Source organism: Natator depressus, chromosome 3 (genome assembly GCF_965152275.1).
Source record: "Natator depressus isolate rNatDep1 chromosome 3, rNatDep2.hap1, whole genome shotgun sequence".
Classification (NCBI taxonomy): domain Eukaryota; kingdom Metazoa; phylum Chordata; order Testudines; family Cheloniidae; genus Natator; species Natator depressus.
In genome coordinates this window covers 17423634-17660561 of record NC_134236.1, presented here as the reverse complement: position 1 = coordinate 17660561, position 236928 = coordinate 17423634, and the positions used below count along the sequence as shown (strand labels likewise).

The window sequence follows — 236928 nt, the reverse complement described above, 5'->3', positions numbered from 1 at the left end:
GAGAAATGGTCTGAAGTAAATAGGATGAAATTCAGTAAGGACAAACGCAAAGTACTCCGCTTAGGAAGGAACAATCAGTTGTACACATACAAAATGGGAAATGACTGCCTAGGAAGCAGTACTGCGGAAAGGGATCTGGGGGTCATAGTGGACCACAAGCTAAATATGAGTCAAGAGTATAACACTGTTGCAAAACGAACATCATTCTGGGATGTATTAGCAGGAGTGTTGTAAGCAAGACATGAGAAGTACTTCTTCCGCTCTACTCTGCACTGATTAGGCCTCAACTGGAATATTGTCTTGAGTTCTGGGCGCCACATTTCAGGAAAGATGTAGACAAATTGGAGAAAGTCCAGAGAAGAGCATCACAAATGACTAAAGGTCTAGAAAAAATTGTGTTTGTTTAGTCTGGAAAAGAGAAGACTGAGAGGGGACATGATAACCGTTTTCAAGTACATAAAAGGTTGTTACAAGGAGGAGGGAGAAGAATTGTTCTTCTTAACCACTGAGGATAGGACAAGAACCAATGAGCTTAAATTGCAGGGAAATTTAGTTTGGACATTAGGAAAAACTTTCTAACTGTCAGGGTGGTTAAGTACTGGAATAAATTGCTTAGGGAGGTTGTGGAATCTCCATCACTGGAAATTCTTAAGAGCTGGTTAGACAAACACCTGTCAGGGATGTTCTAGATCAGGAATCAGCAACCTTTGACACGCGGCCCATCAGGTAAAGCCGCTGGCAGGCCACGACGGTTTGTTTACCTGCAGCATCTGTAGGTTTGGCCGATCGCAGCTACCACTGGCCACAGTTTGCCATTCCAGGCTAATGGGGGGCTGCGGGAACCAGCAACCAGCACATCCCTCAGCCCATGCCGCTTCCCGCAGCCCTCATTGGCCTGGAACGGCAAACCGTGACCAGTGGGAGCTGCAATCGGCTGAACCTGTGGATGCTGTAGGTAAGCAAACTGTCCCTGCCTGACAGCAGATTTCCCTGACGGGCCACGTGCCAAAGGTTGCCAATCCCTGGACTAGATGACCTCTCAAGGTCCCTTCCAGACCTATGAGTCTATGATTCTATTATTCTAAAAAGCAAAAGAAGATTCACCATCAGTTACCAAGTGTGAGGCACATGGGATCTGTGTGACGTTGCACTCCATATGTTTTATAGAAATATGCTTATGAGTGTGAATATGATGTAACTGGAATATGCTCTATGCAAAACGTCTCTTGTAAGGTATCATAACAAAGGTTATAAACTACTGAATATATTCATCCTATTTGTATGCATGTATCATTTTTGTATCTGAAGATAGAAATATGAAGTATAACTCTGAGTTCCTATTGTAATTATGCAAAGTGTGGGCCATTAATGGTGGTTTAGAATCTTGATGGCTCTCATTGACTAGGACAATTGGTTGCAAATGGTTTATTTACCTGCAAGCCTTCCTGTGTACGTGTGGGCCAACCCAGGAAGAATGGAGACTAGGGGGTCTTACAGTGACATGTAATCCTTGAACTTTTCCATTTAGGAGGAGGGGTGGGGACCCAGACAGACAAAAGATTCCCGCCTTGTGCCAAAGCTATAAAAGGGGGTGGAGCAGGACAAAAGGGGCCAGTCATGAGAGAACCCCTGCTTACCACCTGAGATGTCTGCTGGATCTAACAAAGACTGTACTAGGGAAAGGATTGGGCCCAGACTAGGAAGGAGTCTAGTCTGTGAAAGAAGCTTATTGGAACATCTTTGAGGATGGGCTATTACCTGTAATCAGTTTCTTAATGTATTAGGCTTAGACTGGGATGTTTTGTTTTATTTTGCTTTGTGACATACTTTGTTCTGGCTGTTACTACTTGAAACCACTTAAATCCTACTTTTTATACTTAATAAAATCACTTTTGTTTATTAATAAACTCAGAGTAAGTGATTAATACCTGGGGGAGCAAACAGCTATGCATGTCTCTCTATCAGTGATATAGAGGGTGAACAATTTACAAATTTACTGTGTATAAGCTTTATACAGAGTAAAACAGAGTTATTTGGGGTTTGGATCCCATTGTTGAGCTGGGTGTTTGGGTACTGGAGACAGGTAACCTGCTGAGCTGTTTTTAGTTAAAGTCTGCAGCTTTGGGGGTGTGGCCCAAACCCTGGGTTCTGGAGTACCAAGCTGGCAGTGAAAAATGGGCTCAGAGGTAATTTCAGCACATCAGGTGACAGTCCCAAGAAGGTCTCTGTGACTGAACTCAACACAACATGTTTTACATTTTCTGTGTTGTAAATATGGGTAGTAGGATGCTGGTTGGTAACTCAAAGATTTTGTATCCCCCAGCCAACTGACTCCTGATGTATTCAGAAGGGTTTGCAGCTCTAGTCTTTGTTACTGCTAATTCAGATCTGGGGTGTATTTAATGTATCTGGCCCAAGTTCAGGAAAGCATCCCAGTTCAGCAAAGCACTAAGCATGCGCTCAATGGACAATTGACTGCTTTCCTGAATTTATTTATATACAGTAGATACATGTGCTTTCAATTGGGACCTATATAGATAATATGACCTCTGCCTAAATGTCACATCCAGCTTAAACTTGATAGCTAGGTAATGCATGATAAAATGTAAAGTCCCATTGAGGCCACTGACCTTTATTCAGTAATGCACTGTGGCCTGATATATTACTTATGAGAGCCTCTTCCACCGTCCAAATATTGGTATTGTCATCTACTATTTTAAGCTTGCTTACAGAACTGGAATAAAACATGGATATAAAAAGGTGATTACAGCAGTGCAAGTCTGAGCTTTTAAGTTCCTTTTCCATGAAAACAAACCAAAGAATGTTTTATCCAAAAGGTAGACAGCTGGTTGTTGCTTGCCATGAACTTGAATCATGTATCACTTATTTAAGAGTCCAGTCTGATTTTCCTCTAAAAGCAAAACAAACCCTCCCCAGGAAGCTGGTCATACTTTTCCTTCAGGAGTAAATCCATATATTTAGAGAGTCTGTGGGCCAAATTTTCAAAATGGCCCCAACCCGGCCTCTAAATTTGCAGCCAAGGTTTTGTGGGTGTGCACATTTTTGCATGTTCAAAAATATGGATTTGTGTGACTAGATCAAGTAGCAATTAACTTATTTGCCAGCACAAATTCAAGTGCCAGGACATGCAAAAATTTGCAGTCACTAAAGCCTCTACATCTCACTTCTTTGGGACATGGGCCCTGACCCTGAAAGGCATTTGGGTGCTTAGCTCCCATTGTAATCAAATACTTTTGAGGATCTGGTGCATAGTGTATGGACGGGCTGGCCATCTCTTCTGAAGTTCTCTTGTACATGGTTGGGAGATTCTGTCCTCTGGTTTATGCAAAAAAGGAGAAGCTCCCCTTTTTTTCTTTTTTCACTTCACACTGGCACATCAGAGCAAGAGAGGCCAGGTTTGACCCCATACTGCTTAACAACAATTGTGCACCCATGTCGGGTCCTGCTCCCCCATCTCCACTGTTCACATTTCACTAGGGACTGCAGTGTATGTGCTATGGCACCACCTCAGGCCCAACTTCAAGTTGATTCATTTATTATAGGTATTTATTCATTTATTATAGGTATTTCTAGCGGGGTTAGCATTGTAGTAATTAGCTTTAATAATTTTTTTTAAATCTGAGAGTTAGAAGCATAGGCTTTGCTAGTAAATTTGTAGCAATAAACCCAGTTTGAAGCAGACTGTGTATGAGTCCCCATGTCTGTGTTAACTTCAGGGATACTGGTATAAAATGTGATTTTTGTTACTTGTCCGTTCATGCTGTTTATTTTCTATTGGCTGTACATATTTGTAGTGTCATAGAAATGACTAATAAGTTAACCATAATAATTTAACATCCACACTGCTCTGCTTCTGAAAGCATAATTATTTCTATAGCAATCTCTTGGAAACAAAGGCATATTTAGGCTTGACAGAAGCCTGCTGTGGATTTTAAGAGTTTTTTCAGATAACATTTAACCGCATAAGCATAAGTAAAACTGTGCGTGTGTAAGAAATTGTAGAGTAGTCATGTTTGTGAGAAAAAGAAAAGATAAAGTAGCTAAAAAGCTAGAAAAGACTGGTTTGAACTAACAATAAGCCTGTACTGACGGGGAAGAGGAATTAGTGGGGAAATGGGAGACTAAGATATAAGAAAAGATAACAAAAAAATTATCAATAAGTTTGTGTAACAACGGGAGGCTGAAGGTGTATTATCCAGTGATGGAGGTGACTGTGATGAGATCGCCCCAATTAGCTTCCCACTTGTGAGTAATTGATCCCTGCTTGCTCAGTGTTTTGCCTTAATAGAGATTTGTTAGACCCATCTGCTGAGTGAGTCTCAGTCCTACGCAACTCACTGATGGTATCATCCTAATAATGAATGAAGATATCAGGAAGGAAAGAAACAGATACCAACTTAAAAGCACGGATCATCGTTTCACGCAATGAAACAGAGGCAGAGCAATTCAGAAAATGATCTCCCAGTGTAAGCCAAAATGTCTCTTAGGACATTTCCAGTTCGGGTCAGTAGGTCCTGAAGCACTTTCACTGGCAAAAGATACCATAAAGATATCCACATCATTCTGAACCAAACCTATCTCGCACAATGGGGTCCTGCTCAATGCCTGGGGCTCCTAAGTGTTATTGCAACACAAATAAGTAATAATAATAATAATAATTCATTGTAAATTCACACAGACCTTCACTTCTCAGACATGATCTAAACTTTGCAGCTTAGGCCTTTCCCTTGTTGTTGACCTACTAATGGGCATAAATAAAAAAACAATACTTGTACTACAAATGTCTTCTTAGTCGTTTTTATCTTTAATCAGATTGACCAAAAAATTCAAAATTTAGGCAACTAAATCTACATTTAGACACCATAATGATATTCTTTCTACCTGCAGGTTCTAGAGTTGCTTGGCACCTGTGGAAATCAGACATCAATGGGAGCAGAAATGGGCCCTTGCTTTTTGCTCATTCCTTTTAGACATAGATTACAACTCTGAGAGTCTGAGGTCAGGATCATTGTGCAGATGGTGTCTACATTTAGGGTAGGCACACAAGTCTGAAATGTTTGGATTGAGGTTACATTGCAGTGACCCATTGTGTTTGTAGGGCTTCTGATTTTTAGGTTTTAACCAATAAAACACCCCTGATCAAAAAAAAAAAATGAAATTGGTGTTTATCTAAAAAACACCGGAAATGGTTACTTGTATCAAAGGGCTTGTCTACAAGGAGCAGTAATGTGGATTACAGGGGTATGATTTCTACAGTGCACTAATGTGTTGTGCTTTAATTGGTCTGGATAGACCCTGCTGGTGTGCACTAAAGTTTCCCTAGTGCACTTTAATATACTGCTGTTTGAAAGAGTATGTTAAAGTGCGCTAGGGAACATCACAAAGAGATTACTCATTACAGTATATATTACTACAAAAGGTAATATTTATAATATACATTACTCATTATAGTATATACAAAAAGAAAGCCCTGAAAACACTTGACTTTTGAATATCTACATAAATTTTAAACATTGCTAAAAATAAATCCCGAAAAATAAAATTCATGGACCTCCCAAAACAGAAGCCCTATTCATATTGTATCTTTTGCTGCAGTTTGGGACATACTGGGCAAGTCACTCCTAATAAATCTCATTGTGAATATAAGAACTGGGAGTGGGCCTGGTTATGTATTAAGAGCTTACAATGTACACAGCACTGTACAAGAGATGAAATAAATATAGTTCCTCCCCAAAGGATCTCCAGCCTAAAAGAAGCTGGAAATATGTGTACCAGAAAGGCAGGCAGGATGTTTAGAAACCACATGCTGGACAGACTGCATTCTTAGTTTGGGTTTGATTCAGCTGGCATCTTTGATACTCCTCCACAAACTGTATGTGCTGTAGGCAGATATCAGATGGTTCCTTTGAATAACTGGCTGCTATTATATCCCATTCACCAATTTAGGGAGGAGGCAATCGATCAGCCTGGGAGATCATTTTGACAAGCCACTTGCTGTAGCTTCGCAACTAAACATTTGGTTGAGTACAGCTGAGAACTCAAATGCTGCTGCTTGTAAACACGCAGCAGCAACCATGGGCCATTCATGAGCAACCTGATCTAATGCCATTAGTGATGCTAGTGAGTGGTGCCTTCTGTTCTCATGAGGATGTGTATGCCATGGGGTGTCTCCACCCTTCCAGGAACACTTTCAGTATATAATGTAGCTCACACAGGACTGAAGGGGAGCACAAACCCCACACCAGACAGGAAGTGGTTAATTAACAGACAGCCTCAAATTGCCCTGCCCTGTAACACCTGTTGGTGGGTGTCAGGTTAAGCCTGGGAGGGGGGATTTAAAAGGAGGGGAGTCATGTAATGGCCTGATAGAGAGGGCACATAGGCTGCTCCTAGGTGGAGGTAAAAAGCCTGTTTGGCTAGGAGCTGTCTGGACACTGCATTATGCCTGAACCTGTCAGTGGAAGGGTAGACCTGAACCATATTGTTGGTGTGATTAAAGCCCAGGAACCTGATCTTAGGCCAGGATGTTGCAGCCGGGGGCCTACCTGCCAGGAAGGGGGCTGACAGCTGAGCTGGCTGGGATGAAGCTGTTTTTGTTTGGTGTATCTAGTGGATTTTGACTGAAGGGCTCAATTACCCTGGAAGGGGTGGAGCTTTCTGATGTGACTTGGCTGGAGGACTAAGCCACATCTATAGTGGAAATGGTTTGACTAGCATGTGGGGAAACTGAGGCAAAGCTACTGCATTACACCATGAGATGGGGGTGCTGGGATGGCACCTCTATTATAAGGACTGTACGAGTTAACCAGTCAAGATAGAAGCAGTAAGAATTTGTTATGCAAGACACTGGAGGGTGGGGGGGTGAGATTACTGGGAATAGGAACATAAAGCAGAAAAGGAAATACCTTATAGCAACCAGAAAATTGATTTTCTTTTTTTCTTATCCCTGCCTCCCCAGTCAGCAATCCCCTATGTCATACTGTGGGACCCTTTAGGCCTTGGTAAGGGATGCATTCACAGCTAACAATTCAGAGAACTCTTCTTTAATTTGGGCCTGGTGGTGACAGATAAGTTTGGCTAGAAGACACAACCAGTAGATGGGGGCGGGGGGAAACAATCTTAAACCATAGCAGGAATCCAGACAAAAGAGAACCTCTCCAATTTTTCAACATCCTTTTTATACTATGGTCAACCAGAGCTGGGCACAGTAATCCACAGCCTTTCATTGAGATAATTGCTGTTATGCTTCAGGATGAACTTTGTTGCAGAACAAAGATTCTTTCTTTCTTTGCTAGCAATAGAGATTATTTTAAAAGCTGTTGGAATTCTTTGTTCCTCTTACTTTACCAAGCATCAAGGCTAACAAACATTTTTCTTAGTTAAAAACATTCCTCAGCTAGATATGCAGACACAGTAGTTCAGTTTTCTTCAAAACTGTGGGTTAACTGTAACACAACAAGTCTTTATTTTGGGGGGCTCTAAATTGTGTCAGGAATTCGACAATGTCAAAGAGAAAAGGATGTTTGGGGGACGCATGGACAGAACATGTTGACGCTGTGCCTCTTCTGTCAGTTGCCTTAGAACTTATTGTCACTTCTGGTTAGTGGCTTCTGCAGTGATAATCCTAGTGGCTGTGTTACCATATATATTTACTGACACATACTTGTTAAAGGACTGGAATTATACAGCTAATCCAGAGAGACAGACTTTCTGTATCGAAATTTAAATGAAACATTATTAATCGTTCCCACTCCTCCCATCGCGGGCAGGGTGCTTTGCAGACTAATAAAAGACACAGATAGCCCTAGCCTCCCCAGTTTTATTTTGCTGTCTTCATTGCATTCTGCAGAAGCCATCGGTAGATACTAAACACATAAAGAAGGGTCAGACTATGTCCCCCTAACCAGCTACAGGGAATATTCATGGGTAAGTTAATGTTGATCCAGTCAGCATTAATTTTACCCATGTTTCTCACTCTGCTCTCTGGACTCTTCCTTTAAGGAGGATTCCTAATTCAGCAGCCCATGAAGGAAGCCGGGGGCATTCAGAGGGGGCAGAGATGGATAAGAGCCAGTATGTAGGACAGGCACAATGGGGTCCTGGTTCATGACTTGGGCTCTGAAGTGCTATTGCAATACAAATAAATCATAATAATTAATCTATGGATTACAAGGCTATCCACTCACAATAGTAAGAATTAAAAAATAGAAACAGAGAACCAAAACTTTGAAAGGGATCTAAAACCTCATGCTTCAGGACATATGACAGCATGTCCACATATCTATTCAGGGGACACCATCATAGGGCCTGATCACATCAGCCACACTATCAGAGGCTCGTTCACCTGCACATCTACCAATGTGATATATGCCATCATGTGCCAGCAATGCCTCTCTGCCATGTACATTGGCCAAACTGGACAGTCTCTATGTAAATGAATAAATGGACACAAATCAGACGTCAAAAACTATAACATTCAAAAACCAGTTGGCGAACACTTCAATCTCCGTGGTCACTTGATTACAGACCTAAAAGTCACAATATTACAACAAAAAAACTTCAAAAACAGACTCCAAGGAGAGACTGCTGAATTGGAATTAATTTGCAAATGGGACACCATTAAATTAGTCTTGAATAAAGACTGGGAGTGGATGTGTCATTACACAAAGTAAAACTATTTCCCCTTGTTTATTTTTCCCCCCTACTGTTCCTCACACTTTCTTGTCAACTGCTGGAAATGGCCCATCTTGATTATCACTATAAAAGGTTTTTTTTCTCTCTCTCTCTCCTGCTGGTAATAGCTCACCTTACCTGATCACTCTCATTATAGTGTGTATGATAACACCCATTGTTTCATGTTCTCTGTGTGTATATATATATATATATATCTTCCTATTGTATTTTCCACTGCATGCATCAGGTGAAGTGGGTTTTAGCCCACGAAGGCTTATGCTCAAATAAGTTTGTTAGTCTCTAAGGTGCCACAAGTACTCCTGTTCTTTTTGTGAATACAGACTAACACGGCTGCTACTCTGAAAGCTGTGTGACTGTTATCCTATAACTATCCACTGCAGGATTTCTTGCACCATCTTCTGGCACTGCTACTGGTCACTGTCTGAGATGGGACTCTGGTCTCATTCACCACAGCAAGTCATAAGGGCCGTTAGTGGAAAGAGCTTGAGTGAATTGTAATCTTTCTATAGGATTTTTTAATATATTTACTTAACAGAGAATCTCCTTTCTGTAGATTTCTGTAGGATGTTTTAAAAAATTCTATGGGAATGATCTCATTCTGTTACATTTTATAGATTTTCACAGCCATTTCTGTAGAACCTTATTGATTTCATCCCCATAAAATTTTATAGGAGTAAGGAGATACCACAGAAAACTTTAAGGTTTAGCAGCCTCAGACATGTAGATGGCAGAGAAAGGAGGAAGAGGAACAGTTCTTTTTCCAAGGAAGCAGAAGATCAAAATTCTTAAATGACTTTCTTTTTATAATAAGACCAAGGTTGGTCCTTTTCCGCTATAATGGGTAGATATTTTCATCAGTTTGTGTGTGCTCCGTGAAATTGACATTCACAGATAAAAGTCTAATACTCCCAAGCCTAGTTATTATGACACTGAACTAGGGGAACCCAACGGAGGAGAATGATAGTTCTGGCATAGCAGAGATCTACATGCAATGCTTAATTTGTGCCAGGGCTTGCCAGGGCTCAGCCCTGGCACCTCTAGACTTGGCAGGTCATAGCCCCGGCACCTCTGGGCTTGCCACGTCAATTATGAAAATAAAATAATCTGTTTGAGCCCTGGCACCTCTTTCATTACAAATGAAGCTCTGTCTACACTCCAGTGCCCAGAGCCAGATGATGCCACAGAAACCTGAACTCGCCTCCACCTGGTGGGCAGAGTTTTCCCTTTGAACCCCCACACCCCTGCCTGTAGGGAAGTGATTGGGAAGGGGGAAGAACAGAAATCCCCACCCTTGCGCAGAGAGGGGCAGGCAGAAACCTCCCCCCACCTGCGGAGAGGCGCTGACTGGTTCCCACCCCTCTCGCCCAGCCTGAAGCGGCAGCCGGCGTTGACACGAGCTCGGAGTGCGGGCGGGCGGGCGGGCGTGCTGGGGGGGGGGGGGGGGGGTTAGAGCGGATTGGCTCCCGCAGCCTGGGTGGCTGAGCCGCGGGGCGGGCTGATTGGGCCCGGCTGCCGCCCGCCCTCTGTGGCCAGCCCACCTCCCCCGAGCCGCTTTGTCAGGGGGGCAGCAGCTCCGCGGAGCCGCGAGCCGAGCGGAGCAGCAGCCGAGGCGGTGCACGGGGGCTGCGGGAGGGAAAACGAGCCGCAGCAGGTACGTTCAGGCGCAGGCTGCGCGGTGTCCTTGCAGCGTGGGGACCCTCCCTCCCTCGGGGGGTAGCAATTGCCAGGTACCCCCCCTCCCGGACGGGCATGTCCCCCGCACCCCCAGCCCGTTATATAACAGCCCTGAGGGATGCTGTCACGGGGAGGGGGGACAGTCCTGCTCTTCCCGGGTGTGGGAGGAGAACGCGATCCCGCTTGTGCCCCCAGCGGAGGGGGTGCGGCTGCCTGGGGGACAAGACATGGATCGTGCCCAGCGCTTGGTGTCACGGCTCGGGGGGCTGAGCAGTTCTCTTGTCAGGGCTCCGAGGGGGGCTCCCTGGGTGCCCACGGACCCCCGCGGTCTGAGCCTCCGCGGCTTCAAGGGGTCTGGGGGGAAAAAGGCGCGTGTGGGGTGAGGGTGTCCTCATCCGGGAGCAGCGACTTTGGCAAGGTAGTAGGGAGCCCCTCGGGGACCCGGCTCAATTTTTTTCATTTTGTTTCGGCTGGGTCTGTGACCGCCTTCCCCCCCCCCCCCGCCCCCGCGTGATTTCCCCCCTCCCGCTGCACACCCGTCAAGCGCTACAGCCCCCACAGGACCAAGCCGTGCTGGGGTGGATTGTGGGATCTTTGGGGGGCAGGGACCAGGTATTGTTGGGGGCTTGTGGAGTACTGCGTGCAGCCTTGGCATGTTGCAAATAAAGGGAGGGGTGTTTGGATAATTCAGGGGGAAGGGGGCTTGCTGTGGGGTTTGGAGATAAGTTACTTATTTGGGGTGGAGGGAATTTTGGTTAAATGGGGAATTGACAAATGAAGGAGTGTCTCGTGTTGGGGTGTAGAGATGTACATAGGATCTGGATAAAACCAAATATGGGAGATGCTAAACGGGGTTCTGCTGTGCTGGATTAGACCTCTCGGCTCACCTAAAAATCAGTGGAAATTAAGTGACGACAAACCTGCTCTGACCGCTTTGTGTTGCTTCTGAGTGTGGAAGTACAATGAAACCCGTACCACATGCCCCTCCCAAAGGGACTCTGCGGTTTTAAGAGACCACTATAAAGACAGCCCTAGGATTCCAGTACGGTTTTATCAGACCTCTAGTTAACTGTCATCTCAGCAACCAGTTTTCTCCTGGATCCATGAGTAGTCATTTAAGAAAGTTTTCACTCCCCATCACCTTCTAAGTTTGTGTCCATAAATTCTTCATACATTTATTGTTTTTAGCAACTAGATTAAAAATAAAAGTGGCAGATTCTATAATGTTTGTATGGATTTGTTAGCATGGCTTATATTTCGCATTTTAAATTTTCATAGTCTTCTGTAGCTATATATAGAAAAATAACTTGCTCCAGTTTTGTTTGTTCATAGAGGTTGCTCTGTGGAATAATTAAGCATTGTTCTTTTAAAATTATAGCATTACTCCCAAGCAACTCTGTTGCTTCAGTAAACATACAAAACCAGTAAGAATAAACAGTATGCTTTCACAGTGAATACAACATCATCCTCTGAGAGTCTGAGGTCTAAGACCATTGTGTAGATGGGAAATTGTCACAGGAACTACAAACTAACCTTCTGTTTTGCTCAGTGGATGGTTACTAAGTGGGAAATATGTCCATACGTATTGTAAACTTGGCTCTGTGGTTTCTTCAGTGCAGTAAGAACCGAGGACAGGTGACCCCTCCCTTACCCCAGTTTGAGGAGGCTGGGGCCCATCTGTCTGATGTATTTGATTCTATCTTTTGCCAAACAATGTGCTTGGCTGGCTGGTTCTTGCTCACATGCTCACGGTCTAACTAATTGCCATGTGTGGGGTCAGGAAGGAATTTTCCCCCAAGTCAGATTGGCAATGACCTTGGAGGTTTTTTTGCCTTCCACTGCAGTATGGAATGTGAGTCACTTGCCAGGATTATTTGGGTGTATCTCATGTAATAATTTCCCCGCTATTGCAGGGGCATTGGTGCATCTCAGTACCTCCTATTCTCTGCCTGTGGCACACAATAGCCTAGGCTCCTGTGGGCTGTAATACCATGGTCTAATTTTGGTTGTTGGGTTTAGTGTACAGGTGCTGGGTAGTGTTGATGGCTTGTGATATACAGGAATCAGAGTAGATGAGTAGCTTCTGTTCCTAAAATTTATGGCTCTAATGTGGGCTCTGTTTGTATCCTGGGTTTTGGTTTGTCCCCACTTGTATTAAGAACACTGATGGCTACACTGATAACACCCATATGATGGTGCCTGGTTTGTAAACTTCTATGTACCAGCCATGGCATCTATAAAGAGAGTTTCTCCAAACTCTTATATTTCGAATGGCTTCAGTTTTTAATTTCAAAATTGTAATGAAAGTGTGATAGAAGAAAGACTGCCTGGATGGTTATCATTCGATAAGATTGTCTTGAATTTCTTTTCTTAAAGATATGATTTATTAGCCTTACCTTTTCGCCATGTGTGTCTGTATCAATATTTTAAAAAGCAAAGCAAAACTACAGTCCTGATCCCACAATGTGATGTGCAGACCCTCACTTCATCGGATGTGATTTTTAGACATTTTTATTGCCACTAGAGGGAGCAGTCATAAACCTGAGTGTGATACAGCCTATATTGCTTCTTTGTCTGCAGCAGTCCGTTCCTATTGTCACTTTGTGTCCAATTCGTCTGTCTCTGCTTTGGTGAAAGTTCCACTGGAGCCAACAGAAGTGTTGCCATGGTAGGGATTGTGGGATTGGGATTTTGGCGTAATAAGGAAATACAAAGGCAACTTCTCCAATGATGGTCTAACTCAGCTCCTATTGCAGTCAGTGGGAATTTGATTTAGGCCAGCGCTCACGTGTCTGGTAAAATGCCCATTGACTTTAATGAGAGCAGAGTTAGACCAACGTTGAATGCATTTAGCAATCTCTCTGAGAATTTTAATGTGTCCAACCTGTCCTGGGACCAGCCTGGCTACAACACTGCAAACAACGCTTTGAAAATCTCACACACGCTGCCTGAAGACAAAACTGCCATTGACTTCAGTAGGAGCAGAAATGGGCCCCTTGCTCTTCGCTCATTCCTTTTAGATACAAGACTGCAACTTTTGGTTTATTTTTGGTTTTTCTATTTTTCTCATTTTCTGTGGAATTAGTTTTCCCAGAAGGTTTGTATCTATTTAGTCACTTGCAATTTTGGTTATATTTAAACCTTCTTCATTAGTAGCATTTTGTTCCATTATTCTATTTTTAGTTATGTAGTTTGTCATGGCTGGCAGCATTGGTCAAAAAAAAAAAAGAAAGAAATGCTTCCTAGCAGTTTCAAGAGATCCTTAGTTATAACTTGAAGATGTCCCCAAGGGACCTTTTAAAAACTCTTTTAAGACAGAAAAGCAGTTTCTAAGGAAATACATTATTAATTTCCATAAATATAGTGTAGAAATGGATATGTAAATGGTGGTAATTGAGTCCCCAATTCAGCAAAACATATGCTTAAGTCCATCCAACAAAGCATATAAGCATGTGCTTAACTTTAAGTGTGTGCTTAACTGCTTTGCTTCAGGGTCTAATTTCATAATAATATATACTTAAATGTATTTTCAGTCTTTGACTCGCAAGTCATTCTCTGTTGTCCTGAAGTCATAATGCCCCTAGTGGCAATTCCAGTAGAATGAATCAACTGGTATCTATTGATTCCTGCTGGCCTCTACTGATTTTGCTGGAGAACCATTAGTTCCAGGAACCAGTATACTATCTGAATGGTTAAACAGATCCACAACCTAGTTGCCAGAAAGAACCAGGAGAGAATTTTCAACTAGAATTTCAACTAGGGGTCAGGAAAGTGAGGATTTTGGGTGATATAACCCATCTTGATGCTGAGGGCCTTCACAAAGTCTCTGAACCCCTTCAGCTATGAGGAATCACTGAGCTAAGAGGGTGATAGGGGCTTTTGCATCACTTGAGCACCCAGATGGTAGGATCTGGGTTGGCTTAGAATAGGTCAGAATGGAGCAGAGCATTGGGGTGCACAAAAAAATAGTGGCCAGGAAACTCCATATAAAGGATGTGGAAGGGCAGTGACCACTTGTGTGGTCCATATGCTAACGGAGTAGTGGCAAGGGGCCTGTACTACCATTCTGTGGGTTAGGAATGTGTTTAACACACACATGGGTTTAATACACACACACACACTCCATATAAATGCTCTATTTATGCATGTTTGCAGTGTTGACCCTTTGAGTATTATAGTTTAATACCCAGAATTAAAACCAAGGGCCAAACTCAGCAATGATGTTTAGGGGGATACAAATTGCATATTGGTAAGGTGATTTAAAGGAGACTCACTTACATATCAAGAAGCCAGAGGAAGGTGAAACTTACATGAACTTGAACTCAGACTTGCCTCTGAATTTGACCTAACATTTCAGACTCAGATAGGCAAGGGTCCTGCAATGGGATGTGGGCCCTAATGCCCAAGCAAAGGCTCATTGACTTCAGCAAGATTCCAGGCAATAAGATTCAGTGGATTCTATGATAAGGTCACAGCATGCTTGGATCATTAAATCTGAGGCTGTTTTTCAGTAAATTACTCCTATTGGAATTCTGAATAATTAATCAAGTATCATTTTTGTTATCTTAGGTGTTTCTAAAAGCTTGTTTATATAAAAGCTAAATTTGGGGCCAAATTTGAATTCAATGTTTGTTTGTTTTTTTTAATTATAATGGGTCTGATTCCCATTTACAGTAAGGCCCTGTAATAGGGTGGTCTGCCCTTTTAAGGGCCGGGGTCCTGGAGTCACACAGTCTAGTCGGATGATCAGATGGCTGGGAAGGGGTCAGGTGTTTTATATAAAGGACTGAAAGTGTTCGGGTGGAAGGTAGCTGCAGGAAGGAGATGGGCTCCAAGCAGGGGAATTGAAAGGAAGAAACGCTTTCTATTTGACACTGAGAGCGGCAAGAGAAAAAGCCCCTGGGAACTGTGGCAGGCTGAAGAACAGCTTTGTTTTGGTGTTTTGCCTAAGTTTGGTGTTTGAAGACTAAAAGGCTGGCCCAGAGGAAGATTCTAGGGGAGTCCTTCATGGGTTTGGGGAGACAGGCCAGCACCTTACAGGCCTCCTTTACATTTTCAGAGCTGTGTGACGTGGTAGTAAATAACTTTTGCCAGAAGCAATAGAATGGGGCCTTAGTGTAAATCAGAATGTGGCCCAGTTACTATATTATATCAATATACCTGCTTAAAAATAACCAGTTAGATGGACTGCAGTGATTTATAAGGAATTAATTCTCTTTTTTGTGGGGGGGAGGAGGTTTCTGATGACACCATGAGCTGTACATACTTGTGTGGTATTTATTATTAAATGCTTTGACAGAATTATTGGCAAGAAAATGTTTCTGGCACAGGTTTGTTTGAGGTGATAAATGTATTTAGTGGCTGAGTAAATACTAAAACAAAACGGATGTTTGATAACCACACAATCTTTTTGTTATGAACATAATCCAGCATCATGACATGATTCCTAGGGTTACATGGATGAGAAAATCTCGGCTTGTGAATGGCTGAGAAGTCATTGGAAGGGTTAGCAAATTCTTCTATTGTTTACGCAGAGGTCAAGAAAACTCAGATTTGGAACAAGGGCTGACAAATCAAATCACACATGCACATCTTAATTGGCTACAGATGAATCCATATGTTAGCCAATCAGATGACATGCAAATCTGTGTTTCTTGAGGACTTTTATTTAGCCCTGATAATGCTTCAGAGACTTCCCAGTTGATATCCCAGAGGAGCCCCCACTTGTAATGCTGATAGACCCCGGTTGGCGGCGGCTGGGATCAAACCTGGGACCTCAGGAGCTTAACGCTTGAGCTAAAATATATTGGTGTGTTAGCCAGGGTTGTAGCACACATCAATCTCTAGCTGGCCTAGGCATCGCTAGAGGGGGACAGAGTGCCACACCAAGCAGTTCTGGGTTACAGAGTTATTGAGGATATTAGATCAACAAGGTGGGTGAGGTAATTATTGGACCAGCTTCTGGTGTTGAGAAAGACAGGCTTTCGAGCAGACACAGAGCTTTACAATAACATTGCATACAATTGTTAAGGGTGGGTGGGTGGATGGGTGGGTGCACTTCCCCCCCCCCCCCCTGCATCCTGGACAGAGGATACTATTATCCCTCTGCCTAATGGCAGCTGATATCAGAGCCTTGCTGGCTGGTTTCTTAGTGGAGAAGAAATCAGTGGCTTGGAGTCTGGATATATTTTAAGTGTAGCTTGTTTTAGCTATAGCACCAGTCCTGGAATGGAGGTGGTTACAAAATATGCAGGACAATCCCTTCTTAGGAATCTCAACTCAACACCGACCCAGAGACCAGCTCTGGTCTTAAGAATTTACTCCAATTGGAGGTCAAGGCAGAGAGCAAGTGTAACCCACGCATCTCCTGGGTGTGGTGTTCTGTCCCATCTAGTGGCACAGAGACCACTTAAAGAGAGAGATAAAATGAGTCTGCTCTACAGCCTGAGCTAACAGCCAGTTGGCTTTTAGCTCATGCTGTAGAGGTTCATGCACTAAGTTCGAGAGGTCCCAGGTTCGATCCCGCCCACTGACAACCGGGGTCTGTCAGCGGAACACAAGTTCTCCTGCTGCTCATACAGCAACCTCTGGATAGAACCTTGCATAACAGAATGAACAACAGCACACGTCTTTCTAAGACTGAACATTGTCTCACAAACAGAGAAAAAGAACTTGGAAGACTGAGTAACATCATCACCTGGTGGTACCTGATATAACAATAATCCCTTCAGGGGGTTTGCTTTTATTGCTAACTTAATTAACAAGAAAAACCAAACATCTGCTTTCTCCCCAAGCTTGCCTGCCCTTCTGATTTCCTGTTCCTTCTGCTTGAGAGACCCTCCTAAATTCAAGCTAATTGGACATACCTGCTCTAACCTTAGCGTGACTCAGAAAAAATATCTCTGCACATCCCTATGCACGGTTCAAATACCTGACATCAGGATGACTCAGTAGAAGAGTGGCTTAAGATCTGACACCCTGCTATAGTTACATTTGATTTCTTTGCTCCCTTACAGAGGCACCTCACCTCACATAACATCCCTGTGGAAACCATAGCAATTGCTTGCATGGAACAGTAATACTAGGAAAGTATTTAATCTATTTTTAGCTGCCTTTTAATGTAATTTAGCACCTGTAAACAAAGGAGAGCCAAGACCTTGTGACCAGCTAGCTCTCCACAGACTATTGGCAAAGGTTAGGTTGACTACTGGTGGTCAATACACCAGGGTTTGGTACCACTGGGCACCGCTCTGTACAAACATCACAAAGTATGACTGACCCCAGTGTTCCTGAGCTGCCTGTGTCAATATCCAGTGGCCTGGTACAGTAATTAGCTTGGGCCCCCACAGTTTTACCCTGAAGGTACATCTACACTGTATGCTCCTTTTGTGCATAAAGAACATATAATATCCCCCCACCACCACCCCCCATAGCATGGGTACAAATAGCAGCATAGATGGTGAGGGACTGCTTAGGTAAGTAAAGACACTCCTGAACCCTGTGGGTATGTACCCTACACGCCTCTCTACTTACCCAAGCAGTGCCTCCCTTTCCACCCTGCTATTTTTAGCAGTGTAACATCCTGTTGCTTCCCCACTCCTGGAGCCTCTTTCTGCTTCAGAGAAAAGGGCCAGCAGCTCCCTGTGGCAAGAAAGTGAGACTTTTGGGGGTGACTTTAGATTCTTCTACATGAAGGCTTTCTCTTAGTCAGATGCGCCCACCATCTCTCTTTGCTCTCTCTTTGATGTAAGATAATTGTATGTTGTGCAAGCCTGTGAAGCCAGTGGGGTTATACCAGGGGTATAGTCATGCCAGATTGGGCCTGAAGGGTTCATGTTACTTATTGAGATTGTTTTTCATAGATATTAAAGTCAGAAGGGCATTATGATCATCTAGTCCAACCTCCTGCACAACGTAGGCCACAGAATCTCACCCACCCACTCCTGTGAAAAACCTCTCGCCTATGTCTGAGCTATTGAAGTCCTCAAGTCATAGTTTAAAGACTTCAAGGAGCAGAGAATCCTCCAGCAAGTGACCCGTGCCCCATGCTACAGAGGAAGGCGAAAAACCTCCAGGGCCTCTTCCAATCTGCCCTGGAGGAAAATTCCTTCCTGACCCCAGATATGGCGATCAGCTAATCCCTGAGCATATGGGCAAGATTCACCAGCCAGATACCCAGGAAAGAATTTTCTGTAGTAACTCAGATCCCACCCCATCTAACATCCCCTCACAGGCCACTGGGCCTATTTACCATGAATATTTAAAGATCAATTAATTACCAAAATCATGTTATCCCATCATACCATCTCCTCCATAAACTTATCGAGTTTAATCTTAAAGCCAGATAGGTCTTTTGCCCCCACTGCTTCCCTTGGAAGGCTGTTGTTTCTAAATATCGCAGTGGAGTTGTACACAGTATAATCCTGGGCAGAATTTAGCCCTAAGAGTTTTAGTTGCATCAGTAGTTACAAATGTTAACAAGGAACAGCAAGTAGTGTGCAAGAGAACAAGGCAAATCGGAAACATCTGAACAAACTATGTAGATGTAGCCCTCTAACCACTTCCTTTCGGAAAAGATAATTTCTCCTACACCACTTGCATATAGTTAATTGTTTTAAGTAATCTGGATGTCTTCTCTTGGGGCCTGATCCAAAGCCATGTTCTCAAGTCTATTTCTCCCCCCCCCCCCCACATGTTCGTTAAAACTCCTTTAAAGAAAGTGTTAATGAGCTTAGAACAACAGGACATATATTCTACAGCAAACCTTAAATTCGGCTGCAGTTTATTCTGTATGGAAATAGTAGAATAACAGGGTGTTGTCTTAGCTATATGCACTGCTCCTTTCAGCCTTTCTATAATATCATTTTTTTGAGGTGCTTTACCTTTTTTACTTTGATTTGAAATTTGGAACCATCCTTAAAGAACTTTTTTGCTTTTAAATCAATTTTGAAACTGTTGGTTCTCTTTTTGAAGGGGGTGTGTGTGTGTGTGTGTGTGTGTGTGTGTGTGTGTGAGAGAGAGAGCGCGCGCGTGTGTGTGACTGACACACACACACACACACACACACACAGTAATGAACTAGCGCACTGAAGTTTTGCTTCTGTCTAGCTGGAGTCCAGACTACAATGCACCATCATTGGGTTCCCTATCCCTTGACCCAGTGACTAGATCATTTGTTTTTGTGGAGTGGAGGGGACCTTAACCATGTCTTTACTTTCAAGGCCCTTTGTGGCATAGCCTCACTCCAGTCTCTGTATCGAGACTGTTGTATCGAGTCTCTGTACTTCTGTATCGAGAGGTTGACTCCCGCTTCTGATCCACTGATGACTAGCCTCTGTCTCCAACTAGTTAAATTTTCAAACGAGCACCTTTGTGCATTCTCCCTTGTTGGCCCTCGTGCTTTGGAGGAGTTCCTTGTAAACATCTGGAAAGCTACATTTGTTCTGTGTTTGTACAATACCTAGCACCATGGGGTCCTGGTCTGTGACTAGGGCTGCCAAGTGCTATGATAATTAATATTCTAAATAATATGCCAAACTTATGGATATGTCCTAGAATTTTATCATGTTTAATATACAGTTAGGCCTCTTTTAGGCTGCTAGTCAATATTTTCATTAATGGCTTGGATAATAGAGTGCAGAGTGTGTCTATAAAATTTGCAGATGACACCAAGCTGGGAGGAGTTGCAAGCTCTTTGGGGGACAGGGTTAGAACTGAAAATGATCTTGATAAATTGGAGAAGTGGGCATCACACTCCAGGAAAGATGTGGCCTAATTGGAGAGAATCCAGAGGACAGCAACAAAAATAGCAAGTTTAGAAAACCTGACCTGTGAGTAAAGGTTAAACAGACTGGGCATGTTTAGGCTTGAGAACCGAAGATTGAGAGGGGGAACGTGGTAACAGTCTTCAAATATGTTAAGGACTGTTTATAAAGAGGACAGTGATTGATTGATCTCCTTGTCCTACCTTCATTGGACATGAAGTAATGGGCTTAATCTGCAGCAAGGCAGATTTAGGTTAGATGTTAAGAAAATCTTTCTAACTACAAGGATTGTTAACCAATTCCAGTACTTAACTAGCGAAGCTGTGGAATCCCTATCAGTGGAGGTATTTAAGAATAGGTTAGACAAACACCTGTCAAAGATGGCCTAGGAATACTTGGTTCTGTCTCAGTGTGTGGGGATGGACTAGATGACCTCTTGAAGTCCCTTCTGGCCCTACACTTCTATGATTTTATAATGCAGACATGGTCCTAAAACTTTGGTTTGAATCTCATTGAAGTTGATGGTGGTGTCCTGGGTTTCCAGCTCAAGCTATTGCATTGCTGTCTAGTGAAAGTGACTTTCAGATTCAGCTTGATTTCAAGTCTCTCTTCTAGGACTAAGAATTAATTCCTGGAGAGACTTGTGTGTATGGTTTAAAAGCCTTATAGACTAACCATCATATTTTCTCCATGCCATTAGGAATGAGGGGAGAATCGTATTTCCTTGGAATGCGAGGCCCTGGTCACTATGGCTGTATTCTGGATGATGGGGGACTTTTCCTGCTCTACTCTACAGACAGAGACAAGGATATAAAGAGATGTTTTGAAGAAGAAGATTTTCATGAAATAACTGATTTCAATGATCTCCCAAACTCTCTCTTCGCTTGTAACGTCCACCAATCTGTGTTTGAAGGCGAGGACAGTAAGGTATGGTGTGACTTTTCCACTTACATGTGAAGTATGGAAAGTATTTGTTAACATTTCAATGGTGCAATGCTTGTTTTACTTACGTGGAAACTATATTTTTTTAAATGCTCATTATGTATGAGGCAACTGTAGCACAGACATCAGGAGTCTTTTTTTGGGGGGGGGGGCGCGACAGGCAACAGCAGTCAGCCCCAATATTTGACTCCTTAAATAAAACTTGCCTGCCAACTATAGTGCATAAAAAGGTTTTGGGTTTTGTTAACATTTGTGCAAATCTCACCAAACATGTGGGGACACGTATCATAGCAACCATCACTGCAGACATGGTGGAGGTGGCAAAGCTAAACACATGAAAGAATGTTTCTCCTGCTCACTCGTAACACATTACTGTGATGTTACTGCCTTTCCTGTATTGCTCACAAATGTTTTAAATTCTGATCTGAAGTAACTTCTCACCTGGGAAAGTGGAAAAAGGTGGTGTGTATTCCCCCCCCCCCCCCCCGAATGGAGAATCTCAGACAAGATGACTCCAGTGAACATGGAAGTCATTTTCATTGGAATTGCCTGAAGGCCAGGAATAAAGTTTATTTAGGATGGAGAACGGAGAGTCTGTGTGGTGGGGGGAAGGTATGGCTTTAGGTTGAAGGGTTCCCAGGTCAGAGCACCAACAAGTTGGCCTGTAACCCTTTGTGCTATTAAAGGCACTGGCCAGTGTTCTTGGTTGAGGTTCTGCAAGTGGAATTATTGTGTGTGGCTTTACTCATTTGTTTGGGGTGTTTTTTTTACATCTTTCTTCAAGGTAAAGATGATGTCTTATGTACCCACTGTAAATAACATGGGTTAGGGGGGAATATTCCAAATCTCTGCGTCATAAAGAAAATGATCTGCTATGGGGTCCCAAACTCTGCTTACTGCTGGCAGCCAGATTGGCACGAAGGTGATGAGCAAACTTCTACAAACTCTTAATAATAATCTTAGAGAATTGTGCAATCATAGGTCCTAGTATTGAGGTAACGGCACCACCAGCTACCCTACCATGCTCTGTTGATAGATGTTGCCAATTGGTCTGCCACTGCTTATTGAATATTTGCAGCTGACCAGCATTGTTAGGGTGTTTCCCTATCTGCTGCCTTGAGATGCAGATGATGGGAGTTAGTTGCTCTTTGATTTAGGAGTGAAAATCCCATTGTGGGATTTTTGGCTCCGGATTTCCTAAATACTTTTTGAAAATGAAATGAAATGCTAAGAGCTGCAATGCCGCCTAAATACCTTAAGAAATCTGGGTCTTGATTTCAGTGGGAGTTAAGGGCACACAGTACGTTGCAGGATTGGCATGTTCATTTACCTGGGTCTGGCAGTGTAAAAGGGCATTCATGTGGAAGCAAATGTGGATCTTTGGGTAGAATCTTTTCAGAAAGATGAATTTTCTCTAATCATAAGTAAAATCTCCTGAAAGTTTCCTTTAGACACACTGTACACTGAGTTGCTCTATTTGAAGCTGGATTATTCCAGTGTTTAGCTGATGGCTTAGTTAATAAAGGAACTGGTGGTCACATAACTGAGAAAGGGACAGCAATCTGTGAAGATGTGCAAGAGTAGAGTTTGTCTTAAGAATAGTGACTCAGCTTTGGAGGTAGATGCTCCGATGCCATGTCCACATTAGTGAGATGGAGTGTGCCTCCATAGATAACAATGGATTATTAAGGAGTTCTGCTCACAGGTAAGTAGTGACTCTCCTTTTATTTCACAGTCTGTATGTTAGACTAGATAAAATTACACTATGGTTTCCAAGTAACACAAATGTGCACCAAGGGACCTGATTTCCCTAGAACGAATACTTGTGTTCCCAGCTGATTTGGTTTCATAATCCTTTCTATTATTAACTACTACTGCAGGATAAGAACACACATGATTTTAATATAAAATCTTGTACGTTTACTAGGCTAAAGTAACTGTTGGTTGATTTTTGGTATTTTAATAAGTGCTGATAATAGACTCCTATCCTACAATATCGCTTTTTAAATCCAGTCTATAGCAATGGCACAGTGGCGTGTTATGAAAACCACATTCATATAACTTATACCGACAATATATGCATTAAGTTTTACATGTATTATAGACCGAGAGTAAGAACTTTTGCAGTATGATTGTGTTAGTTGGCTTTGCTGCTCTTTGAAGCACATTTTTGGGGGGCGGGGGGTCTGGTACAGATGGGTTTTTACAAAAGATAGAGCCAGAGGAGATTGCTAGTGTAAATTATTGTTTGATCTTGTGGGTGAGCTTGAATCCTAAATTTTAAATCTAAGTTCTAGGTGCACATGGCATATAACAATTTTAGCCTATTGGGGGTCACACTGACCATTTTTAAAAAACTTCGTTTTCTACAACTGATGTTTTAATCCTGGAGCTGAAAGCACTTGAGATAAACTATACTTATAAGCACATGGTAGTTTGAAAGGTTCTTTGTTTCAAGTAAAACAAACCAAATAGAAGGATTTAATTTACTTTCATTTGTCTGGGGATCTCTTTTTTTCTGCAACCTGTCACGTGGCGGTTGTGGGTGTCTAAATATGATAAGAGTTTCATATCTAAGTTGTGGCTACCAAAAACTCAAATACCTTTTCCCTACCTCAAAATTAAACTTTAATTTCTTATTTGCTTTCTCATATCTACCTCCTTAGATTTCATATGGTTCTTTCCTTTCTTCTGCATTTCTCCCTCCCTCTCTTTCTTAGGGCTGGGTCAATCAGAGAGAAATCCCTTCTGGTTTAGCTAAATGCGACCTAAATTTTTGGGTTATATCATCCTGCGGACTACAGACAAATGCTGCCTGGCTGGGAGAAGGATGGCTAAAGATGAAGCCGTGCTGGAGCCATTGGACTTGATCCCAATATCTGGTTACAGCCCCTTCATAGCAGTGTCTTTTTCTGAATACAGAATCACCGCTGCTTCTCCTGCTTTTGGCCCTCTTCATCTTATGAGGAAACCTTGTGGATGCCAGAGTAGAGGAGAGGAGATCTTTCTGATCTGGAGGATCCACTTCGAGAAGTGACTGCTTGCTCAGTGGTGGCAGAGGAGAGGAAAATTGAGGCTATAAATGGACAAAGCCCTCCTCCATGATTGGCTGCACCACAGGAACTGAGAAGCCTTTGGCTCAAAATTGATTCCTTAGCCCAGAAAATACAGTTCAGAAAGCAAAGCAACCTTCATACTGGGCAAAAAACATTTGTCTGAGGACCACTTCCTGGTGGATGGATAGGTGGAAAAGAAGAGCATGCAACATGCACATTCTGAGAATTTCCATGGACAACAACTTACCTGTAGATGTGCCTGGGTTAATGTCAAGGCTTTTCATATGAAATATAGACTAGTTAGTGCCCAATTTGCAATCTGATTAGAAAAGACAGAGTTTTGGAGGAGGAATAAAAGCACAGAGAGGTGAAATGGATTGCCCAAGGTCACCCAGCAGATCAGTTGCAAAGCTAAGAACAGAACCTAGGTCTTCTGACTCCCAGTCTATGCCCTACCCACTCGCCCTTTTTATTTTTAGATTACAAGCTCTTTGTAGCAGAGACTGTCTTTTATATTCTGTGACTGTGTGCAATGACCAGCACAAAGAAGCCTTGGTTTTTGGTAGGGGCATAGGGCATTTTGCTACTGGAAAATGAATGAAAACCCTGGGAAATGGCACACGATCCAAGTAATTGGTTTAAGTCACTACTCACTTGTGAGAAACTGATGGGATTACGTGTGAGTAAGATTTGGCAGAAGTGGGCCTCTTATTTTTGGCTCCTAGAGTAGCTGAATGAGAGGAGCTGCTCCTTGCCTGTCCCTGATAAGGAAGCTGTGTTGTGAAGCCAAAGGGCATGACTTTGATACCAGTTTAAGGATGTGTGTGTGTTGCTTTTAACTTAGCTAATTGCTCAGTGTAACCATAGATTTTTTTTTTTTCTCTCTGATCTTTCTATTTAGTATAACAACATTTCTCTGTACTGCGTGTATTAGTGTTTTCCTTGTAAACCCCTCCTTGGTGGGAGTTCTGTAACTTGACTCTAATTCCCTTCAGGCTGGAATTGGTAAATATACTGTAACTGAAGCACACATTTATTTTCTTTTAAGATGCTTTAGAGTTGTAGTTTAACAAGCTTCAGGATGTATTGATACTTAAATACCAACCTCAGAGGTGCCTAGAAATCGGAGAAGGGACAGACACTTGTCTCTTTGGTCAAGTCAGCAACTTCTTCTCTTGCTTGCTTCTGTGTTAATCAGGAGTAATGCTATCAAAAGAGATGGAGTTACTGATGGAAAAACTAGTGTGAGAAGAGGATCAGGTTCTGTAGGTTTAGGTCATTATGGTGTAGCTGGTTGCAACACTATAGCGAAGGTCGCATTACAGATTTGCGTTTTCCAGCAATGGTAGCGAGAGAGAGGAGCGTATTTATCCCTGAATCAGGTCCTGAGATCCATGTAGGAACTAACAGGAGGTGATTTGTCAGTCTGGTGACTTTGGTCTGTGATTGTAGAGTATGTTCTGGGGAGGTAATTATTTAAACTTAGAATAAATCTCCAGAACTGTAATGTATGTGCGGGGGGTTGGGGTAGAGAGAAGAGTGCAGCTGAACTGATGAAGCAGGATTGTAGCTTTCAATGGAATGTCTACAATGGGAGTGCAGGGAATAGCTAGTGATTTCATGTTACTTTTCCTGTTTAAGGTTCTTCAGCTTTACTAATACGTTGGGCATGATCCTGCTTTCATTAAAGACAATGGCAGCTTGTTGCTGACTTCTATAGCAGCAGGATTGGGGTCATTCTCATCACAGCCTCTTGTCTCAGTCTATAGGATTGGCTGTAAGATCATGCCTTAAGCAAACTCTGTAGCCTAGTCAGGGTATTCACATATGTCCCTGATCCTTCAAAGATTTAAAGACATGCTGTATGCACTGTAAGTGAGTCCTATTGACTTCAGTGGTCGGTAAAGTTAAGCTTGTGGTTGTTTAGTAATAAATATTATTTTTCCTTGCGTACCTGAATTAATTTTGTTAACAAAATAAACCACTGCAGCTACTGGCAACACTTAAGGTGCATTGCAACTCAGTGAACTTTCTACATTGCCACTGTTTTGTATAAAAATCACAACGTTCATTCTGGAACTGAAATAGGTAGTTGTTTTACTTTTCTAAGCCAGGCAGGGAGGCAATGTGACTGGGCATCATGAGTGGAATGTGTTCTAGCTTCCATGTTCCAAAGGGCTGGTTCAGGAGGCACATGTTGGGATGCAGGTTTTGTTTGTTTGCAGGGAGATCTGCACTTTTTACATTTTTAAAACAGTCTATGAAAACCCAGAACCTCTCTGGCCATATGACATCACTGGAGCCTCTAGGTGTTGAGTCATCATTATTTTTAGGAAGTGGCACACTTGTTTTGTTCTAATAATAGTATTCAGGCCTGGACTCTGTGGAAAGTCACCCCAGCAAAGATGAAGTCACTGCTCCAAGGCTGGAATGGAATGCAGACTCCATTCCTGGCTTCCTGGTACACTTATTGTTGCTTTATTTTACTTTCAATTTTTCTACCTTTTAAGGTTGTCTGTTTATTGGTGTGATAATGCTATCTGAAACTGCCACTTGAAATGGTGGGATGTTTTGTGCTCGGGGATTTTTACCTAGTCTGTATATAGCAGAACATAACATGGTATGAATGTGTTAATCCATCACTTGGTAAAAACAAAACCTTCTGCACAGGATATGTACTATATAGGCAGCTATCTATAAAGAGTCTGAACAAAGGGATAATGGTGAAGCAGAATGGGGTCCTTTACCATGTTATGGCTCATAGCTTCATTATGAAATCTTAGGCTAGCGTCATTCCACCTTCTTCTCCATCTAGGCAAGAGTCTATAGACAACAGTGTACTATCATCCACTGTTGTTTAGACCACAGTAGCACTTGTGTGCTAGGCACTTAGTAAACACAGAAGACATTTCTTGTTCTGACAGTCATACAGTCCAATGAGAACCTTTATTTCCTATGGCTTTTTTATCCCACCATCGTCATAGGCTCAAGTCCTTTTCCCTGCAGTCTATGCCAATGCAATATTTGAAGTGCACAGCAGGAGAGTGGCCACAATTTTATTCAGCTCCCAGGAATTTTACCCTCTAGGAGTCTGAGTCTCACTTGCAGGTGGGATTTTAGTTCTTGGATCCTCATTCCTTCATTTCTACAGATGTCTGCCTTGTGCTTCACAAGTGTCACATTGGGCCCTGTCTATCACAGAGTGCTAGTCCTTGTTAAAGAATCAGCTCAGTACCCACTTTTGGAATTAGGGAATCGGCTGCGATGGGTCAGAAGCTTGCAAGACCATTGTGTCCTTGCTTTCTGCAACAACAGGGCAGCAGTCATGCACATGCAGGGGCTTGCCATTTATTTGAACCCCAACATACCATAGTTCTGGGACTATCAAACTCGAGTTGGTACTGCTATCCCCAGTATGTACAACTGTCTCGACAGCCCTACAACATATGAGTTTTGGGGTTCCCTGGCACATATGTTCTGGGGTGCCGCTACATGCTTAGCCCTAGAATGGAGCCAACAGCAGGGGGCAGAGAGAGATTGGAAAGGTCACTATGAGAATGTTAGTGGTGGAAAGATGCCAAACCACAAAAACGCTCCCTTTCTGGTTGAGAGATACGTTTCAGTGTCTACATTTTTGTAGACCCAGTCTGCCCCTTCACAATTGTAATGCATGTGCCCGAGGAGGGGTGTTAAATTTGTTGTAGGAAATCTCACTGAGAAGTTCCTGACTTTACATTCCCTCTATTAAAGCCATTTGCAGAAGGTGTTAACAGTGGATCAGGCCACTGTTCCCAAAGAGAACTAGGTTTTTATAGACCTAGCGCCTGATCCTGCTCTTATCTGAATCAACTCTAAAATTCCCAGTGAATTCAAGTATCTTGTTGCAACCGGCATCCTATTTGCTAGATGGCTGACAGCCTGCTCTCTGTGTTCTTGTCATTCCTGTTCGTAGCCAGGACCATCCAGGAAATGAGATGGGAGAAGTCCACACTAATTCTACTCTCGCTTTCTGGCCAAGTCAAATGACCAGCTTTCTGATCTGATAACCTTGTCAGAAGGCACTCCCATGTTAATCTCCCAAAGAAAAGACTTACTATCCTGGGGCCCACTGCTTACCACAATCTAGGCAGGTTGAATCTAGCTGACTGTTAGTGGCTACCCTCCAGGCATCCAAAAACTAATAAACAAATTTCAAATACTCCTCAATTTGGCAAACATTATTAATAATTCTTAATTCTGAAAATATTTCTAAAAGTAAGTTTTTAATTCTGCATTTAGCACCTGGTTAGTACAGTGATAGGTGCTTGGTATATGCCTGAGACAATGTCTGAGTTTCAGACTCTGCCACAGAGATTTATAGTATTTGAGGTTTATTTTCCTATCTGCCTACAGTGCGTTTAGGTGCATGAGTGCCTTCACATTGATGGGAGAATGTCCCTGGGTCCAGATCAAGAGGATTAAAGGTAGACTTGCGATTTCTGCAGCTGAAGTTTGGAATGATGCTTCAAAGCATGCAGTTATAAGACAGCCATTTCTAATTTTATAAAGATGAACTTATGAACATTTTTCCCAGAACACATAAGATAACCCTCTTTAAATTTGGAAACTTACTTTTCTTTTATACGCTTCTGTGGAAACATTCTTCCTAGCATTGCTTTTGGCGGTCACGTCCTGCTCAGCTGCATGCAGAAAGTGCTCACCATGCCATGAACAAAGCGCAAAGGGGACGTTTGCTTGGGAAAGAACCAACTAATCAATATAAATAACCATAATGACGACTAAGACACTCCTATGCGTGTGGGTTGTATAAAGAGTATGCACTATTCTAAATAGTGTGGTGTGTTAGTGTAGTTGTTCGTGAGTCCATGCCAAGATTTAGGAAGACTCTGTGTGGTGACATTAGCACAACCTTTGCATCTTAATCTATGAGCTAGGGAGAAGACCATATAGTTCTATGTGGCCTCACTAAAGAATCCCCCTTATATTCATTACAGCCCAGTCCTGTTTCATCCCTTTATCATAAAGGACACTACAGGATAAACAGTGGAGATGGGTCTGATCCAAATACTCCTGAACTTTAGGGGAAACTTGTACTAATGTCCCAATTGGCTCCCTTCTATAGGAGGCTGATCCAAATCCCTGGATCTGAACATCCCTGATCTTTGAGGAAGTTGGGATCTGGACTGGAACTTTGAGGCTGGAGCACCCTTTCTGTTTAACAGTGGTTGAGAGCAAGCATGTAGGTGGAGTACAGCAAAGAACTTGCTCTGAAAGGGAACATCTTTTGCTGGTTGTCTTGGTCTTCCTCAATAATTCTGCATGAATTTTTTTTTTTTTTTGAGAAGTTAGATGCACTTACAATGTCTTCACTGTGCTAGAACACAGCTGAGTCTGTCACAGGACAGTAGTATGATATATACTCTTCTGGGAGCATAAAAAGCAAAACAAACCAAAAATACTGCTGTAATCTACCCATATAATTTTATGCCATTTTATTCCTAACCGGCTCAGAGAGTTTTGGATTAGAGTGCTTTGTGTCAATATTTAACGGTGAAATATTTTGGTCAAGTTTACTAGCAACTGGTACTATTTACACCTCATGCCCTGCATTGTTTCTGCATTGTTGTCTCTCCAGTCCAGGCATCTGTGGAGTGGCATAGCTTTGCCTGACTTCAGTCAAATCCATGGGGAGGCCTGACCACAGACAGAATAAATAACAGCAATAAACTCAGACTTTCACACACTGATATACTTTGCATCTAATTTAAATCCTAACAATTTGGCCCGGTGCAGTGTTAAACTTAGGAGTAAACTCCTCTGAGTTCTGATGAAGGTAACAAGACTGCATCTTCTAAATGGAAAGAGGTTGCATGCGTGTCATTTATAGCAAGGGTCTTGGTTCATTTCATCAGATGACTTTAATCTCCACTGAGAGCAAAAAATTTTTTCTCATTCCTTTTTGCACTGCCTCTTTAGTAAACAAAATTCCAGGGAGTCCAATGGAAAGTCAACAAATATCAGTTTTTCTGGTTGATAATCATCAAAAGTGCAGTAAAGTCATCCTAATGCAGCAGCTGTTCTCAATCTTAATACCATCATTGATATCAGGACTTGTGGCTGGGTTAGGATCTGTTTTCTGGTCCAAGGAAAAGGTTTCCATGTGAAGGTCAGCCTTTGCTACAAGTAGATGTGCACCATCTTTATGTAAACGCTACATTCTGGTTGAATAATGTACAGTGCAATAGGCTTGTAATTACTTCTAAAGCAAATTGCAATTATAAGGGAGTTTTAGAATTAGTACAATACATCTTTTATTTTGCCTAGCACCCGTCAGTCAAACTATATCCATGCAGAATTAAATAGCAGTTACCAAGTGAAATAATGAATAATAGCAGAGGGAGGAGAGAAATCAAGCAAGGGGGCAAAATTATTTTCAAAAGTTGAAAAGAAAGGAAGACTGTGTAAAGCAGAGATACGGGAAGCTGTTCCATGTAGCAGCAGAGGAAAGAAGGCCAACAGTATCAAGACTGGCAGTGACAGAGAAGAAGATGGTGCTAGACAGGCAAAGGAAGATAAGGTGTCTAATTTAGAGATGAATCTAGGGGAAGAGAGTTCTCAGTTGGTGAAGTTAGATCATTGTGCATGTTAAAACAACTGACTCATCCTCTAAACTTCAGGTGAAACCCTGCCCCATTGAAGTCTGTGGGAGTTCTGCCATTGACTTCAGAGGGGCAAGGATTTATCCCCTGGTTAGACTCCAGGGGCCAGATCTCCAGCTGGAATAAATTGCAATAGCTCTAGTGAAGTTAAACTATGCCATTCATACCTGCTGAGGATCTGGCTCTATCTCCGCATTTGGCCCAGTGTCTTTGCTTATGAGCTTTAGCAAATCTATGGAAGGTTTTAAAAAATGAAGAGCCTGATTCTCTACTGCCCTGCAACTAGCGTAGTCATTTATACATGTGTAAAGTTCGGTAGCGTTTTACATCCCCGTTATCCTTACTTTACACAAGGAGGGCACGTTGGAACTGAATCTTAAAATTAATGTGGAATTAGTGGAGTTGTATGAGAATGTAGATAGCTTTCTCAACCATGCAAAGAAGTATAAAAGAATCCTTCAACCTGTGGTGTGCTGGATGGAGTCTAGAGAGCGGGAATTTAAGGAGATGTAGGGAAGAGTTACAGTATTCGAGGTGAGAGATGATCAAGGCATATATGAGGATAGGCAGTGTCCTGCATACTTTGATTGTTTTAATGTTCATTGCAAGTCAGCTGAATATAAAATGCATTAAGAGATTCTGTTCAACACTCACATTCTTAGCCATGTTAAAATTCATCCCTGGCTGTTACTGGAACTGGTATTGCCAAGATGTCTGATCTCATTGCATCCTTAGCACTTAGTATGTTGGGTTGCCTTTTCTTCTAAACCACAGTCATATTGGATGAAATTTTCAGAGTCCTATGGAAGTATGGCCCCCAATGCCTATTGCAATTCAGTGGCAGTTGAGAGCTTAGTTCATTTAGGCCTCTTCGAAACTCCCAGCTACTTTTCCTTGTTGACTCTATGGCTGGTGTTTAATTCCAGTGACCCTTCCCCCCCCCCACCCCTTTTTTTTATTCTTGATCACCAGCCACTCAATCATGGTCCAAAAGAACTAGTTGTTTATCAAAATGCCTCAAAGTTAAGAAGCTTTTTATGATTTAAAAAAAAAACAAAACGGCTTGAGCCAGAGAGATCCTTGGCTAAAAATGACTGTATTCCAAGCTCAATGCAAAGGCAAGAACTAATTCCCACTGAAGTCAAGGGGGCTCTTTTTATTAGCTAAATTGCATAGCATCAAGCCACAGCCCTCACTGAAGTGATGTGGAGCTGCTCTACAGCTGGGGAGATCAGTGAGGCATGTGTCTTAGTAGGCACAATACCATTTCCTAACTCCCTGGCATAATGAGAGAGTGGACAAGCTGCAGTACCCCTTGGCCTGGTGCGGACTGCTCCCTTGGGTGAACCCAGCCAGCTCCACTTATGGGAAAGTCCTACAGAATTAAGTAGAAAGCAGTGACCTCTGTACTATTCTACAGCAGGGATATTATTACATTCTCTAGGATTCTATAGGATAGTACAAAAAAAACTATAGAATGGAGCTCATCCGCTGTTAAACGCTAGAGGATTTTAGAGTCATTCTACAAGCCCTATTATATCACCATAGATCATTACTGGTTCCATACCTATTAAATTCTCTCAGGCTTGTCCATAAAAGTTTGCAGGCTGATGTGGGGGGGGGGGGGCATGAACCCTCTCCTCTTCACCCTCTCTGGGGCAGCCATCTTTGGGTAAACGAGGGAATGCAGAGGGAGCAGTACCTTGTGATAGCTCCTGTGGGTGGGGTTGCAAGGATCCTGGTACTTTTTTCTGTTCACCACACACCCATCCTGATCTCCCTTGGCTCTTCTGGCCCATTCATTTGAATGGGGGTTTAATCAGGTAACAGATCCTAACCTTGCTGTCCGAAGCACTAACTCTGCTACATGCTAGCACTGTAATTACAAAGCACACTAGGTAATTTTAATTATTCGTCATGCATCCTGGCGGGAGTGCTCACCAGCCTAGGGAGCTGACCTTTCCAGATGAGCGCACTGTCAGTTTGGTGGATATGATCTAAGTTAAGTCATATGTTGCCTTATTTGACATAATTTTGTTTCTAATTATTTTCGGAGTCCTTTGGGTTGGCCACCTACATGTTAACGTGGATTATTATTTTAATCTCCATCTCTGGATTTGAAGGGGTGGCTCTCATGTTATCTCAACTCTGTTTGTTTGGGAAATTCAAAAACATGCAGTGTAATATACTAAGAATTCCTTTCTACAGTCAGTGTTCCTGCCATACACTCCCTCTTACAGGTTTTTCACACCAACGCCACCAAGAGCCATTCTCTCTTTTGTAATCTGATCTTGTCCTGATTCGCTGTTAATTTACACCTCCTGTTAATTATTTACACCAGCCAGATTTTTGTCTGCGAGAGCTTATCTTCCTGATGGATGGTGAGTGGATGCTGCATAGCAGCTCCTGGCTATTTGTGACTCAAGGGCTTGGTCCCGCATGGTGCTGAGCTCCCTCAATTCCCATTAACTTTGAGAAAGAACTGAAGGAATTCAGCACCTTACAGGATGGTGCCTTTAGTGTCTTTTTTTTTTTTTCCTTTCATAAAATCATAGAAGATAAGGGGTAGGAAGAGACCTCAGGAGATCATCTAGTCCAACCCCCTGCTCAAAGCAGGACCAACCCCAACTAAATCTTCTCAGCTAGGGCTTTGTCAAGCCAGGCCTTAAAAACCCCTAAGGATGGAGATTCCACCACCTCCCTAGGTAACCCATTCCAGTGCTTCACCACCCTTCTAGTGAAATAGATTTTTCCTAATATCCAACCTAGACCTCCCCCACTGCAACTTGAGACCATTGTTCCTTGTTCTGTCTTTCCTCCCTTCTATAAATCGAATTCTCAGCATCTCTTGGCATCCACAGCTCACAAATAGCCCTCCTTGTTGCTGCTGACAGTTTCAAGCAGAGGCGCCGACTTTGTGATTTCCCTGGGGGTGCAGGACCCCCGTTCTGCCCCAGACCCCACCCCTACTCCACCCCTTCCACCCCCAAGTTTCCACCCTGCCTCTCCCTGCCCTATTCCTCCCCCCCAGGACCTCCTGCACACCGCTGAACAGCTGATGATGTTAGAAGAGCTGATCCTTAGGGCCGCCAGTGAGTTTTTTTTCCGTCTGAGTCGGTGCCTATGGTTGCAAGTATCTCTTTACCCTTTCTGTCCATGTTACCTTACTGAGTGTGTGTTCTTGTAGCCCTTTTAAAGTGAACACACCACCTTTTATCACGCTTTCAGAGCAATTAGAGATGGAGAAATCCATCCCCCTGAAGGTGCAGGATTGTTCTTAGAAACAATCTCCAGTGCTTTGTCCATTCCAGTTTCAAATGTCTTAAATAACTGGGCTTATGCTACTTCTCTTGGGAGACTGAGCCACAGACTTGCAGCTCTTGCCCTGAGGAGTTTTTTCCTAAAGAGCCTAAGTCTGTCTTTCTTAATTTCATCCTCTGAGCTCGGATTACACCTATCTGTATTAATTTATGCAGCCCCACTCACACCTTGGTGTTTATGCCCTTCAGATAACTCCTCTGTCCAGTGGTTCTGATGGTGATCATATGTGTACTGCACATTTATTTAAATTTCTAGGAGCCTGCCTGTTTGCAGAGGCAGCTGTCACTTAGCAAGTCAGAGCTAAGGTAGCATGTTCCTGAGGAGTTACAAGCAGTGCTCTCTCATGGAGAGTTTACTTCTATTCTCTTCCTTCCCCCATCCCTCTTTATTTCTTAATGAAAGTTGAGATTCTTTCATAATCACTTATCTCCAGGGTCTGAAGCTATAAGCAAAGCTTCAAATGTGAGACTCGTGATATCATTGTGAGAAGTGGCAACACTGTGTTGCCAACTCTGGCTGAAGCTATTCCAGGAGATTTTTTTTTTCCCCTCCCAACATGATGTAATGTCATTTTCTTAAAATATCCTATTAAAATCTCCCAGATTGCTTTCAATTGATAGTGATTCTGCGAGACTCCAGGCCAATCCCAGAGGGTTGGCAACCCTAGCCTCTAACCGGAGAAATACTTTCCCCCCTCCCCCCGGCCATATATCCCAGTGGAGTTAACATCATATGCCACAGAAGAACTTACTCAGACACTTTATACAGGGTCCTAACTCCTGCTGGCAGAGTAGGTTAACAAGAGAGCCCTGTACCGCTGTGCAGGCTTACAGATCTCTGTGGCAGTGACTATTAGAGGAGACTAGTCAAATGTTTTCAGGTAAGTAGGTGTTACAAGCCTCCAATAAGAAATAATTATGGAGTTAATCTCCCAGGAATCAACTCCCAATACTAGGATTGCTGCTAAGCAGATCCTGAGGCTCAGAATCAGTGAAAATTAGGTCTAGCAGCATCTTCCCTCTGAGATGGCAGTGACTGATCATACCTGTCTCTTAGACAAGTGCTATTGTCCCCCTCTTACAGATGGGGAACTGAGGCGGGTGGCTAAGTTACTTGTCCAAGCTCACAACAGGAAATCTGTGGTGACGCCTAGGACATGGAAAACCCAGGTTCCATTTCCTCCAAGTGCCTTAAGCACTGAATCATCCTTCCTTTCTCAGATGGAGAAAGTTCTATCTTCATTATTCAAGGCCCTATGTGAAAGATTATCAGATGCAAAGAGAGCGCATTAGGAAAAGCCAGGCGGCGCCTAAGGGTATGTCTACACTGCAACTAAAAACCCGCAGCTGACCCATGCCAGCTGACTCAGCCCAAGCCCTGTGAAACCAAGGGGCTGTGTAAGTGTGGTATAGACATTCGGGCATGGGTTCTGGGATTCTGTGAAGTGGGAGGGTCCCAGAGATCTCTACGCCACAATTGAACAGCCCCTTAGCCCAAGTCCTACAAGCCAAAGTAAGCGGACATGGGCCAGCTGTGAGTGTCTAACTGCAATATAGACATACCCTAAAAGTTCTGATGGAAAATCCTGACAGACTTATTTGGGCATAAGCTTTCATGGGTAAAAAGCTCACTTCTTCTGAAGTGGGTTTTTACCCATGAAAGGTTATGCTCAAATAAATCTGTTAGCCTTAAAGTGCCACTGGACTCCTCGTTTTTGTAGATACAGTCTAACACGGCTACCCCTCTGATACCAGGAAATCCTAGGAACAGCTGTTTTTTTGGGGGAGAAATTTTAAGATGATTTATTGTAGATCAATAAGGCCAAACCCCTGGGAGGAGGGTAATTCTGACTCTGTTTGCCGCCTGCTCAATCACCCAAATAGGCTCAGTATACCATAAGTACAGCAAGCACTACTTCTCCCCCCCAGCCTCTCACCCCTGTGATGGTAATTTTAAGCTTCCTGGTGACATGGTCTGATCGTGTTCCTCACCATACCAAGCCTCGGTGATATTCACCAGGTCTGGCTCCCCATAAGCAGACGTAGACTGTGACTCCCCGTTTCTGATCGCTAACTTGCCAACTGTAGCACTGAAATAAGAAAAAATGAAGTTTTCTTTTTCAGTCTAAATGACATGGTCACTCTTTCTGGACAATAGCTGACCGGATGGACACCAGACTCACCTTGCCAGTTACTGAAACCTTACATTCGCCCTTTGTCTCTAATACTAATTTACCCTAGTAAAGCCCTCTGGTCTATACATGTTTGATCCTTGTTAAGTAGTTCCCTCTGTATCTTTTTGCTAGCACAAAGGGATTTGCTTTGCTCAGATGGAGCTAATCTATAGTGAATACAGTAGAACTTCAGAGTTAAACCACTCGGGAATGGAGGTTGTTCGTAACTTTGAAATGTTCATAATTCTGAACAAAACTTTATGGTGTTTTTTTTTTTCAAAAGTTTACAATTGAACATTGACTTAATACAGCTTTGAAACTTTACTATGCAGAAGAATTGCTTTTAACCATCTTAATTTAAATGAAACAAGCACAGAAACAGTTTCCTTACTTTGTCAAATCTTTTTTTAAACTTTCCTTTTATTTAGTAGTATAACACAGTGCTGTACTGTACAATATTTTCTTTTTTTTAATCTCTGTTGCCTGATTGTGAACTTCGAGCTCTAAATGAGATGTGTGGTTGACCGGTTAGTTTGTAATTCTGGTGTCGGTAACTCTGCGGTTCTATTGTAGTTTTCTCTTAATTCAGTAGAGGTCCTTGTTCCCTAAGAAACTAAAATGCTTCTGCCTCTTTTTTGCATTGAGACCTCTGACTAAAGCTTCTGTTGAGAACTGGCTAGCTAACTTCCTCTCTAATGCTAACTGAAAGCAACAGATATTGGGTTGAATTCTTGTTTACGCTATAGGGGCATAGACAGCTCTTTTTTTGTGGGGGGAAGGGTGAAGCGAAGAGTAGTTGTAGTAATAATAATAATAATAATAAATACTTGTTGACTATCACTTTAAAGAGTAGTTTCATACCATAACTCTATTTATCCATTTTACTAAAAGTGAGATAAAAGGGCTTCTGTTCCAAACCCAGTGTTCTCTTTAATTATTTATCCAATCCCAATTTTTTGTAGAAGAGGTATAAAGCCCCTCATCTCCAACCCCCAATTGGTACACACACACACATGCACAAAGCCCACTCCCAACCGCTTTGGCAATGTTTTAAAGGAGCCTTAGAGTGCATGTAAATTATATTTACACCCACTTCGAGGCCCTTTCCACTGCCAGAGTATATTACTGTAGCTCCTTTGTGCACATAAGAATCAGGCTTATGGTTAAAAGCGGTCACTAGAATACACTTGATTTGAAAAGTCATCAGACAGTGAGCAAATGGTAGCAATGACATACAAAAATCCCTGAAATCTTGTCTCCATTTCAGGATCTTTCCAAATGACAGTGGTGCCATCTGCTGTCCCTCTCTTGTACAACAATACCATTTCCTTTCTTTTGAAGGAAGGATGAATGGCAACACCCACATCTCTATTAAAGACTAAATGAAGAATATAGTTTTTAAAAATTACATTCCATGTCACTGGGACTATTACATGTCTCTCACTCTCTCATATATATTGAATTCTTAGTTGATTAGTTTTTATGCAGTTAGAATAACACACTGTTTGTGCTCCTAAGTTTGTGTTACAAGAGAATATCTGCCTTGAAGTTTGACAGTTAAGAGTGTTCATGCCTTGCATTGTTCCTGTTGTAATATTTCAGTTGTGATGTTCCCAAGCCACAACTTTCAGATCCAGATTTTGAATACCCTGACATTTCTGGATGTTTGGATCTGGAATGTGGAGCTGGCCGAATAACTTGCAAACCTTTTAATGCTAGGCTGCCCTTCCTCATCCCATTTCCCACAATCTAATCTCATTAGTTTCCTGTATTTGGCCAGGGCATGCAACATCAAATAATCCATAGTTGTGTGGAACACCCTAGAAAAGTCTGCCCCAGTGTGAAATACCAGCAGCACTACTAAGTTTGGACACCAGACACTATGATTATAGTGTTACCAATATACGAATACCAGAGCACAGACTGCAGGTTGTTACTGACTGAAGTTTGATCACACCGTCAGCATGCAGTGGGTACTTGATGCAGGGGTAGTGTGGCAAAGTAGGGAAAAATCTCTCCACAGGCATCTTCCCCTTGGACGGCACTGTTCTTGCAATAAGGGGGCAAAATCCAAGCCAGCCTGGTTATGCATTCTGCACTGAGTGATATTGGTATAGATGCAGAGTAACTCCAAAAACACCAGTGAGATGCAAGCAGAATTTGTCCCTAGCGCAAGGGGCACCAACCCACAGGCCAAATTCTATGGGGTTATAAATGACAGTGTAAGCTACATGATGGGTATAAGTAAAATAGTGAAACTTGTACCAGTTTGGAACCCACTAACTTCCTAAGATGATAGTGAGGGTGCTCTGTCGGCCTCCAAATCTGCATGTGAGGAGGCAACAGACAGTGGGTTGGGCCAGCAGAGGTGCGGGTGAGTCTGGGTTGATGTCTGTCATTGACCCACTCCACCAGCCCTTCCAAACTCAGGGTGGAACACAGTACCACCCTGGAAGTCCAAGGAGCAGTGCTTAACTGCCAGAGTTTTATCAGGAATGTTCCACCAGGGCTGTGCTCTTGTTTGGGGCAGGAAGGCACAAGAGTCAAGGAGCTGGTCTTGGCCTTCAACTGATACTTAGGAGCCATGTCTCCCAGCTCTGTCAGACAGATTGAGAAGAAATCTCTGAAAAGAGATCCACCCCCTCTGCCCATAGATTTTTAAGGCTGGTGATCACCTAGTCTGACCTCCTGCATAACACAGGCCATAGGACTTCCAGGAATTAATTCCTGCTTGAACGAGACCATATCTCTCAGAAAAACAACCGATCTTGACTGAAATTTCCAGTGATGGCACCGGTGCTGAATCACCATGATGCTGAGCACCAGAAATAAGAGTCAGAGATGCAAAATCTTCAGACAGTTTGCAAACCCCTTCCCAAATGTCTGAGTGAACCACTGCTGGCTTTGTAAGTATTGGTTGAACTTGAACCAAAGCTGATCCATGATATGTATTAGGTTTGAATAGGTTTCAGAGTAGCAGCTGTTAGTCTGTATTCGCAAAAAGAAAAGGAGTACTAGTGGCACCTTAGAGACTTAGTCTTTACTTTACTTTTGTAGCTAGTCCCATTGAAGTCAGTGGGATGGTTCCTGGAGTCAGGTGCTATTAAGCATGTATCAGGATCCCTGAATCTGCCCCATAGAGGAGAAAGAAAACTAAAGCTAATGAACTATTTTTTTTTAAAGTGGCTCATTTGAGGGACGGAAGCAAACTGTAAGCCCTGCATATGATGGAAACCACTTCAAGCCAAGGGGTGCAGCAGCACTCCCAGTTCCACCACCTGTGTCCAGTTCCGATTCCAGACGTTGATAAATTGGAGAGGGTTTAGAGAAGTGCCATGAGAATGATTAAAGGATTAGAAAACATGCCTTTGAGTGATAGACTCAAAGAGCTCAATCTATTTAGCTTGACAAAGAGAAGATCTATGAGTCGAAGATTAAGGAGTGGCTTGATTAGGCTGTAAGCGTAGACCACGGGAACAAATATTTAATGATGCACTCTTCATTCTTAGAGAGAGAGGTTTAACACGCTCAGTGTCTGGAAGTTGAAGCTGGACAAATTTATACTGGAAATAAGGCATACATTTTTAATAGTGAGATTAATTAACCATTAGAACAATTTATCCAGTCATTGTGGATTCTCCCTCATTGACCGTTTTTAAGATTGGATGTTTTTGTAAAAGTTATGTTCTAGGAATGATTTTGGGGAAGTTCCATGGGCTGTGATATGCAGGTCTTGGGGATCTATGATATCAGTGGAGATATACTGACTTACACCAGCTAAGGATCTGGCCCAGAGTACATATTAGGCTGCATGAGGGTGAAGAACTGAGCAGTCATATTCTTTGTGCGTGTGTGTGAATACATATAAAATATTCTACAATTATGATCCAATTTATGTAGTTTATATTATGATACTGAAGAATACAGTGTTGTTGTTTCTAAATGAATGATAGGACAGCAGTTATTTTCTAGTATGTAATGTTTGATGCAATGATGTCCATCATTTCAGCACACTGGGACATTAATCATCCAGACAGTTCAAATAAGTGTTTTTTGTCAAGATTTAATCTCACTTTTTGCTGTTATCTGCACTTCCAGGGACAAATTCTAAATCAGTCACTTGGCAGAGGGAATGAAACAATACTGCAGACAAAGCAGGAAGAGGGCTTACTTCCCCTTCCCCTGCGAAAGCCCTACTAAAACTTGCATAGCATACACCTTTTGTTCCATTTATTTTGCCCACTAACATTGAAAAATGTAAACCAACTTCAGCAACTGTACAGAGAGGATGCATCCTTGCAGTCAGTGATGTAGTAGCAGATATTTTAGCTGTGCACTCAACTGCTTTAGTTGGCTCAGCGAGTACTTCTTTAGAAGTTTTCAGTTCTAACTCAGAAATCAGGTGAAACTCTTTGGTCAGATGAGCAACTTGGCATACAAGTCCAGGAGCAGTTTTCTTCTAATTTCTTAAAGGGGAAAAAAAAAGAGAGAGAGGTTAAAACAGGGGGACTTTATTCTGTTTGCATGTATACGGGTGTAAATCAGGAGTGACTCGACTGGAGTTGCAGCAGCATAAAACTGGTATAAAAGAGGAGGATCAGGTCCTGTGAGCGTTGCTCATCTCCCTTTGTGCTGCTCCAAAAACCAACTGTGTTTGCCCAACTGGATAGAGAGTCTGCTGGCATGGCAGAGCCATCAGAAGCATAGAGCTGGCATAGCTGACTTCTGCACTGTCCTCCTCACTGCTGCAGCTTTGGCATATGGGGCATGTTGTAGGCAGTGAGGGGACATGGCCACAAACTATTGCACTCCAGATGTTCCCAGTTGGTAGACAGCCCCTTGGGGACTGTTGGCAGTTGAGTCTTTCCTTCCTCACGTCTCTTTAGGGAGCTGCTAGGGGTGGATCCTAATAGTTCCGAATGAACCTCCCTGTTTTATTTGCCCTTTCACTGGAGGACAGAGTCTGCTGCCCTCACTTGCATTAGTTAATGAGCAGCTCCATTTTCTCCATTGTGGCGTAAGATGCTGCTCAGCATAGAGGAGGGTGGCAGAAACCATCCCTTATTTAGTATCTAGGGTTATGCAATTTGTACAGTCATTTGCCTTCAGCTGGCCCATTGCTGCAGTAGGAGCAAAGTAAGAGCTATCAATATAGTCCTATTTTAACCTTGTGAGTTACTTTTTTAATAATATGGAATCTTTGTATGCGGGACCCAGAGTCCTCAGTGCCAAAATTTCTGGTGCAGCTTCACTGACTCTGTATACCCCTCCTGTGGTGAAAGCAAATGACACAGCATCTCCAGATGGTTGTATCTGAGATTCAGAAATACTTCATAGGCGCAAATGTGCATCTTCCTCCTTTCCCTCTGGTGCTGCTGTATTTTATTTCACTGGGTCACATACTGTGGTGCTACATGGGCATAAATGAGGGCTGAATTTGGACCTTTCATAATTTTTTTTTATTTTTTTTTAACTGAAGGGCCACTGCTTGATACTTCCCCAGCCACCATCAGTGGCTGTTCTGAGTGCTAGTGCCTGCTAACAGGTGTCGACACAAAGGGGTGCCCTCTGGTAGCAGTTACAAATATCTGCCAGGTTAACTGGATGGAAAGTAAACTGTAGGTGGCTGTAGCAGCCCTGAATGTTTAGGGGAGACTAGTATGATTAGTTAGCACCTGGGGGGCAGCCACAGAGAAGTTGGAAAAAGTGAAACCACTGTCATCACCTGTACCCGGTAGCACCGCTCAGAGCAAGTTCTGACAGGTGATAGAAATGCTGGTAGAAATTGTAAAAGGTAAATGAGCCAGGAAAGAATACAATCGGAAAACCCTCCAGGGACGCTTTGGAATCTGTGTCATGGAGAGGAAGGATAGCTGACTGGTTAGGGTGCTAGCCTGGGGGAGACCCATTTTCAATTCCCTGCTCCTCAAATAAATTGGTTAGTCTCTAAGGTGCCACAAGTACTCCTTTTCTTTTTGTGAATACAGACTAACACGGCTGTTACTCTGAAATCTGCTCCAAAATAGGCTTCCTGTTTGACTTTGGGCACAGCTCTCTGGCTGTGTGTGTACTATCTGTGTTACTGATACTTCCCCCACAAAGGTGCTGTGAGGCTAAATATATTAAAGATTGTATAGTGCTCGGATACCAGGATAAGGGGGGGCCATGTAAGTTCCTTAGATGTCTCCATGGGGACATCTTCCTAACTTTCAAAACATTGATTTTTATTTGATGGACTCTGCAAATAGACTTGCTCACTGGGACCAGGACTCTTCCACCATCTCTTTAGGCCTAGGCGAAAATGGACAATATTGATAATGCTATATTAAGGGTCAGATTCTGATACCCTTGCTCATATTGGATAGTTCCTTACTCCACAGACAGTCCCACTGAATTCTACGGAACTGCTTTATAGAACAGGGTAATTCCTACTGTGAGTAGGGGATCAGAATCTGTTTCAGATATAGTAGCCAGGATGGCTTTTCATAGAATCATAGAATATCAGGGTTGGAAGGGACCCCAGAAGGTCATCTAGTCCAACCCCCTGCTTGAAGCAGGACCAATTCCCAGTTAAATCATCCCAGCCAGGGCTTTGTCAAGCCTGACCTTAAAAACCTCTAAGGAAGGAGATTCTACCACCTCCCTAGGTAACGCATTCCAGTGTTTCACCACCCTCTTAGTGAAAAAGTTTTTCCTAATATCCAATCTAAACCTCCCCCATTGCAACTTGAGACCATTACTCCTCGTTCTGTCATCTGCTACCATTGAGAACAGTCTAGAGCCATCCTCTTTGGAACCCCCTTTCAGGTAGTTGAAAGCAGCTATCAAATCCCCCCTCATTCTTCTCTTCTGCAGACTAAACAATCCCAGCTCCCTCAGCCGCTCTTCATAAGTCATGTGCTCTAGACCCCTAATCATTTTTGTTGCCCTTCGCTGGACTCTCTCCAATTTATCCACATCCTTCTTGTAGTGTGGGGCCCAAAACTGGACACAGTACTCCAGATGAGGTCTCACCAGTGTCGAATAGAGGGGAACGATCACGTCCCTCGATCTGCTCGCTATGCCCCTACTTATACATCCCAAAATGCCATTGGCCTTCTTGGCAACAAGGGCACACTGTTGACTCATATCCAGCTTCTCGTCCACTGTCTCACCCCTAGGTCCTTTTCCGCAGAACTGCTGCCTAGCCATTCGGTCCCTAGTCTGTAGCGGTGCATTGGATTCTTCCATCCTAAGTGCAGGACCCTGCACTTATCCTTATTGAACCTCATCAGATTTCTTTTGGCCCAATCCTCCAATTTGTCTAGGTCCTTCTGTATCCTATCCCTCCCCTCCAGCGTATCTACCACTCCTCCCAGTTTAGTATCATCTGCAAATTTGCTGAGAGTGCAATCCACACCATCCTCCAGATCATTTATGAAGATATTGAACAAAACCGGCCCCAGGACCGACCCCTGGGGCACTCCACTTGACACCGGCTGCCAACTAGACATGGAGCCATTTATCACTACCCGTTGAGCCCGACAATCTAGCCAGCTTTCTACCCACCTTATAGTGCATTCATCTAGCCCATACTTCCTTAACTTGCTGACAAGAATACTGTGGGAGACCGTGTCAAAAGCTTTGCTAAAGTCAAGAAACAATACATCCACTGCTTTCCCTTCATCCACAGAACCAGTAATCTCATCATAAAAGGCGATTAGATTAGTCAGGCATGACCTTCCCTTGGTGAATCCATGCTGACTGTTCCTGATCACTTTCCTCTCATGTAAGTGCTTCAGGATTGATTCTTTGAGGACCTGCTCCATGATTTTTCCAGGGACTGAGGTGAGGCTGACTTTTAATGTTTTTCCATCACTAGCTTTTAGGCATGTTAGACAAAAGGGGAGGTGGTTTGTCTGAGATTACACCAGGCTTTGACTAAAATGGACAGGCCGGGCAGTTCTTCTGTCTGGTACACTGATGTAAGATCACGTCTTCAGTCCCTTGTGTTAGAGGTATTGTACAAACAACCCCATATAGATCTCTTAACCACAAGACAAAGTGCCTCTGTTGACAGTAAACCTCAGGCCTGCTACATGGCTCTCTTATCCTTGAGAAGGGACAGGTTCTTGAAACATGCTTTTCCACTGATACAACTTGGGTACCAGGGCAAGAAAAATCACACCCCAAAAGTTGCTTTTCACTAAAAAGGTTTTTGTCTATATAATAAAAGTCCAGGATTGCCACTCTGTGTGTCCGAATGTCTGTTAAGAACTAAGAATGGCCATACTGGCTCAGATCAGTGGGATCCACCTAGCCCAGTATCTTGTCTCAGACGGTGGCCAGTGCCAGATGCTTCAGAGGAAATGAACAGAACAGGGCAATTTTGAGTTATCCACCCACTGTCTAGTCCTAGCTTCTGGCTGTTGGAGATTTAGGGGCACCGAGAGCATGGCATTGCATCCCTGCCAATAGCCATTAATAGACCTATCCTCCAAGAACTTGTTTAATTCTTTTTTGAACCCAGTTATATGTTGTAGCTGTTTCCATTACTTCACACTGACTCACACATGGATGGGAGCTCTTTTTGTTTAGACTATCATCCGGGTCAATCATGTCTGGGTTTCGTGGTCTGTCACTGTCCAGTTTTTAAGTTCTCTGCCATTTTGGGGCTTGTTTACACTTTACAAATGATACCTGCAGCACAGCGTGGGCTTTTACTGAGGGTTGTGGGTTTTATTTATTTATTTATTTTTATTTACTTGTACCTCATACCCACTGGTCCAGGATTTGTTGGATGCTTCTTCCCTCCATTTCGTTGACAGGATCAAAGAGCATTTGGAGCTGTACAGCCAGACTTCCAGGGTTTATTTCTTCCCCAGACAAATATATAACAACATGGACTTCTTCTATAGCACACTTTATCTGTGTGTCTTATAAAGCATGAGTAAAATCTTCACATTATCCCTGTGAGGTAGATAAAGTGTTATAGACATTTTACTGATGGGGACACAGGAGCATTGACAGACTAAGTGGTTACATAGCAAGTCAGTGGGAATAGAACTGCCATCTCCTGTTTCCCAATCCCTACTCTGACCACTGTAACCTACTTTCCCCCAAACTTTCATCTTGCAAGTGAAACTCCGTTAACTTTCTGTGGGCCAGGTACTCAGCAGGTGTATATTGGCATAGCTCCATTGGCTTCAACAGAGCTACATTGATTGGCGCCAATTGAGTATAACCTTACAACTTTAATAGCAGCTGTCATGCTGATGCTAATTCTGACTAATAAATTCATTCAGGATCAGGGATTGGCAGGGGGATAGACAACATAAAAAAACAAACCAAAAACCATTTCTGTGTCTAAATGATGCCAGGTCCCCACTCCATTCTAATTAAAAAAAAAAAAAAATTAGTAAACAAAGACCTGATATGCTTTTCTTTTTACCTTTTGAAAAAAGAAGAGAACACAAATGTACTTGTAAAGGAAAAGGGTTGCATATTGCTCTCTCCTCCAAATGTGCGTGTGCACACAAACAAATAGATAAATCGTATTTTATCTGTGGGTTGGTTTTTTTGTTTGTTTTTGCTAAATGTTTTGCTGCACTTTGTAGTAAAAGCCATTTAGGTAAATGAATGCAATGAGAGGGATACATTTCCTTTGAATTGTTTACACACATTTATCTAGCCCTCTTACTTTAAAAGTAGAGTAATGATGCCTGTTTCTTTTTGTGAGTGTATCTGCACGTTCAGTAAAATAAAAGCTGACAGAAATATTGGCTCTAAATTGCCCAGAAATTCATACAGTTATAAGCATCCTGGGTTTCTGCTCAAAATCATTAGTGTCATAATGACCAAGTGATCCATGAGGACAGAGTGAAATGTCTTTTTGCTTTAATAAATACGCTTGAAGGCTAATAAAAATGTAAATGAAGTAATAACTTAAAAACAGGTCTAACTCTGATGGAATTTTCCTCTTTTTATCCCACACCAATAAACTCAATTGGGAAAAAATTTAAATAAATGTAGGGCCTGTTTATTATTTTAAACCAGTTTCCAATTTTGTGCCTGCATTTAATTGCATTGCAGGCACAAAGGATGATGATTAGATTCCTAACTGTCTGATTGTGTCCAGAAATCTGGTAGACAGACAACTGAAGGCCTGGTCTACACTCAGTTGTACCAGTTTAACTAAAGGTGTGTGTGTGTGTGTGTGTGTGTGTGTGTGTTTAAAAAATATTGCTGCCTGATCCTTTTTAAAGGTTAATACTGTTTGTACTGATTGCCAATGATCAGGAGGTGATAAGGTTCTGTTCCCTGAATCAGTCTACTCAGAACTAAAACCAATGAGTTCAGTATTTTGTAGGAACTGTTGGGGGGGGGGGGTGTGGCAAGGCCATTCACATTAAGGGCAAAGCAAAGCCTTAGGGACTTTTGGAGCTTCTCTGTTTTTTGCATTGATTTTAATAAGACGCATGAACAAATAAGAATAATACAGTATTGGGGATAGCTGTGGTAACATTCTTTGCATAAGCTCTGAGATTTGCATACTTTCACCTCTCCTTGAGGAGCTGGTGGTAAGAGACAAAGGACCAACCCTGTCTCTGGCATGCCAAATGAGTCCGATGGTCCAGGTTCTTTAACTAAAATCCTGTAACTAACATGACCAACAACAATCCATAAAAGCATTAGCGGAAACTTTGAACTGAAATTAGACGAGTTTAAAAAAATCAAGCTATTGAATGTAGTTCAGCCACCCTCTCCAAACCTTATCAAAATGTCATTTGACATAAATAATTGTTTCTTGTAATTGAAGTAACATGAAAGACATTATTAATGGCTGCTTCATTGTGTTTCTTTTTAATACACTGTCTATAAACATAACATCCAAACATCATCTTTAATATTTTAGGCTTTCATATCCATTTATTTTTCTATAGAGTCTGGAAATATTTAAACCTATTAACGCCTACAATAAAGGTGCACTGAAAGGAGACATTTGCATGTGGTATTTCAAACCCTTTTTAAAGAAGATGTTATGAGAACCAATAAAGTTTGGTCAGGGGAAATCTCAAAACTTATGGCTAATGGCCCTCCCTTCAACTTTTCTTTTTTCTTTTTTTTTCTTTTGTGTCATAGTGCAGAAAAGGTGAAGAGTAGGTTACAAGCCTAGAAAAGCAGTATTTACTGTACTTTAGAATCCAGCATCTTAATACACAAGGACATCCACCTGTAATGAACTCTGATGTTGCAGAACTGTATCCACAGGGTGGAATACAGGACTAGTACAAGATTTAAATCCTGTAAATAAGACTGCAGTGATGCACAGGGCTTGTGCTGGCCTTCTCCATGGGGGTGAATGTCACCCACAATAAAGTAGGTTGGATATCCCTATGTATGTCCCTACATTACACTGAACAACTACAGTTCCAGAGATAGCGATCCTCATTATTTGAAAGGAAAAAATCTCTACTGTACAATGTGTGTGTGTCTAAATATATATTTTTAACTGATCTCTGACTAGATTTTGATCCCCATATTCGTCAAGCTGGGTAGTGTTTTACTCCACAAATAGTCCCAGTGGATAAAATTCTAGGTCCATTGAAGTCCATTAGAGTTTTGCCATTGATTTCAATGGAGTGAGGGTTTCACCCATTGACTTAGTACACGAATTCAGGTATTGCTCAACATGAGCAAAGGTCTTTGAATCCGTTGCAAAGTAAACTAGGTTATAACTTAATATAGGGCAAAATGAGTGGGTTGGCTAGAGTGGTCTGTTTCCCCGCGAAATTAACATAGGGCAACTAGACTTGAAAATAAACCTCCACTAGTGAACCCCAAAGTCTGGGTTTAGTGATGCTTTTTTTCCTCCTCCAATTTATCATAATTTAAACATCTAGCAGACACTAGCAAGTGAGAAATTAACTTGGCATCCTTCAAACTATACATGGGTTTTTATTGCTGTATTTGGGGATACATTCAGCTCTCCAAAGGATCAAGTGGGGCAGTAGGGATTGTAATCAAATTTCTTGGTGAACAAAGGAGCCATAATTTCAAATTCTAGGTGTTAGCCCATGGACTAGGGGCTCTGTAAGGCTCTTTGATGCTGAAATTCGCTTTCCCATTTTGTTCTGTTAGACTTGTGGGCATGCTGCAAAGTGGGAGTGCTGTGGATAGTTGACAAAGGTGGGTTATTGTGTGTCTTGCTGGGATGGGGATTTTCTTTGGTGTTTGTTTATGAGAGCTAAGGGCCTGATCCGAATCCCAACAACTGGAAAGACTCCCATTAAAGCTTGAAGCAGAAAAAATGTGGGGGTTTGGGTGTCTATCACAATCTAGGAGTAGCAGCTTTGGTAACATACTAATCATAGAATATCAGGGTTGGAAGTGACCTCAGGAGGTCATCTAGTCCAACCCCCTGCTCAAAGCAGGACTAATTCCCAACTAAATCATTCCAGCCAGGGCTTTGTCAAGCCTGACCTTAAAAACCTCTAAGAAAGGAGATTCCACCACCTCTCTAGGTAACGCATTCCAGTGCTTCACCACGCTTCTCGTGAAAGTTTTTCCTAATATCCAACCTAAACTTCCCCCCACAGCAACTTGAGACCATTACTCCTCATTCTGTCATCTGGTACCACTGAGAACAGTCTAGAGCCATCCTCTTTGGAACCCCCTTTCAAGTAGTTGAAAGCAGCTATCAAATCCCCCCTCATTCTTCTCTTCCGTAGACTGAACAATCCCAGTTCCCTCAGCCTCTCCTCAGAAGTCATGTGCTCCAGTCCTCTAATGATTTTTTTTTTATTGCCCTCCGCTGGACACTTTCCAATTTTTCCACATCCTTCTTGTAGCGTGGGGCCCAAAACTGGACACAGTACTCCAGATGAGGCCTCACCAATGTCGAAGAGAGGGGAATGATCACATCCCTCAATCTGCTGGCAGTGCCCCTACTTATACATCCCAAAATGCCGTTAGCCTTCTTGGCAACAAGGGCACACTGACTCATATCCAGCTTCTCGTCCACTGTAACCCCTCGGTCCTTTTCTGCAGAACTGCTGCCTAGCTGCTCAGTCTCTAGTCTGTAGCGGTGCATGGGATTCTTCCATCCTAAGTGCTCTGCACTTGTCCTTGTCGAACCTCATCAGATTTCTTTTGGCCCAATCCTCTAATTTGTCTAGGTCCCTCTGTATCTTATCCCTACCCTCCAGCGTATCTACCTCTCCTCCCAGTTTAGTGTCCTCTGCAAACTTGCTGAGGGTGCAGCCCATGCCATCCTCCAGATCATTAATGAAGATATTGAACAAAACCGGCCCAAGGACCGACCCTTGGGGCACTCTGCTTGATACCGGCTGACAACTAGACATGGAGCCATTGATCGCTACCCGTTGATCCCGACGATCTAGCCAGCTTTCTATCCACATTATAGTCCATTCATCCAGCACATACTTCTTTAACTTGCTGGCAAGAATACTGTGGGAGACTGTATCAAAAGCTTTGCTAAAGTCGAGGAATAACACGTCCACTGCTTTCGCTTCATCCACAGAACCAGTTACCTCATCATAGAAGGCAATTAGATTAGTCAGGCATGACTTGCCCTTGGTGAATCCATGCTGACTCTTCCTGATCACTTTCCTCTCCTCTAAGTGCTTCAAAATGGATTCCTTGAGGACCTGCTCCATGATTTTTCCAGGGACTGAGGTGAGGCTGACTGGCCTGTAATTCCCAGGATCTTCCTCCTTCCCTTTTTTAAAGATGGGCACTACATTAGCCTTTTTCCAGTTGTCTGGGACCTCCCCCGATTGCCGTGAGTATTCAAAGATAATGGCCAATGGCTCTGCAATCACAATTCGCCGACTCCTTTAGCACTCTCGGATGCAGCGCATCCGGCCCCATGGATTTGTGCTCATCCAGCTTTTCTAAATAGTCCCGAACCACTTCTTTCTCCACAGAGGGCTGGTCACCTCCTCCCCATACTGTGCTGCCCAGTGCAGCAGTCTGGGAGCTGACCTTGTTCGTGAAGACAGAGGCAAAAAAGCATTGAGTACATTAGCTTTTTCCACATCCTCTGTCACTAGGTTGCCTCCCTCATTCAGTAAGGGGCCCACACTTTCCTTGACTTTCTTCTTGTTGCTAACATACCCGAAGAAACCCTTCTTGTTACTCTTAACATCTCTTGTTAGCTGCAACTCCAAGTGTGATTTTGGCCTTCCTGATTTCACTCCTGCATGCTCGAACAATATTTTTATACTCCTCCCTGGTCATTTGTCCAATCTTCCACTTCTTGTAAGCTTCTTTTTTGTGCTTAAGATCCACAAGGATGTCACTGTTAAGCCAAGCTGGTCGTGTGCCATATTTACTATTCTTTGTACACATCGGGATCATTTGTTCCTGTAACCTCAATAAGGATTCTTTAAAATACAGCCAGCTCTCCTGGACTCCTTTCCCACTCACGTTATTCTCCCAGGGGATCCTGCCCATCAGTTCCCGGAGGGAGTCAGTCTGCTTTTCTGAAGTCCAGGGTCCGTATTCTGCTGCTTTCCTTTCTTCCTTGTATCAGGATCCTGAACTCGGCCATCCCATGGTCACTGCCTTTCAGGTTCCCATCCACTTTTGCTTCCCCTACTAATTCTTCCCGGTTTGTGAGCAGCAGGTCAAGATAAGCTCCCCCCCTAGTTGGCTCGTCTAGCACTTGCACCAGGAAATTGTCCCCTACGCTTTCCAAAAGCTTCCTAGATTGTCTATGCACCGCTGTATTGCTCTCCCAGCAAATATCAGGAAAATTAAAGTCACCCATGAGAACCAGGGCGTGCGATGTAGTAGCTTCTGCGAGTTGCCGGAAGAAAGCCTCATCCACCTCATCCCCCTGGTCCGGTGGTCTATAGCAGACTCCCCCCACGACATCACCCTCGTTGCTCACGCTTCTAAACTTAATCCAGAGATACTCAGATTTTTCTGCAATTTCATATCGGAGCTCTGAGCAGTCATACTGCTCTCTTACATACAATGCAACTCCCTCCCCTTTTCTGCCCTGCCTGTCCTTCCTGAACAGCTTATATCCATCCATGACAGTACTCCAGTCATGTGAGTTTTCCCACTAAGTCTCAGTTATTCCAATCACATCATAATTCCTTGACACTGTCAGGACTTCCAGTTCTCCCAGCTTGTTTCCCAGGTTTCTTGCATTTGTGTATAGGCACTTAACTCGCTGATCATCCCGCCTTCTCAGTATGAGGCAGGAGCCCTCTCCTGCTCGTGCTTCCTCCCGGTATCCCAGTTTCCACTTACCTCAGGGCTTTAGTCTCCTTTTCCTGGTGAACTTAGTTTGAAGCCCTCCTCTCTAGGGTAGCCAGCCTACTTGCCAAGATGCTCTTCCCTCTCTTTGTTAGGTGGAGCCCTGATTAAAAAGGTGGCCCTCAGCAAGCCAGTTTGATTTATACTATGTTTCTTAACTCCCAAGCAACCTCCCCTTCCCTCTTCAAGTGCTAAGCACTGATTCCCATTGACTTCAGTGGGTTTTGGATTAGACCTTAATTGAACACTTCATCAAGTGATAGTTGAATATTTTGAAATACTTTCAATGCCATTATCTAAATTACATTTATAAAGTTTGTGGACGATACCATGCTGGGAGCGGTTGCAAGTGTTGGTGTTGGCCTTTCTTTGAGCAGGGGATTGGACTAGATGACCTCCTGAGGTCTCTTCCAACTCTGATATTCTAGAAGTGCTTTGGAGGATAGGATTAAAATTCAAAATGATCTGGAGACGTAGTCTGCGTTTGTCCTTTATTGAATTTCATCCTAAGTGGAGTAATCAGTTGCACACATACAAAATGGGAAATGACTGCCTACGAAGGAATACTGCGGAAAGGGATCTGGGGGTCATAATGGATCAAAAGCTAAATACGAGTCAATAGTATAACACTTTTTTTTTTCCAGAAAAAGTAAACATCACTCTGGGATGTATTAGCAGGAGTGTTGTAAGCAAGACAGGAGAAGTAATTCTTCCACTCCCCACTATGACAAGATCTCAGCAGGAGTATTGTGTCCAGTTCCAGGTGCCACGTTTCAGGAAAGATGTGGACAAATTGGAGACAGTCCAGAGGAGAACAAAAATGATTAAGCAAAGTAAACTGTCATGGGATAAGAGGGAAGGTCCTCTCATGGATTGGTAACTGGTTAAAAGATAGGAAACAAAGGTACGATTAAATGGTCAATTTTTAGAATGGAGAGAGGTAACTAGTGGTGTCCTCCAGGGATCTGTACTGGGACCAGTCCTATTCAAAATATTCATAAATGATCTGGAAAAAGGGGTAAACAGTGAGGTGGCAACATTTGCAGATGATATAAAACTACTCAAGATAGTTAAGTCCCAAGCAGAACGAAGAGCTACAAAAGGATCTCTCAAAACTGGGTGACTGGGCAACAAAATGGAAGATGAAATTCAATGTTGATAAATGCAAAGTAATGCACATTGGAAAACATAGTCCCAACTGTACATATAAAATGATGGAGTCTAAATTAGCTGTTACCACTTAAGAAAGAGATCTTGGAGTCATTGTGGATAGTTCTCTGAAAACATCCACGCAATGTAGAGTGGCAGTCAAAAAAGCTAACAGAATGTTAGGAATCGTTAGGAAAGGGATAGATAAGACAGAAAATATCATATTGCCTGTATATAAATCCACGGTAGGCCCACATCTTGAACACTGCGTGGAGATGTGGTCGCCCCATCTCAAAAAAGATATATTGGAATTGGAAAGGGTTCAGAAAAAGGCAACAAAAATGATTAGGGATATGGAATGGCTTCTATATGAGGAGAGATAAATAAGACTGGGGCTTTTCAGCTTGGAAAAGAGACAGTTAAGGGGGGCTATGATAGAGGTCTATAAAATCATGACTGGTGTGGAGAAAGTAAATAAGGAAGTGTTTCCTCCTCCTCCTCATAACACAAGAACTAAGGGTCACCAAATGAAATTAATAGGCAGCAGGTTTAAAACAAACAAAAGGAGGTATTTTTTCATACAACACACAGTCAACCTGTGGAAATTCTTGCCAGAGGATGTTGTGAAGGTGAAGACTATAACAGGGTTCAAAAAAGCACTAGATAAATTCATGGAGGATAGGTCCATCAATGGCTGTTAGCCAGGATGGACAGGGATGGTGTTCCTAGCCTCTGATTGCCAGAAGCTGGGAGTGGGTGCCAGGGGATGGATCACTTGATGATTACCTGTTCTGTTCATTCCCTCTGGGGCACCTGGCATTGGCCATTGTCGGAAGACAGGATACTGGGCTAGATGGACCTTTGGTCTGACCCAGTATGTTCGTTTTTATGTTCTTATTAAAGATCTTGAAAACATAACCTATGAGGGAAGATGGGGAAAAATGGGTTTGTTTAGTCTGGAGGAGAGAAGACTGAGGGGAGACATAACAGTTTTAAAGTACATAAAAGGTTGTTACAAGGAAGAGGGGATAAACATTATCCTGTGAGGACAGGACAAGAAGCAATAGGCTTAAATTGCAGCAAGGGAGGTTTAGGTTGGACACTGGGAAAAACTTTCTAACAGTCACGGTTCAGCACTGGAACAAATTGCCAAGGGAGGTTGTGGAATCTTCATCATTGGAGGTTTTTAAGAACAGGTGAGACAAACACCTGTCAGGAATGGTCTAGTTATTATTTAGTCCTGCTTTGAGTGCAGGGGACTGGACTAGATGAGCTATTGAGGTCTTTTAAAGTCCTACACATCTATGATTCTATAATTAAGTTTCACAATTTCATAGAAATTCCTGTAAAGCTGACCATATGAGTGATCATTCCAGAGTCTGTTTATAAATTAAAATAAAGACACAGTATGGATGCATTAAAATGCTGCTGTACAGTTCAGGTATCTGATTTTCAAATGCTAATTTCATAGTTTGAAGCAGTTTTTAAAATACTGAAATGGGATATGGACCTAGCCCATTTCTTAAATGAGGAAAGTGTCTTTTTTTATAAGCAGCTTGAGGGAGGGCAAAAGAAGCAAAAAGAGGCAGGGAAGCACAGGATTTGAGGGTGCCTTGTTTTGTTGTAACCACCTATTGTCTGTCTATTGTCTTGCTCCTGTATTCCTTCCCTGTCCTCCTCATATTTCTGTTGACTGCATTGGATGGACTCCTGGACTGGGATGTATATGAATCTGGGAAAAATTCACTATGGTAATGCAAGACTGGCCATGGTGAAATGGCATGTAGTTCAAAGTTTGTCTAAATGGAATAAATATTGTTGACAACAATATTTAAACTGTAGTCAATTGATCATCCAGACAGAGGAGTAGGAGACAGGAGCCCTGGGTTCTCGTCTGAGCTCTCACAGCACACTTTGCTTTAGTATTACTAGGTTACTCTGCAGTCTTTTTCTGTATCTTGGCATTTAAGTGGATGCAATTTAGATGCTTGAATCTAAAAGCATATAAGCTTTACTATTATAATTTATGTTGCTTACTAATGTTAAGTAATCACCAAAAAGGCACTTTTGGGTGCTTAGGCAAGTCAAAACAATAACCGGGTAAATGATAAAGGGGATCAGCTAATAAACCTCCATGTGCCTGACCGAAAAGATAGGGTACTGTCTGTAGTAGCACTGGGTATATACTAAGTAGAGCTTCATTACATCTGTTTCTCCACTGAATGTTTTTTCAGTAATGCTTAATTTTCCTGAATTGTGGGCCTCCTGAATTGGCATAATTGTGGTCCCACATTGGGCTCGGTTTCCCTGATTTGGGGAATTCTTAAGGGCATCCTCAGTTGGGGGAAGACTTGCATTGGGCTCCTGAACTGAGGGGGCACCCTTGTGTGATCATGCTATATTTGGTTCAAACACTTCTCTAAAGCATTTCCTATGTGAAAACTTTACTGATGCTAGAATTTTTTGGCATAAGTGTCACCTTGCCCAGGACAATTCCAAAGCTGTTTCCTAGCTACAGTGTTAGAATAATAATCTAGCTGAAGAGAAATGTACAACAACATCAATGTGTCTGACACAAAAAGTACGGCTAGAAATATATTTTACAGACAGATTCCAAAGATTTGTCTTTGGATGAGTCTTCAAAGTCATTACACCTTTAAAAGCATGGGGACAAAGATGAAGTTTGCGTGGCTGCAGGTGGCTTCAAAGTTTCTTCTTAGCAAGGAGAGAGAGAGGATTTTTTATTGCAATCCAAGGTAATGACTGACTGGATCTCATGACTGCCTCCATATCAGCAGGGCATAGAAACTGGGGTTTTCAAAGGAGTTGAAGGAGTTTGCTACTCAAACTCTACTGAATGTCATTAGACTCCTAACTCCTTTGAAAGTCCCAGCCAAAACCTATTGTGAACTTTACTGCACATTCTATCCCAAAGGAAAGTAGTTAAGCCAAAATGTCCTATCCTTTTCCATATTGAGAGCTGGGGGGGGGGGGACGGGGGGGGACAGGAATGGAAATAAATTCATGCCTTAAAAAGTATGGGACATGAAACAAAAACCTAATACCAAAATGCTGCGTGGGCATTGGACGTAATGCATGTTGACCTGATTATTCTCTCACCAGTTGTATATCAATGTAACTTCACTGACTTCATTGGATTTACTCCTGAAGTACTCCTCCGTTTAAGTGAGAGAGGAACAAAACCCTGTATCGCTATTTAAATGTTACAAAACTAAGGCATTTGATTAATGTCTGAAACTTTTATTTCAAACTTTAGCCTTAGCCTGGCATTGTGTATGTGTATAGGTTGGTCAACAAATAGTGATTCATGATAACTGATGCACTGTGTCTTCTGGGATGAAAGATTTTCACCAACTTAGCTATCAGATCACTGTGCAGAAAGAGAAAACAGTTTTATTGTTAAATAGCCTTGCTCTCCATGAAATTTCATTGCTGGGCCCCAGGTGATAGAGATTTATGATTCATACACTGATGCCAAAGAAATGAAAACTTAACTTTTATCAACAAAATTGTCCTTTTGGAGTGCCAACAATCCAGATGAATGGATACATCATCATTACATAGGAGATGCCAATCAGGTAGCACCGTTGACTGCCATAAAGCATTTTGTCACCAGTTGTCCCCTCCCTATTATGTCATTTTTCTCTACTCTTCACTCTGCCTTTGTTTTAGGCAGTCTCTTTCAAGCAGCTTGGATACAGTCTGAAAATGGAAAAAGATGCATGAAAAGATTACAGTAATGGGGTAGAGTATGTGGGTACCATAGGAGACAACATGATCTGGTGTGTAGGTACAGACATTGAAGTTGGAGGAGCTGGGTTCTATTCTGCCAGTGACTCACTGATGACCTTAGGCAAGTCATCTAACATCTCCATGCCTTGACTTCCCCATCTATAAGATGGTGTAATGATATTTAATTTCTTTTTGCAAAGCATTTAAGCTCTGCAGATGGAACATGGTATATAAGTGCTATATATTTATTGTTATACCTCAAATGCTCACTTTAGCAGCCCTTCCCACTCATCTATGCAGAAAAGATGGAAAACAATTAACTCCATACTGGCACTAAGTTGTTCATTTTTTGGGTCCACCAATTCTAATTTACTTTTTTCCATCACAAAGATGAAGTACTGTGCACTCTGCCAGATCTTCAAGTGAAAACGGACTTTACGTGAGATTAGCTGTGGACTAAAGTGCTTAAGTGAAAATCTTCAGGATTCCTCTAAAAGCTTAAAAGTGCTGAGTGCAGTGCAGTTGTAGCTGTGTCAGTCTCAAGTTATTAGAGAGGCAAGGTCAGTGAATCCATGTCTTTTATTGGACCAACTTCTGTTGGTGAGAGAGACAAGCCCATACAAAATGATGGGGTCTAACTAAGCTGTTACCACTCAAGAAAGAGCTTGGAGTCATTGTGGATAGTTCTCTGAAAACAACCGCTCAGTGTGCAGCAGCAGTCAAAAAAGATAACAATGTTAGGAACCACTAGGAAAGAGAGAAATAAAAAGACAGAAAATATAATGCCTCTATATAAATCCGAGGTATGCCCGTGTCTTGAGTACTGTATGCAGTGCTGGTCACCCAATCTCAAAAAAGATATACTAGAAGTGGAAAAAGTACACAGAAGGGCAACAAAAATGATTAAGGGTATGGAACAGCTTATGTATGAAGAGAGATTAAAAGATTGGGACTTTTCAGCTTGGAAAAAATGATTAATAGGGGATATGATAGAGGTCTATAAAATCATAATTGGTATGGAGAACGTGAACTAGGAAGTGTTGTTTTTCTCCTTCATTTAATACATTGGTCACCCAATGAAATAGGCAGCAGGTTTACAACAAACAAAAGGAAGTACTTCTTCACATAGTCAACCTGTGGAATTCATTGCTAGGGGATGTTGTGAAGGCAGTTGATTTGATATCTGAAAGGTTTTTATTTGAAAATTATAATGGGGTTCAAAAAAGACAGAGATAAATTCATGGAGGTTAGGCTCACCAATCAATGGCTATTAGCCTAGGTGGTCAGAGATGCAAGCTGGGAGTGGATGACCAAGGATGGATCACTTGATTCCCTGTTCTGTTCATTCTCTCTGAGGCACCTGGCATTGGCCACTGTCAGAAGACAGTACACTGGGCTGGATCAGTGGTATTCCACCTTTTTTTCATTTGTAGATTCCTATAAAATTTCAAAAGGAGGTGCGAACACCTTTGGAAATCTTCGACATAGTCTGTGGACCCCTAGGTGTCTGTGGACCACAGGTTGAAAATTACTGGGCTAGATGAACAATTGGTCTGAGCCAGTATGACCATTTTTATGTTCAAGCTGTTGAGCCACACTGAGCTCTACCTTGAATGGTCCCTTAGAATATGTGAAAACCACTAATGCTAAACAGTCTGTTCCACCATTCATTTAGCTGTGACACTCAGAGTACCGTTCCCAGACCCGAAAGAGAGCTCTGTGTGGTTCAGAAGCTTGTCTCTCTCAAACAGATCTTGGTTGAACAAAAGATACCACCTCTCCCACGTTGTCTCTCTAAATGTGCTGAAATCCAGATCTGCTCTTCTGCCTTGGGGATCCCCAAAACAGGATAGGTATAACTAAGACAGCTACAGAGAGAATGCCCAGGGGTATTTGATCAGCATGATGCCTTAGTTATGCAAATTCTTCTACCCAAACACTGTTTAAGTGAAGTATATTTTGGTGATGCAAATTACTCCACCCTAGATAATCCTCTCAGCAGCCTCCTCAGATGTGAAGCCAATAAGCATCTGACTGCCAACATGTTTGTGTAAAGGATGAACACGCTTAGCCTAATTTCAAACCCACTCTTATATAGTGAGTTTGGAAGTTCAACTCAAATGTTATTGGATCCATTTCCCACTAGAGAGAGACTGAAAATGAAGCAGAAGAGGAAGAAAATCTTTAATGGAAAGCCCAAAGTTAACCCCTCCTTTTTTTTTTTTTTTTTTTTTTGGTGGGATTCTTCCACCCCCTAACACATAGGCAAAACTTGTATTGAACTTTTCTAAGTGCTCAAGTCTGCAAACTCTTATTCATCCAAGGAGTTCTTTTGTCAGTGAGTAAGAGTTCTCAGGGTCAGGTCCTAGCTTCTGAATAAAGGACTGCAGGATTCGTCCGATCACCAAGAATGAACAATCCTATGGCAGATGTTCTATGTATCATGACAGGTGTGAAGATTCATGTCATTCACATCATAAGTCCAGTGATGCTGGCAGACCAGGTGCCAGTTCGTGACAAAGCCCCAGGCCAATTTATTTGTGTATTAGTATAGATCAAAGTGATTTGTTAAATTTATAAGAATGTATTTGGTGTTTAAACTTCATGAAAACTAGTGGGAAGTTACATGCATTGTTTTCACTTATCTGTATCCTGTTATGATGTAATAGCAAACATTTACATTGTATATATCCTTGTAACTAGATATACTTCTTTCTCTCTGATGGGTTAATGCAAATGAAGAACTTTATCAGGAAAGTGCTAATTCTTGTGCATTTGAAGGCAAGTGGTCATTGTGTGTGATGAGCAGAGATCAAAGGCTCTAAATCAGAGGTGGGCAAACTACAGGCTGCGGGCCACATCCAGCCTGTGGGACTGTCCTGCCCAGCCCCTGAGCTCCCGGCCGGGGAGGCTAGCCCCCGGCCCCTCCCCCGCTGTCCCCTCTCCCCCGCAGCCTCAGCGTGCCACGCCACTAGCGCTCTGGCCCACCGCTACTGCCGGGCAGTGTGGGTGGAGTGGCTGGCTCCGGCTGGGTGGTGGGCTGCAAGCTCCTGCTGCTCTGAGCAGCATGGTAAGCGGGTGGTGATTGGGGGGGGGGGGTTGGATAAGGGGCAGGGGTTCCTGGGGGGCAGTCAGGGGACAGGGAACAGAGGGCGGTTGGATGGGGTGGAGGCAGTCAGGGGACAGGGAGCGGAGGGGTTGGATAGGGGGTGGGGTCCCCGGGGGCAGTTGGGGTGGGGGGTGTGGATAGGGGTCGTGCAGTCAGGGGACAGGAAGCAGGGGGGGTGGGGTCCCAGGGGAGTGGGGTCCCAGGGGAGTTCTGAGGGGGGCAGTAAGGGGGAGGGAAGTGGGAGGGGGCAGATAGGAGGCGGGGGCCAGGCTGTTTTGGGGAGGCACAGCCTTCCCTACCCAGCTGTTGCCGGCACCCAGTGCCGAGAGGCAAAACAGCAGGGGTTCATTACCCGGTGAGTTTCACTCAATAATCACAAGGGGGTGGAGAAGCAGAAAAGTTTATTTGCAGCTGCAAACAAGGTACAGGGAGAATATAATCTCAAACCCTGCACATCAGAGCAGGTCATTACACACACTTTTATATTACTTAATGCTACTGCACTACACATTGGCCAATTAAAACTTTACACAAATACTCTGCCTTCCTTATATGGGTTACAACAATGTTTATTTTCTGCAGTCTCTAACAAGCATTCCTAGCAACTTAAACAACCAGGACATTTTGTCTGGCCTTGTAGTTGTTTCTTTTCTATTATTTTTAACTTAGCGTTAGCAAACCTTACACTATAAGGCATTATCTGCAGCTGCAACATTGTTTTAAAAGCAAAAGCATGTTGCATTTATATGATGAGTCCTCTTTCACCCTTTCTAAAAACTGTCTAGTTAACCTCAACTCATATCTTCAATAAGCTATGGGCATCCTCTTCAGTTACTAGAGAACATGCAGTCCAGTAACAAAACATCTTATAAACCAAAGTCCTTGAAGCCTAATAAAGGTGGACTTTCACTAAAGGAATTTGATTGCTGTGCAACTAGGTATTAATAGATGACTGATTTATACTCCTCTCCAGAGAAGTGCGTGCCCAGTGCCCAAGACTGATTCATCCTAGCTAGGATTCAGAATTCCAATATGACATGCACATATGTTTTCATTTACACTGAGCTGGACTCTTGCGTGCATAGATGCAGAATTCTTTGGTTATTTTTGAACTAGTCCACCAGTGCCACAATATATGTGGAAACGTTCTTCGTTAGGTCAGACACCTTCATTTCACTCATTTGGCAAAATATGCTTTTCATTGACATCTTTTCCTTCTGCTTTGCATGATCGTTTCTGTGTCTGTAGTGCGGGAACATAAACACAAAGAGCCATGCCTTAAACTGCAAATAGAGAATTCCAAGGCCAGGAAGTCCTCTTGTTTATTAAGCCCCTTCTGCAACATATCCTGAGCCTCTCTGGTAACTGTGGAGGACCAGGAAATCTAGAACCACTACTCAGTATCAAATTTATCCTGTGATAACCATACAGGTTTTGGGCCAGATATGTTGTTCTGACCTATTGTATAGATGGAGAAAACTGGAGCAGTTCTTGTTTGTTTCTGGGATCAGGTGTTGGATTCTGCAGCGACAGAAATTCCCTGAAAGCATCTCCCTAAATCTATCTTTTCCCCCTGAGCTGTAGTCCATGCTGAGAACATCTACCACTCTGACTGCTGCTGTTACCTTCTCTCTGAGCTCCCTTCCAGTCCATCATACTGTTCCCCTCTTTTAACCCTTTCTCTGGCTTCTCCTCACCGTCAACACCAAATTCACGCTTCTTATCCTCAACCACAGGCCCTGGATAACTCTTTACTTCTCTGCTCTCTCATTGCTTCCTACATCCTTATCTGCCCTCATTTTTGCTTCTCTAAACTAAGCCTTCCCCCTTTGTACAGTATCTTCTTTCCACTCACCATCTTATCATTGATTTCATTAGATCTAAATAATAATTTAGAAGATGCTGTGGGCACCCTGACATTTAATGTTATAACAACATAATACCCATGTGATTTGCACTCCATATGTTTTATAGAAATATGCTAATGAGTGAATATGATGTAACTGGAATATGCTTCCAAAGGTCTCTTGTAAGGTATCATTACAAATCTTATCTGAGTGTGTTCATCCCATTTGTTGGCATGTATTATTTCTATGTCTGGAGTTAGGAGAATAAGATACAACCTTGCATCACTGATGTAAACATGCTAAGTGGAAGCCATGAAGGGTGCTTCAGAATCAATCACCTGGAACTGGCTCTGTTTACTCGCAAGCCTTCTTGCATTCCTGTGAGTCAGGCCCAGGAAGAATGGAGGCTGGGGTCTCACAGGATATGTGACCATGTCAGCTGGTACTGGAATCCATCTTAAACCTGGGGCTTTTCCATTTAGGAGGAGGGGTGGGGACCCAGAGAGACACAAGAGTCCCGCCTTGTGCCAAAGCTATAAAAAGGGGTGGAACAGAACAAAGGGGGCAGCCAGTCATGAGAAATCTCCGAGTTACCACCTGAGCTAGAGCTAACAAGGACTGTACCAGGGGAAAGGATTGGGCCCAGACTAGGAAGGAGTCCAGTCTGTGAAAGAAGCTTATTGGAACATCTCTGAGGGTGAGATTTACATGTATTCAGTTTCTTAATGTATTAGGCTTAGATTTGCATGCTTTGTTTCATTTTGCTTGGTAACTTACTTTGTTCTGTCTGTTATTACTTGAAACCATTTAAATCCTACTTTTTATACTTAATAAAATCACTTTTTGTTTATTAATTAACCCAGAGTAAGTGAGTAATCCCTGGGGGAGCAAACAGCTGTGCATATCTCTCTATCCGCGTTATAGAGGGTGGACAATTTGAGTTTACCCTGTATAAGCTTTTATACAGAGTAAAATGGATTTATTTGGGGTTTGGATCCCATTGGGAGCTGGGTGTCTGGGTGCTGGAGACAGGAGTACTTGCTGAGCTGTTTTCAGTTAAGGCTGCAGCTTTGGGGGCATGGTTCAGACCCTGGGTCTGTGTTGCAGCCGGCTAGTGTGTCTGGCTCAACAAGACAGGATTCTAGAGTCCCAAGCTGACAAAGAAAACTGGCTCAGAGGTAGTTTCAGCACATCAGGTCCCAAGGGGGTCTCTGTGACCAAACCCGTCTCAACCCATAATAGCATTAAAACAAACATTCAGAGGAACAAATAACTCAGCCAGCCAACTACCCATTAAAAGGGCTCCTTTCTGAACTTTGGCATTCCGGGAACACAACTTCAACCCTATCCAAAACCCCTTCCACATAGATGCCTTTTGCAGCATGCCCAGAGAGTCACATAATCAGGGCTGTCCCTAAGGTACAACGAATAGGGACAACTGCCCCGGGCCCCATGCTTTGGGGGGCCCCACAGATGGGGAGGTGAGGCGGACAGGCGAGCAGGATGAGGAGATGAATGGGGAGGAGAGCGGCGGGTGGGGGGGGGTGACAAGGAGCCCCCCTACCAGAACCTCCCCCAGTCCTCCTGCCCGCTGGCAGGAGCCCAAATCAGCACCTCTCCCTCCCTCCAAGCGCCTACTGCCTGCTGCGGATCAGATCAGTTTCGTGGTGTCAGGAGGCACTGATGGGAGGAGCGAGGGTGCAGCACCCTTGGGGGAGGGGCGGAACAGGGTGGGTAAGAGGTGGGGTGGGAAGAAACGGGGTGGGGGTGGGGCCTTGGGGGAAGGGGTGGAATGGGGGTGGGGGGAGCACGCCCTGGCAGATAGGTGCTGAGTTTCTAATGTCCTGGGTCCCGCACCCACCCTAGGGATGGTCCTGCACATCATTTAGGTTACTTTGGACAAAGGATGTGGAAGTGAGTTCCCTCTTTCATGTTGTCTTCCCAGTTATCCCTTCTGATGCTTAGAAGTTTCTCTTCTCATGTGCCAAACCTCCCTCTCTTCAAATCGCAGAAGAAGTAATTCTTCCACTCTGCTCCATGCTGATAAGGCCTCAGCTGGAGTATTGTGTCCAGTTCAGGGTGCCACAGTTCAGGAAAGATGTTGACAGATTGGAGAAAGTCCAGAGAGCAACGAAAATAATTAAAAGTTTAGAAAACATGACCTATGAGGAAAGATTGAAAAAACTGGGTTTGCTTAGTTTGGAGAAGAAGAGACTGATGGGGGACATAAGTTTTCAAGTTCATAAAAGACCGTTACAAAGAGGAGTGTGAAAAAATTGTTCTCATTAACCTCTGAGGATAGGACAAGAAGCAATGGACTTAAATTGCAGCAAGGGAGGTTTAGATTGTACATTAGGAAAAACTTCCTAATGCTCAGGCTGGTTAAGAACTAGAATAAATTGCCTAGGGAGGTTGTGGAATCTCCATCATTGGAGATTTTTAAAAGCAGGTTAGACAAACACCTGTCAGGGATGGTCTAGTTATTACATAGGCCTACCTTGAGTGCAGGAGGCTGGACTAGATTATCTATTGAGGTCCTTTCCAGTCCTACACTTCTGATTTTTCCGCACAGCCTCCTGGCCAGATTCTTAAATCATCTCAAGCTCATACTGTTCTTGGTATGTCATGTGTATGAACTGTATTGTCTGTACTAGGTTGTAAGTTCCTTGGGGCAGGGACTTTGTACAGCATTGAGCATGAGATCTGAGCTCAACATGCAGTAATAATTTTTTCATTTAGGTAGGACATTTAAATCTCTGCTTTAAATCATGAAACAGTTGCCAAAGCAGTATTTTACTTTAACTACAGGCAAGGCAAGGAATCAAATACAGATGTATACTTTTTAAATTTTCCATCAATTTTATGTGCCCTAGTACTTCAAAATGCAGTGTAATTGCAGGCATAAGTGGAAAAAAATAGTTAGTGCTTTCCGTGGTTATTCGGTTTGTTTGCTTCATGCAAATTTTTTCTTCTCGGTTACAAACACAATACTCCAAGACATCTGTTTCTATGCAACTAGAAGCAACTTCTTGCTCTTTATTTCATTTTTAGCTTTTTAAGATAATTTAATTTCTTTTCCTCCCCAATCAGCTCTGGATCTTGGTGCATGCTGGTAAAAATGCAGCATGTTATCTGTGTGCACTGCCACCTAAAAATAAATAAATTACAAAATAAAAAGCTGCTTTCATCTTGCCTACTCAGCTTGAATAAAAGACTTAATTCCTGTTTTAGAAGTTTTAGTAATAAAAAATAGAAAATTAGCAAGAACAAATTATTCATGCTTACTCTAAGTGAAGGAGAAATTATTTGGTAAGAATATAAAATTTATCACAGTTGAGGAGCGCTTCAAAGGGATTAAAGAAAAAAGTGAAAGGATGGCTTTCATTCTTCGGGGGCGGGGGGGGATTAACGGGTCACTGTAATTAAACAATCTGTCTAGATCTTGAACTGGCATTTAATTCCTCCTAACCAGTCAAGCCTTTGAAGATTCACCATGGCATTATTTTACACTTGATAAATACTGTGCCTTATAGAGAAGGCTTTGTAAATAGTTAATCTAAGAATATTTTCGAAATCCCGTGGGGCATTTTCAAAATGCCAAGAGGGGTATTTAGTAGTTTTAGGGGCCAGATTCTGCCTGGACAAAGAGCTTCCTATCACTTCTCATACCTCCCGCCTCTTTTGTAATCTACCTGAGGGCCAATCAGAATGCCCATCCCTGGGCCCAGGAGAACTTGACAACGGCTCCCTTTACTCCCTTGGTGCTGCATGGCACAAAAAGGGGAGGGGTCAGTGCATGACTCTACCCTCTTTCCCCCCGTCCTCCGTGCACCCGCCATTACAGCTGGCTGGCCACGTAGGGATTTAGTACAATGCACCCTGTAAATCTGTTTTTTTGAGGGTTTTTTTTATACAACACCCATCACCAGGGTTGTGGGTAGAACCCTGCAATGGTACCTGACTAAACATTTCAGGTCCGGGCTGGGTGGGAAAACAACTGGACCCCTTTGTGGTTCAGCTCTCCTCCTCCTTCCCTGCTCCTGTTGTTCTCTGCCGCCACCTGCGCTGTGTGGTGCAGAGTGAGAGTGCTGAGCAGGAATGGCGCAGGAGCAGGCCACGTCGCCGTGCCAACACCACAAGCAGGAGGTGGTGGTGGTGCTGACTCAGATGCGGGGGCGAGGGGCAGAAAAGGACTTGACCCTGTCAGGGTCGGGTCAGGTCAGGTCAAGCCAAGCAGGCTTAGATGTTGTTCAGGTCTGGGTTGGATTTAGCAATTAGGCCCAAGCAAACCTCTGGTTGTGGGCATGCTGGGAAGTCTCAGAGTGCTTCCCATGGGGCAATGCAACTCTGCATTGCCCCTTACTCTGGGGTGTAGCTTGGTACAGAAACAATAGGCACAATTGTACCATTTGAGGGCAGATGTTCATACCTTTTCTTTTTCCTCTCTGTGATCCCGTATGTGCCATTTGGAACATTGGAACTTTATCCCTCTACTCATGTAAAATACCAGCTAAATGGCACCCATCTGGAGCAGTGAAAGCTCTCTGTGTAAAAGATAAGTGCATTAGCATTTACCAAAAATTGTCTCCATGAAATAGTTGTCGGCTCGAAGTCCTCAATTAAGTTCTGTATGTCAGATAAATATAAAAGTGTTTGATCAGTGTTTGCACTAACTGATTTATGGTATGGGAATAAATCCTTGGTAGATCTCAGGGTATAGGCCATTTGGTGCCTTCTGAAGTCAGAAATGCTTTTTAGCAGTATCCTTATGAACTAGGAAAAGTTCTCTCCCACCTTTTTGTTTATCTTGTCTACTTAGGGCTTGAATCTGGTCCCATTCAGGTTAATGAAAAAGTCCCATTACACTCTTAAGTGTGATGTCTTGGGGGGCAGGAATGGTCTCTCACTGGGCGTGCATACAGTGTTTTGCAAAATAGGGTCTTGCTCGCATTATGAGAGCATTCAAATGACAATATAATAAGATCTGGAGAGGAGGACCTCCAAGGGAAGCAAGAAAATCTTCCTTCCTTAATCTTCATTTGGGATGTATAAGTAGGGGCATAGCGAGCAGATCGAGGGACGTGATCGTTCCCCTCTATTCGACATTGGTGAGGCCTCATCTGGAGTACTGTGTCCAGTTTTGGGCCCCACACTACAAGAAGGATGTGGATAAATTGGAGAGAGTCCAGCGAAGGGCAACAAAAATGATTAGGGGTCTGGAACACATGACCTATGAGGAGAGGCTGAGGGAACTGGGATTGTTTAGTCTGCAGAAGAGAAGAATGAGGGGGGATTTGATAGCTGCTTTCAACTACCTGAGAGGTGGTTCCAAAGAGGATGGTTCTAGACTATTCTCAGTGGTAGAAGATGACAGGACAAGGAGTAATGGTCTCAAGTTGCAGTGGGGGAGGTTTAGGTTGGATATTAGGAAAAACTTTTTCACTAGGAGGGTGGTGAAACACTGGAATGCGTTACCTAGGGAGGTGGTGGAATCCCCTTCCTTAGAAGTTTTTAAGGTCAGGCTTGACAAAGCCCTGGCTGGGATGATTTAATTGGGGATTGGTCCTGCTTTGAGCAGGGGGTTGGACTAGATGACCTCCTGAGGTCCCTTCCAACCCTGATATTCTATGATTCTATGAATTCCTCACCACTGCACAATGCAGAATTAGTGTAGAATTAATGTTCTGAGCAGAATTTCATTTTTCCCTGCAGAATTGATGCTGCAGAAGCTGCTGACCACCACTAGGGGCTGCTGGACCCACAGAGTCTGCCTCTCCAGCTCACAAATACAGGATACTGCCCAGGGGTAGGGGAAGCTGGAGGGTTCTGGCAGCTGCAGTTCCCAGCATGTCCTGAAAGGAGGAGGCAGCATGCAGGAAAATCTCTGTAGGCCCAGGACGTAGCATCAGGCTCTTTCTCTCTCTGGATCCGTGGGCTGTGGGTGGTAGAGGGTGTGGGTTTCTGAGCTGTGGGGAGGCACCTCATGGCTGGGCTCTGGGAATGTAGGGGGTGCAGGTGGGTGCCATGGGAGGTTGGGGGGTGTGGGCATCTGGGTTGGGGGGTGCCATGAGGCTGGGCTCTGGAAGGAGGAGGTGCGGGTGTCTGGGCTGTTAGGGCGCCCCACGGCTGGGCTCTCGGGGGCAGGGGGTGCTGGCATCTGAATTGGAGGGCATCCTGTGGCTGGGCTCTGGGGAGGAGGAGCTGCAGGTGTCTGGGCCAGGGGGTGTCCTGTGGCTGAGCTCTGGGGGTGAGGGTGTGTGGGTGTCTGAGACCAGAGTGGCAGTGTTTTCCCCCAAGTTGTGCCCAGCTGGCACGTGACACACCCAGACTCGGGCACTTAACAAAAGCATAAAAGAGAAACAGGAACTGGGTTGTCAAGGGATTTCTTTAACTCGCTACTCCTGGGGGAAACTTTTTCGTTGTCTGTATTGTTTCAGACATATTTTCTGACAGGTATTTTGAAATAAAGAATTGAAACAGGTATGATTATATTGTATTACTTTGACAAATAAAATATGCAGAATTTTAAAATACTGTGTGCAGAATTTTTAATTTTTTGGCATGGAATTCCCCCAGGAGTACAAAATTTGGAACACTGTGACTGAGAATATCCTGGTTTAAAAATGCAGTTTGTCATTACTGAAATTATTTGCAGAACTGATAAATTATATAGAAAACAGATGCACATTTTGATTATCCTTTCAAGAATCATGAAATTGAATTGCCTTCCTATCAGCACTCAGTCCTGTTCACATTACAGTCACGCACACAATAACACTGCAACACAAACAATAGCACCCTCTGCTCTAGTAAGATCTCATCTCATTAGCTGTTCACGGAGCATAATCAACGAGAGTAATAAACATCAGCACTGGAACACTGCTATGCAATTGCACGCAGTGGAGAGAGAAATGATTGTTTGAATAAGGCTCCCAGTTGGCTCCACCTCAGCTGTGCATTGTGCTCAAATTAGTGCTGTGGGATTGACTTTAATTTATGGAATTTCTTGACTTTTGAGCATTTTTGAGTGCTGCAGTAACCTAGTTTATGGCATTATTTATATTTTTGCATTCAATTAACCTGTTTTTTTTAATTAAAAAAAGGAGAGAAATGCAGAGCTACTTGACCCTTGGGGTGCTAATGGTAAAATAAACATCTGAACTTCTTCATTCAGTCTTATTTGGCTTGCAGGCTCACAGGCCCAGTTTCCTTCCTGTCCTGCACCATGTGCATCCATTTACACCTGCACAAAAGCGGAGTCAAGTGTTACCACACTTTTCTGAGAGCTTTGATCATAGGTCTAGGCTGGTCAATGACAAAAAAGCCTCCCCTGTAGCGCTTACGATGATCAATTCAGTCCCCTGCCCTGGCTGCGCTACCACAGAGATGTCCTATTTCAGAATAGCAGCTGTGTTAGTCTGTATCCGCAAAGAGAAAAGGAGGACTTGTGGCACCTGAGAGACTAACAAATTTATAAAGCTTATGCTCAAATAAATTTGTTAGTCTCTCAGGTGCCACAAGTCCTCCTTTTTTAGAGATGTCCTATGTAAATCTTCAATATTAATGTCTAGATTAAAATTAAATAAAAAGTTCTCTGAGGAAGGGACCCTGTTTTCTTATCTGTACTGAGAGATGCCGAGCATGCTTGTGTGTGCCACAAGATAATAATTGCCTTGTTGTTGTAAGTTCTTCATTTACCTCAAGGGCAAAATTCTAGACATGTCGCAGAGAAGACAATAAATTGTAGATACTGCTTAATCCTCTAGGCATTGTACAGACCTGCTCACCTCTTGAGTGTGTGTTCCCTTCTCCTCATTCTCAGTTTCCTGAACTTTTAGTCACTTTCTTCCTTTAGATAGAATTTTCAAAGTACAAATGACTGAAGATCAGACTAACTGTATTTCCTTTTGAAGTTAAAAAGAGATTGCATTCATAAGCATATCTATTCCCTAATCACATCAAATGACCATATGATAAATTGATATTGCATTTCAGAAATTTGTGAAGCAAAACCACAGTGCAAATTTTGTGACAAAACACACAAAGGTAAACATTGGAGCTGGTTGAAAATTCATGAAAATGTTTGCAGTTTTCACCAAAATATGAAATGGGGGCAGGGGCCTTTGAAATTTAAAGTTCACTTTTTTTTTCAGTGTATCATAGAACTGGTTAAAAATTGGATGAAATTGTCATAGAAATTTCAGCCATTTTCCTTTGAAATTTGGATGAAAGCATTTGTCTAACTTTAATACTTTTTTCATCCAGCTCTAGAACATAAGAGTGGCCATACTGGGACAGACCAGTGGTCCACCTAACCCAGTATCATGTCTTTTGATAGTGGCCAGTGCCAAATGCTTCAGAGAGAATGAACAGAACAGAGCAATTTATCAAGTGATCCATGAACTTATCTAATTCTTTTTTTAACCCAATTGTACTTTTGGCTTTCACAACATCCCCTGGCAATGAGTTCCACAGGTTGACTGTACATTGTATGAAGAGGTGGTACTTATATTTGTTTGATAACTTTGTTGGGTGACCCCTGGTTCTTGTGTCATGGAGTAAATAACACTTACTTTCTCCACCCCAGTCATGATTTTATAGCTTCTATCGTATCTGCCCCTTTAGGCATCTATTTTCTAAGCTGAACAGTCTCTGTCTTTCCTGATATGGAAGACTCAGTCCCAGGGTCTCCTCACATGGAAGCTGTTCCACCCACCTAATCACTTTTGTTGCTCTTGACTGTACTTTTTCCAGTTCTAATATAACTTTTTTTTGAGATGGGGCGACCAGAACTGCATGTAGTATTCAATGTGTGGACATACCATGGATTTATACAGTGGCATTATGAGATTTTCTGTATCATTATCTATCCCTTTTCTAATGGTCCCTATCATTGTTAGATTTTTTTGATTGCCACTGCATGCTGAGCAGATGTTTTTAGAGAACTATCTACAATGACTTCAGTATCTCTCTCTTGGGTGATGACAGCTAATTTAGATCCCATCATGTTGTATAGCTGGGATTATGTTTTCCAATGTGCATTACTTTGCGTATATCAACACTGAATTTAATCGGCCAATTTGTTGCCCAGCCACCCAGTTTTGTGAGACCCCTTTTTAACTCTTCACAGTCAACTTTGGACTTAACTATCTTGAGTCATTTGGTATTGTCTGCAAACTTTGCCACCTCACTGTTTACAAATTTTCCCAGATCATTTATGAATATATTGAACAGCACTGATTTTGGTGTCTTTTGGTAGTTACCCTTTTTATCCTGCCTAATTATAATTCACTTCCCAGAGTTTGTTCCTTATGATTTTCCTCGATAGGATTTGACTTCCAATTTTTAACATGTCTTTTTGACTCTAGCTGCTTCTTGTACTCTGCTGTTCAGCCCTGGAACCATTTTTTTGGTCCTCTTACTGTTTTGTTTATACATACAGTTTGAGTCTCTATTATAGCCAGTACTGTTATAAACGCTACTCAGTGCACAGCATTCAGAACGGTTTTTCTAAGAAGCCTACATCTGAACCAGCAGTGTTATCCACTGAGTAGAAGTCTTAATTTCCAGAGCAGTTGAGAGAGACCTAGTGTGTCCTGAGAATCAAAAACTCATCAGTTCAAATTCAACACTTAATCTCTCTGTACTTCAGTTTCCCCATCTGTAAAGTGCGGATTGTAGCTACTTCACAGGGATGTTGTGAGGATGAATTAGCTAATTTTAGAAAATGAGAAGTGTTATATATTATTACAGGGTTAATTTAAAGCTCAGTGTCGGTGCTAGCTCAGGGTTGATCTCAGAAAAGCTGGTGTCCCATGCCATTTGATGCATAGGTTCCAAAGGTATCTATTTCATGGGAAACCTATGCACCCTCTTTCATGCCACGAACTAAGCTTATAAACAAATGTTGTTATAAGAGATATTAAACAACTCATTGTGCCTGTTCCAGACACTCCTTTTCAAGAGTGGACCTGTTTGTTTCAGCATGATGATGATTTGTATTACAGTAGAGTGTAGAGCCTCCAGGTGAGACTGGGGATCTATTGTGGTGGGCCCTGTACATCTGCACATAAGAGACAATCCCTGCTTCCACTTTAAATAGACATGAGGGACAAAGGAGGTGGTATCCTTATTGCACAGATGGAAACCTGAAACCAAGAGAGAAAGTGACTTGCCCAAGGTCACCGAGAAAGTCTGTGGCAGAGCCAGGGGGTTGAACCTAGATCTCCAAAGTCACATAAGACCACTCTTCCTTTCTAAAGCTGATGTATCAATACATCATCAAAAAACTTTAAAATTCTTTCTGTCCAGCATGTGATTCCTGCACCACAAAGAGAAATCTGCAATAATACAGAATTCTTGGGTTCTAATTTTTTTTTAAAAAGAGGGGAGGTCAGAGACACTGTCATCCTACAGGACAGGTATAATTTTAAGGCTCCAGAATTGTAGTGTATAGACTCGTAAGTTCCTATGCAAACCCCTTCATTGGATATATTCTGTTTCCTGATTGCCAAAATAAAGGGAATGGCCTTGTGGATCCATAACTCAAGCCAAGTATTTCAAGTCTGTGTGGGCCAGATTCTGCCCTCGGATAAAATACATGGGAGATGTACTTTCCTAGCTGAGGACAATATTTAGTGCCCAGATGCCACAGTGAAGGGTGCAGTATATTAGTGCATTATCCAGTCCTGTGGTAACATGAATGTATTCTGACATCCAATACACACCTTTAACAAGTAGAAAGTTACAGCATTCAATATATGATGGGTAAAGAAAAGAGAGGCACGAAAAAGTTTTATAGCAAATTACAGCAGAGTTTCTTTGAAAATAGAAGTAGTAATATTTGTCTCAAAATAAGACCTCGTTATTCAACAGTGATTGTTCACATGCATGTGCATGAGAAGTGGGATCCACTCCAGGCATGCAAGATCAGATTCTTTGGCAGGCAATGTCAGTTGGGACTGTGTCTGTGCCCTGTGTGTCCTCACACCCCAGTCCCCTGAAGGCATAAAAGGTGAAATGGGCCCAACCATCCCTTAGTTCCTTCTTATTGCCTGTGGCAGCTAAATGGAATCTTTGCAGTAGCAGCTTATTCTACACACTTTGCAATTACTTAGGCCTGGTCTACACTAGGGGGTGATTGATCTAAGGTACGCAACTTCAGCTATGAGAATAGCGTAGCTGAAGTAGACGTATCTTAGATCGACTTAGAATCACTTACTTCGCATCCTCGTGCCGCGGGATCGACGGCCGCCGCTCCCCTGTCGACTCCGCTTCCGCCTCACACCGTGGTGGAGTTCTGGAGTTGACAACAGAGCGATCGGGGATCGATTTATCGCATCTACACTAGACACGATAAATCGATCCCTGATAGATCAATCACTACTCGCCGATCCGGTGGGTAGTACAGACATGGCCTTAGTTATTATGCTAGTTAGTACAGTTCATTAATAAGTGGAGTTAGGGAATAATTCTTTTTGTTAAGCCCATTGGCTAAAAATAAACAAATGAATAAATTGCAGTGGATGTCTATTAGCAATTTCTTGGTTCCTGGCAAAAATGTGCCATTATTGGAAAGGTGCCAATAAGTGATAGGCCCCCATTTTTAAGTGCACATTATATGTGTACCAGTATGGAACAAGAATAGACTGTAGTTAAAGAAGCATGGCATTGAAATACATTTGTGTATTAATTTTTGTTTAATACAATGTTAAAAAATTAACATGACAAATCCAAACATACAATAGGTTTCAGAGTAGCAGCCGTATTAGTCTGTATCCACAAAAACAACAGGAGTACTTTTGGCACCTTAGAGACTAACAAATTTATTAGAGCATAAGCTTTCTTGGGCTACAGCTCACTTCATTGGATGCATAGAATGGAACATACAGTAAGAAGATATATACACACACACGTACAGAGAAGTTGGAAGTTGCCATACAAACTGTAAGAGGCTAATTAGTTAAGATGAGCTATTATCAGCAGGAGAAGAAAACTTTTGTAGTGATAATCAAGATGTCCCATTTAGTAAATCTTTTACTGAGTGGCCAGAGAGGTTGAAATGTTCTCTGACCGGTTTTTGAATGTTATAATTCCTGATGTCAGATTTGTGTCCATTTATTCTTTTGTGTAGAGACTGTCCTGTTTGGCCAGCATACATGACAGAGGGGCATTGCTGGCACATGATGGCATATATCACATTGGTAGAGGTGCAGGTGAACAAGCCCCTGATGACGTGGCTAATGTGATTAGGTCCTATGATGGTGTCACTTGAATAAATATGTAGACATTTAAGGGTGGCAGTTTTGCAACAGAAAAGCTTCAAAAACAGACTCCAACTAGAAACTGCTGAGCTTGCATCAATATGCAAACTAGATACCATTAACTTGGGTTTGAATAGAGACTGGGAGTTTGGCTGGGTCATTACACATATTGAATCTATTTCCATAAGTTAAGTATCCTCAGACCTTCCTGTCAGCTGTCTAAATGGGCCATCTTGATTATCACTACAAAAATTTTTTTTCTCCTGCTGATAATAGCTCATCTTAACTAATTAGCCTCTTACAGTTTGTATGGCAACTTCCAACTTCTGTGTGTGTGTGTGTGTGTATATATTTATATAATCTTCTTACTATATGTTCCATTCTATGCATCCGATGAAGCGAGCTGTAGCCCACGAAAGCTTATGCTTAAATAAATTGGTTAGTCTCTAAGGTGCCACAAGTACTCCTTTTCTTTTTCCAAACATACAATAGTTTCCTTGAATACTGTAAACTTACACTGCATAGGCTGCTGAAATAAAATGGTATTTTGTTCATATTCAGATGCTAACATCACTCCCTGCCAGCCATTTACATGACATGTGTATGTAGAACAAAAAAAGGTGTGTGTGTGTGTACACGTACACACTATAGTACTACAATTATACAACATCATACTACAATTGTCCTTACAAGAAGTAAATGTAGGTAAAAAATATCAGGATTGCTACTAAGTGGCATCCACTGTATATATAAAAACATAGATTAGGTTAGTACTGAGTACTGGTATTGAACCGCTATGGCTGAGACGAAATCCCTCGGATTCAAAACTTGTCCCTCTTGTGAGGCTGTTGTATCATTCAATGATGGGCACTCCAGGTGCCTCTAATGCCTGGGTGAGCAACATAAGCTTCATAGGTGTTTAGTCTGCTGCTTCTTTCCCAAGAGGGTGCAGAAAGCTGGGGAATCCTGTCTCAAGCTTTTCTTCTAGAGTGCTCAGTGAGGGCCTCTTCAGTGCCTGAGGCTAAAAATCCTGCTAAGCCTTCTCAGTCTCTTTTGACAAGCGGCTTGATGAGCCGTGGCTCCACTCTGAGCTCCTGGGCACAGTCTTCATCTAAGAGATCTGGCAGAGCAGACGAACTCCTCCATCTAGCTGTCATATGAGAGAGGTAGGAAGGAGCCATTACTGCAGGGATGAACACAGGCAGGACTTACTCTACCCAATAAAATGCTATGGCTTGCAGATTCATATAATTACAGTATGCAATGTTGCCTCCCTGAGATATGCAGCCTCTCTCTCCTGCCTCTTCCTCCCCTACAAGCACCTTAGTTCTGCTCTACAGGTCAGGTAATGCAGTCCCACAGTCTGCAACAGCCAGAACGTGACCGTGAGGAAGAACAGGAGATGGAAGATCAGTTGTTCTCAACAGCAGTTTTTTCCTTCAGATGAGGCAGTTGCTCCTGCTATTCTTAGCCAGCCAGATGACTTCATGTCCTTGCAAGAACTTGGAAGGTGTATGGTGTGATGCTGGCTGACCAGGTCATGCTAGAGTTTTATTCAGGTAAATGCACTTGTGTATTACATCAAAGCAATTGTAAATGTAGGAGTGTTTTGGGATGTTTAAACTTCATAAAACTAGTGGGATGTTACTTGTATTGTTTTCACTTATCTATTCCTGTCATAATGCAATCCTGAACATTTACATGGTAAATACCCTTGCAACTAAGTTACCCATCAAAGAAATCTTGTGAAATGCTAATGAAGACTGAAGAACTTTAACAGATAATGCTAATTTCAAGCAAGTGACCATTTGGAGGTCAAAAGTTTAAATGCATTCCTCACCCAGTGGGTAGAGAGACAGTCAGTGTGTCTTCTGTGAGAAGATATAAATATGGACACAAGGAAAGATCGTTCATCTCTAAACTGTTTGGATTCTAACAGGGCAGAATAACTGGTTGAGAAGATAGAGATCCCCAGAATTATTCTGGGTAGCCCTGGAAAAGACTTTTGGGAAACTGGCAGTCTGTTACATCACTGCTGCTATTTGGAGTTATAAGCTATGATTTAACTGTTATATTTAACCAGCTTTAACCTCTCAATAACTCTCATTCTTTTTGCTTAGCTCATAAACCTATAGTAGTTTACTAAGAATTGGCTGCCAGTGTTGTCTTTGCTGTGAGATCTGGAGTATCAATTGATCTGGGATAAGTGACTGGTCTCTTGGGACTGGGAGATATCTGGTGTGGTGTGATAATTTTTGGTTTTAATAACCTTTTATCACAAAGTTCAGTTTGTCTGGGTGGCAAGGTAGACTGGAGAGGCTAAGAGGGGGACTGTTTGTGACTCCATGGTAAGTGATCCAGGAGTTCACATTTGTTACTGACTTGGTGAAATCTAATTATAGAACATACCACCAGCATGGGATGTCTGCCCTTGTTTTCTGACGGTCTGGCCCAAGATTGGCACTCATAGTTGTGAGTCACTCCGGACAGCGTGACACATGGTAGATACTCTAGAAATTCCACTGGAGGTGATACAAAAAAAGTCATACAAATTACAAGATACCTCACTTTGGCCTCCCATGTCCATTAATGAAGGCTTGTTAGAACTGGCTAAGGACTTGTGGCAGACTTTAACATTAGTGGCACCTACTTCCAAAGGAGCCAGCTAGCAATATCCAGTTCCCTCTAACATAATTGAATATATTTATACTCATCCATCCCTAGGTCACTAGTGGTGGCAGTTGTACATGAAAGATCTAAACAACAGGGATATCCAAAGCTGACTCATAGAAGTAAGGATCTAAGAAGCTTGATTTAGTCAGCAGTAAGATCTACTCCTTAACTAATCTCCAGATGTCCCAATTCATTGAGAAGCTTCCACAAGATCAGAAGGAGGAACTAAGATCTCTAGTGTCTGAGGGGCAGTTAGTGGCCCAAACATCCCTGCAGTCTGTTCTATATGCACCTGATATGGCCGTGTGTTCAGTGTCCACTTCTATTGCAATGCACAGGGCTTCATGGCTCCAGTCTTCAGGAATACACTGGGCCAAACTATCGTTGAGGACCTCCTGTTTGAAAGTTGTGAGCTATTTAATGCTTGGACAGATGAAGTTCTCCATTTATTCTTTAAAGGATTCGGAGCCATGCTCTGCTCTCTGGGCATTTATACACCAGTCGCAAGGAGAAAGCAAACCAGATCCCAGAGCTTCTGCAGAGATGAAACCCTAATGACCTGTTCTTTATATAACCAGTCTATGAAGAGCACACTTTTAGGAGCCATATTATCCACTAAGAGAGTTGTGGAAATTCAAGCCCTCATGGTGTTCCATAAAGACTGATTCACCTGCCAGTTTTCTTCCCCAAGCCCTGCTCAAACCAGGGGAAAGCCAAACTGCACATCCTAGATGGAGGGTCAGGGCTCTTTCATGCTATTTGGACTGGACAAGGCCCTTCAGGAGCTCCCCCAGAGTGTTTGTAACATTTGCACATAAGACTAAGGGTCAGACAGTATCCATTCAAAGGCTGTCTAAATGGGTATTTAATTAGATTATCTCCATCTATATAGGTTAGAGCTCATTCTAAGACGTATCCCTATTTCAGAAATTTGCAAGGCGGCTACATGGCAATCAGCCCACATTTTTACCCAGCACTATTCCAAGTTGAGGCCACAAGATCTGGCGTCTGTTTCGGCAGAGCTGTCCTGCAATCCTTGTTTAAATAGGACTCTGAGCACCCACCTCCTGAGTATGAGGTCCCTGCTTGCTAGTCACAAGAAGTGGAATCCATGTGATGATCACACAAAGCAGAATGGTTGCTTTACAGTAACTGTGATTCTTTGAGATGTGTTGTCCATGTGGATTAATTGACCCGCCTTCCTTCTCTGCTTCTGCAGAGTTATATTGATGAAAGAACTGAGAGATGGTTGGGCCCACTCTGACCTTTATGCCCTTTGGGGTGAGGGGGGGAAAGGGGTGTGAAAACACCTGGGGGCACAGGGAAGGCCCAAAAAAATCCAATTTCTCATGCATGGGGCATATGTGCACCATAAGTGAAATCTATATGGACAGCTCATCCCAAAGTTACTGTAAGGTAATTTTATTTCTGCTGGGGCTGAAACATCATTGTTCATCACAGTAATTCTTTTCCCTGGCCTTGCTTTCCCTTCTGGGAGCAGGGTTCTGAGTTTTGGCAAAGCCATGTCAAGTCACATAGCGACAAAGCACTATAAAAAGCTAGCATTACATCACTGAAGAGAAGCATCATGTTACAACTGCATACACCAAAGGCAGTGAAAGATGACTAATATTCTGCAAACTGGATTTTCAGCAATGTGAAATTCTTTACCTACTGTGGTGTCCTCATAGACCTGCCTTTGAGCTCAGTTGAATAACTTATCTGAGATTAATGTACCAGCCACAAATCAGATCAGAGGAAAACATTGTTATTTTCTGGTTTGCAGTAAGAAAGGGTGGTCCTCTGTTCTTGTATTTTTCCACACAACTCTGAATGCTGGTAATGAATGTTCTATTTCTTGACCTGAATTGTGTAGTGGTGTTAAGCAGAATACAAAGAATCTATGCTATAGAATAAAGCTGTATTTTTTTCACTTCATTGTACAGTACAAAGGACAATTTCTTTTCTGATCTCAATGTCGCTCAGGTCTATTTTGCCAGAAGATCATGGATTCAAATTTAAGACTTGCGTTCATACTCAAAATGCTAATAAAACATTAAGATTGCAGACTTAAAAGTACTCAGAATCAGGAAATGCAGAAGTTAATTTGAGCAGCAACGTTACCATTTCTATACAAATGTGAAGTACGCATCATATTTTCTATTCTTGCTTTGATTTTGATTAAATGTGGTGTTTAGTGTATGGGGCACACTAAAGGCTGTCAATAAAAGGTAATGATAAATGACATAGGGATGACATCATGGATCAAGAGGGGCTAATAGAGCCCCTTTATACAGCTCTGTTGGAACTGTCTGGAATAGTGCATTGAATTGTGGGCACCATATTACCAGACAGAAACTGACAAATTGGAGTTCATTCAGAAAAGATCAACAAAAATGCTCTCAGTGCTGGAGTAATTGACTCCAGGAAAGCTGAAAAGAGCTAAATATGTATAGCTTGAGTAAGAGATGACTAATGTGAGATAAGTTTGTAACACTGAGGATAGAAAATAGTTGTTTAGGGGTGGTACAAGGGAGTATAACAAGGAAATGTTTAAGTGAATATTACAAAAAAGCTTTTCCTGTTAAGATCTATTAGGCTGTGGAATAATCTCGAGAAAGAAGTGGCAGAAGTCCCATCATTTGGGCATTTAAAATTAGTTTGGGCAAAACACCAGAAAAGGTACTATACTTATAAAGAACAATTCTGCACTGACATAGTAGTCCTTTCTCATTTCTGACTTGCAGAAGTTTTTGATATGTGATGGACAATGTGACTGAATTAATGATTTTAAGGAATTTTAACTTTGCATTGTCTGACTTTAGTGATTTTTTTCTCCACTGTGCAATCTTAATGTTGCATTAACACACGTTCTTTTTACATTTAATATAACAAGTCCACTAGTTCTTCATACAATCTCCATCTTGACTGCTACAATCTGTCTAGTGATCTGAACAAATGCTCCCCAGGAGTATCAATCTATCATAGGCTCAACTGCAGGCAGTGGCATCACTTATGAGGCTTAGAGGTCTTCAACAATCAAAACTTTTAACAGCTGGCACTCTCCAGAAAACAAACAACTCCGCAGGACAGATCCTGCCAAAAATACAAAGTACCCAAAAGACCAGCATTACCAGATTCATCATTCCCCAAGGCAGAACACATACCAGCAGCTTAGTAAAGCATGTTGTGAACAAGTTGCAAAAAACTTTAAAGACTAAAAACACCTGCAGCTATAATTAAAGAGGCCTCTTACTAAGCTAAAAATAGACTTGTCCATTTAAACTTAACAAAGCTTGAAAGTTAAAGCAACTAAATTAAGAACCGCTGCAGGCCAGCCAGAGCCACAATCATGGCATTTCAGCTATTGCCTTGAAGAAGGTGCTGCCACTCAGCCTTCTTTATGTGATTAATGCGCTGTGCAGAGTAAGATAGCAGGGGATAGAGTGGACGATAGCTAAGGTCTTGTCCACACTGGCGATTTGCTTCGGTTGCCGCCTGGGTTGTACTGCACTGCTGTGAACTCCTAAAGGAGACTGGTAAAGCCCCAATTTCAAGCAGGGATAAGTTATACTCCCATAAACAGTGTTCTTACTCTCTAGGGTTACACTGGTGCAGCAGCTACACTGATGCCTGTAACTGGGGCAGATAAGGTCTAACACAGGGGCGGGGATTGGGAACCTATGGCCCACAGGCCAGATCCGACCCGTTGCTTAATTTCAGCTGGCCCGCGACAAGTGTCAGTGCCCCCGTGGCCCTGGAGCCATGAGTGCCGGCTCACCCTGCCGCGTTGGGGGAAGTCCCAAGCCTCTGCACCCCTGCGGGTGGGTGAGTTGAACATTTTATATTTCTCTCTCTCTCTTAAAAAAAACAAACCCCTAAATTAAGTTGCTTGTGTGTGGCCTGTGATTGATTTTTTTTCTGTGGGTCAATGGCCAGTGATAGAAAAAATGTTCCCCACCCCTGGTCTAAAACCTTAAAGTTTCTGGGGATCTTGATGACCCAAAACAACAATCTTTAGATTTTCTAAAGAGCTTCAAAACCAAAACTGATGCAGGCCTTTCTCAAACTTCTCCCAACCCCGAGCAGTACTTAAATAACAAAAAAAAAAAAAAAAATTAGGTCAGTTTATCTAAGGTTAACTGTAGTGCTCTTAGCATAAGGTGCTAACTGAAATAGCAGGAAACTCTACAGGCCTATACCCAAGAACTTTTTTTTTAATACTTAGTCATTTTACCATGAGACAAAACTTCTGATACTCGAATCCCCTTGCTGACAGTTTAAACAAATTGATTTAAAAATCACTGGGAAAAAAAAAAAGAAAAGTTAAGACACTACTTAACATACCAACATGTTCTGGGGGTCTGTGAAAGTGCTCATCACTGGATTAATGCAATTCTGGGATAAGCAGCGATAGGTTTATCTGAAATCTTTTTTGTTTTGTTTTGTTTTTTAAAGTGTCCAGTGACTGGAATTTAACAATCTTAGTCCCATTTTCTTTTTACTTTCTAGAAGTTTACAGCAAACTCCCTGGTAGATGTGCCCCATCTACATTTCTGACTGGTTTGTACTTATAAAAAGTATAACCAAGTTTAAGTAGCCACAGATATGTTGCCTTAGCATGAAGAAACGCATTTGTTCGCTATTTTTGGACACTTTTCTTGAAGGGGACACTGCTTTTATCAGTAAGAGTCTAAGGCCCACATTCACAAAGGGATGTGAGTGTTGTGATGCTGAGTGCCACAATACTCTGTCACTGCCTGCCTTTTAACTTTGCTGCTTTGATTCAGTGCTCTGACACCAGTAGCCAGCCTACAAGCATAAGGTCCCACCCTGGCTCCTACCAGCCTAGTTACTACTTGCAGGATGACCTCAACAATCCCTTCTGGTCCTGAGTTGCCCCAAATCTGTGTCCCTAAGTTTTAACACTCAGATTTTTCCCTTCTGGTTCATCACCCCTGAAGGGATGAAACCTGCTTCCAATTATCAGTTCACTCTGGCATGCACGCTCCATTCAGTTTGGACCACAGAGACCTGCCTGAGGTAAAAATAAACAAAAAGTTTATTTAATAAAAATATCATGGATTCAAAGATGAAATCATAAGCAAAAGCAAACACATACGAGTTACACAGAAATTAAGCGCAGAGACGCAATCTCAGGCTTTGCATTTTGATATTTGCTAAATCCCCTTCTCTAACACAAGTTACCTATTGTCGCTGAGCAGTTTCCCGGCAAGCCCTCTGACTAGAGGGGATCCAGTGCTTTACAGACAACACCTTACTTAGATGCTGGCCCTCAGTTTCTGAATAGCCTGCACTTCAAACTTCTTCCCTTTTAATAGGATTTGCAGGATTTTTTCCTCCATTTTCTCAGACTATGGTAATTCATGATTACACAGAGCAGGATTTTCCCCCCAGATTGAGGTTTTCTTTTCCATTTCCGGGGTTATCTGTACTTGAACCGCTGCAGCATCTATAGCTTCAGTGTAGACATTCCCTACGCCAAGGGGAGGGGTTCTCCTGTCAGTTTAGGTAATCCACTTTCCCAAGAGGCAGTACCTAGGTTGATGGAAGAATTCTTCAATCGTTATAGCACTGTCTACACTGGGAGTTAAGTCAGTTTTACTATATTGATCAGGGGTGTGGATTTTTCTGACCTAATTTTCTAATGTAGACTAGATCTCAAGTTGTTTCAGTGTTTTCCCATTAATTTTAATGGTCCATCATTGTCTCTTCTTTGCTGGGCAATGCTAGGTGCTTGGAGCCAGTTTAGTGTAAACATCTAGCCTTGGAGGTGCCCTCCCTGCCCGGTTGCCTCACCACGCCGCTGGGAGGTGATGATGTAGTTGCACTGTAGTTACAATTGCAATTTTCTACACACATACCCATGCATAATCCATAACCATAATCTCTAGACATAGCTCATAATGACCATCAAACTCAGGACACTGTAAGTTTTCGTAAAAGACCTTTACTTGATATATTTTTATACACAATAATATTGTCTACAACCAGTTGATTCGATTGCTTGTTCGTTGGGGTTCAGAGCCTCTGTCCTTCCTTTGGGGTGTCTGGACCCTGATTGTCTCAGGTGCCTAGAAAAATCATTGGAACAACAATAGAATCCATAAAGCCTGAGTTAGGTGTCTTGGCTCCCTGTACAATGAATGGGGGGGACAGATGCTTCTTAAGGTCTGTCTACACTGCAATTAAAAAATCACAGCTGGCCCATGCCAGCTGGCTCAGGCTAAGAGGCTGTTTAATGTTGTCTAGATGTTTGGGCTCAGGTTGCAGCCCGAGCTCTGGGACCCTCCCAGCTTGCAGGGTTCTAGATCCTGGGCTCCAGCCCAAGCCTGAATGTCCTACACTGCAATTCAGCAGTCCCATAGCCTGAGCCCTGTGAGCCTGAATCAGCTGGCACAGACCAGCCACTGGTTTTTAATTGCAATATAGCCATACCCTTCAACTGAGACCCACAAAACCCAGCATAGTAGGCACAGAGCTGCCTGTGCTAGCCAATGGCAGATGCCGATGAGAGGCATGTGTCCAATGCTCTAACCCTCTTACCAAGTTCGGGGAATGTGTCTGGGATGCAGCAAAGCACCTCTCTCTGCCTGTGATCCACAGCTGGGAACCGCTCTCCTGGAGTCGGGTGGCTTAGGCGCCTAAGTCATGTCCAGCAAGAATGCACTAGGCACCTGCCTCACTCCAGACAAAATGACTGGGAGGAGGACAACAACCTCCATCATAGCCTTTAGCCCAGTGGTTAGGGTTCTCATCTGGACTGTGGGAGGCTCCCCGGGGTTCAAATCTGCCCTCTGACTGATGAGAAGTATTTGAACAGGGATCTGCTCCCTCTCAGGTGAGTGCCCTAACCACCGGACTGTGGGATATTCTGATGTGGGTCTCTCTCCATCTCGCCTATTGAAGTGGTTCTGTTTTAACTGAATAATCAAGTATGAACTGGGCCAGAGAGAGCAAGAATCACTGCGCAGTCCAGTGCACTCGGTTGAGAGGTGACAGATCCCTGTTTATATCCCTCCTCCGCAAGCAGATGGGGGACTTGAACTGGGCGTCTCCCATATCCTGAGTACCCTCACCACTGGGCTCAAGGCGCGCTCTCCTCCTCCGTTTTGTGTGGCGTTAGTCAACCCCTGAGCATGCCAACTAGACTGAGTTGTACAGGCAATCTAAGTGTTCCTCTGCCTATCTTCCCCAGTTCATGGATCGTTCTGAGGGGCAGGAGTGAGATGGGCCTCTGGATGCTTCACGCGAGGCAGCAGTGCATATGGCCAGCAGCAGAAACATCAGCTCTGAGGGAACTTTTACTGCAAAAGCTTTGCTGCAGAGTGAGTTTGGGCACCTACCGGGTTAGACAGCAGCTGAGCAGGAGTTTTGTGGATTGTAATGATGCCTAAAACTGGACTTACGTTCCTAAATCCCAGAGTTAGGCACCTAAATACCTTTTTGGATCTGCGCCTACCTATTTATATGGCCCCCATAGGCATAGTAACTGATTGTTTCATAGATGTTAATCAGTTTATCCTTGCAACACCCCAGTGACATAGAGAAGTCTGGTGTTTGCTATAGGGTTGCAAGGGGATAATTTCATCCAGGGGTTACTGGCACATATTCAGAAAAGGGGACCATCATTTCAGATAGCCCAATTAACAGTACTTAAAGGACACTGCAGGTGTCGATTGCCTTGAACTTTTACCTCTGACCAGGCTGAGTTCTTCAGCAGGGCTTAACACAGGGAGTGGGGAGTCCAGGCAGGAAACTGGAACAAAAACTTTCTGGGGTTGGATGAAAAAATAGTCCTTGAAGACCGGGAAGAGAGAAGCAGAGACTGCTGGGGGGCAGAATGAGGCCAAGTCTACACTATGGACCTATATTGGTATAACCACATTGCTCAGGGGTGTGAAAAATCCTCACCTCTGAACTACACAGTTATACCGACCTAACCCTTGGTGTTGACAGCACTGTGTTGATGAGAGAGCGTCTCCTGTTGGCATAGCGACTGCCTCCTGGGGAGGTGGATTAACAACACCCTCGGTATAGGAGCATCTTCACTTAAGCGTTATAGTGGCACAGCTGCACCGGTGCTGCGTTTTAAGTGTTGACCTGCCCTGACTCTGAGTCTGCAGAGACTGGGGTGTCTGAGATAAAACAGATAAGCGTGCAGATTAGAATCCCTTTTCTTTTGTTATAATTTTTTTTTCTCTGTTGAGAATAAACAACACTTTGTTTGGCTAAGGCTGTTTTGGGTCACTGTATTCACCACCGGTCACTGCTCCTGAAGGGAAGATTTGCAGCTGAGCAATCATGTTTGGCACACAGGGTGTGGTAGCCTCAGCCCTAAGAGTGGGAGAAGTGCTGTATTCCATCCCAGAACAATTGGAGCCAAGAGGCCTAAAATCTGAGGAGTATGAACTCAGAGATCAGGACAGGAGACACAGGTGCAGCTAGCCTTGAACCTGTTTCGTCCTTGGCCTCTCCTATTAGATCTGTACTTAGGCTTCTGTAAGGCATTTGATTTGGTACCTCACAACACCTTGATTTAAAAAAAACAGAAAGATATCAAATCAACGTGGCATACCTTAAATGGATTAAAAGTGCCTAACTGCTAGGTCTCAAAATGTAATTGTAGATGGGGAACTGTCACTGAGAGGGTGTGTTTCCAGGGGGCCCACGAGGATTGGTTCTTGGCCCTGTGCTAGTTAACATTCTTATCAATGACCTGGAAGAAAAGACAAAAGCATCACTGATAAAGTTTGCAGATGACAAAAATTGGGGGAGTGGTAAATATTGAAGACAACAGGTCATAGATTCAGAACTATCTGATCACTTGGCAAGCTGGGTGAAAGCTAATTTAATATGGCAAAATTTATTAATCTAGGAACAAAGAACGTAGGGCATACTTACGGGATGGGGGACTCTGTCCTGGGAAGCAGTAGCACTCAAAACAAATTTGGTGGTTGTGGTGGATAATCAGCTGAACATGAGCTCCCAGAGTGATGCTGTGGTGAAAAGAGCTAATGTGATCCTAGGATGCATAAATAGGGGAATCTTGAGTATTTTACCTCTATATTTGGCAGTGGTGCAACTGCTGCTGGAATATTGTGTCCAGTTGTAGTAACAATTCAAGAGGGATGCTGATAAATTGGAGAAGGTTCAGAGAAGATCCACAAGAATGATTAAAGAATTAGAGAATGGCCTTATAGTGATAGATTCAAAGAGCTCAGTCTATTTATTTTAAAAAAGAGAAGGTTAAGGGGTGGCTTCATTACAGTCTGTAAGTATCTACGGGGGAACAAATATTTAATAATGGGCTCTTCAATCTAGCAGAGAAAGGTATAACACTATCCAATGGCTGGAAGTTGAAGCAAGACAAATTCAGACTGGAAATAAGGCATATGATTTTAATGGTGAATAATTTAACCATTAGAATTTCCCAAGGGTTGTGGTGGATTCTTCATCACTGACCATTTTTAAACCAAGATTGGATGTTTTTCTAAAAGATCTGCTCTGGAAAATGAATTTGGGGAAGTTCTATGGCCTGTGTTGTACAGGAGGTCAGACTAGATGACCACAATGGTCCCTTCTGACCTTGGAATCTTTGAGACTGCCAATAACACTGCTATTTAGTGTCATTCGGGTAGCAGTTTGTGTTATGTGAATACTTCTCTACTTAGAACTGGGCTGAAACCTCAAACCCCATTTTGGAGCCATTGGGAGAGCTTTATATTCCATTACACGTTCCCAAGTCATCTAAAATCCCTTTGTGCTCTGAACACTAATCTAGAACCTCTGCTGTTATATCTGTAAGGGCTTGGCTACACTTACATTTTATAGTGCTCTAACTTGCTGGCTCAGGGGTGTGAAAAATCACCCTCCTGACTGCTGCAAGTCAGAGCGCTTTAAAGTGCTATTGTAAACAGGTTCCGAGCACTGGGAGCTAATCCCCTCTTGGAGGTGGATTACCAAGAGCACTGGGAGAGCTCTCGCCCAGCAATCATGCGCGACCACACTCACGCTTCAAAGCGCTGCCACGGGAACGCTCCCACAACAGCGCTTTGAAGTTTCCAGTGTAGCCATGCCCTAATTCTCTAACTGGGCAGATATTTCTCTCTGCCTTGAATGGAGGTGAGGGTGGATAGCTGATGGTGCTAAATGTAAAGTGGGAACAATTTGTTTTTCATGAATGCAATGGGAGAAGTGAACATCTGCATTTAAGAATGCCTGAAACTAAATAAATCCCTTATCTCCCCCTTCCCCTTTAAAATATTCGGGCAATGACCGAATGACTACATGCAGCATCGTATTTAATGTTTCACTGATTCATTAGGTGGTCTTCGCTGTCCTGTTTGATAGTTTATCTTTTTCCCTTGAGCTGGCTTGATTTTGCTGGCTTGTCAGTAAGCACTGTTTTCTCTCAGAAGGGCCATTAAATCTCTCACCTGTATATCCTGTGCAGAGCTGCAGTTAGTAGATAAGGTCTCTCACAGCTGAGAGCATTGGTATTCCAACCTCTGTCAAGGGCATTCTGCCTTGGGAAAGCATCTCAAATGACAATGAAAATAAAAAGACATGTTAAATAAATATCCTTAATGGGTAGGGCTGACACAAAGCCACAAGTAAATGGAAGTGATTTTAAATAAATATTTTAAAAAAATTAGATCCCCAATCATTAACAGAATTCATCAATACATTTGAATTTGACAAATATATATAAAATTACAGCAACGTCTGCCCCGAAGAGTTATAATCGAAACAGACAAGACAAAGGATTCAGGAAAGGCGTGCTGACCTCCTGTTGAATACCTTGGCCTGCATAATTTGCCCAAAGGTCATGTAGGATATTTATGGCACAGCCAAGACTTGAAACCAAGCCTCTTGAGTCCCAGTCCTGTGCCTTAACCAAAACCATCCTCCCAAAGTGAACTGAAGTAATTTTTTACCTACCATGACTCCTAGTTTATATCCTTAGGGTTTTGGACAGCTCCTGCAGCTGTTGATGGTCCTAGTGACATCTCAAATGCAGTTAAGACCTGCACATCCTGTGCTGTTTCAGTCATTATTTTTAACTGTACTGGGGTAAAACCAAAACTCTGAACTGGAGTACTGAAAGGTAAGAGGCGGAGGGGCTGTTTGTAGGTAGAGATGAGCCTGCGCTGTAACATTCACATCTGGATTTTGAGCACTCAGGGTTCTAGGCATTCACACCCATGGCTTGTAGTAACCGTAGTTTTTAGGAACATAACCAGTTTAATTTCTTTTCATGATTTCACTAAGGGCTGGCTCTAGCCTTGGAGACCATGTGTGTTTCGGGAGACCTTTCTTTTAAACAACCTCTCCCGCCATCAACCCAGAACCTTTCCATTCTGCTGGCCTGCTGCCGACTCCTAGCTCTCCAGCCTTACCAGATTAATTGAAAAGGCTCATTTCCCCCACTGTCCCCATTCCTGAAGCCCATTTGACCACCCTTTCACACAAAATCCTTCAAACTCTGTTGCTGTTACAAGCACCTTTATACCTCCCCCACCCCCGATTTGTAAACCATTCTCACAGTCCTCTGACGGTGAGAGCATCTGCCGGAGGTGCTACGTATCGTATGTGGCACAGTTCCCCATAAAACCAAGGTCTAGCCTTGATTTCACTTCACTTTTAGGCAGCCCTCAGTTTTGGTATTGCGGAGTGAACTTGTACGTAACACATGCTCAACAGGTTGAGCTAATAACTGCGCTTTGATTTCCTTTCTTTTGAATCGCTGTGTAAAAATGAAAAGAAGCAGAAAGCCTTCTAATCTACTGGGCTAATATGTACATCTGGGAGGTAGGGAAGTATTATCCTCCCTGTGTTCTAGATGGGGAAACTGAGGCACAGAGCGGCAAAATGACTTGCCCAAGGTCCAGAAGTCAGTGGGATTACTTGTGTGTAAAGATAAATAGGCATGTAATCTGCAGGATTGGGGCCTTTCAGTATAAGCCATTTTGGATAAAGACTGTGTGTTCTGTAGTTGCAGTCCCTAACACAATGTGACACTGACCCCACGTGCTACTACAGTACAAATAACTAACGAAAATAATTGCACAGCTCTGCCTCAGAGCTGAAAACTAATTGTATTCCTAAATGAGACTGCAGAATCAGTGGTCCTAGGGACATCGCCATTTATTTAAGTACCAAAGTGCTTTTTGACCTTGGCTAGATTGTATTTTCTGATTGTTGCTCATCTGTTTTATGGAGGACCTCTTTTCCGTGTGTGCGTATGTGTGTGTTTAATCTTGGACTACCAGATTCCTTTTTCCCTCTCCTCTTGCTCCCCACTCATCTTAAAAGTAGGTTTGGAGAGCTAGAGATGCTCTCATAAGAGAAATTTCCTGAGCTGCAAAAGAGCTAAACATTTCTTACCGTAAATAAAGGTTCCCTTTCCAAAATTCAATGACAGCCAAGGCACCCTGTAGCTAAGGATTTTGCGAGCTCTAATGTTCCTGTAGCTAAAAACTTATCAATTTCAGGAGATCATTTTAGCATTGACTAAGCTTTTTTTTTTTCCTAGTCAAAATTCTATAACCTGTTGTAAATCTCAAAACCTAATGATTAGAAATACCAAGTATTTCTAGCTGAAACACTCAAAAAGCCTCATGATTATTTGTTTAAAATGGAGGTGGAGCAGAGAGGGGCTTTTTTCAGTGTTCTCGTCAAGCCACAATTCAATGGAACTTTGGATGGAGGGACAGTTGCAGCTAGCAAAGATTGATGGTATTGTAGGTGCTGGATACACAGCTGCTGCTTGCTTACCATGAAATTCCAGTTAATATATTCTGGCCTGAGAAGATTTGGATTTGACATACAATTTATCTAGTTAGCATCACTGAAAAAATTTAAAGATGCTTTATTTGATGTCTTCTTTATTGATGGTCTTCCTTTAAAAGTATCTCGCCTCTGGAAATTTGTTCAAGCTTGATAATACTTCAAAACTTAGAGCAAAAGTAGTCCCATACAGATGGTTTTTTCCAGGGCCTAATTTATTATGGTTTTAGCCATTTACTACATTCCTGGAAAATTGACTAATGGGTTTGGATCTGAAGCTTTTTGGCCTAGGAAAAGGTCATATCCCAGCAGAGTTAGAATCCACATGTAGCAACTTAAAAAGAGACTTCATTGAATAATTCAGTCTGGAACGTTCATTGGCCATTGTGCTTGGGAATATGGGTGGGGCAGGGCCTCTGGGCTGGTGTTTTAGCCAACAGTGAACCCATCCTCTCAGTATGGGGAAGGCTCAAGAGTGGTTCAGAGGTGTGTTTATGGATGCCAAGAAGATACTGTCCCCACATCCTGATCCTAAAGAATGCAGCTGACTTTGAAGAAGAATCAGTTAAATGTCCTTGCCCTCAACAAGAAAAGAATTGCACAAAAAAGAAAATTAATGAAATTGAGAGCAAAATTCACCATTGCTCACCAATAAACAGTACATCTGTCAAGGCTGATTCCCTACTCTGGCACTTGGAGTGCAGAAGGTGGGGGCCTGCAAGGACTTTAAAAATTAATACTTGCCACTCCAGGCTTGTATTAAACTCCCAAGGTTACAGCTTTTCTCTGACCTTGGATTGGTAGATGCTGCAACCACCCAAGTGCAAAACCCCTTTGAGAACCCAGGAAGGCTCACTTGAGAATTCCTTCTTGTGGGGTACCCTCAAGCCCTTTCCACCCCCCACTCCCCTGGGGAAGAGCTGAGAAGAAAAACAAAGGAAACCAGCTGTTGCCACTAGCAAATTAAACAAAATGTGCACAAACCTCTTAGGACACAAAAATCCAATTCTGTTCTTAAAAAAAAAAAAGGGGTAAATTTTATTTAAAAAAACAAAAGGAAGATAATACATCTGGTAACTTAGGCTACTGCTAGATTTAAAAAGAGCAACTACAAGAATTAAGCAACAGGAATAGTTTTTTGAGGTCCAGCTTAAAGGTTACAAGCAAAACAAAAGCACCTGGGGTTAGCGCAGAGGAGTCCACAAGCCATAAAGAGGAATAAAAGGGATTAAACCTAATCACGTCTTTCTAGATATTTCCTGATTTATTTACATTTCTGGGGTTTTAGAGGAGTAGTTTCTAGGTATGATACTGATGATTTTTCATACCTGGCCCCAAGCTTCTTACAGCTTAACTGCTCCCTGTCTGCCTCTCCCCGAGAACAACAACAGACAGACAAAAAGGGAGCCTTGTTTCAATTTTAAAAAGTTCTAGCCTTCCCATTGACTCTTTTGGCCAGGTGCCCACTCACTTCCTTTTACCTATGCATCACAGTAAGACTTTTTAACCCTTTACAGATAGAGCAATTAGAGAACAGCTACTAAGATTTTATAGCTACTGGCTGGCTGAGTGTCCATAAAAGGGAGCTATTCCCCCCCCCCTTTCATTTATCACAACATCAGTAAACAAATTATTACAAGATGGGGCCAGTTCAGTGTTTTGATATTTATAACACACACAATGCCTTTTTATATCTACTATCTATTTTATCTAGATAAAGCCGGAGTATTTTTAATATTTATGATGATTGGACTTTTGGGGGGAAAGCAACAGATCATTTATAAAAATCTATTCCTATGTGCAAGAAAGCCAGGGAGCTTGATGAACTTCTGCTCTCCCCTCATGTCCCTTGCAGTGAGTGAGTGGTAGTCGGAGGGAGAAAAAATCCTTAATTGTGTGCTCTGACACACACCTGAAAGACTCCATGGTCCATTTGTGCGATTCCATTCAAAACCCAGATGGACAGCTGGGGCAAGGACCATTTTATTGTTTTGTGTTTGCAGAGTGCCTAGCAAATGGGATCCTGGTCCAGGACTGTGGGCTTCTAGGCATTACCATAGTATTACCACCATTCGTAATAATGTGCACAATTGTCACATCCTGAGAGACACTGTTGCACCTGTTCATGAATGATCAACTGCAGATATTTCCAGTTCCCAGGTATTGTGTATCTGATACTGGTACTGAGAACTGGATCTGATAAGATACAGCTACCTCCTCAGAGATGCTGAGTGCCTTCTGTTCCCATAGGGACAAATCAGGGGCAGTTTGTTTGAGGACCTCAGGATTTGACCCATTTACTTCAGTAAGAGTTGAGGGCACTAAACACTTTTCGGTCTCAGGTCTTAAGCTCTCTAGGCACTGCTTAGGTTTATCAACTTATGATTTAATTGCAACTGTGATCATTTTTTCATATTATTAATTATTTGTATAGCAATAGTGCCTAAGAGCCCCAGTCATGGACCAAGGCCTGAAAGATGGTCTCTGTCCCACAGAGCTGATCTTCCATTGTTTCTTGTTGTCTGAGCTCTTCTGTCTGAAGGCTTGGCCATGATTCTTCTCTCACTCTGGTGTAAATCAGGAATGGCTCCATTAGTGTCAGTGGAATCACACTGGTGTATGTGTGGGGGGGGGGGTGGAAATCGGGCTCCTAGAGTTTTGGTGTTCAGCAATACTGCAAGTTTTAAAGCCTATTTGATGATTTCATAAGGGCATTCATAAAAGCATAAATCTTTTGACTGCCCTTACCCAGACCAGTTTCATAGGAGGTCTCATTTTCTTTTAATTTCCACCTCTGAAGCATCCACACACGGTACCCATCTACATCAGTGCACAATTTTTATGATGGGCAAAGCAAGAAATATTTATGGGAAACTTCAAGTGACTAATCAAAATATGTTGGGAAGGAACTAGGAGAAATGACAGAGGGACTCATTCAGCATCTGGTAAGAGGGTGCAACTCCATTGACTTCATTACATTGGCTGTCTCATGGTTTCCAGATGGAGTTCAAGATGTTGCACTGTAAAGCCTTCAGTGGCGTGGGACAAGTCAACTTGAGAAATGCCTCTATCCCCTTGTGTTACTACCACCATTCCGAACATTAGAAGTGTGATATCTGGAGAGTTTATGGGTTAAATGAATAGGGGCTGAAATCTTATGATGTCTGTTACCTGGCCATAGTTGGTTGTGGGAGTTTGGCCGTGGAAGTTTTTTATTCTTATACAAACTGAAGTAAATACATTAATGATCTGGAATTAATTATGTTAATTAAGACCAGACAAGACTGTAAGGAGAATTTCAGAGAGGCCTAACAAAGCTTGGATAAATGCGGGGCATGATGGAAGATGAAAATTAGTTTTAACAGATGCAAGGTAATGCACATTGGAAGAAGTACGTTGAATTACTCATAAACCCTGCTGGGTTTTATATTAATGTAACCACTTGGCCAAAAAAAAAAGCAAAAAAATGCTGGGTGATGCTGTAGACAGCTCAGTAAAAGCATTTTAATATGTGGTGGTGGTCAAAAACCATACAAGATGTTTGATTGTGTTAGGAATATGTTGGGAATAGGCAAGAAGAGACAGGAAACTAAAATAGTTAGAGGCACAGAAAGCTGCCCTTGTGTGGGGGACTGTTCAGTTTAGAGACAAAATGTATAATAGGGGTATGATAGAAGTACAAAAATAAATAACAGGATAGAGGTGGTCAGCTGGAGCTCCTATTTACTGATTTTTCATAATAGAAGGACAAGGGGACATTCTATGGAATTGAAAGGGAACAAATTTAAAACTTTTAAGAGGAAGTAATTTATTACACAACACATAACCTGTGGAACTCATTTCCATAGGATCTTGCCCCTTCACCTTTCTAGATCACTGTGGCCAATACACTGTCCTTCCTGTCACTCAGGTCCATAACCTGGGCATCATCTTTGACTTGGCCCACTCTCTAGATCCTCACATCCAGGCTAAATCTTGCCTATTTTTTCTGCATAATCTCTCTAGAAGTCTCTCATATATATTTTCTATCCATCCACGCATCTGAAACTCTTCTCCAGGCTGTCTCATTTCATATCTCAATTACTGCAACATCCTTTTTCTCTAGCCTTGACAAATCCAATCTTGCCCTGCTCATATCCATTCAATATGCTGCTGTAAAGATCTTATTCATAGCCTGTCGCTTTGACTATGTCACCACTCTTTGTCCCTCTCCACTAGCTCTCCTTTTTCCACCACATCAAACATAAGGTAGCTGTGTTCACTTACAAGGCCCTCCATGGCTTATCCCTATTCTGCCTATCATCTCTCATTTGCTATCAAAATGCCAACTCTCTCCTGGGATCAGCCAATGATGCCAGCCTTCAATGAGCATCTTCGTGCTTTCTGCCATGCTGCCCCTCATACCTGGGAGGAGCTCCCTGTAAACATCCAGATAGCCACCCTGTTGTCCTCCATTCTTAAAAACCTCTTTAGTCATGATTCCTACAAAAAAAACCTCAACAACAGTTAAACTGCTGGTGTGCTGAGACTGCTGCCAATCATACTAACATTCTCATTCATTTCCTTCAGCTCCCCAATCTGTCTGTCTGTCTGTATCCACCCATTTTCTGTTGCCTTATACAGTAGTTGGATTGCAGGTTCTTTGTCATAGGGACAGTCTTTTTGTTCTGTGTTTGTTTGGCATCTAACACAATGGGGTCCTGTTCCATGACTGGGGCTCCCAAGCACTATCACAGTACAAAGAAGAAAGGATAATTAATGATGAGGACAATTCAGAAAAGGAGTAGATAACTGTAGTAGTGGGGACATCCTCCTTATATTAGATAAGGTACATTTTTAGAAGGTTATATTAGTTTATGTCCTGATGTAGAATAATTAACCACAAACTATGGAGGTCAGGAAGAAACTTCATCTATGATCAGGTTGCTCTATAATTAACTACTGTGGGATTTCTTGCACAGTATCTGGTGCTGGCCCTGTAAGGGAGAGGATACTGGACTGGATGGATTTGGTGTGACAGTTTGTTGCAGGTATTCAAATCCAGCATTTTGGTACAGAACCATTTATTTTCCCCAAAATGTGTTTTAATTTGGAATTTCATTGTCTTTCTGTCTGTGAACCTGATTTATCCTGGAATCTTGCCTTTAGGCTTAAAACAAAAACTGTTTCAATTGAGCAGATATGCCAGCAGTGGCCGTTATTTATGGATCAACACAGATACGAAACGTTACCTGCCCTTTAATATAAAAACCTCAGGAACAAAAAATCAACTTGAAATATTGCCACAAACTATGGGATTAGTTATCATTTATATTTTACTTCAACAAGGTGATAAAAAGAAAAGGAGGACTTGTGGCACCTTAGAGAGTAACCAATTTATTTGAGCTACAGTTCACTTCACGAAAGCTTATGCTTAAATAAATTGGTTAGTCTCTAAGGTGCCACAAGTCCTCCTTTTCTTTTTGCGAATACAGACTAACACGGCTGTTACTCTGAAACCTGTCAAGGTGATAAAGTCTATTTGTGTTACTGGGTCATCTAGGAGCTCTAATCATGGACCCCATTGAGCTAGATATTCTGCAGGTGTGTGCTGGGGCGTATGCTGAGAGTTAGAGAACAGCTCTGGGCCCCGAAGGCCCTACCCAGCCGCTCCCATTGGCCATGCTCATACTGGAGGCACAGCTGCAAAGGGAGCAGCTCAGTTCAGTCTGGGCAGACAGAACAGGGGAGCAGCCATGCACTGCCAGCTCCTGCAAAGAAGCCATCAGGGCTCTACAAAGCTGAGACCAGTCCCCACTGCCGAGCCACCATAGTTCCTTCACCCCACAGACACTGGGAATAACAGGGCATGGTTGATAGAGGAAGTTTCTCTGGAGTGGGATCAGAGAGAACTCCAGGAGGAATCCCGAAACAGATCAGTGTCACTGACTGAGGAACCAAAGCCAGGGTAGGAAGTGGCCCAGGAAACAGGCGTAAGGGCACCAAGCACCTAGATCACATATTTGAGCTATTATTCACATGGTCCTAGGCTGGAACCTGGAGGAGCAGGGAGGGCCTGGGTTCCCCTACCCCTGGCTGTTAACTCTCGCCACGGGGTGTTACAGCCCAGACCACCACCACTAGTGCTGCCAGGTTCAGACTTCAACCCCCCGACAAGGGGTAAATCAGCTTTCCTTCACTGAACTCAAAGCGGTTAAACTGACTTACACCAGGTGAAGATCTGCCCCTGTATGTTCATTAAGGAACAACTGTAAGGGTGGGTAAGATAACGGTGGTCCAGTGAAGAGTCTTCGTTTGAAGAGTGTGTTTCTCCTTCCAGTTGTTTTTTGAGAAGGTTGCCAAATTCCTGTTTGCATACAGCCAGCCCTTACAACTACCTGGTTTTAGTTATTGCTATCTGTGTGTACAGATACAGGATCCAGTCTTGCAATGTGCAAATCACCTCTTGCAAGGTGGCTGGACCACCTTCCACTCCAAGGGGTTGTATTCTGTAGCTTTTCCAGTACAAAGATGCAGCTGTTAAAAAAAAAAAAATCTACATCAGAATATTAGCATAAGCCGTACAATAACAAACACACACTTTGGCATCCTCATTTCCCTCCTCCGCCCCCTTTTTATTTTTAAGGTAGAATAAATAAAATCTTCCGTCCCCATGTTTGACTGCTTTAAATGCTGAATTAATTTACACCCAGAGTGGAGCTTTCAGTGTCAGGAGATCTTTTTTTGCCAGCATAAGCACTCAGCTGAAACAACAGCTATGACTCAGTTGCCAGCGAATTCTGCCTGAATTGATTCAGTCCGAGTTCAGACTTAACACATAATCATGTTCAATTTGATCCACTGCGCTGCCCGGAGATAAAAGGGTTGAAAAAAAAATAGATTTAGCTTATGTCAGTCTTTGTGGTGATGTCATTGCCAGGAGAGATGGAATAGTGCTGTTACTAGGCTGTGCCTGCTCAGTTGGTGGGTGCACTAGGCAGAAGCAAGGAGCGACTCAGTTCAGTGCAAAGAGTCTGCTTCGGAGGCTTACGGCTGTCGTCAGCCCTGAAAGCAGAATTTCGGACTGTTCAATAGCCGTACTGAATCAGGCTTTCTCATCATTCATAACTCTGAGGCCGCCTAACTCTTTGTGTACAAGAGGGGGGGATGCCAGCCCGTAGCATGGACTGTGATGTCTCCACTCTGGTTGCCTGTGTGGTGGATGTGGAGATTTTTACCAATCAAGAGGTTAAGGTATGCACCTGCAATCTGTTTGTTACAGATCCTTCTTGTGAGAGCCTTGAGAGTAATAGGAGTTGGTGTAGAGCAGTTTAAAAGAAGTAGGCAGATGAAATTCTAGTAAAAACACATGCCGTGCATGGATATCTTAATTACAGCAAATGAGAGAGACTGATGATTGCTTTTCATTAGGTTTTGATACGCTAACAGAACAGCCTTCTGTTTACCATTTAATGATACAGGAAAGATGTTGCATAACTGAAGCCTGCATGTTTCATCTTAGTAACAAAAATGACTCATTTTTAATTTCTCAAAGGTATTTTTAATCCAATATCACTCTCCTAGCTCTAAGCTGTCAAAATACCAATTTCTGCTTGACAATTCAGATATGGAAACCGTGCATTGGTTTGTGTCTTAGCTTTAAGTGGCTCATTTTTTTTCCACACAATTGAGTAGCAGCAATTTATTGTGGTCTTCATGATTCCTTTTTTAGAGTCCAATCAAGTAGTACCTTTTATTAAAGGGTTAAAATGTGTAGTGAGTATTTCTGGTGCATCCGCAATGTAGCTATATGTAAAAAGCTGGGCAACATATGTATAATATGAATGACCTGAAACCAAAGCTTGATTCTAAGGCTTAATATGCTACACTCGTCATCCTTGATTTTCTGCAGTAATTGTCAAATAGTCATGGGTAATTGCTCCCTGATTAAACTAATTATCTTTTTCATTTATTCTTATATTACCAAAAGAGAACCCCAATAAATTAAGTTTTGAAAGAGGAATTGTAAGTGTGACTTTCACAAATCATCTCACAGAGCTCAGAGGTAAAATGCAGTGAGATGTAGCATCTTATTTAGAGGACACAGATACAAACAACTGAATACAGTGCACTAGTCTTCCGGTTTTGGAAGGTGAAGGAGGACAAAGGGAGGGTGTGTGCTAATTTAGGGCAAGAATTTGAACCCATTCTTCTAATTACCCACATGAGTAGTCCCACAGAAGTAAATGGGACATACTTGTGTGAGTAACTGCACACCAGTGTGAGTAAAGGATTGAGAATTTGGCCAGTCGTCATTTTCCAGCAGACTGTGCTCTTTATTTAACATTGTATTGCTCTGTTACTGTGCGGTCAGGTGGTACTGTGTGCACTGTGCACAGCTGCTCATGTGTTACCAGCATGAGGCTGTTTAATTCAAGAGGCTGTCCTTTTTTTCTTTTTAAATGCAATAGCTTTGCTACAGTTAGCGAACAGATTCAGAAAGTCCAGTTGCTGATGCGTATTTCAGGGGTGCTTGACAACACTCATGCCAGCGCTGAGATGTTTCCTGTAGTTGAAGTGGTGCAGTGCATACGGACATGTTTGATTGTGCTTATGCTTGTTCATCTAAAAACATCATAGATCTGAAGTTTGGAATTTTAAGAAGTATTCACAGGGACTCACAAGAGAGTGAACTGTGCCTTTTAACACCTTATAGAATTTTATGCTGAATACAGATTATGCAATAAAATTATGGTGCTATTTTTAGAGCCTGTTTGTACTACAATAATGACAGCACCCAATCCAGCTCTTATAAAAGTCAACAGAAAGACTACTATTGACTTCAGTAGCAGTTGGATTAGACTCAGCATGAGTAGTATCATGCAGGAAGACTGGCTGAGGAATGTGGGGTGAAAGAGAGCAAACTGGTTAAGGAGATGTTGAAGGAATTGGCACATGGATCCACAATTCAGCAATTGAGAGGGGAAGGGAGTATGTATCAGACTGTTTAGATGCATGGTTTTTTCTTTGCTTTTGTTGAAAACTTCTTTGACTCAAACATCTGAACAAAGAGCAGGGAGAAAAGACTCTTTGTTAAAAAATTAACATTCCTGACACTTAAAAGGTGGAGAAAGCTACTGCTGCTGCTGTTTGGTCCTCCAAGGAAACTTCCAGCAAAAACAGGGGAGACTGGTCTCTGAGTTCTGCTAGGGACTTCGGTATTGCCTTTGATTTTTACATGGAAGGATCTAAGACACTATGGTGATGGGCATCAGCATAAAACTTGACAGACAGATAGATAGGACTTGACATTGCAGTATTTCTGTGGTTAAAAAATCATTTTTGGGGCACATGGGCAGGGTGATTCGGGGGTGGGGAAGCAAACACTGGCACAACACCTTTTTTCCAATGCCATTAATGCCTTAAAGTTGACTTGCAAAGGGGGAAACTGAAATTCGGTGTTCCTGTGGTTTAAGCTATTGCACTGCAAGATTGCCCGCTATTGTATTTGTAGTGCCCCCTCTCCACCTGGTTACCTCCTTTAATGCCAATCCGCTTACAGGTTTTGATGGACAGGTCTGGGTTCTTTTGGATCCCGCCACCCACTCAGCGGGGTGTATTTTCTTTCTTTTATTCCTATGAAATTATTTGGTGGTGCCTCCACCCCCTTGCTCCTTCCTGGCAGGGTCACCAGGGCAGCATGGGCGGAAAATTCTAACTACAGAGTAATCCCCATTTACTTGCCAGATAGTTGGAGACTTCCATGAAATAACACAAACACATAAAATATATTCAACACAATAATTATGTTAAACAGGAGACAAATACAACATAACAGGGTAAAACACTATTTTTAGGGTCACCGGTACCCACACTGCAAATACCCGTGACTTGATGTAGCAAATGTAAAATTAGTGTCCTGTTGGTATGCATACTTTGCTGGGGCCCTTGATGACCTATGACCACAAAATTCTTCTCTGCAGTGGTTTAGCAGCGTGGCTGACTGGGTTCAGTATAGCCCAAAGGACTCACAAGTGGGAGAAGGTGGTAAATCCATCCACAAGTGTAATACGCAGCAGGTTATAAAATCCTCAAACCCTTAATCCCTGGCTTGAGGACACAGTTCAGGGAGTAGGGGGTCCCCAGAACAAATTCCCTGACTAACTAACTAAACGATGGTGCACTCACAAACTCCATGAATGATCCTCAGGTTCGGAGATGACTCTAGACTCAGTCACTGCAGAGGGGCTGCTCTCTGCTGGCAGGGGGTCCTCCTCAGGCAGGAATCCGGCTGCGTCGGTCCCAGGATTTCCCCTCACCACAAAGGCGTGCCGGGCTCAAGGTGTAGGTTACACAACTACACTAACACCCAAACGGTAGCCTCCTAGCCCAGCCTCCAGTCACACACTCCGCAGGCAGCTTCCCTGGACTAGCAGACAAAGCAGAGCTGACCATGTGGTGACTGGTCTCACCTAGGGAGCTGGAGGGTGAACTCAACCTGGCTGGGAAGTTTCCCAGCAAATGCTACAAATTGGGAATCATCAGTGGGGAAGGAAAAAACCCAGCTGAGGGATCCGCTGTCAGGTCCCTAGAGGCCTGTTCTCAGGAGGAACCCTGCATGCTGGCCTAGGACTCACCAGCTTCCCCACACAGCCAGTCCTGCCCTTTTCCTGGCTGGCTCCAGCCTGACTACCAAATGGCTTCTCCCTGGGAGGGCCTCCCTCCCTACTGGTTGCTGAGCGGACTCTGCTGGCTCTCCCTCCCTACCGGGGCAGTGTGCCTCTCCCTGAGCTGCTAGCAGACAGAGTCCCAGGAATCTATGTCATCTCCTTGGAGTTACATATTGCTGTTTACTTGAACCCTGGACTGTAGGGAGCTATCTCTCTGAGTCTCCGAAAGGCACGTTATCTCAATAATAACTTGAACAGATAGCGGATGACACTTTTCTTATAAGGTATGTGGTAGTTCATTAGGTTTTGCAATATGGGCGAGCAGTCATTTAGGAGTCAATCTTCCACAGCAGCGAGGAAAGTTTTAGCAATAAGACTCCTGTTACATTCAATGGACATTGGGTGGTGTCAACTTAGCCCATCTCATTTAATTAAACCCACAGTTAAAGTGTTGAATTGAGGCCCAGAGAGCCATGGTGAATAGATTAAGCTGTCCAATCATAGGTTTAAATCACCTGTCCCCTTTGTTTCGTATAAATTGGCCCTCTGAATAATAAATATGACATTTCAGAGAGCAGATTAGGCTAATGCAGATGTTACCATTTTCCTGATGCAGAATTAATGGTGCTTAGATATCAAGGAGAAACACCCAAGATTGTTTGTTAGACAGATAAAATAGGTAAATAGAAATACTAGTGATGGAAACGTCAAACACATTTCTGCTCATGAAGTTACATAGTTCAGTTATATAACAAGAATTCTACTTTATTTTAATGCCTTCAGGTTGTCATTTTATTGTAGAGACATTTTTACAAAAGCAAGAAATATATTTATTAATGAAAATCTTGTTTATTTCTGGAAGAGAGATTTCAGAAATCAGTGAAAAAGGAAAAGAGAGAGTAGTATAAAAATGAAGGTTTTTTTTTAAAGTTACAATTGAGAGATTCTTAGACTGACCTCTTCCGGGCTGGGAATCTCTTCATTCCATCTATGTACAGCACCTTGCATAATGGGGCCCGATCCCTGGTTGAAGTCTCTAGGCACCACACAATCCAAATAATAATAAATATTAATGGATTAATATAAAGGATTATGAGCCTACTGTGTGCACCACAGCTATGGTACAGTGTGAAATATGGAAGGTATCTCAATGATAGGAAAAAGCTTTGCTGTATATGTAGAGCGGCCATTGTTTTGTATTTAACCCATAGTGTGCGCTTACGGGAAGCAAAGAGGGGCTAGTCTGACTGGCTCTGGGGACTTTGGGCTAATGCACATTGGAGCCAGGTGTGCTATCTGCATTTAGACAGGGTACAGTGTGCATATTCCTATCCCAGCTCATTATTGGATGTAAGCATGGAGGGGTTCCGGCCATAGTTCTGCCCTTCCCTTGCTGCTCTCCCTTTGGAAAGTCTAGCAGTCTGACACCACTTCTAGACTTGGGACATTCAGGGAGTGCAAGGACAGTGATAGCAGTTCTCCCCTGAGACTGATCTGTTTGGCAGCCTTGAGCAGGTCACTTCATTTCTCTGTTTCTCACTTTTTCCAGTCGTGAAACTGGCTAAGTCATAGAGATGCTGGGAGATTTAATGTTTTTAAAGAGCTTTGAGATAGCCAAGGGAAAGGCATTCTAGAAGGGCAGAGTATTACTGCTCATTTTCATATTGTCAACCCCACACACTGAAAAAATCATGAGTCAGGCTCCCAAACACTATGAGGTGGTCTTAAAAATCGTGAGATTATTATATAATAATACATTTTGAGTCTTTATTTGTCTTCTGGTTCTTGAGCCTTTAGAGTTCATGTTTTCAGATTTTGCTCCACAATCGTGGGGACTGTGTTTTTGTAAGCATATCTGAGATGTTCACATAATCTCAGGTCTCCAGGAGATGGCGTTTTAAGAAAAATACCAAATAACATGAGAATTGAGGTAATGTTTTATAATTTCTCTTTAGAGTGCTTTTATGTCTGATAGCTGTTTTCTCGTTGGCAGAATTGTTAGAAATCAAACAGAAATATAATTACTACATTGAAACCATCTCTGAATTGAACACAAGTGCAATAGCTCAGCTTGAGGAAACGTGTACATGCGTGTTATCTATTCTTATATAGTACTTGATTTAGTAGAATAAATAACAAAGGTGTGGGGGGAGGCCTCTTTCTTTTGACCTGGAAAGCAATCTGTGTCAGTATCCGTTCATGTTTGAAAAGCAGGATCACTTTGGCTTTGGGGAGAGAGGATGTGGAGAAGATTACATTTGAACATACAAGCAAGATGCTAGAGTTCAATTTAAAATAAGAGAGTTGTAAAGGTAAATGTTTTACGTATGTTTATAGGCTGGGTAATCTGGGCTCTGGTTCTCGGTATAAAATCCCAGTTGCCAGCTGATTATAGGTTGTAAACATAAAGAGGCACAAAATCAACACGGACGCTCAACCTCTAAATAATCAGCTGCTTTCTGTGTGTGGGAAAGATTGTGTAAATGAAAAGCGACTGATAGCCCAGAACTTTGTGCATGTTTCTCTGGAGCCACAGGAACAGCAGGGCTACTACTAGTGCTTTGGGCTCTGTTACTTCAGTTCCTGTGGTAAGCCAGACTCTTAGCCAGTGACGTGACAGTATGGGTTGGGGTGCCTGCTGCTAGCGCAGAATGAAGCACTGAGAGGCACCTGTGATGTAGCTCTTTTGGATACTGCATGTTTCCCTTTCCAGCATTGTCCTTCCCCAGATGACCATTGTGTAAAGGCTGCAGAACTCCATGGTAAAGAGCCTCCAAAGAAGGAATGGGTTCAGTCACAATGTTAAGTTATTTGGAATAATGATGTGACAAGACTCTCTCTAAGTTTCCTTTCAGTAGGTTTTAAGACATACAGAATCACTTGCATGTGTTTACACTGTGCCTGGCTTGGAGGAAATGAGCATTCACTGTAGTAGTTGAAGTCAATGAGAGCTGCAGGTGAACATCAGGTTCATTATGCTTAGCACTGTTAAGCCATTCTATTAGTGTTTCTCAGCTGTGTTATAGAAACTATGGAACAAATGTGAAGTTAAGAACAAGACTGAGAGATTCTCCCCCAATCCGCCTTTCCATTAAAGGTCACGCAGGAGTATTCTCTTTTAAGAGTGGTAATTAGACAATGGGCAATTTATAGTCAGAGTAAAGAAGATCAATAGGATGCTAGAATGTGTTGCTAGAAAATACAGTGTGACGGGTTCAGTCACAAACATCCCCTCGGGACTGCCACCTGATGTGCTGAAATTACCTCTGAGCCCGTTTTCCCTGTCACCTTGGGACTCCAGAACCCTGCCTTGTTGAGCCAGACACGCGAGCTTGCTGCAACACAGACCCAGGGTCTGGGCCATGCCCCCAAAGCTGCAGACTTTAACTAAAAATGGCTCAGCAGGTTACCTGTTCCCAGCACCCAGACACCCAGTTTCCAATGGGATCCAAACCCCAAATAAATCCATTTTACTCTAAATAAAGCTTACACAGGGTAAATTTGTAAATTGTTCGCCCTCTATATCACTGATAGAGAGATATGCACAGCTGTTTGTTCCCCCAGGTATTAATCACTTACTCTGGGTTTATTAATAAACAAAAGTGATTTTAAGTATTAAAAAGTAGGATTTAAGTGGTTTCAAGTAATAACAGACAGAACAAAGTAAATCACCAAGCAAAATAAAGCAAAAACACGCAAGTCTAAGCCTAATACATTACAAAACTGATTACAGGTAATATCTCACCCTCAGAGATGTTCCAATAAGCTTCTTTCACAGACCAGAGTCCTTCCTAGTCTGGGCCCAATCCTTTCCCCTGGTACAGTCCTTGTTAGTTCCAGCAGGCATCTCAGGTGGTAAGCAGGAGTTTTCTCATGACTGACCCCTTTTGTCCTGCTCCCCCCCTTTATAGCTTTGGCACAAGGCGGGAATCTTTTGTCTGTCTGGGTCCCCACCCCTCCTCCTAAATGGAAAAGTACCAGATTTAAGATGGATTTCATTATTATGTGACATGGTCACATGTCACTGTAAGACCCCTAGTCTCCATTCTTCCTGGGTTGGCCCACACGTACACAGGAAGTCGTGCAGGTAAATAAACCATTTACAACCAATTATTCTAGTCAATGGAAGCCATCAAGATTCTAAACCACCATTAATGGCCCACACTGCATAATTACAATAGGAACTCAGAGTTATACTTCATATTTCTAGCTTCAGATACAAGAATGATACATGCATACAAATAGGAGGAATATATGCAGTAGGTTATAATCTTTGTTATGATACCTTACAAGAGACATTTTGCATAAAGCATATTCCAGTTACATCATATTCACACTCATAAGCATATTTCCATAAAACATATGGAGTGCAACATAACACCAAGCAATTAATGTTTTCTTTTTGGGACGGAAATAGGTGGACATAGACATGGAGTGCTTTTATCCTTGTCTGTTTGCAGTATTCATACATAAGAACAGAGATATCATTAGATAGTAAAATCATAGCACAGCTTCTAACTCAGTTAGCCAGCACACAGCTCATGGAGCTCCAAGAACCAACCCTGTTTAAGCCTTCAGTCACTCTCTCTGTGCCCAGCTGTTAGGCATTGTGCGTTTTCCCTCAACAAGCTGAAAAAAAACCCATTGTCGTGACCATGTGCTTGGGCTGTTACTCAAAATTGCCCTCACTCATTTGGTTGACGTGTTTGTCAAAACAACCCTTCAGCAAATGGAATTTTCCAAAGGGAGACTTTTGAGACTTATAGGGTGTCCGTTCTAATTCCTCTGTAAAAATGTAATACTGACCGGATTCCCACTCTTGGGTCTCAGCTCCCTGATATGAGACACCATGGACTCCCCCTTTGGCCCTTTGATGCACAGGCAGCTCAGCTGCCTTCTGAGACCAGTTGCCCTACAAAAGATTCTATATTCCACATTTTTTCCTCTGGCTCAGCTAATGAACTTGTCTTCCCTTCCCTGCTCCCTTGCATTAATAATGCAGCTGTGAGGGTGATTTCCAGCTTCTGCTGCTCCTTCAGACTTCAGATTGAGTTTGGTCAGCATTTCTGTGTCCTCTGACCCTGCTCCCCTTGGTTTCCTTGGGCCACAGAGCAACTTCTCATAGCACCAGTTTCATTTTGGTGCATTTAACTGCATATCTGCATTGTCTTTGAGTTGTTGGTGACTCTTGGAAGCACGGAAGGTTTTTCAGCTGCAGCAGTTTGGGTTGATGATTCTGGTTTGCTGAAGATAATTCTATCTATGTAGACATATGTCCCCTTCTCTGTAGTAGCTAAGCACTTTCCAAATATTTATGGATTTATAGTCCCAATTTCTCTGTGAGGTAGGGAGATATCATTAGTCTTATTGTACAGTTGGGTACTGAAGCATGGAGAAATTGATTGTCTTGCTCCAGGCCACAGAACAGTCTGTGGAAGAGTCATTAGACACCAGATCTTCTGCATCCCAGTCTACTGTCTTAACCACAAGACAATCCTTCCTTGTTTCCGTCTCATTGTCCTGGAGACATTATCCCAAGCTCTATAAGAGAGAGAAGAGTGTCTCAGAACTTAATGAGTTTTCATGAGAATTTTGTGAGTCAAAACCATTCTAGGCTTGGAGTGCTTCAAAGAAGCACTGCCTAGCCCAGCTTTTGAAATAAGTGTGGCCTTGCAACTCTACCAGCAGAGAGACACTTCAGTGCAGGAAACTCCCAAGGTCTTGGATATCAGGGCAGAACTGTCCCTTGAAACTGTAGTTCCCAGGCTGTTACAAAGCAGCTCTTTGATGTGAACATGTTGAGGCCCTGGAGCTTAAGGTAAATGGTATTAGCACAGAATCACACCACAAAGCTGAAGTGCCAGTGAGTTCCAGTTGGCATGTTATTGCATCAATGCATTTCATATGATAGAGCTGTGATACTTCAGAGGTCAAAAATGGAGGCCTTGGAACACAGCCACGTAGTTCAGAGGAAACATTGATGTGCTATGTCCTCTTTGTAGGAATCAGTGTAGAGCTTATCCTTCAAGGCAGCAGCTGTTCTGTCATAAGTCTCATTCCACCTAACTTCTCCATTTTTCTCTCCCCCAAATCAGATGTATGAGGGGTGTAGCAAGTTTGGAGTAGGTACGGCTGAAGAACCAATAATACCCCATTTATCTCCCAAATTATTAATCTCCCTTTTGGGGAAAGAATGGGCACTTCATTAATTGTCTCTGTCTTAGCCACTTCTGGTTTTACCTTATCACGTTCTACATAATCAAGGTACTTAGTTTCTCGTTGGGCTATATCACACTTACCTACTCTTATGGTTAATTCAGACTGGGCTATTTTTGTCTCCACTCTTTTTAGCTGAACTAGGTGGCTAGAATAATCAGGGCTATAAATACTCTCATCTGCCAATTAAGGAGCTCTATACTGCATTTGAATACTCAGTGGGCATGTTTCACTACTGCATTGTTCCTGTTATTGTAACTCTATTGAAACCACCCCCTGGGTGCCAGCTCTTTTAGCTAGTGCTGGTCAAAAAACGGGGAAAAGATTTTGCAATCAGAATTGAAATTTTGACATTTCCATTTTGCAGGGTCTGGAACAGAACTTTAAAAAAATTAAAATTTTCAAATTCTTGAATGTTCAGGCCCCTTCCCTTTTTTCACCTTTTCCCCCCTTTTACTACTCTAACTTTTCATGACTATGGCACTGGCTCCATTTCAGAGGACTATAGATATGATGCAGGACCTGAGTCACCACTCTGCTACTCCAGCTTTATGCTGGTATAACTCAATAGATTTCAGTTACATTGCTTGCAACTTTGTTGGGTACAAGAGAAGTCAATCTACAGCTGAAAGGGGGTGGACATTTTTTGTTTGAAATTTTATTCTATGAAAAATTGCCTCATTCCGGCACTGAAATCTTTCATAAAAACTCCCCCCAAATTCTTAAGTTTATTTTATTTTATTTTATTTTATTATTTTGTTTTGCTATAGAAGACAATACAATGAATGATGTAACTTGAAGTCTTTAAATTGTGATTTGAGGACTTCAGTAACTCAGCCAGAAGTTACGGGTCTATTACAGGAGTGGGTGGGTGAGGTTCTGTGGCCTGCAATGTGCAGGAGGTCAGACTAGATGATAATGATTAAGGATACAATTCTGTCATGGAGGTCACAGATTCTGTGACTTTCCGGGACCTCCATGCCTTCTTCAGCTTCAGCCAGACACAGTGGCAGACCTGGAGCAGCTATAAGCCCCAGGAACAGCAGGGGGACTGGAGCAGAGCAGCAGGCAGTCAGCCCCCGCCGCCGGAACAGCAGCCCTGGGGCTGCGTCAGCCTCTGGGGCTTGAGCAGTGGCTGTCAGGCCCTACCACGGGAGCAGGGGCGGGGCGGGGTGGGATCAGCTGCCGGAGGTCAGCCCCCAGCAGGACTCTGACTGTCCATCCCCCCACAGGGTATTTTTAGTAAAAGTCATGGACGGGTCTCGGGCTTCCATGAATTTTTATTTATTGCCCATGACCCGTCCATGACTTTTACTAAAAACACCCATGACAAAATCTTAACCCTCATCATGATGGTCCCTTCTGGTCTTAAAGTCTAGGAGTCTGAGTCTGTGTATTTTTTCTCGCTTTCAATTTCAGTTTCTTTTTTTAAGTTTTCCAAAAAACTCTGTAACTTTTCAAAACATCCTTAGCTTTGGAACAGTTACATAGTGGCAGCAGGAACAATGAAACTCTGTAACTCTGCCACTCTGGACTCCAGTCCTCTTAGCAGGCACAGTTGCAGTATGTTCAGCTGAGTGTCTGCTATTTCAGCTGCACACTGTCTTCTGTACTGCGCAAGGTCCTTTCATGAGACAAGAAGTCAGCTGTTTTGCTCAAATAGCAGCATCTCAAGAGACATTGCAATCTGCAATGAGCATCACATCACCCTGAAAAATGCTTGAAGTAGCAGAGGATTCATAGTGTGTTTAGTTGAGAGCAGTCAAAACAAGCGATTTTCAGAATCCCACTGCACTAAAGGGTTAGGGGGAGACTTGACTCCACAGCTCTCTAATTGACTTGGAGTCTCTATGTGACTGCAGGATTAAGTGTAGCTTCACACCAAAGCTCTTCCACAATTTTTTTTTTAATGTGGATGCACAATTATCCTGCCAGACCTCGTTTGGCCACAGCGTCGCACTAGGAGCTCATATTCAGCTGATTATCCATCCTGACCACCAAACCTTTGTCAGAGTCACTGCTTTCCAGGATAGAGTTCCCCATCCTGTAAGTATGGCCTACATTCTTCCTAGGTGTATACATTTAGCCGTATTAAAATATTCTAGATTGTGAACTCTTAAGGGCAGGAACTTCCCAGATGTATGAACATTGTTCACGACATTTGGGGGCATTACTTTCACACTAATAATAACTTAATCTAGCTGTGTCAGTACACTTACTTCTAAATGGGGCGGATAATGTTTTCCTACCATACCTGGATGCTGTGAGGCCAGTTCAGTTAATATTTGTTTAGTGTGCAGAGTTCCTCTAAGGTGTGCTATGCAAGTGCAAATAATTATTATTATTTACAAATATTAATTGATAAAATTTCACAACTCGCATGACATAAGTCAATATTATCCCCCTTTTATTGATGTGGAAATTGTGGCACAGAAAAGTTTAGGCCCTGTTTTTCAAAGTGGCGACTGATTTGAGTGACCAACTTGACTTTAGAACTGCTGAGCACCTGCAATTCCCAGGTGAAGACAATGAATTTCTGAACGTTCAACATCTCTGAAAAGCAAGCGTGAGATATCTCAAATTGAATACCAAAAGAGGCACTTTTGAAAATGTGGACCTTAGTGATTTTTTCAAAGTAGCACAGTCAAGTGTTTGGCTGTATTGGGAATAAAATCCAGATCTGATGCCTCATCTTAGTTTTTAACCACTAACGAGGAAACCACTAACTTTTTCATAGTATAGACTGCATCTTAAAAGAGTGACTTGCCTGGACCTACCTCCTCCTATCCGCCACTGCAAGGGCCACTTCCCTTCTCATATGGTATCACATAGCAACTCTGTGACAACAACAACACTTACTTCCTTGGAAAAGTGAAATCAGACAAATATTTAGTGTATTTTAGTTGTCTTTTTAAAGCAATTTAAGAGCTGAAAATGAGGAGGAAAGCCAGGATAATGTGACCAGTCAGTTTTCTGAAGACCACCACTGGTCATGAATCATAGTCTGAGAATCAATGGACTAGACCTACTAATAATGAGCACTGGAAATCAAGCCAAATGCTGGTTATCCACAACAGCATTATATCTGCTATTCATAGTAGTGAGACAGAAAAAAGTTACTGGTCTCTTTATACAACTTCTAGAGAGAGAACATGTTTTCTTAACCTGCATATTTTAATTAAAGAATTAAAAGTTCAGGTGCATTAAACAATCTCTCTTGCATTAGCAATAGATAACTAGACTGATACATTTAATCAACAGCAATGATTTAAGCTACATGCACATAGTCTGCTAGTTCCCAAATTACTTGTGTTTCTCAGGAGAAAGATTGTGGCGTCACTGAGCACACTTGAATGAAGATTTCTGCTCAATGTGCAGCATCAGTCATAAAAACAAATAAGAGGCTTGGCTGCATTAGGCATAGGATAGGGAATAATATGGAAAATATTATAATGCCATTATGGACATTCATAATACATTCTCTGCTTAAATGGTGTGTGCACTTTTGGTTCATGGTTCATTCAGTTTCAAAGGCAGAGTAGAAGGGCACAAATGATTATCACAGATAGGAGGATTTAATACAGAGAAGCTTTCGAAAGACTAAGAGTATTTACTCTGGGAACGGGAAGAGTGTTGACTGGTATAGGCATGGAGAATCTAAAGAGGTAGGGGTGTGTGTTTGTATTTTATTTACACATGCGCGCACACACAGATTGTACAAGCACGTATACAGTATGTAGCTACTAATGGTTACAGACTGGTACTCATCTGTTGCTTTGAAATCCTAGGAACTACAGATATTCTATCTTGAGCTCAAGAATGAGGTCTTCCTTGTCTGTAAGAAGCATAGCATATGGTGGTCTGGCTTACTTTTCGCTGGGATCTATCATACCTAGTTATGATGTAGTTGTATATATCAGTTTCCTCTTCTGGCTACGCTAAACAAGTTGCATCCAAAAATCTACAATCTGCCCAAATTGTTATTTTTGGCTTGACAGACCATAGGTTACTATATCTTTTACAAATCATTATTGAATACTAAAATGGCACCTGTCTTCTGTTTTTCTGCTAAAATGTTAGTTTTACCGTTGCCCCATCCTCCCACCCCATTTCACCCTATTTGTCTGTTTTTGTCCACCTCTTATGTCCTGTGTGACTTGTAGATTGTGAGTAACCTGGGGCAGAGATATCCTTTTTGGTACTTGTTTGTTTATACAGTGCTTTGATACTGATCCTTGATTGGGGTTCTTACATACTACCATAATATAAATAATACATTTTAATAAATCAATCCATGACATGGATGCCATTAATGTTAATACCACTGTTCAGATTATAAAATGTTATATGAGCTGACTATCAACATTTAGCAATGGCATTTAATTGTTTAAAATTACATTATAACCAAAAAGACCAAGATAATTTAGTTGTTATTCCTGCTACCTGACACTGTAATTACAGTTTCTGTGAAAGAGCAAAGAACTTTACAAGCAGTAATTCCAGATGAGTAGCTAAGTATTATCCCCATTTTACAGATGGGAAAAAGCTGAAGCACAGGGAGCAAATGGCCTATTTCCGCAAACCCTTAATTTCATGAATAATCCTTAGCATGATCTGATCCAAAGCCCACTGAAGTCAAAGGAAGTGGTTCCATTCACTTTCATGTCACTCTAGTCCTGCAAAATTGTACTCACATGAGTAGTGCCATTGATTTCAGTGGGATTATTCACACAGAGTAAAATGTTGCAGAATTGGACTTTCAAGAAATGTATTTACAAAGGTGCATAGCTACCTAAAGATGCAAATAGGCACCTACTGGTATTTACAAAAAGTATCTATGCGGATTAAGCACCTAGCTTTTACCATTAGGCAACACTGGCTTTCAGGGGTAGTTAGGTGTCTGGTGGGATTTACAAAGGCGCCTAAGTGAGTTAGGAACCTATCTGCATCTTTGGATGCCTACATATCTTTGTAAATGTGGCCGTAAGTGACATGAAAGGTCACACAGTGAGTAATTCATGCACAGGAACAAAGCCCAATGTTGTGGTCACCCAATCCCTTCTCCAACAATGAGACATCCCTGCCTCCCTATCAGTGATTTCTGTAGTAGCATTAGATGCAAGCTCTACTAAGGGTGCATTGTACTAAATAGGTCCAATCCAATAACATAATTTTAATTGTGATTTGCTAATGATTAATACTTTTTCCCCCCATTAGTAAATGAAAAAGATGTTGAGAAAAACGGTAAGGATTTTAGCTATAAAACAGAATTATTGTTCTTTCCCATTCTTGTGTTTCAAAAACAAAATCTCTGCCAAATGGAAATTAGCCATTTGTCTTGGAAATGGCACATGTGTTGTTCATGAACTATCGCTTTCTTCAGAGATGTACCACTGCTTGCCAAATTGAAGAAGAAGAAAAGTTTGGGGATTTCTCCCCCTCCCCTATCTATCTAATCTAGAAATTTTGGAACTGCCAAACTGGATCAGACCCATGGTCCATCTAGTTCAATGTCCTGTTGAGAGGAAGGTGCCAGAATTGCCTTTTATAGGCAATTATGGGGTAACCTGGCCCCAGGAAAAGTTTCTTCTTAACCTCTGGTGGTTAGAGGTTGGCTTATGCTCTGAAGCACGAGTGTTTGTAACTTTTCTAGAACTCCTGGGTTTTTAAGAATTTTACTATAACTCTGGATGTTCTTGTTACCAATATAAATATCCAATCCTTCTCCTTTTTATGTTGATTCATACCAAAATAGAAGAAGTACAGTTGTGTGTGGATCTTTATTTAGCAATCAAAGGGTCACTGGGGACTCCATCCTTCATTTTGTACCTTTTTAGTGACAGCCTTTGACCATAAGTTACCTTTTGACACTCTTTATGAATGGAGACAAGATTGTTCTGAAAAGCAAAGAAAGATTCATATATTGAAGGCCCAGATCCAGCCTTTGGAAGCACGTGCACATTAATTTCAGCACCCACATATCTAATGGTGGAATTTGGACCATAATGTATGCGACCTTTATTCCCATCATGGAGCAGAGTCATCTTGACTCCCTCTCTTGTGATGGCAGGTTCTACTGCTCATATCAAGAACAGTTTTGCCTAGTGAATAACCTGTTTTCACACCCTTGTGACAGTCCATCAATGGAGCAGAGCAGAGAATAGGCAATGAATAACTCACCTAACATTTTATTTTTCTGGCTGCAGTTTTGGCCAGACCACACTGGAACAATTAATTTAATTTTCTCCTTGTTTTTCTTTCTGTGTTTCCACTAGGAATGGGTCAAGGGCTTCAGTGTCGGAAAGGGAACTTGTGTAGAATGCACTTTAGTATTGCAAATCTGTTTACTTTTCAGAAACATCTTGCCCCCCTCACACCTGCTAGAAGTGTCAGCTGATTACCTGCAGTCCAGACTGAGGTAAGAAATTGGAGAGAGAAAAAGGGACCAATGAATTCATAGTCCGCGTATTTCTAGAGCAGTGCAAGACTGGTGTCACTCTTCAGTGTCTGAAATTGATGCAAAGCTTCACAAAGGTGCATGGCAGTAGCAGTTTTGGGCCAGAGCTTGCAGTCTTTACTCATTGAATAAGTCAGGTTAAACTCCCATAGAAGTGCAGGATTCAACCCTCTGCTCTTTATTTAGCCCTCTATTCAGGAGCATAAATAAAATGGTGGCAAAAAAAGAACCTGAACCAGATTCAGAGATGAGTCTAAATAAGTCTAGACAGAGTCTCAAGTTGGTGTAACTTCTGCCTTCTTCCAGCTCCCTCAGTTTATGTGTTATTCCAATTTAGGCTCCTGCTGCACTTCAGTATACTTACTTTCTCACTTACGATCATACCCACGCTATCAGTGTGTCACTTGTATACACTTAGCTGCCTTATGTGTTCTGATGCTTCCCGGGGCATCCTAGGTTGCGAGGCATCTCGCTATCACCTGCCCTTAACATGAGGAAGCCTTGTCTGTGCCTGCTGGGGGTCAGCTCGCCAATTCCATTGGCCACTGGCAACACAAGCCCTCCCCTCTCGGCCTGCACAGGTCCTGCTCTCACTCTGCAGGTTAGCAGTCGGGCACGCAGCAACCACCTAGCCCTCCAAGTATCCCCTGAAGTATGTAACCCAGCTCCACTGGACATTTGCAGTATTCACTGATCCACCACTTCCAAAGAAGCAGGACGCCCAGCTTACCAGTTCAATCTCAGCTCACTGCTCCGCTTACCTCACGGCACTTAGATTTGTTGGTAGTGAAATCAAGTAGAAGTTTATTTAACAACACACAGAAATTCAAGTAGGAGTACTGGCAATAAATGGTTACATATAAAATCATAACACACAGTGTAGACTTAATTAATGAGATACTCTTGTGTCTAATAAAGTATTGCACATCCAAAATCCTTGCAGCGCTTTACAGCCAGGCAGGCCATGACCCTTCTTTCATGAGACAGGCACACTGTCAGTTTGCCTCCTAGGTGGAAGATTCAGCGTGTCTCTTTGCTATGCTAGACCAGTCCTTTGCCTTTATTCATAAACTGGACACCCACTGCTGTATGTTTCTTCCTCTTGTTGATTTCACAAACTCTCCATTCGCCTCGGCTCAGTATGCAAACAGGCCTGCAGTGTGAGGCAGACAATACATAAAGGCCTGACAGGGAAATAGGTGGTCTGTTACCTCAGAGATGTTCCCCTCAGGCATGAGGTGTGTCACCTCCTAGTGACCTACCTTAACTCCAAGACCTCAAAAGCATAATTTTCAGTATAGATACAGAGCTCCTTAAATATTCTCCATAAAGACATTTCACAATGATTATGAGGATCAGTGGGCTACTGGCTCTCAATAGAGACCTCACACGCTGCCCTTTGGTGAACTATTAGGCAAATATCTGACCCAGGAGATCCCTGTGTAACTCTGTGCACCCCCTGTGCCCTCTTCCAGTTGGCACCAAGGACACCCTGAGTCAGACACATCACTTCTGAATGTGACCCACTGAGTATTGGTTTGTTTTGATAGGGACGGAGGTTGAGGTAAATTAATCCCACCTTAATCTCCACTTCTTTTCTTGTTCTAAACAAACCCTATAAAGGAGTCTGTGTTAGTGTAATTCACACACACAGAGACCAGAAGAGAGAAGTACAGCAAGAAAAGCAACCAACAAGAGGGTTCAGTAATATGTAAGTTAAACTAGGCCACCCCAAACTTTAACTTACATCTGCCTTGCATCTTCTAGCTAGCTTCTTGATATGTAACATACATCACTTTACACTGGCATATCAATAACGGGCAGTCAGTAGGTCTGCGGGGGACTTCAGTATAAGGGAGTCTGTTATTTCGCTTCATGCATCACTTCCAGTCTTTGTCCCTTTAGCTATATTTCACACCCACTTTCAAGCTGTTCCCTGAACTTTGCTCTCCTTTTCCATATTCCATTTTTCCCATTTGTAGCACTCTTTTCTAATGTAGAAAAAAAGTGTAGTCTAGAAAAAGCTTAAAACATTTAATAAAACAATGGAAAATTGTGCTTGCTGAACACATCATGTGTAATTGTCCTCTAAAACGCTACCAAATTACAGAAGTATAAGTTACGTTGTCATGGGTGTAGCTCTCACAAATGGTTGGATCCCAATATCCTTATTAAATCCCTTCTTAGGCAAAACTTCTATTGAATTTAATATGGCACCCATTCAGCAAAGCACTTAAGCATCTGCTTAACTTTAAGCATGAGCAGTTCCATTGACTTCAAATCTTCAACCACTTCCCATATACTTAAATACTTTGTTGGATTAGGGTCTGAATGTAAATTCTGCCAAGGTGAGGAGGAAGATAGGGGAGTGTCACAGGGTACACTCACCGCTAATGGGCCTCCTCCTGGTTGCTCTGGCAATTAGCTCTTTCTAGGTCCAACGCCCCCTTCTGCTGGTTGTTGCACACCATGTCGTGGCCTCTCTCACTCTCTGCGATTCTGAGTGCTCTCCCTTCGTGGCTTGGTCCTCCAGCCAGGTCACTATGTGCTTTGCCCCTTCCAGGGTATCAAAGTGTTTCTGTACAAACTGTCTCCAGCAGTCTTCCCATTTACTGCCCAGTTGGTGCCACTTCCCTAGTGGCTGGCAGGGGAACCCGAGTCCATCCTCTATTCCAGATTCCAGCTGAGGGACCCTCTAATTAGCAGCCATGGTCTGCACGCTCCTAAACCTTGCTGCCGTTCCCTCGAGCCTTTCTCTACAACCTCACCCCTAGATTTCCTTCTTTCCCTCTCTAATGTCCAGAAGCTCCCTCACTGCAGCCCCTTTCTGCTGACAGCTTCCTGGCTTCATCCTAGTTGGGCCTATTCCTTCTCAGCTGGGCTCCATCATTTGGGGGATTACTTAAACCACCTAATTCCGCTTAGCTGTGGCCTATCCAGTTAATTGGTCCCTTTTCAGGTTCATTAACCCCTTCTAGGCTAGTGTGGGATAAACACTCCCTCACAGGGAGCTAATTCTAATCTTGCAGTTGTGTTGCATTGATGTAATCCAATTGATTTGCATGGAGTTATCCAGGATCTACACCTAATTGATGTGAGAGGAGAAACAGGCCCAAGGACTTAAGGAATGGGCCCTAAAAAGAGCTCTGTATCTCATAAGAGTTACCAGCAGAGCAAGAGCTATTGAGCTTAAGGCACAGGGGAGACTACTGTCTTGTTCCATATCTTATTTCTTTTCCATCTTTTGGAAAAGGCTGGAATTCTTTTCTACCCATCCATTGCCCCTTCCCAGTATGTGTTTTTTGATCAGGGATGCCTTAGCCTAACCATATGTGAAATTAGTTTATCCTGTTTCCAGTTTTGTTTAGAATGTACTTGCAATGTTTGTCCTTCCTAGGTAGGTATGTTATAATAAATCACATTCACCTACTCACCTTCTCTGGAGAGTTCCACGTTATTATTATTATTTATGTATTTATTTGATTATGATGATTTATTTATATTGCATCTAGGGGCCCCAATTATAGGACCCATTGTGCTAAGTGTTGTACAAACACAGAACAAAAGACAGTCCCTGCCCTGAGGAGCTTGCAATCTAAGCATAAGAGGAGATAACATAAAAAATGGATACAGTCTGGGGAGCATAAGGAAACCATGAGAGAATAATGGTCACAGCACACCAAGTGCCTAACCATTATCTAGCCTTTTGTAGGTATCATGACAAAGGAGAGTTTTAAAGAGGGAACTGACAGAGGACAATGAGGTGACTATGTCTGTTTATGAGAAGCTCTTCTGCTGTGATTGAATTGTAAGTGCTGGGGGAAACAAAGTGACACTCTTAGCCTGGGCAGTACTGTTTGTACCTCCGCTAATCCGACTGTGGCTCCCAAAGAGTCTGAAACCTTGCTTCTCGTCGGCCTCAGTTCTCTTTGTATTTGAGGCTAGACTTCAGCAGTCTCTCTCTCTCTCTCTCTCTCTCTCTCTCATCCTAGCATGTCTTGTGAGAACAACAATGACAGGTAAGGTGTTCTCTTCTACCTACCTCAGTGGAGCATTTGTGAGGATTAATTAATGTGTGTAAAGTATTGTGGGATTCAGCTAGTAAAAGAGCTATAGTAGTAAATAGTTATCAGTATAACACAGCAGACCAATTCCCTCCACTGTCTGACTTTGCAGAGGGTAACTTTCAGTGTGTTTTGGGTTTGGCCTTTCAAAATTCAGGCAGGTAGGCAGTATCTTTTTTTAATTCTGCTGGTGCAGTTATTTGCAGTTGTACAGTTGAGCTTTCCCCATGACTGTGATGGGAAAAACTGCTGAAATGCTACAAATGTTGATCACATCAGGTAGTACAGTAAATCAGGAATGAGCAAGCCAAGCTTTTCTTTTTAACAGGTTTCAGAGTAACAGCCGTGTTAGTCTGTATTCGCAAAAAGAAAAGGAGTACTTGTGGCACCTTAGAGACTAACCAATTTATTTGAGCATGAGCTTTCGTGAGCTACAGCTCACTTCATCGGATGCATACTGTGGAAATTGCAGAAGACATTATATACACAGACACCATGAAACAATACCTCCTCCCACCCCACTCTCCTGCTGGTAATAGCTTATCGAAAGTGATCATCAAGTTGGGCCATTTCCAGCACAAATCCAGGTTTTCTCACCCTCCGCCCCCCCACAGACAAACTCACTCTCTTGCTGGTAATAGCCCATCCAAAGTGACCACTCTCTTCACAATGTGTATGATAATCAAGGTGGGCCATTTCCTGCTGAAATCCAGGTTCTCTCACCCCCTCACCCCCCTCCAAAAACCACACACACAAACTCACTCTCCTGCTGGTAATAGCCTATCCAAAGTGACCACTCTCCTTACAACCTGCATGAAAATCAAGGTGGGCCATTTCCAGCACAAATCCAGGTTTTCTCACCCCCCCCCACACACACAAACTCACTCTCCTGCTGGCAATAGCTCATCCAAACTGACCACTCTCCCCACAATGTGCATGACAATCAAGGTGGGCCACTTCCAGCATAAATCCAAGTTTAACCAGAACATCTGGGGGCGGGGGTAGGAAAAAACAAGGGGAAATAGGCTACCTTGCATAATGACTTAGCCACTCCCAGTCTCTATTTAAGCCTAAATTAATAGTATCCAATTTGCAAATGAATTCCAATTCAGCAGTTTCTCGCTGGACTCTGGATTTGAAGTTTTTTTGTTGGAAGATAGCGACCTTCATGTCTCTGATTGCGTGACCAGAGAGATTGAAGTGTTCTCCGACTGGTTTATGAATGTTATAATTCTTGACATCTGATTTGTGTCCATTTATTCTTTTACGTAGAGACTGTCCAGTTTGACCAATGTACATGGCAGAGGGGCATTGCTGGCACATGATGGCATATATCACATTGGTGGATGTGCAGGTGAACGAGCCTCTGATAGTGTGGCTGATGTTATTAGGCCCTGTGATGGTGTCCCCTGAATAGATATGTGGGCACAGTTGGCAACGGGCTTTGTTGCAAGGATAGGTTCCTGGGTTAGTGGTTCTCTTGTGTGGTATGTGGTTGTTGGTGAGTATTCGCTTCAGGTTGGGGGGCTGTCTGTAGGCAAGGACTGGCCTGTCTCCCAAGATTTGTGAGAGTGTTGGGTCATCCTTCAGGATAGGTTGTAGATCCTTAATAATGCGTTGGAGGGGTTTTAGTTGGGGGCTGAAGGTGACGGCTAGTGACGTTCTGTTATTTTCTTTGTTAGGCCTGTCCTGTAGTAGGTGACTTCTGGGAACTCTTCTGGCTCTATCAATCTGTTTCTTCACTTCCACAGGTGGGTATTGTAGTTGTAAGAATGCTTGATAGAGATCTTGTAGGTGTTTGTCTCTGTCTGAGGGGTTGGAGCAAATGCGGTTGTATCGCAGAGCTTGGCTGTAGACGATGGATCGTGTGGTGTGGTCAGGGTGAAAGCTGGAGGCATGTAGGTAGGAATAGCGGTCAGTAGGTTTCCGGTATAGGGTGGTGTTTATGTGACCATCGTTTATTAGCACTGTAGTGTCCAGGAAGTGGATCTCTTGTGTGGACTGGACCAGGTTGAGGTTGATGGTGGGATGGAAATTGTTGAAATCATGGTGGAATTCCTCAAGGGCTTCTTTTCCATGGGTCCAGATGATGAAGATGTCATCAATATAGCGCAAGTAGAGTAGGGGCGTTAGGGGACGAGAGCTGAGGAAGCGTTGTTCTAAATCAGCCATAAAAATGTTGGCATACTGTGGGGCCATGCGGGTACCCATAGCAGTGCCGCTGATCTGAAGGTATACATTGTCCCCAAATGTAAAATAGTTGTGGGTAAGGACAAAGTCACAAAGTTCAGCCACCAGGTTAGCCGTGACATTATCGGGGATAGTGTTCTTGACGGCTTGTAGTCCATCTTTGTGTGGAATGTTGACTTGTACAGATACAGACAGACATCATCTTCCTTTCCAAATGCAAACAGATGGACATCGTACCAAAAGGACTGAAGGTAAAAAATCCATTACAATCTACATACCACACAGACTATGCTGAGAGCTTGTGCCACACGCTCTCAAAGAAACTGCGGAATCACCTGATTAACATCCTCTACAGCAAACAGGGAAAGATTATGAATGAGCTCTCAAAACTGGATACTCTCATAAAAAACCAGCCTTCCACACAAACTTCCTCGTGGCTGGATTTTACTAAAACTAGACAAGCCATTTACAACGCACACTTTGCTTCTCTACAAAAGAAAAAGGACACTAAACTTTCTAAACTACTACATGCTACAAGGGGCCACAGCAATGGTTCCCTCAACCCACCCAGCAATATTGTTAACCTATCCAACTATACTCTTAACCCAGCAGAAGAATCTGTCCTATCTCGGGGCCTCTCCTTCTGCCCCTCCACCCCCACGAACATGATACAGTTCTGTGGTGACCTAGAATCCTATTTTCGACGTCTCCGACTCAAGGAATATTTCAAAATATCTCTGAACAACATACTAATCCACAGAGGCCTCCCGACCAACATTACAAAAAGAAGGATTCTAGGTGGACTCCTCCTGAAGGTCGAAACAGCAGACTGGACTTCTACATAGAGTGCTTCCGCCGACGTGCACGGGCTGAAATTGTGGAAAAGCAGCATCACTTGCCCCATAACCTCAGCCGTGTGGAACACAATGCCATCCACAGCCTCAGAAACAACTCTGACATCATAATCAAAAAGGCTGACAAAGGAGGTGCTGTTGTCATCATGAATAGGTCGGAATATGAACAAGAGGCTGCTCGGCAGCTCTCCAACACCACTTTCTACAAGCCATTACCCTATGATCCCACTGAGAGTTACCAAAAGCAACTACAGCATTTGCTCAAGAAACTTCCTGAAAAAGCACAAGATCAAATCCGCACAGACACACCCCTGGAACCCTGACCTGGGATATTCTATCTACTACCCAAGATCCATAAACCTGGAAATCCTGGGCGCCCCATCATCTCAGGCATTGGCACCCTGACAGCAGTATTGTCTGGCTATGTAGACTCCCTCCTCAGGCCCTACGCTACCAGCACTCCCAGCTACCTTCGAGATACCACTGACTTCCTGAGGAAACTACAATCCATCGGTGATCTTCCTGATAACACCATCCTGGCCACAATGGGTGTAGAAGCCCTCTACACAAACATTCCACACAAAGATGGACTACAAGCCGTCAAGAACACTATCCCCGATAATGTCACGGCTAACCTGGTGGCTGAACTTTGTGACTTTGTCCTCACCCACAACTATTTTACATTTGGGGACAATGTATACCTTCAGATCAGCGGCACTGCTATGGGTACCCGCATGGCCCCACAGTATGCCAACATTTTTATGGCTGATTTAGAACAACGCTTCCTCAGCTCTCGTCCCCTAACGCCCCTACTCTACTTGCGCTATATTGATGACATCTTCATCATCTGGACCCATGGAAAAGAAGCCCTTGAGGAATTCCACCATGATTTCAACAATTTCCATCCCACCATCAACCTCAACCTGGTCCAGTCCACACAAGAGATCCACTTCCTGGACACTACAGTGCTAATAAACAATGGTCACATAAACACCACCCTATACCGGAAACCTACTGACCGCTATTCCTACCTACATGCCTCCAGCTTTCACCCTGACCCCAACACACGATCCATCGTCTACAGCCAAGCTCTGCGATACAACCGCATTTGCTCCAACCCCTCAGACAGAGACAAACACCTACAAGATCTCTATCAAGCATTCTTACAACTACAATACCCACCTGCGGAAGTGAAGAAACAGATTGATAGAGCCAGAAGAGTTCCCAGAAGTCACCTACTACAGGACAGGCCTAACAAAGAAAATAACAGAACGCCACTAGCCGTCACCTTCAGCCCCCAACTAAAACCCCTCCAACGCATTATTAAGGATCTACAACCTATCCTGAAGGATGACCCAAATCTCTCTCAAATCTTGGGAGACAGGCCAGTCCTTGCCTACAGACAGCCCCCCAACCTGAAGCGAATACTCACCAACAACCACATACCACACAAGAGAACCACTAACCCAGGAACCTATCCTTGCAACAAAGCCCGTTGCCAACTGTGCCCACATATCTATTCAGGGGACACCATCACAGGGCCTAATAACATCAGCCACACTATCAGAGGCTCGTTCACCTGCACATCCACCAATGTGATATATGCCATCATGTGCCAGCAATGCCCCTCTGCCATGTACATTGGTCAAACTGGACAGTCTCTACGTAAAAGAATAAATGGACACAAATCAGATGTCAAGAATTATAACATTCATAAACCAGTCGGAGAACACTTCAATCTCTCTGGTCACGCAATCAGAGACATGAAGGTCGCTATCTTCCAACAAAAAAACTTCAAATCCAGAGTCCAGCGAGAAACTGCTGAATTGGAATTCATTTGCAAATTGGATACTATTAATTTAGGCTTAAATAGAGACTGGGAGTGGCTAAGTCATTATGCAAGGTAGCCTATTTCCCCTTGTTTTTTCCTACCCCCGCCCCCAGATGTTCTGGTTAAACTTGGATTTATGCTGGAAGTGGCCCACCTTGATTGTCATGCACATTGTGGGGAGAGTGGTCAGTTTGGATGAGCTATTGCCAGCAGGAGAGTGAGTTTGTGTGTGTGGGGGGGGGTGAGAAAACCTGGATTTGTGCTGGAAATGGCCCACCTTGATTTTCATGCAGGTTGTAAGGAGAGTGGTCACTTTGGATAGGCTATTACCAGCAGGAGAGTGAGTTTGTGTGTGTGGTTTTTGGAGGGGGGTGAGGGGGTGAGAGAACCTGGATTTCAGCAGGAAATGGCCCACCTTGATTATCATACACATTGTGAAGAGAGTGGTCACTTTGGATGGGCTATTACCAGCAAGAGAGTGAGTTTGTCTGTGGGGGGGCGGAGGGTGAGAAAACCTGGATTTGTGCTGGAAATGGCCCAACTTGATGATCACTTTCGATAAGCTATTACCAACAGGAGAGTGGGGTGGGAGGAGGTATTGTTTCATGGTGTCTGTGTATATAATGTCTTCTGCAATTTCCACAGTATGCATCCGATGAAGTGAGCTGTAGCTCACGAAAGCTCATGCTCAAATAAATTGGTTAGTCTCTAAGGTGCCACAAGTACTCCTTTTCTTTTTTCTTTTTAAATTGTTCCATGTTTTTTCACAGTTTATCTTTCTTGTCTAAATGGAGTGACAAAGCCTCAAAATGAATAGCATGTATTTATGGTGGTTTTATAACATTACAGCTCCTAGTGAGGTTATAAAATAGCAGTGCAGCCACAAAACAGCATTCTTCTGCTTGCAGTTTCCTTTTGATCGTGTTTCCTTCTTGTATTTATCATTTCATTTGCATGGGCCTGATCCTGAATTACTGACATCAATAAGGACACTGCGAGGGGGGAAGGACCCAGAGCTAGGGCTCCAGCCTGGGCCCAAACATCTACATCACAGTTAAACAGCCCTGTAGCCGAAGTCCAGAAAGCCCGAGTCAGCTGGCACTGGCCAGCCACAGGTGTTTAACTGCAGTGTAGACGCATCCTTATTGTTGAGAGCTCCATTTTGCCAGAGGAGCATAATTGTCAATCATGGTGGTTGTCCCAGAGCTTTAGGTGACCTTTTAGTTATCCTTGGCCCAGGCGATAGAGTGCTTTAAAGATAAGGACCAAGACCTTGAACTTGGTTCACAGGGGAGCTGTGAAGCTAAATTTAAGTTTTGTGAAGCTCGCTGACATGAACAGCACAATAGAAGTACAAAATATTATTATTGTTCTAGTTCTTCTCCCAGGCTTTAGCATTATGAATCTGAAGATCTTTTATATGGTTTCTCATAATAGATAGGATTGTGTTCAATAACTCTGGTTTCTTACCTAAGGTTGTCTCAGGAATCTTCCTCCACCTATTACTTTTCCTAGCCGCCTTTTTCCAGAGGAAGCCAACTATTGCTGTTTTGATCAAGTGAGATCCTGTTGGCTAAGAAGCCAGTTTGTTTCTTTCTTAACTGTTTGTTGATTAGGATAATAGCGGTCTTTCGATTTCTCATCTCAAAACAGGATGTGTAAGTGGAGAGCAATACTTCCTTGTGTTACAAGTTGTTTGACAAGCCTTTATTAGTTGGATTCACATTCTTCCAGCAGAAGAGCTGGATCCGCAGTCAGTGCTTTAATAGGTATGTTGTTGGATGAGGATAGGGAGGTATGTTGAAATGCCACTCAGCGTTTTCTGCACACATTATCTAGCCATTATGGTTTGGACTTGCACCAGAATGGATGCTGCTTCCACAAGGGCAGCCCTCGAGCACTTTTTCTCCTGCCTTGATGCTCAGCTTAATTTTTCAAGGTGTTACTTCACAATTGTAACCGCCGGAGGACTCCCCAAGGCAAAAAACAAGGTTAATAACCTTGAATTCTGAGGGTGCATTAGTCCACCACAGACTCACACTCACCTTTCCCCTTGTCAGTATAAGGGATCTTATAGTAGAACCAAGGAATGCAATGCAACACAGTATTCAGGCAGAAAGCCTGATGCAGCTTCCTGGAGAGCCACGAACGCCAGTTACACAGAACACTTCATGTTTCCTAGTGCTAGCAGCAGGACTAACAAGCCTGTTCCAGGTACTATGCACTTGGACCAGTAGTTTGCCACTCTTGAAATAATGTTATGAAGGTTACGGTACTCTGTACAGTGTCTGGAATCTTGGAATGCTTCAGACATGAAAGTTCTTCTGCTTTTCTACTGTATCAGCTCGTTCTCTTGTAAAGAAGAAAACTAAGCCACAATGGGTTTGTTAGGTTGGGGGAGGAGGGTTAGTACAATCATAGGGGTGTGAAATTGAATTGAGAACTCTCCAAACTGTATTAAATCACCCCCTTGGTACTGCCACAGGAACAATTTATTTTATCTTGAAGGAGCCTTTAGTTTCCAGATGAGCGGAGCTGAGCAGCAGGAACGTGCGTCATTTTGTGAGGTAAACAGTGATGTGAGCTGGTTAAAAACAGAGAAGGCAATGCAGCAGCATTCTCTGCCCCTGACACTTGTCAGCCTCTCCTGAAACGCAAATATGAGTTTCATTACGCACTTGGGCAGATAGTATCTTGGGCCCTTTTGTTGGCCTGCTATATTGGAAGCTGAACACAAAGGCATGCTGGAGCCTAGGCAGTCTGGCGTTCTTTTCAGCAGGCTGATTTCAGAGCTATCCTGAAATCATTCCTTGGCGAGCTGCCCTGTGCAAATCGATTGGGGGTTCTGCTGCTTCACCAGGGCACTTCACCCTCACCTCACACTGGTACCTCATTCGTATGTGGCTTTGTCACAACCAAAACCATGTATGTGAGTAGCCACGGCCAGAGCCCATGGGCTGCAGAAGCTGCCAAGGAGCAGCTGCCCTGCACCCACCCCCAGGTGGGAGGGGAGAAGGATTCCATCCTATATCCTATTGCAAATTCCCTCTTACAAAGGGTCCACAGAGTCTTTACTCCAGCAAAACAGCTAGTTATGGGATTGTGACGTGACAATGTGTGCTTTCACCCTAAAGGAATAAGGAGATGGATGCCGAACACGTTATTAATTATTTATATGCATTATCGTAGTGCCTAGGAGCCCCAGTCATGGACCAGAACTGCTTTGTGATAGGTGTGGTACAAACACAAAATGCAAAGACCCCAAGGAGCTTTACAATCTAACTAAAGCAACATGAAGATACCCAGAAGCACCCAAAAAACTATTAAGTACTAGGACGTGAAATAAAATATTAAAATAAAATGAAAAAAATAAATAAAGGATTATTTTCAACTACCTGCCTTGCTCATTGCTAGTCTGAGCCCTGCTATCCCAAATCTGTTGACCTGGGCTTGGATACTCACTCCAAAATGCTGTTTAGACATGCCCACTGCCTCCCTTGATGTGACATCCAGAATTTCTCACACACAAAGGTGATTGTAGACTAAAGTGTACATGTCACTGGTGCAGGAAACATGCTGATGGACATATTTCTCGATTCCGGCAGCTCTCAACTCGGATATTGACAGATGTCTGTAATGTACTATATGAGGACTCCCCTTCTAAGTTAGTGGGAATACTGTGTGCAGAGACCCAGTCTAAGGTCCCTTGAGTTGAGTTCTAGTGACCAGTCGGCATGCTACCCTTCACTATGGATAGGGTGGGCATGGAGCAGACGTGGAGCCGCTCCACAACTGTAGCTGTTAAGCAGGAAGCCTTTGATACAGAGAAAGATCGAACATAAATTCAGAACTCTCAAAGACCCATGCGTAGACCTGATCTCTCTCTCTCTGTAGTTCATAGACTCACTATCCAGGATTCAGTGTTAGTCTGTATTCACAAAAAGAAAAGGAGTACTTGTGGCACCTTAGAGACTAACAAATTTATTTAAGCATAAGCTTTCGTGAGCTACAGCTCACTTCATTGGATGCATTCAGTGGAAAATACAGTGGGGAGTAAGTGACTGAGAGTGACTGTGTACCTCCTTTATACTTCCTTTTAACTTCACAGCCACCATCCTCCCCTCACCCCCATCTCACATCTTGAAGAATTGAGAGTAAGGTCCTGTGAATCTCTTAAGTACCATCTTAATAAGCTAGTTTAAAATACTGTTACCACACCTAGGGCTTCGTGAGAGAGTCAGTAATGGCTCTCCCTCTGTGTATTGTGAAATACGATAGGATAGAGCAGTGGTCCTCAAACGTAGGCCGCCGCTTGTTCAAGGAAAGCCCCTGGCGGGCCGGGCCAGTTTGTTTACCTGCCACATCCACAGGTTCAGTCAATTGCGGCTACCACTGGCCACAGTTCACCGCTCCAGGCCAATGGGAGCTGCGGGAAGCAGCGCAGGCCGAGGGATGTGCTGGACACCTTTCCTGCAGCCCCCATTGGCCTGGAACCAGTGAGAGCTGTGATCGGCCGAACCTGCGGATGCGGCAGGTAAACAAACTGGCCCGGCCCGCCAGGGGCTTTCCCTGCACAAGCGACGGCCCTAGTTTGAGAACCACTGGGATAGAGGACTTCCTTCTTAGAACCAGGAAGGCTAATGATAGTCAGTTAGACCTTTGTCTACCTTGGCTATTCTCAGAAGCTGCAGTCATTTAAGGCATTTCCACACTTTACTTGAATATATCCCGACTTAGTGCTCATCTCCCTGTTTGAAGCTCTTGATATATGCTTAACTTTTGAAACCAGTTATACTGATAATTAAAAATTATCTCGACTGATAATTAAAAATCCACCTTTTCTTAGGAACTGTCTTGTTGTCATGGGAAAAAAAATATACTGAAAGTAAGAGAGAATATTTCAGGGGATAACATATCATCTGACAGTAATCATAAATTTTACGTCTTGGCTCGGAACATTCCCTTATGTATGCGTTATTAAAAATCCAAATAACTAATTACATACAAAAATGAAAAATCAAAGCAGACAATAGATGCTTTGAACATTCACTTTGATCGTATTCAAAAGTCTAGGAAAAAGAATAGATTAAAGTTTTAAACGTCAGCTCTTCCATAAGTCACAACGTGAAACAAGGGTGGTAATGGGCATAAACATGCCAAATAATAAGCTCACTGAAGTCAGTGGATTGATTCCATTGATTTCAATAGGCTTTAGCTCTGCTTCTAAATGAATAAAATACCAGTAAAGCTGTCCATGAAAGAAACAGGTATACTGGGTAGAAATTAATAGTATTTTGGCATGTAGTGTGCTCTTTGGGACAGGGGCTGTTATCTTCTATATATTGTACAATGCCTAGCCATGGTGGTAACAAATGTATAATCTTTGTAAGAACTTTCTTTCTTCCTTCTCTAATATTGCTCTTATTGTCCTCCACTATCACCCTTATCTATGTGCTGGTAGCTACTTATGCATACAATTATTTGTTCACTATTGTTTGGCTCCCATTGTTAACTGTTGGTTTGGACTAATCTCAGCGTGGTAGTGCTTTACTTTGCGGATAATTTAACTGTTGTCAAATTACAATGGAACATTGATAAACCTATGAAATATGCACCCTCAATTGAAATAATTATGGGTGGCCCAAAGCCACAAATTTGCTAAAACTGTCACTCTCCCTCTGAGCAGTAGTAGTTTTCTGGGCCTCCACAGGTCAGTTTCCCACTGAAGAAGAAATTAATATGATGAAGCCAACAAACCTCACGCCGGCACGGAAAGAGTTAGTGTCTATGGGATCCACTAGCCCTGCCGATGCTAGGCCTGGAAGAGGGAGAAGAAAAGGAGAGAACCTGGCTTAGTTCAGGGCTAACTGGCAAAGAGGCAGGAACTAGCTGCCTCCCTATCGGAGTGGAGCATCACGAGGAGCCTGACAGCTGGGACAGCCACTGTGTAAGAAGCACTGTTTCTCTGACTGAGGGAGGCTGCTGAGGAGACCAAGGAGCACCCTTCATCTGAGTGAATTGCGGTACTGAACTGTAGAGATACTGTGGGTTTAGACCCTGCCAAACTTACAGCTGCCCCATCTGGAGGAACCTGAGGCTGCAGCAGGACACTGCTCCAAGTCCGCAAGGAAGCATTACTTGAGTTAAGCCACTATGAACTGTTTGGACTATAGGAGCATGCCCCAGACTTAAAGGACAACAGTAGGAAGTAGCCCAGGGCAGTGAACTTAGACTGTCTGCTGGGAGGTCCTTGTTCGGTGGTTGCTTCACACTGGGCTCTGGGTTACGACCTGATGGAGCGGGAGGGCCCGGATCCCTCTACCACGTTGCCTTAAGGGCTGAGGCACCTCGGCCAGGGAAGCAAGGGGTTGGAAGTCAGGTGTGCCAACCACTAGGCTACTCAGCCCTTCAAGCACCCTATTACAGGATATTTTCTCATAATCACTTGTTTGTTTACATTGTGTACACCAGTCCTTGAACAGAGGTGATAACAAACAGCACACAATCTCCCATTTTTAGGAATCTCAGCCCAAACACCAGTTCCCAGGAAGCAATACTGAACCAAGAATTGACTCTAGTTAAGAGAGATTGAGGCAGAGAGCAAAACTGTTGCTGTTCATCACAGATTCCTCCAAAGAAACTGCATCACAAAAAGCTAACTACCACACGGTATTTTTTCCAGTACTGTACGCAGCTTGCGTACTAAGAAAAAGAACTTGTAAGACTATGAGTTACAATGCCATCTGGGACTCCCACCATACCAATACTCTTTTCCTGCCATTTTGGGGGAGAAAGGTACAAATGTGGGAATTAGGGTATGGATCTCACAGTTGCAAGTGTTACTAATCTCATGATTTCTTTGAGCGTCCCATAATTTGGGCTAGTGTCATGATGCCACAAGAAGTTCCAGCCCTGTCTTGAATTTCAGCCCTGGCCTGGGGGAAAACTGCCTTTGACTGGCTGCCTTCTCCACCTGCCCATCTCCTGGGGAAGATCAGCCAATCAGAGCTGCTGCAGGCAGCCAGCAGAGCTCTGCCCCCCTCCGCCTCCACTAAGGAGCCAACATCATTCTCCCAGGAGGAGAGGAGGGAACAGAAAGAGCCCGGTTGCTCAAGGTTGTTCTGCTCTCTCCTCCCTTCCTTTGAACAATGAGTCAGCTCCACTCTGCTCTTACTCCCCTCCACTCCCCTCCCCTCTCCATTTCTGCAACACCAGGCCTGAGAAGGAGGACACCACAGCAGTTGTCCCCCAGGCCTGGGAGATGGGTGTGAAAAACCCCAGGAGCTGCAGGCAGGGTGGGGTTGGGGGTGGAGGCAGATCTGATGAGGGAGCTGGGGGACAGAATTAATTGCTGGGCAGGGGATGAATGGACACGTGAGGTTGAGGGGACACAGAATTAATTAAAATTTTGGGGATGGGGAGAAGCTGGAAGCTCTGTACCATCTGGCAGTCCATGACAGTTCCTGCAATAGGCGCCAAAATCACTTTACTCAACAAATCTGGGAGATTTGGCAATGCTAATTAATTTTTTCTCTTTCTTTCTCTAGGGGTGTGCGGGGGAGGAGAGGATTTCAAAAATCAAGATAGACCAAAACACACAATATAATCTTAAAAAAACAACCAACCCTCAATCTCATAATTTATTGGGGTGTGACTCATGATTCTCAACTTTTGGGATTGGCAATACTGTTAAAATAGAAAGCGTCTTCACTGTTGTTTTTGAGCATATTTTGCAATCCAAAATTTTAAAAATATTATGTACAAAAATTAAAAAGGCAACCCGAGTTGGTTAAAAATCTTGTCTTATTTACCCAAGAAACTTGAAGGGGAACTTGCATCAAAGGGAGCGAGAGAATTTATATATCTCTTCACAATGCATACAATGTACTTTTCATAGATCAGAATGGCCCTAAAGGAGTTTTAATATTCTATTAGTGAAATACATAATTTGGCATATATTAAAAGTCAGAGACAATAACGATCGAGGCATAAGGCATTTCCTGCAGATTAATGACTAGCTGGGAGGAGTTTGATGGGTCATGATGCAGCTGAGGGCTATTAACTTCCAGCTGATGACTAAAGCGCTCTGCTGAGGTCATTGTTGTTCTCAGCTGAAAATGAAGAAAACCCTAGATGTATAGATTTTTTTAATAGGTGCTGCAGTTTCAGTTGGTACAGTACATACAGGGCACTTGTGCAGAATGAATGCCCTGTATTTACTCAAATAGGGGGTCTGATTCTGCTCTGACTTACACAAGTGTAAATCAGAACTGGCTCCATAAAGCTGACAAGTGTAAAATGCTAAATATTCAGAATAAGGCCCAAAGTGTTTTCATGATCTCTCAATATTACATTCAACTTCCAGTATTAATCAATCAGCCTTTTTGTAGCCATTCCAGTCTGTGTCTTTCAATGCCTGATGAGAATGTGTACCACTAGTACACAGAAATGTGTGCAGAATATCTTTACATTTACTGTGCATGTAATCATTGTAACATTTTTATCTTCTCCATTATTTATTTATATTACAGCACCAACCAGTGGCCCTAATCAGGATCAGGATTCCATTACCGACTGTGCTGTATAAACATAAAACAAGACATTTTCTTCTCCATAGCTGAGTAATGATGATGGAGATTCTACTAGGACAATGGTTTTTAGATTTCCAAAGGGGTCCACCAGCTCCGTATGAGATTTTTTTAGTGGTCTGCAATGAAAAAAGGTTGAAATGCACTGTACTAGGAGGTTTAAATTACAGGTTTTTCTTTCTTTGTCATTGCTGGGTTATTGTTGTTACTAGGTCTATGTAAAGGACTGCACGCAAGTAGCCATTTGCAATGCTAAGGAAAAGTTTCACAGGTCCTACAAAACCCAGGAATTATGCTACATATTCTTGAGCACCATACTGTGGCAGCAGAATCTGTGTGTGGTATGACAGGGACACTGAACTGGGCTGCTGCCCATGCCATCTGTTGATGTATTGCTCAAGTCCAGTATCATTGTTCATGGGTCTTCATTATCTCAGTAAGCCTTCTTGGCAATCTTTACAGTTGCTTCTGCTTTGATGTGGAGAAGATGTGTGCTCAAATTCTGATAATGCTGCAACCTATGAAAATTCCCAACAGGCAAACTGAGGTCCAGCATCTCTGGAATTCTATGTTGGGCAAGCTGAGCTTGCAGCTTTAAATGAAAGAGGCAACTGTTGTATGTAAGGGATTGATTTCCCAATAATTCACATAGTAATAAACTATCATGAGCAAAAGTTGATTTCCACTAGACATAATTCTATGCTTAACTTGCTCCCTGGTTGATCAGTTATTTCTTGCACCATGAGTGGTTCCCGTTGTTGATTCACAAGAAATTTGTTGCAGACATTGCACTGATTTATGAGATCTTTTACATCCCTGCTCTTGTTTGTTCATTACAGAACTTCTCTCATAATGTTGTGATCCGGGTGTAGGCAAGGGAGTTTGTTTACTTAAATGTGTATTTTTAAAGCTGTTCATGCGGGAGCCTAGAGCCTGGGATGGATGCCTTTTTTGTTGTACAAGTCAATATGAAGAGCTGGACTCAGGAAGCCATTTGCAGTGCATAACAACAATCGTATTGAACCTACTAACTTGGGAGTTGTAAATAATGCTGCATATTCTTGAGCCAGTAGATTACACACTTTATATTATTCCTCTTTCTTTGTATATGTGTATGACACACACACAAACTATGTTAAGATAACACTATTAAGGTTGCAAAATCAAAATTTAGGCAATCCCAGAATTAAGGTTGCCTGTGTATCTCTTGTTATGCAGTATGATACAATCTTTAATTTTATCATCATATACTGTTTTTTCCACAGGACACCAGCTTCATTCAGTGCATATGTGCAAGAGGGTTGCACAGGCAACCTTAATTCTGGCATTTCTTAACTTTAGAGTGTTTGCTTTTGCAGCCTTTGTAATGTTTTTAGCATATTTTGTGTGGGTGCGTGTGTGTTTCCAGTTTGCTTTTTTACCAGCCCCATCATGTGGCATCGTATGACACTCCCCTGGGCCACCATAGGTTGAAACCTTCAGATCCACCACAAAGGCCTCTGTCACTTGAACTAACTCAACAGGTGATAGCAATAGTAGGTTGTGGTTATAGTTACAGGGCTAGCTGCGCCTCTGTCTGGTCTCTCTGAATGCGCCCCTGCAGCCGTCAGACCTCGTGTCTTTACCTATGTCAGGGTGGAATGTCACCATTTTCTCACTGTGAGACTGCGTATCCACTCTTTACCCTGCTGATCTGACTGAGTTCAGGTACCTGCAGTTCTTCTTTAATAAGGTCTGTGACCCGTGATATATAGAGTGATCAGACAGCCTTCTTAAACCAATACATTGTTAGTTTTAACAGTAGGCACAAAACTTTAGAGGAAAAAGGGATTTTAAAACAACAGTCTACAGGCACATCTATCTTATGATGGTAACATAGGCAGGCCTTGCTTCTTCAGATGCACCTTCAGGGTCTTATGGCTCAATCTGGTTCCCCTGAACAATTACTGTTGTCATCGTCTATGTGGACCATCTCTAGGGGGAGATGAGACACTTTGCCAGTGCATTTCACAGAGATTTGCTGACTGCAGAGGAAAGGTGAGACTCGGGAATCTTGGGTTCCGTTCCAGGTTCTGGAGGGGAGTGTGCTCTGATGGTCACAGACTTTTCTCTCTCCCCCCACTCCAACTTCCAGTCCCTGTTTCCCTCTCTGCACCTCCCCTGCCAGCCTCCAGTCCCAGTTGTCTCTACCCACTCCAGGATCCTGGTGCCAGTCTACTCCCTCCCCCAGATCCTACTCTTGTCCCCTCTTCATTCAGATCTGGCAGCTTTCTCTTCCCTGTTGCCTGCATGCCAGCAGCAGGATCAATGAGAGCACAGAAAAAAGAGGCTCCCTACTCTCAGTTCCTGTGCAGGGTCCACAGCCATTCAGAGCTGCAGTTGCAGGAAAAGTCCTGCTTGGCCCCCTGCAACCTTGGGCGATAGCATGCTCAGTGCGAACAGAATCTGTGGGGAATTTAGCTGCAAAGCTCTAGCAAGTCTGCGGAGTATATGCAAAATGAATTTTTATAGGCTTATAATGTGCACAAATCTGGCCAGATTTTCACAGGGATGGCAAAAGGCACAGCCATGACACACAGGCCACCCCCTTGCCAAATTTCAAGTCTCTGCACCAAAGCATGGGGTTTTGAGAACTTCCCAAAGAAAAGGTTTCCAGTATTTTGTTAAACAATGTGTTTTTCACTAGCTTCACTCTTGGAAATGGCTGAATTGCTAGAAGGTTTAAAAAAAAAAAAACAAAAAACAGCCTGAGGCAGACATCTGGTATTGATGATTTCAGCGCAAACAGTTTAAAGTTTTGAGATGTTTATAAGCAACTTAAAACAATTGAAAACTTAAGAGGAAGTGATGGGCAACCTTAATAATAGGTGGTGCTACCAGCTCCACGACAATACACACACAGCATCTTTATACAATATTCCCATAAGCCAGCAGGTCTTAGGTCTGTCTCAAACCACACACCCATCTCCTTCCTTTCCGCACACCCTGGAGTATCTCCTATGGGTAAAGGTAGGAACTGGCATTTAGGCAGTGAGGATGTATTAGCAGCTGAGCAGGATGGAGCAAAGAAGCCAATAGTGGAATATAAACGATGGGGAGAAGGGCCACTGAGGTGGAAATGGAGGAAGGAGGCAGGCAGGGATGCAGGTAATTCAAATGCGTGTGTGCCAGGAAGGCCTCATAACCCTCACCGGGACAGTAGTTTTGGGTTTAATAATTACCCTTTAAGAGGCATATTGTATTGACAGTGGGGACTCTAGCAATGCTAGCATCTCCTTCTGATGCTAATGTGCTATATCTGTTGTGAAAAAGGTTGTTCTGAAAAGTGCTCCACTCCCCACTCTGCCTGTATTACGAACAGATCAGGATTGGAGTATTGATTAGATTTAGATTACATCAGTTGAATTTTTCATATCTTCTTCTGCAGCCTTTCCCAGTTGTCTTCTCTAAGGGGTCAGGAATTGTTTTGCTCCTTTAGAGCTAAAGAAGATGAATCTCAGGACATGAAGTAAATTTCTAATTTAAACTGGAGATAATTCAGATGTATCAAGACCAAAATTGGACTATAGCAATAATAATACATTTTCCACCTGCAATGAGTAGCCCTGGGTTTAAATCAGATATACAGAAATAGAGTGGAAGAATCCAAATGGGCCTGTTTTCTTCTTGGCACCATGACTTTTAGGAGACACAGTAGTCTGGACAGTTACTTCAGCGACCAACCCACCAGATGCAAACGCTCCTGAACTTCAGGGACAACAGGATCCAGATGTCTTCACAGCTGGTGTCTGATATCTGAGCTAAACCAAAATCCTGATCCAAAAAACTCTCTGTCTTACTTGGGAGAACCAGATCCAAACTTTACAGCACTGGACCAGCTCTTAACAAAACTGCCTTTATGTACCATCAATGTGCTTTTCCTCTGCACAATGCAATAGAATCAATCTGCTCTTACCCCTTTTAGAAGGAGTCACCTTTTAAGTAAGCAGCACTTGGCCAAGGTACATTCTGCTTCTAAGAAAGAGTGGGAAGTTCCTTCTCTCTTCAATGCCTAATGAGAGAGGGTTTTTTGTTTTGTTTTGTTTAAATGGCATCCTAAGTGATTCACTTTGCAAACACAAACTACTTTGTGACACCATGGGTTTGCTCTTCTTGTGCAAACTAAACTTGTAGGGTCGGCTTGCCCTCTGCCTACCAAACCAGAACAGTTGTGTTTTTCACTCACTTTGGATAAGTGTAAAAGACTGTATAAGGTGCATCTTATTAGAATCTACTTCTTGTGGGGCTGAAGGATATGTGAGAAGCCTGCATTTGCAAGAGAATCCAGACAACTCTGGTGTTTAGCCGAGCCTGAGAGCTTGGCCTTGAATAGTCTTGTGATGTTGAATAATTTCTATTTAGCTCTTTGTTTTGGCAAAGACAAAGGGCATGAGGAGTGGTGGTTAGTCTCATGTTATGCCCAGTGTATTGTAAATCTACACCTGGCTACAGTTTCTCTTCACATATCTGGCCAGATCCTCAGCTGGTGTATATTGGAGCCAGTGGAGCTATGCCAGGTTACACCAATTGAAGATCTGCCCCATAGAATCTAGCTATAGAAGAAACCTGTTAGGTCACCCAGTCCAGTTCCCAACCAATACACCGCTATTCCTCATGGTACAATTTTAGTGTTTCCACTTGCATCTGGAATCCTGTAGAGACTTATTTAGGATTCCATTAAACTATAGTTTTTTGTGAATTGCACTAAATTTTGTGTCTGCAGTGTAGTTGTAGCTGTGTTGGTCCCAGGATATTAGAGAGACAAGGTGGGTGAGATACCTTTTATTGGACCAATTTCTGTTGAGAGAGACAAGCTTTCAAGCCACACAGTGCTCTTCTTCAGGTCTGAGAAAGGTACTTTGAGCCTCACCACTAAATGCAAAGTGGAAAGATCATAGAATATGAGGGTTGGAAGGGACCTCAGGAGGTCATCTAGTCCAACCCCCTGCTAAAGCAGGACCTAATCCCCAACTAAATCATCCCAGCCAGGGCTTTGTCAAACCTGACCTTAAAAACCTCTAAGGAAGGAGATTCCACCACCTCCCTAGGTAACCCATTCCAGTGCTTCACCACCCTCTTAGTGAAAAAGTTTTTCCTAATATCCAACCTAAACCTCCTCCACTGCAACTTGAGACCATTACTCCTTGTTCTGTCATCCGGTACCACTGAGAACAGTCTAGATCCATCCTCTTTGGAACCCCCTTTCAGGTAGTTGAAAGCAGCTATCAAATCCCCCCTCATTCTTCTCTTCTGCAGACTAAATAAGCCCAGTTCCCTCAGCCTCTCCTCATAAGTCATGTGCTCCAGCCCCCTAATCATTTTTGTTGCCCTCTGCTGGACTCTTTCCAATTTTTCCACGTCCTTCCTGTGGTGTGGGGCCCAAAACTGGACCCACTACTCCAGATGAGGCCTCACCAATGCCGAATACAGGGGAATGATCACGTCCCTCAATATGCTGACAATGCTCCTACTTGTACAGCCCAAAATGCCATTAGCCTTCTTGGCAACAAGGGCACACTGTTGACTCATATCCAGCTTCTCGTCCACCGTAACCCCTAGGTCCTTTTCTGCAGAACTGCTGCATAGCCACTTAGTCCCTAGTCTGTAGCAATCCATGGGATTCTTCCTTCCTAAGTGCAGGACTGTCCTTCTCCTTGTTGACAAGATGGTTTAGCATAAGTAGGTAGCACATATTCCAAGGGACCATTCAAGGAAGAGAGTGGCCTGTTAACTCTCTTCTCCCCCCACCCATTTTGTCCTATGACTGCAAAGGTGTTGAGTGGGTTACAGATTGTTGTAATAAGCCATAAATCCAGTGTCTCTGTTCAGTCCATGATTTTTAGTGTCTAGCAGTTATGAATTTAAGCTCCCAGGCTCGTCTTTTGAAAGTGTTGTGCAGGTTTCCTTTGAGAAGGAGGACTGATAGGTCAGACGTAGTGATGGCTTTGTGAAAAGTGTTCACCCACAGGTGACAGGGTGTTTTTATCTTTTATTATTTTCCTGTGTGAGTTCAATCGAGAGCGTAGTGATTGTCTGTCTGATTTCACCCACATAGTTGTTGTTGGGGCATTTAGTGCACTGGAAGAGGTACCCCCACGTGTTGTGAAGGCATATGTAGGGTCCTGAATGGAGTGTTGTGGGGGGTGGAGCATGTTCCTGCCATTGCCTCCATTAATCTCTCTCTCTGTTTCATACCAACTTGTTTTGGGCAATATGGATTGTACTAGCAATAAAATATTAGAGGTGGCAAAATTTGCTCTGACCTGGGCAAAATAAAGGCCCAGCAGAATGACAGACATGATCACAGCAATCAGTAAATTACTTCCATGTCCAAGACGCTGTAAATGCACCCAATTTTTCTAAAAGTCTACTGTGCATAGCAGGCTAACTTCACCCCTGGCATAACTCTGTTGATTTCACTTTGCTGCACATCATTTTGTGTTATGTTAAAGTGGACTATACAAAACCCCAACTTTTATATGGAGTTACAGAGAATACATTTCTTTTCTGTTAAACTGGTGATTAATTTAAAGCGTTACCATGAAATTGACGGTTACTGTTCTGATGATCAGTGTGGATGGCTCACTATCTTTTTTGTGTCTGATTTTTTAATTGATTTTATATGAAAAAGCAAGCAATAAAAAGTACAAAAAGGCAAATAACTTACAGCTTGTATGTTTCCAAATACCACATGTTTCTCGGGATCTCCAACTAAGTTAGGCAATTATGCAATTTTTACAATTCATCAAAGCTGCAAGACCAAACAGGCAATACTACATAGACATAACACATTTACAGTAGGATAGGAAGACAAGACATACATAAATAGGAAAAAAAAAAAAGGAACGAAAATCAGTGGACTCTATTAACTTTAGGATAGATCCTAAATGCCAATAATAGAGACCATGATTTGCATATATGTGGAATAGTTCTTATTTCGTAACACAATACCCATGGTTTATCATTTTGGGATTGATGCAGGTGAGTGGCTGAGTGGATATGATGGATAACAGCTGAACAAATAAAGAGAGCAAGGGGCAAAGTTATGCTTCAACACAGAGCTGGGAGGGAAACTAATAGTGGAGCTCAGTATCTGCTCTGGACAGACAAAGAACCAGACCACCGGAGTCTGGATCAGAGCTTCGTTTCCTAAGAGGTTGTGAATTTTTCCTTCCCCCCTTTTCTTCCCATGATCTGCAGTGAAAAGGACTTCAAACAAACAAACAAACAAACAAAAATCAACTAACCAACCCTGGGGAGATGTAGTCAGTTGACAAGAGGAGGCATTCTGCATGTTCCAAATTTCAAAATATCCCATTCTTGTTAATTGTACAAAAACTGGAGAAACAAAGATCATTTTGTATTCAGAATGATTCCTAGTCTTTTCAATAAAGTTACTGGGGGCCTAATTTACCTCTCGCTTATACTAGTGTGATTCCATTGGAATTACTACTGGTTTACACTCATGTAAATGAAGTCACAGTCATGTCCTATATTTGCGTGTCATTTGTTGTTTACACCCTGACTTCTAAGAACGACCGTGACTGTCACAGTGGGGCTCGGTGATCATCCATGTAAACAGTTAATCGCACCAGTCTCGGTTTTTGTCATCTGATTTCAGATTTGGCAGGACAGAATGCAAACAAAGTTACCCCTTAACATGACCAAGGTCTTTTCATTTACAGGAGAAGTTTGAGGGCTTGTTCCGTGCCTATGATGACTGTGTGACATTCCAGTTGTTTAAAAGCTTCAGACGTGTGCGGATAAATTTCAGCAGTCCTAAATCAGCTGCTCGGGCCAGGATAGAGCTGCATGAAACACAGTTCAGAGGGAAGAAATTGAAACTATACTTCGCACAGGTAAGAACCTTTTGACATGAAAGCCTTTCTTTCCTTACTTCTTAGTGGGTGACTGCTCTATGATCTTGCGTTACCAAAGAAACGCTGTTTAATAAAATCAGATGAAAATAATAGCTATGTTTGACTATTTTGAAGTGAATGGGCTAAATGTTGCTCTTAGTTACGACTATGTAAATCTGGATCAGCGCCTCTAGAGTCAGTAGGATTACTTTGGATTTACACTGGTACACATGAGAGCAGAATTTGACCCTGTGTTTTTTAGCGCTCATAAAAGGCTCTGATAACGTGTTCGAGTTTCCTCAGCTCCAGACTAAAGCTGTGCACTCTTTGTAGGGTTCAAATGTAATTCCCTGGCATTCTGATTTATTAACAAAAAGAGAGTTCCAAAGTAATACTACATGTGCCCTTCCCCCTTCTCCTCAGGACCCGCCTGTCCCAGGCCCTCACTCTCTCTTCCAGAAGGCTACCCTGACCTTCCTTGTATTAAATAGTGAGTCTAAGCCACACCTGCCCCAGTGAGTACACAGTAAACCTGAAGTTCCCTGCAGGGTTCTGAAACCTGCCAACAGGATGGGCCCAGAGGAGAACCCCTCCATTCTATTACAGTACCTCCAGGGGGAGAAGATTTCTGGTTGAACGAAGCTGTGTAATCTAGCAGACAAAGGCATAAAGAGATTTGTCTTCCACTCACTTGAACTAGATGAATTCAGACTAGAAATAAGATACAGATTTTTTTTTTACAGTGAGGATAATTAGCCATTGGAACACTTTGCCTAGGGACATAGTGGATTCTTCATCACTTGAAGCCTTTCAATCATGATTAGATGTCTTTCTAAACGATAAACTCTGGCTTAACCCAAAGTTATGGGTTTGATGCAGGAATTATTGGGTTAAATTCTATGGCCTGTGTGATGCAAAAAGTCAGACTAGATCAGAGGTGGTCAAACTACGGCCCACGGACCACATCCGGGCCGGCCCTTGAGCTCCCCACTGGGGAGGCTAGCCCCCCCGCCCCCTCCCCTGCTGCCACACCACTGCGCGGCAGTGCTCTGGGTAGCGGGGCTGCGCGCTCCTGCAGGGCAGCGCAGCAGCGTGTTTGGCACCAGCCGGGTGGCACGGCTGCCAGACATGCTGCTTTGAGCGGCATGGTAAGGGAGCAGGGAGGCGGGGGTTGGATAAGGGTCAGGGAGTTCTGGGGGGCAGTCAGGGGACAGGGAGCAGGGTGGGGTTGGATAGGCGTGGGAGTCCCTGGGGGCCGGTTAGGGGCAGGAGTGTGGATAGGGGTTGGGGCAGTCAGGGAGTGGGGGGGTTGGATGGGGGTGGGGTCCTGGAGGTCAGTTGGGGCGGGGGGCCCGGAAGGGGACAGTCAGGGGACAAGGAGCAGGGTGAGGTTGGATGGGTTGGGGAGTTCTGAGGGGGGCAGTCAGGGGGCGGGAAGTGGGTGGGGATGGATAGGGGGCGGGCGCCAGGCTGTTTGGGGAAGCACAGCCTTCCCTACCCGGCCCTCAATACAGTTTTGCAACCCCAATGTGGCCCTTGGGCCAAAAAATTTGCCACCCCTGAACTGGATGGTCACAGTAGTTCTTTCCTGGGCTTAAAATCTATTCAGGAACAGCTCTGCGGGTTGAAGCCCTGCATTTATCTGCAGAGTAGGAACGTTATGGACAGAGGCACTCCAGACTTGCTCATGCAGCCACACCCAATGTACCTGCCTTGGAGGAACCATCTCTAGCAGGGATGAGATGATGGTTCTGTTTCCAGGCCCATGCAGTCCTTGGCCTCTCTGCCAAGACTGCCAACAAGAGTGCTGGTTGTGGCAGTGGCCTTTGTGATTTGACAACTGTGCACAGGAAAGTTGACTGAGACTCACCAACTCATTTCACAGATGCTACCGAACAGCAGTATCTGCTCTTTGAAGTTTGTGACTGTCTAATCTTTGTTCCATTTGCCTGCCCTACACTAAAATAATCTGTGTTTCTAATGCATTTGAAAGGTTCAGACCTCCGAGACAGACGGGGACAAGCTTCATTTGGCTCCACCACAGCCTGCAAAACAGTTTCTCATCTCGCCTCCAGCCTCCCCTCCTGTAGGGTGGCAGCCAATAGATGATGCAACACCCGTCATCAACTACGACCTCCTTTATGCAGTTTCTAAACTAGGACCAGGTAAGCTTTGCGGCCCTCCTGTATGGGAATGTGTCAGCTTAAGCAGATTGGAAACAGAGTGAAGATAAAAAACTAAGAATGCAATTCACCTCTGTGCAGAGAGCACCGCAAGGCTTATATACTGCTTAAATTCAAGGGTCCACGTAGGGTTCAAGTAATGCGTAGGCCTGGCACCAGCTTTCTGCTTGGGATGGATTTTACCTATGTGCATAATTATTTCTTAACTTGAGTTAGTGTCCTTGGTGCTGTACAAGACACAGAGATATGGGTCCTGCTCCTAGGAGTTTACTCTAAAATTCAGACTGGCATCAGAGGAGAATGCACTGACAGACCCAGAGGATGATCACACAGAATGTTTCCATTGCACTGGTTTACTTTTAATCTAGGTAGGAGAGTTGGGGTTGTAGAAGGGCAGGAATAAATGCTGTTGAGCGAGTTCTAAGAGTTCCTCACAACAAATACAATCGGGCCCAGTCCTGCAAGATGATGTATGCCTTCTGGGAGGTCCGAGCTCAGTGAGGACCCCAGGGACCTAGCCCCAACCAGGATCAGGTCCATTTTGAGATAGCAAAAACACATCAGAATTCTGAGTGTGACTCTGTGTGGATTGTTCGTTAATAGAATTAACCAATGGACAGCCCCTTTCGGTTACAGTGGGGAGACTAGCTTCTTCACACTTCTTTCTATTAGGTAAGTGGAGTCAGTTGTGGCCCCCAGGGAAGTGGAAGGGCAGATTGACAATGTATAACCTGGTATAATGCAGGCAGGTCACCCCACTTCATGGGTAGGTTTAGAGCTGGTTGGGAATTTTTTCACACATTTTTCATTGGAAAATATCTGGTTTTCTATAAGCTGTTCATGGAGAGAGTCAGTTCAGACTAATTTCTCATTTTGGGGCGGGAATCAAAATTGTCAAAACGGCCCATTTCCACATTGTAGAAATGAAATGAAAGTTCTGTTTTTTCGGGTCCAAATGACTTTTCGTTTAGAAATACAAGTTAATTGATAGTAAAACAATATATGAGAAAATATAAAAAAGTCTACATCAAAACCAAACATTTAAATCAAACCAATTGTACATTTTTCTTTCCAGATTTTTGGTTCAGGAAAATTTTCAAGATTTAGATTTTTCATCCTCTTTGGGATGGGAAATTTTTTAAAAATCAGCACAGGACAGGAAAACCATTTCCTGCGCAGCTCTAATGTGGATGCCCCTTTACTGTTCTGGGAACAGCTACCACTTACAGAAGCCCTGCCAGTGGGACTCCATTGGATCTGCCCTGCCAAACAGGAGTCCATGGGGGTACGGGGCTGTCTCCACCTTTCCCATCTCCCCCAAGGACCATGAGGATTGTGGGACTACCCCACATCTTTTACCAGTGGGGACCCATACACCTAGCCTCCCTTGATGGAACAGAGGAAAGAAATCTGCAGGAGGGGAATCTCCAAGACATTTCCTCCCTCTTAGTCCTCTCATATGGGTTTTTCCTGCAGATGGGGATTATCAATCCATATATTACAGTCCATTATTCCCGGCATCAATGCTTTATGCTTCTAAACTGCTGAATAAAAGGAAAACAAAGAATCCTCCTTTCCCCTTGCTGCAGCGACATTATAAATGGAAACATGTAAATGAATCCTCTAGCTAGCTGGGTAATAAATCAATTCCTGTTCTGGAGCAGTGAAATGTGAAATATCGCTCATTATTCTGCACTCTGGGACAGTGCTCCACGAAGGTCATATTCACTCTCATTTAAGGAGCCTGCAGGGAGCAATATGAAAAGTCATTGTCTGCTCTTCCCCCTCCCTGCCTGCTTTTCTATTTTTAGCACTCGTTAGGGAGATCAATTTTAGTTAACTGCAGAGGAGATCTTAAAACAGTACTGCAGTCCTCAGTTGTGCTCTTGCTATATTTAGTATTTCATTTAAAAAAAACCCCACAATCCTCTGCAGCCCATCTCCTTTGAAACATGCTGTGTTGCCATTGCTAGCATCTTATGCTCATTGTATCCAACAGGTCTCAACCCTTTTTAAAAATCTTAATCGTGGTTTATTTATTCCCCAAAGGAAGGAGCATTTAACAGTGTGGTTTTAAATAGCTAACAACGTAAGGGCATGGATCCCACAACCCTTCCTCACCTGAGTATTCTGATTGGGCGCCATTCACACCTGTGCAGAAATTCAGGACAAAGCCCACGCTCCACTTAAGTTGCCCTTACAGTTTCATGCTAAGTGTGGAAGTACGAAAGCTTACATGGGAGCTTGGTAGAATTTGATTTTTATTTTTATATTTTTGTAGTATAATGTTGACTGATAACAGCCATGTTTCTTTTAAAGCATTTTTTAGATTTTTCTCTATTTAAATTTTCACAGTTTACAAGAAATTACGGAGAGTTCGGACAATTATTTAATGACATATGCTGAGATTCAAAAAGTTAAAGCTTTACAAACTATTAAAACACAAATTGTCGACATCGCAGGTCAAAATATACCAAGTAAATGTCCTTAAACCAACAAATCAGACCTATTTTTACTTTCATTCACTAATCATTTGTAACCAGCCGAATTCAAAAGTCTACATCACGGATTTTGACTCCTAAGTTCTCAAGCAGCATTTTGCTTGCTTTGCCAATTGTAAATTTTGATTATCGCTGGAAATATTTGCCATCAGTTTGTGTGTGCCTGGTGAAATCAATGTTTACGGACATTTACAGATAAAAATCTAATCCTTCCAAGCCTAGATTTCAATGGTGCATAGCGCTTGTGCTGGCCCTCTGCACAGGGGGGGAGTTTCACCCACTGATTTCACTGTTAGTCAAGTCCCAACACTGGACCTAGACAATTTTTAATCCAAATAAAGTGAATAAGCTGCAGAATATTAGTAGTAATTGTAGGTATTTAAGGGCAAATTCAGCCCCTGCCTTCACAGAAGCTCCCTTGCAGCAGAACCAGTGAAGTTCCTCTGTGCAATGGGAGGGGCTGGATTCAAGGGGCCACATATGGGATGTTCCCCAACTTTGTGGAAGCTCCACAACTTCGTGGAAGGGGGTAGAGGTGAATCCAAGGATCTGCTACTGTGTGGATCCTCCTATCTTCTTTCCCCTGCCCAGGGATGGAGACAGCTAGGATTGCAGATGAACTGGATTTAGGCCTTAAAACATAAAGGGTTTAAGCAAGGCCCCCTGCAGTGGGGTGAATTTCATCCTTATCTAGTACCTTCCAACTGGAGATCTCTGAGCGCTTTACAACCTTTAATTAGTTCACCCTCACACACCCTGGAATGATAGGTGAGCAGTATCCCTGTATTACAAATGTCAAGACTGAGCTGCAGTCACTTGAGTAAAGCCATGGGGTAAACCAGTGACAGAGCCAGGAACAGAACCCAGGAATCCTGATTCCCTGTCCCCTCTAACCACTAGACCACAATCCCTCCTATCTGAATGACACTCCCATGTCTGTAACATGTATCTGTATACCAACACCAGTGAAAAACAGACTTTGCTGTACTTAAAAGTGCCAGAGAAAATATGAAATCCCTGCCCTGAAGTATTATAAAAGGAATGCATTATAACTTGAACACAGTCATTAACATGGGGGTCTGTTTCCTCCATTGGATGCACATGCATATTCCCCACTAATGCCACATTCACTTGGGGTGAAAGTTATCCCTGTGCAAAAGGTCAGCATAAAGGCCTATGTGCTTATTTAAGTCCTACTTCACCCCTGTTTTGAGGATGTGAGTGGGGCCCATAAGGAGTCACCTTAGGAGTAAAAGCTGCTGGCATTAAAAACTATGTCAAAACCCCTATTGCCATCAGTGGTATACCATCAGCACGTCAGATTAGAAGGCTATTGTTTGCGTGGGTTTTTGTGGGTTTTTTAAAATGCTGACACTGTTAGAAGGAAAAAAAATTCCTGTGTGTAACGTGGCTGTCCGTGAAAATCTCTACATTTGGTCTGACCCTCTTTGAGCTGTCTATATTTGGGGCTTCCCTACTCCTGTTTAAACACTGTATCACAAAGGGGAAAGCATCACATTTCTGTGGAGTATTGCTGTTGCCCGGCATGTTTATTGATTTAGTCTTCGTTTAGTCCAGTCTTACGAGATTGTCAATGCATGAACCCAGGTACAAACACTATATAGCCACCCCAGCAATGATCATAACAAAGGGAAGATTCACCCACCAAAAAGAAGTGATGATTCGAAAAAATAAGTTGACTTTTGCTAGGCTGATGTAATCCCAGTGACCTGCCACGTGTAACTGGGGTGCACCAGGATATATTGTGCCACTGAGTCACAATTTCTTCCATGGTTCCTCCAAGCACTATTCAGCTACGGTTGAAAATACATAATCTAGCCCTGAGTAAGGGCTGCAGGATCGGGCCCTAAAACCGATGCATGTTTAATATCATTCACATTATAGATAAACAAACCTATTTTTAACTCTTTAATGAAACTGCAGTTATGATTTTTAAGAAAGTAAAAAATGACTGATTTAATAAACATGAAAAGAACTAGAAATGCCAGTGCCTTTCAAACCACAAAACAGTGCAGGAAACTCAGGAGGCATCAGTGGAAAAATTCTGAGCAAGGGGCAATTGTGAGCAGAATTCTGCAAGAGTAAATGTTAGCAGGATTTAGTCTCTCAGCCCCTATGCTTCCCGCTAACTGGACAACTTTAGCCCACAGTTTCCAACCTTCTGGGCTGGTCTTCAAGTCCTCCTCTAGTCTCCACATCATTTAAACTATCTGATGGCAAGTTTAATACCTCTCCCTTGTGCACCTTCAAAGCTCTTATTAGAACAATTTCCCCTCTCCTAAACCCTAAAACAAAAATCTTTCCTGATAAGTCAGAAGAAGGCTTTGTAGGAAATCCCTGGAAATAGGAGATTGAGGGTCATGCTATGGCACTGGAAGACAAGATCAGTCTGCACCGCTCAATGCAACATGGCATGGCATTGTTCTAGTGCACACTCCAGCCTTGTGATTATGAGGACCAGATTCACCGTCAATTTAAATACTGCGAGAAGATCCTGAATAATCAGCTGATTATATCCATATTACCCTGGATTATGTAGGCCATGATTACCTACAAAAATAAAGATCTCAGCTCTTCAGCTGAGGTAAATCTGCACGGCTACACTGACTTCGGTAGTGCTATGCTGGTTTACTGTGACTGAGGATCCAGCTCGTTGCCTTTGAAAGGGAATGCCTTTTGATGCACCTTGAGAAAGGAAGTTGTGGTTTATGTTGGATTCTTATGTATGTTTCAAACGACTATGACTTCACAATAGGCCCCAGTGGTGGTGACTAATTTCAGGACAAATCAATAGCCCTGTGGCTAAAATATGTTTTTGGTCATCTACCACCTTCACTTGAGGATAATGGATACACTGATTCCTGCCACACCTAAACCATCTGCTGAGGCGGGAATCTGACAGCAGAAACAACATTTTTGTACATCTAAATATATCCACAGATCTTTTTTTTAAAAGGCAAATGGTAATTCTAGTTGGTCAACTGATATCACCGGCATGTTTCAGAAATGGTATCTTACATGGAGAAAGAGACGTGGTATCTATAACAACAACAACAAGAGCTACTGGGGCAGGAAGTGAAACCAGCTATTCTAGGGATAACAGAAACAGGGTGGAACAGTCGTCATGACTGGACTACAGGTATTGAGGGGTATGTGCTGTTTAGGAAAGACAGAAATAAAGGTAAAGGTGGTGGAGTAGCATTGTATATCAAGGATGAGGTAGAATGTAAAGAAATAAGAAGCGATGGAATGGATAAGACAGAGTCCATCTGGGCAAAAATCACATTTGGGAAGAAAACTACTAGACCGCCCCCGTGATAGTGCTTGGGGTGTGCTATAGACCGCCGGGATCTAATTTGGATATGGATAGAGCCCTCTTTAATGTTTTTAATGAAGTAAATACTAATGGAAACTGTGTGATCATGGGAGACTTTAACTTCCCAGATATAGACTGGAGGACAAGTGCTAGTAATAATAATAGGGCTCAGATTTTCCTAGATGCGATAGCGGATGGATTCCTTCATCAAGTAGTTGCTGAACCGACTAGAGAGGATGCCATTTTAGATTTGGTTTTGGTGAGTAGTGAGGACCTCGTAGAAGAAATGGTTATAGGGGACAATCTTGGTTCAAGTGATCATGAGCTAATTCAGGTCAAACTGACCGGAAGGACAAACAAAAATAAATCTGCAACTAGGGTTTTTGATTTCAAAAGGGCTGACTTTCAAAAATTAAGGAAATTAGTTAGGGAAGTGGATTGGACTGAAGAATTTATGGATCTAAAGGCAGAGGATGCCTGGGATTACTTTAAGTCAAAGCTGCAGAAGCTATTGGAAGCCTGCATCCCAAGAAAGGGGAAAAAATTCATAGGCAGGAGTTGTAGACCAAGCTGGATGAGCAAGCATCTCAGAGAGGTGATTAAGAAAAAGCAGAAAGCATATAGGGAGTGGAAGATGGGAGTGATCAGCAAGGAAAGCTACCTTATTGAGGTCAGAACATGTAGGGATAAAGTGAGACAGGCTAAAAGTCAAGTAGGGTTGGACCTTGCAAAGGGAATTAAAACCAGTAGTAAAAGGTTCTATAGCCATATAAATACGAAGAAAACACAGAGAGAAGAAGTGGGACCGCTAAACACTGAGGATGGAGTGGAGGTTAAGGATAATCTAGGCATGGCCCAATATCGAAACATATACTTTGCCTCAGTCTTTAATAAGGCTAATGAGGATCTTAGGGATAACGGTAGCATGACAAATGGGAATGAGGATATGGAGGTAGACATCACCATATTTGAGGTAGAAGCGAAACTCAAACAGCTTAATGGGACTAAATCGGGGGGCCCAGATAATCTTCATCCAAGAATATTAAAGGAATTGGCACATGAAATTGCAAGCCCATTAGCAAGAATTTTTAATGAATCTGTAAACTCAGGGGTTGTACCATATGATTGGAGAATTGCTAACATAGTTCCTATTTTTAAGAAAGGGAAAAACAGTGATCCGGGTAATTATAGGCCTGTTAGTTTGACATCTGTAGTATGCAAGGTCTTAGAAAAAATTTTGAAGGAGAAGGTAGTTAAGGACATTGAAGTCAATGGTAAATGGGACAAAATACAACATGGTTTTACAAAAGGCAGATCGTGTCAAATCAACCTGTTCTCTTTCTTTGAGAAAGTAACAGATTTTTTAGACAAAGGAAACGCAGTGGATCTAATTTACCTAGATTTCAGGAAGGCGTTTGATATGGTGCCACATGGGGAATTATTAGTTAAACTGGAAAAGATGGGGATCAATATGAAAATTGAAAGGTGGATAAGGAACTGGTTAAAAGGGAGACTACAGCGGGTCCTACTGAAAGGTGAACTGTCAGGCTGGAGGGAGGTTACCAGTGGAGTTCCTCAGGGATCGGTTTTGGGACCAATCTTATTTAATCTTTATATTACTGACCTCAGCACAAAAAGTGGGAGTGTGCTAATAAAATTTGCAGATGATACAAAGCTGGGAGGTATTGCCAATTTAGAGAGAGACCAGGATATCATACAGGAAGATCTGGATGACCTTGTAAACTGGAGTAATAGTAATAGGATGAAATTTAATAGTGAGAAGTATAAGGTCATGCATTTAGGGATTAATAACAAGAATTTTAGTTATAAGCTGGGGCTGCATCAATTAGAAGTAATGGAGGAGGAGAAGGAGCTTGGAATATTGGTTGATCACAGGATGACTATGAGCCACTAATGTGATATGGCCGTGAAAAAAGCTAATGCGGTCTTGGGATGCATCAGGTGAGGTATTTCCAGTAGAGATAAGGAGGTTCTGGTCTCCCATGTTTAAGAAGGATGAATTCAAACTGGAACAGGTACAGAGAAGGGCTACTAGGATGATCTGAGGAATGGAAAATCTGTCTTATGAAAGGAGACTCAAGGAGCTTGGCTTGTTTAGCCTAACCAAAAGAAGGTTGAGGAGAGATATGATTGCTCTCTATAAATACATCAGAGGGATAAATACCAGAGAGGGAGAAAAATTATTTAAGCTCAGTACCAATGTGGACACAAGAGCAAACTGGTCATTGGGAAGTTTAGACTTGAAATTAGATGACAGTTTCTAACCATCAGAAGAGTAAAGTTCCGGAACAGCCTTCCAAGGGAAGCAGTGGGAGCAAAAGACCTATCTGGCTTTAAGATTAAACCCGATAAGTTTATGGAGGAGATGGTATGATGGGGTAATATGATTTTGGCAATTAATTGATCTTTAACTATTCATGGTAAATAGGCCCAATGGCCTGTGATGGGATGTTAGATGGGGTGGGATCCGAGTTACTGCAGAGAATTCTTTCCTGGGTATCTGGCTGGTGAATCTTGCCCATATGCTCAGGGTTCAGCTGATTGCCATATTTGGGGTCGGGAAGGAATTTTCCTCCAGGGCAGATTAGAAGAGGCCCTGGAGGTTTTTCACCTTCCTCTGTATCATGGGGCATGGGTCACTTGCTGGAGGATTCTCTGCTCCTTGAAGTCTTTAAACCATGATTTGAGGACTTCAATAGCTCAGACATAGGTGAGAGGTTTATCTCAGGATAGGGTGGGTGAGATTCTGTGGCCTGCATTGTGCAGGAGGTCAGACTAGATGATCATAATGGTCCTTTCTGATCTTAATATCTATGAATCTATGAAAAAAAAAACAAGAGGATCCAAAGCCATGATAAGAAGCTGAGTGGTTCAGATTGCCTCTTGCAGCAGTGTAAATCAGGACTGCTCCACAGAAGTCCAGAGTGTGTAAGAGCAGTGTTGGTGAGATGGATTCAGAACAGTGTTCTTACAGACAGCTCTTCATGTCTTCACTTGCTGTCGTGGCAGGAAATGAGACTTCGTCACAGGGTGAGCTGACCCTTTAAGGGCCTGTTGATGGTGCAGCTGGAAGTGAGCCTGCCAGCCCGGGTAGCCAGACTTGTGCTATCAGAGCTTGAGCTAGCATGCTAAAAATAGCAGTGTGGACACTGTGGCTCCAGCAGAGCCTCTGGCTGGCCACCAGTGCTCAGAATCACCCAGCGTGCTAGGTTTGAGCTTGGGTGGCTAGCTGAAGTCTCTGCCAGAGCTGCAGTGCTCCCACTGCTACGTTTAGCACGCGAGCTCAAGTTGCACAGTGCAAGTCCATCTACCCAAGCTGAGAAGCTTGCTCCCAGCCGCAGTGTAGACAGACCCTAAGAGGGCTGGGACTCAGCCTCACCTGTGCCAGGTGTAGCCCGTCTCCTCGGATGAAGGGCATAAATCCATTGGTGACATCATGGCAGCATGTTGCTCAGAAGCAGGCCTGCTGGGAGATATAAAGGATTGCCTGAGGCCAATGAGGTACAGTTCAGAGACATTCAGAGGAGCCGGGGGGCTGCTCTGTGCAGGACGGCTCTTCTTAGCTCCCAGGCTTTCCCTCTTCAGACCTGTTGTATTGGTGCTTGCACAGAACGACCCAAAGGTGGCTGCATTTCAGTGAGGGGTGAAGTGGTTCCTGCATATATAGGGACAGATCCTGCTATTAAGGTACAGGCCTAGGCTGGAAGTGGTGCAGGTAGCCCTGCTCTGAGAGGCATTGTGCCTGCTTCACTGTCCATTAGAGGGACGCTTCCTGCTCTGGAAGTGTCTAGCTCTGCTGGCCAACGTGGGTGGTGGAGGCTGTGGCCTGTCTCTTTGGCACTAGCAGGGAGCAATTCCTGCCTCTCACCTGTGGATGCTCTGGTGTTGGAGGTGCCGTACGGGATTAGCTCCATATGCCTCTTCTCCTACCTTCTGCACCCACGCACAGGCCAGACCCAACCTGACCTGTACAGTTTGTAAAGGCTGTAAATGTAAGATGTTCTTATGATACTAGTGACACATTTAACATGGAGCAGACTGCTCTGGACCTATTAACATTTGATTATGATTCAGAACAGAGGACAAGGGAGCTGCAAAATACCACTACTCTGCCTTGATAACTAATTAATCAACTACACATATTACATCCATTGCCAGACAATAAAAGCTTCATAGTTCAAGAGGAGCCCATCCATGAAAGGCCATGATACTGCCTCATAAAGCAATATAAAACCATGTGCTATTAATTTTTTATGATTTTTTTAAATTCTCAAACATTACCAGACTGTTCCTGTGCTATTATTGCTGTGTGTTCAATTATCAAAGGTCACCCATCCTTTCATGTTAATGTTGCTGAAGCAAACGGTTCCTATTCCCATCTGAGTAGTTAGATTCATTGTGTAACGATTTATTAGGTTCATTGAGATTTAAGTCCCCTCATGCTGTTTTTCTTTTTTGCCAAGTAAATACAGTAGAGGAAAATGTAAGGTATTTCTAGAGGGCTAGGAGTTCATTAGAAGCATTTTCTGGTGTTTTCGGGGATACCACAACTTAATTATTTTGTGCATCCTTCTCCCCAGGCAGATTGGAGCTAACAGAATTTATTTGGAGAATTGGGATATTTTGCTGAATAAGGTGGCATATATTTCCCTAATTCATTCTTTTTAGAAAACTTGCTAGATAATCTATTAATGTAGATAAATGATTGCACAATTTGCAAATCACCTAACACAAGGAAATAAAGAATAAGAGGAGGGTGCCAAGGACATTTAAGGGGAGAAGGACCAACCAAAGGAGATGCTGAAGGAATCACCCAAGAGGCAGGAGGAGAATATGGACAGGGCACAGTCATGGAAGTCAGAGCAAGACACGATATTTAAAAGGAAGTTATGATCGACAGTGTCACAAGCAACTGAAGTCCAAGGGGATGAAGATGGAGGAAAGACCCTGAGATTGACCAGGAAAAGACTGTTGGACACCTCGGTGATTATGGTTCAGTGGAGTGGAGGAGGCAGATCCTGACTGGAGAGGATCCTGAGTGCAGCTGGAGGAAAAGAACTTGAGGTAGCTTTTGTGAACAGCGTGTTCAGGGAGTTTGAGAGTGAAAGGAAGAGAAGAAATAGGGCAGTGATCGAAGAGGAAGGTGGAGTTAAAGATTGGCTTTCTCAGGGTGGTAGTGATCAGAGCCTGCTTGAATTGTGAGGGGAAGGAGACAGAGGAAAGGTTGAGGAGAAAAGAAAGGGAGGTTGAGGGTGGGGATTAGGAGGCAGGAGAGAATGAGATCACTAGGGCAAAAAGACGGGTTTCAGGAGGAATGTGGATAGGAAACCTGGATATCAGTGATGGGGTGAGGGAGACAGCGATGGGGAGTGGGGAGATTGTAGCATACCTTGTCTGTCTGTACTTAAAAGAGGCCAGCAAGATCCTGTGCAGGGAGGGAGAAGGGTTTATCCATGGAGTCAAATGTTACTGGTAAATGACCACTTTAATGTGGGCACCTGATACAATGACACTGTCTCACTGCACAACTGTTTAACAAACACCAGAGCTGTGCAAATAACTGATTTTTTGGTTCCTTGACCATACTGAAAAATTGGGAAGGGGGACTATTTTGGGTCATACAAAACGTTTCATTCAATCCAAAATGAAACATTTAATGAAAAGTTGTTTCAAATTGAAAAATCAAAACATTTTTTGTTAGGCCTGTCAATTAATCGCAGTTAATTCACGTGATTAACTCAAAAAAATTAATCGTGATTAATCGCAGTTTTAATCGCACTGTTAAATAATAGAATACTAATTGAAATTTATTAAATATTTTGGATGTTTTTCTACATTTTCAAATATATTATATTCTGTGTTGTAATTGAAATCAAATGGTATATTTTTATTGCAAATATTTGCACTGTAAAAATGATAAACTAAAGAAATGGTATTTTTCAATTCACCTCATACAAGTACTGTAGTGCAATCTTTGTCGTGAAAGCGCAACTTACAAATGTAGATTTTTTTTTGTTACATGACTGCACTCAAAAACAAAACAATGTAAAACTTCAGAGCTTACAAGTCTACTCAGTCCTACTTCTTGTTCAGCCAATCGCTAAGACAAACAAGTTTGTTTACATTTACAGGAGACAATGCTGCCCTCTTCTTATTTACAATGTCACCAGAAAGTGAGAACAGGCATTTGCATGGCACTTTTGTAGCAGGTATTGCAAGGTATTTATGTGCCAGATTTGCTAAACATTCGTATGCCCCTTCATGCTTCTGCCACCATTCCAGAGGACATGCTTCCATGCTGCTGATGCTCGTTAAAAAAAATAAGTGTTAATTAAATTTCTGACTGAACACCTTGAGGGGGAATTGTATGTGCCCTGCTGTTTTACCTGCATTCTGCCATATATTTCATGTTAGAGCAGTCTCGGAGGATGACCCAGCACATGTTCTTGATTTTAAGAACACTTTCACCAAAGATTTCACAAAACACAAAGAAGGTACCAATGTGAGATTTCTAAAGATAGCTACAGCACTTGACCCAAGGTTTAAGAATCTGAAGTGCCTTCCAAAATCTGAGAGGGACGAGGTGTGGAGCTTGCTTTCAGAAGTCTTAAAAGAGCAGTACTCCGATGCGGAAACCACAGAGCCTGAACCACCAAAAAATGATGAAAATGAACACACACTGCTTTGGATTGTTATTGAGCAGAACCCATCATCAGCACGGACGCATGTGCCCTGGAATGGCAGTTGAAGCATGAAGGGACACATGAATCTTTAGTGCATCTGGCTCGTAAATATTTTGCAATGCCAGCTACAACAGTGCCATGAGAACACCTGTTCTCACTTTTAGGTGACATTGTAAACAATAAACGGGCAGCATTATTTCCTGCAAATGTAAACAACTTTGTCTGAGCAATTGGGTGAACAAGAAGTAGGGTTGAATGGACTTGCAGGCTCTAAAATTTTACATAGTTTTATTTTTGAATGCAGGTTTCTTTGTACATAATTCTACCTTTGTAAATTCAACTTTCCTGATAAAGAGATTGCAGTACTTGTATGAGGTGAATTGAAAAATACTATTTCTTTTCCTTTTTTACAGTGCAAATACTTGTAATCAAAAATAAATATAAAGTGAGCACCGTACACTTTGTATTCTGTGTTGTAATTGAAATCAATATATTTAAAAATGTAGGAAGCATCCAAAAATATTTAAATAAATGGTATTTTATTGTTTATCAGTGTGATTAATTGTGATAAATTTTTTTAATCGTGCGATTAATTAATTTGTTTTAATTGCTTGACAGCCCTACTTTTTGTTTTTAAAATGTCAATATGAATTTTTTTAAATTTTGTGACTGAAACAATTCAGCTAAGTCGATCCAAATCATGAAATGTTTTGGTCGACCCAAATATACATTCTTTGGACAAAAAAATAGTTTTCGCAGAATTTTCCCCCACTCTAATAGATAAATCAGTTAAACTCATCTTTTCACAAAACAACATAAAATTCTATTCAGGAGGGAACATGCTGTCTGCTCTTACCTTTACTTTGGGTGTGTATGAAGTGTTTGTTAAAACTGACAGGTTTGGCTGGAAGAATTCGTAAGTAAATGGATGGCCCTTCCAAAACCACAGGATCTGCAAGCATAGAGGTCTCATTAACTATTCTAGTGCTTAAGGCTGATTAGACTGACCTGCCTCCTGTACTATATTTAAAGTATTTGGGCTAGTCTAATTCCTGCCTTCTAAAAATAACTAACTCAGATTAAAGTTGAAACAACAACTCTAATCCAGCCAGGGCCGGATTAAGACCTTTAGAGGCCCTAAGCACTGAAAAGATTATGGTGCTCCCCGATATGTAATTCAAAATAAAAACAATACTATACCGTAAAATAAAATTTTATTTTTCAAAATTACACAAAATTTACATGTATGCTGAAATTAAAATAGCTTCTTTTTAGATTTTCTGGTTTCAGAGTAACAGCTGTGTTAGTCTGTATTCGCAAAAAGAAAAGAAGTACTTGTGGCACCTTAGAGACTAACCAATTTATTTGAGCATAAGCTTTCGTGAGCTACAGCTCACTTCATCGGATGCATAGTGAGCTGTAGCTCACGAAAGCTTATGCTCAAATAAATTGGTTAGTCTCTAAGGTGCCACAAGTACTCCTTTTCTTTCTAGATTTTCTGATTGCAAAATTCTGCATAAATTCATTGAAGCTGACTCGATGAAGTATGTCCACTTCCATACACAATAGGGAAAGTGAATCAAGTCTGTCTGGACACATGGTTGTTCTTGAAGGTTTTTTATTCTTTTCAGCTGAGAAAAAGAGCATTCTGCGGAGCAGTTAGTAATCATCAATGTTAGAAAAATACGTAGTGTGATCTCTACATTTGGAAATACACATTGTATGCTGTCTTTCAGTATTTTGTCATGAAGATCAATGTGACTGAATTTCATTTTTCCTATTTCATTAAACGTTGCGCGCATATAACAGTGGAACTGCCGTACTTCTCCACAGAGATTCATGTTCAAGTCAACAGGGTATGAGTCAACTAGCTTTTGGGAACCTTGTGAATATTTCCTCTTCATATGAGCTTCAAGTGTATCAATTATAGCGTAGTAAGTAGATACGCGAAATTTGTCTCTAGGATTCAGTGCTGTTTCTGTTGCACTGCTATCATTTGCTTGTTTTTTCCTGATTCACTTGTGGGACTGGGCTTCTTTGTAGTTAGTATCAGGCAAGATATCTTTTGATATGTCTTCAGATCTTTCAAAATCATTCCTCAAAGTGTGTAAGTTGTCTGCTAATGATTGACAGAGGTCTGCATATGTTTTCAAATCCAATTCTTTTTCTTGGGGAGCTTGACTTGTGTGGTAAAAGTGTTGTAAAATTTCATTCCACATGGTCAACATGAATACAAACTCTAGTTCTTGCATCTTGTTTTCAATGTTTTCTGCCTCTCGTATAGTTTCTCCCTTTTGTGATTGGTCTTCAGCTATACTTTCTAATGCATCCACAATCTTTGAGTAGGACTCCAGAATTGCACTTGTTGCCACTGCATGTGCCTCCCAGCGAGTATTAGAAAGAGATTTCAACACACGATCATTGCCCAAATATGTTTTAAGAACTGCCCATCGGTGTGTTGAGGTAGAGAAAAATATATAAAGTAACTGGACTGTTGAGAAAAAACTTACTGCCACCGGACAACAATCAACAGCACTGCGGCCAACAAGTTTGAGAGAGTGTGCAGCACATGGTATGAATATGGCATATTTGTTCTGTTCTAAAAAATTCTTCTGCATTCCTTGATAATGCTCTGACATGTTGGCAGCATTGTCATAAGATTGACCTCCGCACTTTGAGAAATCTATTTTGCAAACTTGGCACAGATAATACAGTACTTGATTTGCCATTTCTTCACCAGTGTGGCTTTTCAAATTGAGGAATGTTATAAATCGTTCAACTGGTTTTCCATCTGTGGGAGACGCATATCTTAGTACAATACTCAATTGATCAAACTGTGAAAGCTCAGGTGAAGAGACAACAGATAAACTGAAGTACCCAGCAGTACTTATTTCATCCACAATAGCTGAACAAACTTTGTCACTCATTAGACCATGACTGATTAAGAGAGCTTTAAACTAGGAATTTGGGGGAGATGGTTGGGAGATGTCCAGGTAATCTCCACGCCGGATTTTAGCATTGAGAGGAAAGAAAACGAAGTAAGAAAGGATACAGTCATGGGTAGGAGGAAGGGCAGTGTAGATACCAGTCTAATAGGTTATACTGGCTGTAGAATGACCATGCCTAATAGGGTACAGAATGTGAGTGAGGCCAAACAGCAAAAATTAAGATGTTTGTACACTAATGCGAGGAGCCTAGGTAACAAAATGGAGAAACTAGAGCTACTGGTGCAGGAAGTAAAACCAGATATTATAGGGATAACAGAAACATGGTGGAATAGTAGTCATGACTGGACTACAGGTATTGAGGGGTATGTGCTGTTTAGGAAAGATCGAAATAAAGGTAAAGGTGGTGGAGTAGCATTGTATATCAATGATGAGGTAGAATGTAAAGAAATAAGAAGCAATGAAATGGATATGACTGAGTCCGTCTGGGCAAAAATTACATTGGGGAAGAAAACTATTAGAGCCTCCCCTGGGATAGTGCTTGGGGTGTGCTATAGACTGCTGGGATCTAATTTGGATATGGATAGAGCCCTTTTTAATGTTTTCAGTAAAGTAAATACTAATGGAAACTGTGTGATCATGGGAGACTTTAACTTCCCAGATATAGACTGGAGGAAGAGTGCTAGTAATAATAATAGGGCTCAGATTTTCCTAGATGCGATAGCTGATGGATTCCTTCATCAAGTAGTTGCTGAACCGACTAGAGGGGATGCCATTTTAGATTTGGTTTTGGTGATTAGTGAGGACCTCATAGAAGAAATGGTTGTAGGGGATAGTCTTGGCTCAAGTGATCATGAGCTAATTCAGTTCAAACTGAACGGAAGGATTAACAAAAATAAATCTGCAACTAGGGTTTTTGATTTCAAAAGGGCTGACTTTCAAAAATTAAGGAAATTAGTTAGGGAAGTGGATTGGACTGAAGAATTTATGGATCTAAAGGTAGAGGAGGCCTGGGATTATTTTAAATCAAAGCTGCAGAAGCTATCGGAAGCCTGCATCCCAAGAAAGGGGAAAAAATTCATAGGCAGGAGTTGTAAACCAAGCTGAATGAGCAAGCATCTCAGAGAGGTGATTAAGAAAAAGCAGAAAGCATACAGGGAGTGGAAGAAGGGAGGGATCAGCAAGGAAAGCTACCTTATTGAGGTCAGAACATGTAGGGATAAAGTGAGACAGGCTAAAAGTCAAGTAGAGTTGGACCTTGCAAAGGGAATTAAAACCAATAGTAAAAGGTTCTATAGTCATATAAATAAGAAGAAAACAAAGAAAGAAGAAGTGGGACCGCTAAACACTGAGGATGGAGTGGAGGTCAAGGATAATCTAGGCATGGCCCAATATCTAAACATATACTTTGCCTCAGTCTTTAATAAGGCTAATGAGGATCTTAGGGATAATGGTAGCATGACAAATGGGAATGAGGATATGGAGGTAGACATCACCATATTTGAGGTAGAAGCGAAACTCAAACAGCTTAATGGGACTAAATCGGGGGGCCCAGATAATCTTCATCCAAGAATATTAAAGGAATTAGCACATGGAATTGCAAGCCCATTAGCAAGAATTTTTAATGAATCTGTAAACTCAGGGGTTGTACTGTATGATTGGAGAATTGCTAACATAGTTCCTATTTTTAAGAAAGGGAAAAACAGTGATCCGGGTAATTATAGGCCTGTTAGTTTGACATCTGTAGTATGCAAGGTCTTAGAAAAAATTTTGAAGGAGAAGGTAGTTAAGGACATTGAAGTCAATGGTAAATGGGACAAAATACAACATGGTTTTACAAAAAGTAGATCGTGCCAAACCAACCTGATCTCCTTCTTTGAGAAAGTAACAGATTTTTTAGACAAAGGAAATGCAGTGGATCTAATTTACCTAGATTTTAGTAAGGCATTTGATACCGTGCCACATGAGGAATTATTAGTGAAATTGGAAAAGATGGGGATCAATATGAAAATTGAAAGGTGGATAAGGAACTGGTTAAAAGGGAGACTACAGCGGGTCCTACTGAAAGGTGAACTGTCAGGCTGGAGGGAGGTTACCAGTGGAGTTCCTCAAGGATCGGTTTTGGGACCAATCTTATTTAATCTTTATATTACTGACCTCAGCACAAAAAGTGGGAGTGTGCTAATAAAGTTTGCGGATGATACAAAGCTGGGAGGTATTGCCAATTTAGAGAAGGACAGGGATATCCTACAGGAGGATCTGGATGACCTTGTAAACTGGAGTAATAGTAATAGGATGAAATTTAATAGTGAGAAGTGTAAGGTCATGCATTTAGGGATTAATAACAAGAATTTTAGTTATAAGCTAGGGACGCATCAATTAGAAGTAACGGAGGAGGAAAAGGACCTTGGAGTATTGGTTGATCATAGGATGACTATGAGCTGCCAATGTGATCTGGCCGTGAAAAAAGCTAATGCGGTCTTGGGATGCATCAGGAGAGGTATTTCCAGTAGGGATAAGGAGGTTTTAGTACCGTTATACAAGGCACTGGTGAGTCCTCACCTGGAATACTGTGTGCAGTTCTGGTCTCCCATGTTTAAGAAGGATGAATTCAAACTGGAACAGGTACAGAGAAGGGCTACTAGGATGATCCAGGAATGGAAAACTTGTCTTATGAAAGGAGACTCAAGGAGCGTGGCTTGTTTAGCCTAACTAAAAGAAGGTTGAGGGGTGTGGCGGTTCAATGACAAGACAGAACACAGCTTTAAGCAAGCAAACAGGCTGGTCTGCTAACGGGCTGGACTGATCCTGTCAGCTTTCCACCCTCTCCTTTATTCTTTCTCTCCCCCCACGCATTACATTCTCCAACAGATAAAAGGAATACACTGGCTTTGTTTAACATTCTTATTTACCAATTTCTATCTACCGCATTCCTTGCTCTCAGGCCTTGAGCCCAGTCCTGGGAGGCTTCCCACGGTTCATGTCATCTGGACGAGATTCCAAGGTTCATGCCCTTGAGAGGAGCTGTGTGTGCACAGCTCCAGCACAACACTCCGGGTGTGCCCTGAATGTTGCCAAGCGCGTGAACCCTGTATGAATCCCACAGAGGGGAGATATGATTGCTCTCTATAAATATATCAGAGGGATAAATACCGGAGAGGGAGAGGAATTATTTAAGCTGAGTACCAATGTGGACACAAGAACAAATGGATATAAACTGGTCACCAGGAAATTTAGACTAGAAATTAGACGAAGGTTTCTAACCATCAGAGGAGTGAAGTTTTGGAATAGACTTCCAAGGGAAGCAGTGGGGGCAAAAGATCTATCTGGCTTTAAGATGAAACTCGATAAGTTTATGGAGGAGATGGTATGACGGGATAACATGGTTTTGGTAATTAAATATTCATGGTAAATAGGCGCAATGGCCTGTGATGGGATATTAGATGGGGTGGGATCCGAGTTACCCAGGAAAGAATTTTCTGTAGTATCTGGCTGATGAATCTTGCCCATATGCTCAGGGTTTAGCTGATCGCCATATTTGGGGTTGGGAAGGAATTTTCCTCCAGGGCAGATTGGAAGAGGCCCTGGAGGTTTTTCGCCTTCCTCTGTAGCATGGGCCACGCGTCACTTGCTGGAGGATTCTCTGCTCCTTGAAGTCTTTAAACTACGATTTGAGGACTTCAGTAGCACAGATATAGGTGTGAGGTTTTTTGCAGGAGTGGGTGGGTGAAATTCTGTGGCCTGCATTGTGCAGGAGGTCAGACTAGATGATCATAATGGTCCCTTCTGACCTAAATATCTATGAATCTATGAATGAGTTCATCACATATTGTCTTGGAGAACTATGATGGGTTACCTTTGCCAGCATTCCCATATTTTGAGATATGGCCTGCTAAAAATGGGTCAAACTGAGCCACAAGCTCCAACAATCCCAAGAAATTTCCATTCTGCAATGATCCAAATGTGTCATTTGATCCCCGGAAAGGCAGACCACGTTCAGCTAATGTTTGAACAACAGCTATAACTCTGCAAGACATGTTGCCAGTATTCATGCTCCCCTTTAATTCTTCCAATTTTTGTGTCAATCCAAAGCCCTGTCTTCGATTTAAATATGTCAACATTGAATCTCTGTGAGTAGTGCTATTTTCATTTTGTTCAATTAAAACAGTATTCTGTCAGTCACTAAATCCATCTGCAGCAAACCGGGATGTTGAAGGTTTATATGCAAAAAGTTTGCAAACAAAACAGTACACAGACCCTGTTGATGGTGAATACAGTAGCCATTCTTGAGTGTATTTCTCACCATTCCCTTTCATGCCAAAAAATATTTTTTGTGGACAATATCTTGTTTGTTTGCCATTGGTAAAAGTCCGATGTGATATTGCAAAATACATGACAGGATCTGATTTCCTTGCATTATTTCAATCTACGTGAGTAGGACACCCCCCTGGTTTAGGTGGGGATAAGTAATAAAAAGAGAACAGAAAAATGGATGAAGAATGTGTAGTGGAGTGTAAGGAAGTCTCACAAAGTTCTGATTTTTCCCATGATGACTACTTTGATGCTTTTTTGAAATATCAAATATCAATTTTTTTTAAAAAAAAAAAATCTTTTTTTTTTTCGTGCCCCCTGCTTTGCTGGTGCCCTAAGCACATCCGTAGTCTGCCTATTGGGTAATCTATCCCTTGGGAAAGCAGGTGCAGATCTGTTGCAGTCCATGGAGTTGCTCCCACTTGCACTGGGGCTGAATTTAGATTCATAGATTCATAGATATTTAGGTCAGAAGGGACCATTTGGTCCAGTATGTTTTAATAAAGATTTAAAGCATAATCCCCACTTTGAGGATTTAGAAGAGAGTTTTTGAAACTAAAAACACATTTCTTCCAAATGAATCAGGGTCGCAGGCTGTGTTGTTGTCAGTTTCCCCTTACACCTGAGTACTAAGTAATGTACTAAATGGGGCAGATTTATAATAGTCCGCTTTCTTAGTGATTGTTTCAGTCCTTCACTCCAAACATACCTGTTAACTGAATCTCCTTTGGTTAACCTTCAGGTCTTCTTCAGTCCTCTTGCATAGATGCATAGGAAGACAGGAGGAGAAGGAAAATGCCTTTGGGAAGTTAGACTTCAGCACCTGAAATGAGTGGGTGAACGTCAACCTGGGGAGATTCCTATTTCTCATTCTGATCAGATTAATTTATTTTGTTTCCTTAGAACAAAGGCTAAATATTGAGGTAGAGACCTTAGAATCATAGAATATCAGGGTTGGAAGGGACCTCAGGAGGTCATCTAGTCCAACCCCCTGCTCAAAGCAGGTCCAATCCCCAATTAAATCATCCCAGCCAGGGCTTTGTCAAGCCTGACCTTAAAAACTTCTAAGGAAGGAGATTCCACCACCTCCCTAGGTAACGCATTCCAGTGTTTCACCACCCTCCTAGTGAAAAAGTTTTTCCTAATATCCAACCTAAACCTCCCCCACTGCAACTTGAGACCATTACTCCTTGTCCTGTCATCTTCTACCACTGAGAATAGTCTAGAACCATCCTCTTTGGAACCACCTCTCAGGTAGTTGAAAGCAGCTATCAAATCCCCCCTCATTCTTCTCTTCTGCAGACTAAACAATCCCAGTTCCCTCAGCCTCTCCTCATACGTCATGTGTTCCAGACCCCTAATCATTTTTGTTGCCCTTCGCTGGACTCTCTCCAATTTATCCACATCCTTCTTGTAGTGTGGGGCCCAAAACTGGACACAGTACTCCAGATGAGGCCTCACTAATGTCGAATAGAGGGGAACGATCACGTCCCTCGATCTGCTCGCTATGCCCCTACTTATACATCCCAAAATGCCATTGGCCTTCTTGGCAACAAGGGCACACTGCTGACTCATATCCAGCTTCTCGTCCACTGTAACCCCTAGGTCCTTTTCCGCAGAACTGCTGCCTAGCCATTCGGTCCCTAGTCTGTAGCTGTGCATTGGGTTCTTCCGTCCTAAGTGCAGGACCCTGCATTTATCCTTATTGAACCTCATCAGGTTTCTTTTGGCCCAATCCTCCAATTTGTCCAGGTCCCTCTGTATCCTATCTCTGCCCTCCAACGTATCTACCACTCCTCCCAGTTTAGTATCATCCGCAAATTTGCTAAGAGTGCAATCCACACCATCCTCCAGATCATTTATGAAGATATTGAACAAAACCGGCCCCAGGACCGACCCCTGGGGCACTCCACTTGACACCGGCTGCCAACTAGACATGGAGCCATTGATCACTACCCGTTGAGCCCGACAATCTAGCCAACTTTCTACCCACCTTATAGTACATTCATCCAGCCCATACTTCTTTAACTTGCTGACAAGAATATTGTGGGAGACAGTGTCAAAAGCTTTGCTAAAGTCAAGAAACAATACATCCACTGCTTTCCCTTCATCCACAGAATCAGTAATCTCATCATAGAAGGCGATTAGATTAGTCAGGCATGACCTTCCCTTGGTGAATCCATGCTGACTGTTCCTGATCACTTTACTCTCGTCTAAGTGCTTCAGGATTGATTCCTTGAGGACCTGCTCCATGATTTTTCCGGGGACTGAGGTGAGGCTGACCGGCCTGTAGTTCCCAGGATCCTCCTCCTTCCCTTTTTTAAAGATTGGCACTACATTAGCCTTTTTCCAGTCATCTGGGACTTCCCCCGTTCGCCACGAGTTTTCAAAGATAATGGCCAATGGCTCTGCAATCACAGCCGCCAATTCCTTTAGCACTCTCGGATGCAACTCGTCCGGCCCCATGGACTTGTGCACGTCCTGCTTTTCTAAATAGTCCCTAACCACCTCTTTCTCCACAGAGGGCTGGCCATCTACTCCCCATGTTGCGATGCCCAGCGCAGCAGTCTGGGAGCTGTCCTTGTTAGTGAAGACAGAGGCAAAAAAAAAGCATTGAGCACATTAGCTTTTTCCACATCCTCTGTCACTAGGTTGCCTCCCTCATTCAGTAAGGGGCCCACACTTTCCTTGGCTTTCTTCTTGTTGCCAACATACCTGAAGAAACCCTTCTTGTTACTCTTGACATCTCTTGCTAGCTGCAGCTCCAGGTGCGATTTGGCCCTCCTGATTTCATTCCTACATGCCCGAGCAATATTTTTATACTCTTCCCTGGTCATATGACCAACCTTCCACTTCTTGTAAGCTTCTTTTTTATGTTTAAGATCCGCTAGGATTTCACCATTAAGCCAAGCTGGTCGCCTGCCATATTTACTATTCTTTCGACTCATCGGGATGGTTTGTCCCTGTAACCTCAACAGGGATTCCTTGAAATACAGCCAGCTCTCCTGGACTCCTTTCCCCTTCATGTTAGTCCCCCAGGGGATCTTACCCATCTGCTCCCTGAGGGAGTCAAAGTCTGCTTTCCTGAAGTCCAGGGTCCGTATCCTGCTGTTTACCTTTCTTCCCTGTGCCAGGATCCTGAACTCGACCATCTCATGGTCACTGCCTCCCAGATTCCCATCCACTTTTGCTTCCCCCACTAATTCTTCCCTGTTTGTGAGCAGCAGGTCAAGAAAAGCTCCCCCCCCGTTGGCTCGTCTAGCACTTGCATCAGGAAATTGTCCCCTACGCTTTCCAAAAACTTCCTGGATTGTCTATGCACCGCTGTATTGCTCTCCCAGCAAATATCAGGAAAATTAAAGTCGCCCATGAGAACCAGGGCATGCGATCTAGTAGCTTCTGCGAGTTGCCGGAAGAAAGCCTCATCCACCTCATCCCCCTGATCCGGTGGTCTATAGCAGACTCCCACCACTACATCACTCTTGTTGCTCACACTTCTAAACTTAATCCAGAGACACTCAGGTTTTTCTGCAGTTTCGTACCGGAGCTCTGAGCAGTCATACTGCTCCCTTACATACAGTGCTACTCCTCCACCTTTTCTGCCCTGCCTGTCCTTCCTGAACAGTTTATAACCATCCATGACAGTACTCCAGTCATGTGAGTTATCCCACAAGTCTCTGTTATTCCAATCACGTCATAATTCCCTGACATCACGAGGACCTCCAGTTCTCCCTGCTTGTTTCCAAGGCTTTGTGCATTCGTATATAAGCACTTGAGATAACCTGCTGATCGCCCCTCATTCTCAGTATGAGGCAGGAGCCCTCCCCTCACCGACGTTCCTGCCTGTCCTTCCTCCCGGTATCCCGTTTTCCCACTTACCTCAGGGCTTTGGTCTCCTTCCCCCGGTGAACCTAGTTTAAAGCCCTCCTCACTAGGTTAGCCAGACTGCTCGCAAAGATGCTCTTCCCTCTCTTCGTAAGATGGAGCCCGTCTCTGCCCAGCACTCCTCCTTCATGGAACACCATCCCATGGTCAAAGAAACCAAAGCCTTCTCTCCGACACCACCTGCGTAGCCATTCGTTGACTTCCACGATTCGACTGTCCCTGCCCTGGCCTTTTCCTTCCATGGGGAGGATGGACGAGAACACCACTTGCGCCTCCAACTCCTTTATCCTTCTTCCCAGAGCCACGTAGTCTGCAGTGATCCGCTGAAGGTCATTCTTGGCAGTATCATTGGTGCCCACGTGGAGAAGCAGGAAGGGGTAGCGATCCGAGGGCTTGATGAGTCTCGGCAGTCTCTCCGTCACATCGCGAATCTTAGCCCCTGGCAAGCAGCAGACTTCTCGGTTTTCCCGGTCAGGGCGGCAGATAGATTACTCAGTCCCCCGGAGGAGAGAGTCCCCGACCACCACCACCCGCCTCCTTCTCTTGGGAGTGGTGGTCATGGAACCCCCAACCTCAGGACATCGCATCTCATGCCTTCCAACCAGCGGAGTCTCCTTCTGCTTTCTCCCCCCAGACGTATCGTCTGGTCCACTCTCCGCAATGGTACCTGTGGAGAGAACATGAAAGCGGTTAGTTACCTGTGTCTGCGTTGCTGGAACCCGGACATTCCCCCTTCTTCTTCTGGAGGTCACATGTTGCCAAGCTTCTTCACTGGCCTCTTGGCTCTGCTGTGCAACCTGCTCTAAATCTTTAGAGCTTTGCGCTTGTAGAAGCATATCCTGACGTTTGTCCAGAAAATCCTCAGATTCTCGTATGCAACGCAGGGTCGTTATCTGTTGCTCCAGACCTTCAATCTTCTCTTCCAATATGGAGACCAGCTTGCACTTTGTAGAGACAAAGTCGCTTCTGTCCTGTGGAAGAAAGACAAACATGGCACATCCAGTGCAGGTCACAACAGCTGAACCCCCCCCTTCCATATCACCTCCCTACTATGAGCTTCCTCAGAGAAGTTGACAAGATGTAAGCCTCACTGGGCTCACCCCAGGCAAACTCCTGCTGTGTGCTGCTCTGCTGTCCCCTGCTGCTCAGCTGGTTCGCCGCCGCTCAGCTGGTTCGCGAAGCTCTGGCTATTTTTAAACATCCAGGCTTCCCTGAAACAAACAAGCAGACAGCCCCAAGGCCCGCCCCCTGCAGGCTACCAGCCAATCAGACACTCGCTCAGGCTCTCACACTGCCCTCCCAGCAAACACACACACGCTCGGATACTTACTCAGCAAACAAGCACTCGGATACTCACCAATCCCAGGCAAACTCCTGCTGTGTGCTGCTCTGCTGTCCCCCGCTGCTCAGCTGGTTCGCCGCCGCTCAGCTGGTTTGCGAAGCTGACTGCCATTGTGTTTTTCTGCTGAGTCATCACACTATCTGAGAGTGCCTTTATATTTATAATTGTAGATCCTAATTAAAACTTATCCTCTGTGTTTGGAGAGTGCCTAGCATATTTTGGCACTGCCACAATCTAAATAATCAGCAAGTGTAAATTGGTATAGCTCCCATTTTGTTAGGCCTGTATCCTAATTTGGACTAAGATTTTATCACCAAAACACCAATCACTTAAACGAAGACACATCAATTTATACCTGCTGGGGATTTGGCCCATGATTTTTTGCCTTACGGTGTCACTTTAAAAAGTGGGAAGATCTATCTTTTTCATCCTGTAATTATTACCTTGGTATCTGAGCTATTAATAGCACCTTAGTAGTATTATTTTTAAAGACCTAAATAACAATTAAAATGTAGCACCAGATTCTATTTTTATAAAAATCCTATTGATTGTACATGACTATATTCTAATAAATTAGTAACATTGGCCTCATTTTCAGTCCAGCCTTAACAAGGCTTCCGTATTTTGGTCCACGATTTTGTAGGCATTAATAATTGTGAATACAAAATTGTATCCACAATTTTTTGTGGGCATAACTGATGTTCTTCTCTGAGTTTGTGTCAGCATAGGTTCCACTCTAGGTGTGCATGAACCACATGCATGCAACACTGGATTTTTCTTGGCTAGCAGTGTCCATCAGGGCTGTGCATGCACTCTGTGCTTCATTTCCCTCTTACTGCCCATGGCCAGGTGTCCAGCCCCCTAGTTCTTAACTCAGGCTAAACTCTGAAAACTTATGAATATCTTCAGACCCACTTCTGAGCTTTGATTTTTGACTTCAGTGAACTGAGTAATCATTGGACAATACAGTTCAGAGGTGCTCCGATTGACTCCAGATCAGCAAGAGCTTACCTACCAGAGGACAGGTTCTTATCCCTTCACTCAGTGGTGCTTAACCTACAAGTGAAACCAACAATGACAGTGTGTATATGTCCAGGGCTATTAGGCCATATGTCAGTGTGCATATGTGAGATGCCACTTGCCAGACTTCTCCTATAACCTTTATACTTGTGGCTGAGATCTGTGTATGCCCCATCCAGACATCATATGAGCATATGTGAGATGCCACTTGCCAGACTTCTCCTATAACCTTTATACTTGTGGCTGAGATCTGTGTATGCCCCATCCAGACATCATATGAGCCCTCGGATCGCTACCCCTTCCTGCTTCTCCACGTGGGCACCAATGATACTGCCAAGAATGACCTTGAGCGGATCACTGCGGACTACGTGGCTCTGGGAAGAAGGATAAAGGAGTTGGAGGCGCAAGTGGTCTTCTCGTCCATCCTCCCCGTGGAAGGAAAAGGCCTGGGTAGGGACCGTCGAATCGTGGAAGTCAACGAATGGCTACGCAGGTGGTGTCGGAGAGAAGGCTTTGGATTCTTTGACCATGGGATGGTGTTCCATGAAGGAGGAGTGCTGGGCAGAGACGGGCTCCATCTTACGAAGAGAGGGAAGAGCATCTATGCCAGCAGGCTGGCTAACCTAGTGAGGAGGGCTTTAAACTAGGTTCACCGGGGGAAGGAGACCAAAGCCCTGAGGTAAGTGGGAAAGCGGGATACCGGGAGGAAGCACAGGCAGGAATGTCTGTGAGGGGAGGGCTCCTGCCTCATACTGGGAATGAGGGGCGATCAACAGGTTATCTCAAGTGCTTATATACAAATGCACAAAGCCTTGGAAACAAGCAGGGAGAACTGGAGGTCCTGGTGATGTCAAGGAACTATGACGTGATTGGAATAACAGAGACTTGGTGGGATAACTCACATGACTGGAGTACAGTCATGGATGGTTATAAACTGTTCAGGAAGGACAGGCAGGGCAGAAAAGGTGGGGGAGTAGCACTGTATGTAAGGGAGCAGTATGACTGCTCAGAGCTCCGGTACGAAACTGTGGAAAAACCTGAGTGTCTCTGGATTAAGTTTAGAAGTGTGTGCAACAAGAGTGATGTAGTGGTGGGAGTCTGCTATAGACCACCGGACCAGGGGGATGAGGTGGATGAGGCTTTCTTCCGGCAACTCGCAGAAGCTACTAGATCGCATGCCCTGATTCTCATGGGTGACTTTAATTTTCCTGATATCTGCTGGGAGAGCAATACAGCGGTGCATAGACAATCCAGGAAGTTTTTGGAAAGCGTAGGGGACAATTTTCTGGCGCAAGTGCTAGGGGAGCCAACTAGGGGGGGCGCTTTTCTTGACCTGCTGCTCACAAACCGGGTAGAATTAGTGGGGGAAGCAAAAGTGGATGGGAATCTGGGAGGCAGTGACCATGAGTTGGTTGAGTTCAGGATCCTGACGCAGGGAAGAAAGGTAAGCAGCAGGATACGGACCCTGGACTTCAGGAAAGCAGACTTCGACTCCCTCAGGGAACGGATGGGTAGGATCCCCTGGGGGACTATCATGAAGGGGAAGGGAGTCCAGGAGAGCTGGCTGTATTTCAAGGAATCCCTGTTGAGGTTACAGGGACAAACCATCCCGATGAGTCGAAAGAATAGTAAACATGGCAAGCGACCAGCTTGGCTTAATGGTGAAATCCTAGCGGATCTTAAACATAAAAAAGAAGCTTACAAGAAGTGGAAGGTTGGACATATGACCAGGGAAGAGTATAAAAATATTGCTCGGGCATGTAGGAAAGATATAAGGAGGGCCAAATCGCACCTGGAGCTGCAGCTAGCAAGAGATGTCAAGAGTAACAAGAAGGGTTTCTTCAGGTATGTTGGCAACAAGAAGAAAGCCAAGGAAAGTGTGGGCCCCTTACTGAATGAGGGAGGCAACCTAGTGACAGAGGATGTGGAAAAAGCTAATGTACTCAATGCTTTTTTTGCCTCTGTTTTCACTAACAAGGACAGCTCCCAGACTGCTGCGCTGGGCATCACAGAATGGGGAAGAGATGGCCAGCCCTCTGTGGAGATAGAGGTGGTTAGGGACTATTTAGAAAAGCTGGACGTGCACAAGTCCATGGGGCCGGACGAGTTACATCCGAGAGTGCTGAAGGAATTGGCGGCTGTGATTGCAGAGCCCTTGGCCATTATCTTTGAAAACTCGTGGCGAACGGGGGAAGTCCCGGATGACTGGAAAAAGGCTAATGTAGTGCCAATCTTTAAAAAAGGGAAGAAGGAGGATCCTGGGAACTACAGGCCGGTCAGCCTCACCTCAGTCCCTGGAAAAATCATGGAGCAGGTCCTCAAAGAATCAATCCTGAAGCACTTACATGAGAGGAAAGTGATCAGGAACAGTCAGCATGGATTCACCAAGGGAAGGTCATGCCTGACTAATCTAATCGCCTTTTATGATGAGATTACTGGTTCTGTGGATGAAGGGAAAGCAGTGGATGTATTGTTTCTTGACTTTAGCAAAGCTTTTGACACGGTCTCCCACAGTATTCTTGTCAGCAAGTTAAAGAAGTATGGGCTGGATGAATGCACTATAAGGTGGGTAGAAAGCTGGCTAGATTGTCGGGCTCAACGGGTAGTGATAAATGGCTCCATGTCTAGTTGGCAGCCGGTGTCAAGTGGAGTGCCCCAGGGGTCGGTCCTGGGGCCGGTTTTGTTCAATATCTTCATAAATGATCTGGAGGATGGTGTGGATTGCACTCTCAGCAAATTTGCAGATGATACTAAACTGGGAGGAGTGGTAGATATGCTGGAGGGGAGGGATAGGATACAGAAGGACCTAGACAAATTGGAGGATTGGGCCAAAAGAAATCTGATGAGGTTCAATAAGGATAAGTGCAGGGTCCTGCACTTAGGATGGAAGAATCCAATGCACCGCTACAGACTAGGGACCGAATGGCTAGGCAGCAGTTCTGCGGAAAAGGACCTAGGGGTGACAGTGGACGAGAAGCTGGATATGAGTCAACAGTGTGCCCTTGTTGCCAAGAAGGCCAATGGCATTTTGGGATGTATAAGTAGGGGCATAGCCAGCAGATCGAGGGATGTGATCGTTCCCCTCTATTCGACACTGGTGAGGCCTCATCTGGAGTACTGTGTCCAGTTTTGGGCCCCACACTACAAGAAGGATGTGGATAAATTGGAGAGAGTCCAGCGAAGGGCAACAAAAATGATTAGGGGTCTAGAGCACATGACTTATGAGGAGAGGCTGAGGGAGCTGGGATTGTTTAGTCTGCAGAAGAGAAGAATGAGGGGGGATTTGATAGCTGCTTTCAACTACCTGAAAGGGGGTTCCAAAGAGGATGGCTCTAGACTGTTCTCAATGGTAGCAGATGACAGAACGAGGAGTAATGGTCTCAAGTTGCAATGGGGGAGGTTTAGATTGGATATTAGGAAAAACTTTTTCACTAAGAGGGTGGTGAAACACTGGAATGCGTTACCTAGGGAGGTGGTAGAATCTCCTTCCTTAGAGGTTTTTAAGGTCAGGCTTGACAAAGCCCTGGCTGGGATGATTTAACTGGGAATTGGTCCTGCTTCGAGCAGGGGGTTGGACTAGATGACCTTCTGGGGTCCCTTCCAACCCTGATATTCTATGATTCTATGAAATGCGACAAAGACCCATCTCAAGTATTGCAAAAGCTGGCTTGGTGGCTAGACATGAACATGAGGAGAAGGGTGACATTTTTGGTTCCCCCTCCCCCAGACAATGTTTATCATGGACACACCAGGGACAGGCTGAGGGGCCCACCTGAAACGCCTCCAGGCACATGGGCTCGGGACAATTTGAAGCTACACATGAACGTCCTGGAATTAAGGATCATCAGGCTAGCCCTGTATAACGTTCTTGCCCATTCTGCAGAATTCCAAGGTACAAATTCTAACAGACAACATGTTGGCAATTCGCTATGTAAACAAGTAAGGTGGTGAGTGATTATCCCCTCTGTCTGGAAGCCATTAAGTTTGGTGTCATCAGCCTGAGGTGACCCCACAAGCTCTAAATCTTCCAGAGACCAGCAATTACCTAGCAGACTTCCTGAGCAGAATCATACTAACCAAACAGAAGCAGTTACTACAGAAATCCATCCTAGACCTGATATTCCATCAGTGGTGGACTCCCATCAGATTTGTTCACCACAGAGGATACCACCAAGTGCTGGAACTTCTATTCCAGAGGAGACATGAGCTCAGGCTCTCTGCTGCATGCCTTCCTCCTTTGATGGTCTTGAACTCCTGTATGCATTCCCACCAATTCCTCTGATTCCTAAAATAATATCCAGGGTCATATAGGATAAGGCCTGAGTCGTCATGATAACCCCATACTTTGCCAAAATAGTTTTGATTATTAGATCTGCTGCAGATGTCTCGGCAGCATCCTATACACCTTCCAACTTGCCTGACATAGTACCCCAGAACCATAATCAGATATTTCACCCAGGCCCACGGTCACTGCATCTGATGGCTGGATGTTGGCTAGCTGAGCAACACTGACAGAGACTGCTCCCTACCAGGTCAGAAAATTCTTATGCAGAGCAACAAATGTTCCACCAGGAAAACTTAATCCTCCAAATGGATAAGATTATCCATGTGCGCAACTCAGAATAATATTGAGCCAGTGGAGTCCCTGATACCAAAGTTCTTAGACCATATCCTGCTCCAGAAACACATGGGACTAGTGTTTAACTCTCGTAAAGTCTACCTTTCTACAATATTGGCATGTTATGCTCCAGTACAGTCGCACTCAGTCTTCTCACATCCTATGGTATTCAGGGGCTTTCTTCATGCTTGCTCTCCAGTCAGAGACCTAACTCCATTATGGGCCTCAGTGTCATCCTTATAAAGCTTATGAAGACTTTTATTGAACTGCTATGGGAGTACTCAACATATTTGTCAAGCTGTCAGGAGTGGCTCAAAAGCATGAGTACCAACCTCAGGGCAGACTGTTAAGAAGCAGGGCACACCCACAAATCTGGTTGTGAGTTCTAGACTTTGAATTCCCCAACCTAGCATCCAGTGTGACCTCCTCAGCACTGTAACAGCCCAACCATGAAGTCCCATATAGTCACCTTGGGTACTCAAGCTTTTAGGTGGCAAGACAAACTGAACTTTGTGATAGATGGTCTCATACACCAAAAATCACGATAATATTCCAGTAACTCTCAGTCCCAAAGGACCAGTCACTTTCCCAGGTCAGTTGCACTTTAGATCTTACAAAGACAACGCTTGTAGCCAGTCCTATGATAAACTAGCTAAAGGAAATGAGAGTTATTTATAAAGTTAAAGGAGGTAAACATACACATACAAATGAGTTAATGATCTGGAGGATGGTGTGGACTGCACCCTCAGCAAGTTTTCAGATGACACTAAACTGGGAGGAGTGGTAGATATGCTGGAGGGTGGGGATAGGATACAGAGGGACCTAGACAAATTAGAGGACTGGGCCAAAAGAAATCTGATGAGGTTCAACAAGGACAAGTGCACTTAGGGTGGAAGAATCACATGCACTGCTACAGACTAGGGACCAAGTGGCTAGGCAGCAGTTCTGCAGAAAAGGACCTAGGGGTTACAGTGGACGAGAAGCTGGATATGAGTCAACAGTGTGCCCTTGTTGCCAAGAAGGCTAACGGCATTTTGGGCTGTATAAGTAGGAGCATTGCCAGCATATCGAGGGACGTGATCATTCCCCTGTTTTCGGCATTGGTGAGGCCTCATCTGGAGTCCTGTGTCCAGTTTTGGGCCCCACACTACAAGAAGGATGTGGAAAAATTGGAAAGAGTCCAGTGGAGGGCAACAAAAATGATTAGGGGACTGGAGCACATGACTTATGAGGAGAGGCTGAGGGAACTGGGCTTATTAGTCTGCAGAAGAGAAGAATGAGGGGGGATTTGATAGCTGCTTTCAACTGCCTGAAAGGGGGTTCCAAAGAGGATGGCTCTAGACTGTTCTCAGTGGTAGCAGATGACAGAACAAGGAGTAATGGTCTCAAGTTGCAGTGGGCGTGGTTTAGGTTGGATATTAGGAAAAACGTTTTCACTAGGAGGGTGGAGAAGCACTGGAATGGGTTACCTAGGGAGGTGGTGGAATCTCCTTCCTTAGAGGTTTTTAAGGTCAGGCTTGAAAAAGCCCTGTCTGGGATGATTTAGTTGGGGATTGGTCCTGCTTTGAGCAGGGGGTTGGACCAGATGACCTCCTGAGGTCCCTTCCAACCCTGATATTCTATGAGTTACAGTCTTAGGTTCCAAAAGCTGATAGAAGCTTCTATAATAAGTGTAAGGGGACTGTTGCCCCTTTACTAACCTTCAGTGGGGGTGTTTTAGTTGCTAGCTTGCAGTACTAAAAGGGGGAAGGGTTGATGGGGAGTCAGGACCCTGAGACTGACAGCCCCTAGGAACAATGGGGAGAGGCCAATGCTCCAAGTCAGCCTGAATGACAGGGCAGGCAGGCTAATCAGGGAGTCAGGAGGCCAGGGAGGTCCTGTCTTCCGTGTGAGCTGGAATTGCCTGGGTCAGACAGAGTGTGGCCCAGCTAAGGAGAAAGCAGGGGCCCAAGCTGAGATGGGATCAGAGCTGCAGCCCCAAAGCCAGAGGCACAGCCCAGAGAGAGCAGACTTGCCCTGGGAGGACAGCTGCGGCAACCAGAGCTAGAGGGGCCAGAAAAGCAGCCCCACGAAGCAGGTCAGTGCTGGGAGCAGAGTCGCAGAAGCAGCCTGCAGAGCAGACCTGTCCTGGGAGCAGAGCTGCAGCAACCAGAGCCAGAGGGGCCTGAGAAGCAGCCCAGGGAGCTGGAGGCAGAGCAGCAGCCGTGCTGAGGCAGAGTGGAGCTGGAGCTAAGACAGAGTGGAGCTGGGGCTGGAGCAGTCCGGAGCCAGGTGTGGTAAGCAGCTGGGGAGAGCGAGGGGGGACCCTGGGCAGCGGGGCCAGCACAGGGAGACGCCTCAGCCAGGAGGCTCTGCAGGCCAGACTCGGAGAGGGATTGGTAACCCTGACAGGGCGGGGGCAACGCTGGGAAGAAGGGTCCTGCCACCTAGAGCCTGAGAGCGTGCACCAAAGAGAGTGTCCAACCCACAGGATCCCTGCAGCACAGCCAGGGCCTGAGAAGGAGGCCTGGGACTTACAAGGAACAGACTGTGAACTGCCCTGACATTCCAGAGACACTGTTTGTGATGTTCCCTGCCAGAGAGCGGGGTGATGTTTCCTTTAACTTTTCCCATTTTCCCTTATTCTTTTTAAAATTAATTGTTGATTAAATAACTTGCATTTGCTTCAAATTGTATGTAATGATCAGTGGGTCAGAGAAGTGCCCAGTGCAGAGAGAGTACCCCGGAGTGGGGACACCCTAGCCCCTGTCCTAGGTGACCACAGCAGGGTTGGGGGTCGAGCCCCCCAGGAATCCTGGGCCCAGCCTTGTTGGGGTTACGAGGACTCTGCCAGACAGGAGAGTGGAAAGGGACTCCTCAAGGGCAGGGAGGCCACTGGGTAAAGGAAGTGGGAGCGAGGACTCAGATCCTTTCGCTAGCCCACTTCACTGGGGTAGTGCAGAAGCCAGGAAAGTTTCCCACAATAGCGGGACTATTCCCCTGCTTACATAATATTTATATGTCCTTTAGGGCTACCCCAGCCAAGCACTGTGGAGCTTTTGCTCATGCTTAGTAATCCTTGCCCCTCAGAGTCCAAGCAGCATAAAGATAGTTTCTTTCTGTCAGGGATTTTTATTCCCTTCCCCCAGAGTTCAAGCTGATGGGAAGAGTCCACCGGCATGTCTCCTCTTCATTGGTGTGGAGGGGTGCAATTAACAAAGTCTTTTGTCCTCTGATGTTCTGCAATGGTTTGTCTGGGGTCTATGGGTCTTGTTTTGTTGGGCAGGAGATACACCCGTGGCAAACCACTATTTCATACTTGTAAATGCTTCTCTCTTCCGGTTTATAGTTTGAGTGAACTCTTAAATATTACCATTTACCGTGATACAGATACGATAAATGAGACTGATGCATGCAGCAATTCATAAAGCATTTCATAAAGTCCAAAACACTAAATACATTTTATAAACCTAATACCTAATTTAACAATACTCACACACAGGTGAGCCAGACTGGTTTCCAACTATGCATTTGTCAGTGTTCAGTTGAAGCCTAAGGGCCTTGGCATAAGCTGGCACCTGGTCTGCCAGCATCACAATACCGCCTTACCATCAAGACAGATATTCTCATGGCCATTATGTCAGCATGGACAATCAGCAAGTTCCAAGCTTTTATGTCCGGATTGTTTTACACACCCTTCCAAAGGGACAGGATGGTGGTGAAACTGTCCCCAAAGTCATCCCTAAGGTGGAGTTGGAATTTCGCCTGAACCAATCCATTACCCTATCAGTCATCTTCTTGAAACTGCACTCAATGCCGGGAGAAAAGAAGCTCCATATTCTGTATGACTCCAGAGCCTTTCTATATTACCTCAGCAGGACTAAACTGGGTGCCTTGAAAGGCTATCTTGTCACAGGGAATCCTTGAAGTGAATCATGCAATGTATTTCGACCTGCTTCAGCTGGCTGGCGAGCCTCTCCCTCCGAATGTCAAAGCACTTTCCACCAGGGCACAGGCACCATCTTCCACCCACTTCAGAAACATGCTGATCTCTCAGGTCTACAAGGCAGCAATGCAGTGTCACCTGCTAACTTCTGTTAAGCATTATGTATTTGACCTGGCAGCCAAATCAGAGGCCATGTTCAGGGCAGCAGTACTTTAATCTCTGTTTGATGCAGCTGAACTTCAGGGGTAGGGACACTGATTGATTGCCTGTCCCCTACAGTGGGATCCACACTGACAAATATTTGAAGAAGAAAAGTACTCTTCCCTCACTGTTTTTGAGATGGTGTAGGCAGTTTGCATCCCACAACCAGCCCTCCATTCCCGCTTTTCGGAGTCCTCAGCCACACAGGCTTTGAACTAGCAGGGACCTGCGGGAGGACTGCAGCAGCCCCCTACCCTTTATGGCCTTGTGCAAGAGCACAGGAACTGGCAGCCTGAATGGCCCTGATGGACACTGCTAATTAAGAAAACTCCGGTGTCATGTGCATGAGGTGCTTGTGTTCCTACAGTAGGCTCCACGCTGCTTACAGCATCTCAAAGAATCTGTTATTGTCGGGCAAGTAACTGTTCTTCACTTGGCCACCTTCAGGACCGATTTATGGGAGCACTGAATCTTGATTCGTTCAAGTGACATTAATTGCTGCTGCAGTTGCTTGTGCCAGAGGCTTGGGAATGTTTGTCCCAGTGTCTGTAGTTATTTCCACTTCTCTTTTCCGGTGGAAAGACATCTTTGGGAAAGAATTTGAGCATAAAAACGAATGTGGCATCTGAACTGGGATTATTACCTTTTAAGAGGACAGTGAATGTGAGTTACTGTACGTGGTGTGATAAGAAATGGCCCAGCTTTGTTTGTGCACTGCACCACAGAGCTGTTTGCAGCTGACTGTGACCAATGTGCCCCTCAGTGCTGGTTGGCAGCATTGACGTCAGACCATAGCTGAGAAATTAGCTGCAGCCTGCAGGGAAAATAGGCAGCGCAAAACCACATAATTCTCCATACAGCATGACCAAGAGCGGTTTCTCTTTTTACATTTTAGCTTCTCAGCAAGCCCCATAATGCTTTACTCAATCTGGATCCAGGAAAAAGATTTCCAAAAATAGAGAAGTTTAATGTCAGCATTAATGGGATCACAGCAATAAAATATCTCTTGCAGCAAGAAGCCTAATTTATAATAGTTATTCACTGTCTTGATTGTAAAGTTGCCTCCCACCTTCAGATAAAAATGCACCCTGTCCTCTAATCCCAAGCCTTTAAGCCTCACTCGGATGAACAGCAAACCAGCACAAACACCATGCTTTCCTTGTAGCAGGTGCAGAGTTACCTGGAATGACAGGGGCCCGATCCTGCAATCTTTTATTCAAAAAGGTGTGTGTAAAGAGTCATATGAATGAAGATTTTTGGGATCAAGCTCAGTAACTTATAAAACCTGGCAGGGCATCTTTTAGTTCTGTATTTATATAGCCCCTAGTACAAGGAGGTCCTGGTTCATGACTAGGGCCACTAGGCACTACCATACTACAAATAAGTAGTAGTAACAATTTATTCTATGGCAAATAGGATTTTGGGGTTCCATCTTACTTAGTTATATGGTGCCTTGTTCTCCTCCTAGAGTATTTACAGTAAATTTGCATTGGCCTTAACTCAAAGCAGTCATATAAAGCAGAGTTTGTCAAAGACATAGTAGTGTTTGTCAGCAGCTAATCATGGTGTTTGTCAGAGTCTTAATAAGGCAATTTGTCAAACTTAAATAAAGTGTACTGGTGCTTGCCGGCATAAAAGACAGAAACGACCTATTCCAATAGGTCATCTACTCTGCCCCTGCCAGGCCAGGATTGTTCCCCACAACACATTTTCTAGTGCTTTCTCTAGTTGAGTTTTAGCCGCCAAGCTATGAGACTTCCCCTGCTTCCTTGGGGAGATCAGGCCAGTGTCTCACAGATCTCACAATCTGAAATTTTTCCTGTTATTTTTCTTTTTCTTAATTCCATCCCATTATTCTTAGCTACAGCCCCATGTACAACACTGAACAGAGGCAGCATTGTTTAGGAGATGGTGCACAGGACTTAGAGCTAGGAATTACTGAGTTCTGAGCCTGACTCTTACTCTGAGAGCGTGTGGCACAAGCTGTCAGCATAGTCTGTGTGGTATGTAGATTGTAATGGATTTTTTACCTTCAGTCCTTTTGGTACGATGTCCATCTGTTTGCATTTGGAAAGGAAGATGATGTCTGTCTGTATCCGTACAAGTTTTTTCATGCAGTTGATAGATTTCCACTCCATACCGCTAAATGCAGTGCCTTGCATAATGACAGGTTTCAGAGTAACAGCGGCTGTTACTCTGAAACCTGGCTCTTACTCTGGAGCTGAGGGCAAGTCATTTCACTTCCCTGCCCCATTTCCACCTCCACAACACTGACCTACTTCACAGGGGAACTTGGAGAGTTAAGTAATGAATGTGCACAGAGCACTTGGAAAATCCAGAGTGCTGCATAAGTGTGTAACCCATTGCTGAGTGTGTTACAGGTCCCACTCCATGCCTGATCTGCAGAGGATATGAGTGTGTTACAGCTACCGCTAAAGAGCACTGGCTCAGGCTATAGCCGCTCATGCTTTTAGCTCTAGAGGTCTCTGGTGCAGACCCCTATGTGTCGGCCAAGATGATGATTGTCATAAGTGCTAAGTAGATGCTGTGCCTACTTCAATGGTGAAGAGTATTTAGAGATGTTTATAGCTGGAACTGTTATCAGTGATAAACAAATCCTTTCCCTCACTGCCTACAGCTACAGCAGCTAGAGAAATTAGAGATGGAACCAAGCTGCAGTGTGTTTAACTAGATCTGAATGATCCCAGAGTCTAAGGAAGTTTGGGCCTGGGGTACTGAGGTTTGGCCCATTTTAGATACGAGGGGCAGCCATGAAATTTGAATCCAGTGCTGAACTCCCTGTGGATAGAGGGTTTAGGAGGTGTGGCTTTGAGCTGGGCCCATTTCCATGGCACTCAGCTACTTTATCTCTCCCCTCCTTACATATACATTTAAGCCTTGTCTACTCTGTGATTTCAGTGTGGCTGCATGAGTGGAAAATCCTAGCATAGGCACTAGTGCCGTTTGTTTTTAACTAGTCCAGATTATCCTGGATTCTACCCTTAGGCCTCGTCTACACTTGGGAATAGCCTTGCATAGAAACAGTCGCCAGCTTTCGGTGTAGTTGCAGGGGTGCTGACCCCTGGCGAGTTGTATGGGCCTGTGGTGCCCGGGCTCCAGCAATATTCAAGGCCCGGGGGCCCAGCTCCACCAATGTCTGGGGCTAGGTCTCTCCCCTGGCCCCACCTGCTGCTCCTGTGCGCTTCCCCCGAATGTCCCCCGGCCCCCACTTGCTGCCCCCGTGCGCCTCCCCCGGGCCCCAGCTCCAGGCTGCCTCCGCTCTGCTGGCTCCCAGCATCAGCTGCCACGGAGGGTCCTAGTGCCCCCCATCCACTAGTGCCAGGGCAGGCTGCCCTTACGCTGCCCTTCCACCTCGGACCCTTACATTTTCCAGCAGGACCCTCCACCAGCACAGGGCTGACCCTCCACCCGCAGTCACCGCTCCTTCCCCACGCTGGGCCAGGGGCAGCCCCATCCCTCGCCCCCCGTGAGGCTACAGTGTGGGGCAGCAGCAGGGGAGGAGGCACACGTGATAGCAGCACCCCGCCCCCGCACCCACCACAGGCGAGGCGAGGGGGCTTCCTGGACCTGAGAGGGGCCCTAGGAGTAAGTGCAGTGACAGTGATGGGGGTGAGTGTGCTCCTGGGGAGGAGAGGGCGGGCACGTCCCCCAGAGCTCACTGCTGCTGGCAGGGAGAGGACTGGATGGGGGAGTCCTCTCTGGCCCCAGCCCGGGGGCAGCCTGCCTGCACCCCAAACTCCTCATCCCTAGCCCTGCCCAACCCCAAACCCCTCATCCCCAGCCAGAGCCCTCACCCCCCCGCACCTGTACCCTCTGCCCTAGTCTTGAGCCCCTCCCACATCCCAGAGCCCTTATCCCCCGTCACCCTAACCCCCAAGCCCTAGCCCTGAGCCCTCTCACAAACCCCTGATCCCCACCCCACAGCCCTCACCCCTGCACCCCCTTGCTCCACACCCCCTCCAACCGCCAAACTCCCTCCCAGAGCCTACAGCCCCACCCCCAGCCCAGAGCCTGCACCTAAACTTGGTCCAAGCCTGCACCTCCCCCCCTTCCCACACACCCTCTCCTGCCCCCAAACTCCCTTCCAGAGCCTTCACCCCAGCCCTCTGCACTCCCTCCCAGAGCCTGCACCCCAGACCCCCACACACACCCAGACTTCCTCCCAGAGCCCAACCTCTCACCCCTTTTGCACCCAAACTCCCTCCCGGAGCCTGCACCCCAATCCGCTGCCCCAGCCCAAGGCCTGCACCCCAGACTTCCTCCCCCACCCAAACTCCCTCCCAGAGCCTTAGGCAGGTGGGGGGGGCTGGTTCTGGGCACCACCAAAATTTCTACAAACGTGCCACCCCTGAAAGCAAACCCCTGTGTGTCTTTGTCTAAGCCTAAGGCTCAGCCATGGTGCAGCTACACTGATTGCTGAATCAGGGCTATTCGTGGAGACAGACAAGGCCAGAGTCAATGTTTGGCTCTCCCATTCTGGTGACCTTTGACCTAACCACTTATGTCTGCTTCCAGGGGAGAAGTACGAGCTGCATGCAGGGACAGAGTCCACCCCGAGCGTGGTGGTGCATGTCTGCGACAGCGACACAGAGGAAGAAGAGGACCCAAAGAATTCTCCAAAGCCAAAAATTATTCAAACCCGGCGCCCTGGCCTGCCTCCTCCTGTGTCTAACTGAGCCTCTCCAGCCGGAGTAGCACTTCTCTCCTCCAGCATGGCTCTTTGTTTTTCTGTTTGCTATGTTTTGTTGAAGGGCAGCCATTGCCTGTTGGGTAATGGGACATCTAGCTCATTGAAATCCCTTCTCTGTACTCAAGCCTGTCTAACACAAGGGCTAGGAAAAAGTTCTTTGTACATGTAACCATATCACTTGCCATCGAGTGTAATAGATCTTGTGAAAGGGGCTAGAATAGGGGTGGGGTTCAGTCTGAGGGTTTTTCATAGCATTGCACATTGTAATGGTAGCAAAACCAGAAGCATTGCTTAGTAAACTAGTGATGGGCAAATAGGCTGAGGGTGGGATTAACGTTCAGACGAGCAGAACATCATTCTCTGCTCCCCTTCCCACAGGATCACACTCCCCACCCTCCACTACTCCCCAGCAGACCTGGGTCTCCCTCTTGTCCCTTATTCTTACCTGGTGTCATCTTGTGAGATAGCAGCTCGGTGGCCTTTAACCCCTTCGCCTCCACTTACTGAGCATTTATCTTGTGGGGGGGGGGCAACCCAGTGGCCTTTCGCTCCCCCTGGCAATGTCATCAGGGGACAACATGTTCTCTGCATGTTTCAGTTACAGCCAGGGGACTGAAACTCTCCTGTCAACTGACTGCTGCTGAATACACTGGCCCTTTAAATCTGGGGCTGACACACCTTAGAGTGCATTGGGCTGAAGGGGGAGGCAGGATTTTGTGAAGGGGGAGGTGTCCTTCATTCCTTGGCCCTCCAATGAGAGGGAGCCAGGCTGCTAGCAGTGGGGGGAATCCTCACATTCCCTCCCAGCAGGAGGGCAAGGCTGTTACTTCTCTTTTCCTGCACCCATGAGATTAGGGTAGAGAAGCTAACTTCCCATTACGCTGGGATTCATTGCTGTCTCATGGTAGCAGCAAACGGCAGTGATGGGCAGAGGTTTCCAGTGATATGCTGGATAGCCCTGATACTCCAGCTATTTGCAAATATTTGCCCATCCCTAATAATCAGCACTCCCCCTCCCCCTTTGCTCGATGTGTTTTAAGATCCATATTTAGCTGTATGCAGTGTTCTCCCGCCCCCAGGCCAAATAAAACAGGACCACACTTAAACTTGAACTTAGACTGCATGGAATTTACTCTCCTGTCTCACTCACTCCTACATGTCCCTGTCACTCATAAAATGCGCAGGATTACTGACATTTTTGTGCTTTCAGTGTGGCTGGTAGCAGAGAGTACTTAGATATTTGGATTTTCTACCTGGGCAGATCATCTCTGTTAATTATTCTCATGCACGCTCACCATTTCGAGAAAGTGCTTTCTAGAGCTTTAAGCCTCGCTCTTACAAAGGCACGTGACCTTAACTTGACACACGTGAGTAGTTCCATTGAAATGAATGTTATGAAACTTAAGCGTATGCATATGGCTTTGCAGGATTGGGGCATAAGCAAATGAGCTGCAGTTCTACCCCTACCCGCTTGAAAAAGACTCTGTAGAGATGGCACTGAGGGGTTCCATGCTTAAAGTCTCAATGCCTTTCCTCTCAAGTTTGCTCCATTTACAAGTAAAAAGAAAGTTTTTCTACTTCTCAACCCTGCAAGGTCAACTTGGGATCTGAAAGTCAAGCTAGGTTATGTAATAAAACCTTGTTGGGAAGTTTCTGAAAATTACAGTGGCAGAATCTTAATTAACCATAAGGATACACATGCTTCAATGGACTCTAGCTCATTCTCCCATTGCTGTATTGACTCAGCAATACCGACAGAAAGAAAAACATGTAATTTTTTCACTAAAATCAGCAGAGAATTCTCAATGCCCACAGGGAGAACAGAGCTGTGGGTGTAAAAATGAGTCATTTTTTACAGAGTTCCTTTTCTGACCATCACCATTCTTTAATATTCCCACTGAGAACTAGAGCCTTGCTTATGCATAACCCTTATGGCGATGGTTCTCAGTGCAGTATGGACACCACCGAGCATACATTCACACTTAGGTTAAACAAGCATGTTCAATGTAGCAGAGACCTAACCTAAATGAGACTTGACTTTAACAGCTTTATGGGATCTAGACAGATGACCGTCTTTAAAAAAAAAAAAAAAAAAAAAAAAAAAAAAAGCTTTTCCGCTAATTCACATTATTACTTTTTGGCAATGCTTTCAGAATTGATTTAAAGAAAGATATTCTTCTTATTTTAAATCACCTTCCACCCTGGGACTATAATATGACCATTCCTGCTGAAAATGGTACATCAGGCAAGCTATAGTATTTAAGGAGAACAAATCCCCTCCTATTTCATGTGTTACTGCGTAGATAAAATGCTATTTTGATGTCAAGATCCCTTGGCTTTAGACAGTTAATTATGAATAGTATTTTTATGTGAGATTTAAATGTAACATTTCCTGAATAAAACCGTCACTTTGAGATGGCAGAGATTTGGGGGCCAGATCCTCAGCTGCTGTAAATCTGTGTAGCTCCATTTACCTGTTTACACCAGCTGAGGATCTGGTCTTTTATGTACAAAAATCAAACAATGAATAAGGAACCCAAACCTAGTCCCCATATTGAAGCAAAATCAGACTTTCGGGGGTTTGGATCCGGGTCCAAACTATGCAACTTGGGCCCAACTCAGATTAAAAAATCTATTGTGACTGAAGCATCAGTTTTAGTTTAATATTCACGTCTGTCTTATTGTCTCGAAGTGCATTATGGGACATGCACACAAGGGATACTTAAAGACAGGCATAGTTAATTGACTACGGTAGGTCCTAAAAGAGTGGAGCTGTAGGGTACTATGCAGGAGGGTGTGGGAAATAGCTTCACTGTCCAAACCACAGAAAGAAAAACACAGCTGAAAGATTGAGACAACCCACGGGAATCCTGATATGGCTGCAATCAGGGTTTATAAATCACTATGTGAAAGAACAATACTTCTGATATTATAGATTAACCTCTCTAGTATGAAAATAACATTTGAGAACCTAGCAAGCCATCTTTGTATCTCACCAGCAGCCTAACCCTGACTAGTAATAGAAAACAGGCTTCCTCAAAAAAGGCTGACCGCTTTGAAAAGCAAATTTTCTACATAAATTCAGTAGTCCAGATCCTGTGGCCCTGCTGACTTCAATGGGAGTTTTGTCTATGTAAGGTCTGCAAACTCAGCTACTATGACTTTCACTTGCAACACCAAAAGCAGATTCTGCTTTATAAGAGCACTGTAAATCAGGACTAGTTTCACTGGAGTTACTCCTGATTCACACCAGTGTAAGTGACAGCAGAATTTGGCCCTGATTCTTTAAACTTGCTTTCAAATAAGTTCTGAGATACTATTGAAATGGTTTTCTAGAGGTGAAATGGCACCCTCTAGTGGATGTACATTGCTCACTCCTCTGGTTAGAAATGGAGTAGAGAAAATGAAGGTTACAATTGCTATTACTGGTGTCCCATCTACCCCACTTGTCCTCCCCCTTCTTCTCTGAACTCAGACTCTTTCATACTCTGCATACGGTGACTTCTTTTGTAAACGTATTTGTGCATTTACCTTCCCTAAACTCAAAGCAGGGTGCTCAAACATTTCAAAAATAAATAGTAGTCAATGTCAAAAGTCTCAGTGTTGCAATGGGATCCCCATGTCCTTGTGGGGACGCACTGTCATCACTAGAACATCATACTAGCTGATCCCATGGCAGAATTGACACCCCCAAAAAACCTTGCTATAATATCTGAGCTACATGGATCAGTACTTTTTTAAAAAATCTTGAATAGGGTTAAAAAGGTGTCCTGTGGGTAAACTACAACCCTACACTTCCACATTTATTTTCTCCCAAATTGGCTAGTTCTCTTTTCATGCAGTGACAGTGAAAAGGGCCTTTCTTGAGACAAAGGGAACGTCTTTTGTATAGAATGATACTCAGCTAAATAGTCTTGTAAGACTTTACAGTGGTACATCCTAGCACTTTGAGAGTTAGTAATGTGTCAGCATTTCCATTATACTGTACACATCTTTTAATTCTATTTAGTCATATTTTATAGGAGTATTAAAAAAGGCTATTGGCTAATGAATCACTTTTGCACTTGTATAACTCAGAGCTTAGTTTTAAAAAATAAATATGGCAAATGATGATTTGTCCATGTGTTCTGCTTGCTTTTAGCATTTTGGAAAGCAATCCTCAAGAAAGGCTAAAACAGTCTAGTGAACTGGCTAGTGTGAATGTGCACTACTGCTCACTACGGGATGCAATCAGGACTGCTTAAATGTGCGTCACAGGTCACATGCTGCTGACTGGAGATTATCCTTTAGTTCAAGTGGGCCTGTGTTTCTGGAGCAGGAGGATAAAGGAAATATAAGTGTGATATATGCAAGCTTTCACTTCAGTCACTATTGTTCTCTATACAAATTATGACAATTCGTGGCAAGATATGATGGTAAAAATCAAATCTAATTTAAGTAGTTGCAATTCCATTGAGTTTCATAAACTTACACTGCTTATACCATATCTGAACTTGCCTGGGAGTGTGTAAAAATAGCACACTGCATCACTTCAGAAGAGCAAATATGTGTCTCTACTAACTGAAATGGCTCCACAGAGGCTGTTCAATATGAGTAAACATGATACATATGCATGTTTAAATAGGTAACTTGGCACTGAGAAAATGCCTAATCTTAAAAAGAAAATAACAATACTAATCCTGATTACCACAAAATACCAGTGATGGTTTATGGTCTACCATGTCGATTCATATAGGGTATTTTTCCTCTTCTTCTAGGATAGTCCTGAAGGATTATTTTGTGTTTAAGGCAAAGGACTGGAGCCAGAAGATTTGGGTTCTCTATCCAGCTCCACCATAGATTTCTTGTGTGTGACCTTGTGCAAGTCGTTTAGATCTAATTTTCATAAGTGACTAATGATTTTGGTGCCCAATACAAGGCATCTTAAAGGGGCCTGATTTTCAGAGATGGTGCTCGGAACTTGGTGAAAATCAGGACCCTTTAATGTCTCAGCTTGCCATCCAAAAATTGAAGCACACAAAAATCATTGGTCTCTTGACAATGTAGACCTTATTCTTTGTGTCTGTAGGGATGGGATCCAGGAGTAAAATGGTCTGTATAACTCCTAATTATTCTCTACTGCTAGGCAGCATGTGAGCTTACCCCAGATACAATGAGAAAAGCTTCTTTGGCTGATTTGTACTGAAACGTGAAAACTGTCTAAGCTATTTGTGTTTGAATAGGGCATAAAAGGGAAAAACCACAATGCCTGGAACTAAGCCCAATGATTGCCAAAGTGGACATTGCGGGCCATGTTTCCAGACAGGCCTCACCTGGACACTGCATGGGCAAATGTAATAACTGACGTTATATGCACAAAATCCCATTAAGCACTTAATGTGAACACACAAATGGGCTGTTACACTTCTGTAGTAGGCATTTGCACACAAGTGAGAGTGTGCCATCAGGGCCGGATCCTGCAAGATGCCGAGCATCTCTGGGAAGTCAGGATTGAAGGCATGTCTCACCTCCCGTTGTTCAGCACCTGACTGGTTCATGCCCTGATTACTTGCACAACTGACTGCATGCACAAAGTTGTGCATGTATTTTGTTACCGGTGATGTGCTTAGGGCTGTGCAAGACACAAATTGATAATCACCACCCCAAAGAGTTTACAGTTTAAATAGGACATACATTAGAGCAGACAGGATGCACTGGGAAGCCCAAAGCAGGCAACAACTAGAATGATCATTGCTGAGTCACTTTTTGCACAGAGGCCCTGTTTTCAAAGGGGACTCAACACCTTACAGGATTGGGCTTGTAGTTACTCACTGCCTGATAATGGACAGTCTGCAAATTATTTGTTAGAATTACTCCCAGACTCATCAGAATGATTTATCGGAGGTGATAACAGTCCTACAGTACTTTGTCATAGATCGGGGAGGGGGGGGACGGGGACAGCACTGTTTTTTCCTGGAAGAGGGATGTTGGGCTGGTTATTATGAATAATCCTGATTAGTGCAACTGCTATTCGTTTTGGTTTTGGTTCAGCAATTTCCTGCTAACCATTGAAACTCAAAATCACAGTAGGTTTCCTCCTCCTCCTCCTCCTCCATTCAAGATTCTTTAATAAACTAAATTTGCAAGAAGGTTTTTTTTTTAAGTACTGCAATTACTTATCCACTGTGTTAACATATAAGAAAATAAAGCAGTGTCTCATCTTGAAGCTTTTGTGTTCTCCTCAAGGAAGCCACTTTACAATAATAGTTACCAAAATATACAAGGATTGCTGGCTAAAAAAGATTAAGGTACTGGACGGGCCCTGGCCAAGATTAATCCCTGGTGTAACAACACTGAAATTAATAGTTAAGCTGGTGAGGAATATGGCACCTTTTATTCAAGAAGCTCATACAGGGCAAAGTTCAGCAACCCACACTGTACCATGTTCACTGGCTTTGCAGTTGGAGTTACGGAGGCTTTTAGCAACACCATATGGGGCAGATTGTGCGGCGCCCCTGTGCAGATGTGTAAGGACGGGGGTAGCCCAAGAGATCTGTTACCTCACAGGTCTAGGTGAAGGTTGGCCATGGTTCCACTGTTTGTGCTCAGAAGAGTGCAAGGACAGTGAGGATCAAGTGCCACTACCTATCCCAAAGAGGTTGAGGCACCTGCAAACTGGCCAGTGCAGATGCTTTGGCTTGGAGAGGAGCACAGGCAGCACAGCACTTGCACTCCCTAAAGCACAATGCTACGCTGCATTCTTACCAGGGGAGAGGCCCTGTCCTGCCTCTAGAGCAGGGATGTTCAGAAGGCATAATAAGGTTTATCAACCCCTTTAACAGATGCTCACTCCCAGATGGGTAAAGGTCACCACCCAGGGACTCTTTGAATACCAGTATTCCAACAGTGCAGTATCTGCAGGCCCTAGCGTCCAGGATTTCTTTGTCTAGGGAACCTTGCTCAAGTAAGCACTAGGAACCTGATGCTGCACCTGAGGGGCTGATCATCCTCTGAGTCAATGGGAATTAAAAGCATTCAGCACCTGAATAAAGACTCTAGGATTTAATCCCCTGTAATTCATATCCATGAAATAGAGGGCTCAATCTTGCTCTTGCTGAAGTTAACAGAGGTTTTCCCATTGACTTCCTGAGAATAGGATCAGGCCAGCAGGAGTAAACTGGTCTATCTTCTGTACATCAGAAAATCAGCCTTGTTTAATAAACCACTGAAAGTGATAGATCATTAATCTAGTACAGGACCGTCATTGTGTCAACATTAGTGTCCTGAAGACATGTTCTCTTCACTATCAGTTTAGAAGAAAAAAGTATAAATGTTTTGAATCCATTTTAGAACAGACTGCTTCTCATTCAGAGATTTCTGAAAGGAATGTGTCATCCGTATTGACTGATTCATCCTTACTGTTGATTTGGCAAGTTGTCCTATTGTGATTAGCTGCAGAAGCCTTTCATGTATGTTATTGTGGATCTGAGACCATTAACCATGTTCTCCTTATTCAAGTGTCTGGATTGCTGACAAAGATGTGACATATCTGTACATATTATAAATCAATACTATTTTTAATCATATATTTTGTACAAATACATTAGCTCTGTACTTCAGTGGAAATCTAATATGGTATTAAACATTTTGGTGGAATTACTGAACTTCTTGCCTATTCTTAATTTCCTTTGATTATCATTAATCACCACAATAGATTAATTTCAAGCAGCCAAAGCATTTCCCATGGCCAAGAAAACATTACCCCCTTTCTAGCTATTTGTAACAACAGATATATGCAGCGTGCTGGCTTAATGTGCGCCAATGGCTCCCTCTAGTGGACTGTCCTGACAACTATAAGCTTGCCAGGTACCACTTTAGTCCAGGAGGAGGAGGCCTCATTTTGTTGCTGAAGGATGAATATCCACTGACCACCACCAAGGTGTGTTTATCAACCTACCACCTTCATAGTTTAATAGCTATGAATCGGTGGTACCACCATAGGCTTAAGAGTCACAATATTTAACAAGACAGAAAAACACAGTCGCCTAAAGGCACCTAAGTAGGTTTTGTTAACCACATGCTTGTGTGCAATTTTATCCCACATCGGTGTAATGCAAGGTTTCTTGCACCTTTCTCTGACACATCTGTTGCTGGCCACTGTCAGAGACAGTATACTGGACTAGATGGACCCTGGGTCTGAGCCAGTCTGTCAATTTCTAGGTACTGATGTCACATTTTATACAAATCAGATCAATAAAACACATTTCCAAGATACATTCAAGTTGTGCACTAATGTTGGACCCATAGTTTTTCATTTGTCAATCTGTGCTTTAATAATTCAGAATATCAAATAAGGCACAGACTCTACAAAAATGAATGTTTAAAACAACAGCCATGCCTTATATTATAATCCCCAGCACTGAATGTGTTCAGATATCAACAGAACACCAGTCCTCCATGTTTACAGAAACATAGGTAAAATGGCAGAGGATCATATTCTCCCACTGTCCCTCAGCTGCGTGGTGCGTTACTGCATGAGTAGATCATTGAAATAAACCTCACAGAGTAAGGCATCCCCCCATGCAAGGGAACAGAATCTGGCCTTGAATGGATGATGTACAATCCTTTCCTCCTGCCATTGCAAATTACTAGTAACTAGGCAGAAGTGTAAGTGTGAAATATACAACTAATAACTTATTAATAAATAATTAAACTCCATGAGCATGGGCCAGATAGGAACAGCTTGCTTTCATTGTAGTGGGCAAAACCCTGGCCCCACAATTGTTTGTTTTTGTTCCTGATTCTGCCATAATGTTTATATAGATAGATGTTTGTGTGCCAATGGAAGGGTCACAGGGAGTGAGCCTGCTGTGCAAAAGGACAAGAGATGACACAACCCTATGTGCTAAGGGGAGTTTAGTGATGCATCTCTGACTCACCATTGAGGTGGGTAAATTTGGTTATTCTGGGAGCATATAAAGGGCGCGTTCATTCAGTCTGTGCATAGTACAGACTCTCGTAATCTCATGCTTGGATGAAGAAAAGAGTTCTAGGTTGTGCCAGCTATTCTCCCAGCTACAGTTCAGTTTCCAGTGGGTCTGGCCCTGGCATGAAGTCAGGTCACCCCTTCCAACACACACTGTTTTCCAGAACACAACTTTTACTTAAGCTTTGCTCAGCATCCAGGGTTTGGCTCAATATGCCATAGCCTATCTGCAATTTTTACCACTGACCATTCTCAAATGGTGGTGCCAAGGGCTTTGCACAGAAAATAGTGCCCCAAAAGTGACTGAAAAAAAGAATCAGTAGCCACTTGCATTTTATTGACAGCCTTGGAGTACTCATGAACAAAAAAACTAAGATGTTTGGAACAAAATCCACTGCTCTCTGTGTTTGAAATCGCCGCATACAGAAACTCATAAATGGGAAGTGACACTTTGCTTCCTCACAGGGATTCCTGTTTGTGTAAAAGGTTTCGAGCTCTTCAGGAAAACTCTCCCTCCCCCCTGAAATTCTGAAGACTTTAGAGGAATTTGTAATTGTCAGATTTCATCCAAATCGGGAAGTTTCGACTCAGTTTATATAATTCTGTCCATTTTAGGGTTTGTCCTGCTACCCGTCACAGTAATATCTGCAGCCCAGATCCTCAAAGGGATTTCTATGGGAAATAGGTGCCTATATATCGTTGACGTCTGGACCTGAGCACCTTCTACTTAAAATAGACTGACAATAGCAACGTCCTGAGTGGAGTCTATGGATCCTCTGGTTCTCTTCCCATGCCAAGTTGTAGGCAGCTCTGCTTGGGTTTGGGGAAGAGAGAAGGGCAGGGGCAAAAGTGGGGCGGGGGGAAGGGGGACAAGTTCCTGTTTTAAATGCCATTGGCAGCATTTCCTACAGGAGGTCACACTGCATTCACCACTGCTCCTCTGGAAGTCTAGACCTCTTAACTGAGAATATCCTAGTCCTGCCTCAGCTGCCTTCAGAAGAACATATGTCACGGTTCAGGACAACTGCACATGTAGTTCAGTGGTCCAGCAAGGGCACTCACCCTCAGGTTTCTGACTACTTTGGCTGTCACTTCTCGGGTGCAGACCAATCCTCTGGTCTCTTTCCCTTCTGACTAGGGTATCTCCAGGGTGAACAGTTCCCTGCCTGTACAGGTATGTGACAATTCTCTGAAAAGTTGCCATATTTTTGGAGTTCAATCTGCCTACCCTACACACACCCACATCTTATATCATTTGAACGCCTATTTTATATATGTTCAGGTGTGGTATGATGTGGAGCTGTCCAATGGTGCCGTAAGCCTGCAGGTGAGGTGAAAATATGGTACCCAAAATGAGAGAGTCATTTTTTGCACAGTTCCAGAAACATTGCAACATGACTACGACTAGAAGTTTTTACTGTTTAAGTTCATTTCAACTTCTTAATGCCTTACACACACAGTGTTCCATACTGCAGGCAGGTCTGACTATGCCATATGGATATCAGTCTACATTCTTGGTATGTTAAATCTCCTTGAGGAAGTACATGATGCCTTTGAGTCAGGGGAATGTATGTCAGACACCTGGTTCTTTCAGTGGCATTTGGAGTGATGCAGGAACAGCAGGGTGACCAGATAGCAACTGTGAAAAAGTTGGATGGGGGTGGGGGGTAATAGGTGCCTACATCAGAAAAAGTCCCAAAAAAGCGGGATTGTCCCTATAAAAACGGGACATCTGGCCACCCTAGGGAACAGAGAAAACTGTCTTCAAAGACTCAAAGGGCAGAAGTGGGATTGTAGGACTGACAAAAAAGAATCCAGCCCTTGTTAGATGGACCCCCACAAGACATGTCCTGAGTGAATATGCAAAAGCTATGAGAAAGAAGTCGCCTAACGAGAAGTAGTGAAGACACAGTCCACAAACAAGTCCTTGCCTCTGCATTGAAGAGGGATGAAAAGCAGGTTACAGCTCTTGCCAACCATGTCATCAACAATAAGATAAACTCATTTGACCCTGAATCACATCCAGCGGTGCTTATCAACATATCTACTGGACTGCGTGTAACATCTGATGTTACAAGAGTCTCTGTTGAAAATAGCAGATGTTGGTGAAGAACAAATGGAGAGAATTGTGAGACGTGCACTTGATTCTTATGGGGCATGTAGCTTCTTCAGACCAGTCAAGAAATCTGGCACCCCTGCTATGGCCAAGACGACCATATTTAAGTCTGGCAAGGGAGGAACAATCACAGCACCTATCATACCTGTGCATGCAATTTGTGACACACTCACTTCTGACTTCTGCAAGATACTTCCTGCTGTACACGGCTTAACTGGATGTGATTCTGCATCATCCCTATCTGCTATTGGGAAAAAAATCTGTCTTTAGACTCAGCAAATCAAATGGAGTCTACCATTTGAGACATCTTGCTAATCTGGCAGAGAGTAACGGAGAAGCTGCAATTTCTGCAGCAAGGAAGTCCACAGCACTGCTGTGTGAGCAGAGTGAGAAAGAAAAGGAGACCACTTCATACCTATGGTGCTAAAGCGTTCTTTGATGTTCCTACCATTGCCCCAAGGTTTACACGTATGGCACACCAAGGGGGACGCGTCCAAGCTCCTGCTAGTGCAGGCAACCTAAGGTGACCAGATGTCCTTATTTTATAGGGACAGTCCTGATATTTGGGGCTTTTTCTTATGTAGGCTCCTATTACCTCCCACCCCAGTCCTGATTTTTCACACTTGCTGTCTGGCCACCCGAAGGCAACCCTGCCATGTCTTTATCAAGCTGTCTGTTAAAAGGAGTTAGGTGCGTAGCCCTGCCCTGGGGCAGTGGAGTTGGGGGGGCCCTGCTGCTGGAGGGGGCTGCTCTGGGCAGGGCTGTGAGGAGCTGGTTCGGCCAGTGGCGGACTAGCCACTGGGCCAGCAGGGCCCCTGCCCAGGCACCCTGACCTGCTCCGCCTGGCGCCCCACTGGCTCTGGCCCAGGACCCCCCAAAACTGTAACTCGCCTCTGGGTTCGGCTGGAAGCGACTCAGCCGCAGGGCCAGAGCCGCGCCCACGGTTTGACAGCGTCCCGCTTGGCCTCCAGCCCCAGGCTGAGGCGATGCCCCGGGCCCCGCGCGGGGCCAGCCCCTGCCCCCCAACGAGCTCACAGGCCGTGCGCGGGGGCACAGGTCGGCTGCCGGCCTGGGCTAGGAGGAGGCAGGGCGCAGGCCGGGGAGGGTGGGTGCGATCCTGAACAGCCCAGCTGCCCGGGGCACCATGGCAACACCCAGCCCGCGCCCGTCACCTGCTGTCCCGACTGCGCACGCGTCCCTCTCCGCCCCGCCCGTGACCACCCTTCCCCAACACCTGACGGACAGCGTCGCTGGCCATTGGGGGCTGGGAGCGGGGCACAGGAAGTGCCCAAACAATAGGCGGGAGGGAGGCGGGGCTTATCCGGGAAGGGGCGGGGTCTGGGAGGGGCACGGGGAACCGACTCAGCGCGGTAGCGCTCGTGAACGGGCCGCCAGGAGCGTGTGACTGAGGCGCTGAGGTGCGTGCCCCCCCTGCCCCCTTCCCCGTGAGTGGCTGGGCCCCGCGCTCGGCGCTCGGCGCTCGCCCCTCCCCCTCCCGGGATACCGACCTATCGCGGTGCCGGCTCCCCACTCTGCCCCTCCCCCCTCTCGGGATACCGACCTATCGCGGTGCCGGCTCCCCACTCTGCCCCCCCTCCCCTCCTGGGATACCGACCTATCGCGGTGCCGGCTCCCCACTCTGCCCCCCCTCCCCTCCTGGGATACCGACCTATCGCGGTGCCGGCTCCCCACTCGGGCCCCCTCCCCCATCCCGGGATACCGACCTATCGCGGTGCCGGCTCCCCACTCTGCCCCCCTCCCCTTCCGGGATACCGACCTATCGCGGTGCCGGCTCCCCACTCGGGCCCCCTCCCTCCCCGGATACCGATCTATCGCGGTGCCAGCTCCCCGGGGATACCGATCTATGGGGGGCGTTGCCGGCTCCTCCCTCTGGCCCCATGGGATACCGTTCTATGGAGGGGTGGTGCTGGCTCCCCTGTGGATACCGACATGTTGTCGTGGGGGGTTGTCAGCTCCCCCTTCTAGACCCATATATCGGGTGTGCCCAGACAAGGACATGGGGGATGGGATGGCTGCCCCTGAGACTTGCTTCTCTTGATTGAGAGCAGGTTGTGTGGGTGCCTGTCTCCCCCAGCTAGGGATCAGGAGGCCAGCTGGAGGATGAGGCTGGGTGGGGTTTGCTAAACCTCTGTTTTACTAAAAAAGAAAAGGAGGACTTGTGGCACCTTAGAGACTAACCAATTTATTTGAGCATAAGCTTTCGTGAGCTACAGCTCACTTCATTGGATGTAGCTCATGAAAGCTTATGCTCAAATTAATTGGTTAGTCTCTAAGGTGCCACAAGTCCTCCTTTTTGCGAATACAGACTAACATGGCTGCTACTCTGAAATCTATTTTACTATTGATTTCCCTGACTAATTTTAGATGTGCAGGTCGGTGGGAAGCAAAAGATAACCTCTCCACCCCTCCCAGCCCCCAAAAAACCACACAGACACACTTCTCCCTCTGTCCTGCTTGATCCAAATGCTCCGTGCTGATCCCCTCTGCATTTCTACACTGAACTGTACTTTTGAGACATTTTGCTTGGATTGCAGTCTAAATTATTGTCTGTGGTATCTAAGCCCATCACCCTAGTGTATCTGAATGCCCAGGGCTCCTCTCAGTAATTTTATCAAGGCAAGGTGCATGTGGCAGGTTAAAACCAAACTTCCCACTGTCATCTTAGGGAAACAAGACCTACGCAACAGACCTGGTCAACTTGAAATAACAGGCGTGAACACTGTCAGGGGCGAAAAAGGGCTTCTGGTGGAAGATCCCTGTAATGTCTTGATCCCTATTGATCTCCTCCAGTATGTCATCCCTTTTATGTCAAACTTCAGTGAATGTGTTTAATAGATTCTTAAGGCAAGAAGAGATGATTAGATCATGGTCACAGACCCAATATCTGTGCTGCACCCCAGTTTTTAAATAGTTCCTTGGAGGAGCCTCTTCAGTGTACCAGATCCCCCATGGGTCCCACTCTTCCTTAAAGATAGGTCACTGGACCTCAGTGCCTCTGAGACTGAGCCTCTGGGCTCCGGTACACCTGTTTCACATTGTGAACTCTGCCCAGTGAGTCCAACTGAGATAGATTCATGACTTTTACACTTTTCAGGGACCAGTGCACCTCAGCCAGGCAGCCCTACTCAAAAGAGAGTAGGATCTATTTGGAAGTTCTTAGGTTAGCAAGCACCATAGAGAAGCAAAGGTTAAGACGTAGTCCATTCTGGCCAAGCCGGTGCGCCACCCAGCAAAGGTGTCATAGAATCCATTTGTTGTCTCTCTGTTGTTTCTTTGTCAGGCTACGGTCCAATCTCCACTATAGAGTTAGGGCAACTTAAGGGAGCTTACATTGATCTAGTTATGTCAGTGTGTACACTAAAGCCTTGCTCCTGCCAGTGTAAGTGCCCTACTACACCGACCTAATAATTCCATCTCCAGGAGAGGCATAGGGCTTATTTCAGTGTAGTAAGGGTGATACAGTAACTGTGTAGACACTATCTTACTTACCTTGGCTATTGGCAGTCATTCTTGTCAGTTTCATGGCTAGGCACTGGAGCTGTGAAATTGACAAGAAAAGCTCCTTGCTGTGAACCCAGCAGGGCTCACAGCTGGGCTGTCACCCCAGGACTTGGGGCGGGGCTCCAGCTGGAACCCATCTGCTGCCTGGGCTCCACACCAGGCTCCCAGTTCCCCACCGTATTAAAGAGGCCTTTAGTACCTGCTATTTTCTAATTCATTCTTTTCCATAATCTTCCTTGTTAACTATAAAAATGATTCTGCAATAGAACAAGTTATCAAGTTTTTCTGTAATGTAACCTTGACTTTTTCCCAGCTCTGTCTTAAATCCATTACTATTTGGTGATTTATGATAGAAATTGGTCCCTTCATGTATTTGAAGACTATAATGTTGTTTTCTTCACATCTCCACATCTCACATCCTTTTGCTTAGGTCTACTCCTCTGTCACTTTTGTTGCTATGCTTTCAAACATTATATTGTGAAGCAGAAATTGTAAAAACCATGAAGAATGGTGATCTTGAGATTAAAACACTGAATTGGGACCAGGAGATCCAGGTTCAATTCTTGGCTATGTTATTGACCATATGTATAATGAAAATAATAGTTTCCTCCCTTAGAGAAACAACAAGGAGTCCGGTGGCACCTTAAAGACTAACAGATTTATTTGGGCATAAGCTTTTGTGGGTAAAAAACCACAGTTGGATCTGAAGAAGCGTTTTTTACCCACGAAAGCTTATGCCCAAATAAATCTTTTAGTCTTTAAGGTGCCACCAGACTCCTTGTTGTTTTTGTGGATACAAACTAACACGGCTACCCCAATACTTGATACCTTAGAGAAGTGTTTTGAGGATAAATCCATTAATATTTGTGAGGTGTTCATATATGAGGGCCATTTGAGTGCCTATATAGGTAGTTCAGATTTATTGATAGAAGTATTGTAGGAGAGAGCTGAGCTGGGGCAGGGTTTGGGATCCAGGTTGTAAGCTGATGGGAAGGAGAGAAAATTGCCAAAGGTTGTGGAGATTAACACTGAGGCAGTCTTTGGCTCAAAAGTTCTTGGTTGATTTCCACAGATAGATAAAACAAGAGTTCTGCCTTCATTTGTTCTTCAACCTTGTCTTTTAAGGAAAGTTCAGCTTGAGAGATCAGATGCACAAGGATAATCAATCGTAAGCCTTGTGGATGTGGTCTACTTGATATTCACTGTAAAACTAGTACTGATTTCAGTGGAAGGCTGTATATTGTTGATTTAAAAAGTCATTAAAATAATGAATGTATTGGATAAAGAGTGAAAGGCAAATCTGCATGATGTGCCTCACTGTTGCTGATATGTGGGAATGGACCCGTCAGTCGGCTAGAACTGGTTAAAATAACAATAGAACGAGGAAACAGCCATATGCAGCAAGCCTGTAACAATTAGAGGAATAATCCTCTTGGCAGGACAAACAGGCATTTTTAATGGGTTTTTGGGAAATGAGCTGTTGCATGTAAACCTGTTTTCAAGGCTTTACAGGAATATATGCCTGCCTTGAATTGGAATAATTAATGAGTCTTGATTAGAAGTGTATGGGAAGGATAAAACTAAAGCCTTCAGTGAATAAGTAGCATCACAAGAGAGGATGACTTCATTTTGTATGAGCTCTGCACCTGCTGTTATATATAGATAACTCCTTTCAGGGTGTCTGCTGGGCAGCTGATTTCTTGATGAAACGGCTGATCAGACACAGCTAATTATTTTCATGGCTATCTAGAAAGAAAACATTTTCTGCAAACAACCCATAACAGTCACTGGTTTTAGTTTGCAGTGGTCAGATTAGATATAAGAATTTTCTCATTTTAGCAAAGAATTTCTCATTTCATGCTTTCTGTATTAAGTATATTCAGAAGTCAGTGACTGTTGATTTAAAAGGACAAAAGAATTTTTATGCTTAGCACTGGACTGATTAGGAAGTGCAGTTGTGAATCATCTGAGACGCTAGTTAATCTTTCTCCTTTTCTGCCTTTTTCCTTCATAAATCAAGAGACTTTTCATAGCAGATAGATTTAAAATCTTTGTATGTGAGGGGAAATTAGATGGCTGAGAGTTGTATGGAGTATTTCACCTCTAAATCTCTAGTTTCAATATGAGCCAGATTGATAGTAGTTTAAAATTGATAGTGCCTTTATGATCAAAGTAGCACGACATGAGAAGTAATTCTTCTATTCTACTGAACATATGATATTCCAGTATCAAAATACACTTAGGGAGTGTTAGTGAAATTTTAACTGTAGCCTCCCTGTGATGACTTGCTTCCCCTCTGCTGAACAGCTGACATATACTTGGTGACTCTTTATTTGGTACCTTTGCTGCCACAATCTGGTATTAACTCCTTGTCTCTTTTAGACTTAGAGTTAAAAGATTTTAGTCTTTTTTCCCCCAAGAACTTGAAACCCAAGGTTGCATTTAGCACATGATAATTACTTTGAGTAGCATCACTTCAAGAAGCTGGTGTCTAAATAATTTAGTTACCTATATCAGGCTTAGCCTTGGAGTTAGTGAAAATATAGTATCTTATTTATTACTTGAAGAACAAACCTAACAAGGAACTGGAAGCTTCAAAGAAATAGTTTTATACACAGAAACCTCTTCCCCCCTCGCCCCTTGTAAGTCTATCTTGAGTGTGTGTATGTATGTACATATATACACATACACTCAAGATAGATTTACATGGGGGGGGGTGTGTATGTATGTGCGTGTATATATATATATTTAAATATATAGTGTCTCAAATGTTGGCAAATCTGTCAGGGTGGACGAGGAAGAATGTTTTTTTTTTGTTCAAAGCACTGGCTGTACCACAGACTCTTGTGTAACGTTGGGTAAATCATTAAATCTTTCTGTGCCTCAGTTACTCATCTGTAAAATGGGGCTAATTCTATTTCCTTACCTAGCAGGGGTGTTGTGAGGGGAAATCCACTAATGTTTGTGAGGTGTTCCACAGTGATGGGAGCCACATGATTACCTCTTGACAGGGATTACTCACTAACTTGTTCAGATTCACTTATACTGTAGTAAAGATAAGTGTTCAAGATAATTAACTTGCAGAAGTGGTAACCGAATTTTGCCTTTGTATTCTAGAGATACGAACTTTGTGCCTGAGTGAAAAAGCTTTTCCAGGATGGCTTTGAATTGCTACTGGGGAGTCTTGGCAGTCTGTATGATGACTTTTCCAAGCACGCTTTGTTTCCAGCAGGACCAGTCCAGAGTGTTACTATTATCTTTTGATGGATTTCGATGGGATTATATTTATAAAGTCCCAACGCCTAACTTTCATTATATCATGAAGAATGGTGCTCATGTTAAACAGGTTACTAATGTATTTATTACAAAAACTTATCCTAATCATTATACAATGGTGACAGGTCTCTATGCAGAGAGCCATGGCATGGTTGCTAATGAAATGTATGATCCTGTCCTGAACAAAACTTTCTCCCTGAACAGAATGAACATCTATAATTCAAAGTTCTGGGAAGAGGCCTGTCCAATATGGGTCACCAATCAAATGGAAGGACATAGAACCGGAGCTGCTATGTGGCCTGGAACAGATGTAAAAATACATGGAGTCTTTCCTACACACTATATGTTTTACAATGAGTCTGTTTCATTCGAAGATCGAGTTGACAAACTTATTGATTGGTTTACCTCAGAAGAACCCATAAATTTTGGTCTTCTGTACTGGGAGCAGCCTGATGCGATGGGGCATGTTTTAGGCCCAGAAAATCCACGTATGGGCGCAGTCATTAGTGAGATTGATGACAAGCTGGGATATCTTGTGTCAGAACTGAAGAAAGCAAAGTTGTGGGACACACTGAATATCATAATCACAAGTGACCATGGAATGACACAGTCTTCTTCAGAAAGGCTCATAGAGCTTGATCGATATGTGGCTAGAGAGCTGTATACAATGGTTGACCATTCTCCTGTGGTAGCGATTTTGCCAAAAGAAGGTAGGAACTATGGCATTAAAATGACAGGGTAACAAGCCGTTGGGGGGGGGGGGGGGGGTGAAGTGGTAGATGTGGCATATCTTGACTTTAGTAAGGCTTTTGATACTATCTCGCATGATCGTCTCATAAACAAACTAGGGAAATACAATCTTGATGGAGCTACTGTAAGGTGGTTGAATAACTGGTTGGAAAACCGTTCCCAGAGAGGAGTAATCAGTGGTTCACAGTCAAGCTGGAAGGACATAACAAGTGGGGTCCCGCAGGGTTCAGTTCTGGGTCCGATTCTATTCAATATCTTCACCAATCATTTAGATAATGGCATAGAGAGTGCACTTCTATAGTTTGCAGATAATACCAAGATGGGAGGGGTTACAAGTGCTTTGGAGGATAGGATTAAAATTCAAAATGATCTGGAGAAATGGTCTGAAGTAAATAGGATAACAGTCAATAAGGACAAATGCTAAGTACTCCACTTAGGAAAGAACAATCAGTTGCACGCATACAAAATGGGAAATGACAGCCTAGGAAGGAGCACTGCAGAAAGTGATTTGCGGGTCATAGTGGATCACAAGCTAAATATGAGTCAGCAGTGCAACAGTGTTCTAAAACAAAGCAAACATTCTGAGCTGTATTAGCAGAAGTGTTGCAAACAAGACAAGAGAAGTAATTCTTCCACTCTACTCTGCGCTGATTAGGCCTCAATTGGAGTCTTGAGTCCTGTTCTGGGGGGCAACATTTCAGGAAAGATTTGGACAAACTGGAGAAAGGACCCTGCAGCGCTTTAAGGTCCCTGCCCCTTTTGCCTCCCCTTGGCTGCCGATTGGTGTGGGTGGCAAAGGGAGCAGCTGCCCCGGTGCTGGCGATTTAAAAGGCATTTGTTTAGTCCAGAGAAGAGAAGACTAAGAGGGGACATAACAGTTTTCAAGTATAATAAAGGTTGATACAAGGAGAGAGAAAAAATGTTCTCCTTAACCTCCAAGGATAGTACAAGACGTTAAAGTGCTGCCGTGGCAAAGGACCTTGCAGCGCTTTAAGGTCCCTGCCCCTTTTGCCCCCCCTCGGCTGCTGACGGGCGGGGGGGGGGGCGAAGGGAGCAGCTGCCCCAGTGCCGGCGATTTAAAAGGGCCCGGGGCTCCGGACACCGCTACCGCAGCAGCAGCTTCCGGCGCTCTGGGCCCTTTAAATCACCACGGGAACCTTGGGTGGCACAGACCAAGCGGCCTGGAAGGGCTGGCTGGGGGGTGCTGAACCTAGCCCCGCCCCTGCCTGAGGTCCCGCCCCTACCCCATACCGGTAAGTGTCCTGAGTTACTTTCAGCCCTGTGTAGTAGTAGTAACGTTTTTATTAGATTACACATTTGAATTTATATTCTTGCAAAGCGCCTTTAACAGATAGGCCTGCAGTATTTGGGACACTGAATTCGTATGTAATCCTAGATAATTGTGTGTGTGTGTGTGTATGTATATAGATATCTTAAGATATTTCAGCATCGCCCTCTTAACCCACTGTCCATTAACACGCGGTCGTGATGGCTTGACTCCTGACATCCGCGTGTAAACGGGTCTGTACTGTATAATCATTAGGCACCTATCACGTTGATATCTCATTGCCAAATATGATGTTGAGGAGTATCCAATAGGGTTTTCTCAATACTCATACTTGACTTGAATCACCAAGGGCCTCATGCTGGTTTCACTTATTTACCTTCATTGACTTCAACAGGGTTACCCCTGATTCTCACCAGCATGTAAACAAAATTAGATCACAACTCTCCAGCAGTGACAACTAGTGTATTCGTCTGTGACCATTTCTTTTGGTTCTGTGGTGGTTATATAACAGACAAGAAGAAAATAGTGGCACAGAATTTTAAAATTGAATGCGGAGGGCCTTCTTCCTTGGAAATATTTGCAATATATTTATCATAAATTTGTATTTCTAACTTAATTCCTACCTATTTTTGTAATTCCTCTCCATGAAATATAAACATGCATTGAAAGGTGATCGAGGTCCCAGTCTAGGTTGAATTTAAAATAAATACAATTTTACAGGAGCTGATTTTAATCAAAATGTATTCAGGCTTTAAAAAGATTTATATTGTGGCTTTAAACACTTCTCTGCAGCATTTGCAGCATTGTACTAGTGTATGAAAACAAAGTGAAGCTCACCAGAGTATTTGCTATCCAAGCTGAGTGAACTGTGAAATGGAAGCAGATGTTGAAAATAAACATAGATTTTTTTTTAAACCTCTTCAATTTAATTTCTAAAACATTAATTGACAGGATTTTTTTAAATGATTTGCAGCGTGTCCCTTTAATAGGAGTGGCATCTTACCTTGTTATCTCATTGCTGCATAATGTACTTTTTTTTCTATCCATTTGGAGGTCACTGCTTTAAATAGCATCTTTTGCTTGAAGATGCTGATCTTTCATGTTTTGTTTCAGTTCTTTAGTTTGCTGATAATATAAAACTAGTCTTTCATAGGCATAGCTAAAATTACTTTCTTTTTCCCAATAGGCTTTAACTCTTTTTGAATTGTCCAACATTTAACTACTTCTTACTCAGTCATTAGCCACAGCTAGAGGTTTTATTTTCAATTTTTGTGTGGAATTACGTTTTAAGAAATTAAATAAGAAAGTAAATTCTTATAGCTAATTTAGCCACTATTATCATGTTTAATGTGTTCAGGCCCCAAAGGTCAGTACAGCACTAGTGCCCGTCTTCAGCAAGGAGAGGAAAAACTTGTTCTAAAAAGTTCGGAGTGCAGATTATTTCTGATAGGGCAAACCCATGCTTCATTGTATCTTCTTACTTATAGTTGACTGGTTGAAGCCAATGACATCTATCAAAAGTAGAAGCTGAGATGTTTTTAATGTTTGCTAGGAGGGATCTGATATACCAACCTCTTATCAGAATATGCTGCTCTTTTTCCTCTTCCTCTGCGTGTCCCCTACCCTCTCCAAAAAAATCAGACTTGGCCTTTCTCTTGGGCAACCCCAGTGATATACTTAACGGGTATTTGAACCTTTCTGAGAGAAGTACATCATCCTACATGCTGAACATTGCAGACCAAATTCTGCCCTTAATTTACATACAAATGTGACTAACTTTAATTTGAGGCTAAGGTTGTATGTCCAGGAAGAGGTTACTATCTTCTCTCAATCTAGGGGTGAGAAAAGAGACTTTAATGCTTTGTAGAGGGGAGCAGGGTTGCAGGAAGTGGGTGGACATGTACAACCACATTGCCTTCAGTCAGAATGTATTGGTGTAACTGAAGACAGAACTTGGTCTAGCAGTCAGAGGAGAGAGAGGATCCACTTATAAGAAGCATGCTGTGACCTTTTTACTAAATAAGGTCATAGTTTTAGCCCCAAAGACAAATAAGAAACATTTGGTGACCGTTAAAACCACACTTCCGACCCTTCAGTTCTTTCTAGGCTGCAAAGAGACCACTTGCTGGGGTCTGGCGTGCTGCCTGTTTTGAAATGTGGATGCATGAAACACAAAAAGAACATAGCAAATTTATTTCTAAATATCAGCTAGTGCTGCAGAAACGTCCTGCTCAGCTAGAGTGACAAAATTCTGACTTGCATAGCGCATGTGACACAGTCCTAAATTATATTGTAAATAGATTCAGCATGTGCAGGCTTATTATTATTAAAACGGGGAAGGCATGATAGCAAGGAAAAGCAAACTGCAAAGCTTTAATACTCAAAACCCGGCACATATAGGAGCAAGTTTAGGAACCAAAATTACATCCGTTTTCAAACCCCCTTCCTCGTCTACTTAACCTGTCAAGTCTTGGATTAAGAGTTTCTTCTCTGAAACTTCATGGTATCACCTCTATCTAAACAAGACCAGGAAGGCTATTTTAGATGATTGCTCTACAATAGCAGATGCCGTCAATCGTCCAAAATAGCCTTCCGTGTTCTGTGTAAGTGGTAGTAGTGTCACCAAGGCCCCGATCCTGCTCTCACTGTAGCTGGGGGCAGAACTCCCATTGATTTCAGTGGGAGCAGGATGGGGCCTTGTGAGGCAGAGGGAAGCTGAAACCCCAAGCACAGAACTTGCCAGGAAAGGAATTGAGGACAGTGATATTCGGTTACCTTTATCTTCTAAGATGGAGTATATTGTATAGATGGATCTGAGAGCATGACCGAAAGAGAAGGTTGCATAACACTTTCAACTACAAGACCCACATGCTTATAACTTGCCAGATTTTAATCACTGGAGGTGACATTTTCCATGCCAACGATCTACCTCAGGTTGACTTTTTAAAAGTTTCTGCTAAAACAGTTCTGTTATTTCAGAGAATAAAATTAAGGGGAAATACATTGCTGCCTATGTTTTAAAAAAATTACAACCATTTCATTGAAGCTCTTCTGCTTCCATGCTTTGCCACAGAGACTTGAAATTTGTCAGGGGGTTTCTCTGGGTATGTCTACACTACAATAAAACACCTGTGGCTGGCCTTGTGTTAGCTGACTCAGGCTCATGGGGCTAGGGCTGGAGGCTATAAAATTCCAGTGTAGACCACTGGGACTCGGGCTGGAGCCCAGGCTCTGGGACTCCACAAGGGGTTGGGGCAGAACAATCTCAGAGCCTGGGCTCCAGTCTGAGCCCAAACATCTGTACTGCAATTTTATAGCCCCTTAGCTCAAGCCAGCTGACACAGGCCAGCCATGGGTGTTTGTTGCAGTCTAGACATACCCTCTGGTAAAAACAACAAGGAGTACTTGTGGCCCCTTAGAGACTAACAAATTTATTTGGGCCTAAGCTTTCCTGAGTAAATCACAGGAGAACAGTGTTAAAAGTGGGGGAGGTTTAGGTTGGATATTAGGAAAAACTTTTTCACTCGGAGGGTGGTGAAACACTGGAATGCGTTACCTAGGGAGGTGGTGGAATCTCCTTCCTTAGAAGTTTTTAAGGTCAGGCTTGACAAAACCCTGGCTGGGATGATTTAGTTGGCGATTGGTCCTGCTTTGAGCAGGGGGTTGGACTAGATGACCTCCTGAGGTCCCTTCCAACCCTGATATTCTATGAATACAGAGTTGGACTTCCCCCCCTAAAACCATGAGCTGATTGCTTAGCTGCATAGTTGGGACCTAACCACCATTTGAAGAAAATTGCCACACCTATAATTTGAAATGGTGAGATAAAGAGGAGACAAAGTCAATTAGGGCCAGATACCAAAATGGGGACTGAAATTCTCTCAAGTAAATACTGTGGACTTAAACTGAAGATTGTTGGCTTCCTGCTAAGTAAAAGTTATGCTTTCGAGGCTGCCATGGAGAAATCAACAGCTCCCAATGCAGCTTTTTAAAGTAAGATAAACTCTAAAGCAACCCAGCTGCCACTGAGGTGCTACTGAGCACCATAGATGGTTTCTGGGGAAATGTGGCAATCCCCTTTGAAGCTCTGCTCCTTGAGAAATCTGTGTGCACTGAACAGAACATGAGAGAAAGTGTCACTTCCCAGCTCTCAAGCTTTATATGTAACTGGGAAGAATCCATTTATCCACAAAGGGGCTTACCTAAATTCCTTCTAACTGAAGTGAATAAGTGCAACTCATACTGCTGTGTACAATGATACTACAAAAAGTAGACCATTTCACTCTTGTGTTAAATAAAAAGAAAAGCATAACATAAGAGAACTGTTGTAATTTTATATTGAGGGACATGACCATAAGAGCACGTTCCAATAAGTTGTTATGTGATTTCACCAAACCTTTCTGGTGACTAATGTGACCATCCAAAACTCTTAACAATAAAATTATCACAGCCTGTCTGTCTATAACTTCCTTTATGGCTAAATTCTGCTCTTCAGTATAACAATTATTTTCATCCTTCATACCTACTGCTGAAATAGATCATTTAAGCTGGTGCTAGCATGTATACTAAGTGACTCATCATCGCTACTTGTGTTTTGTCACTATTAAGTTCTTGTTTTATTTGGTCTAAGGCAAACTTGATGAAGTGTATGAAGCCTTGGTCAATGCTCATCCCAACATGACTGTTTATAAAAAGGAGGAGATTCCGAATAGATTACATTACAAACACAACAGTAAAATTCAACCAATCTTAGCAATGGCTGATAAAGGATGGGAAATCTTACAAAACAAGTCTGATCAACTTCTCTGTAAGTATATTTTTCTTCATTCTGTTTCAGAGCTATAAATTCTTTTCTATTCAAACTAGCACAATAAAAAGTTATTAAATGCTGTGACCCCCTCTCCAGCCCCCAAAGCCCATACCTGGCTTTAAAAGGGTTAAGAGGTCTTCAAACATATGGGTGGAATTTTCAAAACCGCCAAAGGGGCTGAGATGTACCATCACATTGAAAGTTAGTGGGACTTGTGCTCCCAACAGCTTGTAGGAGCTTTTGAAAATCCAGTCCTAAAGTGGCTTCAGAAAACTTAGCTGATCACAAATATAACTTTAAAAAATAAGCAGCTTCCTTTTGCAAGACCTGTATCTTGGAACTTCTTAAGAACCTAGAGCCCAATTCTGTAAAGTATGGCATTGTGGCATGAAGAACTGGCAGTTCAGCCTGTTGATCTGAGGGGGGATTAGTCTGTAGTGCAGAATACATAGACATTGCTTTGGAAGGGACTTCTGAGATGGATGAGAAAAATTGGTCTGCTGATTCAGAAATTGGAGAACGCTTTTGTTAAACAGGCAAAGAATATACTAGCCCAGGGGTGGGCAAACGTTTTGGAATGAGGGCTCCATCTGGGTATGGAAATTGTATGGCGGGCCATGAATGCTCATGAAATTAACAATTCGTGTTCAAACAGGGACAACACAAGTTTGTTTCAAAATCAATGCTATTAAAATAGTTCTGTTGAACAATGTGCTGTTAGAAAATTACATTACTGAGCTGTTTGTTGATTTTACCACACAATTTTGCTCCTGTCCGAACACAGATTGTATGTTAGCTAAAACTTTTCAGGGTACTGCACTACGTAAAAGTTTGGTAGTTTTTCACATTTATTGCTGACTTCTTTTCGATCTGTAATTAGCTTTGTTGAATCATCAGTGTTTCTCCATTTGATCATGGCAATAACCAAAATATATTCAAACTTTTAAACCATAATTAAGCAATGTTGTTGATGTTCAGTTTAACTCTGAAGAAGAGAGATTCAAATAAACTTTATTTAATAAAGATTATATTTTGGTGGAAATAAACATAAAACCTTACTTACTATTATAAGTATACCACCATAACATATTACAGTAATTAAACTAAACTTACCCCCTTTGATTAATGTGAACATGCAGCTGGTCACCCTTCTTTACAATGGCATCAAAATCCATGCCATTCTCATTGTGGAAATCCGCAATACCAAGTTGAGATGTTGGTCAGTTAACTGGGATCTGTAGCGAGATTAGTTGTAATTCAGCAGGGAAAATTGTTTGTTCGCAAACATAGGTGGACCTGAACAAAATAAGGATTTTCTGTGCCACCTTGCAGATATTTGGGAACTTTGTTTCACTCAAGGAGGCATAAAACTCGTCCAGTTTTTCTGAATTGTATTCTTCCTTCAAACTGGAATTGCACTGGAGATCAATGAGCTCCAGTTGTAATTTTTGTGGGGCTTTCTCGTAGTCAAATGACAGTGGGCATGACACCAGCTCTCGTGTCTTCTCTATCGTCTCAAAGTCAGAAAATAGACAAAATTCTCCATGCAAGTCACTCAAAATTTTGCTGTACTTTTCTATCTGTTCTGGGAACACTTCCAACTCTTCCAGTGTGGGAAAGCGAGCGAACACTCAGTCTTGTTTTGAAAACAAGACTAAGGACAAACTTGACTTTGAAAGCTGTCACACTAGAATACAATGCATGTACAAACACATTCTTTTCTTGCAGGTTCACATTAAGTTCATTTAAATGTGCCAAGATATCCACGCCAAAAGTGAGGTTGCACACCCAATTTGAATTCTTTAATTCAGGGAAATCATTTTCTTTTCCCTGCATCTCCAGAAACGTGCGAATTTCATCTCTGAGCTCCCACACTTGCTGCAATACCTTTCCTAGGCTGAGCCAGCAGACATTTGTATGATAAAGTAAATCCTGGTGTTCGGCATCAGTGTCTTCAAGAAGGGAAATGAATTGCCGATGATTAAGTCCCCTTGCTCGTATGTAGTTCACTATTTTCACTATTGTACGAACAACATGATCGATGTCCAGGACATTGTACATCAGCGGGCCTCCTGATGTATAATACAATGCAGAAAAATCACCTCTTTATCAGGGTCATCTTCTTTTACTTTGTCCTCAATTCTTTTTAAAAGTCCTATGTTTTTCCCAGTTAAATTTGGCTATCCATCTGTGGTTACGTTTGCCAGTTCACTCCTGGGGAGCGTCAGATGTTCAAGGCAGCCAGAGACCTCTCATATAAATCTGATCCCTTAGATGTGCTTTTCATTGATTCCATTGATAAAAATTCCTCTGTGATTTCCAATTTGTCATCAATTCCTCCGACAAAAATGACACAGTATGGTTATTGAATGTCAGTGCTGACATCGAGGACTAACGAAAACAGTGTAAAGCTCTGTGCTTTCTTGTTCAACTCAGAAGCCAAATATTCATCAATCACTTCTACATGGCAAGTAACAGTTCTTCATAACAAACTGTTTGTTTCGGTATTCCGGTCACAGCATGCCAGCAACATCAACAATGCATTCTTTCAAAAACTCCCCTTCAGCAAAAGGCTTATTTTGTTTAGCGATTTTAAACACCAGAGCATAAGTTGCCTTTGTAATGGCTTCCTTGACTGTAGCTTGTCGCACATAAATATTTTGCTTAGCTTTTAAGTTCATGGAGAGTTCCTCAGCTTTTCTTGCCCTTTCCTCAGTTGTTAAATTGCTGCCATAATTAGGATGTTTTGTTGAAAAATGGTGATTCAAATTGCACTCCTTGAACACCGCGATGCTCTCCTGACAAATCAGGAATACAGCCTTTGAGTTCATGTTTGTGAAAAAACATTTTGCATTCCTTTCTTTGTTGAAAACCCAACACTTACTGTCCCTTCTTGTTTTCTTTTTTTTTTTTCTTAGCTCTTAGCACTCATTTTTGAAAGGGAATAGAAAATCTTAACTGTTGCCGTTACGTCAAACTGGTGTTTTACAAGATTGCATGCACTACATGCAGGGCCTCATTTCAAAAGAGCTGCAATGGCAACGTGTTTTTTTAAAATCAGAAAAGACACACTGCGCTGGGGTGTAGCCACGGGTGGGCCATGGCCCACCCCCTTATCCAGGTCCACCTCATCACTTGCCCCACTCCGGAACTCCAGCCGGGGAGCGGGTTCGGGGGCTTGCCCTGCTCCCCCTGCCTACCTGGCGCTTCTGCCGGGGAGCGGGATCAGGCCTTGAGCGCTTGCAAGCCTCTAGCTCCCCTCCCTGGCAGGCGCACCGGAGTGGGGCAAACGCCCAACAGACCTTGAGGTCTGGATTAAAAGCTCTGACAGGCTGGACTCAGCCCGCGGGCTGTAGTTTGCCCACCCCTGGCCTAGCTGCACATTGTTCCTCTCACCCAAATGCCTGATGTAAGAGTTACTGCATTTGTAAGTATATCAGGATATTCTAATTAGGATGTCCATGTGGATTTATGTGGTCATCACCTTTCCTTCTGTTTATTTTTTAGGGCATGATCCTCGAGAGTTTTGGGTGTAAATTTTCAAAAGTGACTGCTGCCATTTTTCTGTGCCCAGCTTGAGACACTTTAAAGGGGGCCTGATAGTCAGAAGACGTGTATTTTAGCACTTCTTGAAAAAAATATAGGCCTTCGACCTTCTTCCACTTGTCAGTGCATCCTGTTCCAAGATGGGCACTATTTTCATTCCCTCACCTACTTACTTTGTCTGTTGGGAAGAATGATGTGATAACAAAGTATGTTCATGGTGGTCTTTGAAAGATGGTATAAAGTGGTATGATACAGATGGTTATGACCCCTGCCACTTTCATGGAAAAACTAGAAAGCAATGCTGTGTACAAATTTAAACAAAATAGTGAGGCGGCGGTATCCATGGAGGAGAGCCAGGTTTGGGATTTCATTGGAGGCTTTTCATTATTGGGTTAATATGGGATGCTCATCTTAGAGGTGATACTCTCAGGAAGTTTAAATGCTGATTCTGTCTTATGCTGCTAATCTTGTCAGTTCTAGGATCACTTAAAAGCAAACTTTCCAACTGGTGAAAAGCTGATGTCAAAGTACTCTTCATAGCTTACCAAATATTTTCACTGTTCATATTAATCCAACTATTTCCTCACTTTTTTCCTCCATGATGCATGTATTCATGTGCACACATTTCTCCTGGTGTAGGGCTACCTATGAGCTGTGACACTGGCTCTTTTCAAGAAAACTGAATTGAAGCACTAGTTGTGAGACTGCTCCATGCTTCTGTCGCCATATCTTTTTCCATATCATTGACAGGCATGTGGGGTAGAGGATGAGTCAGGGTCTCGCACTACTTCTGAGTTCCAGAAGGCTGGACATTGGCCAATAGTCAAGCAGAGGTTGAGAAAAAAGTTTCCATTCAGTAGAGCAGCCAGCCCAGTTGTTGAGTAGAATTCTCTCCTTTAAGGAGGCTTCGGTGCATGATGCCTGTGACTGCACGCCAAACTCTTAACACCTTCTGAGCTTACCCTTCATAGGCCTCCCCTGACTCTGATGGCTCTTGAATCAACTCCTCTAGCCTTCCTGCCAATACAGCAGCCTCCTGCAGTAAATTCTTGAATGCTTTAAGTGACTCCCTTGATGATTTATGTGAAATGAATGCTAACCGTCTAGGCATTGATTCACAATGTCTAATATTATGACTGTTAGCTACTACTTAAAGTTTGTGTGCTTGTTCAGAAATGTAATTAAATCTTTGCTACAATAAATTAGGCTGTTTGTTTTTCCTTTTGAATTGAGGATTTTCTGGGAAAAGGTCCAAAGATTCAATATTTCCTACTTTTAGTGAGCAATGGAAGTGTTTTAACAACTTGAAGGTGTCAGAGTTTTTGATAACTCACTTTTTCTTTTCTTTCCAGTGGGTAATCATGGATACGACAACGTCCTACCAGAAATGCACCCCATCTTCTTAGCCTATGGTCCTGCCTTTAGAAAGAATACCACCAAAGAAGCCATGAGTCTCACAGATCTGTATCCCTTGTTGTGCCATCTGCTTGGTATCAGTCCATTGCCAAACAATGGGTCACTCAGCAATATGGAAGATATGCTTCTTATGGAAGTTCCAAGAGACCTGAATCCTAGATATTATGAACAGGAGTCCTATGCCTATTTTATAGGAGTTTTTCTTGGTAGCATTCTTGTTGTTGGTTTTCTTTTAGTTTTTATTAAACACTTAATCCACAGCCACCTACCTAGCATGCAGGTGCAACACTCTGAAATTTCCCAGCCGTTACTACAAGGGTAATATTACTTTCCAATGAAGGCACTTTAATAAAAACAATGAAAAGTTATTCTAGCTATTCTGAGCTTAAAAGTTTTCCTAGAAATTAGGTAAGTAGATCCGCAAAAATTAATACATGTGGTGCACTGGAGTAAACGTAACAGATGCATACAGGGAGAGCTTGTTTCTGTTGCTCTATATAACCACTTGATTTTTCAGGGGTTGAAAACCCCTCTAGATAACACTGGAAGGATATGTATGTAGAGATTTAGTAACTTTAAACTCTTGGATACCTCATTTTGGGCTAATATTAGGGAAATAGAAATCATTTTTAGATTCACTAAGCTCTTGGTCTTCTGAATTTAAACAAATCATGGATTTAAACAAAAATCTGTTTAGGTTAAGAAAAGCGTGTAAGGGATCCACAGTGGAAGGATGGGCAGATTAAATGTATACTATCCAGAATGCTCTGATTTTATGCATTCAACATAAATATCACTAGGATACTGTTTGTACAAGTTGCATTTTGGTCTGTAATTGTAGCAGGCAGGGTTGTGCATTTCTAAATTGAGTTATATGACCCACAGAAGGCTGGTGTTTCATGGGCTATATCTTACTGTTAAAGTGGGCTGGGCAAGAATATTGAAACTGAGTTGATAGTCACAGAATTCAGTTTCAAAACTCGGCATGGTATATAACTTAATCTGACTCATGTCTGAAATTCTGTTGTAATTGTCCTGGGGAGCATGTGCTATTGCTCCACCTCCATCTTTGTTTAGGTAGTCAAGGAAAATCACCCTGTGGCCATAGTGCCGATAATGTAAAGCTGCCTGTTGCTGGAGTAGCCCTCAACCTGTTTTTAGTGAGTCAGGTGATAACAAAAGTAGACTTGTCAGTAGACTTCCAGTCTTAGTTTATCAGACAAATAATTCTTCTAAAACAGGTGAAAATGGTGTTCACAGTAGTGGCTAAGACCTTGAAGTTCAGAGCAGATGAACCTAGATTAAAATCAGGCACCAGTAAACTTTATTCACAGGAAGGTCAGGATCCACTGCAATTTTTACTTTGGCAGTCTTGACCTCAGGAATTGGTGGAAAGTATCTTGGTTGGACGGTAAGGGGAGACGTTTTGATGTATAAAATCTCTACCTTTTCTGATCTTAGTAACCTATATGCAATAATTCTTGCAGATCAATAGAATAAATATTCACATACAAAACTGAGACCTACAGTCTGACAGCACTTCCTTGCAGAAGCCTAGATAATCTTCTCTTACTGTCTATTTCCAGTAGCTTCTTCACTCAAGCTCTGTCCCCTCTTCCCAATGACCTTGGTATTAAAATTTTCATACAAGATTGTCAAGGTTCCTCCCCCACTCTGAACTCTAGGGTACAGATGTGGGGACCTGCATGAAAAACCTCCTAAGCTTATCTTTACCAGCTTAGGTCAAAACTTCCCCAAGGTACAAAATATTCCACCCTTTGTCCTTGGATTGGCCGCTACCACCACTAAACAAATACTGGTTACTGGGGAAGAGCTGTTTGGACACGTCTTTCCCCCCAAAATACTTCCCAAAACCTTGCACCCCCCCCCCCCCTTTCTGGACAAGGTTTGGTAAAAAGCCTCACCAATTTGCCTAGGTGATTACAGACCCAGACCCTTGGATCCTAAGAACAATGAACAATCCTCCCAACACTTGCACCCCCCCTTTCCTGGGAAATGTTGGATAAAAAGCCTCACCAATTTGCATAGGTGACCACAGACCCAAACCCTTGGATCTGAGAATAATGAAAAAGCATTCAGTTTTCTTACAAGAAGACTTTTAATAAAAATAGAAGTAAATAGGAATAAAGAAATCCCCCCTATAAAATCAGGATGGTAGATACCTTACAGGGTAATTAGATTCAAAACATAGAGAATCCCTCTAGGCAAAACCTTAAGTTACAAAAAAGATACACAGACAGAAATAGTTATTCTATTCAGCACAATTCTTTTCTCAGCCATTTAAAGAAATCATAATCTAACACGTACCTAGCTAGATTACTTACTAAAAGTTCTAAGACTCCATTCCTGGTCTATCCCCGGCAAAGACAGAATATAGACAGACACACAGACCCTTTGTTTCTCTCCCTCCTCCCAGCTTTTGAAAGTATCTTGTCTCCTCATTGGTCATTTTGGTCAGGTGCCAGCGAGGTTACCTTTAGCTTCTTAACCCTTTACAGGTGAGAGGAGATTTCCTCTGGCCAGGAGGGATTTTAAAGGGGTTTACCCTTCCCTTTATATTTATGACAAGATAGACAATGTGATCTTTCTTTGCACCATTGAATAGTTATTCTTTCTCTCAATGTGGCAGGGGTGTTAATGTGGCTTTTTAGAAAACTCCACAGTGAGCAAGTAAATTATATCCTCAAGGGTGTAGTAAGCACTTGCAATTTTTTTTTTTTAAATCAGCTTAAAAGTTGTATAATTCAATCTGTTAAGCAATTTACTAATTTAGGGGGAAAAGTTCAGTACATCTGTCAACAATACCATTTGTGCCCAGAATTCCCATACCCAAACATACAGTTTAGTGAAGAGCAATGTGTTCTAAGAGAAACTTTTGTATGTGTGAGCCAATACCCCCAGGAAAAAGGGATTTTGCTAGTCACAAAACCTGTTTAAGTTAAAACATGCACTGTACTGTAAAAATAACTGACAGGTTTTGAAGTGGGGGAGTTGCATGTTCAGCTATTTTGATTTATATATCCCTACAAACTAAAAGTGGTCTTTGTTTTCATGTTTTGTTTTAGTGTAAATAAAATAAACTTTAATGTCTATTGTTTAGGAATAGTTGCAGGACACCTATCTATATTGGTTACGTTTACAAATGCACAATCCTAAATCTGTAAGCACAAGAAATGATACCATTGGAGAAATGTAATGAATGCTCCAGCCCATGCTCTTTGAAAGGGCACAGGGTGTGATGTGTGTGCTTTTTGAGTACTTTAAGATTGCATGTGACTGAGTTAGTGAAAGCTGGGGTTAAAATATATTGTAACTGTGAATTTAGGAAATAAGAAAGCTTGTGCTGTTCAAAAAACCACTTACTAAAATATGGCATGCTTTGATTCTAGTCAAGAATGTTCTTTCCTATTTGTACTTGTAAACTCAGTTTTATCACTGCAAGTAGTATTCAGGTCATAACTAAGATTGTTAAAAAACCCCTCTGAAATTTGTAACAGTTTTATGAAAAGATCTAATAGGCATGTGTTTTAATTACTGTTGTAATTATTTCTGGTAAATAGTAAAGAGACAGGGGAGAGTTCTGGTTTCATAAATGGAATGTGAGTGAACTAAGGGTCTGGGATATGAAATTGTAAGGCCTCATGTGTATTCATCTTATTTTGATATATGCAACTTAACCATCTTCATAAAGGTATTTTCTGGGCTGAGTTAACAATTAAGCTAGCAAAGACAGGAATAGGAGTAAGTAAATTACTTTGGAGAGAAGGTTGATAAGGCAATATCCCTTATTGGACCAACTTCTGTGAGTGAAAGAAGTTTCATGTATGTCAAAGGAAATCACTGTCTTAGTTGAAGCACTAGAAGCAACAAACAGAATGACTGTTTAATTCTTCCTTTATTCTGCTTCATATAGGGTATCCCCAGTTCTATCCCTTCCCCTAATATTCAAGATTTTAAGCATAATTCAGATGCATCAGATTTCTAGTTAGTACTCAAGCTTAGAGGTCATGATCATCTCAAATCCCATTGTGAAATATACTCTTCAATGCTTAGTACAAAAGATGTGGCTTTATAGCATCTAGTGCTAGAAGAGAAACAAATTCCAGAACCAGGATGTCTGATGGAGAAGGTGCTACCACAGCACACCCCTGCCTGTCGTTCCCCCCCCCCAGCTGTGGGAAGGTAGCTCTAGTTTTAGACATCTCTACTGGCCTTATCTATGGCATAGGGGCTGGGGCAAGAAGCTATTGTCTAGGTAACCAGATCCCATAGCACTCAAGGGCAACTCTATCTGATCCTACTGTGCCAAAAGAAACTGACATATTTTAAAAAAAGTTTAATGCAGTTTTTACCCCAAACCCATGTCTAAAACCAATTAATGAGGATCTAGGAAGTGTGAGGACTCAAATAGCCAGCTTAGATCTGCTGCAACCTTCTCAAATATGGGATCTTCTATACACTTTACTGGCTAAAACTGGCATCAGCTGCTTCTTTAAGGACAGTGGAGAACCCTGCCTTTTCTAGCAGTAGGGATGCATTGATGGCTACTCAGTACCTGGGCTCTTCAAGCTCACACCCACCCTCACCAGCCTGAGCCCTTCCTGTTCCTAGCCCAGACCAGCATCTGATGTGTGCCTCTTCTCCCTGCACAGCCATTTGCAGTTTGGATTTTTTTTGGATGCATTAGCCTCTTTTGGCAATAAAGATCATAGTCTGCACTAACTGTGAAATGCTATCATATGCCCTAACAGCAAAAGCTCTCAGTTCCAAAGGGAGGAACAATATGCCATGTTTTTTGCTTAGAAAAAAAGTTCAAGAAAAATTAAGACACTAAAATTTATTTTACATATGCAAAATGTTTTCACAGAAACTAAAACCATACAATCAAAAATATAAATATTTCACTAAGGTAAGGCACTAGCCATTTAAAAATAGTCTGATCTTAAGCACATTACACACACACAAAGATGACCGATTCCCTTTATTTTCCATTCTTTCTACCCCCTGGAAAACTCCTTTTAGAGCCACCGCTGCCACTCTTGAGTATCAGCAAGGCACCATGCAGTACTTTGACCTCTTTACTCCCAGGCTGCTGATCAATGTTTGAAGAAAGTGGCATATAGCAAGTCATACTCCATCACTAATAGTTTCAGGGGTTTTCAGATAATACCGCTGGTTTACAACAGAACTTTAAAAGTTGTTAATAGATTTAGATCCAAAAAGGTACCATCCTCCTAGGATAAAGTCCATTGTTTTTTCATATCCTTACCTAAGCACTAAACTGAGTTTTTCTTCATGTGTTATTACAATCATGTTTTAACCAGAAAAAACATTGAACCCTGAAGTGAGGGCTCCCCATTTAAAGAAAAAATCCCCCATTTTTTTTCAAGCATATATGAAAGAGTGCATGTAGGTAAGTAGGGGTGTATCTGAGAATGTTTCATATTCTTCTTTAATAGTACTTTGTACTTCAAGACCTCCACCTGAGAATTGCAAAAACATTTCACAAACAAACTCACTCTTAAGTCATTTCTGCAAGGTAACTAAGTGTTATCCCAGTTCTATAGATGAGGAAACTATGGTAGAGAAGTCAACTGACTTGCACAAGGCCATGCAGAAAGTCAGAAGTAGGACAAGAACCTAGATATCCATAAACCCATTCCTGTACTTTAGACTACACCACCTCCTAGTTTAACTAGGAACATTGTACAACTTGCCTTATAATAGTTGCAGGGGAGAACTGCCACTAGTGCAGAATTTCCATTGCTGGTTTATTTAGCTACAAGAAATTGGAATCCCTGTTTGAGAACATCACTATACACCAGCCAGAGAACCACTGGTCTTAAACTTTAAGACCCAGGACAGAGTTTTCCAACTGATACATGAGTGCTAAGAAATCACTGCTATTAAATTTAATACAAAATGCAATCTGTTTCATTTACAAGTGTTAGAGTTCAGACTCCTAGCCTAGCTAGTTTATAATTTTACAAGTGTGTAAATGCCCAAATGCAAAACATCTTTGTCTTGTTAAATGCCTTTTCCAGTAGGCAACAGGATCCTTTCAGTGTAGATTTTTGTAAATCTTGTGCTATTGAATTGTTAGTCAAGGTGCAGAGGCAAACAGTTCAACAGGTTTTTGTCTGTACGTCTTAGGCAATTTTAAATGGAGTACTGTTTAAAGTGCATCATAGAATGATCAGCCAGATCATTCATACTATACATAGATATTAGGGTCTGGAAGTAAGTAGTGAGGTTAGGACTTCCTACATCTGCTATCCAATTAAGGGATCGTCATCCTCTTGTAGCTGAAGTCGGGAGAATGGACGGGGAGAGGACACTCTATTCTTCATGATTATTATAAGGCAGGTCAGAGTAGTTAACACAAGGAGGACACCAACAACTATTCCAATTGCTTCGGGGAGATTTATGCACCACTGGTCAACTAACAAGCACTTGGTGTTGCTGAAGGTTCCATTATTGGGCTGAGGTTTTAGTCTGAGGATGTGACACATCATTGGGTAGATATCAACATTATTAATAGTGTTCTGCTTGTAGCCTTTGTGAAAAGCAGGACCATGAGCGGCCAGGAACGGATGCATGCTTGGGAGAGCATTGTCATAGCCGTGGTCACCTACTAAAGGAGAAATGCAAAGTTAATAAACAAATATAAAATTAATGTTGTAAACTAACAGAAATTAAGTTGCTTGCAGACTTTGTCAGCTATGATATTAACACGTCTATTCCTAAAAAAAGGAGGAATAATAAAGTAATGCAACACTTCTACTAATGCTTGAAAGCCACAAGAATATTTTAATAGCAAAGTTTCCTACTTAAAAATTAACAGGGCACTTTGCTGAAGTTTCTTTTTATTAGGGCATAACCTCCATATTCCCCCCAGAAATGTGAATCCAAGCAAAAGATCTGGATTATGAAAGTATTTATCATCGTGGTCTAGGATAGGTATGTAGCCAGATTTGTTCTTTTTAAAAAGAGTGGTCAAGGTACGTAATGTACTAATTCACAGTGATACAGCAGAAGTTTTAACAGGCGCTTTAACCTCTAGTTCATATACAGAACATGCAGCAAATTTGCGTTTTTTAAAAACCAAATCATTGCAGCAAAAAAATCCATTTAAGACAAATATTGTAGATCTAACTTTTAGGATTCTAGCAGTGTGGAACTGCAGTAGGGTAAGGGATTTTTGGTTAAGAGTAAACAATCTGGAGTTTCTCTAGCATAAACAAACTCCAGAGTATGACATTTAGAATGCAAACAGCAACAAGTTTCTTTTATAGGAGACCTAAGTGCTCTGGAAACCAAACATCTTCCCTGTGTACAGCTATACTTTACTGGGTCACTCATGCAGTTGGTTCATGGACTGAACTCTTCAGGACCAACAACAGCCCTCTTTTGTGCACCTGGAACCCCTCTCTAGTAGTCTGCCAGGCTCAGAATTTGAAGAGTTTCAGGATGCAGAGTTCAGTAACAGCCTTTTCAGGATGCAGAGTAGAAGCACTCTTCAATTTGGCCTTTATCTGCTGATCACTCTAGCACCAGGGAATAGTGGGGGGGGTTTTATAGCAACTATTCTAGAGCCACTTTTGTATTTGCTTTAAATTTGTATAAGATGCCAACACAATGGTTACTGTTTTCACATTAAATACATTGTTTCTTTCCATGGTCATAGCTGGCTCGTTCTAACCCAAACAGTTAGAACAAGTTATTGGGATTCTCTAGAGGGCAATTTAACAATTGTTTGTTCAGCCACTTCTAGCTTCTTCTCTATAAGACACTCCTGACGAGTTTGTCTTCCTAAGCCCCTTATAAATTATAGGAACAACATTGATTGTTGAATACTTAGGGCAATGGTCTTCAACCTGTGGACTGTCTTAAGATGTACATGAAAGACTGACTGAAAACTGAACAGAATTCAGCTATAGAGATGTTTCCAAAGAGGTCTGCGCCTCCATTTGAAAGTTTCCAAAAGGGGTCCACAAAATGAAAAAAAGACTGAGAACCAGACTTAGGAAAAGTCTTTTTTAGAATATTCTTTTGTGACCGACCATTCAAAAGACTAGATATATAGAAAGAGTTCGAAATAGCACTAACACTGAAAGCTATGGGATAGGTCAGCAAAACAGATCACAAAACATATGGGGTTTCTTCTCATATTATACATGTATGAATATAAAAACTTAGCTGCTTATTGTGACTGGTCAGTTCTAAAAGTTTGCAGCACATTATTTGGATAGATTCAGTTTCTGTACACAGTAGAGTCCTCATCCAAGGTTTCTTCATGATCTGAGTAACTCAACAAATCACACATCAGACAGGGCCTTTGCAAATATCCTGTATATATCCAGCTCTTGGTGGCAGTTTGTCCAAAGTGCATTTTTGACAGCAATCAATCAATTCAGGATTTTGATATGGGATTTTGTAATTTACATGCTCATGATCCAGTGACAATCTCTCCAGTAAGATTATTTTGTTTAGCAGTTTTGTAATGTCAGTGTTGGAATAAATCATAAGTTACTTGCTATTGTTTAAGCTAAACTTATCTTTTGCTTCTATGCACTCATTTGTTCTGTAGGAAAAGGCCCCTTCAAAGTTCCCTCACTATATTGCTAGAAACTGGAATGGTGGCAGTGGTATTAGAAAAATTTGAGACTATCCATTCACTACCCCATTAAGCTGCTAATTGTGTACTTGAAGGTATACATGGTAAAACATTCATATCTACTGTAGTTAAGTGCATAGTTTTTGGCTCTCTAGTGAGCCAGACACCCTCTTTCCTAGACTCAGTCAGCTCTGAGCTGTTGGGTTCCCCTTTAGAAGGGATTCACACCTTTTACTGATAATATACTGTCACCTCCAACATGAGAGTACAGGACAGCTTTATATCCTATATAACAATATGGATGAAACTGGGAATGTGGTGGCAGTGCAGATGACCAATTTTAAGTTAAGTTATTCTCTACAACCACTTGTTACAGTCAGATTCATCAAGGAGATAGGTGGTGGTGGTGGCAAAGTTCCAGAGCACTAAGTATTATCATGAAATGTACTACATATGACTTAAGACAGAACTTTTTGCAGCAGCAGCAAGCTTATATTTTCTTTTTTTGGTTACTCAAATATACAGAACATAGACACTTTGCTTTCACTACATCTGACTTTACTGCTCAACATACTGGTCTAAATTCTTTATTGTAACTCATGGCTACTGTGACCATTGTTATTGCTGATTTATGCATAAAAACTTGGTGGTGGTATAACTTTGTACTCCTAAACCCTTCCTATTTGTTTTATTTGCCTGTCATTTTGGGTAACCCATTGCTTATGGGTTTTTGTAATATGCATGGGTTCTCTATTTTACTCATCACTGATAGTAGTACCTGAGGATCCCAACAATAGAAATAAAAAAGAGTTCAACAATATAAGCCACCAGGAGCATGAAGGATGAAAATACTTACATTTTGTAAGTGACCCACTTTGTACAATTGTCCAGCCCTCATCTGCAACCAGAATTATGGGTTGAATGCGCTTATTGTGATGGTAGTGAAATCTGTCTGGAATCTCTTCTTTAAGATACACCTTCATGGAAGTGCTGCAGTTTTTCAGTAAGTTATATACATATGTTTTGTCTGCAAAGAAAATAGACAGCATCTGAAACAGCAACTATTCAGTTATCTATGTAGTTTTGTCCATTTGCTGTTATCCATAAGCAAACTTAATACAACTTTAAATAATTTTTTTTTAAAGCCACATGAGAGGGGGTGTCACTTAGGTACCCGATTGGTTACTGAGGTAATCAGTATTGATGTCATCATTTGTTTCTGCTGTAACTGTTCTCCTTCAAAGCTCTAATGGCTTCTCAGATTTTGTTGTGGAGAGAATGAAAGTTGAGATACAAATATAATTTCTTCTTTAACATTCAATAATCACAGGGGGAAAAAAATCCAGTTTCTTAGAATATAAAGTGAACCCTGCATTAAAAAGTCAGTCAGGTTTTTCTGATCATTTTTCATCAGCCATATCAGTTCTGGCCCTAATTTTGATAGTCATCAATAAGTGCTTATCTGCAGTCATGACCCTAAAATGACATTAGGGAGGGATTCCAGCTTTCATATAGCATTGGTTTTAGCTCTATCAGTTTAAGACTTGACCCATGAAATCAGGTTGTAATTGAAGTGGGATGAAAGAGGCAAATGATATATAATAAAGACCTAAAACTCAGATCAGTATAATTTTCAATCCCCAGTGAAGTTATCCCACAGTGCTAGTTATTGTGATATAACTGAGTAACTGACAGGGTGAGCAAAAGGAGGAAAAGCATGAAGAGATTCCAAGGCCAGAAGAGACCACTGATCACCTAGTCTGATCTCCCCTATAACACAGGCCATAGAACTTCCCCAAAATAATTCTGAGAACATACCTTGATTTAAAAAGTTTTCAGTGATGGAGAATCCACCACAACTACTTTAGAATAAACTACACCAGAGCACTCATTAACATCCAAAAGTATACAGCATGCAGGGTAAATATTAGCTATTCAACATGTGCTCTTCATTACCAGAGCCCAGTTATTTTTAAGTAACTAGATACCCTTAATTTAATGTATTCATTAATCGCATTATTTAGACAGAAAATAATGCAACATGAACTGGATTGTCTTCCCAACTCCTGTGAATAATACACAATGGGAAATTTCCAGCAAGAAAGGAGACAAAGTTTAACACTTTCTCAGTATACAACTGAAAAAAATATACATACTATTTCTTGGTAGTATTGCAGCAACTGGTGTCTTGTCTACCAGAGTGTAGTTACCACGGCCAATGCAGTTGTCCAGTATAATCAGCTTGTCCGGGAAACACTGAGTCATTCCATGATCACTTGTAATTATGACATTAATGTTCTCCCACAATCCCAATGCCTTGAGTTTATAAATAAGTGAACCAATGTGGTTATCCACTTGTTCTAACACTTTTCTCATGTTTTCTTTATCTCCTGGTCCATATATATGCCCACTTGCATCTGGTTCTTCCCAATAGAGTGTAGCAAAAGTAACTGGTGGGTTTGAGTTGTTCAGCCACATAGTAATGTTCTCCATTCTCTCTTCAAATGTTACTAAATTATTATACTTCATAAAAAAGTGAGGTATTGTGTTGTTAATTTTTACATCAGTACCAGGCCACATTGCAGCAGCACTTCTTCTATTCTCTTGCTGCTGATTTGTCACCCAAATAGGAGTTGCCTCATTCCACCAGAAAGGATCTGTATCATTAAACTCCGAAAATGTCTTCTTTGTATCTTCTTCATACATTGTGTTAGCCACAATGCCATGGCTTTCTTCATATAAGCCTGTCACTATGCTGTAATGGTTTGGGAAAGTTTTTGTGATAAAAGCATTTGTAACATGTTCTACCAACACACCATCCTCAATAAACTCCTGGAGATGAGGAAGTCTATAGTTTTGCAGATAGTCAGCCCTGAAACCATCAAAGGACACCAGGAGTAACTTGTGTATTGAATCATCGTTAGCATTTCCACCATAACAGGCTACAATTCCAGAAAGAAAGAGTGTTAATATTAATTTCATTGCAGACAACATTTCAAAGTGTTCCCAGCAGCCAATCAGATGTACCTGAAAAATTAAAAAGATATTATACATGCAATCTAAAATATGTGTTACACTGGAGATGGCTTAGATAGCTATGTTAAATATTTAAAAATTTTCACATATCTTTCCAGAGAGGGTTTTAACTGTGAAATCACTATTGACTTCAGTGAATCCAAGATTGGGCCAATGGTAAAATTTCCATTGACATCAATAGCAGCAGAATTGGCCCCTAGTTGTTTAGCTAAACACATGAGCAATTTAACTTTTCACTTCATAAATTTTATTAATTATAGACTAGTCATCCTAACTTTGACACTTGTAAAGATAGTGGAACACGTTATTAAACAATCATTTTGTAACCATCTAGAGGATAATACAGCAATGGATTTGTCAATAACAAAAATCATGCCAAACCAACCTAATTTCCTTCTTTGACATGGTTACTGGCCTAGTGAATATGGGTAAGCAGTAGATGTGATGTATCTTGATTTTAGTAAGGCTTTGACTTTCTCCTCTCACATTCTCATAACCAAACTCTGGAAACGTGGTCTACTAATGAAAAGTTACTATATTGTGGGTGCACAACTCATTGAAAGACTGTACTCAAAGAGTCATTATCAATGACGCATTGTCAAAATGGGAGAATATATCTAGTGGGGTTCCACAGGCATCCATTCTGGGTCCATTACTATTCAATATTATCATTAGTGACCTGGATAATGGAACGGAGAGTGTGGTTTTAAAATGTGCAGACACCACCAAGTTGGGAGGGGTTGCTAGCACTTTGGAGGACAGAATTAGACTCCAAAAGGACCTTGACAAATTAGAAAATTGGTCTCAAATCGAGAAGTACTACAATTATTAACAAAAATAAAATGCAGAAACACACAATGGGGAATAACAGGCTACACAGTAGTACTGCAAGGATCTGGGGGTTACAGTGGATCACAAATTGAGTATGAGCCAACAATTTGAGGCACTTGAGAAACAGGCCAATATCATTCTGGGGTGTATTAACAGGAGTATCATACACATGACATGTAAAGTGGGACAATTACTTCACTCGGCACTTGAGGCGTCCATTGGAGTAGTACAGTGTCCAGCTTTGGGCATTGCAAAAACTGCAGAGAGTCAAAACAGCAATGTAACTGATAAAAGGTTTAGAAAAGGAGACCTATGGGGAAAGGTAAAAAACTGGGAATATTTAGTTTTGAGAAAAGAAGGCTGAGTGGGAACTTCCTGAGAAACAGACATTTAATTTGTGGCAAGATGGGGTGTCAATCTATGGACTGTCTGTGTGAACCCCACTGATGTCCACTAACAGTTTACTAATGCACTTTGATCTAGTCCCCTTTGAAAACAGGGCCAGATCAAAGCACATTAACGAATTGTTAATACACATCAGTAGGGTTCACAGACAGTTAGTCCGCAGCAGGCTAGCGCTAGGTAGATTTGAACGCCAGCTTGCAGAAAACTAATTTGTGGACAAGTCCTTGACTGCTGCACAGCTAACACTGCCAAACTGACCAGGAGTTCTTTGTTTGTCAAAGCTAGCACTTGGACTGCTACCCACTACTATACCAGACTGAAAGTATGTTCTTTACAAGTCTTTTTTTTTTTTGAAAAAACTAAGAGAATTTAGAGTAGTAACTTCATGCTGTAGCTATCATCATTGCCAGACCATTCATTAATCTAGAAAACAGGAATGCAAATTCTGAAAGCATGTTTTATAAAGTTACCTAACAGGCAGAGATTGGCCTGGAGCAGAGAGGATGTGCTGCAATTTAGCATGAGGACTGTGAAGGAATACCAGGATTGCCTAATAAATTGCTAAAAAACATGATGTGAAGTTCCAGGTTGCACAAATCCTCCTACAATATCATCAGAGGACATAATCCTGAAGCGCAGGCAAGTCGAGCAATATTGCTTGAAGATTAATTTCAACAGCATGTGTGTGACAAACTCTACTGTACATATCCAAGAGACAGTTTTCCTGTGTTTTGTAGTTTAGCCAAATCAGGGGCAGCAAATGGTACCTCCTTCACAATTGAGCTATTTCCCCTGCCAAGTTTCAAGTATCCATTTCAAACCCTGAGGTACCGGTGCTCTTAAAATTCTAAGAGATGGCTTAACTTTGTTAAAGCAGCCTATTTTCCCCTTAGTTTAAAGATTTTTGTTGAAGCTTTTTTTTTGGTAAAAAATTAATTCAGCCCGAGGCAGAGATCAAGCATGAAAAATTTCAGCCCAAACAGTTTGCCAAAAGGAATAAGCAATTGAAGACAGGGGGTTATAATGGAAAGTGTTTAGCCACCTATATAATAGGTGTTGCTACTATACAGACAGAAACATAAGCCTTGAAAACTGACATTCCCTCCCCGCTTTAGTTTTTTAATAATTCATGAATTGTGTGTAGTGTAATGAAAGGTGGGTGAACTAATTAGCACAGTGGAATGTATATATGTTGACATTTAAGGAGCCAAAATTTCAATCCAAATCCTTGACCTAAAGCGGGTTCTGTTTGAACAAGAAGTTTGACAAAACTATATATTTATTGTGACAGGGTCAGGCCAGATGGCTACAAGAGTGGTCGAAGGTAGATACATTAGTTCCAGGTTAAGCAGGTCCCTTTCCCCTGGGTAAGATAACAGGGACTATTCCAGAACACTCAGGAACTTTCTAGAGCTAATTAAGACAGGCAGGCTAATTAGGACACCTGTAGCCAATTGGGAAGCTGCCAGAATTAAGGCTAATCAGGACACCTGGTTTAAAAAGGCTGTCACTCCAGTTAGTGAGGTGTGTGCGTAAGGAGCTGGGAGTGAGAGGATGTGATGTTTGGAGGACTGAAGAACAAGCGTTAACAGACATCAGGAGGAAGGTCCTGTAGTGAGGACAAAGAAGGTGTTGGGAGGAGGCCAAGGGGAAGTAGCCCAGGGAATTGTAGCTGTTGTGTAGCTGTTCCAGAAGGCACTCTAGACAGCTGCAGTCCACAGGGCCCTGGGCTGGAACCTGGGGTAGCGGGTGGGCCCGGGTTTCCCCCAAACCTCCCAACTCCTGACCCAACACAGGAGCTTCCACCAGAGGTGAAGGTCTCTGACCCACATGGTGGATCAGCAGACACTGCAGGGATTGGTTTTTTTCCCCCCCCATGCTGGCCAGTGAGGAGGTTCTCTGAGTGAACAGCAGATTTGAGCCATGAAAGTGGCCAAACTGAGAGCTGCCACGAATATTTGAGGCAAGCAAAATCTGCCAATAAGTGCAGGACCCACCAAGGTAGAGGAGGAACTTTGTGTGTGTGTGTGTGTGTGTGTATACACATATACACACACACCCCTTCACAGAGTCCCAAAACTAAAGCTCTTGCAACCCCTAATTAAAAAAAAAATGTCTACAGTTGGTGCATCAAAGAGTAGAATTTCAGCCTGTCTTCATAAATTCTTTATGGCAACAGCCTTTGCTAGCAGATCAAGGCCAACAGCTTGTCTAGATGGGAGGTTATGGACTACTATAGTTACCTTGGTGCAAAAATTCCTAATACGAAAATCCTTAGATACCACAGTAAGTCACCTTAAAAATGCCACAGGCAGATTTTCTAAACCCTTTCTTAGGCTTTTGGTCTACATTTGACCTTTTACTTCTAATTATTATAAGAGATAAGTATTTGATAAATATTTCAATTCACATTGTGGCTATGTATGCCTAGGGTGACCAGATAGCAAGGGTGAAAAATTGGGACATCTGGTCACCGTATGTATACCTGTTATAACCTGGTTTTCCATTCAGGGGGTCATTTCATAGCAAGAGGCTACAAAGTGTTGACTATTCTTTAAATAAGCAGTTTAGAACTGTAGTTAAATTTTAGAGTCCAAATGTTTAGGATTGCCTTTACAGAGGATACGGGAGTTAAAACAATTCCCCTTACCTTGGTTAATAAGGTCAAGTGGCAGCATTCGTGACACTGGAATCCATGGAAGTCTAATTTACTTTTCACTATATTTTCATTGTGTGTGTTATGCAATTTGGAAAAATGACGCTAGACTGGCCAGTTTAACTTCCTGGTTAACATCCACTCATATAATGTATTGCATTTGAAGTCACAATACTACAGAGGAATGTTTAAATCCAACACCATGCTCATTGAAACATCAAAATAGTTTTGCATTTAAAAAAAATAAAATTGGGATCTAAATTAACTGACAGGCATAAGAATGCCGTTTCCTCTGATATATGAAGTTAAGGGAAGCTACTTGTGATTCAACACTCCAAAAACAAAAACAAAAAATCTAGTACTCCTCTCACTTTGCCACCTTATTTCATAATATTTTCTCAATCTAATTTCAGAATATATAAATCTTGCACACTACTCAGCTGTCATAGGCAAAGAAACAAAAATACAGGGAGAGGGGGAAAGTATCAATGTCTGGTTTGCACCACCATGTGCCATCCGCTGACAAAAGCACCAGCGGGAATACATTGATTGCATCCGCAGCGTCTCACTCAGGTGGCCACGCTACGCTTCCCTTTTCTATACCCAACATATTTCCTTAGCTGAAAATAAATCCAGACCCCATCTTCTCCAGCCACTTTTGCCGGAGACACGGCATTTATTTAACACCCTTCATCCTAAAGGGTCCCAGAGCGGCGCCCCCCGGCCCCCCAATACACTCTACAGTGAACAGGGACCACTTTATCTTCCACCACAACGCAGCTACCTACCAGCGGGCTGAAACTGAACCCCCGTCAGATATGTCCTGCCCCGCCCAGCGACACTCAGGGACGCAGTGAAGGGCGTTGCCTACAACTGGCACCGCAGGCAAGGAAGGGCGGGCGCCCTGCCAGGCACCTAACCGGCGGGGGGGAGGAACAAGGTAAGTGCGCCTCACTCGCCAGGTACTCGGGGTGGGCGCTGGGCTTCTTAGATAAGGGGACACTCCCCCACCAGGTATCCATGAGGTGGGGTCTCGCCCGGCAGGCGGGGCGGGCACAGTACATGGGATGGGGGAAATCCAACCCTACTGTCAAAAGATGGGGAGGGGAAACCCCTCTGCATACACCTCCCCGGGGGCGGGGGCGCAGTCTCCCCCCAGCTCGCCCCTACCACAGCCGGGAGCCTCAACTTACCCCTCCGAGTCCCCAGGCAGCGCCGGAAAATCGCTCGCTCGCTCGCTCGCTGCGGCGCGGTTTCCTCACAGGGCGAGAAACAGACGTAGCATTCGCGCCTGCGCACTGAAACCACTTCTCCCCCTGCAACGGCAGCCCCAACTGCCAAACCCGAACCGCAGCACCGGAGGCTAAAGGCGAGGGGAAGGGGGGGATTATTGAGAGCCGGGGGCTCTCTGGTTGGTCAGAGCGCCCTCGGCCTGTGATCTGATTGGCGTGCCGGGTTCTGGAGCGGAAAGAAAATGTAATGAGCTGTTTGACTCCTAGAGAGGGTGCAGGTGCGAGAGAGGGACCTGCGCTGTGCGGCGGGCGGGCGCGTGCAGAGCGCTGGGGTGAGGAGTAGGCAAGTGGGGGCGTGGGTCGGGCTGTGGGGAGAAGGACAAGCCTTGTGCGCTCAGTGGGAGGGGCGGATGCAGCGAGCTGCTGTGGAGTAGGTGCAGTGGGGGTTTCAATAGGAAACTAGGGCAGGGCAAGTGATGCCAGGAGGGGTTCAATGGGAAGCTATGGCAGGGTATAAGTGAGGGCTGTGGTGCCAGGAGGGGTTCAATGGGAAGCTATGGCAGGGTATAAGTGAGGGCTATGATGCCAGGGTTTGTGTGTGTGTGTGTGTGTGTGTGTGTGTGTGTGTGTGTGTGTGTGTTTCCTCGCTTGTCTGCTGTTACATGAGACACGATATACCTGATTTATTGCTGTTGCAAACTGAAATGGGGCTTGTCAGCAGAGTGAGCTCTAGGCTAGTGGGTTCCTGCAGGTCAAGGCACGATTGGGTACCTCCTTGTCCCAATGGCTTCTCTCTCTGCCACCTATGCATCCAGCTTGGCAAGCCATCCTTCCTCCGTCTTCCTTTTTTCTTACACTGAAAGGAAAGGATGGGCCCTGTTTCTGCTCAGTTGCTTGCTTCCAGCACAAATGCACCCCAGCATCCTTTGCTACATCTCTTCATAGAAGCTGCTAAGGACACGGGGGAGTGTTTTTGAATGTTCAGACCAGGGGGCTAGGTGCTGGGACTCCTGGGTTCTATTTCTAGCTGTGAATAATAGCCAGAGTAGCGAACTGGGAGTCAAGACTTCAAGGTTCTATTTCTGGCTCTGCCACAGGCTTGCTGTGTGATTTGGGACAAGAAGTTGTGCTTCTCTGTACCTCAGGTTCTAGGCCTGTATAAGAAGGGCTAATAAAGGTTAGTATTTCTACTGAAGTCAGTGGAGTTACTCTGGATTTACACTGATGTGTGTAAGGATAGAATCAGACCAACAGAACGTATAAACAGTGAAAATTGAAATGTATTGTGGGAATAAACTGGTAATTTATTGAAGCTTCAATAGTCTTATTTTAATGTGATATTTAATCATGGAAAATAGAGAAACAGAGCCACATTTATCTTCGGCCTAACTACTGTTCTTCAGCAGAGGTAAACAGCTAGATTTAGTTTCTTTAGATTATACATGCCTCTGGTAAATTCGCAATAAATCTCGTGTGAATTCAAACCTTGTTTCCTTTTCCTTTATGAGCTTTACGCATACACTGCGGATGGTGGGTTATGTTGACCTGCCTCTCTGTCAAAGAGTTTTTTTGAAATGTAGACCGGGTATACTACTACTATACAGGAAAGCTATGAGAAAATCTGTAAAGGAAGTAGCACAACTCTGATTCACCCTTTTTCTTGGAATGCATAGAAGAATAGCCATACTGGGTCAGTCCAATGAATCCTAGAATCATAGAAGATTAGGATTGGAAGAGACCTCAGGACGTCATCTAGTCCAATCCCCTGCTCAGAGCAGGACCAACCCCAAATAAATCATCCCAGCCAGGGCTGTGTCAAGCTGGGCTTTAAAAACCTCTAAGGATGGAGATTCCACCATCTCCCTAGGTAACCCAGTCCAGTGCTTCACCACCCTCCTAGTGAAATAGTTTTTCCTAATATCCAACCTAGACCTCTCCCACTGCAAATTGAGACCATTACTCCTTGTTCTGTCATCTGCCACCACTGAGAAGAGCCTAGCTCCATCCTCTTTGGAATCCCACTTCAGGTAGTTGAAGGCTGCTATCAAATCCTCCCTCATGCCTCTCTTCTGCAGACTAAATAAGCCCTGTTCCCTCAGCCTCTACTCATAAGTCATGTGCCCCAGCTTCCCTAATCATTTTTGTTGCCCTCCACTGGACTCTCTCCAATTTGTCCACATCCTTTCTGTAGTGGGGGGCCCAAAACTGGATGCAGTACTCCAGATGTGGCCTTACCAGTGCCTAATAGAGGGGAATAATCACTCCCTCAATCTGCTGGCAATGCTCCTACTAATGCAGCCCACTATGCCGTTAGCCTTCTTGGCAACAAGGGCAAACCGTTGACTCATATCCAGCTTCTTGTCCCCTGTAATCCCCAGGTCCTTTTCTGCAAAACTACCGCTTAGCCAGTCGGTCCCCAGCCTGTAGCAGTGCATGGGATTCTTCTGCCCTAAGTGCAGGACTCTGCACTTGTCCTTGTTGAACCTCATCCGATTTCTTTTGGCTCAATACAATTTGTCTAAGTCACTCTGGAACCTATCCCTACTCTCCAGCATACCTACCTCTTCCCCCCAGCTTCGTGTCTTCCGCGAACTTGCTGAGGGTGCAATCCATCCAATCATCCAGATCGTTAATGAAGATGTTGAACAAAACCGATCCCTGGGGCACACTGCTTGATACCGGCTGCCAACTAGACAGCGAGCTGTTGATCGCTACCTGTTGAGCCCAACGATCTAGCCAGCTTTCTCTCCACCTTACAGTCCATTCATCCAATCCATATTTCTTTAACTTGCTGGCAAGCATACTGTGGGAGACTGTATCAAAAGCTTTGCTAAAGTCAAGATCTATCATGTCCACCACTTTCCCTTTATCCACAGAGCCAGTTATCTCATCACAGAAGGCAATCAGGTTGGTCAGGCGTGACTCGCCCTTAGTGAATCCATGTTGACTGTTCCTGATCGCCTTCCTCTCCTCCAAGTGCTTCAAAATGGATTCCTTGAGGACCTGCTCCATGATTTTTCCAGGGACTGAGGTGAGGCTGACCGGTCTGTAGTTCCCCAGATTCTCCTTCTTCCCTTTTTTAAAGATGGGCACTTTATTTACCTTTTTCATCTGGGATCTCCCCCGATCGCCATGAGTTTTCAAAGATAATGGCCAATGGCTCTGCAATCACATCAGCCAACTCCCTCAGCACCCTCGGATGCATTGCATCCAGCCCCATGGACTTGTGTATGTCCAGCTTTTCTAAATAGTCCTTAACCTGTTCTTTCACCACTGAGGGCTGCTCACCTATCCCCATACTGTGCTGCCCGGTGCAGCAGTCTGGGAGCTGACCTTGTCTGTGAAGATCAAGGCAAAAAAAGCATTGAGTACTTTAGCTTTTTCCACATCCTCTGTCGGTAGGTTGCCTCCCCCATTCAGTAAGAGTCCCACACTTTCCCTGACCACCACCTTGTTGTTAACGTGCCTGTAGAAACCCTTTTTGTTAACCTTCACATCCCTTGCTAGCTGCATCTCCAATTGTCCTTTGGCCTTCCTGATTACATCCCTTCATGCTCAAGCAATATTTTTATACTCCTTCCTAGTCATGTCTCCAAGTTTCCACTTCTTGTAAGCTTCCTTTTTGTGTTTAAGCTCACCGAAGTTTTCTCTGTTAAGCGAAGCTGGTCACCTGCCATATTTGCTCTTCTTTCTGCACATCAGGATGATTTGTTCCTGTGCCCTCAATAACGCTTCTTTAAAATACAGTCAGCTCTCCTGGACTCCTTTTCCCCGTCATATTAGCCTCACAAGGGATCCTGCCCATCAGTTCCCTGAAGGAGTCAAAGTCTGCTTTTCTGAAGTCCAGGGTTCATATTATGCTGCTCTCCTTTGTTCCTTTTGTCAGGATCCTGAACTCAACCATCTCATGGTCACTGCTGCCCAGGTTGCCACCCACGTCTACTTTCCCTACCAATTTTTCCCTTTTTGTGATCAGCAGGTCAAGAAGAGCATGGCCCCCAGCTGGTTTGTCCAACACTTGCACCAGGAAGTTGTCCCCAACACTCTCCAAAACTTCCTGGATTGTCTGTGTACTGCTGTATTCCTCTCCCAGCAGATGTCAGACCCCCAGGAGAACTAGGGCCTCTGATCTGGAAACTTCTGTTAGTTGTCCAAAGAAAGCTTTGTCTACTTCATCCTTCTGGTCTGGTGGTCTATAGCAGATGCTCACCACGACATCACCCTTGTTGCTCTCGCCTCTAAACTTAACCCAAAGACACTCAACAGGCTTTTCTCCAGTTTAATACTGGAGCTCTGAGCAATCCTACTGCTCTCTTACATACAGTGCAACTCCTCCACCTTTTCTTCCCGGCCTGTCCTTCCTGAACAGTTTATACCCATCCATGACCGTGCTTCAATCATGTGAGTATGACATGGTCCATCTGGCTCGGTATCCTGTCTTCTGACAGCAGCCACTGCCAGATGCTTCAGAGGAAATGAACAGAACAGGGAAATTAATGAATGATCCATCCCCTGTTGTCCAGTCCCAGCTTCTGGCAGTTAGAAGTTTAGGAATACCCGGAGCATTGGGTTGTGTCCCTGATCACCTTGGCTAATTGCCATTGATGGACCTATCCTCCCTGAACATACCTAGTTCTTTTTTGAACCCAGTTACACTTTTGGCCTTCATATCTCCTGGCAACGAGTACCACAGGTTGATGGTTGTTGAATGAAGTACTTATGTTTATTGTAAACTTGCTGCCTATTAGTTTTATTGGGTGATCTTAGTTCTTGTGTTATGTGAAGGGGTAAATAACACTTTCTTCTTTTTCTCCACACAATTGATGATTTCATAAACCTTTACCATATCTCCCCTTAGTCATCTCTTTTGTAAGATGAATAGTCCCAGTCCTCATATGGAAGCTGTTCCATACCCCTAATAATTTTTGTTCCCTTCTCTGTACTTTTTCCAATTCTAATATATCTTTTTGAGATGGAGTGGCCAGCACTCCACGCAGTATTCAAGGTGTGGTAAACCACAGAAGTGTATAAATCATCCCAGATGAATTCAGATAAAAATGATAAATAGGTTGAATATTGGCAGCTGCTCAGACTTTAAAAAAACACGCAAAAATCTTGATTTGAATCTGACATAGTGATAAGTATTTATGTACATGAATTACTGCATGCCCATTTTTCAGTAGAAAAAGGATATGTCCCTTATAAGTGACTTTACTGTATTCTCATAAAAAGATATTTGCCATTTTATAGCATAGAAATTTAAGGGAGTGGGAGTGTATGCAGAAACAAGAGGAGGGAGCTCCCAGCCCTTTAACCTGTTTAATCTTTGTATACATTTTCCTATTTTTCATACAAACCAGGCATTTTACCAGCCTCTAGCATACTCCTTAAAGTAGAAGCATTCTATTTATACAATGATTCAGAGTTAAAAGGATATTCCTATTGGCTTTAATTCCACAAAGCACTTACTCATGTGCTTAATCTTAAATGTGAGTAATCACATCCCTGTTCACCAAAACATTTAAGCATGTGCTTAACTGCCAATAACTTCAATAGGATTTAAGTCCACTTTACTTGCCCAGTTTAACCCCTGTGAAAGGCAGCATGCCTTGACTATATATACTTGTAAAATGTCTTAGCACTTGAACATCAAACCTTAAATACTGGTCTAGACAAGACCTTTAAGACCCATTTATACCACAATGAATTCAAAAATGAGTCAGCAATAATATTTATTTTGTTTTTATTTATAAAAACAAGGAACTAGCAAGCTGTGTCCCTTTTGTCACCAAGACCACTTTGCTTGTATGTTGTGTTCACCTGTTTAGATTGCAAGGGCTTTCAAGAAAGGACTGTCTTTTTCTAAATCTATAGAGCACCTAACATATATTTTAGTGCCACTGCAATAAAAATAATAATACTTTGTCTCAAAAAGCTCCGTATAAGGGTCCTGGTGTTACAGGTGCTTTACTTCATCCATTTGCAAAAGATATGTTGGTTACAAAATACCTCAGTGCTTGGCTAGACATATTAAGAAAATAGGAGGGACTGCAGGCTGGGAACCACACTCCATTAATGAAAAACAATTCCTAACTAACTTTTGATTTTGGTTCAAATAAAAACAAAATGTGAAATTTTACCAGCTCAGACAACTGCATTAAATTTGTTCTTAAATTTCAGGGAATACCATCTCCTTAAAATCACACATTTCCTTACTACTATTCTGTTACCAGTAATAATTAGATTGCTATAACTGAACTTACAGAAAAATATGTTTTCCTCTACATTTTTTCAGTTTATTTTATGCATTGGGCAGAGCTTTGTGTATAGTTATTTCTATATTTCCCCCCCTAAATAGTCTATTAGTCAGTTTACCCTGGTGTTTGTGTGGATCTTGCACACAGCTGAGGAGAGAGAAAACACAAAAGTATTAGAAAATGTGATTTATGAAACCATAAAGTGGCAAGTGTAGGACCTGCAACTATTTTAAATTTAATTAAATTGATTAGATTTCAAGTTGAAAGTGTCCCTTTAATCTGAAGAAATAAATGTAAAAGGAGAGGAACTCTACCCACACAGGTCCTCCCACTCCCTATAAAATGGTACTCCTAAGATCACATGTGTATGGCTGTCCGTGATATTTTACAATGACATAATGATATCTCCTGTGTTCTCTTGTGGCTGTATAGTCTGATCTGCAAGAAGCAAGGTCATGAGTAAATGTCACACAAGAATGTGGAGACTCGTGCTGAAGACTTGGCATGCATGATGTTTGGCTCTTTTTTCAATCCATTTTTTGCATTTGTGGGGCCAGGGATGAGGGGTTTGGGGTGCAGGCTGCCCCGAGGTTGCAACAGGGAGAGAGAACTCCCCCAAACTCTCCCTTCTCACAGCAGCACCTGGGGTGGGAGGGAGGGGTGCCTCTCCCCACCATGGCAAGTCCAGGCTGGGGTTGATTTGGTGCCACATGAGAAGCACCTCTCCCACGACCGCCACACGGCTGAGGCTGGGTTGGGGCCAGGGGAGGGGTGTCTCTCACCCAGCTGTGGCACGTCCGTGGCTGGGCTGGGTTGAGGCTAGGGCGTGGGGGAGGGTTGGGGCTAGGGCTCTCCCCCCACAGCCCTGAGCGCCTGCACGGTGCTTAATAGGTTGCTGCGTGGCTGAGCAGCTTAGAGGGAACTTAGGTTGGAACCCACTCCTGCATCCCAACCCCCTACCCCAGCTCTTCACCCCCTCCTGCACCATAACTTCCTCCCAGAGCCTGCACCCCTGCCCTGAGCCTCCTTCCATAGCCTGCAGCCCACACCTCCTCCTTCATCCCAACCCTCTGCCCCAGCCCTGAGCCCCCTCCTGCACTCCAAACCCCTCTCCCTGGCCCCACCCCAGAGTCCACATCCCAGCTGGAGCCCACATCCCCTCCCAAACTCCTGCCCCAGCTGTGAGCCTGTAATAACCATACAGCTAAGGGTAGCCTAGAATTCCTTCTTACCTGTAAGGGGTTAAGAAGCTCAGATAACCTGGTTGGCACGTGACCAAAAGGACCAATGGGGAAAGAAGATACTTTCAAATCTGGGGATGGGGGGAAGGCTTTGTTTGTACTCTTTGTGTGTGTGTTCTCTTGGGAAGCAGAGAAGCACCAGGTCAGAAAACTCCTCCTCCTATAAACCATCCTAAAGTGAGTCTCAATATTGCAAAAAGAGTAAATAAATAAGGCAGGGCACATTAGATTACCTTTTGTTTTCAACTTGTGAATTTTCCCTGTGCTAAGAGGGAGGTTTATCCCTGTTTTTTGTAACTTTAAAGTTTTGCCTAGAGGGGAATCCTTTGTGTTTTGAATCTGATTACCCTGTAAAGTTACCTTCCATCCTGATTTTACAGAAGTGCTTCTTTTACTTTTTTTTCTTTATAATAAAGTTCAGTTTTTTAAGAATCTGGTTTACCTATTTGGTTGGTATGTTATTCTCAAGCCTTCCCAGGAATGGGGTGTAGGGCTTGGGGGGGATATTTTGGGGGAATAGGGGTGCCTCTCCCCGCCACGGCAAGTGGTCCTTTCCCTGATTTTTGTCTAAATCACTTGGTGGTGGCAGCATACTGTCCAAGGACAAAGGATTTGTGCCTTGGGGAAGTTTTTAACCTAAGCTGGTAGAAATAAGCTTAGGGGGCTTTCATACAGGTCCCTACATTTGTACCCTAGAGTTCAGATTGGGGAGGGAACCCTGAGAGAGCCTCTTGGCTCCAGCCTAGAGCCCCCTCCTGCACCTCCAATCCCTCATCCCCAGAGCCCACACCCTTAGCTGGAGCCTTCACCCCCTCCTGCACCCCAACTCCCTGCCCCAGTTTGGAGCTCCCTCTTGTACCCTGAACCCCTAATTTCTGGCCCCACCCTGGAACCCACACCCCCAGACGGAGCCCTCACCCCCTCCCACACTCCAACCCCCTGCCCCAACCCAGTGAAAGTGAGTGAGGGTTGGGGAGAGCGAGCAAAAGTGAGAGGGGGGGTGGCGTGAGTGGGGTGTGGGGCCTCTGAGAAGGGTCAAGTTGGAGCCTCTGAGAAGGGATGGAGCCTCAGGGAAGCAGTGTTGCAGGAGTGTTCAGTTTTGTGCGATTAGAAAGTTGGCAACCCTAGGCAGGATGCACAGGCCATCCTGAGCTGTAACACTCTCTCAGCCAGAAATTGCTCATCTATCACACACCGTCCAAAAAAGAAGCCTTCTCAGGACTTGTGGATGCTCTGGATCTCTGAAAGTCAGAACACTTATTTTGGTGCTTAAGGTTAGGCATCCATATTTGAACAGTTTGGCTATATTATATAGTATTTGAGCGGGTGGCAGGGCAGGGTGTGAGGGCATGGCGTTTTTAATCTTTGTGGAAGTGGACAGTGGAGAGACAAGAGAAGAAAAATATCTTACAGTAAGCAGAACTTGGTGCTGCTGGTTATGCTTCCTGTCTCATGGGAGGTTACAGTGATGGACAAAGATCCTGGTCTTCATGTGATGTTTAATGCAAGGTCACTAGTGAATAAAACCTCAGCCATTCACAATTTGATAAGAGATGAGGCACTAACCTTTTATGTACAACCAAGACCTGGCTGGATGATACTGCAGAATCCATGTACATGATATTGTTGTCAGCCAGGCATCTGGTGCAGTGTGAATCAAAGCAGGATCATCAGGGAGTCAGTATGGCTGTAGTGTTGACATCCAGCCTAACAGGTAGGGAGATAAGTATAACATTATTGAATTAAGTTTAAATATTTTAGGAGTTGATTGTATTAAACATGCAAATGTTTATTATTGTGGCTTTGTATGGAACTTCTTTGGGAGGAATACAGGATTAATGTAATCTCTGGGAAGTATTGTGGGTTTCAAAAGACTGTGTTGAACAACGTAGCAGACATGAATGATCTCTTGGGACAATATATGTGAAGTGAAATTCCTAGGCAGTTCTTGGGAGGACGGGGTTGCAAATTCCCACCTAGAGACTTAGTCTTTGAAGCTTCACCCTGAGGGGGGAACTTTTGTCTTTGGATCACCTGTTACATGAGGCTCTTCAAAGATAAACTGTATAAAGGAGTAAATGTACTCCTGAGGTGCTTGTTCTGAGCTGAAGCTGTGATGGATTTGTGACCACAGGAAAAACCCCTGTGTGCAATTTGAAGTACTAATCACCAACCAAAGCCCTTGTTGGTGTGAGAGGGTGATCTCTGATAAGCTTATTAGCATGCGTCTAGGTTCTTTTATTTTTTTTAAATGTTTTCTTTTTAATGCTTTTACCTTAAGAATAAATGTGCTTGCTTAGAAAGAGCTGCATGGTAGCTTAACTGTGGCAATTATACTGTGTACCATTTCTGAGGAGAACAGTAAAGCAGGCTGACTTACTTAGGCAGGCTGACTTCCCTGGAGTGGTCACAGTATAGGTGGGGAACTGTGTAGTCTGGAAATACCCTGGTCAGGAAGGAGAGAGACATGGATCATCACCCAAGACTGATGACGATTGGGAAGCCAGGAGCCTAGAATGGGTGCCCCTCCTGAACCAAGGAGGGAGAATATAGGTGCAGGCCCCCCGAATTGTGACAGTAATGAGCCCCCAAATTAGGTCTAACAGAATGTCAGAGTAAAAAGACTGTCCTTGTCTCAGAGAACTCATAGTCTAGGTTCTGACAAGATGCAACAAGTTTGTGTTATCAAGAACCTAACATATTATTTTTATTTCACTTCCACTGCATGTAGAGCCAGAATCTTCATGGAACTGTTTGCAAAGATTCCTAGATCTTTTTCTGGAAAAGTTTCAAAACTCAAATAGAAAAACTATGGAGTATCAGGTGAGTATTAAGAAAAATAAATTCACTGCAGATTTCCAAAGGCTTGGAGAAATTTGAGCTTTCATATAATACTTTGTAAACTAGACAGTCTAAATAGCCATCAAATGTCACGATTCCACTAGTGATGGCTGTGTCGAATGCAAATTAGGTGTCCAATCCTGTGAGGTGCTGAGATCCTCCAACAATTACTGCATTATGTGATCACTGAGCATGTTCAGCATCTTCCAGTTACAGGCTCCAGTTTTCACTGAATGTTTCCAAGAGTGTTGTTTGCCTCATTTTAATCATTCATTTTCCCAGACCTCTCCATTTTCAGTTCTGACTTTTGCTACTATTACCTTTTTAAAATGTTGGGCTAGATCATTTACTGATGTAAAGCTCCATTGACTTCACCAGCTACGGATGTGGCCCTTAACTTTTACTTTAGTAAGTTCCTCCTAATGCATGAAAGTCTGTCCATTGTAGTGCAAGTGAAAAAAAATTAAGGGCTGCAACAGAGTTAAAATTAT

General features: G+C 43.1%; 3 protein-coding genes across 4 annotated transcripts; 2 read left to right on the top strand and 1 right to left on the bottom strand.

Moving 5' to 3' along the window:
* The first annotated feature begins 10222 nt into the window (after positions 1 to 10222).
* RCAN2 (regulator of calcineurin 2) lies at positions 10223 to 181732 on the top strand. Of its 2 annotated transcripts, XM_074947477.1 has the most exons (5): positions 10223 to 10366; positions 20854 to 21080; positions 137755 to 137928; positions 139922 to 140093; positions 179437 to 181732. In XM_074947477.1, the coding sequence occupies exons 2-5, from the start codon at positions 20856 to 20858 to the stop codon at positions 179595 to 179597; spliced, it is 732 nt and encodes a 243-aa protein (XP_074803578.1). In that variant the 5' UTR covers positions 10223 to 10366; positions 20854 to 20855; the 3' UTR covers positions 179598 to 181732. The 2 variants fall into 2 exon arrangements, with proteins under 2 accessions (XP_074803578.1, XP_074803579.1); XM_074947478.1 differs by lacking the exons at positions 10223 to 10366; positions 20854 to 21080 and adding an exon at positions 96140 to 96414.
* A 10284-nt stretch (positions 181733 to 192016) lies between these two features.
* On the top strand, positions 192017 to 212044 carry ENPP5 (ectonucleotide pyrophosphatase/phosphodiesterase family member 5). Its single transcript, XM_074947473.1, has 4 exons — positions 192017 to 192110; positions 197332 to 198200; positions 204159 to 204335; positions 209237 to 212044. Exons 2-4 carry the CDS (start codon positions 197372 to 197374, stop codon positions 209620 to 209622), a joined length of 1392 nt encoding a protein of 463 aa, XP_074803574.1. The 5' UTR covers positions 192017 to 192110; positions 197332 to 197371; the 3' UTR covers positions 209623 to 212044.
* Positions 211600 to 226186, bottom strand: ENPP4 (ectonucleotide pyrophosphatase/phosphodiesterase 4). The gene is made up of 4 exons (XM_074947474.1): positions 226060 to 226186; positions 220095 to 220965; positions 218795 to 218965; positions 211600 to 215955 (listed from the first exon to the last, which is right to left on the bottom strand). The coding sequence occupies exons 2-4, from the start codon at positions 220930 to 220932 to the stop codon at positions 215594 to 215596; spliced, it is 1371 nt and encodes a 456-aa protein (XP_074803575.1). The 5' UTR covers positions 220933 to 220965; positions 226060 to 226186; the 3' UTR covers positions 211600 to 215593.
* Between the last annotated feature and the right edge of the window lie 10742 nt (positions 226187 to 236928).

What these genes read in the sequence shown, in the direction of transcription:
- ENPP4 (XM_074947474.1), bottom strand. Translation starts at nt 220,932, where the DNA reads ATGTTGTCTGCAATGAAATTAATATTAACACTCTTTCTTTCTGGAATT. An exon ending in TGCAATACTACCAAGAAATA is followed by an intron (nt 218,966 to 220,094) that starts GTATGTATATTT and finishes TTTTCTTTGCAG; the next exon opens with ACAAAACATATGTATATAAC. An exon ending in AAGTGGGTCACTTACAAAAT is followed by an intron (nt 215,956 to 218,794) that starts GTAAGTATTTTC and finishes TTTCTCCTTTAG; the next exon opens with TAGGTGACCACGGCTATGAC.
- RCAN2 (XM_074947477.1), top strand. Translation starts at nt 20,856, where the DNA reads ATGAGGGGAGAATCGTATTTCCTTGGAATGCGAGGCCCTGGTCACTAT. An exon ending in TGAAACTATACTTCGCACAG is followed by an intron (nt 137,929 to 139,921) that starts GTAAGAACCTTT and finishes TGCATTTGAAAG; the next exon opens with GTTCAGACCTCCGAGACAGA. An exon ending in AGTTTCTAAACTAGGACCAG is followed by an intron (nt 140,094 to 179,436) that starts GTAAGCTTTGCG and finishes GTCTGCTTCCAG; the next exon opens with GGGAGAAGTACGAGCTGCAT.
- ENPP5 (XM_074947473.1), top strand. Translation starts at nt 197,372, where the DNA reads ATGGCTTTGAATTGCTACTGGGGAGTCTTGGCAGTCTGTATGATGACT. An exon ending in AGCGATTTTGCCAAAAGAAG is followed by an intron (nt 198,201 to 204,158) that starts GTAGGAACTATG and finishes ATTTGGTCTAAG; the next exon opens with GCAAACTTGATGAAGTGTAT. An exon ending in CAAGTCTGATCAACTTCTCT is followed by an intron (nt 204,336 to 209,236) that starts GTAAGTATATTT and finishes TTTTCTTTCCAG; the next exon opens with TGGGTAATCATGGATACGAC.